Source organism: Schistocerca serialis, chromosome 6, assembly GCF_023864345.2.
Source record: "Schistocerca serialis cubense isolate TAMUIC-IGC-003099 chromosome 6, iqSchSeri2.2, whole genome shotgun sequence".
NCBI lineage: Eukaryota > Metazoa > Arthropoda > Insecta > Orthoptera > Acrididae > Schistocerca > Schistocerca serialis.
Window position 1 is genome coordinate 548,312,909 of NC_064643.1, and position 288,358 is coordinate 548,601,266.

Genomic DNA, 288,358 nt, shown 5'->3' on the forward strand with positions numbered 1-288,358 from the left:
GTAGTTCTAAGTTCTAGGAGACTGATGACCTCAGACGTTAAGTGCCATACAGCAGAGACATTTGAACCAAACATCTGGCGACAATTCTAAGACCCTTTGTGGAACACTGTAGCCGTCATGTTAAGAAATCAGTCGATTACGTGAAAATACTTAAGCAACATGCTCCGACGACTACCTACTTCATGTTCAACAGAGAGTTTTATGAGCGGATGGATGGAGCGGCCATGGAATCCCCACTGGTTCCAGGAATCTCAGACCTCTACATGAAACGCTTTGAGAAGGTGGCTCTTCAAACCGCTCACCAGAAACGAAAGTACTTGTTCCGCTACGTCGACGATACTTTTGTGGTATCGGACCATGGCAGAGAAGCAAAGGACGAGTTTCTGGACCACTTTAACAGCATCCATCATAACATTGCTTTCACTACGGCAATAGAGAGAAAGGCTGTCTCCTTTTCCTGGATGCACCAACAAGAAGAAGGCGAAAGGTACCCTAGGCCATTCAGTATACAGGAATAAGATTGAATCATCCAGTGCAATGGGAGACAGTGCTGACACCCCGGTAGATAAGGCGCACGTTGTCTGTGATAGAAAGCTTCCTGGACGAACTGCAACACTTGAAGAACGGTTTCCGCAAAAATGGGTACAGTTATAAGCGATTAGTAGGGCCTTCAAGAAGAGACAAGACGCTGGAAATCGGGAAGAGGAAGAGGAAGACAAGAAACTCGCTTTCCTTTCGTCCCTGGGACAGCTCTTAGCCAAAACTGCGATCCAAATCGAAAAATCCAACATAAAAACCGTCATCCGATAGCTGCCGAAGACGAAAGAGTGACTTAGCCCTGAGTAAGAGCCACTAAAAATGAACATACCAGCAATACACAGCATCGCTTAAGAATGTGGCCAACAGCACAATGGAAAAACGCAGCGTTGTATTTCGTAACGCTACGGGGCATGAGCGACTTGTTGACTACCAGAACACAGGTGCTTCGCCGAGCATCTGGCTACTGGGACACGGTCATAAAGGAATTCACTGAAATACGGGTTCACGGCAATCTTGCCAGCAGAGACGAAGGATACCCACTAAGTGCTGCGTGGAATGAGGTGTTATCGGCAATACGACGAGAGCGCGACCACCACCGCCCAACTGGCAAGATGCGGCCGGAAACCCCATACACAGAGGCGAACGGGGTACCCGCTACCATTACCACACGCAGCCTCAGCCCCCACTCTGTCCACCGGACGGACCGTATACGGCCGCCCGTATCGAGGTGGAGAGGGGCACTCACCAAGTACAGATATCACAGCATCCGTATATCTCGACGCTTCGCCAGAAGATGACAAGTATGACTCTCGTCGAAACGTTGCGATATTTTAATACTGCCTCCCGGATGAAAAACCGATTGCTTGCCATCAACAGTCTCCGCGGGAAGAGCCTACCTTCAGCTATTACTGAAACTGGTGACACGTAGCTAATTATGCTATAGAAAAAATTTATATTAATGAGCGTAGTAGCAAAGGTCACACCAATATTCAAGAAAGGAAAAAGAAGTAACCCGTTGGATTACAGACCCATATCACTGACCTCAATTTGTAGTAGCATTTTGGAGCATATACAGTACTCGAATATTATGAATACCTTGAAGAAAATAACTTATTGATACATAACCAACACGGATTCAGAAGATATCGTTAGTGTGCAACACAGCTAGCTCTTTATTCCCATGAAGTAATGAGTGCTGTCGACAATGGATCTCAGATCGATTCCATATTCCTACACTGCTGGCCATTAAAATTGCTACAACACGAAGATGACGTGCTACAGACGCGAAATTTAACCGACAGGAAGAAGATGCTGTGATATGCAAATGATTAGCTTTTCAGAGCATTCACACAAGGTTGGCGCCGGTGCCGACACCTACAATGTGCTGACATGAGGAAATTTTCCCACCGATTTCTCATACACAAACAGCAGTTGACCGGCGTTGCCTGGTGAAACGTTGTTGTGATGCCTCGTGTAAGGAGGAGAAATGCGTACCATCACGTTTCCGACTTTGATAAAGGTCGGATTGTAGCCTATCGCGACATTGCTTTTCGCGTTGTTTGAGATCCAATGACTGCTAGCAAAATATGGAATCGGTGGGTTCAGGAGGGTAATACGGAACGCCGTGCTGGATCCCAACGGCCTCGTATCACTAGCAGTCGAGATGACAGGCATCTTATCCGCATGACTGTAACGGATCGTGCAGCCACGTCTCGATCCCTGAGTCAACAGATGGGGACGTTTGCAAGACAACAACCATCTACACGAACAGTTCGACGACGTTTGCAGCAGCATCGATTATCAGCTCGGAGACCATGACTGCGGTTACCCTTGACGGTGCATCACAGACAGGAGTGTCTGCGATGGTGTACTCAACGACGAACCTGGGTGCTCGAATGCCAAAACGTCATTTTTCCGGATGAATCCAGGATCTGTTTACAGCATCATGATGATCGCATCCGTGTTTGGTGATATCGCGGTGAACGCACATTGGAAGCGTGTATTCGCCATTACCATACTAGCATATCACCCAGCGTGATGGTATGGGGTGCCATTGGTTACACGTGTCGGTCACCTCTTGTTCACACTGACGTCATTTTGAACAGTGGACGTCACATTTCAGAAGTGTCACGACCCGTGGCTCTACCCTTCATTCGATCCCTGCGAAACCCTACACTTCAGCAGGATAATGCACGACCGCATGTTGCAGGTCCTGTACGGGCCTTTCTGGATACAGAAAATGTTCGACTACTGCCCTGGCCAGCACATTCTCCAGATCTCTCACCAATTGAAAACGTCTGGTGAATGGTGGCCGAGCAACTGGCTCGTCACAGTACGCCAGTCACTACTCTTGATGAACTGTGGTATCTTGTTGAAGCTGCATGGACAGCTGTACCTGTACACGCCATCCAAGCTCTGTTTGACTCAATGCCCAGGCGCATCTAGGCCGTTATTACAGCCAGAGGTGGTTGTTCTGGGTACTGATTTCTCAGGATCTATGCACCCAAATCGCGTGAAAATGTAATCACATGTCAGTTCTAGTATAATACATTTGTCCAATGAATACCCGTTTACCATCTGCATTTCTTCTTGGTGTAGCAATTTTAATGGCCAGTAGTGTAAATCGACGCCCATGGACGTCTCTCTTCAGGGCTCCAAAAATATTGAAATCGCATGGGGTGGGATCCGTACTGTACTGATAACGTGTGAGGGCTTTCCAGTGTAAGCCCTCATCTTACCCAGATTGTTTCGACCACGCTGCAGACGTTTCGCTGGGAAGCCCTTACACTTACTCTATACAGTCCCGGCCTCTGAGAGTGCCAGCCGTTTCTCAGTGCTTTTGCCGGGGTTTGATAATTCACCACCTATGGCTTTATCTTTCTTATTTTTTTCAGGTCTAGATTCAATTATGTGACACAACGAGGCTTAATAAAAACTACTTATCAGACTTCACGAGTAACATGTAAAACATAATGTATAGTATAAAATCAAATATTACTGAAGCAAGCGTTCAATTTCGTGAGGCCATGAATCAAGAAGTACATTTGTCTTACTGCGCCACTACGACGATAAAAGACGTTTGGAGCTAGGAGCTGCGCTACAAAACATCGCACACTACACTCTAAAACTATTCTTTGATGAGTTTATTTATATCATTCTGTTTATACTGAAATGGTTCACTCGAGGGGTGGATCATTGCCATGTGTGTGTCATGCTGGCGCTCAGTAGTGATGAGTGGTATCTGCCTACCACACTTACGTGCTGAACACACGAACCATATGCAAACTGATGTAAGCCATACATTGCCTTAACCCAGCAAATTTCTAATCACAATAATCGAAAACGGTCTGTGATCACAAGACTGCATAGAATACAAATTAGATCAATTCTCAATAATCATGCGTATTAATTAAATTTCTCGATTTCTCATCCATATCGCTTTGCAACGTTGCGCCTAGATATTTAATCGACATACTTGTATCAAGCAATACACTACTAATGTTATATTTGAATATTACGGAATTGTTTTGCCTACTCATCTGCATTAACTTACGTTTTTCTATATTTAGAGCAAGCTGCCACCCATCACACCAACTGGAAATTTTGTCTAAGTCATCTTGTATCCTCGTACAGTCAGAGAACGATGAGACCTCCCCACACCCCGCAACGTTTTCAGAAAACTCCCGCAGACTGGTACTCATCCTGTCCGCCAGATAATTTACGTACATAGACAATAACAGCGGTACTGTCACACTTCCCTGGGGTACTTTTAACGATACCATTTTCTCTGATGAACACTCGTCGCCAAGGACAGACAACGTACTGGTGTTATTACTTACGAAGACTTCTACCCACTCCCATATCTGAGAACCTACTCCCTACACAAGGAAATTCGTGGACAGTCTGCGATGGGGCATCTCGTCAAACGCTTTCCGGAAATTCAGGAATATGGACTCTGCTTGTTGCCCTTCATCTATAATGCACAGGATGTCATGCAAGAAAAGGGGAAGCTCAGTTTCGCGCACGACATGTTTTCTAAAGCCGTCCTGATTTGTGGAGAGAAGCTTTTTCATCTCACAAGGGAACCTCCCCATCGCACCCCCCTCAGTTTTAGTTATAAGTTGGCACAGTGGATAGGCCTTGAAAAACTGAACACAGATCAATCGAGAAAAGAGGAAGAAGTTGTGTGGTACTATGAAAAAAATAAGCAAAATATACAAAATGAGTAGTCCATGCGCAAGACAGGCAACATCAAAGACAGTCTGAGCTCAGAAGAGCCGTGGTCCCGTGGTTAGCGTGAGCAGCTGCGGAACGAGAGGTCCTTGGTCCAAGTCTTCCCTCGAGTCAAAAGTTTACCTTCTTTATTTTCGCAAAGTTATGATCTGTCCGTTCGTTCATTGACGTCTCTGTTCACTGTAATAAGTTTAGTGTCTGTGTTTTGCGACCGCACCTCAAAAACGTGCGATTAGTAGACGAAAGGACGTGCCTCTCCAACGGGAACCGAAAACATTTGATCGCAAGGTCATAGGTCAACCGATTCCTCACAGGAAAACACGTCTGATATATTCTATACGACACTGGTGACGGCATGTGCGTCACATGACAGGAATATATTGTCGACCCACCTAACTTGTACACTTGGCGAATAGGTAAAAGGATTCTTCTATCTTGCCCGATTTAGGTTTTCTTGTGGATGTGATAATCACTCCCAAAAAAGTGATGAAAACACAAGAGTTTGTCACATAAACTGAAAATAAAAACTTACAGTTTTCACTCGAGGGAAGGCTTGAGCCAAGAGCCTCTCGTTCCGCAGCTGCTCACGCTAACCACGGAAGCACGGCGCTCCTGAGCTTATACTATCCTAGATGTTGCCTATCATACGCATGAACTACTCAGTTTGTATATTTTGCTTATTTTTTTCATAGTACCACACAACTTCTTCCTCTTTTCTCGATTGATCTGTGTTCAGTTTTTCAAGGCCTATCCACTGTGCCAACTTATAACTAAATCCGAGGGGGGTGCGATGGGGAGGTTCCCTTGTCAGTGAAATTTATTATATTCGAACGGGCAGTGTGTTAAAGAATTCTGCAGAAAACTGATGTTTAGTATATTGGTCTGTAATTCTGCGGATCCATTCTTTTACACTTCTTAGACTTTATAAAGATAATCATTTTTTCCAGTCGCTTGTTACTTCGCGCTGGATGAGAAATGCGTGATAAATGCAAGCTTATACAGTACAGCTATAGCTAAAACCGAATTGGAATTCCATCCGAACATGGCGATTTTTTTGTTTTCAACTATTTCGGATGCTTCTCTGTGCTAGAGATGCCTACTCCTGTATCCTCCGTACGGGAGTCTGTGAGACGACGGTACAGCTGTACGATACTCCTGGGTGAATGATTTCTTAAACCACAAATTAAAACTTCGGCTTTTCTTTTATTGTCTTCCATTACCACACCAGACTGGTCAGCGAGTAACTGGATAGAAGTATTCGATCCACTTTGTGATTTTACGTAAGACTAGAATTTTCTCGGGTTCTCGGTATATCTCTTGCTAAGATATGAGGGGGTACTTGTAAGCTTCGAGCATCGATCTTCTTACAGACGCGAAATTCTATTAACTTGTGCCTGTCGTCATTTACGTGTTCTTTTTTGACCATACAGTGCAACACTCTCTGCTTCTTCAGTATTTTCCAAAATTTTGCCATCAAACCACAGTTGGTCTTTTCCGTCCTTAATCCACTTACTCAGGACATGCTTCGCCCGAGCACGATTTACAACCCATTTAAATTGTGTCCATAATTCCTCTATGTCTATTGTATTGGAACTAAATTACGTCCACTGATTGCTAAGTGGGATGCTAATAACTATGTATATACTCCGTCTAGCAAAAATACTCTCCTAGCCTTTTTGATGGATTTATTAAAGTTATTCACTGTAACCATTCTCCCCTATTTTGTGCTATATTCTTCGTTTCTTGTTAATTTTGGGTCTTTGTTACTGCCAAAAAAACTTCAATATATATATATATATATATATATATATATATATATATATATATATATATATATATGCATTCTTGTTGTTTTCTTTCTCAGGATTATTCCTTCCAATACGTCTGTTACAAATTTATTGTGTCTCAATAAACGACCAGGATGTTTTCTTTTTCTTTTCTGTGCAACTGTTATTGGATTTTTCTGGTTTTCTGCTTCAGAACATCTTCACTGATTATTTTCGGTCCAGCTGGTCCTGATCAACCTTCTGAAAAGCTAATTTCCATCGCTTCTTATCACTCTCTGCCTATCTCGTGAGACGGCATTCCCCATCACGAGGCAGGAAGAGCGAAATGCAGAGCAGAGCATTTCGGTGAAAGAGTGAGTCTGTACTCTTAATCGGGAACATTCATTCACCGAATTAGATTACGTGCGATATGGAATCACAATAAGATGTTACCTAACACTGAGTGAATAAAGGGTCACGCAGTGTCCGTGTGAACGCTGTTCTGCTATCTACTGTTATCGGCAACAACTTACTCCTTGACGGCGAAATGAAGGTCAACGAAGTTCGATTTCGACTGATATTTTCTGCTGGTTGTCACTACGAAACTTCTACACTGACGTGGTTTTCAGTCGGCATAGTCGAGGTAAAGGATGAGTGGTTTAGAAACAAGTGTCTTTTAGTCGGCGTAGTCCAAGTAAAGGATGAGTGATTTAGAGGGCGTGCATTCTTCTCGATATCGAACGACTTCCGGTGCCCGGTTCTTACTTTTTGTCCGCAGCTCGTGGTCGTGCGGTAGCGTTCTTGCTTCTCCCCGCCCGGGTTCCCGGGTTCGATTCCCAGTGGGGTCAGGGATTTTCTCTGCCTCGTGATGACTGGGTGTTGGGTGATGTCCTTAGGTTGGTTAGGTTTAAGTAGTTCTAAGTTCTAGGGGACTGATGACCATAGATGTTAAGTCCCATAGTGCTCAGTCATTTTTTGAATCTTACTTGTTAAAGCAGGCCACTGCTACTAACACCGATTTCATCTGGTGCACTATGTTCACTAAGGTTAACTTTTCTTATTGTCGGTGCATTAGTCTTCATTACATCTACGAAATAGCAGTGCCTGTGTTATTAACAAGTACAATGGACATGCATGCATGTTCGAAGGGACAGGCGCTGCAGTGACCGCAGTCATCAAGAAACACAGCAAATATTTTCACAATTGTGAATACGAACTGCAGTCGGCCGTATATTAGAATGACGACAGTGAAAATCTGTGACGAACCGCGACTCTAATCCAGATTTCACGCTTTAAGCGAGCGCTGGCCTTAACCGCATCGGCGTTCCGTGCCCGAATAACGGTCAGACCCAAACTTCCATATGCCGTGGTCCTTGTGTCATAACCTGCACTCGTACGTTAAGTATATTCCCGTCTAGGAAGAACATATTTATTGAGATTCGAGAGCCTGGAACATTGCTTCGTACTTCTTAGTAACACTGGCATTGCTATTTCGTCCGCAGCTCGTGGTCGTGCGGTAGCGTTCTCGCTTCCTACGCCCGGGTCCCCGGGTTCGATTCCCGGCGGGGTCAGGGATTTTCTCTGCCTCGTGATGACTGGGTGTTGTGTGCTGTCCTTAGGTTAGATAGGTTTAAGTAGTTCTAAGTTCTAGGGGACTGATGACCATAGATGTTAAGTCCCTTAGTGCTCAGTGCCATTGCTATTTCGTATTTATTTGCCAATAAAAGGCCCTTGACTCTCAATAAATATGTCCTTCCTGGACGGGAGTATATGTAATCTAGAGTGCAGTTTGTGACACAGGGACGACGACATTTGCAAGTTTGCCTCTAGCCGTGATTCGTGGACGCAGAGCCGAAGCTTTTAAGGCGACCGGTCGCGTAAAGCGGGAAATTCGGTTTCGAGTCCCGGTCCGACACAAATTTTTGTTCTCATCATTCTAATATACAAGCGAATGTAATTCATATTCGAAACTGTATTCATTTCTGTTGGCACCGTGGCCTTTTTTCCTTACGCATCAGTATAAAGTGTAGTAAGGGCTAACGTCACGCCGACGAGGAGGTTATTAGAGACTGAGTACAATCTCACATCGCACGAGGCCAGGGAAATAACCAGCGTTTTCCCTTCCAAAGCAATCGTTCCAGCAATCGTCTCACTCAAAACAGAGAACCACGGGAAACGTAATCTTGAAACCTTCTCATTTCAAATACGAATCCAGTGGAAAGAAAAGCTTTGCGTAAGGGAGGTCATCATGGTGGATGGAATGGCGTTCGAACGGCAGGTAGTCACGACAAATTCTTCAGGCTTTTCCGGCGATATGTTGACACGTTGAATAATCGGGTTTCTGCAGGTTGTTCCCGTCGTTCTCGCGCGATACTTCGACGGTGTGACTCGCTATCTTATTCAGGTGCTCCCTGAGACTGGTCTCTAGGCGGATCGGGCACAGTTTTCATGTCTGGATGGTGCTAGACATTCCATTTTCGGCCCTCGCCGCATCAGGCCCTCCTTCAGCGGACCGCGAAACTGAGCGTGTCTAGTAAATTGTTGCTAATTCATACTGCCATCACTTTGTCTTAGCTATTGCCTAAACCTTTGTGCCCCTGTGACAAGTCTGTATAGTTATGCGGACAAGCAAGCCACCTTAATATTAGCCACTACTTTCGGTAACTTTCTGCCGCTTATTAGTGTTTGACAGCAAGAGCATTTGGTGAACACAACAGTAACAAAATGGACTACCACAGTCGTGTACACAATGAGTCAGTCATCGACTACACGTTAAGCTTAGCAGCTCCGTTGGTACACAGAAGAGCCAAAATAACTGCTACACCTGCCTAGTATCGTGTACGGCCCCAGCGAGCACGCAGAAGTGCCGCAACACGACGTGCCATGGACTCGACTAATGTCTGAAGTAATGCTGGAGGGAACTGACACCATGAATCCTGCAGGGCAGTCCATAGATCCCTAAGAGTAGGACGGCATGGAGATCTCTTCTGAACAGCACGTTGCAAGGTATACTAGATATGTTCAATAATGATCGTGTCTGGGGAGTTTCTCGGCCAGTAGAAGTGCTTAAACTCAGAAGCCACTCTCTAGCAATTCTGGAGGTATGGGGTGTCGAATTGTCCTGCTGGAATTGCCCAATTCTGTCCGAATGCAGAATACCCATGACTGGTTTCAGGTGATCAGAAAGGACACTTATGTACGTGTCATCTCTCAGAGTCATATCTAGACGCATCAGAGGTCCCATATCACTCCAACTCCACACGCCCCACTCCATTACAGAGCCTCCACCAGCTTGAATAGTTCCCTGCTGCCATGCAGCGTCCATCGGTTCATGAGGTTGTCTCCACACCAGTACACGTCCATCCGCTAGATATAATTTAAGACGAGACTCGTCGAACCAGGCAACACGTTTCCAGTCATCAACAGTCCATTGTCGCTGTTGACAGGCCCAGACAAAGCGTAAAGCTTTGTATTGTGCAGTCATCAAGAGTACACGGGGGGCCTTCGGCTCCGAAAGCCCGTATTGATGATGTTTCGTTGAATGGTTCGCACACTGACAGTTGTTGATGGCCCAACATTGAAATCTGCATCAATGTGTCTGCAGCAATCTGCTACGTTGAGCGATTCTCTTCAGTCGTCGTTGGTCCCGTCCTTGCAGGATCTTTTTCCGGCCGCAGTGATGTCGGAGATTTGATGTGTTACCGGATTCCTGATATTCACGGTACACTCGTGAAATGGTCGTAAGGGAAAATCCTCACTTCGTCGCCACCTCGGAGATCCTGTATTCCATCGCTCGTGCTCTTACTATAACACTACATTCTAACTCACTTAAAGCTTGATAACCTTATTCTGCCTGTTTACATATCACTGTACTTGAAAACACATGCCTATACCAGATTCTTTGGCGCTTCAGTGTGTTATTCGAAAGGGTAGATTAATGCGCCTGGGTTTTGCTCCCTTCCTGCCCTTCATCTATTTTTTTCTCTCAGACAAAACTTAATAGATCTTCGTTAACAGTAAGAAACGGTGGTTTAAAGGATTAGGAACGCTTGTTACTTGGCGGAAAGGCAATGTTCAACGGTGAAAATGCCTTGAGGACCAGAGGTATAGTTGTAACAACGAAGGTCTGTATAATAAGGGCAATGGTATTACCTGTTGTGATGCACGAACCGAGACTAGGACAATAAGAAAGATTGCAGTAAGAAAAGCTGAACGATGTACCGTAAAATAGACACTCTCGAATTGTGCTATATTACAGTACCTGTGTTGTTAAGAAGAACGCTGCAATGCACTGCGGCGACTACAGCCGTTACGAAATACACGAAGTGTATTCTCGGTGGCAGTTTGAACTAACCACTGTAAACAATAGACGTGCATTCGACCAGTCAGTTGTGAGCAGGCAGTGTCAAGTAGCAGACGTGCGGTCGTAGCATGTCAGTGTTGTTGTGTCACAAATCACAATAGAGCAACGCCTCTAAATCAAGAGTTCAAGGCATTCTCCAGAATGTCTCCAGAACGAAAACAACGAGTGGACGCCTGCCGCTGCGTGATTGTGATGAAAAACGCGGACAGTTCTTGTCTGCAGAAGATCTTATCAAGTGTCGATACCTTGATGTTATCAATAAGTATCTACAACAAAACGAGAAAGGGTCACAAGAAGGGTCAACGGTTTGACGACATAACCGCCGTTCAAGCTGTAGCGACGCGCAAGCTAACATCACAAAGAAGCACTTTTCTAACCGTTTGACATGGTTGTACAAACCGTTAGTGCGTTGTCCTGGGAGTGTGGGACGGCGACTATATAGAATACCTGAAGCATTAAAACATCTACCTTATCCTTTCTCTGTTTTTTTCTTTTTTTATTAATCCAGTTTAGAATCTTTTTGGACTGACGTTGTATTACATAAAATGCATTAACAGAAAGAAACTAACGGATCTAAAATATACACAAAATGGCTCTGAGCACTATGGGGCTGTCTGGAACCGCGCGACCGCTACGGTCGCAGGTTCGAATCCTGCCTCGGGCATGGATGTATGTGATGTCCTTAATTAGTTAGGTTTAAGTAGTTCTAAGTTCTAGGGGACTGATGACCTCAGAAGTTAAGTCCAATAGTGCTCAGAGCCAGCCACTATGGGACTTAACAGCTGAGGTCATCATCCCCTATAACTTAGAACAACTTAAACCTAGCTAACCTAAGGACATCACACACATCCATGCCCGAGGCAGGATTCGAACCTGCGACCATATTGGTCGCGCGGTTCCAGACTGAAACGCCTAAAGCCGCTCGGCCACATCGGCCGGCTAAAATATCTACATTTGCCACTGTATACTTCACGTTTACTTAAGCGCAGGCTTTTTTCTAAGGTAGGAGCACGTTGGTTGTGAGTCAATTACAGGCAAGGGCACTTATGATACTATGAATTACTCTCTGATAATATTAGTTATGCCTACACTTCAGGTGAAGATGATGTATGGCAAAACTCTCACTCCAAACAGGCCCTGGAAAGCCCAACGGTACCGACCGACCGCCGTGTCATCCTCAGCCCACAGGCGTCACTGGATGCGGATATGGAGGGACATGTGGTCAGCACACCGCTCTCCCGGCCGTATGTCAGTTTACGAGACCGGAGCCGCTACTTCTCAGTCAAGTAGCTCCTCAGTTTGCCTCACAAGGGCTGAGAGCACCCCGTTTGCCAACAGCGCTCGACAGACCGGATGGTCACCCATCCAAGTATTAGCCCAACCCGATGGCGCTTAACGTCGGTGATCTGACGGGAACCGTGTTACCACTGCGGCAAGGCTGGTGGCATGTCAAAACTAACTGCCTGTAAAAAGAGTGTATTTATCAGTGCAATTTTCTTTTTGTTGTCAAATCCTTATTTAATTAATACAACCTACGAATCTTAATACGACTTTTGCAGCAGTTAAAAATCCGACTCCAGAACCAAAATAGTTCTTGGAATTAAGGATGTCAATATCCTTAATGACAAACAAGCTAAGTAATGCTCTTTTTTTGAGACAATTGCGTTAAATGCAAAAAAATACACTCAAAGACAGAGAAAACTGCGCACTACGCAAGAATTATCCGAATTGATCGGTAATCGACAGATTTGATGAACATGTACGAACAAACAAATTATTTCAATTTCAGTAACACTGAATGATTTATTCAAGAGAAACAGCTTCACAAACTGAGCAAGTTGACAAAGCATTGGTCCACCTCTGACCCTTTGGATGTGCTCCTGAGGGATATCGTGCTAAATTCTTCCCAGTTGCCGTGTCAGATCGTCAAAACTGCGAGCTGGTTCCAGGGCCCTGCCCGTAATGCTCCAAACTTTCTCAACTGCGGAGAAATCTGGCGACCTTGCTGGCCAAGGTGTCAAGGCAGGGTTTGGCAAGCGCGAAGACAAACAGTAAAATCTCTTGCACTGTGCGGGTGGGCATTATCTTGCTGAAATGTAAGCCCAGGATGGTTTGCCACGAAGGAAAATGAACCGGTGCGTACAATACCGTCGACGTACCGCTGCGCTTCTAAGGGTGCCCCGGAAGACAACCATATGAGTCCTGCTATGCGAAGAAATAGCACACCGAGATTAACACTCCTGGTTGTGAGGACATGTGACAGGCGTCAGTCTAATTGGCATCCCACCGCTGTCAAGGATGTCTACAGACAGGTCTTCGCAAGTCATCGGAGCTCAGTTGGAAGTGGTATCATTGAAAACAATTCTGCTTCAGTCATTGAGATTCCACACCGAAGTCTGAGGTGTCATTTCTTTTCATAGAAGGATCCATTTGGTTCTCATCAGCTGCACCTTTGCAGTACAGCGCTACGTCGCCGATATTATACGCCTCTTTTTGCTGCCCCTCATAACAACTCATCGTGGAGTTACATTTCAGCAAGATAATGCTCGCCCGCATACGCAAGAGCTTCTACTGCTTGTCTTCGTGCTTGCCAAACCCTACCTTAGGTCTCCGGATCTGTCCCCATTTGAGAAAAATGGAGCCCTTTGGGCAGGGCCCTTCAACACCCGCGGAATTTTGGCGATGCAAGGCACCAATTGGAGAGAATTTGGCACGATATGCCTGAGAAGGACATCCAACAACTCTATTAATCAATGCCAAGCCAAATGAAAGCTTGCATAAGGGTCAGAGATGAACTAACGGGTTGTGAACTTCTTTCTCTTGAATAAAATATCCATTTTTATGAAATTGTAAAGTTTATTTGTCTGTATATGTACATCACATTAATTGCCCCGTGGTGCGTCTTGTTTCAAATGGCTCTGAGCACTATGGGACTTAACATCTGAGGTCATCAGTCTCCTATAACTAAGAACTACTTAAACCTAACTAACCTAAGGACATCACACACATCCATGCCCGAGCCAGGATTCGAACTTGCGACCGTAGCGGTCGCGCGGTTCCAGACTGTAGCGCCTAGAACCGCTCGGCCACACCGGCTGGCGTCTTGTTTTCTTTTTTGTCTTAGTGTGTACTCTATTTTTTCAGATCGTTTATAGTAACTTCCGTCGACCTTGTTTTGAGTGCAATGACTCTGTTGGGAACAATTATGTGCGCTCTGGTGCCTGCTACTATAGAATTACTTTATATTAGTGTTTTGTGACCTAATCAGGGGATGTGAAGCTACATCCACCAGCTGATTACCAGCTCTCCACTCTAAACAAGACTGTCATCGGATAAGAACACCCTCTTTAGCTAAATTACGTCATACTTGGCTCAGAAACTCGCAACTGTCAACCAGCAATCAGTGCAGCACATGTGAAGCCACAAAACCACATATGGGCGCAGTAAGAGCCCAACATTCGTCCTCAAGATTCAGAACTTCGAGAATACTTGGCGCTCTTGTTACGCCAAACCTGTCTTCCTCCGTCCAGTAGGGTCCACGACGACTAATCGATTTTCCGAGTTCAGAGCAACTTTTGAAATTTGTTGGACATTTGAGGTCTTCCGATCTATCAGCACCGCGGCTACGACGATACTGACTTGTTTCTCACCCATGGGCGTTTTCACTGTGCAGCTCAATCTTCAGCGAAAACCTACCCTCTAACCAAGGCTAATCCCTAACAGTACCACTCAAAACCTAGTTTTCTGAAGTAATACAAAAGTTTCCCTGACGTCACGGGAAACCCCCTGAACGCGCGATGAACTAACAAGAGGTCGAATACCATGCAGAGGCAACACTAACCAACAGTGAATCAAATTGAACATCCCTCCGCCTTGTTTAATTACCGTAAAAAAAGGATAGTGGTAAATGTAATGTAACTAGTAAAATGTCCCTGTTATGTTCACCATTTACATTTAGAAATGAAATTATCCTAGTCTGTGACCGCCCAATACTTCATATTTACGTCGTCTTCTAAATCACTACTATGCAGGTCACTCTTAGTGTTTGCGAGAGGCTTCATAAAACTACTGTCAGACTATTCCTCTAACGTTCCACTCTCGAATAGCACCTTCAAAAGTGAAAACCTAAATGTTTCCGTGCACGCTCTGATTTCTCTTGCTTTTTTACTATGGTCACTACTCCCTATGTAGGTGGAAGTCAACAAAATATTTTGGCATCCGGGAGAGAAAGTTGGTGATCGAAAGTTCGTGAAAATACGTCGCCGCAAACGAAAAGAGCCTTTCATTTAATGACAGCCTCCCCAAATCGCTTATCGTGTCCGTGACACTCTCTCGCCTGTTTCGTGATAACACGAAACGAGCTGCCCTTCTTTGAAGTTTATCGACCTCCTATGTCAATTCTATCTGGAAAGGATCCCATAACGCGCAGCAGTACTCCAGAAAAGGATGAATAAGTGTAGCGTAGTTAGTCTCTTTAGTAGATTTGTTGCACCTTGCAAATGTTCTGTCAATAAAACGCAGTATTTGATTTGTCTTCCCCACAACATTTTCTGTGTAATACATAGTCTTAAAGTGGTGCCCGTAAGATATACAAACAACAGGTGAATTCGCAGATGATTTGGTTCGTGACACTCACGGTGAAAAGACGTGCTCTGGAAAATTCTGTTTAGGAACAGTTTTCCTTTGTTATAGTACACTGTTTTTTAAAACATAAGAGCGCGGTAGTCTGTAACAAATACGTATGAAAAGACCGCGCGGAGAACTACGATTTGGTGGGGGGGGGGGGGGGGGGGGGGCATGGCGTTCGTTTCCTATTTGAACTGGCCGGCCGCGGTGGTCTAGCGGTTCTAAGCGCTCAATCCGGAACCGCGCGACTGCTACGGTCGCAGGTTCGAATCCTGCCTCGGGCTTGGATGTGTGTGATGTCCTTAGGTTAGTTAGGTTTAAGTAGTTCTAAGTTCTAGGGGACTGATGACCACAGATGTTAAGTCCCATAGTGCTCAGAGCCAGCCTATTTGAACTAGTAACATTGAATAAAACGTTTTTGTATCATTTGTGTAACCATTCGAACATCCGTCATACTGTAGCTGTGGTATTGTATAATATGCAAGATTTGAAAGACGAATCGTAGCTGACACCCATGTAAATAGGGCGAATCGATTAATTGCTTTTGCAAAACATTTTAACTGGGTTGTAATTAATGGTCACCTATTGGCACAATCCGTTCGCCCACCGCTAGCATTTTAAGTGCAAAAACAGTCACCATCGTTCCGATTTTACGTACAAAAGCAGTCACCCTTAAATAACTCCGGACAGGAGCAAGACTGAGGGTTCAAATTTTGTCCATCGATATACTGGACCTTGGTCTAAGATAAGTTTTAACCATTTGGAAAAGACTGTGCGGAAACAGCTTAAACTGAATCACACAAATAAAAAATGGATTCTTGCGACAAAATTGAAAACTCGCTTTCACAAATCTAGCTTCATTCGGATTTTACATAAAAAAATACACATTTTTGTGAGTTTTATTAAGCGCACCACTTCGGTGTTCCAAACTTCGGCGAATCGGTTAAAATTTTGTAAGAAGGCAGACATATACATGTAGTTAATGGTCCTCCAGTTGTTTGTGAGAGCTTTATCCGTTGCCGCAATATAAGTAACATGGTTCGAAAGACAATAAAAACCTCTATACCGCATCAGTCGTCGCATGAGTCAAGAAAAATCAACACTGGTTGCCAAGCTATGGCGGTCTAATGTCAAAATTATGGAAGAGTACAGGCTGGGAACGAGAATGAAAAATGCTCCTACAACAGCACACGAAAAGGTGAATATGCACTGGGTAGAGCTAGGGGTGTAAAAGAAGGGAACAAGCTGTTCGAGTTACCACACAGTTTCAAAGACATTTAAATCAAAACACCTTGGCGTACACTGACCATCCAGAACATTATGACCACAGTCCTATCATCGTAAATCCTTTCAGGCGATAGCAGCGTTACCTGGCGAGGAATGACTGCTAGTAAGACATACGCACGGTGCATGTAGTCAGCGCGCTGTCCTTGTGTAGAATGGGGAAGGCGCTCGATCTGTCTGACCGGGTGCAGATTGCTATGGCCCGGAGGCTCGGCACGAGCATTTCGGAAACTGCACGGTTAGTCTTTGTAAGAGGAGTGCTGTGGTGAGTGTCTGCAACACGTGGCGAAACCAAGGTAAAACCACGTCTACACGTCGTGTGATTGGGCGGCCACTCCTCATTACAGGTGTCAGACTTTGTAGGATGGGCAGAATGGTAAAGCACGACAGTCGACAAATTATGGCGGAACTGACATCAGACTTTAATGCTGGGCAGAGTAGAAGTGTGTCTGAACACACAGTACACCGAACACTCCTAACGATTGGTTTCACCAGTGGTCGCCAGGTGCATGTGGCAATGTTGACATTACGACATCGGCAACTACCACTGAAATGAGCACGTGACCATATGCAGTGGACGTTGGCGCAGTGACAAAGAGTCTGATGAATCCAGATACCTTATTCATCATGCCGAAGGGAGGGCACGAATCCGTCGTCTTCACAGGCCCAGCACCTTGACCCCTATACTGTGGGACGGAGACAGGCTGGTGATTCCCCATTATGCTCTGGAGAACATTCACATGGACATCCATGGGTTCTATGGAGCTCGTGCAAAGCACCATAATGGCCAAGAAGCATCGTAAACTGGCTGCAAACCACATACGCCCCATCATGATGGTCATGTTTCCCGACCGCAGTGGCATTTTCCAACAAGACAATGCGCCATGTCACAAGGCGACGTGTGTGATGGCGTTGTTTGAGGAACACAGCAGCGAGTTACAATTGACGTTCTGCCCCTCCCCCCACCCCCCAACTCCTCCCCGCCCAACAAAAAGCACTCCGTCGTCAGACCACGAGTGGCCTACCGTGACCATCCAACCGTCATGTCATCCTTAGTGGAGGATACGGATGGGAGAGGCGTGGGTTCAGCACACCGCTCTCCCGGTCGTTATGATGGTATTCTTGACCGAAGATGCTACTAATAGGTCGAGTAGCTCCTCAATTGGCATCACGAGGCTGAGCGCACCCTGAAAAATGGAACAGCGCATGGCGGCCTGGGAGGTCACCCATCCAAGTGCCGACCACGCCCGACAGCGCTTAACTTCGGTGATCTCACGGGAACCAGTGTATCCACTGCGGAAAGGCCGTTTCCCACTCCCAACAAGCCAGATCTGAACCCAATTGAACACATCTGGAATGTGATTGAACTTGGCGTCAGAGTTCACCGAACCCCTCCTCAGAATTTACAGAAATTACGTGACTTACAGGTGCAGATGTTGTGCCAACTCCTTCCAGCGGCCTACCAAGGCCTCATTGCTTCTATGCCACGACATGTCGCCACTGTTATCCGTTCCAAAGGTGGAGTTGTGACTGTTAGGTACGTGGCCATAATGTTCTGGCTGATCAGTGAGTTCGCGCTTTTTTACTTGTTAGTGTTAGTATCCGTATCGTGTAATGTAATTTATCGTATCGAATGAAGTAACATCATACATGATGTCATATCATATAATTTGACACATGCCATTGTGCCATCCAACAGGATATTTGTCATGTCGTGCAATATGACAAAACGCGTCAAAAAGTTTAGGATGTATGCATCCCCACTCTGGGATACATCCTCTTATAGAAGCACCGTCATTCTCGGTTATTTCCCATTTTAGATGAATCCCACTCTCCAGAAGCACATTAATTTCTGTCTGTTTGTTCTTACACCCCTCACAACACTTTTAACGGGGGGTGGGTCTAACAGAGCTCACTGCGCTGGGGAAGTAGGGTAAACTAGAAAAAAAACGCGAATACGTCAAGATTTTTTGATTTAAATGTCTTTGAAGCCCCACACAAGTCGAAGAGCTAGTTCACTTCTTTTACCTCACTTACCGTGCCCAAGACATATTCGCCTTTTTGTGCTACGATGGAACGTTTTCCGTTCTGGTAAACGACATATCCAATACATGAAACTGTATCAAATGTGTCTAATCCGAATTTTGTACATCATCATTTACATGTACACATCAATCTATTTTTAAAACACAGTGGCCGGCCGCTGTGGCTGAGCGGTTCTTGGCGCTTCAGTCCGGAGCCGCGCTGCTGCTGTGGTCGCAGGTTCGAATCCTGCCTCGGGCAAGGATGTGTGTGATGTCCTTAGGTTAGTCAGGTTTAAGTAGTTCTAAGTCTAGGGGACTGATGACCTCAGATGTTAAGTCCCATAGTGCTCAGAGCCATTTGAACCATTTTTTAAAACAATTGCAGTGTATGGGAGAGTGTACTTCCCATTCCCATACGGTTTCCGTTCTACTTGCGTTTGGAGCGGTAGATGAATAACTATGGCTCTGTGCGTGCTGTGATTAGTCTAATCTCGTCTTCGTGGTCCTTACATGAGAGACGCGTTTGGGACTCTATCACGTTCCTAGGCTCCTCGTTAAATACTTTTTCTTAAAACTCTGTAAGTAGGATTTAGTGGCATACTTGGTGCCTACTTTCAAGCTTCTGCCTGTTCAGGTTGTCATCATTTCTATGACGCTCTTCCATTTGTTAAACAAATATGTCACCATTCGTGCTGCCCTAATTTGTTTACATTTAATATTTCCAGTGGAGGCTCTACGTTCTACGTACTGGCAACCCTTCTCACGGCAGTGGTGTACCAGCGGCCTAACACCGAAGGGGTTACGTCAGCAGACGACAAAAGCTTCAATCACGCACGCTACCTATGCCAAGTTGCTGACTCTGTGGAACATTTTGCCTCCACAGGCCATGTGATCGCTAATAGTTGCTCTAGTATCTGGGTGTTTAAGGCTACTCCGAGGCATCTTTCATCGATGTCTGGGCCAGACGCCGACCTCACCCGCAGTCCTTTAGAGTCTCGATCAAAACCTTGTCCACTTACAACACGGTGCCAGACCACCCAATGTCGTCCGAAATAGCCGCCAGCATCTGCCTTTCCCATCACCAGGACTTGGCTTCTGCATCGGAGACAACCAGCAACGTTGTGTCAGCCGTCGACCGTCCCTATGTTATTTTGTTCTACTTCCGAATGAATATTAAACTTTGACCGTTTTATCATTACGGCCTTAGCATAAGTTCAGGCTTGTGTGGTGTCACAAGGCTTAGGCCTGTCCCACCCCTCATTAAATCGACCAAGACTTATACGAATAATTGTAAGAACAGTTATTATTATTATGTTCTTTAAGTTTGTTTTTGGGTTTTCAGAAATACTGTGGGAAGAAAGTTTATTTATGTTGCATATAACGTGGAAGACGTTGCCCAACGATCACCACGAAAGTTCGACGTAGCGGCAAGTGGGCAAGGAATAAAACGAATGCTGCAAACTACCGCGAGCCATGGAAGAGCCTGGGCCGCGAGGGCGTCGATCTTCCTAGGTCGTTGTTGGACAACGTCAAAGGAAGAGATATTCTGCTTTCTCTTTGTAAACAGATCGATCGAGTCTTGAAAGGTTCATGTAAAACGTATAGGCAGGTGACACATTAGGTGGGACCCGATGCCTGTAATACTTCCACAGTTATTAAAAAGTGTTAAACGGCAAGACCAATAGTTCATCATTTATGTAGATAAAAAGTAGTAAAGATATAGGAAGAGTTGCGGCGTTAGAACGAAAAGTGATACATCGCTCAGCAACGAAGAAGGACGTAAACAGCGGGCGTTACGTGGTGAAAACAAATCAACTGATAAAATAATAAGTCTGTAATTAAGCATAAAGCCACGTAACACTGCACTTGTGTAAATTCAGTGCTAATCACGAACTTTCACAGACTACTGTACTAATTCCCTTTTCTCCAAAGGAGGGATATTCTTCATTATGTACTTTTCAGTAAAATTATTCTACATTGTTTACCTGGGCTCTGCTCTGATTGCGGCTCAATCGGTGCAAGACTTAGCACCCACTTATTCCTGTCTGGCGTAAGGCTCACCCGTTTGAGGAGTATTGCATTATGGGTTGCGTGTGGGTTTCGTATGCAGTCTCTTTTTGTATATTCCCTGTAAAAGAAGCGTTTAGAATAAGGCTACTTCTCCATAAACGGTATGCAACATGTGGTTAATATTCATTTGAATTTGAAACAAATTTCGAGTTACATGAGTCAAATACAAAAACTTCGACACACGGATCACGTGCAGAAGTAACTAATCCACTGTCTAGTCTAACGAAGTTGTTGGCAGCATTTAAGTTTGTGAAATTAATATCTAAGATACTGCCAGGGTCAAATACAGAATAATGTACACTTCTCATTTTACGTACAAAGAGCTTCTGGTACGGTGGTATCTGGAGTTATAATTTAAAACTATTAGTTACATGTTCACTGGAAATTACTTGCGTTTCTGATTGGAAATCGCTTATCCTAATTTGGTTGCAAATTGCATTTGAGCCGCGCAGTGCGACCACGCGGTTAGAGGCGCCTTGTCACGGATTGCACGGCCGCTCCCGCCGGACGTTCGAGTGTTGTTCTTAGCAAAAGTTAGTTTAAGTAGTGTGTAAGTCTAGGGACCGATGACCTCAGCAGTATGGTTCCTGAAAAATTCACACACATTTGAACTTCATTTGAAAATTTTACAGAAAGCTGCACGAACAATTATTAGCGAAATGGTAGAACAAGGCACTGGTAGATCATACACAATATGGGAGAGGAACTCAGTGGCGAAATCAGTGGCAAAATATTTATGTGCCAGATCTCACAATGTCCGCTAAGGCCTTGGTGCCTGTAACAGTTTGTCTGCACTTACAATAAGACATTATGATCCACACATTAACTGTTGTTCTCGCTGCTGGATCGTAAAAATTGCAGTTACGAGTATTTTTACGACGCTCAGCAGAATGGTTTGTGAGCGTGACGCTACTGAAAACAGAAGAGGGTAACGTATACTGCATTCCTGCTGCAATATGGCCGCCGAAGCAGCCACACATCGATGACTTCATCTATATCTACAGTCTCGAAATCACTACGAAGTGCGTAGTAGGCAGGACCTTTCATTGAAACACGCATTAATGTCTCATCTCGTTACATTCGCATGTGGAACATGTGCTGACGTAATTGAAGCTCATGCTCAGCCATGTCTGCATCTATTAGGCGCTGGTAGTAAATGGAAACAAGTATTTGTAGATATTTTCAGTCATCAACAGTTCAATGCCGATGTTGTAGGGCCAAGGCTAGGCGTAAAGTTTTTTGTCGTGCAGTCATCAAGGTTACACGAGAGGGCCTTCGGCTGCAAAAGCCCATATCGATGATGTTTCGTTGAATGATTCGCACGCTGACACTTGTTGATGGCCCAGCATTGAAATCTGCAGCAATTTGCGGAAGAGTTGTACTTCTGACATGTTGAACGATTCTCTTCAGTCGTCGATGATCCCCTTCTTTGAGGATCTTTTTCCGGCCGAGCGATGTCGGAGATACGATGTTTTACCGGATTCGTGATTTTCACAGTACACTCGTGAAATAGTCGTACGGGAAAATCCCCACTTCATCGCTACGTCGGAGGTGCTGTCTCCCATCGCTCGTGCGATTACTATAACACCATATTCAAACTCGTTTAAACCTCGATAACCTGCCATTGTAGCAGCAGTAACCGATCTAATAACTGCGCTAGACACGTGTTGTCTTATATAGGCGGTGAGGACTGCAGCGCCGTATTCTGCCTGTTTACATATATCTGTATTTGAATACGCATGCCAATACCTGTTTCTTTGGCGCTTCAGTGAATGTCTACTGTATGCTCATTATTTTTGACTGTAACAATGGCATGATAATTTTCAGGTACGTAATAATACAAGTGCAATACGGACAGATTTCCGTTACGTCTCTGTAAGTAAGTATTGTAATGCGAAGTATTGATTTCTGTTTTCCTTGTCTTATCGAATTTAATAATAGAATTACGTCTTATAGAAACACGTCGTATTTTTAAATTAAAAAATCACAAGTTTTGACAGTTGGTGCATCATAATCTCAGTACTGATGTCGTGATACAGTTGTACTATGACTTCACAGCATATAATTCTGGCGCCGAATTGAAAGGGCATAGAATATCGGACCTGCATCTGTCACCCAAGCGCAGCCAAGATACAGCGGCTGTTACTGCTAGAGTGGCAGCTTCGCAATTCGTATACTCCCATATCACTTTCAAATTTAATCACGTATTCTGCCTACTATTCTGCACAATTTCGTTTTCTGCTGTCCTTCCTGGTGTTGCAGTTTTGATCGAGAGTGGTGAATTCAGTTAAATCTGATAAATTAGCAAGCCGGTGTAGATATTGCCAGTTAACGCTTAACGTAGCGTATTGTAAATTTGAGCACCCTGTAGAAAGTAAATATGGAGCAGCATTTGACCACACGTGCGCCACCATAGCTGAGTGATCACCGCAGCTGACTGTCATGTAGAGGATGCAGGTTCCATCCCCTATACTATCAGAGATTTTTCCTTTGTAAAAGGGCTGGAACGGGGTGCACTCAACCTCGAAAGGCCAATTGAGTAGCTACTTGATCGTTCGGTAGCGGCTTCGGATAATAAAAACTGACAATTCCTGGAAGAGCGGTGTGCTGATCCCTTGCCCCTCCGTACTGCAACCAATAACGCCATTGGCAGTGGATGACACGGCGATCGGTCGGCAACCTCCGGTGCTTGTGCACTGAGTTTTGACCATACGAACTGTGAGCCAACTTGCCAAGAAGTAACAACACGCGTGGCTGTGAAGTGAAAAGGTCACGTAGTCACAGTTACAAAGTAAAGCGAACTGGAGGTTTAGAATCATTGGCAGGAAACAGGCAAAATGCAGCTTGTTTATAGGAGAGATAGCTTACGAAATATATTTACGGTCTATATTAGAATATTATTTCGTGTCCGATCCATATAGGGCCGGACTAAAATATGACATTGGGTTTATTCAAAGAATGGCCAGAAAATGGAACCACAGGGCCCGAAATGCACCTTGTAATTTACTAAAATTACGTAAAAAATTATGAATGAAGGCGTTTTTGTTGAAACTTCCTGTGTATTTTACACATTTATTAATTTAAACGACACAAAATGCAAATCTAGTTGAATTAATATATAATCGGAGATGTAAACCTGATGCTTTATTAGCGAATTTTCAATATTTGGCTTCAGTTTAACTAGGTTTAACCTTAAATCTCCTCGGTCAATGCTTTACAGTTTCTCTCTCTCTTCTTTCCTTAAAAAAAAAAGAGAGAAAAAAAAGTGATTGTCAGCGGCACTGAAGCCACTTTCCACGAGATATGGAGATGAAAAACGGTATCAAAAACTTTCTCCTGTTAGTCCATATTGAAGTATAAGCCATAATTGCCGACTCCCTCTCTAAACTACACCCTAAGTTCGTTAGCGGTTAATCTGCTCGTTTCTTCTTGTAATAAGACATCCGTTTCCTCAATATCTCTGTGTGGACTGGTAATCCACTGTCGCACTTTCACAGTCAAAACATCCTCAAACATAGTTTCACAGTCTGTGTGAAGGAGATTTAGATGTTGAACATAGGTTGAAACGTCATCATTGGGAAACTGGGAAGATGCGCGCCGTCCAAAGATTTGCTTCACAGGTTTAATTCTGACAGGAAAACCTGAAATTCTGGAGTTCGTTTTGTCATATTTAAACTCTCACTTTGTAACTGCAAGTTATCCTCAAATTTAGTAAAGAAATCTGTTAAGTAAACAATGCAGGTTTCCACTTGAAAAATTTTCTTTTAAAATTTGATCTTTAGCGCCCAAAAACAGTCTAAAAAGTGAGAAAAATCTTGTCAAATATAAGCTTTAGCCGATGAGGTGAACAGTGACTTACACAGTGGTCAGCTTCAGCTCTGTTAGAAGAATCAGAATTTTGATTGTAACTTGCATAAATGGAATCCACTCTTGTGAGCAACACATTACATATCATACCTTTACTTTTCTTTTCTCCTTTTAAAAAAGGTAGGCTTCCTCGCTGCAACCGTATTAGTCTCTACTTTGTTGAGCGTTTCAGTGCATATACTGTTTGACTTTAAATCCGTACGTCATAGAATCCAGATAATTTTTCCTCGGCGCTCCTTTCTCTTTCTCCCAATGTGGTGGTCAACAATTCACTGTGACGTAACATGTGACCAAAGAATTTTGTTATCCGCTTTTCTATGATACTGATCACTTTCGTTGTTTCACCTATTTCCTTGAAGCCATACTCGTTTGAGTTTTTATTTCCAGCTTACTTTCAGCATGCTCCCACTTTTCCATTGCTTTCAAGCTTTGTACTCGAAAATCATGTTTCATTACGCTCCTCGTTTCACATCCTTGTAACGAAGTACTCCAGATGTTCTGTTCAGGAATTATTTCTTAATTTTAATATATTGTGTTCGAACATTATGAATTACCTCGGAGGAAACGGTCTATTGACACACAGTCAACATGGGTTTAGAAAACATCGTTCTTGTGAAACACAACTAGCTCTTTATTCACATGAAGTGCTGAGTGCTATTGACAAGGGATTGCAGATCGATTCCGTATTCGTGGATTTCCGGAAGGCTTTTGACACTGTACCACACAAGCGGCTCGTAGTAAAATTGCGTGCTTATGGAATGTTGTCTCAGTTATGTGACTAGATTTGTGATTTCCTGTCAGAGAGGTCACAGTTCGTAGTAATTGACGGAAAGTCATCGAGTAAAACAGAAGTGATTTCAGGCGTTCCCCAAGGTAGTGTTATAGGCCCTTTGCTGTTCCTTATCTATATAAACGATTTGGGAGACAATCTGAGCAGCCGTCATAGGTTGTTTGCAGATGACACTGTTGTTTATCGACTAATAAACTCATCAGAAGATCAAAACAAATTGCAAAACGATTTAGAAAAAATATCTGAATGGTGCGAAAAGTTGCTGTTGACCCTAAATAACGAAAAGTGTGAGGTCATCCACATGAGTACTAAAAGGAACTCGTTAAACTTCGGTTACACGATAAATCAGTCTAATCTAAAAGCCGTAAATTCAACTAAATATCTAGGTATTACAATTACGAACAACTTAAATTGGAAGGAACGCATAGAAAATGTTATGGGGAAGGCTTACCAAAGGCTGCGTTTTATTGGCAGGACACTTAGAAAATGTAACAGACCTACTAAGGAGAATGCCTACACTACGCTTGTCCGTCCTCTTTTAGAATACTGCTGCGCGGTGTGGGATCCTTACCAGGTAAGTCTGACGGAGTACATCGAAACAGTTCAAAGAAAGGCAGCACGTTTTGTATTATCGCGAAATACGGGAGAGAGTGTCACAGAAATGATACGGGATTTGGGCTGGAAATCATTAAAAGAAAGGCGTTTTTCGTTGCGACGGAATCTTCTCACAAAATTCCAATCACCAACTTTCTCCTCCGAATGCGAAAATATTTTGTTGAGACCGACATACATAGGGCGGAAAGATCACCACGATAAAATAAGGGAAATCAGAGCTCATACGGAAAGATACAGGTGTTCATTCTTTCGGCGCCCTATACGAGATTGGAATAATAGAGAATTGTGAAGGTGGTTCGGAGAACCCTCTGCCAGGCACTTAAAAGTGATTTGCGGAGTATCCATGTAGATGTAGATGTAGACGTAGCTGTTATACTTATTCCTGCTTGTCGGAATTGTTTCTTGTTGCTGAATGCCTGTTTAGTGAGGGCAGTTTTCCTGAATTCCGTGGTGCAAAAAAAAACGTTCAAATGTGTGTGAAATCTTATGGGACTTAACTGCTAAGGTCATCAGTCCCTAAGCTTACACACTACTTAACCTAAATTATCCTAAGGACAAACACACACACCCCCATGCCCGAGGGAGGACTCGAACCTCCGCCGGGACCAGCCGCACAGTCCATGACTGCAGCGCCCCTGACCGCTCGACTAATCCCGCGCGGCTTTCCGTGGTGCACTTATCGTCTTGCGTGGCAATGCTTCCTAAGTAGCAGGATTGTCTGCACTGTTGTATGGTTTCATCATCCGTCTCGATATACGTTTGCGTCTCTTCATTGGTTTTGTTGACAATCATTGCTCTGGTTTTTGAAATGTTCGGTTTCAGGCTTGCTTCCTTTAGTGTTGATAATAAAACTCGATTCGTTTTACTTAGATCCTTCTACTAATCTGCAACCCTTATGGAATGGATTTGTCGTCCGTTCATTGTGATGCCTTTGGTCCTTTTTCTTAAATCTGGATACCGCCTACTCCATGAGCATGTTGAACAAGTACGGGAATAGTGCGCAACCTTACCTTACTCCGCTTCTAATGGATGCAGTCTTTACATTTTCATTCACATCTACCCCTGTACTTTGGTTTTCGTACAGGTGTGGAGTGGGTCTTCTGCTTCTCCTATTCAATCGCATGTTCTTCGTGGTTTCTGTTAACATTAATGAAAGCTTTTTTTATCTCCGCGATTGCAATGTATGTCTTCCTGTTACCACTCAGTCTTCTTTCTAGAATACTTCTTGCTGCTAGGAGAGTTTCTCTAATTATCTTAGCTGATGTGAGCTCAAACTGGTCTGCAGATGTATGTTGTTCAGTTTTCTTTTTAATCTAGTTCTTAATGACAATGAGCAATATTTTCGATGCAGGTCACAGGAGTCATAGTGTTCTATAGTTAACGCTTAGTGACGTATCGTTTCCGCGGTAAGGCGACTGGCCTACTTTTGGTAAATCTTCCCCAAATTTGCCATTGTAATGGCTTCTGACAATGATATACGGTTCGTGTTTCGATTGTTTTCTTATATTCCCTTCAGACGTTCTGCTGGTCTGTCGCCTATTGTTGCTTTCTTGTCCTTCAGCTGCAGAAGTGATAGATAAAATCCTTCTACTGTGTGATCCTCGGTCCTTGATTACCTTCTTCTGCTAACTGCTTAGGTTCAAAACAGTCTGTAATCTCGAACCGTTCATAGTAAGACAAGTTGTCAAGATATTTCTTCCAGCGTTCTGTGATATCTTAACTATCAGTAAGTAGTTATCCAGTCTTATCTTTTATCACAGTACTACTTATACTAGGTTCGTGCTGCAGTGATTTTATCGTACTACGTGCTTTATCAGTTCTTTTTCCTTTCACATCATACTCTATACTAAGCGTAACTTCCTTCATCTATTCTTCTGTCCTCTCATCCAGCAGTAACGCAAAAGGTCATCAGACTAGTAATCGAGCTAGTTGCGTGAAGGCATCTTGTGCCCAGCGCAACATTTCGCGAGGGGAATTATGAACTGAGATACCAGCGTGATATACTGTTTAGGCAGGCGAATTCGTAGCGCTATATGTTTTACAACTCTGGACCTACCAGTTACAATGGCAAAATTCTGGAAAAGCCAACGCCTTGGCGTCACGATTGCAATACTCATAAATAAAAGAATCCGATCACGCAGTCATTTTCTAGGACAGATATTATTCTCAGTGCACACAAGTTATCCGAACACATTGTGAAACATATACAGTCACTTGCGTAAGTGTCGAATAACCTGTGATCTACGAGCCACGTTCGCACTTCGATCGGAACCATCGCTCATGCGTTTCTCGGCCGGCGCTGGCGTCTGGCCAGGTTGGTTGCTCAGTACCGTGGAATCCGTCACAGGGGAAAGGTTAACGGCTAGAATTAGGACCGCGCGTTACGGCACAGGTGTCCGCGATCGTCAGTCTAAAATCCAAGCATGAACAGAAACAAGTACTACGTATATGTGCAACACAACTGCCGATGGACGAAAATGGAATGTCAGAAACGAATTTCCGCTGACGAGTTTACGTGTTAAGCTCTGAATAGGTATTACTAGCCCGTTCAAATATCGGTTTTCCCATCCTAGTTTTTTTTTTTTTTTGTCACATGTTTAAGGCGAGGGAAAAAAGACTCCCTACAAAACACACAACAGATTATTGTCAGAAATTTCATAGCCAAATGGATAATCAAACTGGATATTTTTTGTTTTTTTGGAAAAGAGTTTGATTGCTTGAATTTAATCGGGGTAACTAAGAAATATTTAATAATTTATTTACGGGAAAATTATACAACGGGTTTTGTACGAATTTCCATAGCCAAACGAAGGGTGAGAAATGGACAAATGGGATGCAAGTGGGCCAATGCGAGGTCTAGTGTTGCAAAAAGATATTTAATTTCTTGAAAGCAATCAGGAGACATAAACAACTAAATTAGTGTACCGTGAGAAATTGGAGTGTTCTACTAACAGCTGCTGTGAGCTATGTAAATAGAGTACCAAAAAGTTCATCTCTTCGAGGCCTTCATCTTTCACGTACAAATAATTACGTTCGAGTTTAAATTGTGCATTTTTTCTTTCATGTTGAAGAAATAAAAGAAATATCAAATTACAGCATAAATTGAAACTTCTCTGTCCTCTCTTAATCCATTTGCTCTTAATAATAATAGAACACCGACTGATATTTAAATATATTATATTTCATGCTTTCTGAACAAAACCTGAAAATTTAAAAAGATTGAAAAAAAATGGTCAAATGTTTTGATAAATAATTTGTCTAAAAGTAAGAAAAATATATTAGAGAAACATTTGACGCACCTTATTTCGAGCGTCATTCACATGTTAATCTAATCTGTTATTTCTTACTTTTAGACAGATCATTTCTGAAAACATTTGACCATTTTTTCATTTTTTTCTTATTTTTACACAAACAGACTTTGGAAACTAGCTATTTCGTTCTCCGGTTTAGTCAGTACAATGGCCGTTTCTTTTCATTCAATGTAGGAAGTGGATAACTTCTTGTTTAGTCTAATATTCCTAGTTCTCCTTCACTGGAGGAAAGTTCACTCCGTCCAGAGTAGCCGACATTTTTAAAAGCAATTCAGAACCTGACGATTCAAGCTCGTTTCTAAAATTTTTGAATATTTACATGGGATTTAAAATCGATGGTAGACGAGGAAATCGGGTAGCTACAACAGAATTTCGCAAACGTTATCGAAGTGGATCTTTTCACTGATTAATCAGGAACTGGATTTTGGAGCTCAATGATGAAGTAGTTAATGTTATGGTTCTGTTAAATGATTCATCGAATTAGTAAGCAACGAAGATCAGCATTTCCGATTAGTTATGGCTGTACCGCAGACGGTTCTGAAGGTATTCTCCTTGAAGCAGGAACCCGGAAATGTTGGTTTCTGGTGACGTAAGCACTGTTCCGTAGAAACTAACCGCTGAAGGACACTTCCTGGGACGGCTTCAGCCGAGAAACACTTTACATGACGTGCAAGGTAAAACAACGGACAAGACATATTATTCAGTAAATGGGTTTCGTTTGGCGTAAATCCAGCTCCTGGCTGTAAAACATAGGTGGCAATCCCACCCATCTGTTGGTTTGGAGTTTTCAATTTGTTGAAGAAGTGCTTTCATCTTTAATGAGTTTTCTTCTTCTGTTACTAGTAGTACTTTACTCAGTCTTTGTAATTTCATCTTAGAGGCGTTGTTAACAACATCAGTTTAGGATGTGTGTTCGCCAGTTCATTTCAGCTTCGTTTTCTGTATGCGTAGGTGAATTGCTGCTTGATACGCATAGTAACAGTAAGGGAGCAATGCTGGGCCGTTTAGTGCTTTCCAGATTCGAAAGTGATAATATATGCAGAGAATCACATTATACCGAGAGAACTGCAACACTCAAAAAGATTTACCCAGATGAATCCAGCCTTGGGGGACGTCTATAACAGTGTAGGGGCTGTCACAGATGCAGAACGCAGATTAACCAGCAAGATTGAGCGCAAAGTCTCAGGCGACAGATGGCTCGTATGTTTTAGAAAAGTAATAGAACGGACCCGCACAATTAGATTAGATTAATACTAGTTCCATGGATCATGAATACGATATTTCGTAATGATGTGGAACGAGTCAAATTTTCCAATACATGACATAATTAAGTTAATTTAACAACATACTTAAGTTAATATAACAACTTTTTTATTAAATGTGAATGTATGCTTTCCCTGCGTATACAGCTGGCGAAGAGTTCTCGGGCTTCCAGCCGGGTGGCGGTGTCTTCATACTGCGACGTTTCGACGAGTGACATACTCATCATCTTCTGGCGAAGTGCCGAGACTTTGCGGATGCCGGTCCCTTTATACCTGCGGTGTGCCCCCCACCACCTGGCCGCGGGAGGCTGGGTCCAGAGGGGCCGGCGGGCGGGGTGGAGGGGGAAGCGGGTGCGCCGTTCGTGTCTCCGTCAGAGCATTCTGATCGCGTCTCGTGAGCTGGACCAGAGGCAGTGCAGAAACGGCTGTATCCCAGAGCGCCAACGACACCGCGCCTGTATGGGTTGCCCAAGATTCACAAAGATGGGGTGCCTCTACGGCCGATTCTGGACACTATCAACTCGCACAGTTATGGACTGGCCAAATACCTGGCGACACTATTGAAACCACTGGTGGGACACTACAGTCACCACGTGAAAAACTCCGCGGATTTCGTTAGAATACTGAAGGACATCCGAATACAGAGTGATGACCTACTCGTGAGCTTCGACGTCACCTCCTTGTTCACGAAAGTACCGCTACAAGACGCCTTGGCGCTCCTTAATCAGCACTTCGAGCCTGAAACAGTGAAGCTCTTTGAATATGCACTTACGACCACCTACTTCAAGTGCAATGGAGAGCATTATGAACAAGTGGATGGAGTGGCCACGGGATCTCCCCTTGCTCCAGGGATCGCGAATCTTTATATGGAACACTTTGAGGAGGTGGCACTACAAACTGCTCACCGTAAAACCAGGCACTTCTTCCGCTATGTGGACGACACTATCGTGATTTGGCAGCATGGCAGGCAGGCACTGGAGGAGTTTATGGACCACCTAAACGGCATACATAAGAATATCACCTTCACGATGGAAGTAGAAGAGAATGGCTGTATTCCATTCCTGGACATACTGATCAGGAAGAAAGCGGATGGCACGCTGGGCCATTCAGTATATAGAAAAAAGACGCACACAGACCTATACCTCCATGCAACCAGCTGCCACCATCCGGCGCAACGCCAGTCAGTACTGACCACCTTGGTACATAGGGCGCACGTCATTTGTGACAAAGAAAGCCTCTCAGACGAATTACACCACCTAAGAGAGGTATTTCGGAAAAACGGGTACAGTGAAACACAGATTGGCAGGGTTTTCAAGAGGAGACAGGCTGACAAATTTCAGGAAGAGGAAGAGGAAGTTAACAAGAGACTCGCTTTTCTTCCATATTTGGGGCCCACATCAGCCAAAATCGGGAGGCTATTAAGAAAAGCAAGCATAAATACCGTCTTCCGACCACCGCCGAAGACGAAAGAGCTGCTGGGCTCAGCTAAAGACCCACTCAAACTAAACACACCTGGTATATACAACATTGCCTGCGAATGTGGTGTGCAGTACATCGGTCAAACGTAGCGCTGCATCTCTAAAAGGTGCGAGGAACACATCAGGCATGTTCGACTTGGACAGATAGAGAAATCTGCTATAGCTGAACATAGCATCAAAGAAAACCACACCTTTGATTTCGAAAACACCAGGGTGCTTTGCCGAGCCGGGAGCTATTGGGATAGCGTCATTAAAGAATCAATAGAAATACGGGTCCACGAGAATCTTGTGAACAGGGACGAGGGCTATCAACTGAGCGCGGCCTGGAATCCAGCATTAGCCGCAATACGCCAGGAACGCAACAAGAACCGTCCAGCTCACGAGACGCGATCAGAATGCTCTGACGGAGACACGAACGGCGCACCCGCTTCCCCCTCAACCCCGCCCGCCGGCCCCTCTGGACCCAGCCTCCCGCGGCCAGGTGGTGGGGGGCACACCGCAGGTATAAAGGGACCGGCATCCGCAAAGTCTCGGCACTTCGCCAGAAGATGATGAGTATGTCACTCGTCGAAACGTCGCAGTTTGAAGACACCGCCACCCGGCTGGAAGCCCGAGAACTCTTCGCCAACTTTTTTATTTTTTTGTGTTTTTTTTTCTTAATTTATATCTAAAAATTCCTCTATGGAGTAGGATTTGTCATTCAGAAATTCTTTTAATTCCTTCTTAAATACTTGTTGGTTATCTGTCAGACTTTTGATACTATTTGGTAAGTGACCAAAGACTTTAGTGGCAGTATAATTCACCCCTTTCTGTGCCAAAGTTAGATTTAATCTTGAATAGTGAAGATCATCCTTTCTCCTAGTATTGTAGTTCTGCACACTGCTATTACTTTTGAATTGGGTTTGGTTGTTAATAACAAATTTCATAAGAGAGTATATATACTGAGCCGGCCAGAGTGGTCGAACGGTTCTAGGCGCTACAGTCTGGAGCCGCCCGACCGCTACGGTCGCAGGTTCGAATCCTGCCTCGGGCATGGATGTGTGTGATGTCCTTAGGTTAGTTAGGTTTAAGTAGTTCTAAGTTCTAGGGGACTGATGACCTCAGAAGTTAAGTCCATAGTGCTCAGAGCCATTTGAGCCATTATTTATACTGAGAAGCTACTGTGAATATCCCTAGATCTTTAAATAAATGTCTGCAGGATAATCTTGGGTGGACTCCAGCTATTATTCTGATTACACGCTTTTGTGTAATAAATACTTTATTCCTCAGTGATGCCATATGAAAGCAATGAGTGAAAATAGGCGTAGTAAGCTAATTTACTAAGATGTTTATCACCAAAATTTGCAATGACCCTTATTACATAAGTAGCTGAACTCAAACCTTTCAGGAGATCATCAATGTGTTTCTTCCAATTTAATCTCTCATCAATGGACACACCTAAAAATTTGGAATATTCTCCCTTAGCTATATGCTTCTGATTAAGGTCTATATTTATTAATGGCGTCATACCATTCACTGTACGGAACTGTATGTACTGTGTCTTATCAAAATTCAGTGAGAGTCCGTTTACAAGGAACCACTTAGTAATTTTCTGAAAGACAGTATTGACAATTTCATCAGTTAATTCTTGTTTGTCAGGTATGATTACTATACTTGTATCATCAGCAAAGAGAACTAACTTTGCCTCTTCATGAATATAGAATGGCAAGTCATTAATATATATTAAGAACAACAAAGGACCCAAGACTGACCCTTGTGGAACCCCATTCTTGATAGTTCCCCAGTTTGAGGAATGTGCTGATCTTTGCGTATTATGAGAACTGCTTATTTCAACTTTCTGCACTCTTCCAGTTAGGTACGAATTAAACCATTTGTGCACTCTCCCACTCATGCCACAATACTTGAGCTTGTCTAGCAGAAATTCATGATTTACAGACCAGTTTCCTTAATGTTGGTTTCTTCCAGATTTCTTGTACGTATTCTGAGTTCGAATGTATTGAGTAGATACATAACGTCGTATACGATTAATAAACATAAAAGATACATCTAACAGAGACTTTAGTCATCATTAATATATTCTCCCTCATTATTTTCAACAAAGTGCAACGCTGGGGAAACTTTTCAATTCAGCGAATGTAAAAATTGCGTGGTTTTGGGGCGAAGAACTCGTCGTACCTTATTCGGGGCATATTTTCATCCAGAATGGAGTTTCTTTGAACGTTGTTCCATAGAGAGCAGGAAAGATGAAAATCTCAGAGAGTAAAATCAGGTGAATAAGTGACGCCCCAACCCAACTGCATCACTTCACACAGTATTCCTGGTCGTTGTTCTTGGACTGCGTCTGCAAGACGTCTCGTTATTGACAATATGTCAGCTGTGATGGTTGCAACCTTGGGAAGCAGTTGGTAGTACACCACACCGTCGCTGTTCTACGAGACAATTAACATTATCATTTGAGGATGCGCGCAGGTTTTTGTACGGGGAGTTATCCTTTGTCTGGGTTCAATTATTCCTTTCTCTTCCTTATGTTAGCATAAAAGACGCCATCTCTCGTCAGGATGGGAATGGTCTGTGATGTTCATGAGCCAGTTGATGACGAACCAGCAGAGATGCACACATGGCCAACCGCTGATTTTTGAGGTTTTTGCTTAGAGCATGAGGTACCTATACAGCCGATTTTTGAAACTTCCCCATTGCATGCAAATGTCGCACGATGGTGGAATGATCTTAGTTCATCACACTTGTCAGTTGTCGAGTACACTGATCTAGATCATTGTGGATTAATGCGTTTAAGCGATTTTCATCGAACGCCGAAGATCATCCTGAACGTAGAAAGTGTCACTAACGTCAAAACGATCCTCCTTATAACGAGAAAACTATTTTCTTACCGTTCTCTATCCAGTGGTATTATCCCCATACATAGCGCAAATGTTCTTGGCTGCCTCTGCTGCCGTCGTCCCTCCACTGAAACCAAACAGAGGAATATGTCGGAAATTTTTCCAATTTCTCCACTTAGCACTGCACTTTTTAGCGCCCGCAGCTCCACTCACTACCTCCAAGTGACAAAATGAGACAATATTTAAACTCCAATAGCAACAGCAAACAACAAATTAAAAACAACAATCGATAAATAAACTCTTAGCAATATGCAAAACAAAAACGTTACCAAAATATGCACCAGCCTAGTGATACATTTGCTTGAGACGAGAAGGCTTCCTTCTATAAATCAGCACGGATTTAGAAAGCTTCGCTCGTGCCAAAACTCAGCTTGCTCTTTTCTCGCACGATGTCCAGTGAACCACGGATGAACGGCAACAGATCCGTCCTCGTGTTGCCAATGTCGTTTGGACTAAGCTGCAGAAGTTTCGATGGGAAGCCCTTGCACATCATGCATACACTTCAGATCTTCCCCCATGCGATATCAACATTTTGGGAGCACTGAAGAAAGATATTTATGATCTTCGATTTGCTTCGTAAGAAAAGGTGCACGCCTGGATACACTCGTTGTTCCGTAGCCAACCGCAAACATTTTTCCATGAAGGTCTTGACCGTAAATTAACATTTACTGCGATTACTTCTGACATAATGAATGTTAATTCACATTTTCGCCATATGTTTTCATTTGACTTTTCTTGTAAAAGGGGGGGGGGGGGGGGGGGGTCAAAAAGTTCCCGTACGAAGGCCGTACCGTTCAGAATCATGGAAAATCGCCGTGAGCAATGAGGTAATCATTCCACCGACGCACCAAGTTGAAGATACTTGTTTTGTAAAACACCGTTTCCAACTACACTCTTGCTCCTAAATTAAGGATAATGCCGATTCATGGTGAAATAACGCTCTGGTGGGCGGTTTGCGGGTTTATCACATCGGGGTATGACAATGCGGTGCATTTGACCTGCGCTCGTCGCACGGTGGCGCTGCTGCAGAGGTGTGTTGGTGCATGTCAAAGTACGGTGCAGCGTGAAAGTGTGCAGACGTTTTCAGACGTGCTAATGGTGACTGTGTGTAAAAATGGCTCATAGAAAACATATTAAGTACGTTATGAGGGGTATGATACTAGGGTGAATGGAGGCTGGTCAAATACAGCAGATCGTAGCATGGGCCCTCCGTGTGCCACAAAGTGTGATCTCAAGACTATGGCAACGATTCCAGCAGACAGGAAACGTATCCAGGCGCTGTAGTACGGGACGTCCACAGTGTACAACGTCACAAGAAGACCGATATCTCACCATGAGTGCCCACAGACAGGCACGGAGTACTGCAGGTAGCCTTGCTCGGGACCTTGCCGCAGCCACTGGAACAATTGTCTCCAGATAGACAGTCTACAGACGACTGAAGAGACATGGTTTATTCGCCCGGAGACCTGCGAGGTGCGTTCCATTGACCCCTGGTCACAGGAGAGCCCGTAAAGCCTGGTGTCAGGAACACAGCACATGGTCATTGGAACAGTGGTCTTAGGTTATGCTAACGGACGAGTCCAGGTATAGTCTGAACAGTGATTGTCGCTGGGTTTTCATCTGGCGTGAACCAGGAACCAGATACGTTCTTGAAAGGGACCTGTATGGAGGTCGTGGTTTGATGATGTGGGGTGAGGTTATGATTGGTGCACGTACACCCCTGCATGTCTTTGGCAGAGGGACTGTAACAGGTCAGGTGTATCGGGACGTCATTTTGCACCAGTATGTCCGTCTTTTCAGGGTTGCAGTAGTTCCCACCTTCCTCCTGATGGATGATAACGCACAACCCCACCAAGCTGCCATTGTGGAGGAGTACCTTGAAAGAGAAGATAACAGGCGAATGGAGTGGTCTGCCTGTTCTCCAGACATAAACCCCATCGAGCATGTTTTGGATGATCTCAGTGGACATATCGCTGCATGTCGTCAAACCCCTAGAACACTTCAGGAGCTCCTACAAGCACTGGTGCAAGAATGGGAGGCTGTACCCCAGCAGCTGCTCGACCACCTGATCCGGAGTATGTCAACCCGTTGTGCGGCCTGTGTGATCATATCCCATATTGATGTCAGGGTACATGCGCAGGAAACAGTGGCGTTTACTAGCACATGTGTTTCGGGATGGTTTTCTCAACTTATCACCAAGTCCATGGACTTACAGATCTGTGTCGTGTGTGTTCCCTATGTGCCTATGCTATTAGCGCCAGTTTTGTGTAGTGCCATGTTGTGTTGCACCACATTCTGCAATTATCCTTAATTTATGAGCATGGGTGTATATGCAGAAGTCCGTAACTGCCTGCTGCACATTCTCGTCGGACGGGAATCGTCGACAGTGCAAAAAAAAAAAAAGCTTTTTAAAGGACTCAAGGCGTTATAATCGCTTGAGGAGAGGTCGGGCCTACTGGGCGGATGCTCAAGTCTCCTACTTGAGTTGACGTAACTTCGGCGTCAGATTTGAGATATATGGACGTGCGTTATCATGAAGCAGCAGCACCATTCCACAACGGGAGTTGTTGACAGATTTGCTATCCTTGCACATTCTTCATTCTCCATGGATTTCTACCAGTGTTTGCCTTTCGGCAGCCAAGAAAAGAATAAAAGCACGTTGATCCTGTTTGGTCACGTTTGGTAATAACATCGCCATAGTTCACGTTTCCGCAAGTACTGCACGTACGTCATAAAACCACGAATGTCACACTAATGCCTTGTCTACATGTCGGTGTTTATACACCCACACCGTAGATGCGGTGCGTTGCATGTATGCTGCAGTGACGCCCTCAAACGTAAAGTTTTTATCGCCTTATAGTATCTCCATTAGCTGCTCAATATACATATCTAATCCTAAACATCGAGCTGTAATGCTACATTGCGAATGTTTCTATTCTCATCTTGTCTACACTATTTATTGTGCATATTTTGAGTTCCATGTAAGATTATACTCCAAACGAACATATTCAATAACTACCATCCAGCACGTCTATATTCTAACGAAACACCGGCCGCGGTGGTCTAGCGGTTCTAGGCGCTCAGTCAGAAACCGCGCGACTGCTACGGTCGCAGGTTCGAATCCTGCCTCGGGCATGGATGTGTGTGATGTCCTTAGGTTAGTTAGGTTTAAGTAGTTCTAAGTTCTAGGGGACTTATGACCACAGATGTTGAGTCCCATAGTGCTCAGATCCATTTGAACCATTTTTCTAACGAAACACATTTATTTTTATCATAATCTACTATTGTCAGTCTGTATTACTTTACAGCCCCTTCACTTCTACCGTAGTCAGTTGTTCAGCTGCCAAATACCTCCATTCATTTACCATTAAAAGAAACTACCTTGTGAATGTGGCGCTCCTGGGTGCTTATACCGAGGTTTCTCGAACATGCCATGTACAGCATGTTACGAAACGATACCGACAAACTTCGAGGAGTTGTAGAGGGTGTGTTGAGGAACAAATTAAGGACAAGAAATCGTTTCCGGAAACGTCATCCAATGACGCTACAGAGCGTCAAAGTTATAGGCACCGGCGCCTGCTGCTACGCAATCCATTCGGCAGCAAACATACCTTTGCACGCTGACAGACCGTAGGCGGAAGGTCTCGAAATGTTGTTTGCTATTCAATGAATGCGACTGATTGCCACGCTCGCCATTGGACAAGATGGAGCTAGCTGGTTCATAGATAGGCCTTCCCTCCTAGGGATGCAATGTGCTGTTGCTTTCGTGTCATGTCGTTGCCACCCGGGGAAGCTAGGGGGAGGATGTTGTTGGGTGGTCAGTATCCTCTTCCCACAACACAACTGCACACATGTATTAACAGGATTCTTTATTAACAAGAACAAGAAGCTACTTATGTTTAAGCTTCCATGTTATGTAGTACAAGTTCTTCCTTAATAGTCCACGTTAACCTCACTGCTGGTGAAGTACAAGTTCTGTTATAAACACTACACTCTCGTAGCCAGTGATGTAAACTGACAGATACCAACTGGAATAGTGACTGACTCGGCTAACTGAATGACTGGAACTGTGCCTGATTGGGCTGACTGTATGTGACTGACCGGGGCCTCCGGTCTGTGGCGGCAGCCTCAATACTTGTGGTCGTGAGGGCGTTGGCGGCGCGTTGCTTGCGAGTCTGTCTTTGGCCTCTCTCTTGAGAGATGCACTTGATTCAGCGCCTTCTTGTAGCCTCTTTGCCAACAGGTGTGATGGCGACAGCTTACACCAGTACAGTTGCCTTGGTGGATGATGGTTTTTGACACACGTTTCCGCTGCAGTTTATTTTTTTCCTGCAACCATCTAAAATCTGCCATGCTTTTTGGTATACGGTAGAAAAATAAACTGTGGATGGAAGCCCATGTCCGAAACTGTCATCCACAGAGGCAACAGAGCATCGCATTCCTGGGAGAGAAGGCCTGCCTATGAACCAGATAGCTTCATCTTCTCCTCTGCCGATCGCTGCAATCAGTCACAGTTATTAAATAACAAGCAACGTTGCGAAACGTTCCACCTGAGGTCTGTCAGAATACAAAGTCACATTTGCTGCCAAAAGTGTGGCCCCAGTGGCAGGCGCTGGCGCCTATAGCTTCGATGCTCGGTAGCAGCGTTGGATGACGTTTCCAGACATGTGTCTACACTCAATTTGTTCCTCAAGGCACACTCTAGAACTCAAAGAAGTTCGTTGGTATAGTTTTGTGACACCCTGCATATTTAGGCAAGCATGTGATTTTTGTTGTATCCTTATGAAGATGAAGTGCCTGCATCCATTTGTGCACTCAGTAACGAGCGCATTCTCTAAATTGCTCCATCGGGTTTAATAAAGCACTTAACGGTATTTATAAATGGCTTGAGTTGTAGAACTACTAAAGGCTACCATAGACAGGTGAGTAAGTGTAGACTACAGTAGTTTTCCTAGTCGATTTGATTGTACCCATGTTATATGTACATTAGGTGTGTTGCATACATATCAGGTGTTACCTCATAGAGATCGCTTTCTTCACGTATGCAATCAGTGTCTTACTAGATCCCCCCAAAAAAAGCAGAAGCGGTGAACTGCCTAGTAAGTGAGTGAAGATATATAAAGGGCCCGGTAACCTATGGGATTTTTATGTTCTACATAGTTATGCTCCTGTCTGTCACTTAAAAGTAAACAGTATTTGTCACAAATTTGAAATTGTCAATGTTTAATTCAGGTTTTGTTCTAAAATAATTGATATATAATGAGAAACAGACGGTTGTTATAATAAAACTAAAGAAAACAATACAGATTTATCATATAGCTCTAGAAAACGCTATTTCCTTAGGAGAAAGATAAAATAAATAGAACTGCAAAACAAAAATACATCAGACATCGCTTCAGTGCTCCGTCGAAGTTATATAAAAGATATTTCTGTTGCTCATAACCACTTTACACATTTATCAACGACGACAGGAAACTCTTGCCTTTGACCATGATGAAAAACGTTCTATTAAGTGCAACATAATTATATACAGGGTGTATATAAAGTCTGAGAACACTTTAAATTATTTATTGCACAAGAACTAAACCCTACAGATGTCATACATATTGCATTTTGAAGAGAAACTCTGATTTTTTTTTTTCAAACATTTGATATGCGAACCATGAGTGACCCGGCAGACGTCAGTACAGTAATCGAATTCTTGCCATACCTGTCCCAGCATAGAATCGTCGACTGTGGTAGTCGCTTCCCGTATTCTCTCCCAGAATTCTGCTACATCACATGGTAGAGGTGGTACATACGCCAGATCTTTAATGTGTCCCCATAGAAAAAAGTCACACGGAGTGAGTCTGGTGATCAGAGAGGCCATTTCATGAAACAGCTGTCCCCTTCTGCAGCACGGCCGATCTATCGATGCAGCAGCTCAGTGTTCAGGTATCCACAGACTTCACGATGAAAATGGGGTGGGGCCCCATCCTGCTGAAAGATGAATGGAGAGTCCGTTTGCATTTGACGCATCAGCCATTGCTGCAACATGTCCAAGTTGGAATATCCAGTGACACTGCTCTCGGCGAAGAAGAATGGCCTGTACAGTTTTCGACGTGACAAGGCACAAGAAACATTTACCTTTGGCGAATCACACTCAAATTCAATGCATTCGTGTGGATGCTTTGTGCCCCAGATTCGACAATTATGCCTGTTCACTTTCCCATTAGTGTGAAAAGTGGCTTCGTGGCTAATAATTAAGCGATCAACAATGCCATTCCCATCTTCATTAAATTGTTGCAACTGCGAACGAAACTCAAAACGCTTGTCTTTGACGTCGTCATTGAGCTTCTGCACTAGCTCCAATTGGAATAGTTTCATAGACAGCTTCTGTCGCAGGACTTTTCACACTGTCGTTGAAGGCATTTCGAGTTCACGGGATGCACGACGCACCGATTTTTTTTTTCTTTATTGTGAATTGAAACCTGTATTACAGGCAGGCCTGCAGCAGCATACTACGCCGCTCTTTGGCCGCAGAGAAACACAAATATACAAATGAAGACATTTAGAGAAAAAAACATGGTGGACATATAAACGGAGACAAACACTTTTTAAAATACAAGGTGCTGTTCACGGGCGTAGTGTCCAAGATAAAATTGTTCAGACACTTGGACACAGACAGAGACGAAAATTGTCACACGTGAACGTAGGTGCACAAAACGAATAACACTGAAGCACTTAAGCACAAAACGACGGCACACACAGAACATGAGGCGTTGATCTCCGGCGCGCGAACGTTCACTAACCGTGTACGAGTCCGGGGACCTGTCAAGAGAGGAGGAGGGGAGGGGGAGAGGGAGAGGGGAGAGCAGATGCCATGGGCAGGGGAGATAGGGGGAAGGGAGTAAGATGGAGGGGAAGCCCAGGGGAAGAGGGAAGGAGGGAGGGGATTGGGGAAAAGGAAAAAGAAGGGAGGGAGGGTGCCTAAAGGAAAGGACAAAGGAAGTGGGGGGGGAGGATGAAAGTTGATAGGAGGGGTAGATGGAGGGGAGGAGCACATCATCAGGGAGGGGGAGCTAGCGGAAGCCACCTTGGGAGAGGGTGAGGAGGGTGGAGAGATGGAGACCGTGTGGGACGTGGGAATACAGGCACGGCAGCGGGCGAGGGTGGGAGAGGATGGATGAGACAAGTGGATGAGGAGGATCGAGTTTGCGGGAGGTGTACAGGATCCGCATCCTTTCAAGGAAGAGGAGTAGGTGGGGGAAGGGGATGAGATCATACAGGATCCACGTGGGGGAGGGGAGACGCATGCGATAGGCGAGGCGGAGAGCATGGCATTCAAGGATCTGGAGGGATTTATAAAAGGTAGGGGGGGGGGCGGAGATCCAGGCCAGATGGGCATAACAAAGGATAGGGCAGATGAGGGATTTATAGGTGTGGAGGATGGTGGAGGGGTCCAGGCCCCATGTTTGGCCAGAAAGGAGCTTGAGGAGACGGAGTCGGGAGCGTGCCTTGGCTTGGATTGTCTGGAGATGGGGAGTCCAGGAGAGGCGACGGTCGAGGGTGACGCCAAGGTACTTAAGGGTGGGAGTGAGGGCGATAGGACGGCCATAGATGGTGAGATAGAAATCAAGGAGGCGGAAGGAAGGGGTGGTTTTGCCTACAATGATCGCCTGGGTTTTGGAGGGATTGACCTTGAGCAACCACTGGTTGCACCAAGCGGTGAACCAGTCAAGACGGGATTTGAGAAGGTGTTGGGAGCACTGTAGGGTGGGGGCAAGGGCAAGGAAGGCGGTGTCATCGGCAAACTGGATGAGGTGGACGGAGGGTGACAGCGGCGGCATGTCCGCCGTATACAAAAGGTACAGAAGGGGGGAGAGGACGGAGCCTTGGGGCACACCGGCGGAGGGGAAAAAGGTATAGAAGTCGGTGTTATGGATGGTGACGTAGGAAGGACGGTGAGAGAGAAAGGAGCCGATCAGATGGACGTAGTTAATGGGAAGGGCGAAAGTTTGGAGCTTGAAGAGGAGACTGGAATGCCATACGTGGTCATAAGCTCGTTCGAGGTCCAGGGAGAGGAAGATTGCGGAGCGACGGGAATTAAGCTGGTCGGAAAGGAGATGAGTGAGGTGAAGGAGAAGATCGTTGGAAGAGAAGGACGGCCGAAAGCCACACTGGGTAACGGGAAGGAGGCGGTGCTGGCGGAGATGCTGGTGGATGCGGTGGGTGAGGATAGATTCCAGGACCTTGCTGAAGACCGAGGTAAGGCTGATGGGACGGTAGGAGGAGATGGCGAACGGTGGTTTGCCAGGTTTAAGGAACATCAGGATATGGGAGGTTTTCCACAGGTCGGGGTAGGAACCTGTGGACAGGACTACATTGTAGAGCCTGGCCAGGATGGAGAGGAAAGAGACAGGAGCTTCACGAAGGTGACGGTAGGTGACACGATCGTGACCAGGAGCAGTGTTGCATTTCGTGCGGAGTGTAGCAATGAGATCCTGTGTAGTGATAGGGGCATTGAGTTCCGTGTGTGCAATGTTGTCAAAGTACTGGAAACCAGGAGCGAGGGGAGGGACAGAGGTGTCAGTTCGATCGCGGACATCCGGGAAGAGGGAGTAATCGAACTGGGGATCATCGGGGATGGAAAAGACATCAGCGAGGTAAGAGGCAAAGTGATTGGCCTTACTAAGGGAGTCAGGGATGGGGTGATCATCGTGGAGAAGAGGATAGTAGGGGGAGGGTTTAGTTCAGGTAAGGCGACGGAAGGCGGACCAGAACTTGGACGAGTTGATAGGTAGGGTAGCATTTAAACGGGTGCATGTCTGTCGCCAGTCCCGGCGTTCCTTAGCCGTGAGCAAATTACGAATGTGCCACTGGAGTTGCTGGTGGCATCGTAGTGTGTCCGGATCACGCGTGCGGAGGAAGGCACGGTAGAGATGGCGGGATTCACGGAGGAGGAGGACGGCCTGTGGGGGTAAGGTAGGACGGTGGAGGTGGACGGCGACAGTAGGGACTTGGCCTCCACGGCCTCAGACAAGGTCTGCTGGACAAAGGAGGTGGCATGGGTTACATCGTCAGGGTGGTGGTAGGTGAAGGGGTGGCGATCGACCTGGGTGGAAAGGGTATCCCGGTAGGCATTCCAGTTGGCACGGGAATAGTCATGGATGTACTTAGGGGGAGGGTCATTACGAGGGTCAGGGCGGGGGCGACGACCGTCTGAAACGGTAAGGAGGACAGGGAGATGGTCGCTACCAATAGGCTCCAGGACATCCACTGTTATGCGCCCAAGGAGGTTGGGGGAGGAAAGGATAACATCGGGAGTGGAGTTGGAATCGGGACGGGTGTGCTGGGGGATGGGGATGAGGTCGCCTTGAAGGGAGGAGAGGAACCGATGCCACCGCCGTAACTGGGCGGCGGAACGACTATGGATGTTGAGGTCGGCGGCGATCACGTAGGAGGAGAAGGTACGGTCAATGTGGGAGAGGAAGTCGAAGGGAATAGGGGCGTTAGGGCTGACATAGATGGTGGCGCAGGTAACGGTAAGGCCGGGGAAGAAGAGACTAAGGATCAGGTGTTCAGTGGGGTCGGGAAGGAGAGTTTGGAGCCGAACAGGGATCTGGCGGTGGTGACCAATGGCAACTCCGCCACGCGCAATCGGGAGGGGATTATCGGAGCGGTGGAGGAGGTAGGGCGAAGTGTGGATGGTGTGGTGGGGTTGGAGGAAGGTTTCAATGAGGAGGAAGGCATCCGTGCGGTGGGTGGCAAGGGTGTGCAGGAAGAGGTTCTTGTTGGCGGGAAGGGAGCGGATGTTGTTGAAAAGGATACAGTGCTGTCGCGCCATGACAGGGATTTAAACGAGGGTGTCACGACGGGAGAAGGTGAAATGGGCCTGGTTGTTGGAGTAGGTGGCGTACATTTTGAGTTGGAAAACGGAACGGGCGGCGAGGGAGATCTGTTGGAGGGTGTGCGGGCGCTGAAAAGGATAAACATTCTGATGGACGATGGTGAGTAATCTGATGATGTCCTCAGCGGTAGGGGGTGGGCGAGACGCACCGATTTCTTAGGGCTCCTTATAAATGTCTCTCGTACGTGCTCCACATTCACTTCACTCACACTGGGACGTCCGCTTCTCTTTGCCAGGCACAAGCAACCCGTCGTAACGAATTTGTTGTGCCTTCCTTGTTGATGGCTTCTTACCGTACTTGGTTCTAAACATTCGTTGAACAGCTGTGCTGTAGTACACTTGTTTTTGTCGAATGCCAACACACAGAAAGCTCGCTCCGCACCTGAACTTGCCATGTTTGCGACTAGCGCTGACTATCGGCAAATTACCAAACTACGCTGTGGCGGTATACATGATAAAATCTTTCAGGGTTTCTCTTCAAAATGAAACATGTGTGATCTGTACAACGTTTGGTTCTTGTGCACCCTAATACTATACTTACTCTAACAGAAGTTACAAGACGAACTAATTTTTATTACTTAAAATTTGCAATTTATATTCTGTAAGCATCTAAAATACACAAATGACCAACACTGAATGATGTCCGGTTATAATTAATTATGTGCAGAGCAAACAAAAAGAAAAAGAGAAACCATCGGTCCCCAATTTCTTTCTTCCTAATTAGTGCTACCATACTACTAGCAATACTGCCATTTACTACGACATGTATGGAGTATACCAAAACTGCCGAACCGTAATTTTGGTAGATTGTAATTCTATAAAGACTAACCCGAATCATGGTGCATGTTCACATTTGCCTGTTACCTATCTAATAACCTCTGGTGTCAACAAAAATTTGATTTTCAGTATTTCATATAGTTACATTTTATATAGTTACTGACTGAATTTAAAATGTTGTCGTAAGTTGTCATTACACCAAATGTTTAACACAGCAAGACTGTTACTGCAACTAGAAACTGTGTATATATTTTGAGGTAGCGCAAGTTAACCAGACTATGTTCATCACCCACTTGAGACTGAGAGCACTTACCGGCTTCCAACGAACTTTACACAGCATTTTAAACTTTTACCCCCTTTCCACCCCCCACCCACACACACACACAAAGCGAAGAAAGGGAAAAAGTTTGTCGCTTACTACATTTTCGCTGACCATGCAGCCAACGTTCAGCATCAGTTATGACGTTTCAGTTTATTACTTCACTACTAAATCTATTCGCCACAAATTTTGCAGACAGTATCCACATACATCTGCGTATACCGGAAAAATTATATTTTTGTACGACGCATAGTTCAGAAAACATGACGTCATATACTTTGAAATCCTGAAAAACTAGATTTGCCTGTAACAGACCGCAAATTATCCAGATTACACTGAATCAGTGTTTCATAATGAGAGCACTTAGTGACATCCAGCAAATCTTAAAAATAAAATCATACCCGTTCTAACTTACTGTCGCTTCCACGCTTAACATCAAATATCTAACACATTAAATTATCTGTAAAGTAATCAGAGGTCTGAAACTATTACATTTGTGAGTGTTCTATTCTTTAAGAAACGAGGTTGGAGGGTTTCCTGGTTTAAACTACGAGCCTGGTGGATAAGATATTGTACTTAGAATTTATTGATGTGTGATGTCTACACACAAGAAAACAATCGTCTAATATTTTTAGCGTTTCATTTGTTAATCTAAATCCTTCAGCGTCACCTGACATAATTCGACTACATGCCATTACTCTTGTTCATCTTGTAATCGCCTGTGGCCGAGCGGTTCTAGGTGCTTCAGTCCGGAATAGCGCTGCTGCTGCGCTCGCAGGTTCGAATCCTGCCTCGGGCATGGATGTGTGTGATGTCCTTAGGTTAGTTAGGTTTAAGTAGTTCTAAGTCTATGGGACTAATGACCTCAGATGTTAAGTCCCATAGTGTTTAGAGTCTTTTGAACCATTTGAGCCATCTTATAAAATCTTTTCAGGGCACTATACAGGATATTTCATTATTCCAACTACAGGCTTCTAGGGGTTGAAGAGAGTACTCAATAAATAATGTTTTGATAAGGAATCCATGTATGGAAATGTCCGGTTTGTTTGGGTATAAATTAAGTTTGAAGACCGGATCACTTTCAATTCTCCCGCTTCACGGTACTCCGACAGTCTGAGAAGAGGGCGCAGTCGACATTCGCTGTTTTCATTAGGACATCACATACAATTTTCCCCACTACACCAACAGCTGCGAGAAAGTGGTTACGTTCGCATCTAGGAGGATTGACTGTGGTGCCCCACGGACGCCTAGCACTCTCCACTCTGATGAGAATGTCCTCCTTCGTCACGTACAAGAGAACCCGACCACAACTGCTCGGAACATTGTCCGTGCCATGCACTCCTGTCGAGTACACAGCTCAGACAGAGTTTGTTTCCGTCGTGTGCATTCCGTGAAACTGGAGATTTAAAAGTGATCCGCTCTTCAGACTTACTTTACACCCAAACGGTACATTTTCAGACATGGCTTCCTTTCGAAACTTTAGCTACCAGGTCCCCTCTATAAACCGCAAAAGCGTGTTATAGGAACTATGAAACGCCCTGTACATTCTGTTCAATTAATTTCACAAGTTCTACATCTACATCAAAATGGATACTCTGCGAATCACACTTAAGTGAATGGCAGAGGGTTCATCGAAACCCCTTTCTCAGTTCTCTATTATTCCAATCTCGTATAGCGCACGGAAAGAATGAACACCTATATCTTTCCGTATGAGCTCTGATTTCCCTTATTTTATCCTGGTGACCGTTCCTCCCTATGTAGGTCGGTGTCAACAAAACATTTTCGCATTCGGAGGAGAAGTTGGTGATTGGAAATCCTTCGTGAGAAGATTCCGTCGCAACGAAAAACGCCTTTCTTTTAATGATGTCCAGCCCAAATCCTGCATCATTTCTGTGACTCTCCCATATTTCGAAACAATATAAAACGTGCTGACTTTCTTTGAACTTTTTCGATGTAGGCCGTCAGTACTATCTGGTAAGGATCCCACACCACGCAGCAGTATTCTAAGAGGACGGACAAGCGTAGTGTAGGCAGTATCCTTAGTAGGTCTGTTACATATTCTTAGTGTCATGCCAGTAAAACACAATCTTTGGTTAGCCTTCTCCACAACAGTTTCTATGCGTTCCTTCCAATTTAAGTTGTTCGTAATTGTAATACCTAGGTATTTAGTTGAATTTACGGCTTTTAGATTAGACTGATTTATCGTGTAACCGAAGTTTAACGAGTTCCCTTTAGTACTCATGTGGATTGCCTCACACTTTTCGTTATTTAGGGTCAACTGCCACTTTTCGCACCGTTCAGATATCTTTTCTAAATCGTTTTGCGGTTTGTTTTGATCTTCTGACGACTTTATTAGTCGATACACGACAGCGTCATCTGCAAACAACCGAAGACTGCTGCTTAGATTGTCTCCCAAACCGTTTATATAGATAAGGAACAGCAAAGGGCCTATAACACTACCTTGGGGAACGCCTGAAATCACTTCTGTTTTACTCGATGACTTCCCGTCAATTACTACAAACTGTGACATCTCTGACAGGAAATCACAGATCCAGTCACATAACTGAGACAATATTCCACAAGCACACAATTTCACTAGGAGCCCCATGTGTGGTACAGTGTCAAAAGTCTTCCGGAAATCCAGAAATACGGAATCTGAAATCCCTTGTCAATAGCACTCAATACCTCATGTGAATAAAGAGCTAGTTGTGTTTCACAAGAACGATGTTTTCTAAACCCATGTTGACTCCGTGTCAATAGACAGTTTTCTTCTAGGTATTTCATAATGTTCGAACACAATATGGGTTTCAAAATCTTGCTGCATATCGACGTTAACGATATGGGCCTGTAATTAAGTGTATTACTCCTACTACCTTTCTTGAATATTGGTGTGACCTGTGCAACTTTCCATTCTTTCGGTACGGATCTTTTGTCGAGCGAACGGTTGCGTATGATTGTTAAGTATGGAGCTAATGCATCAGCATACTCTGAAAGGAACCTAATTGGTATACAGAGTCTGGACCAGAAGACTTGCTTTTATTTAGTGATTTAAGTGCTTCACTACTCCGAGGATATTTACTTCTACGTTACTCATGTTGGCAGCTGTTTCTCGATTCTAATTCTGGAATATTTACTTCGTCTTCTTTTGTGAAGGCGTTTCGGAAGGCTGTGTTTAGTAACTCTGTTTTGGCAGCACTGTCTTCGATAGTACCTCCACTGCTATCGCGCAGAGAAGGCATTGATTCTTTCTTGTCGCTAACATACTTCACATGTGACCAGAATCTCTTGGGATTTTGTGCCAGGTTTCGAGACAAAGTTTCGTTGTGGAAACTGTTATAAGCATCTCGCGTGCGTGCTAAATTTCGAGCTTCTGTAAAATCTCGCCAATCTTGGGGATTTTGCGTCTGTTTAAATTTGGCATGTCTGTTTCGTTGTTTCTGAAACAGTGTTCTAACCCGTTTTGTGTACCAGGGAGTATCAGCTCCGTCGTTTGTTAATTTATTTGGTATAAATCTCTCAATTGCTGCCGATACTATTTCTTTGAATTTAAGCCACATCTGGTCTACACTTACATTATTAATTTGGAATGAAAGGAGATTTTCTCTCAGGAAGGCTCAAGTGAATTTTTATCTGCTTTTTTGAATAGGTATATTTTTGCTTATTTTTAGAGATTTGGGGATTACAATATTCAGTCTCGCTACGACAACCCTGTATTCACTAATCCCTGTATCCGTTTTGATACTCGTTATTAACTCAGGATTATTTGTTGCTAAGAGTTTAAGTGTGTTTTCACAACTATTTACTGTTCGCGTGGGCTCATGAACTAACTGCTCGAAATAATTATCAGAGAATGCGTTTAGCACAATTTCGGATGATATTTTATGCGTACCTCCGGAATTAAACGTGTATTTTCGCCAACGTATCGAGGGTAAATTAAAATCACCTCTAACAAAACTCCAGTGTCACTGACAAACTTCAAAGAATTTACGTCTTCTTACTGATCTTGAATTCCTTTTCCAAATTTCTCCTTGCTTTCCTTAGTAATCGCTCTATGTACAGACTGTACAACACCGGCGATAGGCTACAACCCCGTCTCTCACTCTTCTCAGTTACTGTATACCTTTGTCCTTCGAATGTTAGAACTGCTGTCTGGACACTTTACAACTTGTAGATAACCTACCGCTCCGTGGAAATGGGACTAGAAGGAAACAAGAAGACACAAAAGCTACGAGTATTTAACATTTCACCCGAAAGTCCCCTATTCCATGAAATCTAATACAAATTCAGTGCCTAGGCAGCTAGCCTCTCTCACACCAAGACTTAAATTTTACCACGGGAGATTCCATAAATACCCTCATAGGCCGTACATCATATAGACATGTTTCTGACCTTGTGAGTAGAAAAAGGACAAAGATCACATTTTCTTTGGGTGCTCCAGGCTACATGGAAGTACTACAATCCTTTTACAAGATCTTGCAAAGCTTGGTCATCCATTGCCAACCTGTATGAGGGCTTTGTTAGCAGCACAGGACCCTAGACTTTCCACGCGATGTACAGATTCAATGTTGCTGCAGGCATCCTCGTCTAACATACCATTGACACCAGAGTGCTCAAAAGTGTTCTACAGCATTTTATTATACAAAGATTGCACGGTACAGCTCCATCTGTAACTATAGTCTGAAAAGCTTATAAGGGTGTTGCAGAGTAGGCTGTGCTGAGAAATGACTACTAAGAAAAATATTCGATACGTCACATCGTTTCCGAATTAATTAGGAATGAAGTTAACCAATCAGGCTGTTGCGCGCCCAAATTCACTCGTTCTCATAGCGTAGATGACAACGCACGAGACTGCTCAAACTCTGGCTCGGGTTCGATCCTTGCTACTCTCCCATACCCAGCTTGTGTATCGCTCTCTTGTTCGCTTTTAGGAAATTAAACGAAGGACACATTTACCGACAGTATCTCTGGAGGGCCACTTGAATTTGCGCGCACAACAGCTGGTTAATCCCAGTGTTTATTAACTCGGGAACGGCGCAAGGTATTGAACTTTTTTCTTAACAGTCATTTCTCAGCACAGCCTTCCCTGCCCAGCATCCTCAGAAGTTTTTCAGACTGTTTCTAATCATCATGTACATGTTCTCTCTGCATCGTGTGTGGGTGCGTGCAAACAAACAAACAAACATTCTAACAGTAACTAAGTATCAGTACGTGTATGTAAGTATGAGCCGGCTATATAGTGTAACCTAAAAGCAACTAAATACAATCAATTCTGGTTTCCAAACAGGTCATTGCAGTCAAAAAAGTCAAAAGCTCTTTCTCTAACTCTGCAACTGCTGTAAACGTTGGTCCGCCTTTCTTCAGGATATCACTTAGGACAGGGGTTCTCAAACTTTTCCTGTGGCGGAGCACTTTGAGAGTCCTGGTACTTTGATGGAACACTTTAATTTGAAGATTTAAAAAATTTAATAAATTGCAAACACGTGTTTTATTCAGTGATTACTTCAATTTGAAATCATAACCAATAACATAAAAATTAATAACAATTTATTAAAAAATAGTTAGTCTCATAAAAATGCCGTGAAGAAACCGCCATGTTATTAACAGTGTTTCACGGAGCACTTGTTCACTTCCTGCGGAACACTCGTGTTTCGCTGAACACAGTTTGGGAAACCTTGATCTAAAGCAGGGATGCACAGACCGTGGCCCGTCACCGATCGTTCTTGTACTTTTTTTTTTCTTTACTCATCTTTCACTCCTTCCTGCAAATGAAAGAGAGGGCCATTGTAGAATTTAGCTGTTATGAGTCCAGTTAAACTGGAATTAGGGTAAGGGGATCCCAGCTCGGAATAACAACTTATCTCGCTGCATGTTATTTTTAAGCTTACCGCAGCCCTTGTATAGCCACAGTCAGGGGTCAGAGGCCCGCAGTCCTAGGAAGTCTGCACACCCCTGACCTATGCTAAGTCAAAGGGCCAGTACTGCCTCGCATGATCCTACATTTCTCCTGAACCTCAAAAGATCTTTTGCTAAATTGATTTCTACCAGTCATTCCGTACTTGCGTATATTGCGCGTGATCGTCGCTGTTATACCATTTGTCGGAAAGTTTTTACACCATGCCTCGAGTTTTAGAAGCTCTGACTGTTACACAGTGAACTGGAAAAGTCAGAGATCATGCGTCATTGTGAACCCTTACAATCTGAGACCACTTATCATTCTGGCATTGTAATAGTTTCTGTATCGTCAAGTACATAGTCTGCGAGATAAATATGGATCAGAGATTTTGCCGTAACCCTACATTCCAATCCAACTCCTCCCTGAGCACATGCCTAGCGTCTCAATCAGTGCGCCACCTTGCTCGGTGAATATTCCCCTGTCAGCACTGGCCACACTTCTTGCGAAAGCCGGCAGAATGACCGTGCGGGCACGTGCTGGTGGCAGACTGCCGACTGGAGCGAACGGGGGAAGCGAAGTCGCGTGACCGAAGGAGGGGAGAGAAACTCACGCCAGTCTTTTTGCTCGCAGCGTCGGCGTGACTGTGTGGCAGCGGGGACCTTCTGGGACGAGCGGGCAGCCGCAGTCGCGTTGCGGCGGCCGTGAAGACCACACGCATCAGAGGTGAGTACGCGCACGGCGCATGCGCGGGCCTTGGCACGCTACGTCACCACCTCCCAACAACTTAAGTTGCGTCAGCGGCACCACGTGCTTCAGCCATTCAGTGCAATTTTCCCCTCGCGGCTGGCCACTACTGCACGCGAATAGCTCAGCAGGGTTGCGTCACGTTTGGCAGCAAGTTCCTTTCCTTAACGCTGATTTACGAGTCCCACTACAGCTAGAATTTGGATGCTCTGTGAACAACAAGGTTAGTTTCAGACCGCGGAGCCTTTACTACGCACGATTTGTATGTGGTGATATCTATGCCAACCCAAAATTACACACGAAAAATTGTTTATCACAAAATAATACTTCATTCCTGACAAAATACTAATATAATTAACAACTTTTTTATCTTTTAAGACGAAATGAAAATCATTTAACACGAAATAAAAATCTTTTGTCACGAAAAATTTCGCTTCTCCGACGAACATGTGTACCTGCTTTCAGCACTCCCGAAGTCACAAAGATTTAGTGGCTTATCTGTCTTTCCGTTAAACCGAAGAGACTGAACAACGGCTGGCACTGTTGGTATATCATCGCTTGCGTATGGGTAAAGGCATTGTCAAAAAACAGTTCACTCACTTTTCGAAATTGGTTATAGGTGTGCTGGAGTCGGTTAATCGTTCGTCAAAATCAGCGAATTTACTATCAAAATCGTTTAGTGTTTCCATTTTTAAATACAGCTACTGTGAAACTGTTTTTATGTGCAACGGTTGAGAGACCAAAGAAGTTCCTACTTTATTAAACTGTCCTACAGTATCACTGTACGACTTCGTCGTAAACGGTGGTGTTGAGTTGTAGCGTCGGTTATGACAGAAGACATTTCGAGATCGTTCAGAGGTCAGAAGATCGCGTCGATATTCTTGTTGATAACGAATTTGACAATAAAATCAACACTGCACTCCCACTTCCACTACCTTATAAATGCAGAACATCGGGAAAAATATGGACACCTATTTATATGATCATTCGAATAACGAACTGAATGCAACGATGGACGATGTCGAACAGTTTATTGAAATTTTAATGCTAAAGAAGACACGGAAAAAAAGCAGGTTTGCCCTAGAAACAACTGTATACTGCATCGAACTTTCAACGCACAGTATGTGTCTTTCAGAAGGAAATCCAACTACTGAACTATAATCTAACGGTATCGAAAATACAGTGCTCAGTTATTTGTATTTTTCTTGCTTGCATTGTTTAAAATGAAATAAATGGTTCAAATGGCTCTGAGCACTGTGGGACTTAACATCTGAGGTCATCAGTCCTCTAGAACTTAGAACTACTTAAACCTAACTAACCTAAGGACATCACACACATCCATGCCCGAGGCAGGATTAGAACCTGCGACCGTAGCGGTCGCGCGGTTCCAGACTGAAGTGCCTAGAACCGCTTGGCCACACCAGCCGGCTGAAATAAATATTTGGTCTCTTCAGTACAATGTTAAATATTCCAATGTAGTTTAAAGTGTAGCTCGAATGACAGAACACGTTGCCACTCTGTAAAGAAAACGTTATCAGATGTGCAAGTCATGTCAAGTACGAGGCGTGTCTGGAAAACTAGAACGGACTTTTTAAGCCCTTAAGTGAACCGTGATTGTAGCTGACTGCTGTGTCATGCTCTGCCATTGGCTTTATTGGGCGTCACTATGGAGAAAACTGATTCTTTTTATGACATCCGTTCAAGTTCTTTGTTGATCCTTTCACTCAGTTTTTTTATTACAGAGGCCAACCAGCTCTCTGAACGAACACGCTGAGCTATCGTACCGGCAGATTAGCACACTGCTATACGGGCCCTGAACTTCCGAAAGCAACACCTTAGTTATTCGTCACAAGGTTGAGCGCACCGCGTTCTAGATATCTCACTAACTAAAACTGTGACGGAAAAAGGCGCACTGACTTCTCTCGCTCTTAAGTTCAGAACAAGATTTAGTTAGTACCACTTCGACACTTATTAACAAAAATACGATCATCGCTATTACCAATCGAAATTTGTTACTTGACTGAAGACTTCTTGCTAGAAAGGACGCAACATGTTGTCTTGGATGACGAGTCATCAACAGGTGTCCAAGTAATTTCAGGAACGTCCCAGTTAAGTTTGTGTGGACCCTTGCTTTTGCACGTTAATGACGTAATAGTAACCTTAGACTGCAGATGATGCAGTTATGTACAATGAAATGCTGTGTCAAAAAAGCTGCACAGATATTCAATCAAATATTGATAAAGATTTCAGAGTGGTTCAAAAATTACAACCTGATTTAAATGTTCGGAAATGTAAAATTGTACACTTCAGAAAACGAAAAAAACGTAATACCTTATGACTACAATGTTATCGAATCACAGTAGAAATCAGTCAAATGATACAAATACCTGGGTGTTACAGTGTGAAAGGATACAAAATGGAATGATCACATAGGCTCAGTCATAAGTAATGCAGATGGCAGACATCGATTCATTGGTAAGATAATGGGGAATATGAAATGGGCATCCAAATTTACTTGGTCACAAAACTGTCGTGCGGTCCAAAATTGTTTAGTTGCATTGAAAAGTTGCACAATGCCTTTACTTAACAAGTGGTGTTGTATGAACTGTCAAGAATTTATGAATAAATACTGATGATGTGAAAAAGCAACAATATTCCAGCGACTTCTACTGAGAGAATAAAACCTTGGCCCCGTTAATTGTAAAACATAAACAGGAACCGACATCCTAGACAACGAGACAGCCGTAGCAAGATACGAAACATTTATCTGCTAGTATAATGTTTCTGCCCTAACGAAATTAAATAAACGTTGACATCACTAAATAGTTAGTTCAAACTAGGATATTTACTTTCTGTACATCTACTAACATTTTGATACTAAGGGATACGTAACATTATAGAACGGACGAAAGAAATCTTAATTCCTGGTGGTGCGCGAAGTACCCCTACCATGCACTTCACTGTAATTTGCTTAGTGTGAGTGAAGCTGTAGGTGGAAGGAAATGCAATCCGAAAACAAAGGAAATAGGTTACAGTACGCTTGTTCGCCCACTGCTTGAATACTGCTCAACAGTGTGGGATCCGTACCAGATAGGGTTGATAGAAGAGATAGAGAAGATCCAACGGAGAGCAGCGCGCTTCGTTACAGGATCATTTAGTAATCGCGAAAGCGTTACGGAGATGATAGATAAACTCCAGTGGAAGACTCTGCAGGAGAGATGCTCAGTAGCTCGGTACGGGCTTTTGTTAAAGTTTCGAGAACATACCTTCACCGAAGAGTCAAGCATATTGCTCCATCCTACGTATATCTCCCGAAGAGACCATGAGGATAAAATCAGAGAGATTAGAGCCCACACAGAAGCATACCGACAATCCTTCTTTCCACGAACAATACGAGACTGGAATAGAAGGGAGAGCCGATAGAGGTATTCAAGGTACCCTCCGCCACACACCGTCAGGTGGTTTGCGGAATATGGATGTACATGTAGATGTAGATGTAGACGAGGAGGTCATTAAAGACAACATACGTTTTCACAGGACGAGGCATGGTGAAGGAAATTGGCTGTGTTCGTTTCACAGCATTAACGCTAAGTAATTCAGGGAAACTACACAGTACCTGAATCAGGAAGAACTGCTCCCGTTTCGAAAGCGAGTCTATTGCCTTAAAGATCACGCCACCTAGTCCGTCTCAGTCGCATTAGTTGGGTAGAAAAACACTCCACCACACATCCACTTTCTTCTCATTTTTCTACTTGCTCACTATTAGTCTCCGATCATTTTTGATAGCGAGGAACAAGCTTTTTAAACTGTCAGTATTGAGTTGCACAGCCTGATCTTTCCATCACTCCAGCGCTGCAATTTTCTCTTCATCAGTGTGCAAACACTGAGAAGCAATTCATTTTTATACCACAGGTAAAGGAGACAACCACTGGGAACGAGCTCTTCAGTTCCCTTCTTCGTTCATTTACTGCCTGTTACCGCCCACGGACCCCATCTTTTATATTTGGCCGCAAATTTTATTTCCTTTCGGCTAGAAATGCTTCAACTTTGTTGTGGGCTATGTTTACATGGAACGCACTGCGTCCTCTGATCCAACTGAACCGATCACGTAAATGGTTACGTTCAGCTACTTGGAGACCATTTTCAGCCATTCGTGGACTTCATCTTCCTAAAATAAGATGGAATTTTTATTTATGACAGTACACAATGGCGCCGGTTTGAAGAACTTTCTGGACAATTAGAGCGCAAGATCAGGCGACTCAGGTCTCCCGACATGAATGGCATCGACCATGGGACATAATCGAGAGGTCAGTTCGTGCACAAAATCCTACCGCGGCTACACTTTCACAATTATGGACGGCTATAGAGGCAGTATGGCTCAGTATTTATGCAGGGGACTTCCAGGGACTTCAGTCCGTGCCGCGTCGAGATGCTGCACTACGCCGAGCAAAAGGGGGTCGATTTTTCGAAAGAATCAGTCTTGCATTTGCTTTTTCTACAACTAATAAATGTAATCTCTCCCGTTATTTCCGTTATGATACACTACTGGCCATTAAAATTGCTACACCACGAAGATGACGTGCTACAGACGCGAAATTTAACTGACAGGAAGAAGATGCTGTGATATGCAAATTATTAGCTTTTCAGAGCATTCACACAAGGTTGGCGCCGGTGGCGACACCTACCACGTGCTGACATGAGGAAAGTTTCCAACCGATTTCTCATACACAAACAGCAGTTGACCGGCGTTGCTTGGTGAAACGTTGTTGTGATGCCTCGTGTAAGGAGGAGAAATGCGTACCATCACGTTTTCTACTTTGATAAAGGTCCGATAGTAGCCTATCGCGATTGCGGTTTATCGTATCGCGACATGGCTGCTCGCGTTGGTCGAGATCCAATGACTGTTAGCAGAATATGGAATCGGTGGGTTCAGGAGTGTAATACGGAACGCCGTGCTGGATCCCAACGGGCTCGCATCACTAGCAGTCGAGATGACAGGCATCTTATCCGCATGGCTGTAACGGATCATGCAGTCACGTCTCGATACCTGAGTCAGCAGACCGGGACGTTTGCAAGACAACAACCATCTGTACGAACAGTTCGACGACGTTTGCAGCAGCATGGACTATCAGCTCGGAGACCATGGCTGCGGTTACCCTTGACGCTGCATCACAGACAGGAGCGCCTGCGATAGTGTACTCAACGACGAACCTGAGTGCACGAATGGCAAAACGTCATTTTTTTGGATGAATCCAGGTTGTGTTTACAGCATCACGATGGTCGCATCCGTCTTTGGCGACATCACGGTGAACGCACATTGGAAGCGTGTATTCGTCATCGCCGTACTGGCGTATCATCCGGCGTGATGGTATGGGGTGCCATCGGTTACACGTCTCGGTCACCTCTTGTTCGTTTGACGGCACTTTGAACAGTGGACGTTACATTTCAGAAGTCTTACGACCCGTGGCACTTATTTATTTAGCTTATGGCATATAACACATCATATAGAAAAGACATAAAAATCATAAGACACAGAAATAAAGAGTAGTCGCAGTGTGTAACATACAGTTGTAGATATAAAAGTATTTAAAAATAGTGTATATAACAAACAAAAGTTCACCAACAAACATCCAGATTTGTGACATAGTCTATTGCACTTTCAGTCGCGGTCAGAAACTCATTGGGGTCTCCTGCAAAACGTCTCAGAGGGCAATCTTCCACGATGTGACGAATCGTCTGCCGGTCCGCACCGCAGTCACATCTCGGGGTGGTGATTTTACCCCACCTGTGGAGGCTGTCTGCACATCTGCCGTTATTTGTCCGAATTCGATTCAGGGTCGTCCAAGTTTTCCTTGGCAAATTGAATCCTGGTGGTTGGACATTGATGCATGGCATATTCTGCAGGTTTTGGGGCACAGATTCTCTCCACCGCATTTTCCAGAGGTTGCCATAATCCGGGTTGAGAGGATGCGTATTTTTTGCCTTTTTTAAAGAGGGGTGTCTTGAGCGCAATCTGTTCATCTCCAGGGCAGGAACATCCTTATGGATTGGCAGTTTCTCGTTGTTCAGCACTTTTCCATACTCGCGTAAGAGAGCGTTCTCTCTGCGCAGGTCCGGTGGGGGAATATTGCTCAGTATAGGTAGCCAGTGTAAAGGCGTTGGCCTTATTGTTCCTGATATCATCCTCATTGTGTAGTTTAATTGAGCATCGATCAAGCCTGTGTGTTTACTGTTTAGCCATACCGGTGCGGCGTATTCTGCTGTTGTGTAAACAAGTCCCAGATCGAAGATCTCAGTACAGCCGCGGAAGAGCCCCACGTGGTCCCACATAGCTTCTGTATGATATTATTTCGAGTTTTAAGTTTTGCGGCTGTATTACGTAGGTGTTCCTTGAATGTTAGGGTTCTGTCAAAGGTGACACCTACCCTTCATTCGATCCTTGCGAAACCCTACATTTCAGCAGGATAATGCATGACTGCATGTTGCAGGTCATGTACGGGCCTTTCCGGATACAGAAAATGTTCGACTGCTGCCCTGGCCAGCACATTCTCCAGATCTCTCACCAATTGAAAACGTCTGGTCAATGCTGACCGAGCAACTGGCTCGTCACAATACGCCAGTTATTACTCTTGATAAACTGTGGTATCGTGTTGAAGCTGCATGGGCACCTGTACATGTACACGCCATCCAAGCTGATTTTGACTCAATGCCCAGCCATATCAAGGCCGTTATTACGGCCAGAGGTGGTTGTTCTGGGTACTGATTTCTCAGGATCTATGCACCCAAATAGCGTGAAAATGGAATCACATGTCAATTCTAGTAAAATATATTTGTCCAGTGAATACCCGTTTATCATCTGCAATTGTTCTTGGTGTAGCAATTTTAATGGCCAGTAGTGTAGGTGTTCAAAATGTTCAAAATGTGTTTGGATTCCTAAGGGACCAAACTGCTGAGGTCATCGGTCCCTAGACTTACACACCACTTAAACTAACTTATGCCAACAACACACACACCCATGCCCGAGTGAGGACTCGAACCTGCGGCGGGAGGGGCCGCGCAGTCCGTGACATGGCGCCCAAGACCGCGCGGCCACTCCGCGCGGCTAAGATGGGTGTAGTTTGTCATTTCACAGACTTCTAGTTTACTGTTACAGACTGTTTTTACACTCCTTCTCTAGCCCAAGAATCGACTTCCTACATGGTTTTAATACCACTGCGATTCGTGATGATGGTTTTATTCGGCCTCGACAGTTTCTGTGTTTTTTCTAATATGTGATGAACAGGATAACCCCTTGTACTGATGAGGCTGTCGCGCTGCAATAGTATCAGGATTTCTCCAGTGAACCTCAGCCAGGCATCTGCTACCACGCACCACTTTTGCGTGGACGTTCCACTTAATTTCGCACCGGCAGGTACTCATAGATATTTTACGCTTGTTACTGTTTCCTGTGATTTACCGCCAGCAGTGTAATCAAACATTATTTGGCCTTTCCGCTTGTTTATGCACAATACACAGGAATGCAGGTCTTCCTGCATTTTGTTAGAGTTTTCAGGCGTCACAGCTTTCCTATATACACCAGCATCATCCGCGAGTATCCTCACCGGGTCAATCACATCATTTGAGGCATTGGGACCCAAAAGGGCCCAAAGCACAAAGTTTTGATAAAAACAAATATTTGAAATTGAAAAAAATGGATATTTATAAACGAAAAAATAGATATTTGTGAAGGTCAAATTCGCAAGCAAACCTCCAGTCTCATAGGTCTGTTTTTCAACCGAGTCCCAACACTCTGTATTTCCTACAAAAATCGTGTACCCACTTCGTGTTATGAAATTCTGATTATTATTAGGATTATTATTATTATTATTATTAATGTTAATCTACGAAATTTTCAAATAAAGGCTTGTGGTTCAAATGGTTCAAATGGCTCTGAGCACTATGGGACTTAACATCTATGGTCATTAGTCCCCTAGAACTTAGAACTACTTAAACCTAACTAACCTAAGGACATCACACAACACACAGTCATCACGAGGCAGAGAAAATCCCTGACCCCGCCGGGAATCGAACCCGGGAACCCGGGCGTGGGAAGCGAGAACGCTACCGCACGACCACGAGCTGCGGACAAGGCTTGTGGCAACAGCGTATTTTTTCTATTGTATAGTTTGTAAAAAATATGAAGGTAGAATTATAACATGCAGAACAGATACTTAATGTACCACACACGCAATTGTGACATATCCCATCACTTCATGGTCCTCGCTATGACCATCTTCATTAAAACATTCTCTGGTTTGCGGTTCAGATAGAACTGTCTCTTCACTTCAGGTATCAAGTCTAATAGTTTTGTTAAGTCTATGTGTTTCAAATTTGATCCAGTAGTATTTCAATGTTGATATTTGCCTTCCGCCTACGTATTTGAGCACTAGATTTTGCAAACTGAAGAGAAATAACAAACTGTAGTTTCCCTCGGTGTGAGCTGATGAAAATGGTCATCTCCCACGACTCGAATGAAGAAAATACAGGGCGGAAAAGCTGAAAGTAGCCCCTAAAGTGTAAAGGAAATGAGTGAAATTACAGAGACAAAGATGTGAAATGGACTTACCACTTATTTACAATGAAAAATTCTGTGAAGTATTTTTCACAGCATTTATAGAAGATGCTGAAAGTGACCCGTTGCAATATCAGTACACAACTGTGCATGTCTAAACATACTCAGATACACCTAGTGTAAAGTTTGAATATCTATGGCGGCAATTTCACGGCTGATGTCTTTTAGTTCGTGTATTGTGTGTGGATTTCTTTCATAGACCTTGTTCTTCAATTGTCCACACAGGAAGAAATCACATGTTGTTAGATGCGACGAACGTGGTGGCCATAAATGTTAGCTGAGAGTTCCACCCTCAGTGAGGACATCATGGACTTGTTCCAGGGTACCTTGACGTGTGGCATGTCGCCCCATCGTGCTGCAAGAAGCAATTGTCTTTCGTATTCAGTGAGTTGAGCACAAAATGTATCAAAACTCTTCATATATGCAACCGTGTTGAGGGAAGTATAAAAAAATATCTGTCCAATGATGTATTTGTGTGTTCCAGCTGCACCACACGAAACGCCGATTTTTTCATTATAGAGTATTGCTGACAACTTAGGATTCTCCGTTGTCCAGTACCTCGTGTTCTGTGCATTCACATGACCGGAAAGATCAAACCATGCTTCATCACTCACGATGTAATGAAAAGGGTCTAACAAACCATGGTTCATGTTATTCAAAAGCCGCGTGCAGTAATCTACACACTTCTGACTGTAATCCTCCCATAATTGCTCCACAATCGTCATACGATATGGCTTCAAGTTAAGACTTTTCAGTACCCTCTGGCAACTCCTACTTAATGCTTCTGTTGGACCAGTTTAAGTGTGTCTTTGGGATCTGAACAATTCTTCGGCGAAAGTCTGCGGCAATTTCTGGTGTGCGAACTAAAGGTATTTTTTTCGTTTCACATTTTTCACAGATGGTTAGGTGCATCATTTTTTATACAGACTCTATTGCTCTCTTTGTTGGTAGATAGTGCTCTATCTGGATATTTGACCCCTAAAACTTCGCGGGTTTCCTTAATTGAACCTCTTTTCACATATGCTTCCACAATTGCAATTCTTTCTTCCATCGAAAAAGTCATTTTACAGACCTCAATGATAAGACAAACTGAAATGCTGATAGAAGAATGCTAGCAATCGATTACTGCGTGAAATTGTCTATTGTTGTTGTTGCTGTTTACTCTATATCAGAACTCGAAAAGTTGCATTCGCATTCAAAGGGAAGGCAGGCTACTTTTAACTGCTCCACGCAGTAGTACCTTTAAACAGCAGTTCACAGCAGTCTATTGAAAACTTCAGCATTGTAAAATTTCTAAAATGTACATTTTTCCCCGAACTTCAACTTTTGGTTTGATAGAGAGATCGGTAACACTCCTAAATGTTCTGAAATCCTGTCCATTTTATAGACTGCAATACTGAAACCATGGAACGTGGGGTTATGATGAGGCGTACCTTCAAGAGCTTCCAGCTTTTATTAATAAATGGGCGTCAGTGTAGCCACGGAGCGTCCCTTCAGCAATGAAAATCTGTGCTTTGAGTCAGTATGGGAGTGAATATCAGAGAAACGAGTGAAACAAGCGTTTCGTAAATATTCGTTTATACAGTGTAGTAGTAGTACAGTACAGTACAGATGTCGAGACCACGCATACATGCTACAGTCTCAAAATCGACGATGGTGTAGTTTAGGTCCTTACGGTTCTCAGCACCTCATTTAAATACATCCTGAATGGTACTGCTCCTATAACTCTGCCTTGGGATAATCCGAAAGTTACCGCACGTTTATAACTGATGACTTCGCCCCTATAGGAGCAACGTGCTTAGGTCTGTGTGATAGGGTATTCTGAATCCAGACAGACGTTCCGATATTGCTTAAGTTTGTCTGTTTTTCCCTAAACGACAGTGTGAAAATGTATCGGAGGCCTTCTGAACGACAACGAGCAATACGTTAACATGTCGGTGTTTTCTACGGATAATCCTATGCGTCTCGTTGACAAAATGTGCGAACCGAGTTACCCGCAAAGCATATTTTTTGTCTCACTGTTTGCAAGCGTGAGAGATTGACGTTAGTGAATTATGTCTGTGGTTGTGGGCATATTTTCGGCATCTTTACGTGCTTTACTCGAGTATACCCTAGTGTGTCTCTGGAAGGACATGGGGAGTGTCCCATTCAGCTTGACCATCCCATATAACTTGTTGTTCAGAAGCAAAATAAGTTCAAGCAAATGCTGTGCAGCTACCAGGACAGCATTAACCATGATCACGAATGTCTTTCCTGTAACTCTGTTACGAAGATGTGAAAAGCAGCACACCTTCGTTAAATAGCACATAAAATTTATTCGGTAATCCACTTTCTCTCCTCAAGATCTTTTCAGAACCATATAACAGATTGCCATTCACGTAAAAATGAATTTATTAAACACTTCACACCAAACTGACTCTCCTGCTCTAGCTCACAGGGTAACTTGCTAGTGTTGACAGCAAGCATGTGGCGACGTATGGAAAACGCACACCAATTACTCAGTCAACCCCTCAGTTGAACGTTTATGTGAGTACACCAAAGGAGAACTTAAACCTTCAACTGAAAACAGTTGACCGAATGACCGGTGCTCATTTTCCACATATTTCCATATGTTTACTTTCAACTTTTGCAAGTGGACGAGCTACGTTACTCTGGTTACATGGGCTGTGTGCTAGTATAGGGGTGTCAGTTTTGTGTTACGAGTTCAATAACGGATGTTGACGTGAATGGCACACTGCGATCATCTTTGAGTATCGTTTCATTTATGCTCACGTTATATGATGTTCAGATACAGTGAAATGAAGCTTACACCCGTATTTTTGACGTCTAATCTACATCATAGCTTCACTGCACTTGCCAGTCGTATAAGTTTTCAGGCTTTTTATGGATCGTAAATATGTTCTCACACTTACTTACGACACAACTGGTTTGTATAATCCAATGTGTATTTTTTGACAATCAGTCGCCCCATCCTCTGGTAAGTTAATATGGCTAAGACTTCGGTTCCTCCCTCACCACGCCCCCTAAGTCCTCGAACGCCATGCGCTCAGCCCAGCCTTTCGGGTCTGCTTACCCTCCCCCACCCGAATCCTGTATCAGCATATAAAATTTCCCGCCCTACTGCTCCATCTGCGAGTATTCTACGTTACCTGTAAGCTCGACACTGCCCACCCATTTTTTTTAACCGGCTCACTGATTCTGGTACGCAACCGAGCCTCTTCCACCACGCTTCCCCAGCACTACACCTCCACACTCTCCACGCCCTCTCCCAACGAATTGCATCCTGATGATCTAAAGGAAACCACCGCATCTCCCCTGATCACTACAGCCTTCCTCTCCACTCTTCCCTACCCACATCCTTAGGCTTGGTCCGCAACTGCACCCCTCTCCACTCTTCTCAAATCCTTCCTCCAAACATCCAACCACACAAAACCCTGAATACTATGTTCCTACAATACCCTTATCCCTGGCAGTCTACATCCACTCATCACTTTATCTATTTTCATCAGTCAACACATCGGCCTTTTACCTTTAACTTACGCAACTTGCCATCTGTTTTTACGTATTTGTGTGCAACACGCCTTTTCCATTCATCTGTGTCTATATTTTAATTAGTCATCGAATCAGACCTTTATACTTTCATTTATGCAGCTGATCATCTGTCTTTTTATTGTGCAAAACCTTTGCTTTTGTCAATCACCATGTCCAACTTTTATCCTGTCTTTTAAAATTTTTATTCTCACGTGGCTGAAGAGCGGCAAATTGTATCCATTGACTGTGGTGTCACCGCCAGACACCACACTTGCTAGGTGGTAGCTTTAAATCGGCCGCAGTCCATTAGTACATGTCGGACCCGCGTGTCGCCACTGTGTGATCGCAGACCGAGCGCCACCACAAGGCAGGTCTCGAGATACGGACTAGCACTCGCCCCAGTGGTACGGACGACGTAGCTAGCGACTATACTGACGAACCCTCGCTCCTTTGCCGAGCCGATAGTTAGAATAGCCTTCAGCTAAGTCAATGGCTATGACCTAGCAAGGCGCCATTAGTAACATTGCATGTATCTAAAGAGTCTCACTTGTATCGCCACAATCTCCAGATGTACCAAAAGGATGGATTAAAGTTAAGTATTCCAGAAGCTACGTACTTTTCTTTATAGCATTTATTACGTATCCTGTTTCAGACCTCACGCCCATCTGCGTGAGCGTAGCGCGTGCCTTTCGGCTTCCTCTCATTGTGTCTAGGCTGTCTTGTCTAGACACAACATTGACGGCACCTTCCCCCCTCCCAGATAAAATAACAATAAAGAAAAAATTTCGACAATGACTTGTGTTTCACACAAGTCGGACGATTTTTGACGTTGTAACACTTGAAAAAGGCCTAAGGCCGAAAACTAGATAGTGAAATACACTCATTATATATAGTCAAATGGTGGAAATATCTTTCTGTTTAACAACATTTGCTTGATACAATTTTTTATTTTCCTTCTCAACAAAAGATTATTTGGGGTGGTCAAGATAACTGAACATTGTGTATAATTCGATTTGATCCATTACATATCGTTGATGGAAGACTACGTCTGTATAAAGAGTAGGTTTGTTTATGAAATAATTTTTCTTTTAATTACATTTTGCACGACGCGTTAGTGAAATGATTCCCATTATCAAATGCGTGTTCTGAGTGCTACGCCACTTACTCGTGATGTTTCTGATGTGTGAGGTATCGCAGTATTCTGCTGTCTTTAAGATCGTGTATAAAATATGCGTATTTTAATTAATGGTCGATCTTTATATAGACGTGGCGAAATTTTAAAAGAACTTCTACTCACGGTTTTCTTGTGCTGCACTTTTGTAGAAACTCAAAAATACTAAACATCACACACAAATTTATGTGCACAATAAGCTATGAAAATAGCAATAGCACATGAACAAACAGCTACATAGATGTTTTTAAATGAAATCAACAGAGATAACGCTATAGGACTTCCAGAGAGTATGTATGCTTTTGTACGGAGAGTATCTGTCTTGATAATCGGAATCATTATTTACTTCTATATATTGTCTTGCAATGGTATTTATTCCTGTGTTTCACTATTTTTATTTAACATGGTACAATTAGTAGAACAGTCATTACATGCTATGTCATAGTCAAGTATGATTATTTAGATACATGTTAATCATCAGCCGATTTACGTAGCTGAAACTTTGTCTACATCTTTGTTTGACCCTTTGCTAAGAAGTTGTATAGGTGCCTGTGCATGATATATCTTTTGTCACTGACAAGGTTTTCGTCTTGATTTGGAGAGAGTTAGTATGCCGAAGATACCATTTCTTGCAATTTTGTCGTATTTTGCTGTCTTCGGTGGTAGCTAAAAAGAACCAGGTGAAGGTCTTCTTCGACGCAGCAGTCACAATACGGAGATGGGACCATTCTGAGTCGATAAAAGTAATGGCGGAACCTCCAGCGATAAATATAACCTGTGATATTGTTCAAATGGTTCAAATGGCTCTGAGCACTAGGGGACTTAACATCTATGGTCATCAGTCCCCTAGAACTTAGAACTACTTAAACCTAACTAACCTAAGGACATCACAGCCGGGCGCTGTGATATTGTCACTTGGAAGTTTCTGTTGCAATCACTTTTGTCATAGCAGGGATACTGCTGCAAAACCTTTTCCTTTACTTACGCAATATGTGTGTAGCTTTTCATTACACTGATTTTTAATTTGGGTGCTGACAGTACAGAGAAAGTTATACTGTCCGTCATATTTCATTGATCCAGACTATACGGCTTTGTGAGCCGAGGCATTGACTTTTTCATTGCCCCTAATTCCACCGTGACCTTTTGCCCAGAATGTGATGATGGTTTTATTTTGGCTTGGAAGCTACTGTGCATCTTCTACGACGCCCTACGCAAGATAATTGTTTGTGTTGTTGTAGTTCTTTAACATCATCAGAGCCGATCATGAGTCTGATGACATCAATATTGTATCCTCCGAGAACCTTTTCGTTTAGCTGAATACCTCTAGGATTCTTCTGAGTTCAGCTGTAAGGGTGGATGCTACTGTCGGTATTGTAAATTTGTTTTCCCTGTGGCATCATACTGTCGAAGAGTACACTGCCTATTCCATCGCAGTTTATGGAAGCGTTACTGTAAGTCGATCTAGCAGGCAGCACTGAGATAAGTTTCTGGTCAGGATCTTTTCACTGATTTGGTCACAGGTGAAAGACAAAGTGCACGAATGTGTGGTACAGCTGTGACATTTGAATACAATGCATAGAAACAGTTGAGATTCTGGAAGGTGGCAGAGGACTTCCTAACATAAATCCGCTAGAGATGGAAATTGTTTCTTCAACAAAACCTGTAAACATGCCACTTAATCGTGAATTTGGGGTCTTAGCGAATAGTCTGTCCTGTATCTCCAGCATGATGGTGTTGGAATGAATCCGCAACTTCTTTCTGATTACAAAAAATGGTTCAAATGGCTCTGAGCACTATGGGACTTAACTTCTAAGGTCATCAGTCCCCTAGAACTACTTAAACCTAACTAACCTAAGGACATCACACACATCCATGCCCGAGGCAGGATTCGAACCTGCGACCGTAGCGGTCGCGCGGTTCCAGACTGTAGCACCTAGAACCGCTCGGCCATCCGGCCGGCTCTTTCTGATTACATTGACCATTATAAAAACCGTCTTAAGTTGCGCAGGAAGAACATTTATTTGGTTCAAATGGCTCTGAGCACTATGGGACTTAACTACTGAGGTCATCAGTCCTCTAGAACTTAGAACTACTTAAACCTAACTAACCTAAGGACATCACACACATCCATGCCCGAGGCAGGATTCCAACCTGCGACCGTAGCGGTCACGCGGTTCCAAACTGACGTGCTTAGAACCGCACGGCCACACCGGCCGGCGAACATTTATTTATTGATGACCAGTTAGGACTGCTTGTCCATTATCATATCAGCCACAAATGTGAGTCTTGCGTTGCAACAGTCACACAAGCGGAAAATTGAGCATGAAATCAATAAGTGAGTGGATAACGTAGCCTCCAGATGTACTCATTCACTCTGATAGCGATGAGCGCATGTTGAGGTCACGTTATCTACAATCACACTTATTAATTTATGACCAGTTTTCTGCTTATATGACTGGTGTGACGCAAGATTTTTATTTTTGACTGATTTGATAATGGCTAATGAGTCCTAAAACGGACATCAATAAATCAACATTCTTCCAGTGCAGCTTAAGACGGTTTTCAAAACTGTTTTCCAGTAGTCTGTTTTGGGTTCATTTGGTAAGTACTTGTCCTGTTCGGCTGTTGTGAAAGATATTTTCTGCAGGCTCTTCTGCTACAGTATTTCCCATCAAATCACAATTTGACTCCGTTGTGATTCTGCTGTCGCCGGCTGCACTCGAATTACCTGCAGTTGACTCGTGAAACGAGGGTTGTCCAGAAAGTAAGTTCCGATCGAATGCGAAATGGAAACCAGAAACGTTTTGTTTGCAACAGTTAGGTAACCTTCCACCTACTTCTCTACGTAGTCGCCGCTCCAACTTCGAATTTTATCGTAGTGTTGTATCAACTTTCCAGTATCCTCGTCACAGAAAGCAGCCGCCTGTGCTTTCGGCCAGTTATCTGCACTGGTCTGCAGTTCGTTGTCTGTGCAAAAATTTTGTCTTCATAGCCTGCGGTTCTTGTGAACAGGAATGAGACTCAGGGGAAGGCAATTACGGACTGTACTGTGGGTGACCGAACACTTCTCATCGGAAACGCTGCAGAAGCGTCCTCATTGTCCCTGCAGTGTGCGGCAGAAATTGGCATGAAGAAGGAACTGCTCGACAGTTGTGTTATGTGGAGGCCGCATGACACAGGCGAAATTTCTAACCGGGACCTCATCCTTGGCGGGAGACGCTATTCCCTATGCATCTTTACGTGCTCACTGTTCACTTAAAACTAAATAGAGTGACGCAACACGATCGACGGGCATACTAGAGACACTGCCCAACACATCTGTGCAGAGCTTTACCGGATTTTCCCAGTGGTTCCCATTTCGCGACCGATCGGAACTTACTTTCTGGACAACCCTCGTATCCAGCGTCGACGAGAGTGGTGACACATGGTATTACTCACTAGGTTTTTTGAGTGTAAGGTACAGTGGTTGTGTGCATTCATCAATTGTGCCTGCCTTCATAGTTACCATTGTGCATAGCGACTCACTCCACTTCCTCTGCTGCTCTGAAGTATTCCAGGTTATACTTCATAGCGCCTGTGAGCTTCCTGTGATGCGACTCTTCACTTAGGCGTCTCCGAGTGGACTGCGACTGCCAGGAATTTACCCGAGGCCTATGTGAGAATGGCCCTACGACTGCTTCGTGGCCAATGGTAAATATGGGCCCGAACACGCATTTGTGACGTCAGCAATGCAGTGTTCGTCGCCAACGAGATATAAGGCCCTGCAACGAAGTTGTGACGTCACACTAGTCGGATTGTCCGCCATATTTCGTGAACGATCGCTCGGCTGCGTGCAGGGCCGACGAGATATCAGTATGTAGTTGCGAAGATACCCACTAAAGGTCTTAATTTTGTCCTGTGCTCTCGGGAACTTACATGCATTTAAACACGCAGGCCGGCCAGTGTGGCCGAGCGGTCCTAGGCGCTACAGTCTGGAACCGCGCGACCGCTACGGTCGCCGGTTTGAATCCTGCCTCGGGCATGCATGTGTGTGCTGTCCTTAGGTTAGTTAGGTTTAAGTAGTTCTAAGTTCTAGGGGACTGATGACCACAGAAGTTAAGTCCCATAGTGCTCAGAGCCTTTGAACCATTTTTAAACATGCAGTCAATAATTATTAAACTCGTCTGAAATATTTACTCGCTCAACGACGAAGACAGCTGCTGGCACTCATAAGACATGCATAGTCACGTGCTGTGACGTACGCGCCGCGGCCAGTCTTTCTCGTAGACCTTGTGTGGTGTTCGTGGCCAATGATAAATACAGGACGCCATTATGAATGTGTCGTGAGAGAAGTGGATCTATGGCCAACGAGCATATCCAAGGCAGATCTTTTGAGCTGCTGAGGGCGTGTTCGAAGTTTGATGAAGGTGTGATGCTTTTTGGAAGAAAAGATTTCAGCAGTCTATTGCTGACATTGGAAGTCATTGTTGCATGAGCTCAAAGATCTTCTATCAAATCCCGTTGGTCAAATCTTTGACAGTGTGGTAGGACAGCTTTTATCAAAGATCTTTGATAAAAGTTACAGTGAGGCCCTAACTTTGATAAAAGTTCGCCATTGTATACATGACGCTTCGTTTGCTTTGGTACATTCAAGCTATAAAATGAAGAAGTACAAGGCGCACATAAAGTCCGGGAACACTTTCAATTCTTTATTGCATAAGAACTAAACATTGTACAGATGTCATACATATTGCATTTTGAAGAAAAACTCTGAATTTTTTTTTTTTTTTTTTTTTTTTTTTTTTTACAAACATTTGATATGCGAACTATGAGTGACCCGGCAGACGTCAATACGGTAATCGAACTCTTGTCATACCAGTCCCAGCATGGCATCGTCGACTGTAGCTGTCGCTTCCCGTATTCTATCCCGGAGCTCTGCTATATCACGTGGTAGAGGCGGTACATGTACCAGATCTTTAATGTGTCCCCACAGGAAAAAGTTACACGGAGTGAGATCTGGTAATGGGGGAGGCCATTTCATGAAACAGCTGTCCCCTTCTGTAGCACGGCCAGTCCATCGCCACGTTTGCGACTAGCGCTGACCATCGCCAAATTACCAAACTACGCTATCGCGGTATACATGAAAAAAAAACAAAAAAAAACAACTTTCAGAGCTTCTTTTCAAAATGACAAATGTATGATATGTGTACAATGTTTGGTTCTTGTGCAATAAATAATTGAAAGTGTTCCCGAACTTTATGTACAGACTGTATATTTGATGCGTGGCTAGCACTACACTGATCATTACATAGTATGAAGAATACGACATTCTTTATAACACAAAGCACGCCGACTACAAAAACGGTATTAAGCTGTTGGAATCTTATAAAGTAATAACTGCAGAAATCAGCTGCATTCGAAGTGGCTGCACTGTGGATGATGTTAAGCTTACGTATGGAAAGAAAATATGTGGAAGGAGATAGAGATGTGGAAAGCGAAGTGTGTTCGAAGAGTACATAAGTGAAACAAATGTATTTACTTGTACTCTGAATAACATAACTTAACATTCATATATTCTTCCTTAGGTGACATATATTGGTCCATATGTTTCTGGAATAATATATAAAATGGTACACTGTGGGAATCGAGTTCTATATTGCAACCTGAAATAATTTTCATCTGTTGCTAAAAATCTTAACCTAACTATGAGACCATCTTTAGAAGAAACAGCATTCAGCATTAAACAATGGAACTTTGAACCGGTTACGTATTTTTTCACGGTTTGTACAATGCTTTGCGAGAATTCGTCATTGTTATCAAGTACAAATATTTACGTATGTATTTTATGTGATGTTTCAGAAAATCGTACAAAAGAAATCTGTCCGATTGCAGCAAACCATAAAAATACAATTGCAAGGCAAGAGAGGCAGAACAACACTCGTACAAACACCACATTAAAAATGGTTCAAATGGCTCTGAGCACTATGGGACTCAACTGCTGAGGTCATTAGTCCCCTAGAACTTAGAACTAGTTAAACCTAACTAACCTAAGGACATCACAAACATCCATGCCCGAGGCAGGATTCGAACCTGCGACCGTAGCGGTCTTGCGGTTCCAGACTGCAGCGCCTTTAACCGCACGGCCACTTCGGCCGGCTAAACACCACATTAAATACCTATGTAAATATTTCCTCTTGATAATGAGAATAACATCTCGAAACGCGTCGTGTGAAGCATGAAAAAATATGTAACGAGGGCATTGTTTCATTATTTAAATCATAAATGACACAGTTGCAACCTTTCAGAAACATCGACTACGATAATTGCCCGCATCTTGTGGTCGTGCGGTAGCGTTCTCGCTTCCCACGCCCGGGTTCCCGGGTTCGATTCCCGGCGGGGTCAGGGATTTTCTCTGCCTCGTGATGGCTGGGTGTTGTGTGCTGTCCTTAGGTTAGTTAGGTTTAAGTAGTTCTAAGTTCTAGGGGACTGATGACCATAGATGTTAAGTCCCATAGTGCTCAGAGCCATTTGAACCATTTGATAATTAAATTAAGAAATGGCATTCCTTAAATGAGTATCGTGTATGCAAATATGATAGGCCACTTTCATGACGGCAAACTGAAATGTTTTTTCACCCATCTGCAAATAATTTTCGTTGTTCTTTGTGTCCTCGCACTGTGCCTCACCAAGTAAATTCTGGTGAACACTTCGAGCTTCTCTTCTCGCTATCCACGGTTTCACCCACAGTGATTTCTATTTCTCTTTCCTAGTAAGCAATGTGCTCGCCGCCAACGTACGCTGTTGTCCAGGCGATTTACTATCCAGCATCCATTCCCAAATAACTCTGACGAAAAATTTAGCTCCCGTGAGCAGTTTAGTCAAAGCAGTTTGACGAAATCTTTGACAAATATCTTTGTCAACGTGTTTAACAGTGTAATACGGGCATCATACTAATGCGTTTGTTTCGGCTGGCAGTAACACTACATTGCTGACTTCGCACACTTGCGCTCAGGCCTGTATTTATAGTTGGCTACAGACTGCCTCAAGTGGTGGCACGGATACGGCGTCGATAGCAATTTCACGTCGCGATTTCGACTATGACGTTTGGGCGCAAATGTATAAACGTATAAACTGTCACGTATATGATTACATTACGCTGTAGATGAACTGAGAAGGGAGGACAAAAAGAAACTATGAACAGTCATCAACAATACTACTTTAATCACAACTTACCTTCAACGTGACTATTTGCTTCACTTTCAGCTTGTATGAAGTATGCAGTCTTGGATCTTAATGCAACGTCAAAAATACAAAATTTATTTTACGTGGTACAGAAAAACAGACACCCCGGAGGGAAAATTAGTAAGAATAAGACACTCCACTACTTAGTTGCCTGTATCTATTTTGTAAAGTTATGTAGCTTCCGTTTAATGATGGTTACAAAATGCACTCCGTCGTCAGGCCACGAGTGGCCTAGCGGGACCATCCCACCGCCGTGTCATCCTCAGGGGAGGATGCGGATAGGAGGGGCCTGCGGTCAGCACATCGCTCTCCCAGTCGTTATGATGGTATTCTTGACCGAAGCCACTACTGTTCGGTCGAGTAGCTCCTCAATTGGCATCACGAGGCTGAGTGCACCCCGAACAATGGCAACAGCGCATGGTGGCTGGATGGTCACCCATCCAAGTGCCGGCCACGTCCAACAGCGCTTAACCTCGGTGATCTCACGGGAACCCATGTATCCACTGCGGCAAGGCCGTTGCCATGGTTACAAAATGGTTGTTCCTTATTTTAATGCAGGCAAAACTAGAGTAATAGTTCCCGTAATTATACTTGTTGACATGTGGGCCTTCTAACTTGTGACTAGACGTTTCACAACTGCCACTCCCTTTAGAAAAAGTTCCCATTATTTCTACTGAATACACCAGACTTCTCGATCGTTTCTGGTGTTGGGACTCCGTCAGTAGTATAACTGTTTCCTAGATCGGTCCTATGCCTTGCCCAGTTTATTGAGGAACTTACAAATATTTAGGCGTTCTCTTCACATTCAGAGTAATGACAAAGAAATTTAGCACGCTGTCAACAAGTTTACGAAATACAGTAACTTTGAAGCTACAGAAGTTATGTTAATGCCACATCTTTTCTACTCGTATCTTAGCGACAGGAAGATCATAACTGTTACAATTGTTTTTCCTCGGTGTGCTGAAAGTATTGCAAATACCGGTCTTAACTACTACTTGCTATCACATGAATATGGCCACAACGCCAAACTAGCGACATTGGTGACTGCTGATAAAATAGTTTCTTCTCACAGTGTTGAAAATATTGAGAATACATGTTTTAACTACTGACTGAGAATACATGTCTTAACTACTGCCCGCTATCACCTGAGGACGGTCAGATACCAATCTTGTGCCATTGGTGTCCGCCGATAAAACTGTTTCGTTTCAGTGATTTAAAAGTATTGAGAATACATGCCCTAAGTACTGTTTTCTTTCGCCAAGAGAAGGTAGTAAGAGCAACCCGTCGATGAAACATAGCAGGTAAAATATTTTACAGCGCCGGGCGGGATGGCCGAGGAGTTCTAGGCGCTACAGTCTGGGACCGCGCGACCGCTACGGTAGCAGGTTCGAATCCTGCCTCGGGCATGGATGTGTGTCATGTCCTTAGGTTAGTTAGGTTTAAGTAGTTCTAAGTTGTAGGGGACTGTTGACCTCAGACGTTAAGTCCCATAGTGCTCAGAGCCATTTTTATTTTACAGCCGACAGTCGATTTGTTCGTTGCAAGTTCGGTAATTCTCTCGTAAGAAATGGTTGTGGAGGAAGACGTCTAATGCGCCTACTTGTAGATGGTGGCATTATCCTGTGCGTGTGGAGATATTGTTCCTTCATAATTCAGAGGCACCCAAAGACAAATTTGAACTTCCAGGGAAAAGATAAACTCTGCATACGTAATAACTTGTCATAACTCGCGGTGGGGGGCAGGAGGGGGAGTGAGTTGTGGCAGGGAGTTGTTTAGAGCGGAGAAATCTGTAGAAGTAGATAGTTAATTACTTGTTTCCGAGCAGTAACAATCTTAATAATGCCATTTTCAAAGGGTACTGAATTTAAGCTGGTTGTGGTTAACAGAAGGAAGTTTTAAGGTACAGCGTCATTAAATGCTTAGCATTAGCTAAGTTGGAGAACGATGGGAATTGAAAAAGACTGTGACCTCTCAAAGGAACAATTCCCTGATTGCTTTTGACGTGATTTAAGAAACAATTAAAACATATATCGGGTAGCTGGCCGGCCAAACGTTTGCAGCACGGTCCTTTCGATTACAGGCCGGTGTGTGAACCACGTCACCAGCCTGCTCGGTGAATGTAGTTGGAGGAGATTTCTTTGTTTAATCGTTTGGTTCAAAGAAATATTTCTTGTTGATGCCACTTGGGCATTATGCACATAATTTGTCTTAATTGTAACGGTCTTCTACACTGATGAGCCAAAACATTATAATCACCTTGAACGCGTAATGGTTCACCTCTGGAAAGCCGTTCAGCAGTGATTCTGCGTGCCATGGATTCGACAAGTACTTGATATGTTTCCAGAAGTTTGTGGCACCAGATGCCTGTGTACAGGTGGTCACAGACTTCCCGTAATTTACGAGCGGTTGGTTTGTAGGCTCTATAGCGTCCCAGTTAGGTTTCATCGTAAGATATGCCGAATTTGATGGCCAAGGCATCAACGTGAGTTCACTACCATGCTCCTCAAACCATTGCAGCACGACTTTGGCCTTGTGACACAGACAGTTATCCTGCAGGAAGATGCCACCGCTGTTGGGGAAGGCATCGAGCGTAAGGATTTACAGGTGGTCCCTAATAATGTTCACGTAGTCCACAGCTGCCGTGATGCCTTCATTTATTACCACAGGTCCCATGGAAGCCCAGGTGAACGTCCACCACATCATAACACTGCTCCCACCGGCCTGCGTCTGTGGCGGGCTGCATATTCCGGGCAGCTGTTCCCCTGCACGACGGCGTATCTGGACATGACCATCGACCTGGCTTAACAATAAACGGTATTCATCCGACCAGGTGACACGATTCCATTGGTCCTGGGTCCAATCTCTATGATCACGTGCCTCATAATCGACTACGTTTTTGAGTCAACGTGGGGACACGTAGGGGTCCTCTGCTGCGGAACACTATGTTCAACACTGTACGCTGACAGGTGTGCTCCAAAACACTCGTGCCTGCGCCAGCACTGTACCCTGCCGTGAGATATGCTACAGATCGCCGTCTGTCCTGCTTTAGGGATCGGGCAAGGCTCTGAGCACTATGGTACTTAACAGCTATGGTCATCAGTCCCCTAGAAATTAGAACTACTTAAACCTAACTAACCTAAGCACAGCACTAAACACCCAGCCATCACGAGGCAGAGAAAATCCCTGACCCCGCCGGGAATCGAACCCGGGAACCCGGGCGTGGGAGAGCGGGCAAGCCTCCGATCCCTATGGTCTGTTCAAAAATGGTTCAAATGGCTCTGAGCACTATGGGACTTAACTGCTGTGGTCATCAGTCCCCTAGAACTTAGAACTACTTAAACCTAACTAACCTAAGGACATCACACACATCCATGCCCGAGGCAGGATTCGAACCTGCGACCGTAGCGGTCGTGCGGTTCCAGACTGTAGCGCCTTTAACCGCTCGGCTACTCCGGCCGGCCCTATGGTCTGTGATGAGGTACGAACGTCCAACTTCTTGTCGCCTACTCGTGATTTCAGCATCCTTCAGCCACTTTCCACAGATGCTCACGACAGTAGCACGCGAACAGCCCACCAACTTCGCTGTTCTCGAGATGCTCGCTGCCTGGCATGGGGCCACAATAGTCTGGCTTTTGTCAGATTAGCTTAAGTCGCAGGATTTCGGCATGCTCACCACTTATCGTCGCTAGAATGACTTCCTATTCGTCTCTGCTCCGCTCATATACTTCTCTTAGCGCGTCACGTGCCCTCAATGCATACAACCTCGCGGTGAGTAGAGGTCATAATGTTTTGGCTCATCAGAGTATATGTGACTGTGATGAATGAGAGCAGTATCGATAAACTGTAAAACACTACGTGTGTGTTCTTTGATGCATACGTCTGCTGTAATTTGATTCTTTTTAGGAAATGTTTATTATCAAACTAGTATAACTGCATTGAATCACCAATTGCAATTGTCACCGAAATCTTTACATAATATTACTACTGTAGCATGTTATATGCCTGCACGAGAGTCCTAAAGGACGAGCCTAGGCACGGAAAGGGAAGTGGGACACCGGACAGCGAGCTCTAGGAGTACCTCAGGGAGCGCTCTTGTATGCACCCACCATTGTTTTCGCCATTAAGGGGGGGGGGGGGGGGCGTTAAACGGGCTGACTTGGAGCAGGAGAGGCACCACAGGACATTTTAATTTCCACTGTCTATACTTTTACAAATAAATGTATAAAACTTGCCGACATGATCAGGAAGGATTCAGAATTCACACTCATAGCAGTGGAAGTTCAAAAACATAACAATATATATTTTTTTACATGTAAAATTTCATCTTTTTTTCACTTACTATTGGCTACATTTTTAGCTATAGATACAATTTTCTTGATAAGTGAGAGAGATTCTTCGATGAATTTTGCACAGCATACAAAGCATACCTACAGGTGTGTGAAACTCTAGAATTTATTTAACTTATGAAAAAATGAATGAGCTCCTGCATTTAAACTTCAGGTTTAGATAAGACTCGAATTTTATAGTTAATTATCTCAAATTTTTACCACAGTCTTTAATAGAATCGGAAAATCCTGGAGTTTCATACACCTGTAAGTATGGTTTGTATACTGTGCAAAATTCTTGCAGCCAATAGAAAGTGAAAAAATGATGAAATTTTACATGTAAAAATTATATATATTGTTATGTTTTTGAACTTCCACTGCTATTAGTGTGAATCCTGGATCTTTCCTGGTCATGCTGACAAAGTTTTATGATTTTATTTGTAAAAGTATAGACAGCGGAAATTAAAATGTCCTGTGGTGCCTCTCCCACTCCAAATCGGCCCGTTTGACGTCCTACCCTCCTTAAGTCAGACTGATAATGGACGGTAGGGGTACCAGAGCTCAAAAAGATCTACGAGATAAGGGAACACACGGTTTGCAGATTTTGACTAATAGTCTGGAATGCTTTAGAACAGAAAATTCCAGGCAAGTAAAGGTTTTTAGAGTGAGAATTGAGGGCTTTATGAAGCAACAATCGGAAGATACTAACAAATAATTCGATTGGCGAATTGAAGAATCTCATGCTTCCAGTCAGATATAAGGACATGCCTAGAAAATTTTGCATTACTCTTATTGAAAAATACTTCTGACTGCTACATCAGATATGAAGCGATTGTAACATCTGCTGTGAGGTCCGTCAATACTTTGGTTCCGAGTGTAAGCGACGTCTGTGGACCACGTAATGTCAGGTAGTTGCAGAGCCCAGACCGCTCGCTGAATTCCCATTCACCACCTGGAAATGCTGCCGTCGCACGTGCATAGCACCACAAGCGTCATAACATTAACTCATCATCCTCGCATTATTTGGTAATAAAGTTCACTGACAATTCTCTGTTTTTGTGAAGTAATGACCAGCATCCATCCTGAAGAGAATACTAATGCAACGGAAAAATTTTTGTTTCCTTTTTAATATGAAGCTATGAATTATTTCATAAGTTTCGTAAATCAGTGTAGCTGTGATTAGGATTAGATGCCGCGCGGAGTGGCCGCGCGATTTGAAGCGCCATTTCACGGTTTGAGCGGCCCCTCCCGCCGGAGGTTCGAGTCCTCCCTCTGGCATGGGTGTGTGTGTTATCCTTAGCTTAAGTTAGTTTAAGTAGTGTGTAAGTCTAGGGACCGATGACCTCAGCACTTTGGTCTATTAGGAATTCACATACACACACACACATTAGAATTAGATAATTTTTTGTGGAAACAAAAGTAGTTTTAATTATATTTCTGCAATTGGCACACCTAATTCCCTTTTTACGTATATTTTAAATGATGCTCTGAAGTGGAATTGTGTATAATTAATAAAAGTTAATAATTAAGATTAATGTACATCTGCTTCCCAAACTGTATAGCATAATCAATTCGTCACCATTTAATTAACTTCCCAAAGCCCAGTTAACAACAGCGTTATTACAGGAAATAAATAAAAAACACGTACTTTTTGTTAAAATACATGCAACATCAAGACCACTATTCTGAACGCATAGCTTGATGGGCTGCTTCAATTCAAGTCAACGTATGGCTAGTACTTGCCGTCAGGCAGAATTTCTGGAGCAGTTGCAGAAAAGAAATCGTTGGTCATTAATTTTATTCGTTCTTCCTGGTATACAGATAAACCAAGAAATATCATGTCCTCCCTTACCATAATAAAAGCATGGAGAGTTTAACAATGACATAGCTGTGAGCTGTCCTGTACGAATGAAAAATTGGGAAGACCAGTAATCTAGCAAACGATATTAGTGAGAATATCCAAGGCACACTGGCAGTCGCCTATCTGCAGTTCGTAGCAGTGGTGCGAGTCAGAAGTAATCCCGTGAAAACTGCAGGAAACTAGTTAATTCTTGTCAGTTCCATTGTACTGATAACGAATATCGCAAAGAAAACTGAAACTTAGCTCGACTTTTGTTTTACAAAGGTTTTTATCAACAAAGGAAAAATAGAACAACTTTATTGCCAACGCGTAAGTAATTATTACATATGACAAGAATAAAACAACATAATAATGATAGTATTCAGCGTTCAGGTCCTACCAGTTCAGAGTCTTGCTTGAGTTAGTTTTGTAGATCGTAGTGATCATAATTTGCCCTTATGTTTCGTAATAAAGAGAGTTTTGTTATAACTCACGAACAGTTGTGTAAAGAAAATGAATCACGCAGGTGTGAACTATAAGTATTTGAGGAAAAATTCCCATGTCTGAGCTAGTTAAAAGTCAAAGACGGTATCACGATGTCCTATTAATTTCAGAGCTTTTAAATACAAGAAGTTTAATAAAATATTACATGCCAACGACCAAACAGCCTCGGAAAGTTTGTAAAACGTTTGTTTCAATTTCTTAGGAAGAAAGAGAGCACAAAATCATAAGGAGACTCTGGGTGAACTGTTGTCATGTTACGAAAACTTCAGCCGTAATATGTCTCAAAACATACTTCCTTCACATCCTAACCTTTTTACCTATAAACTGCGGTTTCCGACGAACATACCGGGTCGTTTAATCAGGATATTGCAGTAGTTGAGAAGAAATTTGTAGGGCAGTGGCCAATTGTTATTTTGGTAAACTACTGCTGCACAATTCCTAGGGATGCCCCAAATATAACTTACAAGCTGTAAGCCAACTGCAAAGATTCTCACTTTTTATAGTTTCTTCTAAAATTCTTCGAATCGTCCGTACGGAACACTGATGGTAGTTGGTTGGTTTCGGGTATAAAGGGACCAAACTACAAGGTCATCGGTACCTTACTGATGGGAGAAAAAGTGCTTATAGTACCAAATGTTATTTACTCTACCAGTATCCACTATTGTTTTCTTCATTTATTATAAATTAATGGATTGTTTGTGTATATCCGCCACTTTATACAAGAAAATGTAAAGAAACGAAAAGTTCCTTAGTTTCTTTTAGTTTAAAAAAGTAAATTTTGGACCTGTTTATTGAATTTTGTCCCTGCAAGTGTTTTATATTACTTGAGTAATTATTCATCTCCGGTATTCGGAATTACTAACAAATTTCATATAATACATATTCCTAAATGAACTGCTATTGCAGTAAATACACGGTGTATGTATTGGCGTTACAAAGAGAGGATTCGTGTTTCTGAAGTTGGTAGTACGTATTCCTTCTAATGGTTATTTTTCATGATATTGTATCTAAGTAAAAGTGCAAATTCTAAACGTAAGTAGTTTACAAACATTCAGTGAAACACTGTTGCCCAGTGTAATCGACAGTACCCGTGCTATCAACGCCGTTGTTAGTCCAAAGCGACGGTACTAAATGTACGTAATGGAATGGCCCTGACCGTCGGCTGTTCAAACACAATGGGCCCGTGAATACTCAATGACTAGCCGCGTTGGTGGACAAGACACGCTTTTTGTGCTTATAGCGGTAGCGACAAAGGTAGTGATAGTAATGTTCCTGCGCAAACCTTGGAGCGCTATTCCAAATGAATCGCGAACTTTATGGTGCGGTGTATGGTGCAGAGTTTCTTCGTTATCATCATGGATTTCAGCAGCTACTTCCTTTGGGAAGTTACAGAGTGCAAAATCATTACCTTGGTTTTATTCTCTCCTGTTCTTCATTTATCACGAGAATGTACCAGCACTTTTTGTCCAGAATGTGAGCGTCTCTTTAGCTGCACAGGCTTCTTTGTTATTGTTGGGCTACAGGTTTGACGGTAACAGTACCTCTGAACTGTGGATTCGGACTGAAAGAAAGTGACCGCTATAATAATTCAGTAACAACTCAAAAGCCCGCCTGATATAATGGCTCAAAGTAAAGAACTTCTGAATGCGGCTCTGGAGAAGTTAGATGATTTATAATTTGATGCGTTCGTTTGTGTTGCCATTATTGACTGGTGGCATAATTTCTGGCAGCTTTTTCGTGGTGTTGCAATTATTTTGCATAGCAACGTACTGTGCACCGCTAGCAGAGTTTTTATGATGTTTGCGTTCACTGTGATTACCTGCAGATAACCTTCTTTGTGAGGAGACCACGAAATTTAGCGATACTGTGGGCTACATGCTGGTGAAATTGCCACGCAGAAGCCTTAACTGGCCATACCTACTAGTTTCTGTTAGGAAGGCACTGTGGTCATAAAATTTGAGCGCTATGGCAATCATTGCGCTGACCACAATCGATTAGTTATGAACTGTAGATTAAAACTGAAGAAACTGCAAAAAGATGGGAATTTAAGGAGATGGGACCTGGATAAACTGAAAGAACCAGAGGTTGTACAGAGTTTCAAGGAGAGCATAAGGGAACAATTGACAGGAATGGGGGTAAAAAATACAGTAGAAGAAGAATGGGTAGCTTTGAGGGATGAAGTAGTGAAGGCAGCAGAGGATCAAGTAGGTAAAAAGACGAGGATTAGTAGAAATCCTTGGGTAACAGAAGAAATATTGAACTTAACTGATCAAAGGAGAAAATATAAAAATGCAGTAAATGAAGCAGGCAAAAAGGAATACAAACGTCTCAAAAATGATATCGACAGGAAGTGCAAAATGGCTAAGCAGGGATGGCTAGAGGACAAATGTAAGGATGTAGAGGCTTGTCTCACTAGGGGTAAGATAGACACTGCCTGCAGGAAAATTAAAGAGACCTTTGGAGAAAAGAGAACCACTTCTATGAATATCAAGAGCTCAGATGGAAACCCAGTTCTAAGCAAAGAAGGGAAAGCAGAAAGGTGGAAGGAGTATGTAGTGGGTCTATACAAGGGCGATGTACTTGAGGACAATATTATAGAAATGGAAGAGGATGTAGATGAAGATGAATTGGGAGATATGATACTGCGTGAAGAGTTTGACAGAGCACTGAGAGACCTGAGTCGAAACAAGGCCCCGGGAGTAGACAACATTCCATTAGAACTACTGACAGCCTTTGGAGAGCCAGTCCTGACAAAACTCTACCATCTGGTGAGCAAGATATATGAGACAGGCGAAATACCCTCAGACTTCAAGAAGAATATAATCATTCCAATCCCAAAGAAAGCAGGTGTTGACAGACGTGAAAATTACCGAACTATCAGTTTAATAAGTCACGGCTGCAAAATACTAACACGAATTCTTTACAGACGAATGGAAAAACTAGTAGAAGCCGACCTCGGGGAAGATCAGTTTGGATTCCGTAGAAATATAGGAACACGTGAGGCAATATTGATCCTACGACTTATCTTAGAAGCTAGATTAAGGAAAGGCAAACCTACGTTTCTAGCATTTGTAGACTCAGAGAAAGCTTTTGACAATGTTGACTGGAATACTCTCTTTCAAATTCTGAAGGTGGCAGGGGTAAAATACAGGGAGCGAAAGGCTATTTACAATTTGTACAGAAACCAGATGGCAGTTATAAGAGTCGAGGGACATGAAAGGAAAGCAGTGATTGGGAAGGGAGTGAGACAGGGTTGCAGCCTCTCCCCGATGTTATTCAATCTGTATATTGAGCAAGCAGTGAAGGAAACAAAAGAAAAATTCGGAGTAGATATTAAAATCCATGGAGAAGAAATAAAAACTTTGAGGTTTGCCGATGACATTGTAATTCTGTCAGAGACAGCAAAGGACTTGGAAGAGCAGCTGAACGGAATGGATAGTGTCTTGAAAGGAGGATATAAGATGAACATCAACAAAAGTAAAACGAGGATAATGGAATGTAGTCGAATTAAGTCGGGTGATGCTGAGGGAATTAGATTAGGAAATGAGACACTTAAAGTAGTAAAGGAGTTTTGCTATTTGGGGAGCAAAATAACTGATGATGGTCGAAGTAGAGAGGATATAAAATGTAGACTGGCAATGGGAAGGAAAGCGCTTCTGAAGAGGAGAAATTTGTTAACATCGAGTATAGATTTAAATGTGAGGAAGTCGTTTCTGAAAGTATTTGTATGGAGTGTAGCCATGTATGGAAGTGAAACATGGACGATAAATAGTTTGGACAAGAAGAGAATAGAGGCTTTTGAAATGTGGTGCTACAGAAGAATGCTGAAGATTAGATGGGTGGATCACATAACTAATGAGGAGGTATTGAATAGGATTGGGGAGAAGGGAAATTTGTGGCACAACTTGACTAGAAGAGGGAACGGTTGGTAGGACATGTTCTGAGGCATCAAGGGATCACCAATTTAGTATTGGAGGGCAGCGTGGAGGGTAAAAATCGTAGAGGGAGACCAAGAGATGAATACACTAAGCAGATTCAGAAGGATTTAGGTTGCAGTTGTTACTGGGAGATGAAGCAGCTTGCACAGGATTGAGTAGCATGGAGAGCTGCATCAAACCAGTCTCAGGACTGAAGACCACAACAACAACAACAACATTGCAATCATTCGCTATTGCTATTGCAATCATTCTCTTTACCTTCTCCCACAATTATTCCGTCTGATGACAGAAGTTTTGGCCGGCCAGAGTGACCGAGCGGTTCTAGGCGCTACAGTCTGGAACCGCGAAACCACTACGGTCGCAGGTTCGAATCCTGCCTCGGGCATAGATGTGTGTGATGTCCTTAGGTTAGTTAGGTTTAAGTAGTTCTAAGTTCTAGGGGACTGATGACCTGAGAAGTTGAGTCCCATAGTGCTCAGAGCCATTTGAACCATTTGACAGAAGTTTACTAACCCAGCTACCTCAACTCCGTCCACGCGCCGTGGCGGGACCATCGGTACCGACCAAGAACCGTGTCATCCTCTGTAAATGGTGCCATTGGATACGATATGGAGGGGGATGGGGACAGCACACCGGTCTCCCAGTCGTTGTTAGTTTTCGTGATATACAGGCAGCCGCTACTGTTCGGTAGAGCAGCTTACCTCGAGGCTGAGTGCACCCCTTTCCAGTCGTCTCACTAAGGAAAAATCCCTGGCAGTACCGGAATCGAAGCCGGGTCTCTCCGCATGGCAGTCAGCCGCGCCGACCATTCAGCCACGGAGGCGGGAACTAACAGCTACGAATTGCATCCAGGCATCGCATTATGTCACAGCACCCACTTAAGGGGATACGGAATCGGATTTTGGGTTAAAAAATCGAATTTTTTTTTATTGGCGTATTATATTCTGCCATGTTTCCTCTTTAAAATGACGTATCATACATAGCTCTACTACAATTATAACTATTTTATTTTTATATATTTGTGAGATCGGGTATTGCGCTTTAGTTATACACGTCTCTCGTGGCTGACCATGAACTTTTTGGCAGTACCTTTAAAGTGACATGAATTCAAATATCCCGGTTTCCAGCGACTATTTATACACTAGTTGCCCGAAAATGTTTCTCTCTGGTTTCCTCAAGTTACTCTTTGACTTTGTGGCGGGACTGTTTTGTAAACAGTGTGATATAAGAAAGTAGTTGTTGTTGAGTTATTTCGTATTTAGTGCTTCATTTTTCGCAGTGAAAATGCCTAGAGCTAAAGCAAAAGTATTTAAAAAGCGTGTGAACTGGCAAAAGAAAAGAAATAATGATTCATTAGCAAAGCAAAGCAGTTCATCATCATCACTGTTGGAAAATGTGAATCCACTTATTACTGATTTGCCGAACGAACTTACACCAAATGAAAACAGTGCTTCTCATAAAAAACTAAGAGATTTGGAAGAGAAATATAATTTACTTGATAGAGGGAATGAAGTTTTTGAACTCATTGATACGAATATATTGTGTGAAGCTCTTGAAAACAGTTTGTGCTGCAAAAAATGTCATGGAAACGTTTCTCTGAAAGTAGAATCCCATGTTGGCCTGGCTGCCCAGTTTAATTTAATATGCAGTGTTTGTAAATACAGCTGTAAGCTTCCAAGTTCGGTTTCAGTAACTGTAAATAATGGATACAAGAAAACTGAACTTTATAGTGTAAATATTAGGTTAGTTTATGGATTGCGAGCAATTGGTAAGGGCAAAGCAGCTGGTGATATGCTATGTCGTGTTCTAAATCTTCCAAGTGCACCTTCAAAGTTTGAAGCTTACAATTATGTACTAGGATCTGCAGTTGAAGATGTAGCACAGAAGTCAATGCAGGTTGCTGTGGAAGAAGCAGTGGAAGAAAATGACGGCAGTCGTGACCTCACAGTGGCGTTTGATGGCACGTGGCAGAAAAGGGGCCACACCTCCAACAATGGTGTTGTAACAGCAACTAGTGTTGATACTGGCAAGGTTATTGATGTTGCAATAATGTCTAAATACTGTAGGTGCACAGGCAGGCTGAAAAATGAACACAGTGATGACTGTATTGCTAATTATTATGGTAGTAGTGGTGGCATGGAGGTTGCTGGGGTGAAGAAAATTTTTCATCGCTCTTCACAGTGGTATAATGTTCGCTATGTCAAATATCTGGGAGATGGTGACTCTAAAGCATTCAAAGAAGTTTTGGAAAGCAAACCATATGGGAACAGTGTAAATATAAGCAAACTTGAATGTATAGGACATGTGCAGAAGAGAATGGGTGCCAGGCTGAGAAGGTTAAAATCAGTTATGAAAGGGAAAAAACTAGATGATGGGAAAACCTTGGATGGCAGAGGAAGATTGACTGATTCCATAATAGACCACATTCAGAACTGCTATGGCCTTGCAATCAGGCAAAATACAGGCAATCTTGAAGAAATGAGGAGAGCTATATGGGCTTTATATTTCCACACCGCATCCACGGATGAGCATCCACAACATGGTTTGTGCCCCAAAGGTGAAAACAGCTGGTGTAAATACAATAGGGGACTAACAACAGGAGAGAAATACATTCACCACCACAGTCTACCATCAGCCATCATGGCAGAAATAAAGCCCATTTTCAGAGATCTGGCTGACAGAAGTCTTCTGATGAAATGTCTTCACGGAAAAACGCAGAACCCCAGCGAGTGCTTGAATAGTGTGATATGGCATCGTCTCCCAAAAACAGTGTTTGTCGGAATTAATACACTACATTTTGGTGTGTATGATGCTGTGGCAACCTTCAATCTTGGAAATATAACTAAATGCCAGGTCCTTCAAAAGTTGGGTATGTGTGTTGGTTCCCGTACGGTACGTGCTATGTTCTTTTTAGATCAGCACAGACTAAGGCATGCTGATAATATAATCAAGACATTAGTGAAAAAAGCAAGACAGGTGCAGAGGGGTGCCAAAAGAAGACTTGAAGATGATTATGAAGACTGTGAAGGGGGTATTAGCTACGGATCAGGAATGTTTTAATCTTCTTTCTCCGTTTCCCGTAAGTTTACTTTTTACTTCATCTAGGAACATTATCTCAGGTACTGGTCAACCTAGAAGTCTGAAATTTTTATGACGTAGTGACATAGGTCCCTATTACATACTGAAACAACGATTTTTTAATTACTTGATTTACAAAAGACTTAGGGGTGATAGTCTAGTAAAAAGCGATGGAAAAAATTTACTTAAAAATAAATGTACAATATCTCTGTAAGAAAATACTTTGACAATAAACTGTTGTTTCAGTATTGTTGTAACATATGAATGCACATACAGTAATATTTTTACCTCTCTGTCTCCAGTAGTTTGTGAGAAAATGTTCCCTATAGTAGGCATATATTAACATTGCGGGGATAGGTGATTCCGTATCCCCTTAACAAAGAAACGCGCCCGCGCACACACCCACTCACATACACACACACACACGACGAGATTTTTTTTATTCAGTACGTGTTATCGTAATCATTTTTCTTTTTTGCTGCATGTAAACTTCTTTTGCAACACAAATTTTACCAGAGCTGATTCTTTGAGGTGTTTACGAAACAGGTAGCATTGATCTTTAACCGTACACTTTTCCAGCCGTTCGAAATGCGAAATCTTCTTTGTCCTTTTGCGTACACTTTTCCAGCCACTCGAAAAGTGTTATCTTCCTGTCCTTGTGAGTGTTCTTTTTTCTGTAACTGTATAGAAAAACCATTCACGTTTTTACAGCAATTCATCACACAAAATATTTGTCACCCATTGTGACTTCTTATCAGCTTTTTGCATTTAGATGCAAAACAAAATTTTTATCGTCATCATGTCGTCGTAATATTCTCAAGTCGTGTGCCTCATTTACTATTTTGCTATCTTTATTTTCACAATCTTATACAGCCGGTGAGGTCTTTTTCTACCAGTTAACAGTTTCTCTCTCGGGGCAGTACACTTGAATTATACTGTTCTTTTGTTCTGAAGAGCCCAGGATCACAATGTTTTGAGAAATACAATGATATTTCGTCGGTGATGGTATAGTTCGCCAATAAGTGTAACACAAAACTTGTTTTGTACACCTGACACCATTTCCAAATGTATCTGAAGCACACCATAAGAGTCCTATCTGCGAAAGAAACACCCAGGTTTTGTAACTATTGAAGAAAATTATCCGGACTCACTTTTTAGAATAACTTCAACGTTTGTCTAATTGTTCCCTGTTGTGCTCTCATAAACTGAATATAGTTCTCAAAATCAGTCGGTTACATTACTCCACCGTTCAGTAGTGTGGCCCTGTCCATCACCTCGGGCGTCGTTCAGCATCGTCTACACAACCGTTCAGCTTATAAGGCGCTATTCGACAACTGTACCCCTTCTTTTTAATTCACTACGTACCTTGTACTGTCGAGACTCCTGGTAGCAATTTGGCACTTGCGAATGATTCTTTCCGCAGATTTCACGCGATTTTTTAGAATCACCCTTCGGAATTCTCGATGGTCCCTATCCATCAGTACATAAGGTCTGTCTATTGGCTTAGCTGTGATTGCTCCTTCGCGTTTCCACTTCACAGTCACACCACCAACAGTCGACTTGGGCAGTTTTAGGATTGGTTCAAATGGCTCTAAGCACTATGGGACTTAATATCTGAGGTCATCAGTCCCCTAGACTTAGAACTACTTAAACCTAACTAACCTAAGGACATCACACACATCAATGCCCGAGGCAGGATTCAAACCTGCGACCGTAGCAGTAGCGCGGTTCCAGACTACAGCGCCTAGAACCGCTCGGCCACAGCGGCAGGCGCAGTTTTAGGAGGGTCAAAATATCCCTGGTGGATCTCTTACTCAGGTGACATCCAATGTCTAGTCCGCTTTCGAAGCTATTCTGCTGTTACCGCTTCTCTACTAACTGCACCATCCTCAGTAGTCAATTTCGCATTGCACAGATGCGTCCGGGGACTTTTGGTCAAATAGTGTAAATTAATACAGGATACTAGTTGGGTACGGTATGGAAGGCGAGGTAGAGTACAAAGCGTGCGAAGATTTAGAGAGGGAGTGGTGAAATATCGGTGGAGGAGAAATCAAGGTATCGGTGAGCCGCGGTCGAGTAGTTATTGGCTGTTTTTCGGACGGCGTGGCCATCTGATTCACTTGTCTCTGGCTATTCGTCAGAGTTGCAAATTTTAAACAAAGACCATCCTACAATGTCTAGAGAAGTGCAACAGGAATTGTGGAAAAACGATGCTATCCTGTTCATATATTTTCATGCGTTATTAGCAGTATCGAGACAACATGATGTAATGAATTCCAATTCTATGGCACTCGAGACAGTTTGAAGCACTGGTCTCCCATTCAGGTTGACGGCGATTAAAATCCCCGTCCAATTACCTGGAATTATGTTCTTCTGATATCCTTAAGTCTCTTAAGAGGCAAATGGTGTGCTTTCGGGTATTCAATCAACTTGTGGATTCCAATTAATACACAGTATATTTCGATGATAAAACCAAGTCGTTTTCTTGAAGTGCTGCAAGTTGTGTTGCTATGCGTACTCTACATTGGACTATAACCAGGCCTCTTCCTTTCACACAGTTACAAAATCCCTTTACAGAAATGTACACCATCCAATATTTTTTTTTAAAAAAAATGTGGTTTTTAATAAGTTAACGTGCAGTCGACAGGAAGTGCGAAATGGCAAAGCAGGGATGGCTAGAGGACAAATGTAAGGCTGTAGAGACTTATCTCACTAGGGGTAAGATAGATACTGCCTACAGGAGAATTAAAGAGACCTTTGGAGAAAAGAGAACCACTTCTATCAATATCAAGAGCTCAGATGGAAACCCAGTTCTAAGCAAAGAAGGGAAAGCAGAACTGTGGAAGGAGTATATAGAGGGTCTATACAAGGGCGATGTACTTGAGGACAATATTATGGAAATGGAAGAGGATGTAGATGAAGATGAATTGGGAGATACGATACTGCGGGAAGAGTTTGACAGAGCACTGAAAGACCTGAGCCGAAACAAGGCCCCGGGAGTAGACAACATTCCATTAGAACTACTGACGGCCTTGGGAGGGCCAGTCCTGACAAAACTCTACCATCTGGTGAGCAAAATGTATGAGACAGGCGAAATACCGTCAGACTTCAAGAAGAATATAATCATTCCAATCCCAAAGAAAGCAGGTGTTGACAGATGTGAAAATTACCGAACTATCAGTTTAATAAGTCACAGCTGCAAAATACTAACGCAAATTCTTTACAGACGAATGGAAAAACTGGTAGAAGCCGACCTCGAGGAAGATCAGTTTGGATTCCGTAGAAATATTGGAACACGTTAGGCAATACTGACCCTACGACTTATCTTAGAAGAAAGATTAAGGAAAGACAAACCTACGTATCTAGCATTTGTGGACTGCGAGAAAGCTTTTGACAATGTTGACTGGAATATTCTCTTTCAAATTCTAAAGGTAGCAGGGTTAAAATACAGGGAGCGAAAGGCTATTTACAATTTGTACAGAAACCAGATGGCACTTATAAGAGTCGAGGGACATGAAAGGGAAGCAGTGGTTTGGAAGGGAGTGAGACGGGATTGCAGCCTCTCCCCGATGTTATTCAATCTGTATATTGAGCAAGCAGTAAAGGAAACAAAAGAAAAATTCGGAGTAGGTATTAAAATCCATGGAGAAGAAATAAAAACTTTGCGGTTCGCCGATGACATCGTAATTCTGTAAGAGACAGCACAGGACTTGGAAGAGCAGTTGAACGGAATGAACAGTGTCTTGAAAGGAGGATATAAGATGAATATCAACAAAAGCAAAACGAGGATAATGGAATGTAGTCGAATTAAGTCGGGTGATGCAGAGGGAATTAGATTAGGAAATGAGACACTTAAAGTAGTAAAGGAGTTATGCTATTTGAGGAGCAAAATAACTGCTAATGGTCGAAGTAGAGAGGATACAAAATGTAGACTGGCAATGGCAAGGAAAGCGTTTGTGAAGAAGAGAAATTTGTTAACATCGAGTATAGATTTAAGTATTAGGAAGTCGTTTCTGAAAGTATTTGTATGGAGTGTAGCCACGTACCGAAGTGAAACATGGACGATAAACAGTTTGGACAAGAAGAGAATAGAAGCTTTCGAAATGTGGTACTACAGAAGAATGCTGAAGATTAGATGGGTAGATCACATAAGTAATGGGGAGGTATTGTATAGTATTGGAGAGAAGAGGAGTTTGTGGCATAACTTGACAAGAAGAAGGGACTGGTTGGTAGGACATGTTCTGAGGCATCAAGGGATCACCAATTTAGTATTGGAGGGCAGCGTGGAGGGTAAAAATCGTAGAGGGAGACCAATAGATGAATACACTAAGGAGATTCAGAAGGATGTAGGTTGCAGTAAGTACTGGGAGATGAAGAAGCTTGCACAGGATAGAGTAGCATGGAGAGCTGCATCAAACCAGTCTCAGGACTGAAGACCACAACAACAACAACAACAACAACAACGTCCAGTCCTGCAAAATACTCGTCCGTTTTCAGTAATTTTGGTTGCAGTCGCTGCCACACAGAAAAATACTCGTATGTTTTGAACTACATTTTGTTGAGATCTATTTTCCGTATCTCTGTCATAATATAAATTAAAGGATGTACAGGTTACTTAGCCAAATCCTGTTCGCTCCGGTAGAGCGCGTATACTTTCGTAATTACGAGCATCACTGCTGGCTGAGTCGCAACATTCGTTGCTGTAATCATGACTTGGCAGAAGTAATTATCTCCGGTCGCTTCAACCAACATTTACTTACAATACAGTATCTTCTTCGTGACGTAATCTAAGGTTATCGTCTCAGAAATAGTAAGTAAACGTAGCAATCTTAGCTCCTGTCGAAGAAGTCCCTGCGATAAGCTTGTCGCCTTACGAGAAGATAGCGCAGTGCGTATGGTGACGTCACAACGTTCAGATAAACAGTAGCGCCCTTGAAGTCAATGTAAGCGTTGTCAGGACGCAGATTCATTACGATACCCGTGGGTACCATATTGCTGTTTTACGAGGGTCTCCACACCATTCCTGTGAGCTAGCACACTGTACGAGATGGCGGGACACAAGCTAATGCCATGTTTCTTGCTATCCAGCAAGATTATGAAACGAGGTCCGCATTTAAGTAAATAAAAAAAGATTTACGGGATATCACGCCAGGAATGTGACTGGTGCGATTCATTGGTGTCACTGATACAATCCGCGGGCTAGGACACAAGCGAGGTGGCGCGTTTATAAAACAGTGTACTCGCATTCCGGACGATGGTGGTTCTAAGCCACGTCCGGCCATTCAGATTTAAATTTTTCGCGATAAATACAGACACAAGGTTCCTTTGAGAAGAACTCGATCAGTTTCCTTCCCCATCGCTCCCCAACCCGAACTTTAATGACCTCATCATCGAAGGTACGAGTGTTATTCGGAAAGTAAGGTCCGATCTGGGGCTAAATGGAAGTCACAGTGAAAATCTGATGAAGCCTGACACAGAGGTGTTGGGCAGTATCTCTAGTATACCCGTTGATAGCGTCACTTCTCTCTTTTCAGTTCTGAGCGCACAGTGAGCACGTAAAGATACTTTGAACAATAGTGTCTCCCGCCAGGTATTAGGGCCTGGTGAGAGATATCGCCTGATGTTATGCAGCCTCATAACGTAACTGTCCCCCCCCGTAGCTGAGTGGTCAGCGCAACAGAATGTCAATCTTAAGGTCCCGGGTTCGATTCCCGGCTGGGTCGGAGATTTTCTCTGCTCACGGACTGGGTATTGTGTTGTCCTAATCATCATCATTTCATCCCTATCGACCCGCAAGCTACCGAAGTGGCGTCAAATCGAAAGACTTGCACGCGGGGAACTGTCTACCCGACGGGAGGCCCTAATCACACGACATTTTATTTTTATAACATAACTGTCAAGCGTTTCCTTCTTCAAGCCATTTCTCCGCCTCTCTCTGCAGGGGCAATGAGAATGCTCCTACAGCGTTTTCCGGGAGAAGTCTTTGATCACCCACAGTACAGTCAGTAATTGACTCCTCCTGAATTTCATCTCTGATCACATGAACCGCTAGATACGAAGTCAACTTTTGCCACAGACAACGAGCTATAGACCATCGTAGAGAACTGACGGAAAGCATACTCGTCCGCCTTCTGTGACGAGGGTATTGGAAAGCTGGTACAACGCTACGACAAATGTCTAAGACGGAGCGGCGATTATGTGTATTTTGCGATGAATGGCAGCTTACTTTAAACGTAAACGTAAGTTCATGCGATTGGATACACGAAACATTCCTGTATTGTTCGAATACAGTGTCAATGGTATGGTGCTTGACTGAGTCACGTCGGTTAAATATATAGGTGTGACGTTGCGAAGCACATATTGAGAAGGCAAATGGTCGACTTTCTGGAAGAGTTGTAGAAAAGTGTGGCGCTCTTATACAGGAGGCCACGTACCCAACACTTACACGACCCATTCATTAGTACTGCTCGAATATTTGGGAACCATATCAGGATATTAAAGGAATTGAGATTCATGCTGATAGACTTGTTAGATATCTTTTCGATCAGTATGAGAATATTTCGGAAGTTCTTCGTTAGATAAGGTAGAAATCTTACGCTAAATGCCACCGAGGAAGTGTAAATAACCAGTATTTGTGACAGACGATGCAACGGTTGTATTACCTCCAAGGACCATCAGGTGTTCGAACGTTAAGGACAGCTGAAGGGCTATTAGATTCATACAGAGGCGCAGATCCATGACCTGAGTAGAAACGATATACACAGTGCAATCTTATAAGGAAGTGAAATATGGGTGATAAACTGTTCAGACAAGAAGGTTTTGAAATGTAATACTACAGAAGAATATTGGAGATTAAATAGGTGGATCTAATAACTAATTACGAGATACTGAATCGAAAAAAGACGAAAATAAATTTATGGCGCAACTTGACTAATAAGGGGTAATTGGTTTATACCACACATCCTGAGACATCAAGGTATCATCAGCTTGGTTATCAGCGTGGGGAAGGAAAAGTGTGCAGAGAGAGACGAAGGCTTGAATACAGCAAGAAGTATCAAATGGATGTAGGTTGCAGTAGCTATGTGCAGATGAATAGGCTATCACAGAATAGACTATCGTGAAGAGCTGCATCGAACCAGTCTTCGTAGTGAACTTCACAACAACAGCAACGACAACAGCAACGACAAAAGCATACAGGCATTGACTTTTCCTTTGCTCCATTTGCGATTGATACCAGTGGTGCAATGTGCCCTACGCGGTGCATTGTCTAATGGCTTACTGATAGTGTTCGTAGATGTAGATTAGGCAGAATACGATATATTCCTTCTCCATCTACGTTGATGACGAATGGAACGCATTCGTTATTCGACGGACAGCTACAGACGACAGTGGAATGTACGCATTATTCTAACAATTTTCTCTAGAAGCGTGCACTATGAACCAGTGAACATTCTCGCACACTAAGCTGAACCTTCGAAGAATAATTTGTGACAACCATTATCACTGTGCAGCCGCCGGCGGTTAAAGCGTGACTCAGCTATCACGGCAGAATGTTCGCTGCTGCTGCCCACGCAGAGCGTGACCGTCACAGTCAGTACCGTGTCTGTTGTTACGTTTGAACGGAGCAACACTGACCACAACTTGTAAAAATTCAATGTTATTTAGCTTTCAGTTGCTTGATTGGTTGACTGTGTGATACTAAGATTTCAAGAAACGTTTTTACAAGCGACTTCGGCTCCCAGTGGCTTTACACCCTTTGATATTCCATACAGTCAGTGTCGGAAATCAGAACTTCATCAGCTTGAAATTTTCTTACCTCATTACAGGTCCAGTATCCTCTAACATAATTATAATCATGAAATATGACAAGGGCTGTATCATGGTCAGCTTCCAGGTCTCTGCGATAGTTTAACGATTCTGCCGAAATAAAGCTACTAAACAGAGGCTCGATATCGCTAATACCGCAACAGGAACATCTCCACCCCTGTTCTTCAAAGAACCAAACTCCCATGTACAAAACAGTTTCCAACGCCTGGTTACTTTTTCACCCGTCTTGATGTTTGTGACGTCATTTCTCCTGGACTATGTGTCGTACCATTATTTTGTAAGAATTTTTAACATGTTGCAGCGCTGTCAGCAACTGTGATAAATTCATACATCAAAAATCCGCCTCAGTTGCGAAATGTTACTGGTCTTACCCAGGTTTCAGCTTGAGTAATCTAGCCTTCTTCAGAAGCATAAAATAAACTAATACCTGTCAGATTAAGGCATGGTCAAACATAAAAAGCTGAAGTACCAAGGTACCATGTCAAGCTACGTTACTTAGCTGAGGAAGAGCCCTGGCCCCACTTCGTGGAAAGTTCCAACGTTGCGTCCGCTGCTAACCGACCACTTTCCACGAAGTGGGGCCAGGGCTCTTCCTCAGCTAAGTAACGTCGCTTGACATGGTACCTTGGTACTTTAGCTTTTCATGTTTGACCATGCCTTATTCTGGCATGTATTAGCTTATTTTATGCTTCTGAAGAAGGCTAGATTACTCTAGCTGAAACCTGAGTAAAGACCAGTAACATTTCGCACTGAGGCGGATTTTTTATATATTAATTATTTTGTAGGTACGTTAACTGGTTTACGTGAATACTGTCTGCAACATGGATTGCGAATAGAACTGCCAGTAAAGAAGCAATGAATTAAAATGTCGTGTCTGGTGGCTGAAGTTTTACTGGATGAACAACAAAAAAGTAGTAAGCAATAAACTTTTTCCCTTTCATTATTTTGTGGGTGTGTCAGGAAGAAATCGTTTCGAAAAGATTTGAAAATATTTGTAAAGTCTGTTGGAAGTCGCATAGTGCTCCCATTCTCAAATACGTACCGGCTAATAATTATTTGCGCACCTTGAGTTACGCTTCCTGATGACATATAAACAGTTTCTAAGTTTAATATTTGACTTTCTGTATTAAACCTTTAGCGTAAGATTATTCCTCTTAATGAGCAGATTATAACAAAAAAAAATGGTTCAAATGGCTCTAAGCATTAAGGGACTTAACATCTGAGGTCATCAGTCCCCTAGACTTAGAACTGTTTAAAGCTAACTAACCTAAGGACATCACGCACACATCCATGCCCGAGGCAGGATTCGAACCTGCGACAGTAGCAGCAGCACGGTTCTGGACTCAAGCGTCTAGAACCGCTCGGCCACAGCGGCCGGCTTATAACGACATTTTAAATTTTTAAATTCGGTCAAAAATTATATGAAAAATACTGAAAGTCAAGCTTTTGTTTCCCTTTGAAGCCTTGAGATAGGCAGTCTGCAACTGAGATGCGGTGATTGCAGCCGTTTAGTAATATAGCAGACTTAGCAGAGGACGTAACATAACTATTTGCTTATATGCTCGGTCAAGTGACGCCCCCCCCCCCCCCCCCCGAATTATCCGTGTTTTATGATTCTCAGCTGTACGCATCCGTGTTACTCCTGAATGAGTTCTAGTGTCGTTTACACATTTTCCGTCAGGACTTCGTCTGTGTCTTTTCTTACTTCTTGCAGTCCAGCAAAGAGCTTCTTTGGTCAATCTTGGCTAAATCTCCCGTTTGTCCCCATTTCGTTTTATTACGATTATAATCACACTTTCCACTATATTCTGTTTCTGATCCACTTACTTCTTATGGTATTTGTCTAGTAGTGCCAATATATACAATACCTTTTAGTTGCTCGCTGAACAACCATCAGTTTTTGAATAGTTTTCGGATTGAAGTCCATGTCCTACTGTCCAAGGCAGACTGACAACACACGCCAATATTTCTTTTTAGATACATCGGCAGCTTAGTTTTGATAACCCTATCTTTTCTTTACCAAATATGGATCATGTCTGTAGCCTTGTGCTTCCGATAAAAACTTGATTTGTATGCAAAACGTATCAGGCAATATTGTACATCACAGAAGCTGATAACCATGCTGTCAACAAATGCAGTTAAGAACTTAAAAATGGCCTAACGCTGAAACTGTACGACAATACAGAAAATAAACCAAAAGCAGACAGTTGCGGGCGGGATGGGATCACTTGAAAAAGGTGTATAAAATGTATTGTTTAGATCGTTGCCGTCTGTGTGTCGCAGACATAAACAATAGGAGAGCTAGAACAAACAATAAAAAGACTACAGGTCTTGAGGTACAGTATTGGAAAGGTGCGTTAGGGGTCCCACGGATAGACGACCAACGAAGAAATCTTCAGTAATATACTGGAGAAAAGACCGTTACGGAGTACTGTCAAGAATCGGGGAGACAGATGCACTGAACACATGTACACACTTTGTCTTTTCATGGTGTAAATAGAAGAATGAAAAATGTCACGATAGGATGTGCAAAGAAGACTAAGAATCAAAGACATCAGCGTATCAAGCGGATAACACAGCACCTAAAATCTACAACGTGATGTGAACTGAAGATAGTTGCAGAAAGTAAGGGGAGGGGAGGGAAGGGCTGGAAGATTGGAGAACAAGATACAATGTCGATTATTCCACGAATTGAGGAAGAGAGAAGAAACATCAGTTCGCCCGGATGATTTCGTTAGTCTGATCTCATTAGCAGCTAGTGACGTTGTTTAGATAACTTTACCTGTAAGCTGGACTAACGTATCTTTTTTGAAGGACCTTAACTTAAAGGACAGTATTTTAAAAATACCGAAGCGTTTTATAAGACTTAACGGTAGCGTGTATAAGAACTGAATCTGATATTAATCATAATACATCACGCGGAGACCTCTTCAGACAACTTGATATTCTCACAACCACTCACTATACATTGTCTTGCACAATTCCTATGAGAAATATCTAGGGGTTGTAGACGAGATTTAGTAACTAAGGTTTTCATTAGGAAGCCACATCCGGAAATGTACGGTTTAGATGTAAAATATGTTGGGAGATCGGGTCACTTCCAGATCTCCAGCTTCATGGCACGCACTCAGCGGAGACGAATGAGTTCTGATCTAATGTGCTCAACAAAAGCCCATGGCTCAGGCAATGTTTCGAGTTCTCGTAGATCAGTTTTTTTCTACGTGACGAAAGACGTCCTCTTCAGAGTCTAAAGTGCTGCGCATCCATGGATCACCACAGTCAACCATCTTAGTTACGAATGTACCAGTCTATCCTAGCCGATTTTGCAGTCGGATGAAAATGGTATGTATTGTCATAATTACTACGGGAACTGACGACGTCGCCACCTTGTCTGTTTGTGTGCCTACCGTGAACCGGGAGATTTAAAAGTGATCCCATCTTCAAACTTGTTTTACATCCAAACGGTACATTTCCGGACATGGGAATCTTGTCAGGTTATACACTACATAATGACCTTCGCCAGTATCAAAGTATCTTTTTTCTCAAAACAGCACGAAGATAACATTAGGACCAAAACCACCAGCGTCTAGCCGGCCGGCGTGTCCGAGCGGTTCTAGGCGCTACAGTCTGGAATCGTGCGACCGCTACGGTCGCAGGTTCGAATCCTGCCTCGGGCATGGGTGTGTGTGATGTCCTTAGGTTGGTTAGGTTTAAGTAGTTCAAAGTTCTAGGGGACTGATGACCTCAGCAGTTAAGTCCCATAGTGCTCAGAGCCATTTGAACCATTTTTGAACCAGCGTCAAAGACGTCAAGGTGTTATCACTAGCACAGAAAAGAGTGAGATACATGGGTACACACGTATATAATAATATATCAGCGCACATTATATTAAATGTCACGTAGATAATGTGGTATAGTTTAAGACAAGGAAAGAACTTTCTGTTCTGCAACTCCTGCTACTCCACTGAAGAGTATCTTCACAGGAAAACTTAAATTTATGGTTCATTATTTTACGAGTATAATTTGCAGCTTAATAAAATAGTCTCTTGTATTTTTTTATTAATTTCATTTATTGCAATTAAATTAATTTAAATTAACTTCGTTGACTTCTTCCCACGTCCAAGGCACCACTGACCGCGGGCCCCATGGATTATGACCCATGGATCCGTCTCTAATGACCTCGTTATTGACGTTAAACACTGATGTCCTCCTCCTCCACGACCAGTACAGAACTCGGCTGCTCGAAAGTCGACAAACTGACTCATAAGCGGTCAATGCTGACTGCCCAGATATAAGCACGCGTAGCTTATCAAAGCTGGCGCAGGGAAGGCCAAAAGCGCTGCACCGTCGTTCTCTTCACACGCTTCCGCTGCGGAGAACTTCCTACCTTTCCCAGAAGTCAAGCAGATAAAGTTAGGGGCCAGGAGAGCAGTACATGGAAGATAGCGCTTGTCTCTCTACAGACGCTTGCAACAGAATATACGCAACCTAGCATTACGTAACGCAATTCTGCTGGCAAATTTCACTTCATGCTTGGTTCCCGGAGAAGATGCTACCGGAAACCAGTGTCTGTAGGTAGCTCCTTTTTTTGTTAAAAAAAAAAGAAAAAAAAGGAAGTTAACTGAGTGGGAACGAATGCTAACGGCGTTCCACAATTGTAGGACCACTAGTATGGTTGCTATATAGTATGTAAATAAATTACCATCTTACGCTGATGTAACAGAAGTAGCCCAACAGAGTGACAACAACAGAACGAACAATAAATGAAATACTCAAATGTATTATTAATTCGTTCTCAGTACATGGTCTGTCACTGAACTTAGAAAAAGCACAGTTCAGTAATTCTGTTAAAGGCAAGATGTACCATAGTCAATAATAATATAGCACAGGAGAAAGGAAATAACGTGAGTCTGATTGTTCAACATTCTTGGTTGTGTATACTGATCAGAGCATTAATTGGAAATCACATATTATAGATCTCTCAAGGGCGCTTACTTTGCAAAATTTCATTCATTCATGTTATGAAAAAATTTTCAGCGGTAATCCGAGACATACACTCAAAGAATTTATTCAGTGTATGGTAATATGCTATCAGAATATCATCTGGAGCCTACATTCGAATATCATATAGGTAGTTAACGGTTTAAAAAAAGTGGGCATGCTAATAAGAGCGTGACAACAGTTCACTCTCTTGTTAAGATTGTTATGAAAAATCAAGAATCATTTGAAATTAATAAAACCATTCATAAATGAGACACTAGAAACAAAGATAGCCTGGACCATCACAACATAATAGGATATTTGATTGTTTTTTGGAAATTATCTTAAACGATTAAATATATCATTTTATGCTCCTAACATGCTCCTTTTCCTCTTGAATTGCGGTATTCTAAAAAAAAAAAAAAACAGGAATGATAGTCAAATAATTTGAAAGCCCGCTAAAACACTCAATTCGAGTCATATGATGCCTGTGACGTCACTGACTAGCTCGCTGGTTCTTCTGTCATAATGCTAATTCACAGCGATGTCTTGTTTTGGAATTTACGTTTCGGAAAGTGGGTTAAAATTGTGTGTAGAAACATACTGTACAAATACATCTATAAAAGCTCCTGAAAAGTAGTTTTTGAGTGTTCCAGAAATTGAGAAGATGCGTGAAATGTGGTTGCACTGTACTGGGAAGTTGCCACCACGTCGACGCACAAGTTCACTACCTTAAATAAAAATGTGTTGCACTGTGAAGTTAACATTAACTTAAAGCGTAATTCAGCGAAATTAAACTCCTAGTGAAAATTGTCGTTTTATTCAACTATGCCTCAAGTTATTAGATAGTTCGGTTGTTAGAGCGGTCGACTGTCGAAATTTATAACATGATGTCCACAGATCGCTCTTTCGAGTGTAACACGAAACAACATTTTAACTTATTTGTAAAACGACTCGACGGTCCTCTCATATGGAATCCAAATCACAACTACAAAACTTAACCTCACCCATCAGAAACAGAATATTATTGTGTTTTCCTTGCTGTTTACATGCGCTTACATTCGCACTCGCTGCTCACACACGTCACGTTCACAAAGATATTTTCTAGTTAATGTGACCACCCACTTTTTACTTTATTAGAAACAATGTTTATCTTCATAGTGGCCAACTAGGATCTTATTGTTTAAACTTCTGCCGTTTCATCATCTTATTTTTGTTATTACAGTAAACAGCGTGTATGAAATTTAGTTGATTTACTCACTCTTTCCCGAAGCCATTCTCGAAATCACATTCATCTCTCTTTGTCCGTCCTAAGCGTCCAGTAGTCGTGTAAACAGATCAAATCACACTTACGCTGCTTCGTTTGAAAAGTTTATTCCACAGGTCTTACGGTTTTTGGCAAAGATTATGGCTAATTGTAGCTGTGCAACTTTTAGATACTTCATTTGTCATACCTTCCGTTGAAATATTTGAAAAGCATCTAAAATATCATCGATTAATTGTAACAATGTTATTTACTAGTTTGTAATCTTTTCTCTGGAAACAGTATAAAAGTTAATTATTCATATACATCCATTTTTCAACCTTTGACGGTTCTTGTTGTACTTCCATTTATATTTTCATTGCAGTTACGTTTATCCGCACATTGTTGTACTAGACTGGAATATGTTCATCGCTTTTCTAGTGGAATTCACACATTATTTGTCCTATATACCGTACAGGCCAGTGAATAAATGCTATTTTACAGATTGTGAGAGACTGGTTTTCCACGTATTTTTGTCTAAGTTTTTGTTATAGGTGTTTTGTCATCGAGAACGCCTGTTTTACCTCGTATTGCCGCAAAATGATACTTATTTTTGTTTATCTACATCTACCTGATTACTCTGCAGTTCACCCTTAAGTGCCTGGCAGATGGTTCATTGAGACACTTTCACTCTATTTCTCTACTGTTCCTTAAATCGTACCGTGTTATGATTATGCTCTACGATAAAAGAAAAGCAGGGCACGAAGAAGGAATTATCCGAATAGGACGGAAATTTATCGATGTTATCTACGTGTACAAACAAACAAATAATTACAATTTCAGAACAGCTGGATGATTTATTCAAGAAAAGAGCTTCACAAATTGAGCGTGTCAGCAACGCGTTGGTCCATCTCTGGCCCTTACGCAAGCAGTTATTCGGCTTGGCATTGATTAACAGAGTTCTTGGATGTCATCCTGAGGGACATCCTGCCAAATTCTGTCCAATTGCAGGCCCTGCCCACAATACTCGGAACGTTCTCAATTGGGGAGCGATTCGGTGACGTTGCTGGCCAAGGTAGGGTTTGGCAAACACGAAGATAAGCAGTAGCAACTCTCGCCGTGTGCGGGCGGGCATTATCTTGCTGAAATGTAAGCCCAGGACGGCTTACCAAGACGGGCAACAAAACGGGGCGTAGAATATCGTCGATGTACCACTGAGCTGTAAGGGTGCCACAGATGACGACCAAAGGGGTCCTGCTATGAAAAGAATGGCATCCCAGATCACGTCTCCTGGTTGTTGGGTCGTATGGAGGGTGACGGTTTGATAACCCACCACTGTCTAGAGAGACTGCAGACACGTCTTCGGTGGCCTGAAATCTCTCTGACTGGAGTAAAATTGTCTTCAGTGATGAGTGCCACCTCGAAATGAGTCCCGATGACAGGGGAATATGTAACTAGAGACGCTCCAGACAGCAGTGGGATAACAACCTGACTTTTTCTGGAGTGTCATTTCTTTTCATTGCAGGACCTCTTTAGTTTTCATCTGCGGCATCCTTCAGCGTCAGTGATATTTTGCGCCCGCCTTGTTGTCCTTCGTGGCAATCCATCCTGATGTTACATTTCAGCAAGATAATGCCAGCCCGCACACGGCGAGAGTTTCTAGTACTTGTCTTCGTGGTTGCCAAACCCTATTTCTCCCAGCAAGGTCGCCGGATCTCTACCCGAAAGAGAACGTTTGGAGCTTTATGGCCCGTGCCTTACAACTACTCGGAATTTTGACGCTCTAACGCGCCAGTTGGACAGAATTTGGCACGATATCCCTCTAGAAGACATCCAACTGCTCTACCAAACAATGTCAAACCGAATAACTGCATAACTGCTGCATAAGGGACGGAGGTGGACCAGCACGTTATTGACTTGCCCAAAATGTGAAGCTCTTTTGCTTGAATAAATCGTCCAGTTGGTCTGAAATTGTAATTATTTGTTTGTCTGTACGCGTACATAACGTCTACCAATTTCCATCCCATTCGGATAATTCCTTCGTGGTACATATTATAGCCCTAATTATAACCATCCCTTCGTTTTCCTCTGCTTTTATCAATGGCACTTTGAACATCTTGCAACCTAATGTTCATTGCACTAGGACAATGTTCTCTAACAGATTGTCACATTACATTAACGCGAATGTAGTCTGTGGTAAGGGGTATAAGACCTGTGGTACAAACCCTGTCATATACAGGGCGAGTTTTCTAAATGGGGACAAACTGCAGGAAAGATTCCTGAGAGGATGAGGAGCAAAAGAGCTCATATGAACATGTGGCAGGATATGAGTTCCACGGGAGGTACACCCACTTGAAGGTGAAGATAAAATACCTTTGACTGTTTAGGTTTCAATGAATGAAAGCACACGTGAGAACACCCCAGGCAAGTGGAAATTTTCTGTTTGTACAGGTGTTTTAGTGGTATGGTGGCGGTGAACTGTCAGCACCGGTTCAGGCTCAGTGCGTGGGCGGGGATTATTTGCGACTGCCTCGCTGGTCCAGTCATCTTCCCACAATACCTCACAGGCGAGGCAAATCGCGCAAGCTGACACTTGGCGCTGTGGCTGTTGGCAGCGACTATAGATAGGCTACAAATTGGATATGCCTTTACTGTCGCTTCCATCAGCCACAACACCGTGTGTCAACTTCATTTTCTCGAGAATACTTCTTGCTGGCGACCATGCTTACCCTGCTGGAAGACGTGGCTTTGCAATACGAAGAATAATGTGCTGCTACATCATGGTGCTGCAGCTTACTTCCGCATTTCCGCGTGGAGGCATCTCGACAACATCTACCCTAAAACACTAGAACGGGCAGAACGCCCCTACTTGCCTGGTGTGTTCTCACGTGTGTCTTCAGTAATTAAAACCTAGACTGTAAAAGGTCTTTTATCTCCACCTTCAGATGGTGGTAGAACACATTTCCGGCCATATGTCCATATGAGATTTTTTGCTTCTTATGCTTTCAGGGATCGCCTCCTGTAGTGTGTCATCTTTAGCAAAATCATCCTGTATGTGTAATGTCTGAAACGTGTATCAATATGGTGAGATTAATAAAATAGAAGCAGTGACCGCAAAACAAATAATGAAAATAATGTTGTGTGGTTGCAAGTATAGTTGCAACGTTTGTAGTAAATTCTTTGCTTAACGAAACACACCCGTGGTTCTAACAGCTCCCATCCATGTAGTTTTGATTATAGAAAGAGAAAGGATAGAAAATAAATGAAATCACAGACAAAATCGTCATTATACAGGGTGATTCTTATTGAAGTTTTAAAAAATCCGAAGCGACGTAAATGACGCTGAGACAAGTAATTTATTGTAAGTGGGGTCGCAAATGTCGGGAAATATCCCAGAAACGGATGAGAAATGCTGAACACGTCACATCACCAGATGACGTGCCTCAACGCACGTGTAGCAGTTGGGCTTCGTCGTGAAGGGATGATTGAGCGATCTAATACCCACATTCGAGCAAACGGTGCAAATTTCGAGTACATTTTGTAAATATGATCTATTGTGAACGTGAAAGTTACAAAATTATTGACCAAACTGTAACCAAGTAACAGCTAGTCTTATTTTCTGTTTCTTTCCTTTTGTCCCTTCGTTTTTTGTTTACAGGCATTATTTAGTAGAGAAAAGGTAGGTCATTTACTGTTAATGATGCAATTCTGAAGCTTATATTCATTTATTTGGTTTATTTTGTGATGCAAAACGGTAAGTTTTCGTTGAACTGTGCTTTGCAATAAACCGGAGGAGACCAAGATACCTGTAAATAAAATAACAAATTTTATATCCTCTCTGTTTCGACGGTCACCATTCATTTTGTATCCCAAATAACAAATAACTACTTTTAGTGCCTCATTTTCTAATCTAATTCCCTCAGCGTCACCTGATTTAATCCTACTACGTTGTTTTGATTTTGTTGAACAATGTTACACGACGCGACCCATAGTGAGAGGACATCAACGACTACATTTCCTGAAAGGGCCCAGTACGACGACCACGATAACTGCCCATTGTTTTAAAAGATTGATTTGGTAACTGATCGCAACGAATTTCAAATATTAATTCAGTGTTTAAGTAACCAGCCTGTCATTTTCATATTCTTAGATTTTAGTGTCCTTTCGCAATCGAAATAATTAGAGATGTGGTACTGGTGTGGGAGAAAGAATTGCCTTTCATCGTTTTGAAGAACCGTCTAATTCAGCATGACTAGACGGAGATTTTAACAGCGCGCATCCACAAAAGAAGTCTGATATCATAATCGTTGCCACAGATAGTATGATGCAAGCAGCAAGTTCCCGAAATACGTGTGCCATCTGGTTGCAGTAGCATCCATAACTACAGTATTGATACTGACAACGCTGTCAGCTGTTTGTGGTGTCAGCCTTCCACTGCAGCTACAAACGGAGTCCGTCGTCACTACCGGTCCAGGAAATAAAATCCGCTTCCAGGAACCTGCAAACTCGTTACTTCTGCTGCAAGTGATGTTGGATCTGTCTACAGGGAAGGGAAAGGGAAGTTGTTATTCCAAGAACTCACATGTAATGTACGTGAATGGACGAAGTTAGGTCACTTATCAGCGATGAGTACACAGTAAATAAAACAGAAAAAAGTGTTAGGAGTACAGGGTGTTCCAGACCTTCTGGTTAGAATACAGGAGGGCAGCTTTTACTTGAGAGTTTACAGCTAAATATGGTTGAGCTGATTTCACTGGTTTTGTTTCCGGCCATTTTCTTTGCTGAAGAGCGGAATGAATGCAGGTGTTTATGACAGACTCTAGACAATAATAGGCTTTCCACAGTGTTCACAACTGGGTACGGACCTCTGCGGTATCAGAAGTGACAATGCATTTGTCTATAAAGTAAGGATCTTTTTATAACAGTTCGAGGGAGTTCACATGTAGAAATCATGACTATAAAAGCAACAGCGATCCAGAAAAGTTGAAAGGATTCGTTGTTCAAGTCTTTGTTCGCAGCAATACAATCCAATTGCCAGTTTCAGTCAATAATGATCCTCTTCAGCTTGTGTAAAACAGAGAAATATATACAAAAGTATTATTAATGACAGCCATATAAACTAATCAAAAGCAATGAAACTTCCTGGCAGACTAAAACTGTGTGCCCGACCGAGACTCGAACTCAGGAACTTTCCCTTTCGCGGGCAAGTGCTCTACCATCTGAGCTACCGAAGCACGACTCACGCCCGGTCCTCACAGCTTGACTTCTGCCAGTATCTCGTCTCCTGCCTTCCAAACTTTACAGAAGCTCTCCTGCGAACCATGCAGAACTAGCACTCCTGAAAGAAAGGATATTGAGGAGACATGGCTTAGCCACAGCCTGGGGGATGTTTCCAGAATGAGATTTTCATTCTGCAGCGGAGTGTGCGCTGATATGAAACTTCCTGGCAGATTAAAACTGTGTGCCCGACCGAGACTCGAACTCAGGACCTTTGCCTTTCACGGGCAAGTGCTCTACCACATCCTCCAGGCTGTGGCTAAGCCATGTCTCCGCAATATCCTTTCTTTCAAGAGTGCTAGTTCTGCATGGTTCGGAGGAGAGCTTCTGTAAAGTTTGGAAGTAGGAGACGAGATATTGGAAAAAGTAAAGCTGTGAGGACCGGGCGTGAGTCGTGCTTCGGTAGCTCAGATGGTAGAGCACTTGCCCGCGAAAGGCAAAGGTCCTGAATTCGAGTCTCGGTCGGGCACACAGTTTTAATCTGCCAGGAAGGTTCATATCAGCGCACACTCCGCTGCAGAGTGAAAATCTCATTCTGTAATCAAAAGCAATTTTGCACCATCTCGAATGTCAAGTGAGTGGACTTAGATTCAAGCGATGAAGGAGGCACAATAACCCTTATGAAACTAGTAAAAATAGCCTCATCGTCAAATAAGGACAATAACCAAAATCAACGCAGTCGTCCGTGGCGTTCTGTCCACAAGGAGGTTGAGACGTTGCTGTCAGAGCCTGTCCCTTTCTTCGTAGGCGACCCTCCTGAGGACGCCCAGTGTGTAAGCAGAGTTCCTGTGACGACACACTGTAAGTTGCATTTGGTTCCAAGCACACGCAAACGGTTCGTTTCAACTGATATCGAAGGAAACTGCGTTCAGTTGATTCCTGCCTCCTTGAGGAAGGTGCAGTGGGATCCAGTGCGCTCGAACATCATCTGTTGAAAGACGAAATTTTGAGTGTAGGGCTGTACAGTAGGTTGGAGGACGCTGTCCAGATACTGCACAGGCTCAAATCAACTTCGAAAACGATGAGAGGTGTCCAGATTATGACTGATCAGGTGGTACTGCATGCCTGAGGCGTGCTTTGGTACCTGTCTGCCTCCACAGTCTTCTGCGATGATAACCAGGAGTCGGAGATATCCTGCACTCATCGGTGAAGAGAACCCAACGCCATTGAGCCACGTTCCATTTGCTACCAAACTGATCGTATGTAGACCGTTGCGTACACTCTGGTTCAACGTTCCCCTCCCTGTTGCCTACAGACACACACTGTCTCGGTGTCCTGGGGTACTGACGAGTCATAATTTGTAGGTAGCGATTATCTTCCACCGCGTGCGACCACTACGAGGCAGTTCTTCAATATTTTGCGTCTCATGATAGCAGCTGAATGTTCGAATGGCGTCACCGTAGGGTACGTCAATTCAGCAAGTAATGTCTCGAACTGACAACCCTTCTTAGATTAGATTAGATATACTTTTACTCCATCGATCTATAGTGAGAAGGTCTTCAATGATGTAGAAGATGCTATAAAACATAACTACATAACGCATATTCACAAAAAAGAGATATGCTAACGTCCCTTTCTTAGAGTGGAGAGATTGCAAGGAAAAGTATTAGTAAATGCGATAGGACCCCGTCAGCTCAAATCAAGCTCTTATGTTTCAGTCTTACTAATAGATTGGCAGTTCCAGTGCCAATATGTAGCATCACACTTTGCAATCGCCGCCATATTACGATTCTAAATGAGCGAATCTAGTTGTTGGGAGTTTTTAGATATGCGCATAAAATTTCTGTCTTCTTAGTCTGATGCTTGTCATGATGTAATATGTATCCACCTTCTTTTATTTTTGGGCCGAGTAACACTCTCAGGATATCTTCCAGATCACCTTTTTTGCGGAGAGTAAGCGTTTCGCTCGCGTACAAGACTTCAGCGTGGTAAATGTGTCGTGGAGCCCGAGTTTCATATGCATGAATATATATTTTTTGTTTTAGATATTTAAAGTTTTACCGTAAGCTCACCTTAGTTTTCTGCATGCTGATTTTCTGTACCATTTCCCCTACCCCTGTAGCTTTAAGGATAAATAATTGAAATGAATTTCTTTCGGAGTGTCCACATTTTGTGATCAGTTTTCGAGCAGGATGATTTGAGGAAATGTACTTGGTTTTTTGGAAGGACATTTGGGGGCCAACTCTTTCAGCCTATTCCCTGATAGTTTCTGTCTGTTCGATTGCCGTCGCCTCGTCGCCTGCTAGTAGTGCCAAATCGTCTGCAAAAAACTAGGCAAGAAATTTGGGCGTCATTCTTAGGTGTTCTAACTCGAATAGGTTTCCAAAAGTTTTGATTTGTAAGTTATTTTTCCCACTCTTAGATGACTTTGTCCAAAATCGGATTAAAGAGAATAGGAGACAGAATCGCTCTGCCGAACACCGGTTTTCATCAAAAATGATTCTGACTCCTCACCCATGAATTTTACTTTGGAGGTCGTGCTGGTGAGAGTTTCTTTGATCATGTGTAGGGTATTTGGGTCGAATCCTTGTTCTTCGAGAATGAGAAAGAGGGACTGGCGATTGATTGAATCACATCTACTCGAAGGCAACAAGGAGCATATGAAGGGCTGTCCCTGACTGCATTGTATTTTAACGTTGTTTTTAAATCGAATATTTGTTCCCTACAATTTCGATCACTAGGCAAGCACGCTTGGTGATCGACACTTTTTTGGTCGAGTGGCTCCTGAAGGACGAGGCGGTGTGCAGGTATCCTGACAGAATTTTGTTTATAACTTAAAGAATCGAGATTCTTCTACAGTTATTTAACTCCGTTTGATTGCCTTTCTTTGTGAGTTCAGTGAATGAGAGAACATTTCCAGTCCTTCGGTAGTTTTTCCGTTTTTCCGTCTGCCATATCACTGTCATGATTTGCGTGAGTTCTTCGAGGGAATTTCGTCCAAGATTTTTCAGCAATTCTGCAGTGATACCATCTTTTAAAAAGACTGAAGACATGCCTGATAATCTCTCCTTGTGAGGGTGACAGGGATTCGGTGTGGGTGTAAGTGGAGATTTCCTTTGGGAATCTTGAGCAGTAGGGGGCGGAAGTGAAAAGGGCTGCGGAGCAGTTAAGGTGTTCAGGAAAATATCGTGCTATTCCCATACAGTTTTCTTGACTGGTGAAAGGTAGCCTTCTGCCTGATTCTCTGAAACGTAATTTTTTAGAGCTATATCTTCGGATTAGTCCTGCCGAATCCTACAGAAACCTCTGGTGTTTTAGATGCGAAAGCTGCTGGAAAAAGTATAAAATCTGAAATGTATTTTCATTTAAGAGGTAATAGCAAAACTTGTCACAAACGTGTAAATATATATACACTGAGACGAATAAGATAACTCTTAGGCTACTGCAGCCACGCATCGTCAAACAGAAAGCAGTTTACGACACTTGTTTGCATTGATCACATTACTGTATAGGACCTGCCATAGAGTGACAATGCAAGCACGATCTAAACCTAAAATGGTCCCTGGAGTCGTGGTTAAAAGTTTAGTGTACGAGTATACACACAGAGTTGTCGCTTACTCCAGTGTGAACATTGCGTGTTGCTAAACTGAACGGAGAATGCAGGTTTACTTACGCCTCCAACACCAAATTGTCTGTACGTAGCGATTTTCTATGGTTAAAAGAGTATCTCGGAAGAGGTTTCCGACATAAAAAACGCAAATTATGCTGGGAATACGGATAGTAAAAAATGCTTTGTGAGCAGTTTGTAACCACCCAACATGGAATTTTTCCAAGGTTGTCACAGTAATCAGTAAGTATAGACACGCTGAGCGAAACTGAAGGATAGTGATTCACAGTTCGATTAAGTAAACTCTCGCCCGATAAGGGCCACGTGAATAAGAATTACCTGCCAAATAGTAGAGCCTCTCGCCTCAAGGAATGGAATAGTTGGTATGTCATGAATGTCCTTAGAGTTGGGCCATTAAAGCACTTTTTAAGGTGGATCACCTTATGCTCCCCGAAGTCTGAACTTTCTGGAACCAAAAGAAATCTTACCAAAGGTCCTCACATTTTCAAAAAACAAGAAGGAGAAAGTTGTTCGCCAATGTCAGAAACTGGCGGAGAATCTGAATATTGTTGTGGTACCACACATAGTGCAGGGAGAGAATCCCACAGGTTTCTGTTCTTAGTCTACTGCTTTCTTTTACGTATAAATGATTTGCACTCAACGCACGAGGTGATTTAAAAATATTTTATAATATCCAGGATATGAATATAAATGGTGGGAATGATGTTTCTTTCCGCCTGTGTTCCGGGTAATCTGTTCGTAACTGTTTTCTTAGTGGAGGGTATTTCTCTTTTTCCACCTCTGGACTCACGAACCGAGTCTGGTTTGTTGTTGACAGCAGGTGCGGTCAACCTGTGAATGGTCGCCTTCAGCTGACTGTAACCTCCCCTTGGATTCGTGGCTGTGCAGTTTCCCGCTCCCTACTAGTCCATTTCGATTGTTTATTGCCTTTGATCACCTGGATGTTATCCTTCTTTCCTTCCTTCCTTCCTCTGCAGTCACACCAAGTCGGTCTACGGCTGGTGAATAAAACTAAGAACTCCGAATGCCTTTGGTGCTTCAAGGCGGCAAGCAAATGGATAGGCCGCGTCCCTGTTAAGGGCATACGAAACCAGCCATTTCAGAACAGGAAACCACAGTACTGTCCGCGTAAAATTCGCTTATCGCTGGCGTCTGCTGACCCTGAAAAAGCAAAGAACAATGGAGACTGAAGTTGCGCTGCGTAGTCACACAGAAAAGCATCAGCCTAGCATCAGCAGTAATGTGCCCTGAACACCGTTCCTGGACGCTCGTTACGCCCGCTATAGATGTGGCTGATAGCGGAAGACCAGTATGCCACTCTACGTCAGTCTCCATTTACTGTAGTCAGACTCTCCCTACAGAGCGTTCTGTGTAGCTTTTACGATGGCCCAAGCACATTCTTAGAAACATGTGAAGTTGGTGTCACTTGACAGGAAGTTAAGACCGCCTCTAGACTTCGCTATTAATTACTGCCTTCAGCAACATCTACATCTATGCTCCCTAAGCTTGATTATGTTGAGTGGTGGTGGGTACTTTTTGCGACAGCGGTATTTCCCCTCTTTCCTGTGCCAGTCGCAAATGGTCCCCAGATAGAAAGCCTCCATATGAGCTTGAATATCTTCAATTTTTATCGACTTTTCGCGAGTTATAATTAAGAAGAATCAATGTATTTGATGAATGTTCTAAGAAAGCACGCTCAATAAACCACACCGTGATGGACCGGTTTTGCAGCCGAATGGTTAACATGGCTGCCTTCAGTAGGGAACATTCCAGTTTCGATTCCCGGTACCTTCTAGAATTTTTATGAGGTAGGGAGCTCTCGAACAACATCCAAAATTAGCCTCGTAAGTGCAGATGAGGAGCTGATTGAATAAAGAAGCAGTGGCATCATCAGGGTTCACTTACTGGAAATATCAGCTGGAAGGATAGTTGGAAAGCCTATCAAATGTCCCAGGATCACAGGTCGTTTCTCGCATTGCATTGTACGCAGCAGTCGGAATAGGCCTAAGACCTAAGGCGGGTGTGGTATTTACATTACATTAGCACATTGTGAGACTGAGTGACCAACCGGTGCGTGCAAAGTACAATGTTGATCTGTTTTTTTGACATCAAAGGGATGTAAACCAACGATTCTATTTGGAGGCTATGAAACGGCTTCGCAGAGGTTTGTTGCGAAAACGTCCGGCTTTGTGGAATTCTGGAGTGTGGTTCCAGCATCACGACAACGGTCCCTCGCTCACGGCTCTCAGCGTTCGCCAGTTTTTGGCCTCAACAAAGACGACAACCCTGACCCACGCACCCTATTCGCCGGATTTAGCACCCTCGGACATTTTCCTATTCTCGAGCATGAAAAGAGACTTGAAAGGGAAGCGTTTTTCGGATCTAGAAGACGTAATACGTAATGTCATGAAAGTGCTAGCAGGTACCAAAGAGGACGAATTTAAGGGGCTCCGGAACGCCCTATACTTGCAGTGTTAAAATAACGCTTATAAATTACATCTTTCCTCACAAAGTATTTGAGGTAGGAAGTTGAACTTTTTACAGATTATTTATTGGAATATGGGCTACAACTTAAGACAGGGATTTTACAAAATTTTAGTTCAGTTATTAAAGATGATTTTTTTTTCAATTGTAATGAAAATTCACAACATTTTTTTGCAATTTTTTATTTATATATTCAAAAATATACAGTTTTTTGGAAAAAGGCTGTGTTAAATTATGCATAAGGTACTGTGTAACATTTACTGAAAGTTTGAAACAAATATGTTTGGAAGATCCTTAGAAAACATGTAATTAGTATGAGAAAATAAAAGTTTTGGGAATCGAGCGACAAAGATTGGATTAACTTTTTAGTGCATTCCAGGTCCATAGGATGGATTATCTTCATCCTCTGCAAACTCCTCCTCCAGCTTCCTCTTGTTCCTCCTCTTGTTTCCTCTTGCATGTATTTCTAGACTCTTTACAGCCCTGTCTGCAGCCCGAAGGCGTTCCTTGTCTAAAGCAAGCATCGCTCATTGTTGTGTTCGTAGATTTTGCTACCATTTTCTTCAGTTGCAGTTACTGCAACACTGTTCCAAAAGGTGGTCATGTATGAACACTTATCACATTTCAGTTGTATTTCACTAGCAAGTCCTACGTGCTTTATTATGGAGAGTTCCAGACCAACTTCACTACAATGAATACATCTTACACAGTTTGAAAAAATTCCTTTGAGAACCGACATATCAAATATTTCATTCACATCCGATTCGCCCATAAAACATTCATAGTTTTCACTCATTGAACCAAGCTTCTTCTGTGAAGTATTTTCTTTCCCACTTTGACTGCTATGGGCAGGTGTACTTGAGAGGTTAGGTTCACTCACTTGGTTATCGTCTTTATTGTTTACAGTAATAACACATACCTTTGGTTTTCCAACATTTCTCCTTTTCTTAAAAGCCTTCAGAGGATTTCTAATAACTTTACTTTTACTCATTATTATACTTCAACAAAACAGAGTTTCAAGAAACAGAATTAATTACGAATATTTTCGAGATAACGACAGAGTAAATAAACATGAAACAATCGACAGTCACACCAGCGATATATATTGAACCATCACAGGTTAGCCACAACACATACTTTATCTCACACCACTAAAATGTACCTGATGAACACGGATGTTAATAATAACACCATTTGACAGCAGTTTAACAGCGCCACAGTGGGTCACGCCCATGTAGAACACATTTCAAAAAAAATTAAAAAATAGTTGTAGTCTTCGGAATTGAATAAATTATATATCTATTAAAAGGTAATAGTCTGCAGATTCAGAAAACGCAAAAAAGTAAAAATTGAACTTTTCATGATTTTGAGCCTTTCCGGAGCACCTTAAAAGGTGCTTCGGACACTGGAATGACCGTTTGGACAAGTGTATTAATGCTAATGGAGAGTACTTCGAAGGAGATTAAGGTAGTATTTGAAAACAACAAAGTATATGCTTTCTAGAAAGAAATTCCGGTTATTTTTGGGTCCCCCCTCGTACGTGTACGCGTCTCAATAAGCGTTGGATCCTCGCGACACGTGCGGAACGTGAGCGTCGCGCTGTAGTGCCGTGTTGCGTCGCACGTGCCATACGCGTCTCAGTTCGCGCTTAGCCTAGAAATGCCTTATAACAGTAGCCTGTTCTGCCGATAACTCCAGATGAAATTCAGCGTGCAGCGTTGTTTTTCTGAAATCGCTTTACGGCGTGTAGCAAAGCACAAGGTCAACATTCTGAGCACTTGGTACTACAGCTGTGATAACAAACACACGAAACAGCAACTGAGGCACATGCTTGCTTATACATTTGGTGTAATGGGGCACACGTTTGTGGAACTTGTTCACCTGACGGCGGGGCAGTGGTTTGCAGCGCTGTTATCTTCATACGAGATCGCTGTCGTGATCCCGGCGGGGTCAGGGATTTTCTCTGCCTCGTGATGGCTGGGTGTTGTGTGCTGTCCTTAGGTTAGTTAGGTTTAAGTAGTTCTAAGTTCTAGGGGACTGATGACCATAGATGTTAAGTCCCATTGTGCTCAGAGCCATTTAAATCACTTTAAATCACCGACTATGAACGATAAAAATAATAGCGAACGTCAGAACGTCACGAAGTTCACCTTATTTTCCGCTATAACTTGGCGAAAACCGCACTTCGGTATATTTATTGATTCTGAAACTGTCTTAGCTGCATCACCCAGAGTTCCGCAAGCCACTATACAGTGCACGGCGGAGGGTACATGGCACCAACATCATAATTTCCTTTGCTATTCCATTCGCGTTTTGAGCGAGGGAGGAATGACTGTTTAAATGTCTCTGTGAGGACCTTAATCTCTCTTGTCTCTTTCTAATGATCCCTACGCGGCATACAGGAAGGTGGCAGCATAGTGGTCGCACCTACTTCTTTGAATACAGATTCTCTAAATTTATGCAACACGAACGACGTCATTGTTCCACGGATGCCCATTTGGTATGTTATTTAGAAAACTGATAACTTCCTAAAGGACTGCTGAGAATAGTTTTGATAATATATAATCTCCTTGCCTGGGCCGAGCGGGGTAGCCACGCGGTCTTAGGCGTTCTGTCACGGTTCGCGCGGCTGCCCCCCGTCGGAGGTTCGAGTCCTCCCTTGGGCATGGGTGTTTGTGTTGTCCTTAGCGTAAGTTAGTTTAAGTTAGATTAAGTAGTGAGTAAACCTAAGAACCGATGACCTCAGCAGTTTGATCCCACAAAGTTTCAAAAAGTTCCTTGCCTGGCGCCTATTTCAGATCTACATTTCTCGCCAACTTGATGATAGCCTAGTGCAAGCTGTAAGATATTCTTCGGAATACTGACAGAGGCTGTGTCGATCCGTTGTTTCTGAAGGACATTTAACGCAGATTTTGTCGAAAGTAACATAATAGCTAACTCAAAATCCAAGGATCCGAGAGAAAACAGTCAATTATGTTAACTGATCCGTTCTACAATCTCGTTCACGTCATGAAAACTGTCCATTGAACTACATCCACTTCTGAAGCCATCCTGTTGATTCGCCTGATAAAAATGCAATCTGCACTACTGCTTACAAAAAATGAAACACCAAGACCGAGAGATGTGATCACAATGAAATTTATTCCTCCGATGAGGGGCAAGAGACTACACAAATGATTAGATTTAGAGACTAGTTCATGCACTGTGACTGTGGAAATTCAGTATAGACTAGCACAACGTGCTCCAGTCAGAGCTTCTAGATGTAGTGACATGGAGTCAAAGAGCACCTGAATATGCTTCTGGGGAATACTTTGCCACGTGGTTTGTAAGCGCATCCATACGGCATCAGCTGTGGCTGCAGAAAGACGTGAACGAACAAGTAGCCGATCGACCATCACACAGACACGATCGATGGGCGACATGTCAGGTGAACAGGCTGGTCAGGGAGGCAGTGGTACCCATCGTTTTTCGAGGAAGGCTTGCATATTTCTCGTCACATGCGGCCGGGCGTTGTCCTGCTGAAATATGACACATGGAATGGTCTGCAGAAGGGGCTGTGTAGATTGCCCTCAAGACATAGCAGGCGATATCGCGTGTTGTAGGCAGAGATGCCTTAAACCATAATACAGGGTTAGCCAGTGAAATGGGCAGATTGGAGATGGACTTGACAGCTGGAATGTGAGTGGTGGGGGTAATGGTGGCCGGCTCTGTTCTATCTGCATGTCCCGCCATTTTGTTGCGATGGATCGTTGGACGGGTGAACATCGCGGCTACGCGGTTAAAGCGTATTATACGAAAGGTGAGATTTTGGTGAAAACGCAACGTGTTTTTCGGCGCCATTTCAACATACCGCGCAACAGGCCTGTTCCCTCGGATAACGCAATTCGTTCGTGGATAAACAACCTTGAACAAACTGGATCAACGTCTAAAAAACGAAGTGGGAGTGCAAGAACCGTTGGAACCCCTCAAAACATCGCTGCTGTTCAACAGGCAATGCTCAGAAGTCCACGCCCATCTGCCAAATAACATGCTCCTCGTCTTGGAATAAGTAACATTTCGGTGAGAAGGAGTCTTCGTCAAGATTTACATTTCCCCCATACAAAATACAGATTGTGCAATCTCTCAAACCAAGTGACTATCAGAAACGATTACAATTTTGTGAGGAAATGGCCACTTGAAGAAAATGACGACCAAGTAAACCATTTGTGGATGAGCGATGAGGCGCATTTCCACCTCTTTGGCTTTGTTAATAAACAAAACTTCAGATACTGGTCGGAGAAAACCCTGGCGCACTTCATGAAACGCCTCTTCATGCTCAAAAAGTGACGGTTTGGTGCCCAATGTCGGCAAGAGGAATCATAGGCCCATTTTTCTTCGAGGATATCAATGGAAGTGCTGTGACTCTTAACTCTGTACGTTACGTTGCAATGATCCAGAACTTTCTTACGCCAGAACTCGCCAGTTTTCCAGTGAATGAACACACAATGTTCCAACAAGATGGGGCAACGAGCCACACTGCATGAGTTGCCACCAATGCTGTGAATGCTTTGTTTCCAGGCGGCGTCATTTCCAGAAACGGATATATCCTTTGGCCCCCTCGCTCTCCAGATTTGACAACCTGCGACTTTTTTCTATGGGGATACTTAATAACAACAGTTTTTCAGAACGATCCACCCAGAACTATTCTAGCCCTAAAACAACGAATTTGGAACGAAACTGAAGGAATACCAGTCAATATGCTGCAAAATGTCATGGGAAACTTCCAGACCCGACTGCAGAAGAGCACAGATTCCAATGGAGGACATTTGGCAGATGTTATATTCAAAAAATAATTTTTTCACTTATTGTACTTTATATTTATAACCATTAAATTAAAAAAATAAATGTGCTTAAGGAATTAGTTACTTATTTAAATATTCCCGTTTCACTGGCTAACCTTGTACTTGGCGTTTGTCCACTATGCCGCTCAACAATACAGTCTGCCCGATTGCGATCACCACGGCGGCGTCGAACGAGTTTGTGGCCATCACTGCAGGACAAGTTGAAGCGGTACTCGTCCGAAAACACTACATTTTCCCACTCTCAGTGTGGTGTCACCGCCAGACACCACACTTGCTAGGTGGTAGCCTTTAAATCGGCCGCGGTCCGTTAGTATACGTCGGACCCGCGTGTCGCCACTATCAGTGATTGCAGACCGAGCGCCACCACAGTGCAGGTCTAGTCTAGAGAGACTCCCTAGCACTCGCCCCAGTTGTACAGCCGACTTTGCTAGCGATGGTTCACTGTCTACATACGCTCTAATTTGCAGAGACAACAGTTTAGCATAGCCTTCAGCTACGTCATTTGCTACGACCTAGCAAGGTGCCATATTCAGTTACTATAATTACTTCAAGAATGTATTCTGAACAGATAATATTGTGAATCCTGTACCGTCAAGAGCGACGTTCATCATTAATGGATTAAAGTTAAGTATCAAACTAATTACGTCCGCTTTCTGAATTCTCATTCCTTGTCATGTTCCAGACCTTACGTTGTTCCCTCCTCACGCTAGCCTGCTTGAGCTAAGACGCGTGCATTTCGGCCTCCAATCGTAACACGGTATTGCCTCTTCTTCTAACACAAAACTCAGGGCATGCCCAAAACCGTTGCAGTGCTCTAACGTCGCGTCAACGCTGTGAACGAATCTGTTTGCCCCATACGACAAAGCGGACAAGATAGTGGTCATCTCGCGCTGTGGTCACGTTATTTCGTCCAGTACTCTGCTTGGTTGGTTTAGAAGAGGGGGAAATGGACCAAACTACGAGGTCATCGGTCCCTGTCCAGTACTCTGTCGGCGATGTGTACGGCCCTCTCCTCTCCACTGGTTCCACACGCGTCTCCCTGTTGAAGGAGCGCGCCCTGTGCGAGCCATAATGTCACGGAACGACAGGCCTGTACCCTCTAAATCAATCGTTTTGAGCTCTTTAAATGCACTCATGTGCCGATATTCCACCCTGTGATATCGGCGAGGCATAGCAGCATTTGGCTACACGCTTCCTATTGGTATCAAGGCTCCGCACCTACTGGGCGTATCATGTACTGATACCCCAAGAGCTACTGCGTTTCCTTTTTAATCGCGATGCGTATATTCTCAATGATAATTGTTCAGGATTTGTGTAAACCAACCTCCGGCATTTTGTTGATTCCCATAAGAGTTGCAGCGTGTAATGCATCCGCATTCAGAGGATTATTGGCCGTCTTCTCCTAAATTATATGTGTGGTGTCTGTTCTTTTGGCGAAATACCGCGGGTTCAAATGATTCAAATGGCTCTGAGCACTATGGGACTTAACATCTGAGGTCATCAATCCCCTAGAACTTAGAACTCCTCGCCGGCCGAAGTGGCCGTGCGGTTAAAGGCGCTGCAGTGTGGAACCGCAAGACCGCTACGGTCGCAGGTTCGAATCCTGCCTCGGGCATGGATGTTTGTGATGTCCTTAGGTTAGTTAGGTTTAACTAGTTCTAAGTTCTAGGGGACTAATAACCTCAGCAGTTGAGTACCATAGTGCTCAGAGCCATTTGAACCATTTTTTTTAGAACTCCTCAAACCTAACTAACTTAAGGACATCGCACACATCCATGCCCGAGGCAGGACTCGAACCTGCGACCGTAGCGGTCGTGCGGTTCCAGACTGAAGCGCCTAGAACCGCTCAGCCACTCCGGCCGACCGATAATGGGCAACGGGCATTACATCAGTAATGTATGGATAAGTTGCTTCTGCGACTTTCTGTTGTGTCTTTAGTCTACAACAGGTTGCATCAAAAGCTGTCGGGTCAAGTCAGTGGTGGTACGCGAGCAGTTTACTACAGATGGCCGGCCGATGTGACCGGGCGGTTCGAGGTGCTTTAGTCCGGAACTGCGCTGGTGCTAAGGTCACATATTCGAATCCTGCCTCGGGCATGGATGTGTGTGATGTCCTTAGGTTAGTTAGGTTTAAGTAGTTCTACGTCTAGGGGACTGATGACCTCATGTTAAGTCCCATAGTGCTTAGAGCCATTTGAATCATTTTTTTACTACAGATGTGTTCTCGTGCTCCGCCGGAAGCCAAAAACGTCGAACCTCTTGACCAGTGTCACTTACAGGCCATGCCGGAATACTGTGGGCCGTGGAAGCAACGAATGTAGATGTGTCTGGACCCCAGTGGGACCTGCTTGGTAGGGGAGGACCAGTGACTGAGCGTATTTTGTAAATACACAGATCTGCTGTACACGTCTAGTTCTTTTAGTTCGTACATGACAAGAGGACATGCACTGAACAAAATAGACAACCTTAACAGTCTCTCTCAGATTGATGTAGATGGTTTGCTAGAGTAGTTTTCGTGCAGAAATGGTGGATCGAAAGTTTTTTACTTCTGGCAATTCGTACTTGCTGCATAACGTATATGATGGACGTTTTGAACGTTCCCTGAGGTTCTACATGTATTTTCCAGCTGTTACGACACAATTTGACAGGATCCAAGCTGAAATGAATCTGGAGTTTGCGATATGGAACAGGATGATTTTATATCAACAAAGGAACTTAGAAATGCCTTTAATAGAACAGACTGTCTTCATATTCATCGGATCCCCTATGAGCGTTCGACCTACATATCATGTTCCACAGGTTTTTGACTACCAAACTCCCAGTAAACTTGAGCTGAAACAATAAACGAGGAGGGACGCCTGAAGTAATTCAGGTCTGTGACGGTTGCATGGTAAATGGAGCTCTATTATCGCCAGGAAGAAGGGTATCTTGAAACTACTATCTACCATGGATACCTTCGTTCATTACAGAGAAGCAACAGTCAAGATTTGAGTCCAACTGAAGCACCTAATGGTGGTGGTAGCATAATGATAATTATGTCGACGGGAATAATGAATTATCTATGTCAATACATACTCCTTTCTGACTTTAAAACGATTTTTACCATGAGCCGCAGTTACAAGATGTTTACGGCATGACTTGATTAAAAGAAGAGATAGGTCGATAGGTACATCGTGACACTTTAAGGAATAGTTAATTTGATAATGGAATAAAGTATGAGGGGCTAAAAATTGTATGGGGATATGAAGACTTCAATACAGTAAGAAGATTCTAACTGACGTAGAGTGTAGTACTTATGCAGGGATGAAGAGGCTTGGAAAGGATAGACTAGCGTGTACAGCTGCAATAAAGGATGTACTGAACCTACCGACACCATACATGATGATGTGGCGTGTAATGTCGTACTTGCACCAACAGAAATACAAAGGAACACTGAAAATTAATTATTTCGCCTCCATATCATTTTTTTGGAATGTAGGTTGAGGTGACAGACGGATCTATAGCATAACCTAGGTCCAGGCTAGTTTGAAAGGTGACCATCAGGTTATCAGTTGGCCAAGCCAACGGATGCTATGTCATGGGAATAACTTCAATTTTCCTTATGGCACGTACTTTGCGCCTCTTGGATTTCGATAGGTATTTTGTATCTTCCATTTTGATGATGTCATAGGTCAAAGAAGACCAATGGTGTCGTCAGGTTCAGTATTTCCGAATCAGACTAGTCTTCAGAGTAAAGAACCAAAATCAATAATACGATCCAGTTCTTATCATTTACTGTATTGTGTTATACATCTGTCATAAAGTAAAAAATTAATACAGGCTTAAAATATATAATTTTGTCTTTTCACACATGGCAACTCTTTTTCTTTGGGTCTTAAACTGAGAAACATTTAGTTATCACGCACCCAGATTCTATAGCACTGCCAGTGTAATGAGTGGTTTATGCCAACGAAGTTTTGAACACTCCATTTCGTACTGCCGCAATATACGCGTCATATCTTTAAAACGTTCAAGAGCTCATATTTTCCTGTAAGAACGGGAAACAATGCAACGCTGTACTTCTGGATAGCCGAAGCCCGCTATCTAACAAGCTCGCACGACTGCCAGGCTGTTTATGTCCACCACACGGCGCTTACTTGTTAGCAGTGCAGTTCGCTTTTCTTCCTGTTAGAAACAGACGAGGTCATTCGGTAGTGTACACGTGTCTAGCTATGTTCAAAATTCAACGCGAAACATTACAAATGACTGCACATTTAGAATATAAACCATAAACCGAAGTTAGGAAGAAGAGGAATGTACTGTAAGACTGCCATGGACACCAGTCGATACGTTCGTGGAACACTAAAAAAATTACAGGGCAGTCGTGATTCTTGCAACCTCTGGCCAAAGTTCACGGAGATTGGTCCAAGACGCGCATATCTAGCTTGATGATGTACTGGATATGCTCACTGGAGTAGAGATCAAGGTGATCCCGGATGCCGCACAAATTCCACGAGGTCCACAAACTATCCTCACAAAAATCCGGAACGATGGGACGGTGCAATGACCAGCGGAAGGTGCAGATCGTCTCCTGCGTGCTGCTATATAAGAAACAGATGTACATGATCTGACAGTTGGTTGTTCTATTGGCCTCGGGCGAGCGTTGATGACAGACATACCAAAGGCCCCAGTTAACTACTAGCTGCCTGTTAGCAATTTGGACTCGTCGTCTTTCTAGGCTACAATCACCGAGACACTGAGGTCGAGGCATTCCGCCGCCGACCAATATCTGCCGAATACAGTCGATGTTTTTAAATCAGTGCTTACTGATACGAGCTGGCCGCTGTGGCCGAGCGGTTCTAAGCGCTTCAGTCCGGAACCGCGCTGCTGCTACGGTCGCAGGTTCGAATCCTGCCTCGGGCATGGATGTGTGTGATGTCCTTCGTTAGGTTTGAGTAGTTCTAAGTCTAGGGGACTGATAACCTCAGATGTTAAGTCCCATAGTGCTTAGAGCCATTTGAACCCAGATAAAAATAAGCATTTGCTACTTTAAGTGCCTCACTTTTTAAATTAATTCACTCAGCATCGCTGATTAATTCATTACCCTTGTTGTACTTTTGTTGATTTTCATCTTATAGCGTCTTTTCAAGACACTTCATGTTACAAGTCTTTTACCATTCTTTGACAGAATTACAGTGTCATCAGTAAACTACGAAGTCCTTATTTCTTATATCTGAACTTCCCTTTCCAAATATCTCTTTGATTTTCTTTATGGTTTTCTCAGCGCGCAGAATGATTAATGTGTGCAATCAATTATAGTGCACTGCTATAGCGTTTGTAGTCATTATCAGGTTGGCACGGAAACATACATTAAATTTAGAGACGCGCTGATAGGGTCGTAATAGCTAATTATAAGCTATACGGAAGTCTGACATGCTAAGGGAACTTAAAATGGAATGCTTGGAAGAAAGGAGACATTTTGCTTGCTGTAACGCGGAAGAGTCAAGCCACAGAACAGGGTATCACTCCACAGTTCAGAGCTGGAAGATCACAAACGGTGTGCTACCACTCCAATCAGAACAACCTCTAACAATGGGGTACAGAAGTACCTGTCTCAGTGCAACCGATCACGACGCCCAAAAGTACAGACATCGGACGACGGTCGGCGAAATTAAAATCAGTTTGTTTTCTTCGGTCGAAGTGGCCGACGTTCCCATTCGCAAAACACGGATCGTGAGAAACTTTTAAATTTGGTACAAGAATTAAGGGTCTTGAGAGGTCCTGAGACTGAGAAATATAACAGGTATCTTTGGTCTGAAAGTGCTACTGTATTGGAAATCACAAGTTTAGGAAAACTTAAAAATGAGAGTTAACTTGTATTACATTATACACATTATATGCTGTCTAGCTATTTCAGCCGCACATTTGCTCTTAAAAAGCAGCATGTCGTCTGCAGCACAAGCACAATCAGTATCGGAAATTTTAGGTCTACCGTATAACCTCATAAAATTGTGTGTTCAAGTGAGAAAGGCGGTGTATGTCAACTCTGATACTTGAAGTCACTGAAGTGGATCTTTTTCTGGTCACCGAGCGAAGGTGGCGCAGAGGTTAGCTCACTGGTATCACATTCGGGAGGACGATGGTTCAAATCCGCGTCCGGCCATCCACATTTAAGCTTTACGTGATTGCCCTAAATTGCCACAGGCAAGTTTCTAATGACCTTGTCGTCGACGGGACACTAAACACTAATCTTCATTTCATTCTTTTTTTTTGGTGGGCTACACGGGCCTTAAATGTCTACAATTTATTGTTACTGCTTACTGGTGTTTTCCTGACACTTGGGTGGTGATCCTGTTACGTGGGGTGGTTTTCAGCAGTAGTGTATGTGTTTCGATTTGTCAATGCTTCAGGTGTGAAGGGTATCTTGTTCTAAAATTTATATTTGTCTTTCACACATATGCTGAATGACAGTCATTGAAGGTTAATTAACACATTTCTGTTATTCTGAATTTATTTGAATCATTGAAGTGTGTTTTTAATCTTGCTTTTCAAAGTCGCCGCGGATCATCTAGAGTATGTAACAGAATGTTTCTCCCTTCAGGTCACATATTGGTAAAACTTGTCTGGATATTCCAGTGTCTGAGGAAAGAGTGTATGGTACTCACCACATAAGAACAAATTCCAACTTCCTCGAGAGAATCTCCTTGTTCCCTCCTAAAACTGGCGAAAGAGCTCGGACGCACTGTGATTAAGCGGTCAGCCGATGTTATCGGGCGACCTCTGGTGACTGTTGTCGTTGCCGCTGTGACGTACTCTTATTCTGCCATCAGTATCGTTCAGGACTCATCATTCTAGGCAACGTTTTTCCATGGTTCTAACAGTCATGTTCCTGTGCACATGCCAACCTCGGTGTCCTTCGCAAGCAGAGGCACATCAGTGCGACCAAGAAAACGATTTAAAAGACTGTATTACGCAGCATTTTAACAGGGTGGGAATTCCCTGCTAACTATTGTATGCCGGCCGCTGTGGTCGAGCGGTTCTAGGCGCTTCAGTCCGGAACCACGCGGCTGCTACGGTCGCAGGTGCGATCCTGCCTCGAGCATGGATGTGTGTGATGTCCTCAGGTTAGCTAGATTTAAGTAGTTCTAAGTTTAGGGGACTGATGACCCCAGATGTTAAGTCCCATAGTGCTTAGAGCCATTTTAACCATTTGAACTATTGTATGGGCTCTAACAGCGCGTCTCTAAATTCGATGTCAGTTGCAATGCCCACATGATAAGGACTCCAAGCGCCAGAGGAGTATTCTATAATTGGTTGCACATGTTACTCAGTCTGCACGTTGAGCAAACCATAAAGAAAATCAAAGAGAAGTTTGGAAGGCAAGTTTAGATAGAAGAAATAACGACACAGAAGTTTTCTGACGATGTTGTAATTCTGTCAAACAGCGGTAAAGGACTTGTAACATCAGCTGAAAAGTTTCTTGAAAAGAGGCTAGAAGACGAAAATCGACAACAGTAAACAAGGGCAATGAGTTAAATCAACGATACTGAGTGAATTAAATTAAAAAATGAGACATTAAAAGTAGTAAATACGTGTTGGCGATTGAGCAACAGAATAACTGAATATGTCCTGGCAACAGCAAGAAATGCCTGCTGAGGGAGAAACGTAATTTAAGATATAAAATAAATTTACGTGTTAGGAAGTATTTTCTGGAAGTATTTTCAGTAGTGTAGCCTTGTACAGAACTGAAGCACGGACGATAAAGAGTACAGTCAAAGGCAGAATGAAACTTTCGAAACGTGGTGCCACAAAACAATACTGACGATTAGATGAGTAGATCCGATAATTAGTGAAGGGATACTTATCGAATTGGGTGAAAAAATTATGGCGCAACATCACTAAAAGTAGAGATCGGATACATCCAGTTCATCAAGCAATAGCCAGTTTGATAATGGAGTGTGGATCCACAAATTGTACTGTGAGAACAAGTCTTGACTACAGCACAGGTTCAAGTTTTCTGTAGGTTACTGAAATAAAGGGGCTTGCACAGGATAGATTTGCAAGGACGGTTGCAACAAACCAGTCTCCGGTCTGAAGACCACAACAACAACAAAACAACAACGACACCGTTTTGAACACCGTTTCGTATTCAGGTGAACAGCACCTTCAACGAGAGTGGCCATTCATTACGCCACATCCTACTGCATTCGTTACGATGATCCAACGTGATACTTTCCCTGTAGACAACAGCATTGTCAGCATGGATATTATGGTGAAAACATTATCTTTCCTATTACTCTTGACTGGGACACATCCGATGTTACTTTCGTTTCTGTTGAATGTTCGCCGTCCAATGTAACGTACTATGTTCTGTTAGCATAAACTTTTTCGAGCTAGTCGCATTTCATATGTTGTCGGTCGAAAATGTGGTACAGATCTGAAACCTTTCGAAAACCTAGCAAGACCGATTCTGCCTGTTCGTCTACATCTACTATCTGCAAGATATCTTTCGTCAATAAAGTCAAGTTACGCTGTCTCATTGAGAGAAGCTTGTCTTCCTCCAAAAACATCATAACTTTTGAGGTTATAATATGCTGTGTGGCCCTGCAACAGACAAACGCCGACAGTATTAGTCTGTGACTCCCTGTATCGGTTCTTTAACCTTTTTTTGCAAACAGCCTCCTTTCGTAACACGAGACTATTCGCTGCGCGAAACATTATTGTTAATTATGGATTAGAAAAGGGGTTCAGTGTAATGGGAATCCTGTCAGCACTTGTTGCCTTTTTCGCATTGAGTAGCCTTAACTGTCCTTCGACGATAGGGCTGCTTATTTCAGTAAGTCTCATTTGCGAGTGCACACTTTGCTCAAACTAATTTGGTAGCAGCCTCATGTATGAACAAATTATTTAATATGAAATTTACTAGTTCAGCTTCCTGTCTTTTGGCTTTAGTTTTAAGAACTTTCTGACCCACGAGAGATTGGATGGAAGAATTGATCCCATTCACTGACTGCGCAGACCAGATCTTTGTCCGATTTTCTCATAGATCTTATGCATAAATCATAGTAGGCTTCATGCATAGCCCGTCTTAAGAAACAGTTTTATGTTTGTTGTGGATCGAGCTGCCACAGCTGTTAATAATATAACGTACATGCGAAACACAACTCAGCTGCTGTTAAAAAATGCTTTAAATTCCATAAGAGTTTCAGCATTTTAACATGAGATTTGGGATAAAACCACATGCTAGGGAAACTGTTTTCATGTGTACCCAAGTACCCTGGGGATCTGTTACCCAACGATGTTCAATAAAGTTAATCTCTCTTCAAAATTAAATTACGCATGGTACATTCCATTTCGGAAATCGTTAGGGAATTCAGTATTCTGAAATTCACAGTGTCAGGAGTATGCCGAGAATACCAAATTCCAGGCATTACCTCTCACTAAGGACAACATAGAGGCCGACGACCTTTATTTAACGACCAAGAGTAGCGGCGTTTGCGTAGATGATGATGATGATGATGATGATTGGATTGTGGGCATTCAACTCCGCTGTTATCAGCGCCCGTACAAATTCCCAACCTTTTCTCAGTCCAATCTTGTCACGTGCATGAATGCTGATGAAATGATGAGGACAACACAAACACCCAGTCATCTCGAGGTAGGTGAAAAATCCCTGACCCCGCCGGGAATCGAACCCGGGACCCCGTGCTCGGGAAGCGAGAACGCGATCGCGAGACCACGAGCTGCGGACCGTTTGCGTAGAATTGGCGGTGACAACAGACAAGCAATATTGCATGAAATAACAGCGGAAGTCAATGTGAGACGTACGAGTAACATATTCGTTAGGACAGTGCGGCGAGCCGGCCGGAGTGGCCGAGCGGTTCTAGGCGCTAAAGTCTGGAACCGCGCGACCGCTACGGTCGCAGGTTCGAATCCTGCCTCGGGCATGGATGTGTGTGATGTCCTTAGCTTAGTTAGGTTTAAGTAGCTCTACGTTCTACTGCAGGCTGTTCCAGCTCGTGGGCTCCGCTGTGAGCCGCAGAGCGCTCCCTGCTCCAGGGAGCCGCGTCGCTCGCTGTGACCAGTCAAGTGGGCCGGCACGCCGGCACGTGGCACGGCTGGCTGAGGCAGGCGGCAAGGCAAGGGTTTTGATGTGCCAGCTGCGTCTTACAAGATCGAAAACCTCACACTCTTAGCTGCTAAGACGTGGTGACGTGCTACACCAGGAAATACGATCTTCAGGAAATAAATAAGAAACAAATGTTTTACAAGAAATTGCATACTAAATTTATTGGGCCTCTGTAGTTTGAAATGTTCTTTTCGTTGCAAGATCGGAAATATCAGGCGTCAAAGTGTTCGCAGCGTTAATGCGGAGGATGGCCTTCATTGTTGCATCCTGAAGAAGCGATCGTTCCTTACTTTATAACTGTTTTCATTGCTCAGAAAAGCTGCTCACATCAAAACGTAAATCCAAACATGCACATGATCTGAGCGGCATTGTTGTGAAGTTTGGGAAATGTTTTTTCTGTAATGAACACTACCATCGTGACAAATACAACGTGATGTAGTACCTCTCTTTCAACAAAGTTGAATTTTGCAAATCAATAATCTCCAATTGAAGCGACGATGACAAGTCATCGGTGGAAACTGAAAAAGGAGTGCTGAATACCTTAAGTTCCATTTCCAAAGTAGTGAGGTCTCGGAATCGTGCTTCAAACGACGTGATGAGCTGCTTTAACTTTGTTTGGTAATCGCCGAAAGTAGTACCATAAGGTAGTTTTAAAGAAGCAAGATGATTGAAGAACGTTAGATGTCCATTACTCATCTGTCTCTCAAATAAACGTAACTTTTCCATGAACACTTTGATCTGGTCGTGCATGTCAACGATTAGCTGCCCTTTGCCCTGCAATGACAGATTTAAATTATTCAGATGCATAGTTATGTCAGCTAGGAACGCCAGGTCTGATATCCATTTTATATCTTTCAGACAACGCATTTCTTCCCCTTTCATTTCGAGAAAATGGGTATTTCCTCACTAATGGCAAAGAAAACATCAAGAACTTTTCCCCGACTCAGCCAACGAACTGTACTGTGGTAAGATATATCCCCATACTCCGCTTCCACATCTTTCAGGAATCCTTTAACGACGCACAAAATTCACACAGTTCACGACATCTTTCATTACGCCACCTAGCTCTACTGTTTCAGCACACAGTTCCTCTTGGTGCATTACAGAACACGAACTATGTTGCATGTTTTGATACCCTCCGTATTACGAATCCGTTTTTAAACATACGTCTACTGATATGTCGTTCTTAAGCCTGGCTACCAGTTCTCTGCGTGCAACGCCTTCTACCTGACTGTATTTAATTCTGTATATTGTACCTCTTCGCAGAATTAAATACTTTATGACATACAAAACACTGCGGTCGACCATCCCTCTCAATGAATAGAAAGGTATCCTCCAATAGAGGTACAGAGCTCCCGCGGCTAGTCATAGCTGTCATTGAGCACGGATTATTACGGCTGCATGCGGCCAGGGGGCAGTGAGTTCGCTTTCCCCCTCCACGCGGGCTCCGAGCTGCCGCAGTGAGCGCTCCGCCTACCTGGAGCTCGGTTGGAACAGCCTGTTCTAGGGGACTGATGACCTCGGAAGTTAAGTCCCACAGTGTTCAGAGCCATTTGAACCATTTTTTGAACAGTGCGGCGAAATTTGGCGTTAATGGGCTGTGGCGGCAGATGACCGACGGGAGCGCCTTCGCTAACAGCACGACGTCATCTCCAAGCGCCTCTCCTGGGCTCATGATCGTATCTGTTGGACTCTATACGACTGGAAAACTGTGGCCTGGTCAGATAAGTCCCGATTTCAGTTGGTAATCACCAATGACAGGGTTCGAGTGCGGCGCAGACCCCAAGAAGCCACAGACCCATTTTGTCAACCGTGCAATCTGGTGGTGGCTCCATAATTGTGTGGGCTGAGTTTACATGGAATGTCTGGCCCCTCTGGTCCAACTAAACCGTTCACTGACTGAAAATGATTATGTTCGACTACTTGGAGACCATTTCGAGAAATTCACGGACTTCATGTTCTCAAACGACGATGGAATTTTTGTGGAAAACAGTGCACCACGCCACCGGGCGACATTTGTTCCCGATCGGTTTGAAGAACATACTGGACAATTCGAACGAATGATTTGGTCACCAGGATTGCCCTACATGGGACATAACTGAGACGCCAGTTCGTGCACAAAATCCTGCACCGGCAACACTTTCATAAATATGGACCACTATAAAGGCAGCATGGCTCAATATTTCTATAGGAGCTTCCAACAACTTGTTGAGTCCACGCCACGTTGAGCTGCCGCACTGCGCCGGTAAAAAGGAGGTCGGGCACCATATTACGATTGAGTCACCTCTGTGTCTTCTTACAGGTTCACATGACATTAACCCTTTCGTGGTCAAAATTATTGAGCAGTTTTTTTTTAATGAATGGAGAGCAGATAGTAGTTAACTGATAGGTATATTTATCATACAGTATATCAAATTTGCTCCAACTGTGAAAGTGAGGTCACGCAACAAGGTGGGAAGTATTCTTCCCACTGTCCTTCCTTTGAGTTAAATGACAAAAACAACTTTTTCAATATATGTCATATTTATTTGATAAATTTACTTCCCTTGTTACAATGATTATTCACAATTACTTGCCATGAAATTTTCTGAAACATGGGTCTATGCAAAGTGGTATTTGACAATATGTACAAACATAGCGAGTGCTCTTTCCCGCAGCTCTGGTACTACAAAGACGGCACGTCCAGTAGGTTTCTCCTAAAATGGGTTGATGCTCCCCTACAGCCACATGACGAAAATCTTCAGGTACGTTACCCCTTTTTGCCAGAAAGACAAGTTTTTGTCCACGCCTTTTTTGGGATGAGAAGCCAGCGATCAATTGTCTGGCTAGATGGATCCTGTATGTGAGCTGATCATGCTGTCCACTTTCTCTCTTACTTATTTTGCACAGGATAAAACTGTTCACTGCAGCAACGTCCACCAGGAAATAAAATATTCTGTGCCACCATTTTACAGAACGTCTGCCAATAGCGTACCTTTCTCGTAATTCATCAAACGTATCGACACCACCCATTATTTTATTGTATTCTGCCACAACTTCAGGACAAGAAATCTCTGTACTAGTACCATCCTTGTTTTTCCTTTTCACTGTGGCTGTTTCTTATGGGTCATGAATTGAGGACAGGAAAGTGACTGGACGGTTATCCATCCATTTTACTGCAGAAATGGCTCCTTTTGTTTCAAACTGGAATTCTCCTCGTTCCAATTTTACGTTTTCCTTCATAAATTTGGGCAAATCAAAAGTATTTACCTTATACTATAGCTTTGGGGAAAAAGTCACAAAATGTCACGCAAACAGCACTGAAAGGCTCCTCTACAGAGCAACACTCAGCTATACAATGCCTCTGCGCGAAGGTACAGCAAAAACGGCGGGAACTTCAGATTGGAAGCAGTACCCTATACTGTTCACTAGGTGGTAGCACCGTACAGAGGTGGGAACTGTGAATCCCACGGGACTAGGAACGAGTTCATTGTAGTGGGAAGCATGTTTCCCACGGCTCACGAAAGGGTTAAGTTTTATTTATTGTTTTCGCTACATTCACTTTTATAGTCAGAATCTAGCATGCTCTGCATTTGCAACATTCTCCAAATGGTACCACTAAATCATGGTAAGTCTTTGCCATCTTTTATGCCGCACTTCACTTAATACGAATTTATCTAGAGCGAGATTTGTGGTATATCATGCTTTGTCCACAGATCGCCTACATTTGTTGGATTGTAACTGAAAGTTATAATTTCGTCTCGTGAGTATGGGAAAACATAGCCAGTAGAAGCAGGGACTTCTTGAAGGAGACACTACCACGTCTGAGCAGCACCTACTGCTACGGTATGCGGGCGCACCTGACTTGTTCAAACATGGCTCTGCTTTGCGTCATCTCAGGCAAACAAAATGAAAGCCGAGCCGTCAATACAAACTTCACGTGTTGCGTTCGCTGTAAGCTGCTAATCAGCGTTTCTTCTACTTTCCGAACATCTGGCCACAGCTGTTAGCTAGTGCGTCAGTCTAGCACAAAAGGCGATTTCGAGGAACTGACGACTGTTGTTCGCTGCACAGCTTTCGCAATTACTGTCATCATTATTTACAGTGTACTACCAGATCTAGGACTACAACAAAACAAAACAAAAATGAGGGTCTTTATCCACTTCTGCGCTGAACATTTTCCGCTGTGGTTAGGTTTTGAATAATGCACGGCTTGCAAAGTAACGATCCAGTATCTAATACACTCCCAAACAGCTGAATCAGCTGCTAAACAATACCTATTTTGCAGTTTCTTTACGCCCATGCAAGACCACGTCAGGAACAGCATGTGTGTAAGAATATTTTCTGTAACCGTTTCGCACTATTTCCAGCGTTACGGTACAAATAACATAAACCACACAAGCTGAAATTTCAGACAGGAGGGGCGATACTGAATTCTGAAGACTTCAGGAGAAGTCTTGTATGCAGCTCTGAGAAACAATTACGCTCTCACTTCACTTCGCGCACCACTCGCGATATTGGCGTATTGGGCTAGATGCACATCAAACGTAGCCCAAAGTGGAAACATTTCCGCTATTTATTTCAAATGGCGCCTGTAACACCAACAATAAACTGTACAGAACGGCACCGAATGTCAGTGTCAAGAATTCTCTGGAAGAAAGGTTTGATGGTGGCGTTGTCTCCTTACTTCTCGCCGCGCTTACTTGTCTTGTGGTAGTGGATTTTGTGGTTTACCTCTTCTTAAATTTTATGCTGTTGTTTCTTTACTTTTGTAACACATTGCTAAGGTCCTCTGAGATTTGATATTTTTCGAAAGAACATTATCCCAATATCTGAAAGGGAAAAAAATTAAAATAAATTTTACTGTACATGGACAAAGAAAAAGCCTACATTGTATGTAAATAAGAACAAAAACTAAATTCCATGTGAGTATTTTATTAATAAAACTGGTGCAACGGTGAAACAAGCAGTCCCGCTGAGGAAAAACCTCAGCTGTTTTCCACTGTTTGACAATTTGAGGAAAAACTAGACAACAGTAAAAAAAAGAGGCGACATGTGCTATCTTCTAAGTGTTAGTTTCCCGTTTGTATGTATATACTATTATCTTCTAAAGCAAATGAATATTTGCGTTTTCAGTGGTTTAAACTTCAGACTATCAATTCTGTATCAGTTTGGAAAGAAAAGGACAGTACATACAAACGGACCAATAGCAAATGTGCCCTGAGCCATTTGTGGCGAAATATCAAACCTGTCTCTGTTCTCCTAGCAACTGTAAATTCCAGATGACTCTGGTTTACCAGAAGCTTCCGGTAGCGTTACGCCTTCAGTCTGCAACGTTTGTCATATTAGTAACCAATGTTAAAAATTGTGAATGCAGAAAATATTCGTATCTGAAGGTTACCTCCCTGACAAAAAAAAAGCGGTATGTATAAATCTCATACAAATTACACTCTAAGTTAATTACATTGTACACAGTAGGTACTTGTCATAAAATAGTGGCATTAGTACGAGTGCGTGCTGAATACCGAATTTTTTATTCTGTTCTCAATATCGGTTAAAGTATAACATGTCACCCGTATTACTCGGTCGACTTCTGGAATGGAATGTCCCATGCGTCTAGCTCGTACTACAATTCCGCTTTCAAAGTCTGTTTATTCCGTTGTGGTGCCATAATCACGTCGGAAACCTTTTCACATAATCACCTGAATGTAAATGATAGCTCCTCAATGCACTGCTCTTTTATACCTTGTGTACGCGATACTGCTGCCATCTGTATATGTGCAGCTCGCTATCCTATGACTTTTATCACCTCAGTGTATACTTCAGAGACTGTTACCCAAGTAGCTGACTGTTTGGGATTCACACAAAGGTTTCTCTATTAAGCTACTCTCCATCCCGTGTAGATAATGATAGCTGTAGGGGGTCAGGAAGCATCGGTGTAAAGTCCAAAGATCTTTGGCGAGAGAAATAAAATCCGAGTGATTAAGTGCCGAGGCATTCGAAACAAAGTGCCAGTTTTTGAAGCGCTCCTAAAAATCTGTGGGTCTCACGTAATAGTGTAGTAAGTACCGAAAACATGTTAAAACACGAAACTGATAGCAATGATATATTTGGGGAAAATTTAAGCATATATCAAAAGGATAGGCTAATTGTAAATAGAGGTCACTTATTTATCGCAGTATAAAATAAACTCACATCCATTGAGATAGGAATTTGCATAATAGATTGTCTAGGCAACACTTAGCATCAAGGATGGCTATAAACTTATAACTGGAACCTGGTATCGACCATTGCACTCACCTCCAAATGTAAGGAAAAACTTTGGAGAAAACTTAAATTCACTAGTATATAATTTCCCCAAATATATTGTCATCATTGGAGGAGACTTTAAACATCCAACCATGAGTCGGGAAAGTTACAGTTTTGTAAGTCGTGATCGTGACAAGACGTCATGCGAAAACTCTACAAAATGCGTTTTCTGAAAGCTGTCTAGAGCAGATTGGAATATACTGAATCTAATAACAAAAAAATCGACGTGACCTCCTTGAAGATGTCCATTTATAAACTGGTGTCAGTAACCATCAGGCAGTTGTAGCAACAATGATTGTCAAACTACAAACGACAATTACAACTATTATAAAGGTTTATATGTTCAGAAAACTATATAAACAGCCAGTAGTTTCGTATCCCAGTAAGGAACGAGAAACATTTTGCGCTGGAGAAGACCATGTAGAACAATTGTGACTCAGGTTTAGAAGAATAGTTGACCATCCACTTGATATATACAACAGTTCACGATGGGGGGGACTCTCTATGGTATACAGTCACTGTAAATACTGTGCTTTACACGTCTAAAACAACACATAGCGCTATAGATCAGGAGATGCTGTCAAGAGCGCAATTCGTGAAGCCTTCAACAACTACCGTAGCAGAATATTTTGGAAACATCACTCACAAACTCAAAGAAATTCTGCTCATATGCAATGGCTGTCAGTGGTACCAAAGTGAATGTCCAGACACTCCTGGAAGAGATAGGGACCAAAATTGAGGGTAGCGAAGCAAAAGCAGAAACACTAAACTTCGTTTTCGAACATTCATTTACAAATGAAAATCCAGGGGTATTGCCCCAATTTAATTCCTGCACATCAGCAAACATGAGAGCTGTAGATATTACTATCAGTGGTGTCGAGAAACAGTCGAAATTGCTAAAAATGAACAAAACTCCAGCTGCTGATGGAATCCCTATTAGATACTATACCAGTACCAAATTTGTGGCTTAATTAACCCCTCTTTCGATCACAATCTACCGTAGATCATACGAACACGGAACCGTGTCCAACGCTTGGGTAAAGCACTGGTCACGCCCGTCTACAGGAAGGGTAGGAGAAGCAATCCACAAAGCTGGTGTCCAATAGCCAGCCGGTGTGGCCGAGCGGTTCTAGGCGCTTCAGTCTGGAACCGCACGACCGCTCCAGTCGCAGGTTTGAATCCTGCCTCGGACATGGATGTGTGTGATGTCCTTAGGTTAGTTAGGTTTGAGTAGTTCTAAGTTCTAGGGGACTCATGACCTCAGAAGTTAAGTCCCATAGTGCTCAGAGCCATTTGAACCATTTTGCTGCCCAATATCCCTTACATCCTTCTGTTGTAGAAACGTGGAAGATTCTCCGAGCTCAAACGTAATGAAGTATCTTCAACAGAATGATCTCCACCATGCCAACCAGCACGGATTCCGAAAAAGTCAACCACGTGAAAACCAACTCGCTCTTTTCTCACATCTCAGCCTAAAAGCCATGGATCAGGGTAGCCAGGTAGACGCAGTGTTTCTCGATTCCGAAGATCATCTATCTGACTCAGTACCACACATACGGCTTATTATCAAAAGTACAATCGTATGAAGTATCAAGCGAAATTTGTGTCTGGATTTAAAATTTCTCGGTAAGGACGCATCTTGTTGTCTTGGATGGAGCGTCATTAACAGAGGTGGAAGTCAACTTAGGTTATGCCGCAGGAGAGTGTGTTGAGGCCCTTGATGTTCATATTGCATATTAATGACCCTGCAGAAAATATTAATAGTGATATTAGTGTAGAGACCTAGAGTGGATGACCTCTACAGTGGCAGGGTTGAGGTGAAGCAGCGGGTTGTTTTGAGGACTATCACCGATGATTGCTCTAGGGAATATCATTATTAGTCATATGTTTTATTAGAGAACAAAAGCCGGCCGCGGTGGCCGAGCGGTTCTAGGCGCTTGAGTCCGGAACCGTGCGACTGCTACGGTCGCAGGTTCGAATCCTGCCTCAGGCATGGATGTGTGTGATGTACTTAGGTTAGTTAGGTTTAATTAGTTCTAAGTTCTAGGGGACTGATGACCTCAGATGTTAAGTCCCATAGCGCTCAGAGCCATTTGAACCATTAGAGAACAAAATACAACACTCGTAATTATGCTCTGCTGTGGCAACGCCCACCTGGGTGCGTGCTGAAGACAGGGAGTGTGGAGGCGCTGATGCAAGCATGCGGTCAGTGGCCTGCTGTGATGCCAATGGCTGAGAAGGAATGCTGACATGTGGAGTTTGAAGCAGCACATGTACCATATGGGCACAGCTCTGTAGCTCAAGGCAGGACGTGCCAGAAGGTGCAAAAACCTTCTGTGATTATTGTGGACAAAGACAGCCCACAGCAGTTGTGTCCATCCTTGTAAGCCGTGGCATACAACGTCAGTATATCCACTCAGGCATAGCTGGCTCAGTAGCTGTACTGCCCTGGTCTCGAAACGCTGCGCTACTGGGAAAAAGGCTGGTTGCAGTTGAAGTGAGCTCAGAAGTGCGCCACCGGCTGGAAGGCACTAAGTCGTCAGCTGTGGACCTGCAGCCAGTGGTAGGCCCACAGGTGGTGTAGGCCAAATCTCGTGGTGGCTCGTTGCAGAACCATGTCGCACCTTCGACGGGCATAGATCCATTTTCGTAGATGGTGGCTGACAGACTGACATCCCTTTAAAAAAAATGACGGGTATTTATACTGTTTCAGTGCCTACTTGTTTTGGGTTTGGGGTTGTTTTGGGGGAGGAGACCAGACAGCGAGATCATTGGTCTCATCGGATTAGGGAAGGATGTGGAAGGAAGTCGGTCGTGCCCTTTGAAAGGAACCATCCGGAATTTGCCTGAAACGATTTAGGGAAATCACGGAAAACTTAAATCAGGATGGCCAGACGCGGGATTGAACCGTCGTCCTCCCGAATGCGAGTCCAGTGTGCTAACCACTGCGCCGTCCGCCCCCGGTAGCTGAGTGGTCAGCGCGACAGAATGTTAATGTTAAGGGCCCGGGTTCGATGCCCGGCTGGGCCGGAGATTTTCTCCGCTCAGGGACTGGGTGTTGTGTTGTCCTAATCATCATCATTTCATCCTCTTCGACGCGCAAGTCGCTGAAGTGGCGTCAAAATCGAAAGACTTGCACCAGCCGAACGGTCTACCCGACGGGAGGCCCTAGTCACACGACCACTGCGCCACCTCGCTCAGTATTGTTTTGATGAAGCACCGCTTCCAACCACGTACACCAAAATAAGTCCATAGTTTGGAAGTGTAGTAACCGCCCTAACGGTGCTACAGTCGCCCTGCCTTTCTGTTGTGCCATCTTTATTGTGGTCTTGGCCCCTGGGTCTGACGTTAACAGTATTGATCAGTTCCGAGCTCATCCACGCTCATGGCCTTTTGCAACAATCGTGGCAGCGTCGCTATTTTAATCAGCAGCGTTGTAAAATAGTGGCAGTGCTACAAACCTCCCCTCACTTGTAGATCTTGTCTCACATCCTCAAACCGAGAACTGTGTATAGTACGTTTTCCTTAAGGCTAGTCAGTTTAAACCACAAGGTTCATTAACTGCGTATTTAACCAGGGGTATTAGCCCACCAAAGGTCAGTTTTTCCATTGCAATCCCCCCCCCTTCCCCTCCTGCTTATCTCCACAATGTATTACACTGCAAGTATCACTTTCCATTTTCGTGAACATCTCAACCTCAGAGACACAATCTTGAGAGGATTGAGTCTTGTCTATCCCCCCCAGGAGTCCCACAAACATTTTTCGTCTTCCTTCTCCTATACCCTCCCTGTTCTCAGCAGGCGATGCCGCCACAGGTGACGACAGATCTGCGTCCTTCGGAAATAAATGCGTCTGTACCACTTCAAAACCCACCACATCTGCGAGACACTCAATATTATCGATAACTTCCTGTACATTCTCCACAGTATTTCCAGTAAAATTGCTGCCTGCAGTTCCACTCTGCACAACACAATAATCATCTGCACATGCACTTCCCTGTACATCGAGCCCTTTGTCTCTAAACAGCACACATTATCACCCAGTGGGACTGCACTTAAACCAGCCACATTGCTATCCACACACTCATTTACTCCAGTACAGCACACACGTACTTCATCTGGCACTGCACCTACTTTAGACTCCAGTCTCAGAAGATAGTTCTACATTATCCTCTTAACTTTTAGAATATTACTACTCCATACATCAACCAAACTGACACTCTTCTTTCACCTTATTTTCTGCACCCTTCTTCCAAGCTTCTACAGAATCCTCACATTCCTCACTGCCAAAGAATAGTGCTCATTCTTAGCCACTCATTCTTAAAATGCTTTCTGTCTCTTCTCCACACACATTGAAGTAACTCTTCTGCGTAAAGATATGTTACATTCCTCACTCTTTTCTTGCTTCAATATAAGTGCATTGTTCAACAGATCAAGCTAATTCAACTGCCGGAGTCTGCAGTGCTTCCTCAACGGCAGACCCCTGTGGTATTGAAACGGCTCTAAGCACTATGGGACTTAACATCTGAGGTCATCAGTCCCCTAGACTTAGAACTACTTAAACCTAACTAACCAAAGGACATCACACACGTCCATGCCCGAGGCAGGATTCGAACCTGCGACCGTAGCAGCCGCGTGATTCCGTACTGAAGCGCCTAGAACCGCTCGGCTACAGCGGCTGGCTGTGGTATTGACAATGACATGATTAAACTTATACCAATTATACAAACAAAAACAAACGACGAGCACAAAACAGAATGACGACAAGTATACTTAAACATAATACGATGTTAATACTTCTCGACAATATTCAGCTTCACCTCCTGAACCGCTACACACGGTTAACACCCGATACACTTCTTGATAACGAGCCACAACCCTTTCTCATTAGACATATTGCCCATATTAACTAGGCAAAAACAAACATCTATATTTACACTTTACCAGACACTGTCTGAAGTCACTTGTCACATTCTTAATATACAAATACGATTAAACATCTGGCAAAAGATCCACTGACTTGCCATGCTATTTGCAGTCAAACAAAACCACAAAAAACTGCACTCACCGCAATGCATGTTGGCGCTACGCGTTGCGGCTGGAGACATGTTTCCTAGTCCAGCTACAGATGTCGATCCTGTACCTGACAATAAAATATATAGGCTCAAGGCGGATGACCTATACAGTGACAGGGTTGAGTTGGGGCGGTGGCTTGTTGTCAGGATGATGATCACCGGTTTCTCAAGAAAATATCATTATCAGTCATAAATTTTATTGGAGAACACTCTGCCCGGCCGGTGTGGCCGAACGGTTCTAGGCGCTTCAGCCTGGAACCGTGCGCGACCGCTACTGTCGCAGGTTCGAATCCTGCCTTGGGGTTGGATGTGTGTGATGTCCTTAGGTTAGTTAGGTTTATGTAGTTCTAAGTTATAGGGGACTGATGACCTCAGATGTTAGGTCCCATTTGAACCACTTTTGGAGAACACACTACAACACTTCTAACGTCGCTCTGTGGTGGCATTGTCCCCCTGTGTGCGTTCTGAAGACAGCGAGTGTGGAGACGCTGATACAAGCAGGCGGCCAGTGGCCTCCTGTGATGCCAGGAGCTGGGTAGGAATGTTGAAGTGCGGAGTCCACGGCAGCACTTGTACCATACTGGTGAGGCTCTGCAGCACACGGCAGGGTGCGTCGGAAGGTGCGGAAAACCACTGTGATTCTCGTGGTGGGAGACAGCCATCAGCAGTGATGTCCACCTTGAGAGCGAAGGTGTACAGCATCATCAGTATGCCCGCACAAACGTAAATGGCTGAACGGCTGCCCTTCTGCACCCCCCCCCCCCCCTTTCCCAGGACAGAAAGCTGACTGCTGCTGGAGTGAGCCTGGAGATGATCCACCGACTGGAAAGCTCTCAGTCTTCAGTGGATGGAGGCCCAGACTCATTATGGTTGCTTATAGAAACATGTTGCCCCATCGACCAGCGTAGAACCCTCCTCACAGATGGTGGCTGCCAGGCTGAGATTCCTTTGACTAAAAATGTCGAGAATCTATATTGGTTTGTTGCTGACTTGTTTTGCCATAGCGCCGCTTCCAACTCGAGTCAGAGTTAGGGGATCTATAAACAACAACAATTAGAAGTTTAGGTTCACGTAATTCAACTGCCCCTGCTCAACATTCAAATATCTGTTCAGTGCAGTGCAGTGATACGTCTATTGACTCAAATGGAATACTGCTTCTTACGTACATAGCCACTCCTCCACCCTGCAAGGAAATTCTTGAAAAACAGCCAGCTAATCTGTATCCTGGTAAAGGAAGCCACTGAATTGTAAAATTATTTAAGTGCTGCTCCGATATACCAGTAATTTCAGAGTCAACATCTATAAGCAGTTCACTAAGTTTATCTTTAATACCTCTTATATTTTGTTGACATATGCAAATTCCTTCTCTACTTGGAAACATTACTTCCTCTGAATGTAAACCTTTAGTTACAGGAACTTCCTTTACGCAGGTGTACCTATCAGCTGACTTCAATCTAAAAATGTTGCAGCGCTAACACCAGCTATTACACGAATTGCAGTTGTTAATGCTTTGTGGACATGGCCTGTTCGAGAACGTTTTTCCACACAAGTGACGTATCATTTTGTGTGTCCTCTCCCCCCCCCCCCCCCCCCCCCCCCCGCCCCTTCCCTCAGACGTTAGTTGCCTTTCCCTGAGATTTCACTCATTTTCCTCGTGTCATAAAGGTTATAAAGGTTCAATTACTGGTGACAACACTAATTTAAACTGACACGCCAAGGTGTCAGATGAAAATATGTACTGCAAGTTGTGAGCCATACGAGATTTATTATTTTTTTATGAAAATTAATAAAATACTTGCCATACGCAATACAATTAATAGCGGAAACTTAAATGTGTGATTACCTCGACTGGAGGACATCGAGAAGAAGATTTTGGACTCGTCGATGGCTTCAACAGCGAATAATGCTGCACAATGATCTAGCATACGTACTAGCAGAAGTTATTCGTTAACTCAATTGAATCTTCGTCCCATTTTCGGTCTTAAACTGAATATAGTTACAGTGTCTAACGTCAGTTTGTGCATGCACAGTATCCACATTCTTGATGTTGCATTGACTACCGTCACTCTGAAATAACGAACGTCATCACACACATTTTAAGATCTAGAATCGTTTCGTAATTTTCATTTGAATGGTAGAGGAGATCTTTTTCTAAGCTGCTCACCATCACTGAAAAAGACATTTACCAACAAGATAAACACATGAGGTAGTCCACAAACCCAAAAGATAAGTACGTATGTATGATTTCTAGCCACTGGGGAATCTTCTAGTCGTTGGCCTTTACATCAAGAATTGCAGCGTATACATTATTTATAATAAATAACACCGACTACCACTTCTAATACTTCTCTTAAATGAATAAGAAACACCCAACAGTCTTTTAGAAAACAAAAAGCGAAATAATTATTTTTGGAAGCAGGTCGGCACGAACCTGCTACCTTTTGCTACACAACTCTCGAAGCTATCAACTTATCTACGACTTCAACATGGCCACCATGCCTGCGAATGTGGTGTGCACTGTCTAAAGACTACAAATGTCATTATTTGATATTTAACTATGACAAATTGTAATACAACGATGCGCTTCTGACAGATCATCATTGTTCCGTAATATAGCACCCAAGTCATAACAGTAAAAACATCAATTATACGAAGCCTCCATCTACCGTTATGTAGTTTCCTGTCATTTTATTATAACAGATCATAGCTACAATGAACCGTTTTCCAGAGATCATCAATTTGCTGATGCTCTGAAGCAGCTTATATTCATACCAGCCTAATGCGTGGATTAACTCAATACAATATGGCGACTCGTTAAGTTGTGCTTGTGACGTAAAACCATATCACTTCTCATTGGCCAAGTTCCTCTCCGAGAGGCAAAGTCTAACTTCGTTTCATGTTCAGCAGTGTAGTGAAACGTAGAATTCCATGTTGTGACGTCACCAGCTTCTCATCCACGTGCGTTTTCGAGTCCAGTGAGAGCATGGCTTGAGATTAGTGGTACTGGGTCACAAAACTGTCGTTCAATTATCACTGATGTCATGTGTTGTAGAATGATGGAACATGTTATGAGCTCAAATATACACACATCAAAAAAAGTTTTGCATCACCTCGCTTCCGAGAGTTCCGAAAACTGTATAGAAAATTGGAATAGAGATCAACATAAACGTCATTTCCGCCCTTTTTATTGGTCATGAAAATCACACATTGCATGTTGTACCACCATAAAGCGAGATCTTCAGAGATGGTGGCCCAGATTTCTATACACACCGGAACCTCTAATACCCAGTAGCACGTCCTCTTGGATTGATGCATGCCTGTATTCGTCGTGAAATACTATCCACAAGTCCATCAAGGCACTTTTGGTCCACATTGCCCCACTCCTCAACGGCGAGATCCCTAAAAGTGGTTGCTGGGTCACGTCGTCCATAAAAAGCCCTTTTCAATCTATCCAGGGCATGTTCGATAGGATTCATATCTGGAGAACATGCTGGCCACTCTAGTCGAGCGATGTCGTTATCCTGAAGGAAGTCATTCACAAGATGTGCACGATGGGGGCGCGAATTGTCCATGAAGACGAATGCCTCGCCAATATGCTGCCGATATGGTTGGACTATCGGTCGGAGAATGGCATTCACGTATCGTACAGCAGTTACGGCGCCTTCCATGACCACCAGCGGCATACGTCGGCCCCACATAATGCCACCCCGAAACATCAGGGAACCTTCACCTTGCTACACTTGCTGGACAGCGTTTCTAAGGCGTTCAGCCTGGCCGCATTGCCCCCAAACACGTCTCTGGCGATTGTCTGGTTGAAGGTATATGCGACACTTATCAGTGAAGAAAACATGACGCCAATCCTGACCAGTCCATCCGGCATGTTGTTGGGCCCATCTGTACCGCACTGCATGGTGTGGTTGCAAAGACGGACCTCGCCATGGACGTCGGAAGTGAAGTTGCTTATCATGTAGCCTATTGCGCACAATTTGAGTCGTATCACGACATCCTGTGGCTGCACGAAAAGCATTATTCAACATGGTGACGTTGCTGTCAGGGTTCCTCCGAGTCATAATCCGTAGGTAATGGTCATCCACTGCAGTAGTAGCCCTTCAGCGGCCTGAGCGACAGTTCCTTTCTCTCTGTATCTCCTCCACGACACATGCACATACACTGACATACAGAAAACACAGCAGACGCTCTGCAAATGTGGCATATGTTGTGTGGAAGCGACTGGATACAATCGAGTATAGTGCTATACTGTGCCTCCCGAACAGTGCATTTGCGCTAGGTGTTGTCAGCTGAAATACATTTACAATTAATTTTAGAACACGGAACGAGAGGTTATGTAGCGATCGCATGGGTAGAAATGACTTAAAAAATCGATAGAATTGCGAAAAATACGTGTAAATTGAGGGAATATACACCGAAATGCGGGGAAATTGACGAATTACTTGCGTGTCCTGTGTTGGCGCAGAACAATTTGTACATGAGGACAAGTATGCTACAGCAAGAGCAATACTGGAAAACGTCGACATGGAAACGAAGGAACCAGGGAAGCCGGCCGGGGTGGCCGAGCGGTTCTAGGCGCTACAGTCTGGAACTGCGCGACCGCTACGGTCGCAGGTTCGAATCTTGCCTCGGGCATGGATGTGTGTGATGTCCTTAGGTTAGTTAGTTTTAAGTAGTCTAAGTTCTAGGAGACTGATGACCTCAGATGTTAAGTCCCATAGTGCTCTGAGCCATTTGAGCCTTTTTTTTTTTTTTTTTTTTTAAACCAGGGAAACAGTCACTTTTTTCCTTCGAGGCAGCATTCTACTGTATGTCTATTGAGGTAACAGTGATACACGCGAGTTGACTACTGTATTTGACGCCTTTCAGGAAGACAGAGAACCATCTGCGTTAAAAGATGACAGAGTGGATGGAGTGGTTGGTTGAGATGGAGTTGTAACGAGGTACGATTTAATAGTAGACTGGTGATGCATTCTAGAGAGAGAGAGGGAGAGGGAGACGTTGTTGCAGTCATTTGACCATTTCTTCCTGATGTTTCGTCAGGATGCATCATTTGTGTGACGTAGCCTGCGTTCAACTCGTGTAAAACCGCGTGTTCTGTATTTGATTTAGAGCAGTGTCTACTTGCGATCGTTAACAGTAAACCTCTCGGCCATTAGAGGACTTCCATCTTATGTGTGATGAAACGTGACACATTCCTCTAAACGAACGAAGGTTTATGCGATGTACTCCATTCCCCTGACGCATCTTGGATGTGAAATCGATACTTCAGTTTCATAACTAAGTTAGCGATAGGTGTTTGTGAGACACTGCAATCCCCATGTGTACATCTGCTTGACAGATGTCCTGTATACAGAGTTAGTGGTGGTATGACATGTAATTTCACATGTCGAACGCTGCTGCTATGCGTTTGTTTGTTTCCTTGTGAGAGGTATTCTCCGTTACTAACAATAATTTTATATGGGACTGATGTGAGCATAGTTTCGGAACTGTGACTGGATGTGAACAACGGTCGCTACAGATCTTTGGAGAGATACACTGTGCATGTATCACACAGAGCAAATGTTTTAAGGAAGTAGTTTTTTTCGTTTTACGGTTTGTTACCATAGTTTATCGTAGAGAAACCTGCAAGAAGGATGATGTCATGTACTGTAGATATATTTCTTACATTAGAATATTAACAGCGCTGCATTCCAGATGACTGATAGGTCGGGAACTCAAGTGACCTAACATTATAACCTGTTTTAGGTGTAGAACTGTATAGCCTTAGGACTGCGTGTGTTTATGATCTCTCTTGCCAATACCCTCCTGGTACTGATCCCAGACATTAGAACAATACTTTAAAATTGATAGCGTAGTTGATTTACATAAAATGCTTTGAACTCCATCTGCCTGGAGCTCCATCATGCATAAAAACCATTCATTTCTTGTTCTTCTTAACCGTCTGCTATTACTCGTATATCACAACACTTTCAAATCTGTTACTATACACCAATAAGGGGTGCTAACCTCCTCGACATGGGCACGTCTGGAGAAATTTTGTACACTTGGATGGGCGAGGACTCGGCAAGCTCCATTCGTTCACGAGACATGGATAGTGGTCTAATTCTGATCAGCTGCAGATTAAATCGGTAATGGTGCTGCAAGGCGCGCTGGTTAAAGACAGTGTGAGGGGGTCTTTCAGTCGCTAATTTTATCCTAAGACTGCAGGGATGCTCTGTGACTCCCATCCGCACAGAGATAGATCGTAAATTAAGCATTATGCTCGAGGTGTTAGAAATATGTAGAGCGCTGCCTGGTATATTTTGATGATGTATGTGTTCGAGAATTAACAATGAATGGACATACTGCACAGTCATCTACCTACATTCGCAATGATTCTCGCAAAGTAGAGAAGAGGCGGTTTAGTTATGATACTGAAATTGGGAAACATGCTGTCGCATAATTGGTCGGTGTTGAAATTACTGTAAAACTGCTAAAATTGTTCGCACTATCAACTGTGATGCTTATTATTACAGTACATCGACGGTGCCTTTTTCCATCCCACCCGTCCACTGGCACACTGTTGGTTACCACATAATCTTTGACTGACATTGCTTGTTTGAGTTGGAGAAAGAGTTTTGGTGGAGGGGCAACACCTTCTGGATATGACTAGCACCAAAACAGTGATCGCGTACGTGACTGCAATATGAGGAATCAGTCGAAATGGAATGCAGAGCCATCAGCTATTCCATCACTGTGACAGATGAGTTTAAATGTAGAGGTCGCCAATCACCTTCGGACTGCAGTTTGGAAACTCTCCACAACGCCGCCAAACTCTTCCAGTTTCCTTATGTTTTAACTGTCTTTTATTTAAAATCATCCACTGTGTGTGGTGTGTTACGGTAGCAGCAGTAACAACACGATTTACACTGTGCGACGTCTAGTTTTCTGTGAGAGGCAATGGATGAGAACGTGTTAATGTCAGTTTAGAACCTGATACACACCTCGAAGTCGTGGCGGAGAAACTAAATGTATGGTAGTGTATGAAGCGTGTTGCAGCAAAAAAACAATGTTTCAAACAATGAGACACGGTCACATTGAGCGTCTCTTGCGACTTACAGTATAGTCTCTGGGATACGATCATCCTCCCACAGTACAGGTGATGAAACTTTAAACTGGTCTCTGCAGTTGTTCAATACCTGTATATTTAACAGGATCGTGACATGTGCTCGATGCCGACATGCATGCGGTATTTGTTTGCTATATATGGGAGGAGAGAGATGTGGTAAAAATCTTATTGAGTTCTCTACCTGTTTGTAGTTTGGAGAAGCATAACAACGCAGTAGAAAAATCCACGTCCTTCCCCCAGTTCCCATAGTGTCTTTTATACTACCTCGAGTTGCAGGAGCAGGCTTCATTTAGCGCTTACCTTACACATCATGCACAGTTGGCAGAGGCAGTCCTGTCACAGTAACTCAGATTAGCCTGTTTGTACATGGGTTGCGGAAGGTAGTAGATATAGCTTTCTCTGGCTTCTACTCAGTTCCGACTTAAACTGGAATGATCACGTGCGTAAATCTGCAGAAATGGCAGCAGTTGCAAGATGCATAGGGACTACTTTAAAGCACATTGGAATTTTACTGTGGTAGATAGGTTCGAGAAAGGTGACTCGTTTCGAGATATGACAGGCTAGAAATATGATTAACTTGTGGCTGTAATCATTAAAGGACTTCTCCATACTGTCGGCGACGTGTAACTGCACTGTTTGTCTGATACTGTACACTCTGGCGATCACCGTGTATATTCAGTGTCGTGGTATTTGTCTGGAAAAAACCATTTCATTCAGAGGTAATGCCATATGTAGATTTATACAGTCAGTACAGTTTTTAACATGGATACTTGTATGCACCTGTAGAACCAAGACTGCTTGTGATGATAATATGGTTGTGTTTTTTAACATCAGGCGGTTTGTAAGACGATTTCGCCTCTCTTTCTAAGACACAGTGGTACCACTCACAAGGAAACTTATGAGACACGTCCATCCATCGTTGATTTTCGGTCGGTATTAATTCGTATCATCAGCAATCAGTTATTGACGAAGTATTATACATAGTAGTATGGGATGTGTGATAGGTTTACCTTGAGCGTCAGACTTCTAAAGTAAGCAAGGTATGGATTTGACGTGGAATACTGTGATAGCAAAAGGAAGAGTATGTCAAGTCATAAGAATGATACAGATATTTCTATTTCCTGAGCCACAGCCATAAGCAGGTTGCATTTCCGATACTTTGCTCATTGTCGAATGTCGTTCAACTAAGACCACAATCGTAGCATTTAATTGTAAGTATAGCGATCAAATATGTATGTGGCCGATTTCGTAGGACGATTCTGTCTGCGCTTGGTTGGCGCGGTGGCCTGTGGCGGGAATGATTCACGTTTCCCACTAACGGCAGGAGCCGTCCAAATGGAGAGGCCTTTTGGGATGCAGGAATGCAGTTGACTTAACCATGTCGTCCTGTAGAAGGCCGAATAGCGTACTAATACTTAGTATGTGTTGTACAGCTTTCGTGATCACGTGGAAATTTGAGGAGAGTCAATATGGACATGGGTTCACACTGGACCATTATTTCCTCCTATTGAAATTGTCTGAATGCCTCTTTCATCACATTTCCTGTCATTATTTGGTTGAGAGAAGATCAATTGTGGTGTTTGTCGAGTGCATCTATCAGGTGACAGACAGGTGGAGGACATGTTTGCTGCTTCTCTAAACATGAAAAACATCTTAGTTGACTTTGTAAATTATAAGGATGATTTGGAACCTGCTATATCGCCGACATTGGTATTGACGAGTGGAAATATCAGTTTCCTCTATTTTTTTTCGAGTTTTCACGTAAAGGTCTTAGCAGGCAGGATAAGTTTCTAGCTACTCAATGGCTCACAATGATTTTTTAGTCAGGGCAAAATTGTTTGATCTGGGTGGTGGAATCTATGGATGGAATGCACTGACACAAACCCCAACCTGGCAGTCTGAAAATATATATAAAGACGCCACTGTGTGTTGGCTGGACTTACAAGTATCAGAAATATCAAAAGATTTCGTGGAAGTGTAAAATCGATACACCGAAAGGAGTCTAGGGCTTTTCGAATTGTAATTACATCCTTTATTCATCGACAAATACGTAATGGTGGCAGGCCTTTCTGCTGTGTGTAAACGACAACCAGCTGGTGCAAGTGTGGACGTATCATAATTTTTTTGTTATATACACCTATAATTGATAGTCAGAAATGTTATGCTGCTGCTTGAACGTAAAGGTACCGTGGTTTATATTCTGACATATGTTTGCGGGAGGTAATCAAACTGCTATTCACGTAAAAACAAAATATGTCTAGTCGTAATGAAAGAATAGTTTGGACATTGTGAATTGCAGTTTCAACGCACTGTGGAGTATATCCGAACGTAAGTGGTGATAGATTCATTTTGTAAACATCTGCACAATATAGCAATGCAAGTGTTCAACTGGATCTGCTATAGTGTACAAAGAGGACGGGCAATACGTCTGTAACAATACACCCCTCATCGGCACCCCCAAACGTACCCTCGCATATTCCTTGTTGTTCTATCGATAGAGGTGTTGATTACAGTACACCAACACATGTCGGTGATGTCTTTCCAAGCATTACGTTCACTGGTGTGGTATTTATTATCACATAGTGTCAGACGCTTGTCCTTCATAACACTTGTTTGAGAGAATCCTGGCAGTATAAAGCACCTTCCAGAAGCACTTGTCAGATAATTTCCTAGGACTGACGAGAATCGAGACATATAGCCAGTGTGAGTGTAGGTATACCATAACTTTTTCGGATGCTGTACAGATATAAAAGGTAACTGCAGTGTTTGTGTAAAATTTGTATATATTGCAGTGTAATGTTACTGTGGCTTATGTTGTGGTATGACCAGAGAAAATGAGTGTGTGTCCTATCGTGAGGGATGTATAGATTCAGCGCATCAATAACTGGCAAGGGTATGGGAGATTTCTTTTACGTCGAAAATTATGTGCACTATAGATACTGAGATTCATTCCAGAACCACAGCCGTCAAGAGGAGACATTACCTGTGCATCGATCAGTGTCAGACTGCAGCAGCAATCGTAATATTTAATTGTAGTTACACAGGTAAATATGTTCCTGATTCCCAATACTCTTGTGATTCTTGTATGTATTTGATGATCTGTAGACAACTTTTAAGGGGTTTAACCGTCAGTGCAATATGGCGATATGTACAAAATAGTTTTTTGCTGCTGAATGCCTTGTCTGCAGAAAACAATGGCGCACAGTGCTCCCACACCGGCGGCAGCAGCAGTTTGACAGGTAAATTCAGTGACAGATGGGCTGTCCCGCTAGGATTGCTAGGAAGAATGCACCCTGTGCTATTCTGGGAAGCATTGCAACATCTCTCTCGGCACTGGACCTGCACCGCAGATATGCATCATCGCGCCAGCAATGGTGCCTACGTGAACACGTATTTCGACAGGTATTCCTCAGGTGTTATGTATCAAATGGATACTGCCGCATCATCCTTGTGGGACCTGAACTGACACCTGTGTGTGGCTCGGCAGCTGACGGCCATGTTGTCACTTTGCGGCATCTGCCGTTTCACCCCGACTCAGGCATTGGTGTTAGTGATCTTTTGTTTAAACTATATTCAATCGATTTCACAGACCAATAGGATGCCATGAATTAAGAAAAGACTACCCCATATATGTGAATAATATCAATTTAATTAATGTGCATAAATAGTGTGGTGTTAGTGGTACAATATTAAAGGGGAAGGTGTGGGTGGGTGGGTGACATAGAGCAAAACAGCAGGTCAAGTGGAGAACACTATGTTAATTTGAACAATTTTTATGTACAGTGGACTACAGTAGTTTAAGGGTGTTGGTGACAAAGAAGAATACGCCAGAAATGACGTTCAAAAGCATTTGGAATACGAAAAGTGTACCAGAAAATGGTGGGAGGACATTACTAATTTGGTATCAAAGGCAGCACAATAATTAAAGGAAATGGGGGTGACATGGAAAACCACTTAACAGAATAATAGGTTAAGTTCTGACAAAGGGCCAAAGATTACGTTAAGACACCCAGAGTACACTGCTGAACATTGGGTTATGCAACATGTTTGCCCCAGAGTTGTTTGCATCTCTGCACATCAGTGTACTGCATTATTTACGAGTAGTTTTCAGGTCTGTAGACTATTTACTGCGACCTCAAGCACATCAGGTTGAGTGTTTTATGTCAGTGTAATAAATATACTGTGTCAAATCTGTCCCTAAATAAATTGTTCCGAAATAAATAAAGTACACAACTTTCTCTCTCCAGCAACCCAGAAAAGCTGAGTCATTTTCCCATCACTCCCCCCTCCAGGCCGCCATCTTGGATTGAGTCACAGGAGGTACGACAGTGGCCTCTGGTGGCAGTACTGTGTACTATGTCAGTTGAACTCCAGACCTCATAGTGGGCACACTAGGTTGAGGTACTGCCTCAACTTGTTTAAGTAAAGACTGTTTAAATAAAGATATAGGTCCATCCTATCCAGCACAGGGTATCCTTTTCCCTACAGTTCCTAGGAAGAGGTGACAGTTGGATGACTTAGGTTAGTGTAGATAGCCCAAGTGCCCTTTTTCCCACTATTTTCTTAGGATAGTAGAGGTAGCCATGGTGTGCTGCATTGTCCTGACGAAATTTGAACTTCCCACCATTTTTGGAGGAGGGGAGGGGAGGAGAGGGCGGTTAAGTTAATTAATTGATCGATTTAATTAAGTAGTCAATCAAATTGATAAAAGTGAGAGGGGCGATTCCAATAACTCAGACCTGAAAGTGTACCTCTAGCAGTGAGAGGGGAGATTTCCTGAGGGGTGGGGGGGAGGGAGAGGGGGTTGGGAAAGAACAGGTTAAGTGCATGTCAATGAAAAGGAAGGATCTTTTAAGAGAAAAATAGGTTAAGTACCTGTCAATCAAACGAGAACAATAGGTTTGTCGCCGAGTGCATACCTGCCCCTGATGTAGGCAACCTGCACTAACAAATTGACTTGCGCCAGATTGGGTCCACTACTATCTTTGAGTAAGGAATTTGTTTTCAACTACGACCAGTGGGGATTGGAAGAGAAAATTCATATGAAAGGAACCCTGGAAATTAGAGGTACCAAGAGAGTTGTATCAAGATCAACTAACATCAGTGCCGTAAGACATTTTTGTACAATTATGTCGACTGTTAATGTGGATGGTAAATTGGCTGGAAAGTTGCGAGAATTTGGAGGTGCTCTGCCCCCTACAATTCTTTCTCATGTGTGTAATCTTGCAAGGGCAGTACGAAATACCTAGGTGGCAGCAAGCAAGAGTGGGATAATGGGCATAACAGAACTACAACTATGGTATAAGCACTGCTTTTGAGCAATATCTGGTCAACAAAACTTGCTTTTGCTTGATTCCTGGTCTAAGCATAAAAATTATAGGCCTATTGCTTTAGAGCAAAGTAGCCATTCCGAAAAATGTGTGACATTGGAGTTCATACCACCCGGAACCACTGGACAAATTCAGCCTCTAGATTATTTTTTTTTCGTGCCTATAAAACCTATTATTTCGATATCTACAGCTACGCATTAAAAGATAGCCAGTTTCACGATAAACTCCACGACAGATTGTTTCGGACTTGGTTGCATACCATCACATTCTATCGGTTCTCATCACCCCATTACACGAGTATAATTCTATTATTTTTCAAGGTGGATACCTAGCTGAACTTCCTGCACGGTTTGTAGCTCCCAAGGAGTCCGCCTTCGATCTTGATAGTGCGAAACTTCGTGATCTCTGTGGCGCGCCATTTTTCATTCGGTGTTCGTAGTGCAAGTTAATGGTTTCTTTTAAATAGTTCTTGAATGCCGACAACGTCCGTTTCGTGAAGTGTAATACATTACACCCCGTCGAAGGTTGATCTTCTTGTACCCGCCGGACACTCATTTTCTGTTGCCCTCCAGACGCACGTGGTGAGTCAGTAGCTAATATTTGTCCTGTCATAATTGTTAACACAACACTTTCAAATCAGCCTTACTAAAGACTGAACTTGCGATCTCGCAGTCAATGGGTTCCTTGATAGAATGTTGCGCAAGTGTGGGATATCTACACCAAATAGGACTAATAAGGGATACTGAATGCATACAAAGAAAGGCAGCACGAATAGTAGTAAGTTTGTTTGATCCACGGGATAGCGCAACGGAGATGCTGGAAACACTGAATTGGCAGATGCCTGGAGATAGATGCCAACCTTCCCGCGGAAGCCTACTTAACAGTTTTCAAGAAACAGTATTAAGCGACGAATCTAGTAGAAACCCGTATATACCGCTCCCGTAGAGACCGCGAAAACAGTTTAACAGTTTACAGCACGCACAGAAGCATTTAAAGAGTCCTTCCCGCTCTCCATACATGAATGGAACGGAAATACTCTCTAATATGTGGTACAAAGGGAAGTACCTTCCGACATGCACCTTACAGTGTTCGCAGGTATAGATGTAGATTATCTGTATCACCAAACCATTTACCTCATTTTTAAGTACGAAAGATATGACAGCTTAGCATTAGCACCTACGAAGAGAGAATGAGTATGAGCAATTAATGTTTTCGCTTTCCTAAAGATGAACGAAGATCAGACATTTAGTACCATTATGGAATACGAGTAGGTCACAGTTAGTTCCTCTCGTACTTCAAGAAGAGGCAGCAAAATATCATTCTCCACAGTAATGGTAAGGCCATGATGTGGTGTCTGACTGGAGTACGATTAAGTGGGGCGGGGAAGGGAGGTGCCCCTTACGTCAGTGCTGGGATCAGTTGGGGTTGGTTTTGGGGAAGGAGACCAGACAGCGTGGTCATCGGTCTCATCGGATTAGGGAAGGATTGGGAAGGAAGTCGGCCGTGCCCTTTCAGAGGAACCATCCCGGCATTTGCCTGGAGTGATTTAGGGAAATCACGGAAAACCTAAATCAGGATGGCCGGACGCGGGATTGAACCGTCGTCCTCCCGAATGCGAGTCCAGTGTCTAACCACTGCGCCACCCCGCTCGGTGCTGGGATCACTACTGTTTCTTACGTATATATAATTTTAATCATAGCTATAATTTTCTCAGCACTGTGGTATATATTTCAGAGTAAAAGTCAGTCGTCATCTGTACAGTTCCTCATTCATGGCTCACTCCTATTGTCAGGAAGTTCCTGGAAAACATTTAAGCATAAGCCTGTGTTACATTGTTGATTATGATAATATAATCAGCAGCTAGTCGTTAGCAAAGGATTCGAATGCATCTTATTTTGTTTATCATTAACTTTTCTGTTGTAATTTCATGTACTGATTCGTTCCATGACCGTCAAGATTGAGTCCTCAGTATGGTCCTACAAAACTAGACGTGTAATTAAGGATTTTGTCCTTAAAAATATTAGAAAAAATTATAAATCAATAATTTGATACTTTCCACAGCTCCAAATTTGATGTTTTCCGTAATTCTTTTACTTTGGGTAACTAGGAAGCAATTTGGAATACTGCTGCTGCTGCAGCGTAACTGATTAAAGCAGAAACCCGGGAAGACGATCAAGTGCATAACAAAACTTAAAGATTATCGTTGTCTATCTCTGTTTCCCGATAACGAAAGAAAAAATTGCGACTAAGTGGTTCTTTTTCCCGCGCGCTGTTCATCGAGATTGGGACGCCAAAGAAACAGTCTGATGTTGGTTCAAAGAATTCTCTGCAAACCACTTGTAAGAACTACAGAGCAGTCACGTAGATGTACATCTGAGTTGTGACATGCAAAGACGCTGGATGCAAATTATTAAGATTTAAAAGTGGTGCATTGACTGGAAACTTAAGAAAGGAAAGTTTTTCACTTCACAAAACGGGAACATAGCATCCTGTGACAGTAATATCTGTGAGTCAACACCGGACTCTGTTCACTAATTCCTACCGCTAGGGGTTCTGTGTAACAATTTTAGAGATATTAAACAGAATTATCAAACAGGCTCCATCATTGGTAACTAACTCGGCACACATCAGTTCAGATGTAGGATGCTGGAAAAATGCAGTCAATCTACAAAGGAGATGGCTTACAAAACATTCGTGCGAGCCACCCTAAAATATTGCTGAGGTGCGTGGGACCCTTATCAGTCTTACAAGGCATGGACACACATACAGAAGGGCGGCACGAATGTCACAGGTTTGTTGAACCAAGGACAAGTGTCATAAAAGTACTGAAAAAATCTGAAGTGGCAAACGATTGAGGATAAACAATAACTATCTCTCGAAATCCTACGTACAAATCTTCAATAATCAATGCTATGCGAGCCAGCCACGAATACATAGAAGTCTCGTACATATCGCTAAGACAAGTTTTAGACTTATTTCCTCCCACTGGGACCCATTTAAGTACTTATTCTCGCCGCGCTCCGTGCGTGAATGGAATGGTTAGAAACCCTGTGTGTTGATGGTAAGTACCCTCCGCCATGCACTTTGTAGTTGTTTGCAGATAATGTGTGTACATGTATACCTTAATGCGCTTTATGGTTCTCTGTCGGTCCCCCAGGCAAGCCAAAAGACTACAAAATCAAACCGAATTACTACTACTACTACTACTACTACTACTACTACAACAAGTATGTTGACGTATTCGTTCTGCTAGAGTAAATGTTAATGACAAAAGTTACCGAAAACCTAAAAAAAAACTTTTTCTTACTCCAGGATCATTAACTTACTTTAATTTTTTTCCGCACCGAATAATTCTGTTTAAATACAGGCTTACGCTTCTACCCAATACCGGTACTGACCACTCTCACTATCGTGTAATTCATATATTTCATAGACATCCCATCACCTAACTGGCGGCACTAGTAATTCTGTAGCCTAATTTAGTAACACCAAATTGTTTAAGCAACTGTTATGCAATGCTGTCGTATCGTAATCTTAACGGCGAACTTGGCACGATCGATGTAGTTAACCTTCACCAACTAGTGACGTCACTCTCAGCTGGTATCAGCGGGATAGCAGCAAACGATGGAAGACTCGCCCAGATGTTGAACCTAGGCTACGCCTTTCTGTTTGCGTAGCGTATGTAAACTCAGGTCATGCTGTATAAGAAGCCAGTATTAATATTCGCGTCCATGCCGAATTTCAATGGCAGAACGAAAGCAGTTGCAATTCTGCCACGTCGGGTATCGGTCAAACGTAAGCTAGTGATGCGCCTTTTTGAATAGATTAAATTCCTGTTACACATGTCAAGTTACAGATATATTTTCGTTGATTAACAAGCAATTGTACTATTAACCACTGGGCCCTATTTCATAAGTTATGATAATACCGATGTGGGATCGACATGTTATGCCAAAGTGACCTATTTAACGAAGTTGTGCCGAAGTAACACATTTTTTAAATATCGGTACTGAAATTCAGTTCATTGACGTAATTGACAAAATTTTCAGAGCAAACCATTAAGATCGTGAACTGCCAATAACCTTAATAGAATATTTGCATGCATTTCAGTCTCCGTCATGTTTAACTAGGAAGGACTTTTCAAGGTTTTTAGATGTTGCGAGAAATAAAAATTAACGTATTCTTATGACTTAGGGTGGCAGGTTTCGATATAGAATGTGGGCACTGAAAATTCGGGTTATGGATTATGAACATTTTGTTTCTACATGTTAGAAATCTTTGGTATAGAATTAAGTTTTAACTGTAACACATAATTTATCTTGTGCACATCGCTTTTGCCACACTAACATTAGAAGCATTGTAATTAGTTATTATCACAAATATTCGTGTGAAGCACTACTTCTTGATTTTCTGGTTATAAATGTTTGCACAATTTTTGCCTCAGATGTTGCTATCAGTACGTAAATTCATTTGTTGAGATTTAAGGAAATGCACCTACTGTGTAGTGAAGAACCATGTTACTGAGTGTTCATTTTAATGTAAGCAACAGAAGTGTATTTCAGCAAGATTTCTGTACCATTCAGCTTAGCAGCAGTTAATACATTCACACTGAGGTATAGCACACAGACGTCAAATATGTGGAATTTCACAACTCTCTTCATTCCAAATTATAACACTTTACACAGTGCCATTGTGCAAGGTATCTCAGACAGACAACTCATTTATTAAATTACTGGTATGTTATCCCATCGTAATGAATCCACTGCATCATTATTTCCAAACAGAAGACACTCCCTCAGTGTTAATTTACTTCATATGATTCATTGCTTGAACAAGTGTTATGTATTGTATGATTTGAGATATAATAGAACCCCCATATTACTTATTTGCAAACCATGTATTATTGTACAACATTTGAACTAATTTAAATGTATGCTCTTTTTCTTAACCCACAGGTACAACGAATGTGGAAAGAGACTACCACTTCTACCATCCAGCCCTAATAATACAGACTTGCAGAAACCCAACATGAAGTTCTGTGCAAGACAACTTTCTGAGCGGAAGATATTGGTGGATATTTTAGCCATTCTTTTTGGCATTGGAACCTGGATTGCAGTAAATGGACTGTTTGTCCAGCTGCCTCTGCTTGTGCAGACACAACCTGAAGGATGGAATCTCCCATCATACATATGTATTATTATACAAATTGCAAACATTGGACCTTTATTGTATGCAATTCTGCAGAAAACCTTTCCAGGAGTATTAAGGGATAGTATCATAATATATGCAATACTCTTAATTGGAACTGTTGCTCTTTTGTTACTGCCATTCCTCTACAAAGAGACTACTTACATCGATGGTGAAGAGCACAGCACAGCACTGCTTGCACTTTCATTTTTTATTGCTTTAGTGGGCTGTACCAGTTCAGTACTCTTTATGCCTTTTATGAGAAACTATAAAGAAATGTATTTGATTTCTTATTTTGTTGGAGAAGGACTTAGTGGGTTTCTACCAAGCATTGTGGCTCTAGTACAAGGGGTAGGAGGAAATCCTATTTGCGTGAATCAGACTCTCACAAATTCAAGTAATCAAAATGGAAATTCAGAGGTTACTCTTGTTCCATACACACCACCACCAAATTTTTCGACAACAGCTTTTCTTTTCTTCCTTTTTGGAACACTTTTCATCAGTACTATTTCTTTCGCATTACTGAATAATCTACAGACGTGCAAAGATGAGAAAGTTCCTTCTCCAGATGAAAACACTTCACGACAGAGAGAGAAAGCATCAGATACACAAGAAGAGTCAGGTCTTAATGATGGACTATTAAGTCAACAAAGTACATGTGAAGAATTGAAAGATCTCTGTACAACACCTACAACAGAAGTGTTCCAGCAACCAAGAGAGATGATGTCAGTAACAGCAACATTATCACCCTGTAGTTATTATTGTTTGATGTTCTTGATGGCATGGGTTTGTGCTTTTGGAAATGGAATATTCCCAAGCATTCAGTCATATTCTTGCTTACCATATGGCAACATAGCATACCATCTGTCTGTCACATTGTCAAGCATGGCTAATCCAGTGGCATGCTTTCTCGGATTTTTCCTGCCATACTCCTCAATCAGGGCAATATCATCCCTAACAGCATTCAGTACTGTTTTTGCAATATACATAGGTATTACTGCAGTCATGAGCCCTACACCTCCACTAGTTGGATATACGAGTGGAGAATTCCTTGTGGTAAGTAAGCTAATTTTATGTTTTTATCCCTTCTTTGAATACGTGTAATTAAACTTCTTTAATTCTTTAAAGAATGTTTGAGTAAATTTCTTTTCTGGCAAAAACTGATGTTATAAACATTTATGCTTAGTGTACTACTTCACTAGTCACAGTGTGTTGTCAAAACATTGTCCAAGAATGGTAACAACAACTCTGCTTAATATCTGGAAGTAGTCCCTTAAACAGCATCCATCCTGCAGTCAACAATCTGCCCTATCCGAACACATGTCTGCATTTATTCTTGAAGCAGCTTATTTTCATATTAGATTACGTGACGTAAATGTGCAGATAAGATTTGGAGGTGCCACAGTTTGAAAAGTTAGCAAATATTTACATTGATATCTTAAAAACACTGATCCCACTGAGTTGCATGTAATGATATATTCTCTAATATAGGACTATCAATGAGTGCGGAGAAGAAGCAATGTTAACAACGTACACATTTGTAGCAATGAAAATAAAGGAGAAAACCGATCGGTAAAATAACCACACTAAACACTTCCTGAGAAATTAAATGTAAAGACAAGATAACATTAGCTGTATCAAGTGCAGTTTGAAAAAAATTTAAGAAAGCATTCAGTGGACAAGATCATCTACACAAAACCTATAAAATTTGATTCTCATGTCCTAATGAATGTGCCCTCAGACTGTGAGAAAGTATCTTCCACATGAACAAAAACATACTTCTCCAAATAGGTCACATGTAATATTTAACACCACCATGCGAACAGCCCCTGAAGGCCCACAATGGTACTGAATGGCCACCATGTCATTCTTAACCCTTAGGCATCACCAGATGCAGATACAGAGGGGCTGGTCATCAGCACACCACTCTCCCAGTCATTGTCAGTTTTCGTGGCTGTTGCTGCAACTTCTCAATCAAGTAGCAAGGACAGAGTGCACCTCGCTTGCCAACACCACTCGGGAGACCCAGACAGTGACCTGTAAAATTGCTAGCCAAGCCCAACTTTAGTGGCCTGGAGGGAACTGGTGTTACCACTGCAGTGAGGCTGTTGGCCAACGTGATATGTAAAGATTTTCTAAAATATATAAGCTTTGTATACATGTGAAAAGTGTCATCACATACCAAAGTAATAATGGAGCATACATTCCATCACCAATACATTTGTCATGTGCTTCTCAGGAGATACGATTCATTATTTAGATAAAAATAATAATAAAAAAAGAACCCTAAGGTCATTTTGTGGCACTTGCCACTTATGATGCATGTACCTGTGATCTGTACATGCTGCACCAACTTTTGCAGGTGTTGTGGAACTGTTCATACTTCGGTTAGCTTGACACCACGTTTCTGCTTGGTTTTAATTTTCATACGTAGTCGTGTACAAAGTACAAAAACTAGAGTGAAGAAATGTCAATCATTATGAGTTCATCTCTATTGTGGAAGACTTGTCGAGTGCAACCACACCCTTTGCTATCATTAGACAAGTATTGGTTGCATCAGATTCAGTTTTGTACATGATCACGCTGGAAGGAAACTGCTAATTTTTAATGTTATATGTTGTGGGACACATTGTTTATTATTAGCCACTTATCTATCTCACTTTTCATATGAGATAGCTACCATATTTTTCTGACTTCTGAAAGTTTTACTGTACGAATTTGTAGAGAAACTACCCATTAAGACCAATTAAAAAAATAAATAAATAAAAATAAAATAAAAACATTAAAAAAATTTCACTGATATATATCATCAAATAATTTTGATCCGACCGACCCCATAGTTCAATGATCATCTCCAGAAAATAAATGTTGTAACAATTATTTAATGTATTCATTGCCTGCATCTACAGGATTATTCTGCAACTCTCAATTAATTGCCCGGTAGAGGGCTCCTCGAACCATCTTCAAGCTATTTCTCTACTTTTCCACTCTTGAATGGCCTGTGGGAAAATTGAACACTTAAATCTTTCCACACGAACTCTGATTTCTCGTATTTTATTATGACGATTCCTTTCTATGTAGGCAGCTACCAACAAAATATTTTCACACTCTGAGGAAAAAGTCCTGCTGCAGTAACAAACTCCTTTGTTTTAACTATTGCCAACACAATCCACGTACCATATCCATTGCAAACACTCCCCTCTTTTGTACTAGTACAAAACGAGCTGCCCATCTTTGAACTTTTCTGATGCCCTCAAACAATCCTACCAGATGCAGATCCCACACCACACAGCAATCCTCCAGAAGTGTGGGGGACAAGTGTAGTGTAAGCAGTCTCTATAGTAGTCCTGTTGGATTTTTTTAAGTGTTCTGCCAATGAATCCCAGTCTTTAGTTTGCTTTATCCACAACATGATCTATTTGAGTGCTCCAATTGAAGTTATTCATAATTGTAATCCCTAAGCACTTAGCTGAATTTACAGCCTTCAGATCTGGGAGACTTACTGTGTAACCAAAATTTAGCAGATTCCTTTTAGTATTCATGTGGATGACTTCACACTTTTAATTATTTAGAGTCAATTGTAACTTTCGCACCATACAAATATCTTGTCTAAATTGTTTTGTAATTTGTTTTGAGCATATGATGACTTTATAAGATGGTAAATAACATCACCTACAAACAATCTAAGAGGGGTACACAGATTGTCTCCTAAATCATTTATGTAGATTAGGAACAGCAGTCGCCAATGGCCTTGCCACAGTGGATACACCGGTTCTCGTCAGATCACTGAACTTAAGTGCTGTCGGGCATGGCCTGCACTTGGATGGGTGACCATCCGGTCTGCCATGAGCTGTTGCCATTTTCTGGGTTGCCGTCAGCCTCGTGATGCCAATTGAGGAGATACTCGACCGAATAGTAGTGGCCCCGGTCAAAGAAAACCATCATAATGATCGGGAGAGCGGTGTGCTGACCATAAGCACCTCCTATCCACAACCTCAGCAAAGGATAACACAGCAGTTGGGTGGTCCCGATGGGCCACTTGTGGCCTGAAAATGGAGTGCAGGAACAGCAGCAGGCGTATACACTTCATTGGGGACAGATATTACTATACTTTCATTTTACTTCATCACTTTCTGCTAGTTACTTCTTCACATGAAATCATGAATCCAATCTCACCACTGAGAAGATACTCCACAGACAAGCAATTTAACTAGAAATTGCTTCTGAGGAACAGTGTCAAAGACCTTCTGGAAATCAAAAACATATGGAATCAATTTAATATTCCCTGTCAACAGCACTCTTTACTTCATAAGAATGGAGAGCTAGTTGTGTTCAACAAGAATGATAATTTCTGAATATGTGTTTGTCAATAAATCGTTTTCTTTGAGAATTCATAATGTTTGAATGCAGTATATGTTCCAAAATCATACTGCAAATCAGCTTCAGTAATATAGGTCTGTAATTCGGCGGATTACTCTTACATTCTTTCTGTCACTAATTAATTGATGATTGTATCAGTGAATAAACATATTTGAAAATTTATCAACCATTTTTGCCTCCATCATGATACTATGTTCTATTTTTTATTTCCACTTGATGTCGCACCATTTGGATTTGTCTTGAACTTTACTATGTGTAGAGCTACATGTGATTCTCAACAAACTAGTCTAGACAAGAACGAATAACTGATTGAAAGAATAAGTATCTCATCTGTTTATAGTCTGCAATGGTATGACAGACTATAAAAGTGTATCCAGCAAATACTGGTACACCACATAGTAACACTTGTTTATAGCAATAAGGCAAATTTATATTCTGCTGGGTACCTTGAGCTGTAGGAATCCAAAGCAATGAAGAAACCAACGCACTGGTGATATACAGGGCAAATCAGAACTGCACAGACAGAATTTTGGAGCGTGTTCAGTGATACAAGCATTATATTTTGGGTGACCTGTGGTCTCTGGTATGTTCATTAGAGAATAATCAAATAATAATGATTTATTTGTATTTGCTACCAGAATTATCACTGTTTCTGCGAAAATACTTCCACAGCAGTGAAAACACGGGTAATATGGAATCGCCAAAACACAGTAACACAAAAGTATCTGGTTATTCGTGGGAAACAATGTACACATGAAAAACCACTGTGATGCGGCTGCCATCACTGCAGGTGCAGCTGAGAGTAGTGTCATTGTGCTTCTTTCCCAATCCATTGAATGACTCCATATGTGAGATGCACATTGGCATCAGTATACTTACCATAATACACTGTATCACTGTACACAAGTTGAGACAGTACTGAATGCAAGATTGAGCACTGAGAGTAAAGTAGGTCTTACTATTCTCGACAGCAAGCATCATGAGTGAACAGAACAAATTGGTTTGCAAACAAGACACAGCACACACTGTTGGAATTTGCACTTTGTGCAGATATTTTAAATGAAATATCAATATAAAGGATAATAAATCAAACAACATTGATTTACTCTGTAATGAGCAACCAGAAACCAAAGTCCCTTAAACCAAAGTATTTCATAAATAGGGGACTGATGACCATAGATGTTAAGTCCCATAGTACTCAGAGCCATTTCATAAATGTCCCTAAACAACCTCTGAAATTTTATAGGCTTAGATCTGGCTCACAATGTATATGTATTTCAGCCTGGTAAGCTAGTCCCAGTTAAATACAATCCCATCGTTGAGGATGAAAGAAATTTATCAATAGTGTCTGAAAGTACATTATAACAAGTTAAGATTGAAAATCAATTTTCAGGCATTAGAGGATGAAATGTCAGCCTATTAAAAGACAAGATGTACATTTAACAAGGTTAAAGACAGGGCACTGCCCTGTAATCCAAATTTAACTCCTCTGGAGAGATGATAAATCAGTTAACAGAAACTACAGTATACCAGTTTTAGTGCAACTCATTTTAACTTCTTGTGCTTGATACGTAAACAAAAGGATACCTTTGCATTTGGAAACTTACCCTCACATTTGGGTGACATATGAATGAGTGGAGTGAAAATTTTGTAATTCTCACTCTCTCTCCCTCTACATCTATGTACATACTCTGCAAACCACTGTAAAGTGCATGGCAGATGGTACTCAGCATGGTACGACATGTTTGGGTTCTTCCCATTCACTTCACATATGGAGTGGGGAAAGAGTGACTGGTTAAATACCCCTGTGCGTGCTGTAATTAGTCTAATTTTGACTTCAGTGGTTATGAGAGCAATATGTAGGGAGCTGAAGAATACCTGTAGCTTCTGCACTTGATATTGGATTTGAAATTTTGTAAGTAGGATTTTGCAGGATAATTTTCACTGATCACGAGTCTGCCAATTCAGGTTTTTCATTTCTGTGATTCCGTCCCATGAGGCAAAAAAAGCTATGGTCATTCATGACACCCATCCTTTTCTGTGTTCAATATGCCCTGTTAGTCCTGTTTGGTATGGGTCACACATACCTTAACAATATTTTAGCATGGGATATACAAGTGATTTGACATTCTCCTTTGCAGACAATGGATTTTTCCAGTATCCTGCCAATGAACTTACATCTGCCACCTGCCTTAGCTATGACTCTGCCTATGTCGTGATCCTCTTTTAAATCCCTGCAAATTGTTACACCCTAGTATTTGTATGAGCAGACTGATAGGACTCAAATTGTGAATCATTGATTCTGTGGTCATTGGATACTACGATTTTCTTTGTAAGGTGCATAATCTTATATTTATGAATATTTAAGGCAAGTTACTAATCTTTGCACTATTTTGAAATCTGATAATATTTCAACAGTTTGTTTTATTTTATTTATTTATTTATTTATTTTGAGGCAGTACTTCAATATAAATAACAACATAATCTGTGAAAGTCTGATGTTACTTTTAATATTGTCTGGTACATCATTAATACACAACATGAACTGTAAGGGTCTCAACACACACTCTTTATTCATATCTGGACTTACTTCTATCGATTACCCTCCATCCACGATAAAGTTTCACATTCTCCCTTCAAGAAACGCTTAATGCAGTCACAAATTTCACTTCACACCCATTGTGATCATGCTTTCTATAATAAGCAGAGGAGTGGTACTGAGTCAAATGCTTTACAGAGGTCGAGAAATACTATTTACTTGGTTGCCATGACCTACGACGTTTACGTCGTCATGCTCAAGCACAAGTTGAGATTCAAATGATAGATGTTTCCCGAATTCATGCTGGTTGGTATGGATGTCATTCTGTTTGAAGTACCTCATTACGTTTACGTTTGAATCAGAATATGTTGCAAGATTCTAAGATGAATCGAAATTGAGGGTATTGGATGGTGGTTTTATCGGTCTGATTTGTGCTTCCTTCTAGCCACCATCTTTGTGTCTGTAGTATATTATGATAGACATCTACCTTTGTAAATTGTAGTTTTAACACATTTCTAAGCAAATTTCTCTTTGTCTTTAACAGATGTCTCCCAGCAGAAACTGAAATAATAGTGCCACTGGCGTATGAAAGGAACCCTAAGTAAAAAAAATGCATTGAAACACCAACCAGTTCAGAGAGAGAAAGATACAAAATGGCCAAGATAAACAAATATATGCAACTAATTTTACATTGTAGAAAGTAATGACCAGATAGTCCATGGACACCAAACACATAGCAAGCTATTTTCACAATCACTTTCTAAATATAACTGATAAACTTTGTATGGTCAGGTTAAAAGAAAAAAAAAAAAAAAATCACAGTATATGTGACAAGAAGTGTCATAAGGATTCAATCAATTTTAGGCCACTCAAACTTGTTCCAGGAAAACTGGGAAGGTAATTAAACCTAAAAAATTTTTAAAAAATCATGGAGCCGGTAACATTTGAAGCAAAATATTACAAGCACGATTTTCTGATCTAGCTCCTGTACTCAGTCTTATATTTAATGCGTAACTTTCACTAGACGTCTCTGACAATAGGCTGAAGTACATCATTGTTAAACCTTCTTTGAGAAAGTAGGACGACAAATATTAGTAACTACTGCTCCGTTTCACTATTAATTTCTTTCTCAAAACTTTTGGAAAAGTTAATGTATTCAAGAATAATGGTGCATATCTGCTAATATAAGATTCTGAGCCAGCCATAATTTGGATTCCAGAAGGTCTTCTCCATGGAACATGTAATACAGCAGTGGTTGTCAGCCTAACCCCTACCACCCACTACCTACTGTAAAAAAAAAGACATAACACATCACCCTCACAGTACATTTACTCTCTTATGAGAACGATCAGGCACAGTTTCAAAATAATAGCATTATTCATAGATAGAACATAAGAATAAAAATGACCTTCGCTACCCACAACCCATAACTGTACTCTTGCACAGACAGAAACAAAGTTTGCAGTTATAAAAATATTTTGCCACCTGTGTGCTGGCAGATAATTTTTAAAAACATAGACAAATTTCTGTGTACACAGTATGTATGTGGTTAGCTTACATTTATCAAATTTTTGATGTAGATTAAGACTTTAAAAAATCCAATTATGTAAATGGCCAGCATATAGCAATGTTTTCATAGAGAACATTTATCTCCTTTGTAAATCTACTGACACATTACAGACCTCAGAGAATCATGCCATGCCAAATATGAGCTGTGGAACATAAAAAAACACAACTAAACCCTTACTAGGGTATTAAAACTTTCTACCTTACTTAGATAAGATGGTGCACTCAAAAATTTCCTATTTCTATTTTTTTCTGTATAACCAACAAAATCCTTTTGTTTTAACTGTTCATAGCTCAGGCTGAGCCATGTACTTGGTGCACATTTCTGGTATAAATGCTGAATGAAACTGGCAGACTATATGCAGCTATTGTCACAGCAAATACACATGTTATCATGCAATATAATTATACCTATTCAGCCTTGTAATTATAAAGACTAATTATATTTATATTGTCATAGTAAATGAATTGATTACTAATTCCAGGCTCTGTTATTGTTTACATTATTTTAAAATTTTATTATAACTATTTTACATATCTTTGACAACAGTTATAAAGGAAAAAGTACTTTCACATTCAGCATTTACAAAGATTCATTCAGATTTGGAACTATGAACTATCAGTATATGATGGAACCATTCTTCCCCATGCAAAACTACTGTTTTTCTAGTTCTTTCTTTTCTCAGACGAAAGTAATTCTTTCCAGAAAATACTGATATGTATTGCAAAAAACCACAGTGGGAAATTAAGCTATTAAGCACAACAATAATCGGTCAACAATACAAACAGAATGAAACAATGGGACTGCTGACGTGTCATTTTCAGTACTACACAAATGCTCTGCACTTACTGTGCATGGAAAAAAAAAAAAAAAAACTTAGTGTTAGGCAGGTTTGCAGTGCATAAATTTTTAATGATTCACACAGCACTCAATAGCAACACTTTAATATGGAAGTTACATATCTGTATCGAGTTAGTAATATGAGTAAAACAAAGCCTGATCTTTTTCCTCTCGTTTCTTTCAGGTTACTTCATGGATCCTTTTCACGGGAGGCATTTCCTATATCAAGATGTCAATAGCATCTCTGTTTCGCCGAGAGGAAGGTCGAGCTTTGGTCTGGTGTGGTGCAGCACAACAAATGGGTTCTGCTGTTGGATCTGTTGTTATTTTCATCTTAGTTAATTATTCAGACATTTTTCACTCTTACAGCCCATGCTGACACCAAGTTGAAATTATGTCTCATGTTTTAAACTCCTGTACAAAGATCAGTATTATGCATTTGCCTGTATGAGTATTATGACTGGTTATGCGATGACTTTTGTAGTGTGTTGTATATGAAATTTTTTTTTATATGTAAAATAAATTATTCTTTTTTAGGAACTTTGTTGTTAATGATTTACAAGGAGATAGAACTCTGAAACAATAACATGTACAATTTCAAAAAGACCTCTTATGGGTAATTCTTCAAAACTACAAAATTTGTTTCCGATGATATTTCTTTGTAATAACCCACACTAGTGAGACAAACCAGCAAATACTGAAAAATTGGAAAAAAAACATGTTTTGAAATCTGTCCACTCTTCCATATCAACTTTTTTTCGATATCCACAAAATGAATTATTTCATTCCATGACTTAATAACATTCAAATCAGAATATTAGCCACACACAATGAAGTATTTCATTGTATCAAATCTACTAAACTATATGTGAGACTAATATTTATTATATAATGGCATTATTTAACAAACTATTTTTGCATTCCTTTCTTGTTCCTCCATTTTTAGATCATTTCTACTCTCTCAACCTATTTGCTTATTTAAATCAATGGGAAACTACTAAACTATGTATAACTAACTTTTAGAAAAACACTTCTTGTATAGCATAAATATTTATCAAACTGAAAGCCATAACCCAATAAAAAGTTCTCTGTAAACATGCCACATATAATTCGGTTTAAATCCCAAGCTTTTAAGACTACCCCCATCATTGTCAGAGGTTAAGTAAAGGACTTAGACCCATGTTTTACTCAAGCAGGAAAATTAAAGAAATCCTGCAAGCTGTTAACTACAATCTCAGCATGGCAGAGCCAAGAATTTATAATATTCCTTGCAAGTGTGGCAGTAGTTACATGGGCCAGTCTATATAGGCTTTCACCAATTGATGTGTTCAAAATTACTGTCTCCGGAAGTACAGAAATACTGAAAAATTAGTGGTGGCTGAGCGCAGCTTTTTAAATGGACACAAGATTATGTTTGAACATATGAGGATTCTGGTCCATGCTTCAAACTATTTAGACTATGATTAGACACAATGGAAATTAGACTCTGTGATAAAAAATTCAGTAGAGACAGCAGTTATGCACTTAGCAATGCATGGAAGCATGCATCTTTGGACATAGTGGGCACCACCTCAGTACCCCTTATTTCTGTTAAGTCATCATGATGTACTCCAGCTAATCAGATGCCGTTGTTTGAGCACAGAAGTGCGAGCCTTGCCATTTCATGACAGTCAGATTTAGCCCCCATCGATGATGAAGGAGGTAGTCATTGAAAGCTTGGCATTTTATCTGAATTTGATGCAGCAAGGTTACTGAAAACTTTTTATCGAAGTACTCCATTTGCAAAGGACTTCATAGCCATAAGCTAATAAAGATTGGAAAATGAAGATACTCATCTGTCATCATCAGTACTAACAAGTGACATAAATCACAAATTAAGATCATAAATTTTTGACAAAAGATGTACAAATGGCATTAGACAGTGAAACTACTGAAGACCCACGCATAAGGGAGAAGCAATAGAATGAAAATTTAAAAAAAGCTACAGATAATGTATGAGGTGTAGGTAACTCACATGTATCAGAATTTATGAGTAAACAAACCACTGACCAAATAGTAGAACTATGGAATTGTTGACATGCACACAAAAAAGAAAAAGCTTTGCTAGCTTTCAGAAGAATCTTTTTTTGAGCTACAGTTCACATATATAAGCACACATATACATGCACACACAGCCCTGTCATTGTGTGTCCAGCTGGCACACTGTGACTGTACAGATGTACGTAGGTGAGCCTGTGTACATGCATACTAGCATACGTATGTGTGTGCTCACCTAAAAAATAATTTGTCCAAAAGTTGACGAAGTTTTATACTTTTTTTTACATGCCTGTCATCAACTCATCACCTCTGCCAGAACTTTCCATACCCTATGTAGATGCAGCAGAGATATACTGCAGTAAAGTCAAAGACACAGGAAACATTGGGAAAATAGGACTTATACGAGGGCAGTTCAATAAGTAATGCAACACATTTTTTTTCTCGGCCAATTTTGGTTGAAAAAACCGGAAATTTCTTGTGGAATATTTTCAAACATTCCCGCTTCGTCTCGTATAGTTTCATTGACTTCCGCCAGGTGGCAGCGCTGTACGGAGCTGTTAAAATGGCGTCTGTAACGGATGTGCGTTGCAAACAATGGGTAGTGATCGAGTTTCTTTTGGCGGAAAACCAGGGCATCTCAGATATTCATAGGCGCTTGCAGAATGTCTACAGTGATCTGGCAGTGGACAAAAGCACGGTGAGTCGTTGGCCAAAGCGTGTGTCATCATCGCCGCAAGGTCAAGCAAGACTGTCTGATCTCCCGCGTGCGGGCCGGCCGTGCACAGCTGTGACTCCTGCAATGGCGGAGCGTGCGAACACACTCGTTCGAGATGATCGACGGATCACCATCAAACAACTCAGTGCTCAACTTGACATCTCTGTTGGTAGTGCTGTCACAATTGTTCACCAGTTGGGATATTCAAAGGTTTGTTCCCGCTGGGTCCCTCGTTGTCTAACCGAACACCATAAAGAGCAAAGGAGAACCATCTGTGTGGAATTGCTTGCTCTTCATGTGGCTGAGGGTGACAATTTCTTGTCAAAGAATGTTACAGGCGATGAAACATGGGTTCATCACTTCGAACCTGAAACAAAACGGCAATCAATGGAGTGGCGCCACACCCACTCCCCTACCAAGAAAAAGTTTAAAGCCATACCCTCAGCCGGTAAAGTCATGGTTACAGTCTTCTGGGACGCTGAAGGGGTTATTCTGTTCGATGTCCTTCCCCATGGTCAAACGATCAACTCTGAAGTGTATTGTGCTACTCTTCAGAAATTGAAGAAACGACTTCAGCGTGTTCGTAGGCACAAAAATCTGAAAGAACTTCTCCTTCTTCATGACAACGCAAGACCTCACACAAGTCTTCGCACCCGAGAGGAGCTCACTAAACTTCAGTGGACTGTTCTTCCTAATGCACCCTACAGCCCCGATCTCGCACCGTCGGATTTCCACATGTTTGGCCCAATGAAGGACGCAATCCGTGGGAGGCACTACGCGGATGATGAAGAAGTTATTGATGCAGTACGACGTTGGCTCCGACATCGACCAGTGGAATGGTACTGTGCAGGCATACAGGCCCTCATTTCAAGGTGGCGTAAGGCCATAGCATTGAATGGAGATTACGTTGAAAAATAGTGTTGTGTAGCTAAAAGATTGGGGAATAACCTGGTGTATTTCAATGCTGAATAAAACAACCGCTGTTTCAAAAAAAAAATGTGTTGCATTACTTATTGAACTGCCCTCGTAGAAATATAGTTTAACAAGATACAAAGTTGTAAGGGTAAAAATGCGGAAATAATGGTGTGGTGAGGAGGAGGAAAAGAATGTCAAAGACAACAAAAGGAAAAGACAGATGAAAGAAATAGATGAGAGAAAAGTCGAAGAGGAAGAGCGGAGATCAAAAAATGGCAAAACAGTGCCAAAAAAAGTGGTAAGAGAGAGGAAAAGATGGTGAAGAGGGAAGAAAAGACATAAAGGCTGCAAGAAGAAAATACAGCTACATTCCTTTCAGTGAAACTCTGAGAGCTTATTATTGCAAAGTAGTGTGTGAACTTTCACTGAAGTGAAAAAGATGTCAAGATTATGAGTAACTTGCTGCAACAAAGTGTTTATTTTGTACACAAACTTCACATCTGTACCCATACATTTTTAGTCGGCATCTTTGTGATCCTCCAGCAACCGTCCTAAAAAGTGAATGGTAGCTTGTGTAAGACATAGTGTGTTGTACTCTAATTAATGTTGTGAGAACTGTGTGTCAGAGAAATAGCTTGAGGAGCATAGGATTTCATCAGGATGTTCTGATAGCTGAAGAAGCTGTATGGAGATATCAGTGTGGTGTGGACAAAATCTTGTGTACAGTGGATATCATGTGGGAGCATAAGTGACTGACAGACTAGGCTCATGTAATGAGACCTGTGTTTACTGGATGTTCTTCCTGGCAGTACCTGACAAGTTCACTGCAGTGCAGGCCAAAAACCCCAAAAACTTTATCCAAGACATCATGTAATTTACATTGACAATATATGGGTACCAAATACTATTCTAGTCACTCCTCCTCCTCGGAATTGTTATTGGAATGTTGGATCATGGTATTTGATACTATGGATGTTTATATATGCATGAACTTAATTTCCACAAGTTTTTACTTCATGAAATGTCTTGTCATAGCAATACTTTTATTATCAGTGCCTGTGGAACAATATTAACAAATATGTTAGCAACAGTTGGTACACACAACCTGCTGTACAACACACTTTAGCACCAGTCAAGAGGGATGCGTTTATACACCATGTCTAGAATGTACTGCTGTGCTTCAAACATGCCAGAGCAACTTTTGCCAGCTAACGGCAGCTGTTTCTAACAGTGTATACAAGTCATTGAATGGACCATCAACTAACTGATACATAGTAAAATAAGAAATTATTAGAACACATTTACAGAAATGTACTTCCACTTCCTCGTTCAATCAAAAGGAATTTGGATCTGGCTGGGAAAGGCAGCAACTTGTTTGGCATTCAAATTCACTACACCATGCTTCCAAAAAATCTCCACAGTTGGCAATTATGATGAAGATTTGTGTGCTGACAAACAGCAAAATGAAAAGCAGTCAACAATGCAAAAGAAAAGATCCTTGCTAGCTGTTGAAAGACTTAGCATTGCCACTAAATGGCAAATGGCACCTTTCAATTTTCAAATGTGCTAGCTGTAATGAAAGTCTCAAATGCATGCATAATCTAGCCAAGCTCACAGAAAAGAGAAAGAAAGCTTTGCTTCTATGGGCCCAGGCAGGTCAATCAGATCTGACCAATTGCAATGTCATCCTCAGCCAATGGCATCATTTGCATGCGGCATGAAGGAGTGTGGGGTTAGCACACTAATCTGCCAACCCTTGTCGGCTTTACAGACCTCACTACGGCTACCTCTTATTCAAGCAGCTCCTCATTGACATCATGAGGCTGAGTGGGTCTCATTCCAGTTTTCCCACCAAGGAAAAATCGCTGGCAGTACCAAGACATGAACCTGGGTCCTCCACTTCGCAGTCATTTACATTGACTGCTTGGCTACAGGGACAGACAAACTCACACAATAAAGCCAAACTATCTGAATAGACTAGCTGTCTGTCCCAGATCTTTCTACAGAGAAATTGTTCTGTTTGTTGGACTTCACTGAATGTAAAATTGATCATAAATTACATCTGCTTAGGTGTAACTTCTGCAACAATGAAAAGACCACCATATGACATAACACAAAAAAGGTAAAGCGCTGCAACTTTACCTAATAAGTGCTAGTTATACAACATAATCAACTGCAAAGGTATCACAAAATGAACTTTTGGAGTACTCAAGAACAAAAGTTTTGCTATAATAAAGTAATTCACATATGATACTTCTGAAAGATCTAAAATAAAATTCTGCCAATGCAACTTATTCGTAATAAAGATCTAGTACTGAACAGCTCAAAACACAAATTCCGACTAAAAATCAGTTATATTTCCACCTATTCTTTTGTTTATTCCTTTAGTCTATTATGAGCAGGGTTAATCAGACAAAATTTGAGAAATCAGTACTTATCATATGGCTTCAATTGACACACAATTTAAGACTGTGCTGTCACTAACAGCTTACTTACTTTGAACTACACAAATTAATTCTGTTAGTAACAGTTAAGTTTTAATAATTTTGGTAATGTAACATTAGTGTGTTAAGTAGGCATACAATGTACTTCCTTAATACACTGAAGTCTGACTTCAAACAGTCGTCAGGAGACATGATGCGGAATACCAATTTTAGCACATTTCTGAAAAACCATACACTGATGGCTCAAACCATTATGACCATCTGCTTATAGTGATTTGATTCATCTTCAGAATACAATACACCACCAGTTCTGCATGGTATCGACTGGTAAGTTTCCAGGCATATGCAGCAGCTGATGTCTTTGCACAGGTCATGTAATTCCCATAAATTGGGGGGGCCAATGGCTTGCGACATGCAGCTGGAATCTGATAGCACCCTAAATGTGTTCTATCGGGTTCAGATCAGGTGAATTTCTTGGTCAAGCTGCCAATGTGAATTCACTACTATGCTCCTCACACCACTGTAGTACAAATCTGACCTCATGACACACAGTTATCCTGCTAGAAGACGCCATCACGTTAGGGAAGACGTCAAAGATGAAGGACACAGGAGATCCACAATAATGTTAACGTAGTCCGAAGCTGTCAAAGTGCCTTTGATTACTGCCGCAGGTCTCACAGAAACATGTTTCAAACAGTTATTCATCTGATGTCAGTGTATCTGGACACAAACATTGACCTGGTGTATAAGAAACCTGATTCACCTGACCAGGCGATACATTTCCATTGATCCAACTCAAATCCTAATAATCCCATTCCAACAACAATCATAACTGACGTCACTGAGTAACCATGGGAACACATAGGGGTAATTACTGTGGACCCCCATATTCAGCACTGTAGGTTGAACAGTGTGGTTTGAAACACTTGTGGCCTCACTAGGATTGTAATCTGTCATTAGATCTGCCACTGATCAGGGCAACACAGGCTTTGTAGAGTGAACAGCCCTCCAACATCCACTTTCTGTGATGTGGCGTAGATGCCCAGTACTTTGTTGTCTACTCATGGTTTCACCATCCTTCAACCACATCCCACAGATACAACTATAGCAAGCAAACAGCAGAACATCATCTCCATTGCAGATATGCTCATTCTCAGGTGCAGGGCGAGAACAATCAGTGCTTAGTCGAAGTTTGTACGTCAGTGGATTTCCCCATGTGCAATCCCTTTCACCATTAAAACAATTACCCACACATCTCTGCTTCACTCTTATACTTTCCGTACCACACCATACTGTCGTATCCACAAAGAAAAAAAAGGACAAATCTTGCAAAGAAAAAGTAAGTCAGGTTCAATGCAGTAGCAGCATGGTGCCACATGTCACTTGACAATGAGTAAACAGCCTGTACCAGGATGGTGGCAACCACAGGATGGGATGGGAACACAGCAGCAGTACATTGTATCCTTGCCACGTGCACTCAGTTCACATCTAGATAAAAATAAGGGAACTGAAAGTTTCTGAAGTAATAGCAAGCATAGGGCTAGGTGAGGACAGGGAATGGTGTTCAGGGAAGGGAATCTCTACATCGTGCGAAGCCAATAACAGGCTAGAAACACAGTATATGGACAGACTCCCCACCTCTACTCAGCCTATGGAAAGTTACTAAGGACAAGTACAAATTACAACCAATAAGAAGGCCACACACCTTCAGCATACATCCTGTCAGAGACAGATTGGGATGAAGGTGAAAGGCTGAACAAAACTAGGGAGCATGGTGATCTTTGAGAGAGTACAAGAGAATTAGAGTCAGAGTTGCCAGAAACTCCAATACGGTCTAGAATTGAGGAACTCTGTTAGTCATAGAGTGGGTACACTATGAGTTAAAAGTGATATTCAGTATAGATGGAATGGTGCCATCAAATCACTGTCTCTGTATACAGTTTTGGTCTCTCTGTGGGTATGAAGCTCAACCAGTAAGATTAGCAGAAGAGAAGCCAATTTAGGAAATACACTAGGAACTGTAACACACTTCTTGTTGAGATCATTTCAAGCTATATTCCAGTCCTCGTGCTATTTTGCAAGGAGGAATAGTGTAGTCAAGACTTCCTCTCACATAGGCCAATTGGCTAATTCACTATTCGTAAGCCCCTGTTGCTCAATCTCTGAAAACACACACATATGGGACATGAGAGAAATAAGATTTTTCCCAATGCCTAAATGTGGGGTTATGCAGAAAGGGTTTGAGGAGGCATCCAGAGTGATTTTTTTTTTTTTTTACGGTGATTGTTGAATGTAGTGTGAAGTTGCGAGTCGCAACTTGCAGCCGGATAGAAATCATGTCCCATAACAACAGTTTGAATGGGTCCCGTTTCAAGGTCCCAGAGGGCAGACGCCATCAGGAGCAGGAGTGGCACCCAGGGCAGTGACAGGCAGTGCAGTCTAGCAGAGCCACGGCTGACATGAAGCAGACAGCAGGCGCAAGGACGTGCCTGACAAGCTGGAAATCCAGATACAAGGCCTAAGGTACAGTCTTGATAGCAGCAGCAGCAGCAGCAGCAGCAGCCGCCACCGCCGCCACCACCACCGGTGTGGGCAACAATGTCAGCGTACTGCAGCCAACCAGTCCAGCAGCATCACAAGAAGTGATTGTAATAGTCATAATTGTAAGCTGTTAGCAGTAAGGCGTTAAAAGAGAAAGGAGAGATATCATGAGAAGGTGAAAGGAAATGGTTATCACTAAACAGAAAATTATACAAAGGGTTCGAAGAAGTTTGCACAAAGTATGGAGATATGTTCTGTCTGCCAGGTGACTAATTGTCCCATACGTCCAAAATAACGCATTGAATACCAATAGTATTTTTGTATGCAGGAAAGGGGGTGAATGCTGGACCATTCAGAATACCCGAAGCACAGAAGGAGGTTTCAAAGGAACTGATAGACCAGGTGCTGCAAGATGACACAATTGTCAAAAGTAAAAGTGGGTGGAATGCATCTTTATTATTTGTTCCAAAGGAATGGGGACACTGTGGCGACTTGCAGTGGACCACAGACAGTTAAATAACATTATGGTGGGAGATGCATTTCCACTACCAAATATCGCTAATACATTACACCAACTAGGGCAAGCAAAGTACTTCTCGATGGTTGACCTTGCAAGCAGAAACCGTAAAATATTGACAGATGAGAACAAGAGATATACGATGATGTTCAGCTGTAACTATCAACATTACAAGTACAGATGTATGCCATAGGGACTTAAGGGAGAACCCAGTTGTTTTCAGTAACTAATGAACACAACTTTCGCATGTTTGCTGAAGATAAAATGTTTTATTTATTTACATGGTATAGTATGTTATGGAAAATACTTACAGGAGCATAATGAGAAGCTCCATCTAGTTTTTGATAGGTTGCAGGAGCAACAGCTAAAGCTGCAACTGGCCAAGTCTGAGTTCTTACAAAAAAAAGTAATTATCTTGGGTCATAGTACTACAGACAAGGAGATTGCTCCGAATATGGTGAAAATGGAGGAGGTGAAGTTCTTTCCAAAGCCAAGAACCACAAAAGAATTAAAAGGATTTTTAAGGGTTATATGGATACTATGGATTGCAAAGCTTAGTAAAATCCCAAAGCCACTCTACAAATTACCAAAGATGGGAATGGCATATGAGTGGGGTGAAAGATAAACCAACATTTTTGAGGAACTGAAGGAGAAACTAGTGAATCCATTATTACTTCGGTACCTAGATTTTGCAAAGCTGTTCTTAGTAACAATGGACACTAGGAATGTAACTCTAGGAGCAGTTCTGTACCAAGGAAAGAAAGTAGGCAAAGATCTACCAGTTGCTTATGCTTCCAGATCGTTAAACCCAGTGGAAATGAGCTACAGTACTACAGAGAAAGAATTGTGTGCTATAGTATATGCAGTAAAACTGAACTCACCATATCTGTATGACTTACAGTGGTGACAGACCACAAACCATGATATGGATATTCGGTGTAAAGGATCCTAGTTTGACACTCCTGAAGTGGAGATTGAAGACTGAGGAATACGATTATCAAGTCATCTATAAGCCAAGTAGGCTAAACAGCTATGCTGAAGTCAGCAATAAAGTCAATAGTACACAACAAAAAGACTAACAAAGAACAATTGGATAAACAGCAAAATCCCAAAGAATTCAAGGTGGGTCATCGGGTATTGTTATACGGTGAGACAGTACGGTGTGGTAGATCTAGGAAGCTGAAATCACAATGGCGAGGGCCATATGAAGTAGCCAAAGTCGATACTCCGAATGTACGGTAATAATAACAAAGAAACAAAGAAATGAAGGTACATGGGGAGAGATTAAAACAGAATTTTTAAATATCAGCTCGGACAGGCAAGTACTGGACATGTTAAATTATCGCACGATTCTCATAAAAGAACAGTGAAAAATAATGTTACTATATTGCATCGAAATATCACAGGGATTAAGAAACTAAGTAGATGAGCCGCTTGTTTGTTCAGAAGGTTAAGGAACCAAGGGCGGAACAGATGTACTACACCTATCTGAACATCATACAGTCACAGATGTAGAAAAGGTAAATGTAGGTGGAGGTAAGCTTTTAACATATGTAAGTACAGACACTACGGAGAGAGGAGGAGTTGCCAAATATGTTAAAATTCATAAAAAAAAGAAAGAAATAAAGAAGCTCTCCATCTTGGGAGGGGTGTGGGGTCAGCAGAGTGAAAAATTTAGAAACTAAAAAATTTTGCATAGAGCAACATAAAGAAACATGTGCCTGTAAGCTTAAGCTAAAAATGACACTTTTATAATTGTAGCTGTTTATAGGTCCGGAATGAGAAATTTTCAGTTATTTCCGAAAAACTTGGATTCTTTGTTCTGCTATTTGTCGCACAGAAGGAAGCAAATTATTATTTGCCGGGATTTTAATGTAGATTTTCTGAAATAGCCAGATAGAATTATCTTGAAGTATTACTTGGTTCTTTCAATTTGACATCACTTACTGATTTTCCTCCTCAGATAGTACAGAAAAGCAGCACACTGATAATGTTTTTACAGACCAGAATAAATTTAATCAAATAAAAACGTTTTCTGTTAAAAATGGTCTTTCTGATCATGATGCACAGCTAGTTACAGTGTATGACATAGCTCCACAAAGTGTGTTCAATTAATAATTCAACAACTGCAAATTTTAGGGAAAGCTAGCAACAGTCAAACTTGGATGAGGTGTACAGGGAATCTGATGCCAATTTAAAATTTAATCTATTTTATAATACCTTTGTGAGTATATTTGAAAACTTTTTCCCTAAGAAAAAAAGTGAAACCATAATTGTACAAAACCACCCAAACTGCAATATCTTACTAAAAGGATAAAAATATTTTGTGAACAAAAAGGGAGACGTGTCATAGCTAGAAGGAGTAATGATCCAGGAACAGTCAAATTAAAAAAAAAAAATAAAAACTACAGGAAGTGCTAAGAAATGTTATTAAATGGTTTAGAAGTATGAGCATTATGTCTGAGATTAGTACCTCTGATGATAAGATTGGAACAATTTGGAATATTGTTAAAAGGGAAGCAGGACAACCAAGAGCACAGGAAGACTGTATTTCTATCAAACTCAATGAAAAGTCTGTTAACAAAAAGTCAGAAGCTAAACCTTCTTTGAGAAAGTAGGACGACAAATATTAGTAACTACTGCTCCGTTTCACTATTAATTTCTTTCTCAAAACTTTTGGAAAAGTTAATGTATTCAAGAATAATGGTGCATATCTGCTAATATAAGATTCTGAGCCAGACATAATTTGGATTCCAGAAGGTCTTCTCCATGGAACATGTAATACAGCAGTGGTTGTCAGCCTAACCCCTACCACCCACTACCTACTGTAAAAAAAAAGACATAACACATCACCCTCACAGTACATTTACTCTCTTATGAGAACGATCAGGCACAGTTTCAAAATAATAGCATTATTCATAGATAGAACATAAGAATAAAAATGACCTTCGCTACCCACAACCCATAACTGTACTCTTGCACAGACAGAAACAAAGTTTGCAGTTATAAAAATATTTTGCCACCTGTGTGCTGGCAGATAATTTTTAAAAACATAGACAAATTTCTGTGTACACAGTATGTATGTGGTTAGCTTACATTTATCAAATTTTTGATGTAGATTAAGACTTTAAAAAATCCAATTATGTAAATGGCCAGCATATAGCAATGTTTTCATAGAGAACATTTATCTCCTTTGTAAATCTACTGACACATTACAGACCTCAGAGAATCATGCCATGCCAAATATGAGCTGTGGAACATAAAAAAACACAACTAAACCCTTACTAGGGTATTAAAACTTTCTACCTTACTTAGATAAGATGGTGCACTCAAAAATTTCCTATTTCTATTTTTTTCTGTATAACCAACAAAATCCTTTTGTTTTAACTGTTCATAGCTCAGGCTGAGCCATGTACTTGGTGCACATTTCTGGTATAAATGCTGAATGAAACTGGCAGACTATATGCAGCTATTGTCACAGCAAATACACATGTTATCATGCAATATAATTATACCTATTCAGCCTTGTAATTATAAAGACTAATTATATTTATATTGTCATAGTAAATGAATTGATTACTAATTCCAGGCTCTGTTATTGTTTACATTATTTTAAAATTTTATTATAACTATTTTACATATCTTTGACAACAGTTATAAAGGAAAAAGTACTTTCACATTCAGCATTTACAAAGATTCATTCAGATTTGGAACTATGAACTATCAGTATATGATGGAACCATTCTTCCCCATGCAAAACTACTGTTTTTCTAGTTCTTTCTTTTCTCAGACGAAAGTAATTCTTTCCAGAAAATACTGATATGTATTGCAAAAAACCACAGTGGGAAATTAAGCTATTAAGCACAACAATAATCGGTCAACAATACAAACAGAATGAAACAATGGGACTGCTGACGTGTCATTTTCAGTACTACACAAATGCTCTGCACTTACTGTGCATGGAAAAAAAAAAAAAAAACTTAGTGTTAGGCAGGTTTGCAGTGCATAAATTTTTAATGATTCACACAGCACTCAATAGCAACACTTTAATATGGAAGTTACATATCTGTATCGAGTTAGTAATATGAGTAAAACAAAGCCTGATCTTTTTCCTCTCGTTTCTTTCAGGTTACTTCATGGATCCTTTTCACGGGAGGCATTTCCTATATCAAGATGTCAATAGCATCTCTGTTTCGCCGAGAGGAAGGTCGAGCTTTGGTCTGGTGTGGTGCAGCACAACAAATGGGTTCTGCTGTTGGATCTGTTGTTATTTTCATCTTAGTTAATTATTCAGACATTTTTCACTCTTACAGCCCATGCTGACACCAAGTTGAAATTATGTCTCATGTTTTAAACTCCTGTACAAAGATCAGTATTATGCATTTGCCTGTATGAGTATTATGACTGGTTATGCGATGACTTTTGTAGTGTGTTGTATATGAAATTTTTTTTTATATGTAAAATAAATTATTCTTTTTTAGGAACTTTGTTGTTAATGATTTACAAGGAGATAGAACTCTGAAACAATAACATGTACCATTTCAAAAAGACCTCTTATGGGTAATTCTTCAAAACTACAAAATTTGTTTCCGATGATATTTCTTTGTAATAACCCACACTAGTGAGACAAACCAGCAAATACTGAAAAATTGGAAAAAAAACATGTTTTGAAATCTGTCCACTCTTCCATATCAACTTTTTTTCGATATCCACAAAATGAATTATTTCATTCCATGACTTAATAACATTCAAATCAGAATATTAGCCACACACAATGAAGTATTTCATTGTATCAAATCTACTAAACTATATGTGAGACTAATATTTATTATATAATGGCATTATTTAACAAACTATTTTTGCATTCCTTTCTTGTTCCTCCATTTTTAGATCATTTCTACTCTCTCAACCTATTTGCTTATTTAAATCAATGGGAAACTACTAAACTATGTATAACTAACTTTTAGAAAAACACTTCTTGTATAGCATAAATATTTATCAAACTGAAAGCCATAACCCAATAAAAAGTTCTCTGTAAACATGCCACATATAATTCGGTTTAAATCCCAAGCTTTTAAGACTACCCCCATCATTGTCAGAGGTTAAGTAAAGGACTTAGACCCATGTTTTACTCAAGCAGGAAAATTAAAGAAATCCTGCAAGCTGTTAACTACAATCTCAGCATGGCAGAGCCAAGAATTTATAATATTCCTTGCAAGTGTGGCAGTAGTTACATGGGCCAGTCTATATAGGCTTTCACCAATTGATGTGTTCAAAATTACTGTCTCCGGAAGTACAGAAATACTGAAAAATTAGTGGTGGCTGAGCGCAGCTTTTTAAATGGACACAAGATTATGTTTGAACATATGAGGATTCTGGTCCATGCTTCAAACTATTTAGACTATGATTAGACACAATGGAAATTAGACTCTGTGATAAAAAATTCAGTAGAGACAGCAGTTATGCACTTAGCAATGCATGGAAGCATGCATCTTTGGACATAGTGGGCACCACCTCAGTACCCCTTATTTCTGTTAAGTCATCATGATGTACTCCAGCTAATCAGATGCCGTTGTTTGAGCACAGAAGTGCGAGCCTTGCCATTTCATGACAGTCAGATTTAGCCCCCATCGATGATGAAGGAGGTAGTCATTGAAAGCTTGGCATTTTATCTGAATTTGATGCAGCAAGGTTACTGAAAACTTTTTATCGAAGTACTCCATTTGCAAAGGACTTCATAGCCATAAGCTAATAAAGATTGGAAAATGAAGATACTCATCTGTCATCATCAGTACTAACAAGTGACATAAATCACAAATTAAGATCATAAATTTTTGACAAAAGATGTACAAATGGCATTAGACAGTGAAACTACTGAAGACCCACGCATAAGGGAGAAGCAATAGAATGAAAATTTAAAAAAAGCTACAGATAATGTATGAGGTGTAGGTAACTCACATGTATCAGAATTTATGAGTAAACAAACCACTGACCAAATAGTAGAACTATGGAATTGTTGACATGCACACAAAAAAGAAAAAGCTTTGCTAGCTTTCAGAAGAATCTTTTTTTGAGCTACAGTTCACATATATAAGCACACATATACATGCACACACAGCCCTGTCATTGTGTGTCCAGCTGGCACACTGTGACTGTACAGATGTACGTAGGTGAGCCTGTGTACATGCATACTAGCATACGTATGTGTGTGCTCACCTAAAAAATAATTTGTCCAAAAGTTGACGAAGTTTTATACTTTTTTTTACATGCCTGTCATCAACTCATCACCTCTGCCAGAACTTTCCATACCCTATGTAGATGCAGCAGAGATATACTGCAGTAAAGTCAAAGACACAGGAAACATTGGGAAAATAGGACTTATACGAGGGCAGTTCAATAAGTAATGCAACACATTTTTTTTCTCGGCCAATTTTGGTTGAAAAAACCGGAAATTTCTTGTGGAATATTTTCAAACATTCCCGCTTCGTCTCGTATAGTTTCATTGACTTCCGCCAGGTGGCAGCGCTGTACGGAGCTGTTAAAATGGCGTCTGTAACGGATGTGCGTTGCAAACAACGGGTAGTGATCGAGTTTCTTTTGGCGGAAAACCAGGGCATCTCAGATATTCATAGGCGCTTGCAGAATGTCTACAGTGATCTGGCAGTGGACAAAAGCACGGTGAGTCGTTGGCCAAAGCGTGTGTCATCATCGCCGCAAGGTCAAGCAAGACTGTCTGATCTCCCGCGTGCGGGCCGGCCGTGCACAGCTGTGACTCCTGCAATGGCGGAGCGTGCGAACACACTCGTTCGAGATGATCGACGGATCACCATCAAACAACTCAGTGCTCAACTTGACATCTCTGTTGGTAGTGCTGTCACAATTGTTCACCAGTTGGGATATTCAAAGGTTTGTTCCCGCTGGGTCCCTCGTTGTCTAACCGAACACCATAAAGAGCAAAGGAGAACCATCTGTGTGGAATTGCTTGCTCGTCATGTGGCTGAGGGTGACAATTTCTTGTCAAAGATTGTTACAGGCGATGAAACATGGGTTCATCACTTCGAACCTGAAACAAAACGGCAATCAATGGAGTGGCGCCACACCCACTCCCCTACCAAGAAAAAGTTTAAAGCCATACCCTCAGCCGGTAAAGTCATGGTTACAGTCTTCTGGGACGCTGAAGGGGTTATTCTGTTCGATGTCCTTCCCCATGGTCAAACGATCAACTCTGAAGTGTATTGTGCTACTCTTCAGAAATTGAAGAAACGACTTCAGCGTGTTCGTAGGCACAAAAATCTGAAAGAACTTCTCCTTCTTCATGACAACGCAAGACCTCACACAAGTCTTCGCACCCGAGAGGAGCTCACTAAACTTCAGTGGACTGTTCTTCCTAATGCACCCTACAGCCCCGATCTCGCACCGTCGGATTTCCACATGTTTGGCCCAATGAAGGACGCAATCCGTGGGAGGCACTACGCGGATGATGAAGAAGTTATTGATGCAGTACGACGTTGGCTCCGACATCGACCAGTGGAATGGTACTGTGCAGGCATACAGGCCCTCATTTCAAGGTGGCGTAAGGCCATAGCATTGAATGGAGATTACGTTGAAAAATAGTGTTGTGTAGCTAAAAGATTGGGGAATAACCTGGTGTATTTCAATGCTGAATAAAACAACCGCTGTTTCAAAAAAAAAATGTGTTGCATTACTTATTGAACTGCCCTCGTAGAAATATAGTTTAACAAGATACAAAGTTGTAAGGGTAAAAATGCGGAAATAATGGTGTGGTGAGGAGGAGGAAAAGAATGTCAAAGACAACAAAAGGAAAAGACAGATGAAAGAAATAGATGAGAGAAAAGTCGAAGAGGAAGAGCGGAGATCAAAAAATGGCAAAACAGTGCCAAAAAAAGTGGTAAGAGAGAGGAAAAGATGGTGAAGAGGGAAGAAAAGACATAAAGGCTGCAAGAAGAAAATACAGCTACATTCCTTTCAGTGAAACTCTGAGAGCTTATTATTGCAAAGTAGTGTGTGAACTTTCACTGAAGTGAAAAAGATGTCAAGATTATGAGTAACTTGCTGCAACAAAGTGTTTATTTTGTACACAAACTTCACATCTGTACCCATACATTTTTAGTCGGCATCTTTGTGATCCTCCAGCAACCGTCCTAAAAAGTGAATGGTAGCTTGTGTAAGACATAGTGTGTTGTACTCTAATTAATGTTGTGAGAACTGTGTGTCAGAGAAATAGCTTGAGGAGCATAGGATTTCATCAGGATGTTCTGATAGCTGAAGAAGCTGTATGGAGATATCAGTGTGGTGTGGACAAAATCTTGTGTACAGTGGATATCATGTGGGAGCATAAGTGACTGACAGACTAGGCTCATGTAATGAGACCTGTGTTTACTGGATGTTCTTCCTGGCAGTACCTGACAAGTTCACTGCAGTGCAGGCCAAAAACCCCAAAAACTTTATCCAAGACATCATGTAATTTACATTGACAATATATGGGTACCAAATACTATTCTAGTCACTCCTCCTCCTCGGAATTGTTATTGGAATGTTGGATCATGGTATTTGATACTATGGATGTTTATATATGCATGAACTTAATTTCCACAAGTTTTTACTTCATGAAATGTCTTGTCATAGCAATACTTTTATTATCAGTGCCTGTGGAACAATATTAACAAATATGTTAGCAACAGTTGGTACACACAACCTGCTGTACAACACACTTTAGCACCAGTCAAGAGGGATGCGTTTATACACCATGTCTAGAATGTACTGCTGTGCTTCAAACATGCCAGAGCAACTTTTGCCAGCTAACGGCAGCTGTTTCTAACAGTGTATACAAGTCATTGAATGGACCATCAACTAACTGATACATAGTAAAATAAGAAATTATTAGAACACATTTACAGAAATGTACTTCCACTTCCTCGTTCAATCAAAAGGAATTTGGATCTGGCTGGGAAAGGCAGCAACTTGTTTGGCATTCAAATTCACTACACCATGCTTCCAAAAAATCTCCACAGTTGGCAATTATGATGAAGATTTGTGTGCTGACAAACAGCAAAATGAAAAGCAGTCAACAATGCAAAAGAAAAGATCCTTGCTAGCTGTTGAAAGACTTAGCATTGCCACTAAATGGCAAATGGCACCTTTCAATTTTCAAATGTGCTAGCTGTAATGAAAGTCTCAAATGCATGCATAATCTAGCCAAGCTCACAGAAAAGAGAAAGAAAGCTTTGCTTCTATGGGCCCAGGCAGGTCAATCAGATCTGACCAATTGCAATGTCATCCTCAGCCAATGGCATCATTTGCATGCGGCATGAAGGAGTGTGGGGTTAGCACACTAATCTGCCAACCCTTGTCGGCTTTACAGACCTCACTACGGCTACCTCTTATTCAAGCAGCTCCTCATTGACATCATGAGGCTGAGTGGGTCTCATTCCAGTTTTCCCACCAAGGAAAAATCGCTGGCAGTACCAAGACATGAACCTGGGTCCTCCACTTCGCAGTCATTTACATTGACTGCTTGGCTACAGGGACAGACAAACTCACACAATAAAGCCAAACTATCTGAATAGACTAGCTGTCTGTCCCAGATCTTTCTACAGAGAAATTGTTCTGTTTGTTGGACTTCACTGAATGTAAAATTGATCATAAATTACATCTGCTTAGGTGTAACTTCTGCAACAATGAAAAGACCACCATATGACATAACACAAAAAAGGTAAAGCGCTGCAACTTTACCTAATAAGTGCTAGTTATACAACATAATCAACTGCAAAGGTATCACAAAATGAACTTTTGGAGTACTCAAGAACAAAAGTTTTGCTATAATAAAGTAATTCACATATGATACTTCTGAAAGATCTAAAATAAAATTCTGCCAATGCAACTTATTCGTAATAAAGATCTAGTACTGAACAGCTCAAAACACAAATTCCGACTAAAAATCAGTTATATTTCCACCTATTCTTTTGTTTATTCCTTTAGTCTATTATGAGCAGGGTTAATCAGACAAAATTTGAGAAATCAGTACTTATCATATGGCTTCAATTGACACACAATTTAAGACTGTGCTGTCACTAACAGCTTACTTACTTTGAACTACACAAATTAATTCTGTTAGTAACAGTTAAGTTTTAATAATTTTGGTAATGTAACATTAGTGTGTTAAGTAGGCATACAATGTACTTCCTTAATACACTGAAGTCTGACTTCAAACAGTCGTCAGGAGACATGATGCGGAATACCAATTTTAGCACATTTCTGAAAAACCATACACTGATGGCTCAAACCATTATGACCATCTGCTTATAGTGATTTGATTCATCTTCAGAATACAATACACCACCAGTTCTGCATGGTATCGACTGGTAAGTTTCCAGGCATATGCAGCAGCTGATGTCTTTGCACAGGTCATGTAATTCCCATAAATTGGGGGGGCCAATGGCTTGCGACATGCAGCTGGAATCTGATAGCACCCTAAATGTGTTCTATCGGGTTCAGATCAGGTGAATTTCTTGGTCAAGCTGCCAATGTGAATTCACTACTATGCTCCTCACACCACTGTAGTACAAATCTGACCTCATGACACACAGTTATCCTGCTAGAAGACGCCATCACGTTAGGGAAGACGTCAAAGATGAAGGACACAGGAGATCCACAATAATGTTAACGTAGTCCGAAGCTGTCAAAGTGCCTTTGATTACTGCCGCAGGTCTCACAGAAACATGTTTCAAACAGTTATTCATCTGATGTCAGTGTATCTGGACACAAACATTGACCTGGTGTATAAGAAACCTGATTCACCTGACCAGGCGATACATTTCCATTGATCCAACTCAAATCCTAATAATCCCATTCCAACAACAATCATAACTGACGTCACTGAGTAACCATGGGAACACATAGGGGTAATTACTGTGGACCCCCATATTCAGCACTGTAGGTTGAACAGTGTGGTTTGAAACACTTGTGGCCTCACTAGGATTGTAATCTGTCATTAGATCTGCCACTGATCAGGGCAACACAGGCTTTGTAGAGTGAACAGCCCTCCAACATCCACTTTCTGTGATGTGGCGTAGATGCCCAGTACTTTGTTGTCTACTCATGGTTTCACCATCCTTCAACCACATCCCACAGATACAACTATAGCAAGCAAACAGCAGAACATCATCTCCATTGCAGATATGCTCATTCTCAGGTGCAGGGCGAGAACAATCAGTGCTTAGTCGAAGTTTGTACGTCAGTGGATTTCCCCATGTGCAATCCCTTTCACCATTAAAACAATTACCCACACATCTCTGCTTCACTCTTATACTTTCCGTACCACACCATACTGTCGTATCCACAAAGAAAAAAAAGGACAAATCTTGCAAAGAAAAAGTAAGTCAGGTTCAATGCAGTAGCAGCATGGTGCCACATGTCACTTGACAATGAGTAAACAGCCTGTACCAGGATGGTGGCAACCACAGGATGGGATGGGAACACAGCAGCAGTACATTGTATCCTTGCCACGTGCACTCAGTTCACATCTAGATAAAAATAAGGGAACTGAAAGTTTCTGAAGTAATAGCAAGCATAGGGCTAGGTGAGGACAGGGAATGGTGTTCAGGGAAGGGAATCTCTACATCGTGCGAAGCCAATAACAGGCTAGAAACACAGTATATGGACAGACTCCCCACCTCTACTCAGCCTATGGAAAGTTACTAAGGACAAGTACAAATTACAACCAATAAGAAGGCCACACACCTTCAGCATACATCCTGTCAGAGACAGATTGGGATGAAGGTGAAAGGCTGAACAAAACTAGGGAGCATGGTGATCTTTGAGAATTAGAGTCAGAGTTGCCAGAAACTCCAATACGGTCTAGAATTGAGGAACTCTGTTAGTCATAGAGTGGGTACACTATGAGTTAAAAGTGATATTCAGTATAGATGGAATGGTGCCATCAAATCACTGTCTCTGTATACAGTTTTGGTCTCTCTGTGGGTATGAAGCTCAACCAGTAAGATTAGCAGAAGAGAAGCCAATTTAGGAAATACACTAGGAACTGTAACACACTTCTTGTTGAGATCATTTCAAGCTATATTCCAGTCCTCGTGCTATTTTGCAAGGAGGAATAGTGTAGTCAAGACTTCCTCTCACATAGGCCAATTGGCTAATTCACTATTCGTAAGCCCCTGTTGCTCAATCTCTGAAAACACACACATATGGGACATGAGAGAAATAAGATTTTTCCCAATGCCTAAATGTGGGGTTATGCAGAAAGGGTTTGAGGAGGCATCCAGAGTGATTTTTTTTTTTTTTTACGGTGATTGTTGAATGTAGTGTGAAGTTGCGAGTCGCAACTTGCAGCCGGATAGAAATCATGTCCCATAACAACAGTTTGAATGGGTCCCGTTTCAAGGTCCCAGAGGGCAGACGCCATCAGGAGCAGGAGTGGCACCCAGGGCAGTGACAGGCAGTGCAGTCTAGCAGAGCCACGGCTGACATGAAGCAGACAGCAGGCGCAAGGACGTGCCTGACAAGCTGGAAATCCAGATACAAGGCCTAAGGTACAGTCTTGATAGCAGCAGCAGCAGCAGCAGCAGCAGCAGCCGCCACCGCCGCCACCACCACCGGTGTGGGCAACAATGTCAGCGTACTGCAGCCAACCAGTCCAGCAGCATCACAAGAAGTGATTGTAATAGTCATAATTGTAAGCTGTTAGCAGTAAGGCGTTAAAAGAGAAAGGAGAGATATCATGAGAAGGTGAAAGGAAATGGTTATCACTAAACAGAAAATTATACAAAGGGTTCGAAGAAGTTTGCACAAAGTATGGAGATATGTTCTGTCTGCCAGGTGACTAATTGTCCCATACGTCCAAAATAACGCATTGAATACCAATAGTATTTTTGTATGCAGGAAAGGGGGTGAATGCTGGACCATTCAGAATACCCGAAGCACAGAAGGAGGTTTCAAAGGAACTGATAGACCAGGTGCTGCAAGATGACACAATTGTCAAAAGTAAAAGTGGGTGGAATGCATCTTTATTATTTGTTCCAAAGGAATGGGGACACTGTGGCGACTTGCAGTGGACCACAGACAGTTAAATAACATTATGGTGGGAGATGCATTTCCACTACCAAATATCGCTAATACATTACACCAACTAGGGCAAGCAAAGTACTTCTCGATGGTTGACCTTGCAAGCAGAAACCGTAAAATATTGACAGATGAGAACAAGAGATATACGATGATGTTCAGCTGTAACTATCAACATTACAAGTACAGATGTATGCCATAGGGACTTAAGGGAGAACCCAGTTGTTTTCAGTAACTAATGAACACAACTTTCGCATGTTTGCTGAAGATAAAATGTTTTATTTATTTACATGGTATAGTATGTTATGGAAAATACTTACAGGAGCATAATGAGAAGCTCCATCTAGTTTTTGATAGGTTGCAGGAGCAACAGCTAAAGCTGCAACTGGCCAAGTCTGAGTTCTTACAAAAAAAAGTAATTATCTTGGGTCATAGTACTACAGACAAGGAGATTGCTCCGAATATGGTGAAAATGGAGGAGGTGAAGTTCTTTCCAAAGCCAAGAACCACAAAAGAATTAAAAGGATTTTTAAGGGTTATATGGATACTATGGATTGCAAAGCTTAGTAAAATCCCAAAGCCACTCTACAAATTACCAAAGATGGGAATGGCATATGAGTGGGGTGAAAGATAAACCAACATTTTTGAGGAACTGAAGGAGAAACTAGTGAATCCATTATTACTTCGGTACCTAGATTTTGCAAAGCTGTTCTTAGTAACAATGGACACTAGGAATGTAACTCTAGGAGCAGTTCTGTACCAAGGAAAGAAAGTAGGCAAAGATCTACCAGTTGCTTATGCTTCCAGATCGTTAAACCCAGTGGAAATGAGCTACAGTACTACAGAGAAAGAATTGTGTGCTATAGTATATGCAGTAAAACTGAACTCACCATATCTGTATGACTTACAGTGGTGACAGACCACAAACCATGATATGGATATTCGGTGTAAAGGATCCTAGTTTGACACTCCTGAAGTGGAGATTGAAGACTGAGGAATACGATTATCAAGTCATCTATAAGCCAAGTAGGCTAAACAGCTATGCTGAAGTCAGCAATAAAGTCAATAGTACACAACAAAAAGACTAACAAAGAACAATTGGATAAACAGCAAAATCCCAAAGAATTCAAGGTGGGTCATCGGGTATTGTTATACGGTGAGACAGTACGGTGTGGTAGATCTAGGAAGCTGAAATCACAATGGCGAGGGCCATATGAAGTAGCCAAAGTCGATACTCCGAATGTACGGTAATAATAACAAAGAAACAAAGAAATGAAGGTACATGGGGAGAGATTAAAACAGAATTTTTAAATATCAGCTCGGACAGGCAAGTACTGGACATGTTAAATTATCGCACGATTCTCATAAAAGAACAGTGAAAAATAATGTTACTATATTGCATCGAAATATCACAGGGATTAAGAAACTAAGTAGATGAGCCGCTTGTTTGTTCAGAAGGTTAAGGAACCAAGGGCGGAACAGATGTACTACACCTATCTGAACATCATACAGTCACAGATGTAGAAAAGGTAAATGTAGGTGGAGGTAAGCTTTTAACATATGTAAGTACAGACACTACGGAGAGAGGAGGAGTTGCCAAATATGTTAAAATTCATAAAAAAAAGAAAGAAATAAAGAAGCTCTCCATCTTGGGAGGGGTGTGGGGTCAGCAGAGTGAAAAATTTAGAAACTAAAAAATTTTGCATAGAGCAACATAAAGAAACATGTGCCTGTAAGCTTAAGCTAAAAATGACACTTTTATAATTGTAGCTGTTTATAGGTCCGGAATGAGAAATTTTCAGTTATTTCCGAAAAACTTGGATTCTTTGTTCTGCTATTTGTCGCACAGAAGGAAGCAAATTATTATTTGCCGGGATTTTAATGTAGATTTTCTGAAATAGCCAGATAGAATTATCTTGAAGTATTACTTGGTTCTTTCAATTTGACATCACTTACTGATTTTCCTCCTCAGATAGTACAGAAAAGCAGCACACTGATAATGTTTTTACAGACCAGAATAAATTTAATCAAATAAAAACGTTTTCTGTTAAAAATGGTCTTTCTGATCATGATGCACAGCTAGTTACAGTGTATGACATAGCTCCACAAAGTGTGTTCAATTAATAATTCAACAACTGCAAATTTTAGGGAAAGCTAGCAACAGTCAAACTTGGATGAGGTGTACAGGGAATCTGATGCCAATTTAAAATTTAATCTATTTTATAATACCTTTGTGAGTATATTTGAAAACTTTTTCCCTAAGAAAAAAAGTGAAACCATAATTGTACAAAACCACCCAAACTGCAATATCTTACTAAAAGGATAAAAATATTTTGTGAACAAAAAGGGAGACGTGTCATAGCTAGAAGGAGTAATGATCCAGGAACAGTCAAATTAAAAAAAAATAAATAAAAACTACAGGAAGTGCTAAGAAATGTTATTAAATGGTTTAGAAGTATGAGCATTATGTCTGAGATTAGTACCTCTGATGATAAGATTGGAACAATTTGGAATATTGTTAAAAGGGAAGCAGGACAACCAAGAGCACAGGAAGACTGTATTTCTATCAAACTCAATGAAAAGTCTGTTAACAAAAAGTCAGAAGCAGAAAATATTTTTAATAATCATTTTTTAGGTGTTCTAGAGAAAAATAGCTGCCCATTAGAAAATGCAAGGCTGTATGTGGAAGGGGCAATACCTTTTCAATTTGATAAAACTGAAATTCAGCCTGCCTCTTCTACTGAAATTAGGAAAATAATAAATTCAGCTCCCATGGAATTGATGGCATTTCCAACAGAGTACTAAAAGCTTGTTCCCAAGAGATAAACAGATTCTCAGCTGCATATGTTGTAGCTCACAGAAACAGGGCATTTTTCTGGATATGCATTCGTTAAACCATTGCATAGAAGGAGGGGGGGGGGGGGGGGGGCAACTGAAAAGCTGTTTGAATATAAAAGCAGTGAAACTGACTCACTAGTCACCAAAGTCGAGTTACATTGAAAGGCCTGCACTGGGCTACGTGTCACACAAGGTTCATTTATTAGCAGCAAAAGTTTTAGTAATTATATTTTTCAGGTTAGAGAGCATGATTGATTGATTGATCTACTTTACTATCACTATGGGTTGTATTCTTTGCAAGATCCTGTCCGATTCTATGGGATTTAGGTTTTGAAGGTATGGTGGCAGCAGGAAAGGAACTACTTTCTTGCATTTTGTCAATGCAAAGAACAAGAGAAGGTCAGTGCTCCTTAACAAATGCCAGATTTCAGCTTTCCTAGTCCATACGTAAGTGAAGTGAGCGAAAACTAAACTCTGCATTCACAACAATGAAACAATGCCTGGTACTGTTGTTTGACAATACTCTTTGCACACTGTCACTTTACAACATTTATACACATTGCAGTGTATATGAATCCACAGTTTACCTAGATAAATCACTGGCTGATGTGTCATTTTTAGTAATAAATTTAATTCAGTATGCTCATTTTGAAAGTATGTTCTCTTGTCTGATATAAGGACTCACAATACCTTTTAAAATCAAATACTTTAGATGGAACAGCTTTTCAGATTTTTTTTAGTCTGGAAGTCCAGTGTTGTGCAACAAAAGCTGCAAAGTAGTTTTTTTTTTTTTTTTTAAAAAAAAAGGAATGGTGGCATTTTCTTCTATTGTTCATAGTACAGGGTGATCAGTCATTAATGCAACCACTTTCATAGCATGCCCATGGTGCGGTGACAGGAGGCCCACAGACAATATAGCACCGTTTGTCGTGTAACGTATTTCTCACATATAAAACAAACACTTAAAAATAAAAGTAAATTACTCACTTATATCAAGGAAGGAGACACCAGAACTGCCTTCTCTCATTGTTCAAGCATTTCTGACACCTGCTTAGGAAATTGCTCATTACACTCTGCAGTTCCCTCAGAGAAATGACAGCAATTCCTTGACATATGTTAGTTGTAAGTTCATCTGAAGTGTGAAGATTCAATTTTTATGCTTTCTCTTTTAATGTGTCCCGCACCCCCAAGAAATAAAAACTGCACAGAGTTAAATCAGGAAAAGTGTGTGTGTGTGGGGGGGGGGGGGGGGGGGCGCTTAGTTGTTAGCAGTAACTATCTTGAAACACTTCTTGAATGTTCTGTAATGAGGAGTTCACTGTATCTGCCATCCCAGAATCTTGCTGAAAGGTCATGGAAGCACATTATCTCCCACCTAAGACAAAAATGGGAAAGCTGCAAAATATTTATCACATATCATTCACTGTTAATTGTTTCCTCAGAAAAAAGGACCTATTATTCTTTCACTGCTAATAGTACACCACACTCCCAGTTTTTGATCATTCAGGAATGCCTTGTGTATTATGTTAGGCTTTTCAGAACTCCAGTAACAGTTATTTTGTGAATTAATGTATCTACTTAGGTGGAACTACGATTTGTCCAAAAGGAAGTTAGATGAGGGTCGATTTTTCCGCCCGGCTGCCAGTGGGGAAAAAGAAATCCCCACCAGGCGGTTGCATTCAGGCTCAATCACAGAAATTGCAGTTTAATATGAATGACATCTTTCTCACCCTCACTGTAAGCTGAATTAGTTACTTTAACAGCAAGCTGTCAGGGCTCCATGTGAAGGTATTTTAACTTTTTGTGCTCTCACTGTAATGCGGTGTGCTATTTTTTAACTGGAGCATGACTATTTAGTAATGTGACTACATTGGTTCCCAGAACAACCAGGTTTCTCCTGGGTTTGTATTCTTCATTTTCCTCACTACCAAACAGGTGGATTTTTCATGCCATTTAAGTTATATCACCAAAAATGAACACCACGAGTTTTATTAACATAAAATAGATATATTAAAAATAATTTACATCACAGGAAGACTTGCTCCTCACTTTAGGCAAAACACCGCTATTTAGTAATACACATAACAGTACATTATTCAGAATTTAGTTCATGAGTAAATTAGAATAGTGGGCAATAATTTAAGCCACTGTGAATTTAGCCAACACGTTTCCTCAGCAAAGAGGCAACAGCCTACATTGTTCTGTTTACACAAATTTGCACATCTCTGCTGCTTCACTTTTTATTTGCATCCAAGTAAGTATGGATTTTTTCACTAATTTGTTAAGTATGGCAAACATGCTAGGAAAGTGACTTGGCTAACAATTCCCTTCAAGTCTAAACACAATGGACAACGTAAATTTTGAAATGGTATAGTGCTAATTTACAAATCTGCACAAGAATTACAGCTTACAGTGCATTGCAGTATTACAGCTGCAGCTTTCCTACAACTTGCATCTAGTATTCAGCCATGAAGAGAAGACTTACCAAGCATCTTCTGCATATACCACAAACGTCACTAGTGAAAAAACATGTAAAGTCACACATGGAAGTCACTCTGAACACCTGAAAGAACTGAAGTCCATCAGATAAACACGCTGCAAGGAATAAAAGTGCTACAATTAAGTACAGTTCATTCGCAGGTATGCTTAGTTATCTTGTGATTTGTACTGAACCCTCATACTACAAAGGCATCGCAAGAGTTTTTCAATAATGCATTTCCAATTTCTTAAGAGCAAATCTCCAGTGAATTTTGGAAAGTAGAAGAGTGGTACTGACAGAATTAAAGCTGTGAGTGTAAGATTGCAGGGCATGGGATAGTTTTATTTCTGACCTCATGAACCTCCCATGAAAGCTAAAAAATATTACCATTCACATATGGTGTACGTTCTTGTGCAAATCTACCAGAGTTTTGTTGTTTAAGCAAGTTAAGCATACATGTTTTGACGTATCAGGTGTTCTGCCTACTGCAGGGACTCAGTTAATACAACAGTTGCCATTTTAGGGGAAAGATCATCAACAGATTGGCAGAGTAGCTGCACATTTCTCACTGCAGGGTATTTATCGTTTTCCACAAGTATTCACAAATGAGAAATATATGTGCACCACTAATGTCAAGTTGGTGAATGTAGTGATGAAAATTCAGCTAAATTTAGTTGAGAAAAATAAGACCTGGTAATGATAGCATCAACATTTTAACATACCAGTGTTGAACGTATATCTGTTCTGAGATGTCATGACCAACCTGCTTGGACTCTTCTGTCAGTAAAGATTGAGTTGGAACAGCTGCTTACATTGAGTGCATGGTCACACATTGATGTCATATCTGTAATGGAATTAGACTAATCATGGCCTTCAACCCAACAGAAAGAATAAGGGTAAAGTGGTTGGGCCAATAGCTGAAATTACCCGTATTTACAAGTGTCAGGGCAATACCTTTTTTCTGGGGAGGGCAGGGGCAGGGGGGAGGGAGGGGGGGGGGAGGTGGGCAGAAAGATAGCAAATTTTGAGAAAGATTAGGGCAAACTAATCTTCAGTTTGAAAAATAAACTAATCAGTATAATTATAGCATCAAGTACTGTCTTATGGCCCTACTTTATCTTGTTAATATTAATGACCTCTCATCAGTACTGCCACCAGATGCCTAGTTTGTTTTGTTTGCAAACAATACTGACATTGCAACGAACAACTAATAAAGTATGGTTTTAGAAAGATTGGTTGATGAAGTTTCTGTGGACATTGATAAATGATTTCTAACCAATTAATTGTCACTAAATTTTGTAGCAGCACACGATATAAACTTCAGAACTTGTAAAAGGTTGAATCCCTCTAAAATACGATGAGAAGTAGATAAAAGAGGCTGACAATGATAAATTCTTGGGATTATAACTTGATAAGAAATTCAACTGTGAGGAGCATACTACAGAAATGCTGCAGCACCTAAACAAATCTTTATTTGCAATGGAGATGTTGTCAACACAGGTGATATAAAAATAAAACTGCTACCATAGTTCAATTACCAGTACCTTCATTCCACAATGTCATACAGGATAATTTTTTGGGCGACTCATCTAGCCATGCTACAGTTTTTATTGTCCAACAGAGTGGAATATGAATTATTTGTGGTGTGATCTCAAAAATCTCCTAAACAGGTCTGTTCATGGAACTTGGGACACTAACTACTGCTTCCCAATATATTTATTCCTTAATGGAATTTGTCATGACTTATACCTATTTTTTCAAACCAAAAGCTCAATTCAAGGAATCATTACTAGAAATCTTCACTATGGTTTAAAGTAATTTTCTTTGGACCAGAAAGGTATCCATTATCCGGGGACACACATTTTCAATAACTTGCCAGCAGTCAAAACATTTTTCCCCACTAGTTAAAGTTCACTTTAAGAGGAGCTTAAAATATTTATTGGTAACCATCTCCTTATACTCCACTGATGAATTTACAGGTAGAATTGAATGATATATATATATATTATTACAAATATCAAATAACTTGTTGCATCTAGTCTGAACTCTACAAATATTCAGTGCAGTAATGTGATAAATATAAATAAGTGCATGACAAGTTTGTTATTACCTATTAAATCAAAATAAGTTTCACATTAATAAAGATAAAGCCCATTTTTTTATTGATAAGGGTGGGAGAGTTGGCTTTATGGTGTTACAAGAGCAGGGCCAAACACACATTAAGTGACATAGGTAAACCGTTGTATGACGAATGGGGGATCGAAACACACGCTTTCCAGATCTGAATCCAGTGTCTCAAAACTGCCCAACTGAAACTTTTGAAGTTCATTTGACTCAATTCCACAACATATAGATACTGCTCTGGCCTCATTTTGTGGCAGCTTCAACAAACATTTCATGCAGTTTAAATGCTCTTTTTTGGATCAAAATGTGATGTATGGCATACATTTTAGCCAATTTATGCAAGAAGAGAGCAGAATGTAATGTTAACATTTAGACCAGTAGAAACAGAGTGCTTGCTAAGATGAACAAGTACCGTACTGTGGAAGAAATCCGAAATACTTTTATTGAGGAACCATCCTAGTAATGACCCAAAGTACTTTAGAGAAAAATGGAACTTCAATTATAAGTGCAGTTTCTTAACTTCTGCCCAATACTTTCATTGGGACAACAAGCATGTGCAAGTTGACAACTATCTAATGTTTGACTATAAATACATGAAGGTATCATTCAGACTCCATACAGCCCTCAACTTATACCACATACTTTCTGTTCTTTTGCTTGTGAACAGTTGTGGCTAGTGTTCTGAATAATCAGAAACATCTCTAATGTTTAGACAGTTTCGAACAGAGTAAAACTTGATCAATCAGAGCGTGTATAATTCGGAAATAAGCCTAAACTGTAAAAGTAATTCAGTTTCAATGAATTCAGTACAATTTCATATGCAATATTTTTGTATAAAGCAGAATGTGGCTAACACAGAAGCAGAATGTAAATCTCAAGACTTTATTACTAATTCGTTGCATAATGCAGAAAAGAGCTTATACAGTCATACTGTATTACAGTATACATTAGTTATTCTCAATTTTACAAGGTTGGTACAACCCTGACAGCGCTGTTAATTAGCACAAAATCAAGATAAAAGGTTCGGTGCAGCATGGTGCTGTGGGTGTGGACATCAAACCATGCCACTCTTGCAACAATGAAAAAGTTTAAACAGTTTCAGCACATCAATGGAAATGGCTCATTGGCGAGCACTCTGTTTGTTGGTGTTCCTAGTTTTCTGTTATTACTGAGGCAGGTGGGTCCCCAATAGAACATTTTTCTACAACTACGAACACGCTGCTGCAATCTGCACAGTGAATGAGTTGGATGTTGTCCCATTTACAATGGTTTCACATGGCAAAGTCAAGCATTCCTAGAAAATGCACTATCTGCATTATTTTCAGCTAGTTTCAGTTGACTAGTAGCGCTTTAAGAGATAAAATTATGTTGAACAAAAAGTATGAGTCGCTAACACTTAATGAAACGATAAGATATGGGATGAATAGATGAAAGGTAACAGGCGAATGAAAAAAAGGACTATGAAGATGAGAAATCAAGAAATTAACGAAATAGTGTGGGAATGGTTCAAAAGTGCACGGGCAAAAAACTTACTTTGTCTGGACCTATGTTGCAGAGCGAGCTCTGAAAGTCACTAACTTGCTTGGAAATGTATTTTAAGGTATCCTCAGGATGGCTGGACAGTTTCAAAGCTAGGCACATCATCATGTGGAATGAAGGATGTGCAGGAAATATAGCAACAGAATGGAAGACAATACTGTACAACCTAATTGTGAATTATGATGCAGAAGGCATGTTCAATGCCGATGAAATGAGACTGTTTTATTGTGCACTGTCTTCAAAATCTCTAGCAGTTTGAGATAAAAAGTCCACTGGTGGAAAGATGCCCAAGAACTCTACGGCTGTGTGGAAACACATCATTTAGGTAAAATGTAGAAGATACTGGTGGAGATGTGGCAAAACAGCATTGTTTCAAAAACAAAGACATCAGTAAGCTTTCAGTAACATGGTGAAGCATTAAAATGGCATGGATGATGAGTAGTCTCGTGGAACAATGGCTTGGCTCTTTCAGTGCCAAAAGGAAAAAAAGAAATCACCAAGTTCTCCTATTCCTGCCACCTGAAAGTCTAGTCATCGAAAGAGAAACTGGCTTGGTTCCCATCAGGTTCTACTAGCCTTATACAACCCGTGTGCCAGAGGTTAGTTACACATTCAAGTCCGTTACTGGCGATTATTCATGCAGTCTCTTATTCTTAGTGTTGATGAACCCGAAAGTGTGTTTGCTCTTGCATGGTCAGTTTTCGTCCTGGATGGAGTAAATTGGATTGGCTTTGCTGTTACTAAATGCTTCAACAAAGTAGGCTTGGAGGTCAAAAATGAGACATTTCTGCAGTCATTGAAGCACAAGAAATATTGGCAGCCACAGCCAAATTTATTAAAATGCAAAACATTTCATTTAGTGCAGACAGCTACATTCAAGGTGATGACTTTCTGTCAACTCACTCCACTTTTACTTCAGCAACAGATATAATAGAAATCCACAACACAGAATAAGATCAGGAAGAAACAAAGGAAGAGGTGGAGCAAAATGATGTCATTACAAAAATTAATGTCTCTGAAGAAGCTGTTGATCACACAAACCATGTTATGCAATTTCCAGCACACAAAAAATCTCCCAAGCTGTTGGAACTATTGTATTGTGCAAAAAACTGAGTAGAAAAACAGGTTATAAGATTAACAGATTATAAGACACATTTTTTTCTTCAAAAAATTGCCTCCAAAATTCAGGTGCGTCTTATACTTGAAATTAATATAAAAATGTCTAGTGCTTGATTTAAAATTCCTGACCGTCTTAAAAATGGCCATATTTTCAATGCTGCAGGAAACCTATCTCTATCAGGCAACACTGGATTCAACTGAATTGAAATATGCTGAGATCAAACCTTTATTCAAGAAAGGATCGACAGAAGCTATGGGGAATTACTCTAAAGTGTTTGAAAAGATTGCAGCAAAACAAATTAATAAATTTCTTACTGTAAATGATATAAATTTTTAAAAACCAGTACGGATTCCAACAGGGTAAAAGCACCGTGAATGCTATAAATGAGTTTATCCAAAAAATATGCTCCACGTTAGATAAAGGTAGAAAGGTCACAGGAATATTTTGTGATCTAACTAAAGCTTTCGATTCCGTGAACCATGCATTATTCCTCCACAAAGTACAGATGTACGTAATCAGGGACACTGCTTTAAAATGGTTTAGCTCTTACCCGTCAGGTAGGAAACAAAGAGTAATTTTAACTTCAAATGGAACCAATTATTCATCAGACTGGAAAACAGTTCCCCAAGGAGTCCCACAAGGTTTGATATTGGGTCCCTATCTGTTTCTTTTTTACATAAATAACCTACCACTTGCTATTGATGTTCATTCAGTCTTATTTGCTGATGACACATCAGCTCTAATTGAAAATGAGGTATCTGAAAATATTCCAGAAAAAGCCAAAAATACTTTAGAAAAACTTGAATCATGGTTCTATCAAAATGGACTAAAACTAAATGTAACTAAAACCAAAATGATGCAATTTGAAGCTAAATCAGTAGAAAGGACTGAAATAAAGATAACTTGCAATGACCAGTATATCACAGATCAAACCACATGAAGTTCTTAGGCCTAAATCTTGACAAAAATTTAAATTGGAAGGTACACATAGATTACTTAGCAAATAAACTGAACAACTTAGCATTTGCAATGTGTATTTTGTCAGGTGCCACAAACATGGATACCAGAAAGATAGTTTATCACTGCTACTTTGAGTCAGTTACTCCTCGTTATGGCATAATTTTCTGGGGAAATTCAGCAAATGTCACTAGGCTACTAATATTACAAAAGAAAGTGATTAGAAATATGTGTTGGGGAAAAAAAAGGGGGAATCCTGTCGACCACTGTTAAAAAGTTTAAAAATACTATATGTCCCCTCACTTTACATATATGAGAAGGTGGTGTTCCTATATAAAAATCAACATACACTAGCACTATCCGTTTTGACCACAACTACAGCACTCACCACAGAGAGAACTTCAAACTTCCAACACATAATTTAAAACTTTATGCCTAAATGCCAGAGTATATGGGTTTAAAAAAAATTTCAATAAAATAAAAGACAGTAATATATTTAAAATGGAGCTTGGTTCACTGAAAAGATTGCTCTTTGCTCTTTTGATGGAAAAGTGTTACTATTCTGTCGATGAATTAATTGAGGACAGCTTCACAGTCTGGACACAGGTATTGTATTACATGTATTATTTGATGTACATGTGTAGCTGTAATTTAGAAATGTAAAATATAATGTAAACTTTTGTATTTCACATAAAAAGTGAAAAAAGTTTCTTTTGTAAACCTTGACAAGTCTCCTATACATCAAATCAATGAATTTGAAAATTGTACATAATGAGATGAATAAATGACATATCACGTATCACTGGCAGCAGCATTACACCGATGTGATGAACATGACTTGCAGGGATTCACAAGTTTGCTAACATTGTCTCCTTCCCGCTCTGCCACCACAAACCCAGAATGCTGTCCAGCCTACGATGCATCACTGCAGTCTATGGCGCCAATGAACTTGAATTGAAAGTGATTTGTGTTATTGGTAACAGTACAGAATTTTTGTTAGTAGCTAGATTCATTATGGAAAAAAATAAAAGGCATTCATACGATGCAGGCTATAAATTAAAACATGTGCAGAAGAACATGGAAACAGAGATGCTGAGTAGCATTTTGGTCCTCCACTGACAGAAAAAACCATTTGCGATTGGTGGGCTAGTAAAGAAGAACTGAAAAAACTGAGGAAGACTAAATGGACAGACAGACAACTGATTGCTAAATGGCCGAAACTACATGATGACGTACTGAAATAGATTCAAGGACACTGTCAAAATGGCACTGGAATTAATACAAAAATGATTCAAATAATGCTCGTAAGCTAACGTTACAGTGGAGCTTAACAGACTTCATGGGTGGAGTTGGATGGTGCTACAGGTTTATAAGTGTCATGCGAAATAAAACCAAAATCTCAGAAAATGCCACGAGTATGAAGAGAAAAATATTCTCTCTCCACCACTTTGTTATTCAATATCAAAGGCAAACCAGCGAAGAACTAAGCCGAATAGCAAATATGGACGAAATTTATTTCAAGCAGTTATTTCATGAGCCCACGCGAATAGTAAACAGTTGTGAAAACACACTTGACCTCTTAGCAACAAACAATCCTGAGTTAATAACGAGTATCAAAACGGATACAGGGATTAGTGAACACAGGGTTGTCATAGCAAGCTTAAATAATGTAACCCCCAAATCCTCCAAAATAAAGGAAAAATATACCTATTAAAAAAAAGCAGACAAAAATCCACTTGACACTTTGCTGAGATACAATCTCCACTCCTTCCGAAGTAATGATATACGGTAAGTGTAGGTCAGATGTGGCTCGAATTCAGAGAAGTAGTATCAGCAGCAATTGAGGGGTTTATACCAAATAAATTAACGGCAGAACTGGTCCTCCTTGATACACAAAACGGGTCAGAACACTTGCGGAAACAATGAAACAAACATGCCAAATTTAAACAGACGCAAAATCCCCAAGATTGGTGATCTACAGAAGCTCGAAATTTAGCGCGCACTTCAATGCAAGATGCTTATAATAGTTTCTACAACAAAACTTCATCTCGAAGCCTGGCAGAAAACCCAGAGAGATTCTGGCCGTATGTGAAGTATGTTATCAACAAGAAACAATCAATGCCTTCTCTGTGCGATAGTAATGGAGATACTATCGAAGACAGTGCTGCCAAAGCAGAGTTACTAAACACAGCCTTCCGAAATGCCTTCACAAAAGAAGACTAAGTAAATATTCCAGAATCTGAACCAAGAACGGCTGCCAACATGAGTAACATAGAAGTAAATATCCTTGGAGTAGTGAAACAACCAAATCACTTAATAAAAGCAAGTCTTCTGATCCAGACTGTATACCAATTAGGTTCCTTTCAGAGTATGCTGATGCATTAGCTCCATACTTAACAATCATACACAACCATTCGCTCAATGAAAGATCCGTACCCAAAGAATGGAAAGTTGCACAGGTCACACCAATATTCAAGAAAGGGAGTAGGAGTAATCTACTAAATTACAGGCTCAATGGAGTAGGAGTAATCTACTAAATTACAGGCTCGTATCATTAATGTCGATATGCAGCAGGATTCTGGAACATATACTGTGTTCAAACATTAAGAATTACCTAGAAGAAAACGGTCTATTGACACACAGTCAACATGGGTTTAGAAAACATCATTCTTGTGATTTATCCAAACGAAGTGTTGAGCGCTATTGACAAGGGATTTCAGATCGATTCTGTATTTCTGGATCTCCAGAAGGCTTTTGACACTGTACCACACAAGGGGCTTACAGTGAAACTGTGTGCTTATGGAATATTGTCTCAGTTATGTGACTGGAGTAATGACTTCCTGTCAGAGAGATCACAGTTCAAAGTAATTGATGGAAAGTCATCGAGTAAAATAGAAGTTATTTCTAGTGTTCCTCAAGGTAGTGTTATATGCCCTTTGCTGTTCCTTATCTACATAAACGATTTGGGAGACAATCTGAGCAGCTGCCTAAGGTTGTTTGCAGATGACGTTGTCGTTTATCGACTAATAAAGTTATCAGAAGATCAGAACAACTGCAAAATGATTTAGAAGAGATATCTGTAGGGCGTGAATATTGGCAATTACCCTAAATAACTAAAAGTGTGACATTATCCACATCAGTGCTGAAAGGAATCCGTTAAACTTCAGCTATACGATAAAGCAGTCAAATATAAAGGCCGTAAATTTAACAAAATACCTAAGAATTACAATAATGAACAACTTAAATTTGAAGGAACACAAAGAAAATGTTGTGGACACTTAGAAAAATGGTTCAAATGGCTCTGAGCACTACGGGACTTATCATCTGAAAGTCATCAGTCCCCTAGAACTTAGAACTACTTAAACCTAACTAACATAAGGACATCATACACACCCACGCCCGAGGCAGGATTCGAACCTGTGATAGCAGCAGTCGTGCGGTTCTGGACTGAAGCGCCTAGAACTGCTCGGCCACCCCAGCCAGCGACACTTAGAAAATGTAACAGATCTACTAAGGAGTCTGCCAACACTACGCTTGGTCGTTGTCTTTTAGAATACTGCTCTGTGGTGTGGGTCCTAACCAGATAGGACTGACTGAGTACATCAAAAAAGTTCAAAGAAGGGCAGCACGTTTTGTATTATCGGGAAATATAGGAGAACGTGTCACTGAAATGATACAGGATTTGGGCTGGACATCATTAAAAGAAAGGCGTTTTTCATTGCGATGGAATCTTTTCACAAAATTCCAATCACCAACTTTCTCCTCCAAATGCAAAAATATTTTGTCGAGACCGACTTACATACGGAGAAACGATCACCACAATAAAATAAGAGAATTCAGAGCTCGTACGGAAAGATACAAGTGTTCGTTCTTTCCACGCACTATAGATTGGAATAATATAGAATTGTGAAGGTGGTTCGATGAACCCTCTGCCAGGCACTTGAATGTGATTTGCAGAGTATACATGTAGATGAAGATGTAGATGTAAAACTCCTCTGACAATTGATGTGGCGAGTAACAGAATTGTTAACATGAAAGGCGCAAATGCTGTAACTATAAACACAAGTGCACAGAAAAAAAAAAAGAACTACACTATTGTCCTTTCATGTTGTGCTGATAGTACTAAACTTAGTCCAATGATCATCTTCAAGTACAACACAATGCCAAAACCATCTGAAATACCACGGTGTTCGCGTACACGACAAGAGTCGGATGGATGACGCTGGTATGAAATTATGGATTAACAGTGTGTGGAAGAGAAGAAAAAATGCTTTATTGAAAACAGAGCTTGCCGTTATTGTGGGAGGACTTACTTCAAAATTGCAACCTCTTGATGTCTCAATCTAGAGTGAGAGAAAACATTATTGTTAAATCTTTCAAGAAGTGCGGCATAAGTAATGCTCTTGATAGTAGTGAAGACCATCTTATGTACGAAGAGGACAATGATGATTTTTCACGAAGAGGAAGAGGAGGAGGAGGAAGAAGAAGAAGAAGAAATTTCTGATTATGATTATCAGTGATTTTAAAGGTTAGTTCAGTTTTATAAACAGGGGAATTTTGTTAGTCTGGCTTTGTTATATAGTAATAAAAATGGTGAAATTACTTTTAAAAAAATTAGAAATTAAAGTGCATCTTATAAACCGTAGAATACAGTATGTAGCAAAAAATGTGAAATATAACACAAACAAACATGGAAATAATATGTATGTATTTATGTATGTACAACAATGAATAAAAACACAGAAATCCCATATTATTTATCAACCAATGTACGAGTCTAGTGTTTTATTCTACAATACACAGTGAATAAACATCTAACGTGCAGGAGTGAAGTTAAGTAAATGTGCGCACAATTACAAATTTTTGCTTTTGTCCATGATCTGTGCCAAATTTTATATAGCCTAGTGAGTTTTGTGTATTCTGGCAACTTACCCAATTTTTTTTTTTTCTTTCGAATAACCCATTTGGAGGGTACGATGAATCAACTTTGGCTACTCTCCAATGTATTAGATTTCTTCAGTTTCCAAATTTCCTTCATCCTTTTAGAGTGTTGTTCCCTTTCTTCTTGAGTCCACTTTCGTCTAGTTATTTTCTTTCTCTCCTGAAATTCTGCATTTCTGAAATGTGTTCTGTTTTCTACTGTGTCTATTGTAACTCCAGCATTTTCAATGTCCTTTTCAGTCTCTATGAACCTTGCTGGCTTGGATTTGTAGCTATTGAGTAATGTGAATATCCGCTTGGTTAGTCTGTTGTTATTCATTCTGAATATATGTCCAAAAAACTGTAGTCTCCTCTTCCTCATTACATCAGTTAGTTTCTCTGTTTTCAGATATAGCTCTCTGTTTGGTCTTAACCTGTATTCAGCATTATCGTTTCTTTTAGCTCCCAGTATTTTCCTTAAAAATCTTCTTTCGACCTTCTCTAGTTTCTCAAGATCTCCATTTCTTGTTAGTTTAAGTGTTTCTGCCGCATAAAGAGCTTCAAGTCAGGCCACTGTTTGGTAGTGTCTTAATTTCCTGTTCCAGGACAAGGATATTTTATTATAAACGTTTTTGGTCATATGAAACACTCTTTCCATTTTGTACACTCTAGTTTCTATAGCTATCTTTTCTTTGGCATTGTATGTAATCCACTCTCCTAGGTATTTAAAGGAATCTGTTTTGTGTATTGTGTTGTTGTCAACTGCAATATTTTGAGGAGCATCACAGATGTTTGTCATAAATTTTGTTTTTTCATAGGATATTTGTAGTCCTACTTTGGCTGCTTGTTTTTGTAGTTCTCTTATTTGTTCTTGGGCATTGTCTAGTGAATTTGTAATCAATGCCATGTCATCTACGAAGGCTAAACAGTCAACAGTGATCTTGTTTGGATTTCTCCCTAGTTGAACCCAATTTGGAAAGTTATTTTAATCCCACACAATTCCATTCTAGCAAGTTTTATTGTACATAACCAGGGGAGAGTTCACTGTGTCTCCTGCACAGGTAGACAAGTTGGACGAAGTGCATATAACTTAAATAAGCACAGTTGGAGATAGGCAGCTAGCTAGCTAGATAGATACACAGTCAGAGACCAGAGAAGGGAAGAGAGATATGTATTAGTGTGAAGTTTGACAAAAATTTTGTGAAGAAGAAGCTCATCCCCATAGTTAAATGACATTTGTGTGTAACATGTAACTGAGAAATATTTAGAGCCCACTGCGTGAAGAAGCAAAGTTAAAAATTATAGTAGCCTCAATTAAACAGTTAGCACAGGTCTCTAGCAATGTCAAAGACATTACATATTCACATTTCACAACTCAGTATTTTTCAGTAGCTCTCATTCAAGCAATTTACCAATTTCAAATGGAAGACATTAAAATTCTAAGTCTTATCCAATGGTCTCCAGTAAAATTTCTTCCCTTTTTTAGAAAAAAAACGTTTGTCTCTTTAATTTACTTATACAACAGACTTCACTAGATGTACAATATTTAGATCTTACATGTAAAAATATTACACTTTGTCACAATTTAACACACACTTCACTTCACCATTTGTAGCTCATATGCGTATGCTGCGAACAGTAAAAATCTCATTTTACTGCAAGCTTATATTTCACAATGTTATCTACCAAGAAATGGTGCATAAGTACCTGCAAGGAAAGCAAGATAATTTATTAGTTATCCGTGGATAAATTATGAACAAGCAAATCACTATTTGTACAAATTCTTAAAACAATTTTTTTAAATTTATTTTCTCCTGCTTTTAATATATTTACAGTCTACCTCATAATCAAAATATTAGCAGCAGTTATTAGCACATTTGACAAATGTGCTTTATTGCAATAAAGAAAAGTAAAAAAGGTCTTGTTAGTGCTCACCTAAAAAAGGGAAACAGTGTGGTTTCATCATCCAACACATTTGCAACCACTATTTTTATGTGGTACTCCTCCAAAGGAAAATTTTTGGTCCTGTAACTGTTTCAATACAGTTTTTTCCATTGCTTCAAGGAATTCTTCCAATGACGTTGTTTGTTTCTGAATATAGTACGAATGTGCTAAAAATGGAATTTTTCTGAGTGACCTTCCACTTAGACCTTCACTTTTCCTGGAGAAATGAATAAGCCAAAATGTCAATTATCCACAATTTACTGGAGTGCACATAAGATAGTTGAATTACAAAGAGACATGCCAGTTTCTAATATGAAATAATTTGTTTGTAATAGAATTTTACAGAGGTGTTTTTCATAGGATGTACTATTAACAAAATTCAGTTACACTTTAATTTTCAAACCTGGCTATGTTAAGCAGGAACAAACTGTTTTTAGTGAGATTATTTTTTGTGCCTTCTGTAGATTCTGATGAGGACAACTGAAGCAACTTCAGGTTCATAAGGCTGTCATTGGATGTAATGATGCCAGTCTAAAACAAGAAGGCAATTAAAAAAAAAGAACATGAATTTATGTAAAAAGCAGACAGATATACTTCAAATAAATTACCCTTTGAAGTTCTTCAATACACGATAAAAATATTTTATATATTGCAAATGGTGAAGGCGGCCCAATGTACTGTTTTATGTCAGCACGGTCCACAAATGCTGTGTCTATTGCCCCAGTCACATTGGATGTTGCTAAAACTAATACATTGCGATACCTGTTGTGATTAAAAAAAAAAGAGTACATGAAAAGGAATGTTAAGGAAGACCCATAAACATACACCTGATATCAATGAGTCAATTTACCTTTGTATCTGATCAATCTGTGTCAGAACGGCATTGACTACTCGAATAGAGTCAGAAGGCTCAGTACCTGCAAGAGCAGATTTCCTAGCATGTGTTAAGCTTTCCACCTCATCAATCAACACACAAACAAGGGCATTAGGATTTTCAATATATTCTTGAATCTTGGAGAACATCTTGGTCACCAGTTTACCACTCTGTAAATGATCTCTAAATGTACAATATTGAACAGTTTCTTCTTTTTCTTAGTAAGCTAATAAAAACCAACAATGCCCATGAATACACATAAAATCAATACCTCTGAAAACCACTTAGAAAATAAGCTGTGGCTGTTGATTTCAATAAATTCTCCATGCGTATATCGATGCCCCAGTCGAATGGCCAACTTTTGTGCAAGAGCTTTACACAATGAAGTTTTTCCTGTACCAGGAGGGCCATGTAGTAAAACTACACGATTCCATTTAATTATGTTCATATCTACTCCACTGTCAGAGAACAGTAAAGTTGTTTCCACAAAATTCAGTAACTGTAACACAAAAATGGAAAACAACAACACATAAATAATTTAACACTTTTCATAACAAGTTGATTTCCAATAAATGGATAACATGGTTTACAGCTTCCTGGACATTATGGAATGTTTCCAGTTCCATAGTACACTTCAAGTACAGAAAATCATAAAAGTATTTTCTCCCTTCTTGCATGAAAACGAAGAGTGGAAAAGAAAAGAAAGGTCAGCTGCTCTAGGTGGATAAAAATACTGACTTTCCATTAAGCTGCATTTAGTGACGCAAAATAAGTACATGCAATTATATAATTCATCACAAAGCATCTTTGCTAGGATAAAAGAAGACCTGCACCCAAGCAAAGGCATGTGGACATGGACATGCAAAGCATATTAAGGTACAAAAAGGATTTTCATTTGGTTTACCTAAAACTGAGATTATGTGATTATTCCACTTCACAGTTCTGCAGGTTGCTACTCACAGGTGTTTGCATGACTTGATCATCCTAGCTGCTGTTTTATAGAATGTGAAGTTAAACTGGAATTTTACTCATTAAAAGCATGACAGTAATCCACACTGTGATTTGGCACAATGATCATTTGACACCAACAACATAGCTATAACTGCACCGAAGACTTTCGGTATCACTAGTTCAAATGTTCAAAGGTTATTAAGACACAGTAACATTGCCACATGTTCAAAAACTATTAATGAACAAACAAATACTTTCACTCTCTCCAGCAATGTTTTCTCTCATGAAGCTGACACAATGTCAACAAGTTTCATCATCAAACGAGACTTCAAAAATTTTAACCCTTTTGTAAGAACATCAGATGTCTGTATCCTGGTTGGTGTTTAACACATTCTAATCTCGTTATCCTCAACTAGTCAATGAATACAATGATGATGAGGGATGACATAATCAACTGTAAGATTTCAGGAAACCAATGTTTAATAACTCATAGAAACTAAAACTGTCTTTGATCACAGATTTCTGTATTTAACTAAACTGACTGCATTAAATAAAGAAACAGGCAATCAAAAACTGCTTTAGTTTCTATGAATATAATGATACTGTATGTCTGTGTGTTTAGATTTCTCACAAAATCTTGATTCGTTAATAAACTTGGGCACTTCACGTAATTTCAGTTAGGAACTAACGTTTAAACAATTGTAACTTCTTTCAAATCTAAGTGATCTGGAAGTAAAGTCTGTAGTCACATACTCAACTTCCATTGAAGAGAGAGCAACACAAACACATTAATCTGCCTTAATTTTCCACCTAAGCTGACCACCTAGACTTGAGAATAACGCCACGTGTTGACTATCTCATGTACTTGTCTTCAGTATGATTAGTGTCACTTGAAATTTCGATATTTGTATCTACTCTACCATCAGACTTATGTTCATCTACAATTGTTAATATAACACATCTAAGTATTCATTTCAGCAATACATTCTGCATCAGTATCACTGAATACTGGATTCTCTAAGCAACATTAACAACATGTAAGAAAACTCTCAATACAGTTCAGCAATAAATGGAATGAGGTGATTCGCCAACTATCCACCCTGGTTCAAGCTAACAATTTTGTGTCCTTCATGTTATATTCCTGTAAAATTCACTTCGTCTATGCAAAATGATGTATCTGAATAAATTTGTCAAACTTCTTCATTATAATCTCATGTAGTAAAAATCAAAATCAACAGCAGCAGCATCTACAGTAACCTGAAAACAATTAGCCAACTGTCAAATAAATTTACTATGTGAATCAGCACAGCCCACAAGAAGTCATCAATATGAAAAAGCAGTACTATGTTTACACTGTAAAACAAACAGAAACAGATCAGCACAGCTCTCCAACTAATTAAATTCACTGAGAAATTCAACGAAACATTTGTAACATCAGTTTGAAGCTTGCTTCAAACCATATTTTTTTCAGCAAGTTACATACATGTCCTGCACCATTAGAAAGCCCAATGGCCGACGGATGTACATTTCCTCCAAAATACTGGTGACAAATGCAGTATTTACATCAAACTGTTTCACACACCAATCATGCCAAATTGCAACATCCAAAAGAGCTCTCACCATCTCTCAGATCTTGCTACAGGACTATATATGTTTCAAAATGAACTATTCAAGATTATTGTTTACACCCTCCTGACACCAATCAAGCCTTGACAACCTACATCTATACTCTGCAAACCACTGAAGTGTATAGCATAAGGTGGTTCCCATTGCGCCAATTATTAGGACAGGAAGAATGATTGCTTAAATGTCTCTGTGCACTTTGTAAGTAGTTTAATCCTCTCTCAATCCTCTACACAAGTTATACAGAGGTGGTTGTATACATTTCCAGATTCCTCAAATTTGGTTTTTGATACTTTAAAAGTATGTTTTCACCAGTTAATCTGTGTCAATCTTCAAGTTCCTGCCAGTTCAGTTCAGTTTTCCCGAAATCTCTGTGGTGCTCTCCTACTGATCAAACACATTTGTGACTATTCAAGCTGCCATACTTTCTATACTCTTTGTTAGTCCTAATTGGTGTCAGTCACGCCTTGCAGTACTCCAGAATGATTCACATAAGTGTTTTTATAAGCTATCTCCTTTGTAGACAGATTTTTTTTCCTACTATCTACCAATGAATCTAACTGACACCTGCTTTACCTATAAAAAGAGACTATATGAATATTCCATTTCATATCCTTACACATTGTCACACAAAGGTATTTGTATGAGTTAACTGACTGTGACTCATTGATGCTGTTATTGCAGGACACTACTGTTTCTCGTTTTGTGAAGAGACAATTTTACATTTCTGAAAATTTACAGCATGTTGCCAATCATTGCTGCATTCTGAAATCTTATCAACTTGTGGCAATGTGTGAGCAGCTTTTTTTCAGGCAATACCTAATTATAATTAACTGCATCATCTGGGAAACTTCTGATGTTACTATTAATACTGTCTGTGAGATTATTAATATTCAACAAGAACAGCAAGGGTCCCAACACATTTCTCTGGAGCACACCAGAAGTTAAGATGGTTGGTTGGTATAAAAGGGGGAGAAAGGAACCAAGCTGTGAGGTTGTCGGTCCCTTGTTCGCAGTAGAACAATTACCCAAGAAAAAGAAGAAAACAAAGAAGAAGTATGCCACGGTAACAGGAGAAAGGAAGAACCAGAAGAACGCCAGAAGGACAACAAACATTACAATGGACAAAACAGGACAAGAAAGACGCAAGAAACAAGGAGAAGAGATTAATAACAAAAAAGCAGATTACCATGGCTGGCTGACCATGAGAATAAAAAAGGAGAAGCCAGCCACTCTGCACCACATTAAAATCTCCACCCTAAAAGTCCTAGGGTGACTTTTAGGGTGGAGTACACAGAGGGACAAATGACATGCACTAAAACTCAGATCAAATGATAAAACCCACCCTCACGAATAAAATGCAAAACTAAAGCTGCTGTTACGGCATTGTCGCCCAACACTGATGGTAGGGTCCTGAGAAAGTTAAAAGTCCACTGCAAAGCAGCTAAAAGTGGGCAGCCCAGCAAGAGATGGATGACTGTCATTTGGGAACCACGGCGACACTGAGCTGGGTCCCTGCAACAGAGGAGCTAACAATGTGTGAGCCATGCACGGTCAATGCGGAGCCAACAAAATACAACTGAATTCCTGCGAGAAGATCACAGGGAAGACTTCCACACATTCGCAGTCTCCTTAATGACATGCAGTTTGTTGTACATACTGTTATGCCACTCCGTCTCCCAAAGCCGAAAAACCTTGCGGTTTAAGACAGAATGCAGGTCAGTTTCAGAGATACCCACCTCCAGAAGCGGTTTCAATGTAGCCTGTTTGGTCAGCGTGTCGGCAAGTTTGTTGCATGGGATTCTGACATGTCTTGGGGTCCACATAAACACCACTGAACAACGGGACCATTCCAGGGCATAGCCGGACTCCTGAATGGATGCTACCAAAGGATGGAGAGGGTAGCACTGGTCGATAGCTTGTAGGCTGCTCAAGGAGTCAGTACACTGGAAAAATGACTCGCCAGGGCATGTGCGGTTGTGCTCAAGAGCACGAGATATGGCTGCCAGCTCTGCAGCGAAAACACTGCAGCCATCTGGCATGGAGTGCTGTTCAATATGTCCTCCATGAACACACGCAAAGCATATGCGACCATCAGCCATTGACCTGTTGGTGTAAACAACTTCAGAACACGGGAACATGTCAAGAATCAAGAGGAAGTGACAGCGGAGTTAACGGAGTCCTTAGGGCCATGCAAAAGGTCCAGACGAAGCTTCTGCCAAAGTGTACACCATGGAGGTGTATGGGAATGGACCTCAAGTAGAGATGGTAAAGGGATGGACTCCAGTTTGGGCAGAAGGGATTGCACGCGAACCGCAATCATGAGCCCTGACCTGGGCCACTGATGCAGAGATGAACTGCCACAGGTGAGAAAAGGAGACGGTAAATCAGATGCTCAGGAGAACTACAAACGTGAGCAACATAACTGGCACGCAGTTGTGCACGTTGGACCCTCAGTGGAAGGAATCCGGCCTCCACCAGGACACTGGTCACCGGACTCTTTCCAAAAGCTCCCGTCGCTTGGCGAACGCCACAGTGGTGCACCGGTTGAGTAAATGCACCGCTGAGGGTTCTGCCAAACTGTAAACCAGACTCCAATAGTCAAGGCGAGATTGAACAAGGGCTCTGTAGAGCTGCAGCAGTGTAGAGCGATCTGTACCTCAGTTAGTGGTGCTCAGGCAGTGGAGGGCATTGAGGTGCTGCCAGCACTTCCGCTTAAGCTGATGAAGGTAGGTAGCCAAGTCAATCGGGCATCAAAAACCAGTCCTAAGAATCGATATGTCTCCACTACAGTGGGTGGATCGTCATTAAGATAATGTCTGGCTCTGGATGAACGGTGCGACACTGACAGAAATGCATGAAACACAACTTCGTGGCTGGAAATTGAAAGCCTGGGCTAGAGCCCATGACTGCGCCTTGTGAATGGTTCCCTGTAGGCACCGCTCAGCAACACCACTACTGGAGGAGCAATATGAAATGCACATGTCATCTGCATACAGAGAAGGGGAGACCAACAGTCCTACAGCTGCTGCTAGGCCGTTAATGGCCACTAAAAATAGAGATACACTCAATACAGAACTCAGGCCCCAGAGACCCCACTCATACAATGTGGCATGGATATGATGGTGCCAGGTCATGTCATATGCTTTAGGAAAGTCAAGAAAGATGGCAACTTGGTGTTGGCATCTGGAAAAGGCTGTTCGGATGGCAGAATCGAGGGGACAAGATTATCAGTGGCAGAGCGACCCTGGCAGAAGCCGCCCTCACATGGAGCCAGTAGAACACGTGACTCCAGGACCCATTCCAACTGCCGACACACCATACATTCCAGCATCTTACAGAGAATGTTGGTGAGGCTGATGAGCCGATCGCTACCCACATCAAGCGGTTATTTACCAGGTTTTAGCACCGGAATGATGGTGCTCTCCTGCCATTGTGGTGGAAAGATGCCATCGCACCAGATCGGATGAAGATGATGAGAAGATATCGATTGTAGGCAGATGAGAGATGTTTAATCATCTGTGTGTGGATCTGATCCATCCCAGGAGCTGTGTCGGTGCAATGTGCAAGGGCGCTGAGGAGCTTCCACACTGTAAATGGGGTGTTATAGGATTCACTGTGGCGTGTAGTGAACGAAAGGACTTTCCTTTCCATCTGAAGTTTGAGGATACGAAACTCTGATGCAGAGGCTCGAGCATAGTGCTCAGCAAAGTGCTTGCCAATCATGTCTGCATCGGTAGAGAGCGTGCTATTGATGTTAATGCCAGGGTCACCTGTCGATGTCTGGTACCCAAAAAGATGCCTGATCTTCATCCAGACTTGGGAAGGTGACGCATGGCACCCAATGGTCAACATGTACCTCTCCCAACACTCCTGTTTCCGTCATTTTATAAGCAGGTGAATGACGGCATGGAGCGCTTAAAGGCTATTAGGTGCCCTAGGGAAGGGTGCCGGTTATGTCGCCGTAGAGCTCTCCGACACTCCTTCAGTGCCTCAGTGGCTTCCGGCGACCACCAAGGGACTATCTTTCGCTGGTGGCACCCTAGAGAACGAGGAATCCCGTTTTCCACATCACAAGCGATCACTGTAGTGACCTGCTCAATCACAACATCGATGGCACCGTGTGAGGGAGATTCAACAGTGACAGCAGGGGTGAAGGCTTTCCAACCTGCCTTGTTTAAAACCCATCTGGGTAGGTGAACGAGGGCATGACACCGGGGGAGTGACAGGAAGATGGGGAAGTGGTCACTACCACACAGGTCGTCATGTGCTCTCCAGTGGATAGATGGGAGAAGTCCTAGGCCGCAAATTGATAAATCAAAGGCCAAGTAACATGAGTCACACTGAAATGTATTTAAAAGGAAGAGGTCGAGTTGCGACAGTAAATTTTCGACATCTCTGCCACAGTCAGTAAGCATGGCGCTACCCCACAGGGGGTTACAGGTGTTAAAATCTCCCAATAGTAGAAAAAGGTTTAGGGAGTTGATCAGTCAGTGCAGCCAATATGTTCAGGGGTACCGCACCATCTGGAGGGAGATATACATTGCAGACAGTTATTTCCTGTATCATCCGTATCCAGACATCCACAGCTTCAAGAGGAGTCTGAAGGGCCACAGGTTCACTACATACTGAGTTCAGGATATAAACGCAAACTCCACCTGACACTTCATTATATTCGCTATGGTTCTTGTAATATCCCCTGTAGCCGCGAAGGACAGGGGTTGGCATTGCCGGGAACCAGGTTTCCTGGAGGGCAATGCAGAAAGCAGGTGTAAAGTTTAACAGTTGCCATAGCTCAGCCAGGTGGTGGAAAAAACCTCCGCAATTCCACTGGAGGATGAACTGATTGTGACACTGGGAAGGCATGAAACACTCAATGAGGCCTCAGGGTCACCTGCTGCCACAAACTAATTTCCTGAATAGGCTATGTCCAATGTGTCTGAGAGTCGGGCGAGATCTAGGTCCTCAATGGATCCCAGAATATTCACCTCATCCTCAGACAGAACTCACAGAACTGAAGGGGTTACACGTGTTCTCATAGCAGCAGCATAGGAGGTCATAGCCACTGGATGTAGGTGCCCAAATTTCCTCTTAGCCTCAGTCTAGGTCTTGCATTCCTTGAATATTCCTTTCTTGCTATAAAATCCTGCAGTCTGGTGAGCAAGGGGGATGATGCTCTCCACAGCTGACATGGATGGGAGGTGGGGCACATGGAATATTGGGATGGGATGGACGTCCACAATCTGGAGGTACAGCAGGAAGACATGTGGCCGAACTTCCAGCACTCAAAGCACCGCATTGGGGGAGGGATATATGGCTTGACATCACAGTGGCAGACCATCACCTTGACCTTCTCGGGTAATGTGTCACCCTCTAAGACCAAGATGAGGGCACTGGTGGCAACCTTATTATCGCTCGGACCCCAATGGACGCGTCGGACGAAATGAACTCCTCGTCACAATAAGTTGGCGCGCAGCTTGTTGACAGACTGCAAAAGAAGGTCCCTGTGGAATATAATACCCTGGACCATATTTAAGCTCTTATGAGAGATGATGGTAATGGAAACATCCCCAATTGTCACAAGCGAGTAATGCCCATGACTGGACAGAGGATGCCGTTTTTATCAAGACTGACCTTGACCACATTTTGGACAAGCCCTCCACCTCCCCAAACTTGTCCTTTACAAAAAACTGAGACTTCGAGACAAAGGAGACCTCATCAGCTCTCAAAACATATGAGGTACTGGGGTGAATAAGGTTCGCTGCCTTACTTAGCTTGGCATTACTCCCATGGTGTGGCCAGGGAGGGGAACGATTTAGGATCATACTTCCTTGCATTATACTGAGACTTGGAATGCTTAGAGATTGCTGGCATTTGCTCACCAGCAAGTGATGACACGGTATGCGTCATCTACCCTGATGGCACTCATTCTGACCAGTGGCACTCCCCACGGGCGAAACCCAGCCGCAGCAAAGGCCACCTGGCAGTATGGCCATTGCAGGGAGTCCCGATGCCCCAGGATGGCTGGTATCTATTCCTTGGCATACATGGGGAGTTAACGGCACAGGCATCAGCAGAGCGATCCCTGCATAGTCAGGGGTACAATCAACAAGGTACATGATGGCCCCACCACAACGGACTGGCTACTGTGCTGAATATGAGGTGCAAAGAATTCCACGGTCATGGTCGGCGCAGAAAACGAAACTGCATAGTGGGTGCAGGGAAACACACCCAGGAAGGTGTCCTCGCCCAAGGAAGATGAGTGGGACTGCAATGCCAAGACAAAAAAGTGGGCTAAGGATCTCAATTGATGATGTACACGATGCCCCATGTAAGGCACACTTCCCCAATTGGCTACATCTTCGGGAAAATTTTGAAAAATGGAGGTCAAACCCTCACATAACATAAAGGTCAAAAGGTGTGAGACTCCTTTTAGTCACCTCTTACAACAGGCAGGAATACCTCGGGCCTATTCTAAGCCCCGGGCCCGCAGGGAGGAGAACTTAAGAAGTTACTTCTGCAGCTGTAAATTCCACTCCATACAACATGCTACTTTCTCTGGACCAAGAAATCCTCTAGTCACAAATTTCACATGATACCCCATACTATAATGCTTTCAATACAAAGCACAGGTACTGTGGTGTTTCATACCACTACAGAGTGGGTGATGTGAAACATTTGCACATGTTTATTATCAAATGACACACACACACACACACACACACACACACACACACACACACACACACACACACACACAGGCTGTCAATGACAGGGAGTAATCTCCGGCCACTGTATCATGCTGATTGGCACACAATAGCCAATTTGGAGAAATGTAAGTGTCACAAATTGCAGAAGTGTGATCCACATTCTGAACAGCTCCTTACTTGCTACTTTGCCACACAACTTGTGTTGCTGAATTTGGTTATAATTTCTGGCATCTTGTTGCATCATTAATTTTGATTTCATGAGCTGCCCAGATGAGCAGAGTTTGTCATTTTTTTCTCCAAACAGGTATCTCCCCAGAGTGTTATATTCATTTAGTAGTTCGAGTTTTAGAGAACCTTTCTGTTCACTTCACTGTGATTTATATTAATTATTAGAAAAAAATAAGTAACTGTTGTCTTAGATCTCAATGTCCCTCACTGTTATATTTTTTGATGGCTAGACAACCCACTACTAATTAATATAACCTCTTGTACACTTAATTTGTTGTTCTCAGTGCGACTGTGTTTTTGTTGAGTGCAGTGGCAAAACTCAGTGATCAATTATATTAAGAATTCAGAGAAAATGATGAGCATTGCACTCACTCATCTTGCATTATCAAAGATTTGGTTCATAATGAGCATCGCACTTGTGCTCCTCGAGTCAGATCTTGGATGCATCCAGATGCAGCTATCAAAGTTTGCATAAAATTGCACTGTTGTTGAAATTGTTTACAACCAGAAACCGAAACATCAACTGTAATGCCAGGCATGATGGAAAGAAGGCAGTTGCACCAGCCAAATAAGCCCATAAAAGGGAGATCTATGAAAGCCCCAATATCATGCTAAACATCTAACCTGAAATTCTAAAAGCCCAAGGGCAGATGAAATTTTTGCAGGCAACTGGGCTGCCAGAAGAACTGTGGAGAACAATACACTGGAAGGCAGCTGAATGGCTGTCACATTTCCTCAATAACATCACTGAAGAGAAGAAGACAGCAGCCAAATGGACATACAGCATTAATGGCCCAATTTGGAAACAAAAGGAGAAAACAGCTGAATGCTCAAACTATATTCTTGTACACCCACTATACAGTGATTTTCTTAGAGGTCATCATAGACAGTGGAGTACACATGGTTCTCACTGTTACCACCCATCAGTGTGGTTTTGTGAAAATCTGTGGAATCATCAATATTACCCATTCAGATCACTTGCTTATTGAGAATCAATGTTAGAAGTCTCCACCTAAAAAAGGCTTTTTACCTAATTCCATATGCTCTCATGTAGTTTTTCCTCTGAGATGGTCTCTTCATTATAATACTGAACACAGTCACCAGAGATATTCAGAAACTAGCATCTTTGACACTGCTGTGTGCTAACAATATTGTTCTGACTGCTGAAGTCAGTCACAAACTTCAGTGGTAAGTCCAAGTATGGAAAAACTGCCTTGAACAGTATGGAGCACACCTCAGTATAATGAACTGTGAACACCTGTTGACGAATGCAAATAATACTGACAACATCAAGATCAACAGCAAACATATCTGCTGAAGATTGCTCTCTGCTTGATCTTCAACTAACATAGCTCAAAAAATCACAGCCAGCAGCTCACTCATTCCTGAAACCACAAATCACATTAGCAATATGTGAGTTAAATTGTGGGCAATGATTGTTGCGCTTTGTCCTAAGATTATCTCATACTGACTCAAGTTGAAAATATACTGATCTTCAATCCACCCAACTGACCTTTACGGAGCAGAATGTTGGACCTCGACAAAAGCAGCACGGCAATGACTTGCTGTAACAGAAATCAAAATGCTTCAGAATATACCTTGTCTGACGCATCATGATTATGTAACCAATAATAAAATTCAGAAGTGGTAAGGAGTGAAATTTATCACCGAGAACACGGGGAAAAGCTATGTATGGTGGTAAGGACACATAATTTGAGAAGACCAACAAACAATCGCAAAATATACGTTTTCACTGAAAGTCAATGGTAAGCAATTTATTGGTATACTGAGGCAATGTTGACTATTCACCCACCATGTAAACTTGAAGACAGTGGGTCTTCACTCTCATCAAACACAAGTTTGTGCGCACTAAAGACACAGAGCCAAAAGGTAGAAGGCTGTGCGGAGAAAGTGCAACAGTATCTTTTCACCTGGGCAGCTCATGCAATCAACGTTAATGACACAACAAGACATCACAAATAATAACCAAATTATGCTACACAAGTTGCATTGCAAAACAGGCAAGTAAGCAGCTATATTGTGGGACAATCTGAGCATGTATATACGAAAAACTTGCTTCAAATTGCAGATACATGTTCACTGCCCTGGTATGCTGTGAAATCCCCAAATAACAGGACTGTATCGTGCCTCTAGATAAACCAAAACATAATAGCACAGCCTTTTAATAAATTGGAGTATTGACCAATATTTTTTTCTGGCAGCTATGGAAATGTTGCACCTGTATAAAGTGAATGCAGATGGTTAAAGAAGTCATCTGGGCTGACTTGAAACAACTGCATCATTTCAGCTGCTGCCAAACACACGTAACCACATAGCACTCCACTTCATCTTTAGCCTGTGCTGTTTTATTTTACGCCCCTCAAATGATGTACTACAGTGGTGTGGAACAAGGTTTTCATTTTACTAAAAGTAGTCAAGTCGCTCAAATTTCTTCTCTCCTCTGAACAATTCGGGACCCCTTCATTATTTATTCAACTTACCCATTTACTCTTCAGCTTTCTTCTGCAGCATCACAGTTTGAAAGCTTCATTTCTCTTCTTGTTTGCAGTGTCAATGTGTAAGTTCCACTTCCGTTCAGCACCACGCTCCGAACCAATATTTCGTAACACTTATATCTGTAAGTTATTTGCCATTAAAATATTTCTCTTTTCCACGAACATTTTTCTTACTATTGCCAGTCAACACTTAATAGTCTCTTTACTTCTGGCATTATCAGGTACTTTGTTGCTCAAATTGGAAAACTTATCTACTACTTCCAGCTCATTTCCTAAACCACTTCAGTCAATATGGCCTGAGTTAATTTGACTACATTCCACTAACTCACTCTTTTTTACCTTTACATTTACCTTATACTCTCTTTTCCACTCTGTTCAACTGATCTTTCCTGTCCTTTGCCTTCTCTGACAGAATTAAAAAGCCAATGGCAAAAATTAAACTTCTGTCTCCTCCCCCTGAATTTTAATACCCTTCCAAAATTTCTCCTTAGTTTTCTCTACACTTGCTCAACATATAGAATGAATAACACCAGTGATAGGGTGATTGTTTAAATGCCTCCATGCGCACTGGAATTAATGTAATGTGGTTCTCATGATATGTACAGGTGCGATAAGCAGGGGGCTATAGTATATTTCTAGAGACTATATTTAAAACCATTTTTTGATCTTTTATAAGTATGCTTTCACAGAGTAGTGTAAGTTTATCTTCACAAGTCAATCATTTCAGTTTCTTCAACACCTCTGTGTCACTCTCCCATGGATCAAACAAACCTGTGACCAATTTTGACACCTCTATATTCAAGACTGATATGCAATACCAGACTGGTGATCAACTGTTTACTTGTTTAAGCAACTGGCTAAATGACACCAGAACTTTAGTGATGTACATCAGATAAGGATTCTGAATAAAGCACATGTGCACGGAATTATAAGTTTTGCATGACAATTCATTACAGTATCTACTTCCCTTGCAAATTTGTTTCCTTTATTCTGGACACACATTCAAGATGGCCTTTGTTAACATGCAAACGCAAAACTCAGTGGACAGAGTATGCTGGATAGCTTTATACAATTTACTGTAGCACTAGGTTCACTACCACAGCTTATGAAAGACGTACCAATGGAATATTGTTCGTTATGGCAGTTCTACAGCAATGACTGTAGCTCTTCAAATTCTAGGTTTCAGTGGAGGTTGTGCAAGTCACTTACTCCTCCCTAAGTGTGCCTGGACAAGTTCTTCCAATTCCGGGTTGACAATGGAGATTGTGCAAGAGATTTCAGCCTCCTTGAGTCTGCGTGGATAACATAATTACTTCGAACATTGTGTTTGTAGTGGAGAAACTGAAGATGAAGTACTGTGGTCCCTGAGACTGTACCAGCCATGTGCTCTTGTTACCATGCTGGTGCAACTGTGATAAGCGTGTGTGCAAAAAACAGTGATGCGTGTGACATTTTGCAGTGATAATTTTCTGCCACTGCAGGATGTTGTCCTCACAGGTTTTCTCAATAATATTGACCAGACAATTCTAAGCATTTTATGTTCCATATGGTGTGTATGTCCCACACACCTGAGCAATATTCTACGACAGATTACACAAGTGATTTGTAAGCATAGAAGTGAAATGCTTTTTGGAAATCAAGAATTACTGTATCTACATGCAGAATGTCATATGAGAAAAGTGCAAGTTGGATAAAGATATATCTAGTTCTGGATCTACTGGTAAGTAGAGCACACACTTTTGAAGTATTCAGGGTATCTATAGGTGAAAATCTGGGGGGAAATAAACATAATATGCAGTCTCTAAAACAAATAGAGCAAATCTTTTCATTTTACATCATTAAAAATAAGTTATTTGAAGAAATACAGCAGCCAGTCACATTTATATGCTGTATTTATGCTAAGACATGTTTCAGGTTTTCAACTTGAATGAGCATTATAAAGTTCTATCTTCATCATAATTTTATTTGTGTAGACAGTATTTTTGTATGTGACAACTTGTCTTTTATTTTTTATCTTTTAACTATTTGTTTTGGATCTGTGCATTTATCATAGACGTTTATGTACACTCAGGTCCTGATGCGACATAGCATTCGCCATGTAACAGACTTACACTTCTGTGTGGTGCACCAGTACACCAGTGTATATAGAAGTATATACAAATTCAACACTTGTGATTTAATTCAGCCAGATTCCATTACTGTTTCTTTGCTTCTGTTGATATTCACTTTATACTGCTGATCAATACACTATACATTCAATTCAACTTATTTTCAAAGTACTTTGCCATGTCTGCCATTACACTGCCATTGGTAACTCAAATTTTTATTTTTTCTCACTCAACTCAAATTCCTTTTCTTGATTTCTTCTCAGTTACCTTTACACTATACAGAGATTGAGTAATACAGGAGACAGGTTACGATGCTGTCTCACTTCTTTCTTAGTCACTGCTTCCCTTTTGTGCACTTTGACTTTTGTAACTGCAATCTGGTTTCTCATCTTGTGCTCTGGTATTTTATCCCTGCCATGTTTACAATTTCAGAGAGTATATCTGAGTTAACAATGTCAAAAGTTTCTCGAAATCTATAAATGCTGTTTCACCGTTCTTCACTCTATCTCCTAAGGTAAGTCGTACAGCCAGTATTGACACGCGTATTCCTACACTCCTCATAAACCTAAACTATTATTCCTCACTGTTTGATTCTGTAGTTTTTCAATGCTTCTGCACATAATTCATGTCAGAATCTGGAAACCATGACATATTAAACCAACAGTTCAGAAATAATCACACCAATTAGCACCCAATTTCTTTGGAACTGACAGTAATACATTCTTCCAAGAATCAGGATATTTCTCATGCCCCATACATCTTATGTACCAATAATCTGGACATGGTTTGTTCCCCCAAAGTTCTTAATAAATCAAAGGGTATGTTGTCTGCCCCACATGCCTCGTTTCGACTTAGGTCTTTCAGCACTCTTTGCGAAGTCTTCTCACAGTATCTAATCATCCCTCTCATCTACTTCTTCTCCCTTCTATAATATTGTCTCGAATCTTCTGGCTTAACCCCTCTATACATTCCTTCCCTCTCCCAATCTTTCCTTAGTACTGACGTACCACTTCAATTCTTGATGCTCACGTAGGTCCTCCTCCTCCTACTTCCAAGGTTTCTGTAACATTTCTACAGATGGCATGTGTGTTTCCCTAATCATGCATACTTCAACAGTTTTCCATTTCTCTAACCATTCCTGCTATGCTATATTGCACTTCATGTCCCCTTAATTTTTTTAGACATCTGTTTATATTTTTGCCTCCTTTCGCTGTATTTTTATGTTTTCTTCTTTTGTCAGTTAACTTTAGTAGCTCATATGTTTCTCATAATTTCTGTTGTGCCTTGTCTCTTTGCCTAATTGAATCGCTCCATGCAGAAAGGGCTTCAGTCATGAAATTGTGAAAAAGAGATTATGGTGGAAATTGTATCATTATGGCTGTTCCCATCGTTCTAAGCAAAAATGTATTCCGTCCAGTGCTTGGAAATACACAAACTGAAGCGTCTTGTTTTGAGTTATATGCAGAAAGGAATTCAGTCCAGGGCTGAAGCCCTTCTTGCTAAGCAACTGCATTTCAGCCAAAAAGTTTGACACTTCACAAGGAAATGTTAACTTCAATGTGCAGAGCATGTTGGCTAACCTGCACAACTTATTCAGTGGAGGGAAACAGCTGAAAGCGTACGTTGTTAACCAACACATTCGTTTGTTGACAATATTTCCAGTTTTATTTCAGAAAGCGATGGAAGGTGCCACTGTATCACGACGAGAAGTAAGAAGACAAGAGGAATATTTCAAAAACACAAAGCTAAAAGGCCAAGAATATATTAACTAAAAAAGACAATGCATACCAGTTACAATTACAGGATGTGACTGCAGGTAATTTTTAATTATACTGGATGTTAGTGACAGTTTTTTGAACACTGTAACTAGTGTTTGGGTAAACTTTATTATGGATCGCCCATGGCACTGCTCTTGTTCACCGCGCACAGTTTGGTATCGCCTTTGCTAGTTTGGCAGTCAATTGAGAATATGTTTCTATACAGGATTCTTTTATGTTTTCAGGTGCAAGAGATTCAAGTGCTTTCAAGACATCAGTACAGATGAAAAGGAATCTATTTTAGTACGGCTTCATAACTTGCCTTCTAAGGATGAACAAGATGTTTATATTCAGTCAATTATAGACATACACAACGTCCAGCGATGTCGACCTAGAAAAGACAATTCAATTCGACAAGTCAATAAAGTATTTACTTACCATGAAATTGTGGGTAACATCAAAAGGAAGGTACATTACAAAGCATTTCTGGATCTTCTAGCTTTAAGTGATAAGAGAATGAAATCACTGAGATAGCTGCCTATATCAGATCAGAGTTCACATGACAAAAGAGGGAAAACTCCAAGTGTAAACGCTTTGTCAGCCGAAGTCGGACAACCCATGAGAGAACACATTAATAGCTACCCAGTAAGAGAAAGCCACTACAGTGGGAGAACAACTAAGTTTTTAGATGCAAGACTCAATATTAAGTTGATATATAAAATGTTCAAGGAGAAACATACTGATGTTAAATGTAGCTACCAGACATTTGCTTTATTTTTCAATGAAAACTACTCCCTGTCATTTGGGCACCCTCAGGTCGATGCATGCTGCTTGTGTGGAGAATTAAAAGTTAAGATTCTAAATCCCCATATTAATGATGCGGCAAAACGGTGTGCAGTTGTTGAGTTGATGGTGCACAAGAGCCGGGCTAAAAAATTCTATAATAAACTTGAATCGGAAACTGAAATGAAAGATAAACACCATGTATTATCTCTGGCAATAGATTTTATGCAGAACATTCAGTTACCAGTGATCCCTGTCCAGGAAACTTTTTACATGCGCCAGCTGACTACTAATGTGTTTCGCATTCATGATATCGAGAAAAATAAGCTAAAATATACATTTATCATGAGGGAATTGCGAGGAAAGGATGTAATGAGGTAGATTCTTTCTTGTATAATTACCTGCAGGACATTCCTGCTGAAATTACAGAGCTACATTTGTATTCCTATAACTGTGCAGGACAGAACAAGAACCATACTTTAGTAAGGCTGCTTCTATTTTCAACAGACACTGGCCAATTTAAACAAATCGAGCAATTCTTTCCAGTCAGGGGTCATTCTTTTCTGCCCTGTGACAGGGATTTTGCTGCAATCAAATGCACCCCTAGAAGGCATGATCGACTATATTGTGTACATGAAATAATCAAAATGATCATAGAAAGTAGCAAATCTGTGAAATTTGAAGTATATGAAGTGAAAACAGAGAATATCTTGGATTTCAAGAACTGGTGGCCAACCCTTTATAAAAGAAACTGCATATCAGAAGAAACTATACCGAAGTCAGTACCATGACACCAGAAAGCACATTTCAGAATCAGTACACTGATGCACTTTTCATACAGTAGCCAACTCTGTGGATCTATAACAACATCCCAGTGTATTGATGGTATCATGAAACACACATTCCATCTGTCTCAACCTGGCCAGATGACACATTCTACTTCTCCACCCAACTGTGCATATCCCATGCGGAAAGTTCCAATAAAAGTAGCAAAAATAAAGGACATTACTAGATTACTACCTTATATACCGAATGAGTATGAAGAATTCTACCACGAACTGACGCATTGGCCCACAAGTGACGTTGATAACAGTGAAGTGCAAGATGACTACAGAAACTCAAAATGATGTACTCAATTGTTTTTCTTCTCAGTTATTTTCTTAATAAATATTGATTGAAAACCAGTTGTTTTGCTTTATCTAATGCTCATGATCCTTTCACATTCCTAAACTATAAGCATACCCTAAAAGTAATAAAGGAATCATCATATTTTCCTCAAGAAACTACGAAAAGCGCGAAAATCTATTTTGGTTTTCCTAAATTAAAACACTTTAAATGCCTGTAAACTTTGTAAGGACCTTGATACATGGTCGATAAACAGCACATATTTTTTCTCTTAGCTTTGATCACATAGTCTAGTATCTAGATTGTTGTTTTTAGTTTTCTCGAAACTAGGTATAATGGACTGAGACCTCTTCTGCATGGAGCGATTCAACTGTACTTCTGCTGCCATCAACTAGACCAGTTTTCAAAGCTACCTGACTTATCCTATTGTATTCATTCACCATTTCAGTCAGTAATTCCCTTAGTATCTCATCGAAAGTCTCGGCAACCTCTTGTTCTTTCTATTTATCCACATTTCATTTCCTTAGTTTGCTACCTTTCTACCTTTTTTTCCAGTTGTAATCTGCCTTTCATAATAAAATAAAAGCAGAGTCCAAATCTGCTCCTGGAAATGTTTTGCAGTTTAAAAACTGATTTCAATATGACCTTCTTACCATTATACAAACTTCCTATTCCAGTCCTTGATTACAATTAATTTTTCATCTTCCTTAATATAATGAATAGTTTATTTTATCTCATCACACATTTCACTCCTGTACCTGAAGAGGTTGTAGGCATCAATACATGTACTATTGTGGTGGGTTGTGGCTTTGTACCTATCTTCGCTACATCTACATCCATACTCCGCAAGCCGCCTGACGGCATGTGGCGGAGGGTACCTTGAGTACCTCTATCGGTTCTCCCTTCTATTCCAGCCTCGTATTGTTCGTGGAAAGAAAGATTGTCGGTATGCCTCTGTGTGGGCTCTAATCTCTCTGATTTTATCCTCATGGTCTCTTCGTGAGATATACGTAGGAGGGAGCAATATACTGCTTCACTCCTCGATGAAGGTATGTTCTCGAAACTTCAACAAAAGCCCGTACCGAGCTACTGAGCGTCTCTCCTGCAGGGTCCTCCACTGGAGTTTATCTATCATCTCCGTAATGCTTTCGCGATTACTAAATGAGGGTCGATAGAAGTGTCCGATCCCACACGTCGGCTTTGACCCGTGATGTAAGGGTGTTGTCGCGTGTGACACCATGACGGCGCGGAGTTTGGTTGGTGAGTGTGGCGTGTTTGTATATGTCGTCGTGTTGTGGTGTGGTGTGCGCTCTGGTGGTATGTTCAGGGTTTTTGTTTGTGTGGTGTAATGGGCTCAGTTTGCTTTTGCTCATTATCCAGAACTGTTTGAGTGTCGGCTGTGTTTGTAGTGTAATTCATTTCAGTGAGTTAACGATTTTGTGTGAAGGTTAATTTAGTGTTGTTCGCTGTACATCGTGTGGTAATTTTAGTAAAATTAATCAGTTGTTGTTTTTGTTCAGGAATGGATATGACGAATAAAATTAACAGTGCGCAGGTCAAGGGAAGTGTTCGATCCCAATGTGTAGCTGTGTATGTTGATATTGGTATCGGGAGATGTTTTTGAGCTATGTAGGCCAAGGGAAGTGTCCGATTCCAGATGATATTGTGTTTAGTGGTATTTCGGGAGTTTTGTGATGTCTGTTTTCTTTCGTTGTTTTGTGTGGTTTTGTATGGGAGTGGGTGTCTAAATTTGTTTATATTTAGTTTGCCCCCACCTAAAAACACCCCATTTCCCGCGCTTGCCCCATTCGTGTCATTAGGCTTTTTGTGGAAAGTGTGTGTGTGTTTGTTTTTCGATGTACTTTCGTCCTCGAGTCATTCCACGTCAAATCAACGCACTTTAAATAAAAATTTTACCTCACCCTCTTAGATTTTGCTGAAAGTTGGTATACTTATAGTGAGTGCTGAAACTAATAAAAATACCAAACTTCAATTTTTTACCTCAAACCATTCCTGAAATATGGTCATATAAACTTTTCAAAAACTGGCCAAAAATGTGTGAACGGACTTTTTTTTAAATTGCCCTAGGAGCTGCCCTAATTGAGCTAGAGAACTGGGAAGGGTGTCATTTTGCAGCATTTTTCATGCTCTTTCCAGTGATAGACAAAAAACATAGCTTCTAATTAAAAACCTTTTTCAAAATGGTAATTAATATTTTGATTTAATTTTTTTACAAAAAGTACATAATTGAAAATTTTCAAAATATTTCCATAACTACTTCACACTGTTGTAAATCACATGGCAAAATATAAATGTGGGATGATGATGGGTTCATTGTTAAAAAAAAACTATTCCAGACTCTTGTTTTTCACTAACGGCCCTAGTCTGACCAAACTGACCTTTAAGGTAGTATGTCAGTAGAGGACTGTATATATAGGGCTTGATGTCTGTACAATAATTCAGAGACTGGAGCCATTGTTGAGATGATGTAGTCTGCATTGTTACCTTCTAAGGCTTTGTGTGCCTATAGCATTATTGTGCACTGTGGTTTTAGTGCAAATCAATTGTTACCTCTGTGTTGACCAGTCTGTATCTATTAAGGTACGTTTACACTGGGATACATGTATCGCGACATGTATGAGCGACATGTCAATTTGACATGTCGCGATACATCACCTCATACAAAAATTCACGGAACTTGTATGCGGACCCTCGAGCTCATACATGTCGCGTATACATTTTGTATATCGCTTTTTGGCCATATACGCGACATGTATGAGCGACATTTGAAGAACTCGCGCATGCGCAGTACTATCATTTCCTGTCGTCTTGTCGACTGCCACTTATTTCGACGATTAGCGTATGCGTAGTACCAGGCTCTTTGGCGGCTGTTTGAGTTTTGAAGGTGCCGACTGTCGTTTCGACGTTAATGTATCTGCATAAAATATCAAAAAGTGCCATATGCAACATTATTCTTCGTGTTTGCGAGGCCATTGTGCAAGTTTTATCCCAAGAAGTGAAGGTAAAAGTTTTATATATATCAGAGTATGTCATACATTAAATAATTTTTTCATGCATCTGGCACGTATATCAATGTTTTGCTGTTATTCCGGCGGCCTCGCGTGATAATGTTGACAACGGATGCCGACAATCGTGTGTGAGGCGTCGGCATTAGCAATCGCGCGACAATGCAAATGTTTTGTCATGAAATCTTCGTTTTACGAGGAATCCCCAGTGGCTAAAAAACGGAGTGTTACTGCCAACTGATCCTCTGGTGGAATCGCTTCCCGAAAGTTTGTGTTGGTTTTGGACACAAGAAGAGCCACAAGTGATAACAAACCGCGGAAATCCTCCATACTCATCCTAACATAATTTCTAAAATATGGCGTTAATTCGCGAGAAACTCTCTGTGCCACCATCTACGCTTCCTCCGCCTTTTCTTCCTATCATTTTCCAAAAGAGCAAGTGTATCAGCACATAAAAATGTGAAAACTTCCAAATCGTCGTCGGAAGCTATCGCACAGTGATACATATCAACCAGTGTAAACGCACGCTCATACATGTATGAGGTTGATACTTGTCAACTCATACAAGTCGCGATACATGTCGCAAAGTCGTATATACATGTATCTCATACATGTGCCGATACAAATCGCAGTGTAAACGCACCTTTATACTTAATAGTTCATTTTCAAGTAAATCTATACATTGATGGACAGTTTATACGTGGTTTTTGTATAAATATGGAACCAAGTAAAAAGTGCAGTGCTGTAAGAGTGCAGCAGTGTTGTAATCCATTGAAGAAGTCAAATCATTTTATAAGTCAAATCGTTTTATTAGAGACGGAAAAAAAACTGAGAAATGTCACAACATGGATGCCCAAATTATTTCCTCAAATACCAAGTGGTGCCAAGATTTGTGATAAATGTAGGAAAGATGTAACCAAATTGAAAAATACACCAGAGCCCATCAGTGATGAAAGTGTTGAAAAAGAATCTTCTGGATCAGAGATAATCATCCGAGACCAAGACCCTGACTTCACTCCAACTTCAGTAGCTGTTAAAACATTTAACACAACACTTCAAGACAAGAGAAAACTAACAACTAGGCATTACGCCAAATCAAAAGTGAAGAAAATCTCATAAATGACACACAAACTTTTTGTTGCTCCTGAAACTTCTTCGTCAGACACTGATACTGATGAATCTGTTCTTGAAAATCTTAAAAGAAACTTTAAAAATTCTACAAGTAGATCAAAAACAACTAATGATTCTTACAAGTTCACCTGAAAAGTGGAGTGTCAGAAAAATAATGAGGGAATTTAATGCTCCTAATTTCATTGTTTGGCAGTCCAAAAAAATTTTGAAAGAGAAAGGATTCATGGAAGGTCCAAACCCAAAACCAGGGAAGTGTTTACCAACAGAAACTGTCAAAACTGTACATTCATTTTATGAAAATGATGAAGTTAGCAGGGCAATGCCAGGTATTAAAGATTGTGTGACAATTACAGAAACAAAGAGAAATAAAACAAAAATATCAAAAAGACTAATTTGGTGTAACCTTAAAGAAGCTTACAAGCATTTTAAAGACAAGTTTCCTAACATAAAAATAGGTTTCTCTAAATTTGCTGAGTTGAGACCAAAACATTGTGTATTAGCTGGCCGGAGTGGCACACACACTGTCTGCGTATGCACAACTCACCAAAACATAAAATTAATGATAGAAAATGCCAAACTAAATACAGTAACAAACAGCAGCTTAAACAGTTATAAGCAGTGCATTGCAAAAATGCTTTTCAACCCATCATCAGTTGATTGTAACATGGGAAACTGTGAATACTGCCCAGGAGAAACTGTCATGCGTAAAATTTTAAAAGACTCTTTTCATGAAAACTTAATTGAACAAGTTCAGTTCCGACAGTGGATGTCAGTTGACCGATGTAATCTGGAAATTGTTCAGAAAACTTCTGAAGAATTCATAGATTTATTTTGTAGTAAGATGTCGACTTTGATTCGGCATGACTTCATTGCCAAGCAACAACGAACATTCCTTAACTCCACAAGAGAAAACCTTATGGAATCTGAATTTGTTGTCATACGTGATTTTTCAGAAAATTATAGTATAGTTCTACAGGATGAAGCTCAGAGTTTCCACTGGACAAGACAACAGATTACCATTCATCCTTTTGTTATATATTACAAACAGGAAGACAAAATTGAGCATATGAGCTTTGTAATTGTTTCTGATTGCCTGGAGCACAGTACAACTGCAGTTTACACCTTTCAAAAGAAGCTAATTTCATATCTAACAAATAAATTTCAAAAGATTCCAAAAAAGATATATTATTCTGACAGTTCTGCCGCTAAGTATAAAAATAAGAAAAACTTGCTGAACCTTTGCCTTCATGAGGAAGACTTCAACGTAAAAGCTGAGTGGCACTTTTCAGCCACAGCACATGGGAAAGGGCCTTGTGATGGAGTAGGGGGTTCATCAGTAAAGAGACTGGCAGCTCGTGCAAGTTTGCAAAGGCCATACCAAAATCAGATCCAAAGCGCACGTGATCAGTTTGAGTGGGCAGTAGATAATATCACAAATGTTGATTTTGCATATTCCACTCAAGAAGACTACGCTGCTTCAGAAATATTCTTAAAAAGCCGACTTGAAGAGGCATTGACAATCAAAGGAACACAGCAATTTCACACTTTCATTCCCAACGCTACATCAAAATTAATAGTCAAATACTTCTCAGGTGATATGCTGAGTTGGGAGAGGAAAGTAACTACATCACCAGACAAACTGAAGTTACAAGATGTATCAGGCTATGTCACCACTGTATACGGCAGAAACTGGTGGCTTGGGTACATTTTAGAAAAAAACGAAGAACTTGATGAAGGAAAATAACTTTTCTTCATCCATGTGGACCAGCTAAGTCATTCTCTTATCCTGCACATGCAGATGTCCTGTGGGTGCCAGTTGTGGATGTTCTCACAAAAGTGAATCCATTTACTCCGACAGGGAGAACATACATTCTTAATGAAAGTGATGTAAACCAAACCCAGTCAGCTTTATTAAAATGTAATATGTGAAGTTCCAAGACAATTTATTGGGAAACTGCTTTCAACTCAAAACTTAATTTTTGTCTTAGGTTAGTGTTAATGTATATTTTATAGAAAGTTGTTTCAAAATTATTGTTAGTACCTATTGTGTTAAATTTAGCCATGTACAGATGCCTGTTACTCAAAAACAAGCGTTACGTGTTTAATTTGTTTAGTACTTCTATTTCAAACATCATGGACCAGAACTATTATGTAAATACTTGTACTTATTCATACTTTATTTCAGTTTGTAGATAAATGCTCAATTCCTTGTTTTTGTTATATCGGTTAATATACTGTTAGTGAAGTTGTATGAAATTAAAATAAGCAATCAACTTAATTATAAAATATGCTGATTAGTTTTGGTTTAATAAGGTGATGTTTTGATAGGTAAGTAAAAAAAATATTAGAACTTTCAGTATATTTTAAAGAAATTCTTGTTTGTTAAAGGTCAGTTTGGTCAAACTAGGGCTAGGGTGAGAAACAAGAGTCCGGAATAATTTTTTTTTTAACAATGAACCCATCATCATCCCACATTAATATTTTGCCATGTGATTTACAACAGTATGAAGTAGTTGTGTAAATATCTTGAAAATTTTCAATTAAGTACTTTTTGTTAAAAAATTAAATCAAAATATTAATTACCATTTTAAAAAAGGTTATTAATTAGAAGCTATGTTTTTTTGTCGTATGACAATTTTAAAAAAGTCCATTCACACATTTTTGGCTGGTTTTGAAAAGTTTACATAGCCATATTTCAAGAATGGTTTGAGATAAAAAATTGAAATTTGGTATTTTCTTAGTCTCAGTGCCCACTATAAGTATACAAACTTTCAGCAAAATCTAAGAGGGTGAGGTAAAATAGGTGTGTTGATTTGACATGGAATGACTCCCTCATAATGTGTACGTACCGACTTCATATGCGCCATATTGGAATTGTGGTTTATGGTTGTTTCCGCCATAGTTGTGACGTCATGGGTCAAACCATACGGGCGGGATCGGACGCTTCCGTATTTCCCTAAATGATCCTGTAACGAAGCGTGCTGCTCTCCGTTGGATCTTCTCTATCTCTTCTATCAACCCTATCTGGTACGGATCCCACACGGGTGAGCAGTATTCAAGCAGTGGGCGAATGAGTGTACTGTAACCTACTTCCTTTGTTTTCAGATTGCATTTCCTTAGGATTCTTCCAATGAATCTCAGTCTGGCAACTGCTTTACCGACGATCAACTTTATATGATCATTAAATTTTAAATCACTCCTAATGCGTACTCCCAGATAATTTATGGAATTAACTGCTTCCAGTTGCTGACCTGCTATATTGTAGCTAAATGATAAGGGATCTCTCTTTCTATGTATCCGCAAGCACATTACACTTGTCTACATTGAGATGCAATTGCCATTCCCTGCACCATGCGTCAATTCGCTGCAGATCCTCCTGCATTTCAGTACAATTTACCATTGTTACAACCTCTCGATATACCACAGCATCATCCTCAAAAAGCCTCGGTGAACTTCCGATGTTATCCACAAGGTCATTTATGTATATTGTGAATAGCAACGGTCCTACGACACTCCCCTGTAGCAGACCTGAAATCACTCTTAATTCGGAAGACTTCTCTCCAATGAGAATGGCATGCTGCGTTCTGTTATCTACGAACTCTTCAATCCAATCACACAATTGGTCTGATAGTCCACATGCTCTTACTTTGTTCAGTAAAGATATTTACCAAGCTGTTCTTAATATTTCGCATTCATTCGGCTCTTGTCATTCATTAACATGCTTATTTCCACATTACACTTATTCAATTTTGTGCTGATAAATTTACGTTGTTCTGACCAGACGTACTGTTCTTGCCACTTCTTCATACTGTTATTTTTGTTTACATTTTCTCTAATCTGTCTCACAAATTAAGGAATCCAATATTACAAATTCAGACCTTAGAATTTCAGATTTGGTTCTTTTGGTGACAGTATCCTCCTGAGTTCTCTCTGGCCAGAGACCCAAATGGAGGGCTATTTTACCTCTGGAATCATTTATCCAAGAAGATGTCATTAACATTAACACAGAGAAGTCAATCAAAATTTATGGGACAACCCGTCTGCTTCAACCCATGACATACCTGTGTTGTGTCATTTTATGGTGGTGCATTGTACCTCAAATGGATCATCTTTGCAGAAGGTGTGTAGGAGTATGCAGTGGCACTCTCGAGTGTGGGATGCTTATGTTTCTAAATTGTCTGCGAGTGGTGTGAATGATGTATTGGACTTCTGGAATAGTGTTTGTTAGAATATTCGAAGAGTCTGTGGCAGTTTGTTAGTAAGTTATTTTCATGACGGCAGTTATGGGCAACAGACTTATTTTTGGGTTTGGAAGTATTAGCACAGTATGTTGTTTATCATAGGAAATTTAATTTTATATCTTAGTTTTTGTTAGTTATGGATGTGACAACGTTATCCATGAGTAGGTCCCTACAAAAAATGCCGACCATGATTAAATTCCTAGTTATTCATTTTAATTGCAGAGCATGTGTCGTGTTCCGGACAAGGTATGAGACTAATCAAGATTGCTGTATCTCAGACCAGGGACTGTGGCACTGTCAGTTGGAAAAAATATGATGTTCTATCCAGAGATGTATCCTGTTTGAGACCTTTAAAGAGACTGTGCTGATGACATTATTTTTGCTATCACTAGATTGCTGAATTTGTGTGTCAGCTGAATTTGGTTTATAAGTATGTTTCTTATGATTTTTTTATTGTAGTGTATATGAGAGTTCATGTGTGTTTCTTGTGTACAGAAATTGGTATTAATGATATTTACAACATTTTGGGTAGTGTTGCTAAATGTTGGTACTCATTTTGGATTGTGATTAGCAGATATCATGGAGTCTGTTTTACCTACATTGGTGAGGTTAGATTCTCAGTGTTAGTTATGTGGGAAAGTTTTAGTTATGTAGTACTCCAGACTTTGTTTTAGATATATAGGTCAAGTGAAATATTACATACTGGATTTGTCAAATTGTGTGTAGTTTAGTGTGTGCCGTAGATTTTGCTTCAGCAACATAGGTCAAGTGAAATATCCAGTAGTGGAGTTACAATTATGTGTGTGTTCAACATATAGTCAAGTGAACCTTCCGAACCGCCTTTTCTTTTTTCTTTTTTTGTGCTAGTTCACAATATTGTGGACTTCAAATGAGCTATATACATCAAGTGAAATTTCTGATACCATTTTTTTTTTTTAATTGTGGTCTTACTGACTGCTGAGGATTATGTTTGCTCGATGTTTGCATTAGTAATTGTGCTGGTATGTCCATTTAGTGTGTCCTACCCAAAAACCCCTAATTCCCATGGCTGTCCCATTACTTTCATATTATTTCTACAGTTAAATATTTTTAATATTATCTGCTTTTGTACAGGTGTGTAATGAGCAATGTCATGGGTGCCATATTGTAGGCCTATAAGGTTGAAATAGGCCCACCACCTTGATGACATCATGGGTGAAAGCCAATGTAGGTACTGCAAACTTCGGTTTTGCGAAACTTAGAACACACTTAGCTGTCCCCAGCAAATACAACGGATGCAGTGACCCCTTGCTGTCAGTCATGCCACTATACCCACAAAGCATGGTCATGTCGACTTATGTTGTATGGTCAGATCAGCTGTCATATGGACTGTAGCACCTGTTAGGAGAGCTGGTTGTCTTCAGAAACTATGTTTTAATCGAGCCTCTCCACTGTTACCCCTGTCGTGTGATTGCATCTATGGTGCAGCAACCTGTATCTTGGAGGCAGGCAGGCAAGTCACCTCAACCTGGTAGGACCCATGGATAATAGGGAAAATACTCAACACATAATTGTTTACTTACTTACATTTTCCACTGTAAAAACTCTGAACCATCAAAAACGCAACTGTGCACTACAGTGCTTAATTACAAAAAATCGTTCTGTATCTTTTTCCCTGAAACTCATCCATGTATATCCCATCCAAGGATTTTTTTAAAAAAAGGTCAGTGTAAATTCTAACATGTGAAAAGAGAGCAGTGAAATAGGCTACTAAATCGAAATATGAAAGAGGTTGCAAATTATTAAAATAGCAACTTCCCATCACTTACATTTTCTTTGATTGCAGAATCATAAACAAGGCTTTCCCATAATCCTGCAAATTCAGTTGTAGGAAGAATACAATGAAGGGCAAATGGCACTTCTTTATCTCCCTCACCGTCCATGGTTTCCAGCTGAGAGCCATATGGATCAAGAGTATAGACATGGTAACACAGGTCAACATCATTTGCTTCTAGACACTGAAAGTAAACTAAACATTACCATGAATCAATTTACTCCACATATTCCAAATAAAATATCCATCTTTCATGCAGATATTAGCAACAGTTCCTTTACATACAATGTAAAAAACACCTTATATTTCATATGCAACTGGAAAAGTTGGAAATCAGTTACCTGTGGGGCTTCATCATTTATTTCACATATCTTTACTGTCTGTACATGTTCACAAAGGAAAGGATCATCAAAACTGTTTATAATGGATCCCTGTATCAGTTTGCAAGTTTTTGCAAACTTAGAAACAAATTCTATTACCACATCTCTTGGTGCATTACTGTAATAAAACAAGTTATTAGTTTTAAAAGAAATACTGTGAAATTTGGATCTAGAAACTCAATTACAGCATAGGTGCCGGTTAGAAGAGGCAGTTACAAAACATCTAGTTCAATCAAAAATGTCCCTAACATGAAGCAAATTCATCTGTAGTGAGAAAGCTATTCATAGTTTTGGTGAAGAAATGTAATACTAAGTTCTACTATAATGTGAACAGCTAAAGCGCATTCAGGATCATTGTAGCCTGATTACATTTGCCAACATCATTCAGCTTAAAGGCAATCTTGACGTAACTTATAAAAAACATTGCTGCTTTTCAAATACAACACAGTGCGGGTATTCATTACAGCCATAATCGTAAGTCACAAGAGAAATCACAGAGAATCATATATTGTATTTATATGTCAAAGTCTTCGGATAAGAATCTATCCAATTAGAATGGCCAGGTTGATAATAACCACACTCTAAGGAATTAATTTCTATTTCTGCACTTTCATTTTGAAACCCCCATACCACTAAACGCCTGTTGTTTTTCTTTGGGACAAATGTGACAGCTGACAATGTTAATGTCTCTACATTAAGTAACTCACTAGATAAACTAATGTTTTTGACTCTCCTTAAGTCTAAGACATCCAACTGCCTTTTGCGATATAAACTTTATTACAGTACACTCTCTAAATCCTTTTCATTACATTGCTACGAAATAAACGATTAAGTGAAATCTGCACTACACGAACTGTTTGCACTGCAGAAACCTACTGTAAATAGCTTTCTAAGCGTGCTGCACATCATGCAACTGCACTTCTGTGATAGTTTCATATATTCCCTTGCAGAATATTTTCGGAAATTACCGCAATAATGCATATGTATTAATGCACTTTTCAAAAACACGGCTGATCCCAGTAAGACGTGTGTAGTAATTCGAGCCAACATCATTCTTCACAGTTTGTCTATTAGGCATATAACATAAAAAATAACATAAATTTACCTCTCCAAGCGTTGGTTTATTTCAATATGTACGATCCGTTTCATATCTCAAACAAATATCACTCACTTTCGTGAACCACTACAAAGTTCAAACACAAACACACAAATCACAATTCAAAACTTGCCACCACAACATCGATTGATTCCCTACAGGTTGTCCAACGTAACAATGTCAGAGTTTGTCCAAAGAGGCCTCCACTAAAATACACGTCCGTCACGTTCGATTCATATTGGACGTCAACGAAACGGAAGGGAAGAAACGTCAACGTCAAGTAACACAAAAACGCCAACCTCAACATAGCAACACTTCGCTCAGTTCGATGATTAATGGAGATAGTGAGTCATGCTATACCATCCATTATACAAAAAAGACAGGATATGGTATTAAAATATGTGTGTAAGATGGTTGTGAGTATAGACTTACTGATAAACGGCTGAATAAATAATGCCGATTTCCTGTGTCTAAATTTCCTATGTAAAGTGGAGTGGAAAAGTGGTAAAGTGTATAAATACGTGCTCTTTTAAGCGTAAGTGGGCGTACTTATAATGGATAAAAGCTCTGACACAGTGAACTCAGTTTATGACAGTGGCAATAATTATTGTAATCCATGTGATCCTGTAACAGGTAAATATAGTACCAGTCTTAAACAGCGCATTTCAAAAGTGTGTTCAGCGATATAATACGAGCAAACGATCAAAACAGCGATAGATAGCCTCATAAAATCTGGAGCAATGAACTTTTAAGAGAAAAATAACAGGTTTATTAGGTCAAAAGAGTTCGTCGTGTGAAACACTCTCCTTATGCCCTTAACCCAAAACTTTGAATAGATTCATAAGAGCATCAGGAAGGGGCAAGGGATAATTAGTGTTCACAGATATTAGTGACTAATAAAGAAAGAAATCTTAACTGCAGACATTAAACGTGATCGAAGAGACAGAAATAATCGCATATTCAGAAACTATGGATATGAAAATGTTAAAGTGAAAGTACAATAACGAAACCAGATTCACGCATATGGGGGCGTAACTGTTAGATCCGAATGACGCTTAGCACAATGAAAGTGGACAAGCTGTGACAAGATTTCTAAAATGTACCCTACTGAGAAACTCAGAAATGAACTTGTTTTTAGTAAGCAACCCACGAAAATATGAAGCACTGAGCTCCATAAGGGCCTAAAGCACACAGTCATCGATTTTGATTTTGTAGTGCACATGTATGCTCCTGACATATGTTGATCTTATGGCGAACCAGTTTTATCTGTATCTGTAGCTCCACATTGTATATGAGAGCATTCATGAAAAGCTGTCTCATCAATTTCTCCATTATATATTTCCACGTGGGCCTAAGGCATAGTTTTGTTGCTTTGCACTGCTCCATTGTTATCTAAGAATGACAATATAATTTAATGTTTATATCATGTACGCAGTAGTGGTACTTCATATTTCGAGGTGAACTTCAAGCCACAGAATGCTCTTAATGAAAATAATGATAACTATTACCACGAATTTTTGGAACAGGTCACAACTGTATGTGTGGTTCAATTATCTGTTCTTTCAATCCTAATTTTAGTTTCATATTACATAATTACAAATTTTACAACTATTGTCACTGTCTTACAAATATAAATTTTGTAAATTAACATCAATAATAAGTATAATCTTAAATATTAATTATGATTTCATAACATAAAATTGGTAAATTAATTTTTTCTTAGGAATTATGGGCTGTTGAGACTTGGTTAGAAAAGGTCGACCTATGAGGCTGGATTTCTGTCTATAAATTTGATACTCACAAACATCAGTTTTTCTCAAAACTTTGTTTCTGTGCTTAGGGCTCTTATGGTTCTCATTGCCTCAAATGGTCTAGTGAAAAAGTCATGTATCAACACAGAGGTAATTACAATTAATAGGAGATTCAAGAAAGTATGCAGTAGCATGGCAAATGAAAGAATTATACAAGTAACATTATCACTGTGGTATCATTTTACAAAGCACGGGCTTCATAGGAATGGGAAAGGAAAAAGGTATATGTGTATTGGAATCGTTGACTTCAGAATAAGATTCAACGTGTATTTTATTGTTCTTTGAACTGCAGACACATCGTTTGTATGAGTATGTGATGTCTGTTATTTCAGACATATCTAAAAAAGGGACATCACACAGTCGTATAATTGAGTCACCTCAGTAGGCTGTAAAAACACCATCTTCAGTTCGAATGCACAATCATGTTCATTCTCCTGTGGGAATATAAAAGTAGCAAGCACGGGGAACATGGATGGGGACTGCAGATAGGTGGCACTATATGGGAATGTAGGTTGGGCAAGGCACATACTGAGATAGTATCACAATAAACAATGTGTCTGGGTGACAGTGGTTAACCCAACTGCCTGGTAAGCAGAAGATAGCGTGTTCAAATCCCAGTGCGGCACACATTTCATTTTACTATAGCCAATCCTGCACTAAGTCCCAGTGCACCTGACATCATGAGTTGCTTCCCTTTCCTTTCCTTTCTCCCCTCCTCCACCTTCAATTTACATTACATCTTATCATTGTTACATTTACTCTTTGTATTTATTCTTTGAGAGTTAATTGTTTATTCACATTTTTGTCAATGTGCGTTTTCCTAACTGAGTGAAATAAAGCAATCAAACCGAATATTACTGACTCATTAGATCAATACTGTTAAATAATGGAGCATTACTACAATTAGGTGAGCCCTGGAATACTAAAGAGCACAGAGACTACAGGAAACATGAAAAGCCAAACAGTGAGTTCATGTCAAAACGAATGTCAGAAGGGTTCTGACAACAATGCAGCTGTTACAGCTGCAAGGAGATCTGCAAAAGCAAGTAGACGATCTTCAGTCTCAAGCTGGGACACGAGAGGACATGAAATTATCTCCTCAAACGACAAAATGGGCGACCTATTTGCTCGACGAGCCTAACACAGTTCCTAACCCACAAATAAAAGTGCACATTTCTAAGTTACTGCAGGACAAACTAAAGTTGTGGTTCGCAATAATTGACTTAGCATTTCTGCAAAACAGTGTTACCAGTGACCACTTGTGATTTGCTGGGACAGTCAAGAGTTTATATGCCTGTGCAGTAGCTATGATCTTATATTGAAGTCACCCTCAGAGCAAGAATATTTACATTTGAGAAATTCGCTGGTCAGCAGAATGTGCAAATTATTAGATCGACACATGTAGCAGATAATAAATAGTGAGCATATTGGTGACAGAACACAATTGGAGTTCTGGCGGCAACTGAGGAGCACAATTGGAGAAATGGCCTTATATAACGTTACGCTGTGTCACATATAGTTGACGTAGCTACCACTACCGGTAAAAATATCCATGGTGGCGCTTGTGAGAAGTGACATCAATTCCATACTTGCATTAGCAGACAAAGAGTACACAATACTAGATCAAGCAAGCACTTCGGTAGTAACGCAAATAGCCAATGACATCAACTCTGGGAAGGCAGGTGCTATTGGGGAGCAGCAGCAAATAAACATTAGTGAACCGCTTAGAAGCTTACAATGTCAAGTAGATGAGCTACAGAAACAATTATCAGTGCTGACAACTGAGAAGTGGACCCACGCCAGATGAAACGAAGAAGAAAGGCGTTCATCAGTCCAGAAGAAGCAAGAAGATAGGCAAATGGCACAGTGTGCTGATATCACTGGCAGATTGGCGATCAGGTCACAAGATGCACATCTCCCTGTGCGAACCTAAATGGCCTCGCATGCTGGTAATAGGTACAACAATACGCAGAATTCTGCAAGAGTGCCAAGTTAAAAATAAAAGAAATGACACAAGTCAAGTGATATCAAACTCTCAAGGAAAGTTAATCAAGCCACACTGTTCAAGACTTCCTAGTAATTAAAGATGGCTCTATCAACCAACCAAAGAACCAAGCATGCTTGCTTACATTATTGCACTGGTTGTATATAAGGGACAAAAAAAGAAATCGTTGGTATGATCAACTTGGGTTTGAAGTAAGCACACTGCCACTTGGCCAGGATGGAAACACAATGGTAGCCATGCCTACCCAAATTAAGGTAGCCACCAATTCACAGATTTTTTTAACCCCTGGATATCTCATTTTGGCTGTCCACTTCACCTCACTATGTGTCAATGACAGCAGCTCAAGTCGACACTGTTCCTTGATATGTCTAAGTTGTGTGGTTTCCAACACCTTCATACAACCAGCTACCACCTCGTAGGCAACGTGATGGTAGAGTGCTGGCATACAACATTAAAAGCTTCACATTAGGACGCCCACGTTCCCACTGGTTTTACTGGGCCTCTGAACAGTGTGTCATTGAGACATTGGTGCATCAACAGCAGAGATGATTTATGGAGAAACATTATGCCTATGATTGGAGTTTTTTTCCAACACATCAGCTACCTGTGGAGATAGAATTGCCCTGTTTTCTGCAGCAAATCAAAGTCCAGATAGCCGAAATACGATCTTCATCAGATGCTTTTGTACACAAAGATATTAAGTGGTGCTCTCACATAATATTAAGAACTGATATAGTGTGCCCACCGTTGCAATCATCATAATCTGGACCGTTCAGAGTTTTAAAGTGTGAAGAGCATACAGTGCAGATAATTTGTAATGACTGGCTACTGATGGTGTCATTTGAACAAATGAAATTGCATCACTGAACACCCCTGTAAAACATCAAGAAAGGATGAACTCTGTGTTAGTGAATTCGAGGCAAACTGGTGAAGGGGCTGGCCATACGACCACAGTGTCATCCTCACCACAACACACAAGCCTGCAAGAAACACTGGCCAATGCCTGCAGTCTGCACGAGAGCAGTCCAACAAGTAGGTTACCAGGAGTATGTATATGTTCTTGGAGTTCCAGTCTACCATCAGGGGGGGTATGTGGGACTCATTGACTTAGATTTAAGATTCAAAGAGTATTTTATTGTTCTTTGGACTGCAGACACATCTTATTGTTGTTATGTCTAATCTTTTCCATTATGTTCTGACAATTTCTTGTTTACCCACGTTCTTGTCAAATTGTGTTTTCCTGACTGTGTGAAATAAAGCAGCTAAACAAAATGTCGCTGATTCATTGGGTCAGTATTACTATATAATTGAGTATTGTTACATGTGTGAAGATATCCTAAAAATATTCGGTGGAAACACCATTAAAAAGTCCCAAGTCATAGAGCTGCCAGCATACCATGCTCAGCACTAATTTCATTACCAGCAAGTGACACGAATTTAAGGAAAAATCAGCAATCAGCCTCAGTGGCACCAGTAGTTGTAGCGAAAAATCAGCAATCAGCCTCAGTAGCACCAGTAGTTGTAGCGAATTTACAATGTAGAAAATGACCAGAAGGTTAAAACAAACAAGAATAGAAAAAACAAGATCATCCAGATCAGCAGACAAGGAAACTGAAACTACTGCTCTGTAGATAACTGCATCTTCAGTGGAAAGAAATGTAATGTCATTGATGGAAGAGGACATAACAGTAGGTAAACCAGCAGCACAGTTAACAGCATAGAGGGACCTACTCCTAAAGTGCAGTTGGGCTTAAGGAAGGAAATGGACACATCAGAAACTAAGGACAAATCCACGAAAGCAAATGAACACCAGTAGCAGGACAACCAGACACAAAAGAAACTTCAGTTGCAGATGAAAATGGAGGAATAAGTGCAGGAGAGAGAATTTATTTAATTTATGAAAAAATGAATGAGATGTTACATTTTAAACTTCATGTTTAGAAAAAACTCAAATTTTATAGTTAATTATATAAATTTTTACCATGGTTTTTAATATATTTGGAAAATTCTAGAATGTCATACACCTGTAAGAATGGTCTGTATGCTGTGCAAAATTCATCAAATAATCTCTCTTACTCATGAAGAAAGTTGTACCTATGGCAACAAATGCAGCCAATACTACATGAAATAACGATGAAATTTCACATGTAAAAAAAATATTTGTTATGTTTTTGAACTTCCACTGCTATGAGTGTGAACTTTAAATTCTTTCTGGTCATACTGACAAAGTTTTATGAATTTATTTCTAAAAGTATAGACAGTGGAAATTAAAATGTCCTGTGGTGCCTCTCCTGCTCCAAGTTGGCCTGTTTGACATCCAGCCCCCTTTAACGTGTTATGTCTATGTAACTGAGAAAACCCATATCATGGTCAATAGTTGATAAATGAATACGAATATGAATTAAAGAAGTAGCAACATTATAGCTGATCAACGGCCATAGTAAATTAATAAAGTGAATTCTTGATAAAGGTTGTATGATAAATTTTCCACACTGCAAAGAAGTCAAAGAATAAAAAAAGTGTCAACCACACAACTCAGAACACAACATTAAAGGCTGATTCACACTAGATGTCAACATAACAACTCATCAGGCGATTTCACACTAGATTTAACATCAGCAAGACATTAGTTCATTTAGCCTAGTAGTGAATTTATGAGACACCACTGGTAATACAAAAGTCAGAATCTAGTATCAGGATCAAGAATCAAGCTGTGAAAAAGATTACTAAGGCAAGTGAATGTGACTTCTGGGACTTCTGCATAGCAATTGTCTGTACACAGTGATATTCATTGTCTAGAAGGCCTCCTCCAAGTGCATGAGGTGTAGATGGCTTATAATTATCTGGTATCTTCTGGAAGACATCACGCCACTATTTGGTTTCTAACAGTGGAAATGGTACATGTGATGCATACATGCTATCTCAGTAATCCCTACAACTCAACCTTCATAATTCCACATTACACTCACTTTCTTTCCAGTAATTATCCCATTGTAGGGGGTCAGTTCTTTTTTTTTTTTTTTTTTGCAGAGTTATTATTTTTTAACTTTGTGGTTGGATGCCCTTCCTCTAACCACAGTGGTCAAATAATTACGGTAAGAGAGTTATGTTTGTCACCTGTCTGTGATCATATAAATTCTATCCTGTTTCTAATTGTATGAACTGTTTGTAAGTCATATTTTCTGAGAGAAGGGTTTTGGTTTATACTGGAAAACTGCCTAAAAACTGTACTCAGCCTGGATATTGTAAAAGAATAAGTTCATTAGTCCACCCTGCAGATTCAGCTCAGGTATAGTTCACCCTCTGTATTACAAACTACTGCACTGGGCGCTTAGGCAGTAACGAGCCTGCACCCTTCAGTACGTTAACAATCGACTGTGACACAAATGTACCTAACTTTTGGATAAGGTACCAAGTGCAAATAATATGGACTGACAGAATGCCAACATGTGTAGTACTGATCATTGTAACGATGAAAACAACATTGCACAAATAATGACCAGAAGGTGAACTGTGTATTGATTTCCATTAATATTGATTAGTTTACCGAATTTGCTACTAATTATGAAACTGGCATTTAGTGAAACTGTAATTGTTAAATGAAATATCATGGGCATCATTCCTTTCAAGGATAATAGTTATGAACTGACTGAAACTGAACTTAAGTGACAATTAATGAAACATATGTGGGCGACAATGGTCATTAGACAGATAGAAACGCAATTGGATTTACTGATTATCATTACATCAAACACTAGAATCTTCTGAAAGCAAAACTGACTTGCTAACTACAGTACATGATGCAGTAATGATTGAGAAATGTGAACTTACGGTAATGTTGCTATCACTATATTTTCCTAACCAATTCTTTCTAATGATCAAAATTCATTACCAAGAAATACAATTGCTAACCACAAAATACATTGCAATTAGCTGCAAAGAGACAAGCCAACACAGATAAACAAAATTCATGACTAGCGAGTAAAATCAATAAGTGGGTAAGATTAAATACTAGTAACACTTTCGACTCAGAGTATAGACTTTTATTACAGTTTGCCAGAATTAATGCTATTGTTATTTAATAAAATTCATTCTCAACAAATAACGAATCTAGTCAAAATATAAAACTGATGTAATACTTTCAGTCAACTAGTAAAATTGACCTTTTCACTAGAAGAGCAAAATTTTGTTTTTTGTTTCAGGCAAATTCAAGAATTTTACATAAAAGCCTCTTTCTCTTTTAATATTGTGCCAATCAGTTATTATAGTGACAGGGAAAGGATCAATGATTCTACAACACTCATTAGCACCTGAAATGTTGTAGTTCTATTTTGAAATGGAGCTACTGTTGGCGAAACTTAATACTTTTGTGGCAACAAGTATTTAAGCAAAGACTGTTTTTCCAGTTATGGGCCAATTTTAATATAGTTTGCCCTGCAGTACTCTTCTTTTCTTAGCCCTCCAGAAATATCTCCTTGAATAATCATTGTACTGCAGCCTCCACAACTTCCTGCCTATTGCATCCACAATCCGCTGCTCTAAATTTTTCCACCACATCATCTACATTCACTTATTTGTGTGTGTTCTCATAGTCACTTTGCATCTGACCACTTTCATTGTTAGCTTCTCACATTTAACTTGCTATCTCATGTACCACTGGAGCTAATACTATTCACACTATAAGTCTGGAAACAGTACAATTTAACGACCCTGACATTTCCACTCTGCCTACTTACCTCATTCACAAAAAAGATGATCAACAGTTTGGAGGAGAGTTGTTTCACATTATAGTTCAACTGAAAGTATATGCATTAACGATAACAGAATGCTATAGAAAAATGCGAAAAGAAGTACTGTGTTGAGTGTGGATTATTATTTCATTGATCTGTACTGATAAGAGCAAACTCACGGAAATGTTTAGATCATGAAAAACAGTTACCTGACTGTGTAATGTGTCATTTTTACCTGTAATAAATCTAATAACACACACATATCATTGCTTAACATTGCAAAGACAGAAAACAAACATAACACATGTTAAATTCATAACTGAAATAAGGTTATTTCAGAAAGTGTGTAACATTCTATCACATAATTGCACACCTATAATGATGTGCTATTAATGAAATCTTATTTTGAGTTATAGTAGTTGTATGTTTATTAACATGAACTGGCATATACATAAATCATAACTTCAAAATATCTAAATATTACTGTCACAAAAAATTACATGTGTAGTGTTTTCTTAATTACATTGTGGGGATATATTCATCTTAGCAAATATGTAATATTATTTACCATTTTTAATCAGCATCTTAAATTTTCATTAATTGATTAGTTCATAAATCAGAAGTTATTAGTGTATGTCATAGCAACATTAAGTACATATTTATCCAGTCATAAAGTTTAGTGTCCACAAGTGTACAAAGAAAAGTATTTTTGTCCTCTGCAAAGAATTAGTCGGTCTTCTATCATGTATCTTCTAGTAATATAATTTACACATTTATACATAATATTTCTAACAGTTAAACTTTTCTGTGAGAGAAAGTAAGTAGTTCAGTACTCTCTTATGCCCTTCCTCCATTGTTTCAACATTTCTGGATGAATGATCGCCGAGTCCCTTTTAACATTTTTCTCAGCCACTTCATTCACTTAGTGGGACCATTCACCACTTAGGCGTTTTGTTTTTGTCCTTTGAACTTCCATTATTTTGTATAACCTGCAGCTTGTATAAAAAGTCTTACCATATCTGAATTTATACTTCACATACATCACCAATTCCTTAAATTTATCAATTCTCATCCCTAACTTCCATAAAATTGAACTTATTTTGACAAAATACGACGACAATTAGAAAACATCTTGGCTTTGCATCTTCCATTGGTTGCATTACAACAAGGAAGTGTTTGTCTTTCGACTAAAATCTTTTCATGGACCATCTTGTTAGAAAACATCATACAGCGAATTTATTCCCACATACTCATGAACATATTTTAAATATTTCAGTCACAGATACATAACACTATCTCTTACAAAAGTAACTTATTTCTATTTCAATACTGTTTCTGGTCTGTAATATTATGTGCACTCAATATCTGCCTGAAAATTGGCACAGTAGACAGAAAGCATTAGTGTGAGGAACACCGTCAATCCTGAAAGGCCCATTATAAATTATCACACTCGATTTTGACGTGTTTTAACAAGTACCACATCTCCTACTTTGAACTTTGCTGGTTTTGGATCCTTTATGATTTCTTTTAAATCTTATTTCTGGATGTTTGTGTACTTTTCCCCTCAAGAATTGGTTCTCCTGGAAAATGGCTAGCTCTAGTCACCTTGGAAAGTCAGCTAATTTTTCCACTACACTTTTCAGTTTGGCATAGAATATAGTTTCACTCAGTGTGATCCTTGTGTTTCCATGTCATAAGGAATTAGATGTGACTGTTGTGGAAATATGTTCGAAAGTATGTACCTAGTTTATACAAGTAACGTTTAGCAGGATTGCTCGAAGAGTGGTAAGCTAAGGTGTGTCTGATTTCTACCTCGTTCCTTTCCTCCTGTCGATCCAGACTTTGGAAGTAAATTGAGATTGTTATCAGGTAATATTGAATCTGGTATCCTAATTTTAACTAAGCAAGACATTGTGTCCCTGTTAAAATCTTTTGTTTTTTCAAAAAAACGGACAATAGCTATGGCTTTCTTATTGGAAATAGTATAACTCCTCTTCTACTTACAAAGAGCTGTACTTTCTTTATCCCTTCTCCATCATCTTGGAAAATGTGAACAGTTATACCATACCTGCATGAAGCACTTCCCAACATGTATAGTAAAGACAAATCATAGTGATGCAGAGATTGATCTTTCATGAGCTCTTCCTTTTGACTGTCTACTCAAAAACACTATTCTACTCTAGTAAATGATAATTTCACATTATTAAAAGCGTACATTTGCATGAATTTGTGACAGAAATTGCGTAGTCCTAGATATACTTCCAACTGTTTTCTTTTTTTGTGGAGGACCGGTTCTGAGTTCTTCTATATTTTGTGGTACCTTAATTATTCGTGATATTGTTACAATGTGGCCTAAAATTGCAATTATCCTTTTATAAATTTGCATTTCTTCATCAGTAATGTCATTCCACCAATTCTCAATGCATGAAAAACTTTTTCATTAATTCACAATGTAGTTCACACTAAGAACTGCTATCAATAAATCATTGACATAGATCATACTTCTAATACTCAGTCCTTTCCCAGCATGATATCAAGAGTTCAGATGGATACTGATGCTAATGTGTTCGCCCCAAATGGGACAACTTTATCCTGATAACAAGCCCCTGTGAAGAGGAAAGCTGTAAAACTTCTCGATTCTGGTTCCAAAGGTATTTATTTGCCAGTAAGTGCTAGCTAAATCTAAATTTGTCATTGACTGCACATTCTAAAATTTTTGCTACATCTCATATAAACATTCTGGATAATCTGTCTCTCATTTAACAACTTTGTTCAGAGTATGTTCATCTACCAAAATTCTAATTCCACCATGGCTTTTATCTACAACTATCAGTGGATTATTGTCCTGACTATTACATCTTTGATAATTTCCTACTTTCACATATGAAAGGAAGGATGGAAGATTAAGGTTTAATTTCCTGTCAACATTAAATTTGTTAGAGACAGAAGGCATGTTCAGAATGTTTCAAGTATGGGAAAGAAAATTGGTCATGCTCTTTCAAAGAAACCATCCCAGCATTTTCCTGGAGTGATTCAGGAAAACCATGGAAAAGCTACATCTGGATAGGCAAATGTGGGTTTGAGGTCACATCTTACCTAGTGTGAGTCCAGCATCTTAACCAGTGCATCATCATACAGCCAATGTCTTTTTGCTCCACTTTTTTATTTAGAGATATTTGATATAGATGCACATAAAAGATTCATGTGATGCAGTCTTTATTTTATACATACGACTAATCCTAGTTTATCTGAAAATACTTCTTTATTTTGAATTAAAATGCTGTATAAATCCTCTCATTGTTCTAATGATACATCTGAAACTTGGTGTACTATGCTTCAAATTCGTTCTAAGGACAGAAATCGCACTCAGATTTTGAACATGGTAGCACTCTGCTATACCATCACATGTAGGCACATTAAACAGTCTCAGTTTTGTGTGGTTGCTGTCATCTACTTCATTAACTTCATCAAAATTTACTTCATCTTTTTCATTTCTTACTCAAATTACCATTCTTCTATTACAATCAATGACAGTTTTGTGTTTCAACATCCAGTCCATTCCTACATTGATTTCTATACTCAAATGAACTACTGCTAAAAATTCATGCTCAAATGCAAATGTCTGATTGAGGAATATATGAAAATTTGTTTCTTAATAGGTTTACTACAAATCACCTTTGAGCTTCATGCCAACAACAGGTGTTTCAAATTCATTCAGTTCTGTTTCAACGATTTCATAAAACAACAAAGATGGAAAACTAATTTGATTCTGACTTGCAGTGGTGTGGCCTGTCACCTGCATACAAATGTTTCGACTACCTTTATGCAATTTATTCTGCAGCTCACGCCTTCCCTGAAGAGATGAGTTATGTATATTGGCTACAAAAGCTACAATTAAAAGATTTAGCTACAATAAATATGCCAACAGTGTGCAAAGTGTGTCAGGTTCTAAGTCTAACTAAGATACCACAAAAGCAAAAATCTTTGCATGAAAACTGATATATACAGGGTGATTGTAATTAAAGTTAAGCTTTCAAAACCATTGGCCAGAAAGACGTCAAATTGCAACAGAATCTTATCAGAGAAGGGGAAAACGTATGGCAGAAGCAAAAAACGTGTGAAAATTGATCAATAGATGCCACTGTATGTGTCAGAATACATAAATGAAGACACCTGTCATGCGCCCAACCCATTAAAGTTGGTATAAACACGCCAGGTTCATGACTTTTCCTACTTTCGCGTCTGCGACATTCGCCACGACTGTCTCAATGCAAGATCACGCTCTGCTCGTTAAGATGAATTACAAGAATGACGACTGTGCGCGCATCACTCTGCAGACGTTCCGGACACTGAAAGGTTTGAAGAAGGGTGTTGGTCTGCCGTGAGTCTGGAGAAAATGATTCGGAAATTCGAAAAAATGGGTTCTTTTAGTGTGCAACCTGGTAGAGGGAGGAAAGGAAGTGATTCGACATCAGTGGAAGCAGTGGCCACAACAATGCAGGTGCAGACAAGTGACTGTGCGCAATCGTGTAAAGCATGGAGAATTGACCGAACATTGGACATACCCATGAGCATGGTGTGTAAAATCCTATGAAACATCCTTTTCTGCTATCCATTCAAAATTACCCATAAGCACGAGTTGCTTCCTGTTGACCTACCAGTAAGAGAGACCTTTGCTTTAGAATTTCTTGTCTTCATAGAAGTAGACAATGATTGGCCATGGAAGATTTTGTGGACAAACGAAGCCCACTTCCATGTGACAGGATATGTAAATACACAGAGTTGTCGAATAAGGGCAACAGAAATTCCACACACAAATTAACCAATGCCACTTCATCCTGAAAAGGTCACTGTGTGGTGCAGATTCATGGCATCACTTATCATCAATTTTTTCAAAGAGACAGGTTCTTCTGGTCCTGTTACCTGTACCTGCTAGTGGAAAGTGCTATGAGTTTCTTTTGTGCAACCACGTCATTCCAGCACTCCAACAGTGTGGATGTATGAATGGGATCATTTTTATGCAAGATTGCGCACCTCCACACACTGCAAATCCAGCCTGGCCATCCTTATCACCTGATCTTAATCCATATGCCTTCTGGCTGTGGGGCTATCTGAAAGATTTTGTGTTCAGTGTTCTGATTGCAAATTTAGCTGCATTGAAGGCATGCGTTGCGCCACACATTCTGAATGTGATCCTGGAAATATTTCGATCAGTTGTGGCACATGCTGTTTTTCGATTTCAGCTTGTTGCAGAAAACGGTGGACAGCACTGTAATCTAGTTTTTGTGCTATTAACCTGATATCATTATCAAAGCTGAATCCTCTCGCCCTATATCACAATTTCCGCCTGTCTGCACAATTTCTTTAACTTCATTATGTATGAGACTGATGCAAGATGCCTCATTGTACTAAACCCCCATAAATGTTTCTCAGTCTAGCCAGAAGCACATAGGAAGTGGTATAGGTGACACAGAGTATAACTGATCGTTGCTTCCCAATCGAGACTTAGTTTAGTTTAGTTAAGTCTTTGCCAGATCAACTTAGAGAATCGACGCTTAGAACTCTTCTCTACGTATTCTGCGAAGCTTTCTCATCATGCAGTCCCATGAAGCATTTCTTCTCGTGCTACTGGATATGTTGGGAGACCCCAACAGCCAACCTGTGCAGCTATAAGTGAAAAGGTGGAGGGGAACTAATCTACTTTAAATAAATTGTGGGATGCCATTATGTTGCATTTATTGACAAACACCATTAAACAGTAAACAATCGCACTGTTAAGCACAAAGAACTTCAAAATTGCGTAAAACTGAGAGAATGTCCTGCATATACATCACACCTGTATTGCATCCTAGCACTGACAGATAACCTGAGGTGTAACAGAAACCTTTACTACACTTCATATAACTTTGGAGCTATTTGAACTTTGTCAGCAGAATATTAATTTTCATTTGTTTCCTTACATAAATACAGTACTTCACTGCACAGTAATACCGTAGTAGCAAATCTCTAATGACATTAGGCTTCTCCAAGCATTTAACATGCTCAAGGTGGCTTTGATAAAGAAAGTGTTAGTTTCATTCCGAATTGTTGGTGAGTCCCTGACGTTTATGATCTTCAAGTTAGATTCAGTCTCACTGCTTACTCATAGCTCATCTCGTCACTGGTGTCTGCAGTGCCATCAGCGCCATATGGAGAAGCCAGCATACTGCCTATGTCCGCAGCATGGGAACGCCTTCTCATGCATTGCTACAGCATTCAACATGCTGCTTAAGAAAGCTAATTACTCCTGTTAACTACAGCATTCCAATACAATATTAGAGTTAGCAAATAAAATGTTGTGCAAGATAAGAGGAACATCAGATATCCCCTTCTCTAATTTATTTTCATAATTGGTTTTTAAGCAAAATTCCAAATTCAGAAATAAGTAGGGTCATGGTATAGTGTCTAGCAGCTGTCTTTACTTTTGCCATTTTTCCCTATGCAGTAAGCTTACAAATTTCCCACACAATAACAGAAGCCTGTTGACTGCTGATTTAACTTTAGTAATTAAGAAATGGATTGCCATTACAGACTTTCCTGAACACAGATTCTTAATTAACTGATTTCCTTAGATTGTTACTACAAAACAAACAAATTTTACAAAATTACAGAAATACATAACATGTGTACTATCTTTACCCTAGGATTATGAGAAGATTCAGACCATACCTGCCATGCTCTTGTAATATTAATATTCATTGCCATTTTTATTTTAAAAAACAAGAAATACAATGGGGTTAATACAGAACATGCAATGTTTTAACTCAGTCCTTTGAGACTTAAAAAACTCTTTCAGCTTAAATATTCTGCAGCCTAGATACCTTCTGAGTCCAGTCCAAATGAGCACACTTTAGTACCCTATCATTACACAAACATAAAATATGAATTATGGTACCTTTAAATGTGACTCATTACTGTTCATGGCACATAAATACACTTTACATAGGATATGTACTTTTATTTTAATTTTATTGTGGTTCACTGTCATCCATGACAACTCTTTCATGAAGCACTTATGACTCTATGGCCTTTAACTTAGAACACATTCCATGGAGAATTTTTCTTTTAAACCACTCTTCACTCATTCGTTGAATGCAGTGATCCTTGGTACTGTGGGTCCATCGTGACTGTGTTGGCCATCATTATCACATAGCCTCCAACCATGTCTTTTTTCTTACTGACTGGGGCTCTAATTTTTGACATGAGCTCCGATCATTTAGTCACGACAGTTTCAACTTTTTCTGTGATGCCAGGCATTAGAATTACATGCAACAACATAAATATAGCTTACACAAAATTTTAAAAAAATTATTTATATTTTCTGTAATACTTTTGGATTATTATTAACATTTCTTGCACAAGAGGCTTATCAATATTATTAAAATTCCTGAATAATTAGTTACAGAATTTATTTTTCTTATATTAACAGTAATAGTAGGTGACAAACCTGGCGTTGTCTGGGTATTTACGAGCTTTGGAACCTAAATAGTGGCAATTATTTATTCACAACCGATACAAAAGAGTTACATGTTTGCATCTGTAACTGTCCTTCAAAGCAGTCACAAGCTGTGTGTTAGAACCCGTTATCAGCGATGTGAAAGGCGTAGTATACCGTTAGCAGAGCCTGCTCTGTTGATGGTGCGAATGGAGCGGTCTACTACTGCCTGTCGAATCTCTGTAACGGTTCTGAAGCGAATGCCACGAAATGGTTTCTTCATCTTCGGAGTCAAATCAAAGCCACAAGGACTTAAGTCCAGGGAGTATGGTGAATGGTACAGTATTTCCCAGTCGCAGCTATCGAACGGAGCAGCCACAGCTTGCGCTCTATGTGCCCGCGCATTGTTGTGCAAAATTATGGGTGAGTTTCACAGAAAGTTTCGCCGCTTCTTTCGCAAAACTGGTCGCAGGTGATGCTCCAAAAACGAACAGTAATACGACTTAAATATTTATTTAAATATTTAAATATTTAAATATTTGGTACATTATACACGCCGTTAACTGATTCGTACATACTCTGTGACACTTCTAAGGCATTTGGATGAGGTACTCTGCTCACGACACACTGTTCTTTGAAAATGTTGTAAAAACTCTCTATCTCGTCATTAGTATTGAATGCTTTCGCGACATCTTGCATTAAACGTCCTTTGTTTGAAAACACTTTCCTGTACTTCAAAACCAAAGTCTTAAACTTTTCTCTTACACCTTTGTTTATTATTTTATTTTCCTTTACTTTAACTCTTATTTCGTTGTTTGATACTTCCATTTCAGTGAAGTTCTGACTATTCTTTTCTCTCTGTGAGGTAATTACATTTTTACTGGGTTTACTCTGAAAAAAAAAATTCACTCATTATTTCATGTAGCATCGGTTTTGTGCTCTATAACAAGAAGTAAGAATAATATTTGCAATCTTTGCCTTATTCTTTTTACCATTTATCTCCTCAATTATACTATCTTTCTCAAAACCTGTTAACTAAGCATGGTCTGCCAACAGATCCTTTTTTTGTAACAAAACTGATAGATAGATCAGGTACCATCATGACAATAGCTCTCAACATTATCTCTTGATTTCTCATGTCTGATAATACTAGTTTCTTTATTGCTTCATTGTTACCTACAACGGCATCTTCGACCTAAAACTTCTGCACTGGTGAAACCGGTACTCTCTCTCCATTTATTAACTGTTCATGAAGTCATTCTGCAATAGAGTACGACATGCTACTAGTGTTAATGATCGCTACTGTTTCAGCATCAATAACTTTAACACTTAGAATAATCTCATAATTCTTCTCACTATTCTCTGCCCTTATTTCTTCCCTCCTATCCAGGTTGTCTGTCATGATCATTATATCATCTTTTATCGTGACATTTTGATCTCCCATCAAGCTCTTCAACTGCTACAACCATAATACAGTCTATTATCCTGAGAACAGTATTTTTCACTCATGTGTTCTCTGGCACAGTAATTGTTTTGCCGACTTTCCTGAAAATGTGAACTACTTCGTTTTCCAATAGTTCCTTTTCTTGGAAAACAGCTATTGTAGCTCTCATTTTCGATTTTGGGAACGTTGTTTGCATTGTGTGTGTATGTGTGTATTGTGTATTGAAGCGGGGACCTAGAAACAACGGAGAGGCTTCGTCCCACCATGGCCACGAAGTCAAATTTTCCGCTATACGAGCTTATTACGTCCCGTGACTCACACTTATCATACTCGGAAAGTCACAGTATTGGAACTTGGCGTTGCTTTGCGCAAGCCACACATTACAACCACTTTTAATTCACACTTCTCTTCTGCACAATTTTAACTTTCCAAGAAGTTGCGACACTGTTCATATTCCTTATCTGCAGCACGGTTATTACAAAAAAAAAGTATTTCTTATCCTCGACATAGTTTATAAATTTTTCTTTTGGTGCCATGAATGACCACTCGTCTCTTTCAATAAATTATCCCCAGAAGGGAAGCCATACTCCAAGATTAATTCAGGGTACAAAACCTCCACAAATGCTGCCACGAGTCTGTAGGAAGTGACATAGACGACATAAAGTACAACTGATCATCCCTTCCCATTCGACACTGCAAAAGTTGGTTTTTCCCGAAGCAACTTAGTGAATTGACGCTAATAACTCCTCTCTGCTTGTTCTGTGATGTTTTCTTGTCAAGTAGTGCCTTGAAACAGTTCTTGTAGTGCTATTTGTTCGTTGGGAGATGCAGTCAGTCTGTGACTGCAATTGGAAATACAGGTAGCTGAACTACTTTAAGTAAATTCTGGGATAACATTGCGGCACATTTATTGACAAGTACCATAAAACAATTAACAATCACACTGTTAAACTGAAGTAACTTCAAAAACACCCTTCGGGCCCAGGGGTTAGAATAGGCCCAAGGTATTCCTACCTGTCGTAAGAGGAGACTAAAAGGAGTCTCACACTTTTCGGCCCTTATGTGATGGTTCACTGTAGTGCTCGACCTCAATTTTCACAATTTTCCCGAAGAGCGAGCCAATTGGTGAAGAGCGCCTTACATGATGCACCGTGTCCATCGTGCATTGAGATCTTTAGACCACTCTCTCGTCGTGGCACTGTAGTCCCACTCAGCCTCCATCTCTTGAGCGAGGACACCTTCCAAGGTGCGTTTTCCTCCACCCACTATGGAGTGTCGTTTCCTGCGCCGATGATCACCTTGGAACACAGGGATTGATCTGCTGATGCCTGCCCTGTTAACTCCCCACGTATGCCAAGGAGTATATGCCCATCACCTTGGGGCATCAGAACTCCCAGCAATGGCAATCCTGCCAGGTGGCCGTTGCTGTGGCTGGGTGGCGTCCATGCGGAAGGGCCCTGGTCGGAGTGGGCGGCACCAGGGCGGATGACGCAATGAAATGTAGTCCATCATCTCTTGCTCGTGATGAAACACTGGCAGTGTCTAAGCGTTCTCGAGCTCAATTCAGTGCACAGAAGTACGACATCAAATCATTCCCCTCCCTGGCCACACTATGGGAAGAAAGTCAGGCTAAGGATGGCAGCAGATCTTATTCGCCCCAGTACCTTGTATGTTAGAGAGCTGTTGGGGAATCTTTCATGACGATGAAGCCTCAGTTGTTTGTTGAGCATTTAGAGGACAAGTTTTGGGAGGTGGAGGAACTGTCCAAAATGAGATCTGGGTCAGTCTTGATCAAAACAGCATCCTCTGCTCAGTCACAGATGTTACTCGCTTGTGACAAGCTTGGGGATGTTTCTGTAACCATCACGCCCCATAAGAGCTTAAATATGATCCAGGGTATCATATTTCACAGGGACCTTCTTTGGCAGTCTGACGATGAGCTGCGCGCCAATTTAGAGCGGCGAGGTGTACATTTCGTCCGGCGTGTCCACCAGGGTCCGAGAGATAGTCAAGTTGACACTGGTGCCTTCATATTGGCCTTCGAGGGTGATACATTGCCCGAGTAGGTCAAGGTGATGGTCTACCACTGTGATGGAAAGCCCTATATCCATCCCCTGATGTGGTGCTTTAAGTGACGGAAATTCGGTCATATGTCTTCCCATTGTACTTCCAGCATCACATGTCGAGGTTGTGGATGCCCATCACATCCCTATACTCCATGCGCCCCACCTCCTATCTGTGTCAACTGCAGAGAGCGCCATTCGCCTTGCTCACCAGACTGCAGGATTCTCCAGAAAGAAAGGAAAATCATGGAGTACAAGACCCTGGACTGACCTACAATGAGGCTAAGAGAAAATTTGAACAACTGCACCCTTTATATATGACATCGTCTTATCCCACTGCTACAACAGTTCTGGCACCATCAGCTCCGCCAACCCCAGTCACCTCTCAGAGCCAGAAGACTAAACCTACCCACTTGATGGTGGGGGGCACTTCCATCTCTGTTGCTCCAACACTGCCTACTTTGGGAGCAACACCCCTCCCCCCCAACCATCAAAGACGTCCCTCCCCACTTCTAAGCCGCAGAAGCACTTCTTCGGCTTCTCTCTCTAGGAAGGGTTCCCTTGAGTCACTCCCTTCCCAGGTTTCTGCTAGTGGGAAAGATGACACCCACCAGTGGCTGAAGAGCTCAAAAGCAGCTAGTCTTAGGGCTTCACACTCATCCTCAGTCCTGGAGACTGAGCCAGTGAAGTCCTCCCAGCCAGGGAAACTCACGGAACACGTAGAGAAATCCAAAAAGAAGACCCCTAAGACCAAGGAAATTGCAGTGGCATCTACACCACCGCTACCTACAAGCTCTGCATCTGAGGACGGGGTGGAGACTCTGGCGTCCGCTGAGGACCTAGATCTCGCCAGACCATCAGACACAATGGATATAGACTGTTCAGGCAAAAAGTCGGTGGCAGCAGGTGTTCCTGACGACACAGGAAATAACTGTCTGCAACATATAACTTCCTCCAGATCGTGCAGTACCCCTGAATGTATCAGCTGCACTGATTGATCAACTCCCTAAACGTTTTCTACTTTTGGGAGATTTTAACAACCATAACCCCTTGTGGGGTGGCACTGTGCTTACTGGCTAAGGCAGAGATGTCGAAACTTTACTGTCCCAGTTCGAACTCTGCCTCTTAAATACTGGGGGCACCACACGTTTCAGTGTGGCTCATGGTAGTTACTCGGCCATTGATTTACCAATCTGCAGCCCAGGACTTCTCCCATCTATCCACTGGAGAACACATGACGACATGTGTGGTAGTGGCCACTTGCTTATCTTCCTGTCACTGCTCCAGCGCCAGGCACATGGACGCCTGCCCAGATGGGCTTTAAACAAGGCGGACTAGGAAACTTTCATCTCTGCTGTCACTGCTGAATCTCCTCCACTAGGTAACATCCATGTGATGGTTGAGCAGGTGATTACAAAAATTGTTTCTGCGGCAGAAAACGCGATCCCTCGTTCTTTAGGGTACCCTGGCTTAGGGCAGTCCCTTGGTGGTCGCCAGAAGTTGCTGAATCAGTTTAGAAGCGTTGGCGAGCTCTACAGTGGCATAATCGGCACCCTTCCCTGGAGCGCCTTATAACCTTGCAACGGCTCTGTGCCCGTGTTCGCGAACTTATCAAACGACGGAAGCAGGAGTGTTGGGAGAGATGCGTCTCGACCATTGGGCACTATACGTCACTTTCTCAAGTCTGGACAAAGATGAAACGTATTTTCGGGTACCGGACCCCAACAGGTGATCCCAGTGTTACCATAAATGGCGTATTATCTACCGACGCAAACGCGATTGCCAAGCACTTTGCTGAGCACTTTGCTCGAGCCTCTGCATCGGAGAATTGCCCCCCCCCCCCCCCAGGCCTTTCACCCTCTCCAACGGCGGTTGAAAGGGAAAGTCCTCTCAATCACTACACGCCACATTGAATCCTATAACACCCCATTTACAGTGTGGAAGCTCCTCAGTGTCCTTGCACATTGCCCTGACACAGCTCCTGGGCCTGATCGGTTCCACAGCCAGATGATTAAACGTCTCTCATCTGACTACAAGCGACATATCCTCGTCATCTCCAACCGGATCTCGTGCGGTGGCGTCTTTTCATCGCAATGGTGGCAGAGTACCATCATTCCGATGCTCAAATCCATTAAAAACCTGCTTGATGTGGATAGCTATCGGCCCATCAGCCTCACCAGCGTTCTTTGTAAGTTTTTAGAATGTATCGTATGTCGGTGGTTGTGCTGGGTCCTGGAGTCACGTGGCCTACTGGCTCCATGTCAGGGCGGCTTCCGCCAGGGTCGCTGTACCACTGATAATCTTGTGTTCGTCGAGTATGCCATCTGAACAGCCTTTTCCAGATGCCAACACCTGGTTGCTGTCTCTTTTGACTTATGTAAAGCAAACGACATGATCTGGTGACATCATATCCTTGCCACATTGTATGAGTGGGGTCTCCGGGGCCCGCTCCTGATTTTTATCCAAAACGTCCTGTCGCCCCATGCTTTCCGTGTCCAATTTGGTGCCGCCCATAGTTACATCCATATCAAGGAGAATGGAGTCCCACAGGGCTTGGTATTGAGTGTCTCTATTTTTGGTGGCCATTAACAGTCTAGCAGCAGCTGTCGGTCCGTAGCAGTCGCGCGGTTCCGGACTGAAGCGCATAGAACCGCTCGGCCACACCGGCCGGCCTAGAGTGGATGTTTTAATGTGTCGCAGAGTGGCTAGCTTTACCTTTTTTTTTTCGTCGTCGGCCAGCCACGGTCATTTGCTCTCTTGCTTTTACCACTTCTATCTGTTTCTTGCTTCTGTCTGTGGTAGCGTTTGTTGTCCTTCTATAGTTCTTCTGGATCTTCCTTTCACTTGTTATAATGCTGTACATCTCCTTTCTTTTCATCTTTCCCTTGTGTAACTATTTTATTGGGAACATGGGACCGATGACCTTGTAGTTTGGTCCATCCCCCCGCCCCCCAGCCCCCAGTTGTAAACCAACCAACTCCCCACTCTTCCCTGCTCACCCCTCCTATTTTATTCTTTTTGTGGTTTCGGGCAGCCATCTGCCCGCTTTCGGCCCTTGATTGGTTTAGCGGATGGGCTTAGCCTCGCTTCTTTCTGCCATGATCTCCATCTCCCCTCCTTGTCCTCTTCCCCACGTTCTCTACACCACCCACGCCATTCCCTTGGTTACTTCCGCAGTCACGAACACTGATGGACCTCTTCAGAGTCAAAAAGCCTCCATCACTCCAATAGTGCTCTGTTGTCTGTTCTGAACACTCTTACAATAGTTTCAGGATGTCATTGCTTTTTAGTCACTGGCTCTAAATCCGCTGCTCGTGTCGGATATGCCTTTATGTCTTCTGTTGGCACCGAAGACCATCTCTTGTCTGCTGTGCTTGTGGTGTTTATTGCAGAACTGATGGTGATCTTTCGGGCCCTCTGTTTTATTGAATGGTCCTCCCCCATCCAAATTTTGTTATGTATCGACTCAATAAGTGGCCTTCATCCTATTGCTTGGTGTTATTCCTGCCATCCCTTTTTCTCTGCCATCCACAACCCTTCTCGCTAATCGTAGTGACGCTGATTGTTTGGTCTACTTCCTTTGGGTTCATGGCCATGTAGGTATCCCAGGTAATGAACTCGCTGGTCATCTGACTGAGGTGACAGCCGCCCAACCCCAGTTCTCCAGTGAGAATCTACATTCCTCTGCCATCTTCACGTTGGGCATACTGGGCTGACCCAAGGATTTTTACTCTGCAATGAGCGGCCCTCCCCCCTTTGTAATTGTGGGACTCCCCTCATCGTAAACTATATTTTGCTGGACAGTCCCCGCCTTTTGGCCATTTTCACTAAATATTCCCTCCCACCTTTGTCTTGGTTGTTAGTGGATGACCCTCGCATAGTTCCGTCTGTCCTCGGTTTTCTTTGCGAAAGTGGTCTGTACTCTCAGATATAAGTTGTTGAATTTTCCTCCGGAATTTGAATCCCTCAGTTAGCGTAGGCGTTGGTTGTGGAGGCCTTGACGTCTCCTCTACGCTGGTAAGGCTCTCCTGCCTCTTTCCCCACATTTCTCGGATCTGTTGGGCTGCTTTGTTTCCCTGTTTCCTGTGTCTTCTTCCTCTGGTGTTGTTCCCGTTGAATCGAGATAATGATGTTGTGAGGGTGTCAGGATGGTTTGGTGGCAGTGCTAGAGCTCCACCGTGCAAAGTGTTTCTATGGCACCATCTTTACACATATTTCTCTCTACAACAAACTACTATCAATTAAGTACATTATGTCTCAGGTTGTTAATTATCCCCCCCCCCCCCCATTTCCACCCACTCCCACCCTTTTCTTTCCTCTTCCTGGTGTCAGGACGTCCCTTTCCTCTTTTTGTTTGCACATTATCCCTTTCCCCTGACTGGACTGTTCGTGTCGTTCCCCCCCTGGTTTCTGCCATCCCATATCACGGGAACAATGACCTCGCTTTTTGGTCCTTTCTGCCAAATCAACCAATCTATCAATCTTTTCCTATTGTGCTAAACTGTCGTATACTGTACCTGACCGAGTTCCATTTGAACTTCCTAACTTATACCAATTAGTTATTTTCATCAGCTTGCTCTACTACTATCAGATACTGTAATATCACTGACAAATCTGCACCAAATTGGCAGGCCAGACTCTTTTTGTTTCAACAACACTAGAATTTTTCTTCAATATCACAGCCAATTTTTTTCTGGTGCAAAGGGTTCATTACCTCTGCACTGATCTTTACACATATTTCTTTCTACGACAAACTACTAGCAATTAAGTAGATTATATCTCTGGCTGTTAATTATCCTGCTGTTGCTGATGGGGCCGCTCACTGCTGTCCTTTCCAGTCCGCCTCGCTACTGTTGCTGCTCCGTTTTCCAAGCAGTTAGCCGGCCGCGGTGGCCGAGCAGTTCTGGGCGCTTCAGTCTGGAACCGCGTGACTGCTACGGTCGCAGGTTCGAATCCTGCCTCTGGCATGGATGTGTGTGATGTCCTTAGGTTAGTTAGGTTTAAGTAGTTCTAATTTATATGGGACTGATGACCTCAGATGTTAAGTCCCATGGTGCTCAGAGCCATTTGAACCAAACAGTTATCGTCATGAAACTACCTATTACAATTGCCCCTTCTAGAGGAAGACCCACTTCCTCCACGACTAATTCTGTCTACTCTTGTATAGTGCCACAAATTGGTGTACTTAGTGTGGTTGAGAAAATTAAGATATCGGTTGCCTAATACAATGACGTGCAGAAGTGGCTCAAGACGACTGAACAAATTAGACAGTGCCACATACCAATGTAGCGAGAGTCGTTGTCCTGTTACCAAGGCCGTCACTTCGTGTCATAAAGCAGGATGCGGCAAAGTACGGACACAGCAGAAAGACCGAGCAGCCACTGTGCTGGTGGCACGAGTAACTCATGTTGGTGCCACAATTCGGTTATGACCTGAGTGGAAGAAACCAGTGCTGTAATAAAACAACCACAGGCCAGGTCTGTAAAAATATTTCTCATTTTCAATTAGAGATATGCCTGCTGGCATCCAGCTATGAAGAGGGACCTATGACAGTACACAGTTTTCACATCTACTGATTGAGAGCCATGAGTCTTTCACTCGTGGACTTACATGCTGCTAATCACAGCACTGAGCTTATGTAGAATCTGATGCCATGGACTTAGCGCTCTGCAAAGTGGTCCTCCTGGTGGCCACTAGTTCATGACTGTGAGTAAATCTGAAGTGATATCAGGTGTTCCCCAGGGAAGCGTCCTGAGATCTCTGCTGTTCCTGATCTATATAAATGACCTGGGTGACAATCTGAGCAGTTCTCTTAGGTTGTTCGCAGATGATGCTGTAATTTACCGTCTAGTAAGGTCATCCGAAGACCAGTATCAGTTGCAAAGCGATTTAGAAAAAATTGTAGTATGGTGTGGCAGGTGGCAGTTGACGCTAAATAACGAAAAGTGTGAGGTGATCCACATGAGTTCCAAAAGAAATCCTTTGGAATTCGATTACTCCATAAATAGTACAATTCTCAAGGCTGTCAATTCAACTAAGTACCTGGGTGTTAAAATTACGAACAACTTCAGTTGGAAAGGCCACATAGATAATATTATGGGGAAGGCGAGCCAAAGGTTGCGTTTCATTGGCAGGACACTTAGAAGATGCAACAAGTCCACTAAAGAGACAGCTTACACTACACTCGTTCGTCCTCTGTTAGAATATTGCTGTGCGGTGTGGGATCCTTACCAGGTGGGATTGACGGAGGACATCGAAAGGGTGCAAAAAAGGGCAGCTCGTTTTGTATTATCACGTAATAGGGGAGAGAGTGTGGCAGATATGATACGCGAGTTGGGATGGAAGTCATTAAAGCAAAGACGTTTTTCGTCGCGGCGAGATCTATTTACGAAATTTCAATCACCAACTTTCTCTTCCGAATGCGAAAATATTTTGTTGAGCCCTACCTACATAGGTAGGAATGATCATCAAAATAAAATAAGAGAAATCAGAGCTCGAACAGAAAGGTTTAGGTATTCGTTTTTCCCGCGCGCTGTTCGGGAGTGGAATGGCAGGGAGATAGTATGATTGTGGTTCGATGAACCATCTGCCAAGCACTTAAATTTGAATTGCAGAGTAATCATGTAGATGTAGATGTAGATGGATCTGCAGCCATTCGTCCTCTACCACTTAGGTGGCAAACTACCTGCATGGGCATTGGGCAGCCTCCACTGCTGACTGATGCTTCTTCTGTGTGCAGACTACATCGAGATAGTGCACGCTCCGGCCGCCTACTTCTGAGACTGCTAGTGACCACTGCCACCTCTGAGACGTCAGTGGCCTTGTGGTGTCACTGGTGCTAACGTCACTGCTTCCCTACATGCCGCCTGCCTGTGACGTCTGGTCAGCATTTACCTCAGTGGGGATGTGTTACCGACGCCCTGCGAGTGTCGGCAGTCTGGAGTGAAATCACACTTACTCTGTGTAATGAATAATAAATATGAATTCTCAATACTGTATCAATGACGCCTCGCCTGATCTCTAGAAGGTACCTTCTCACCATACCACCGCTCCTTCATGCTTTGTGGTGGTGGTTCGCTGGCATCCTGACCTCGACCGGAGTGGCCGTGCGGTTCTAGGCTCTACAGTCTGGAACCGAGCGACCGCTACGGTCGCAGGTTCGATGATGATGATGATGATGTTTTGGTTGTAGGGCGCTCAACGGCGCGGTTATCAGCGCCCGTACAATTTCCCAACCTTTGCTCAGCCCAATTGCGCCACTTTCCTGGATGATGATGAAATGATGAGGACAACACAAACACCCAGTCATCTCGAGGCAGGTGAAAATTCCTGACCCCGCCGGGAATCGAACCCGGGACCCCGTGCTCGGGAAGCGAGAACGCAACCGCGTCGCAGGTTCGAATCCTGCCTCGGGCATGGATGTGTGTGATGTCCTTAGGTTAGTTAGGTTTACTTAGTTCTAAGTTCTAGGCGACTGATGACCTCAGAAGTTAAGTCGCATAGTGCTCAGAACCATTTGAACCATTTTTTGTAGCGCCTAGAACCGCTCGAGCCACTCCGGCCGGCTGCCCGTCACCCCTACCAACCATAATGGCCGGGCAACTTGGTCTTCACTCTGGCAAATCTCATGGCATACTCGATATTTCTATGGTTATTGTTGTTATGGGTGGAACTGTTTTCACTGATATAATTATATCAACTACTGTTGCTTCGATACCACATGTTGAGTTCGCGTACTTGTCTCAAAAATGTGGTTCTATCGCATTCTGCTAAGCTGATGTAACCCCGAACATTCCAAAGTAATTTTTAGAGCATCACGTCTAACACATTTTCTTTCATTACCAGCCCATTTAGTTAAACTTCTCTGCCAATACATGGCTGGTACGGAGGCGCATTCAGAAATTCCTGATATATTTCGCTCTGTTTCTTGTGTGACCAGGGTTCGGCTTCATATCCACTAGAAAAGCCTTCTAAGGTTCCGCAACTGCACAATTCCGAGCGTCTCCGCCACTTGTTTTCTGCAATTAACTTGGCTTTCTTTTCAGGGAGTTCTTGAGAAATCAATTGCCTACACGCGTCCATCAGTGTAACCGGATGGATCTTTCCTTTCAGGTGAAAGTTTTGACCTCTATTCTCGCTTGATTATGGCATGCCCCTCCTTATGTGAAAGTACCTACCACTCTTTTAATACTTTCTATGCTTTCAATACATCCGTTAATTTTTGATGTTATGTACATCAAACTTTCTACCTCCTCTTCTTTCAGTTCTATGATCTTTTGGTTTACGTTGTATTCCAAGCTTTTGGTATTACTGTGAACATCTGTATTAATCGTGTTACTGTAGTGGGCCTCCCCCCATGAACCAAGGACCTTGCCGTTGGTGGAGAGGCTTGCGTGCCTCAACGATACAGATAGCCGTACCGTAGGTGCAACCACAACGGAGGGGTATCTGTTGAGAGGCCAGACAAACGTGTGGTTCCTGAAGAGGGGCAGCAGCCTTTTCAGTAGTTGCAGGGGCAACAGTCTGGATTATTGACTGATCTGGTCTTGTAACACTAACCAAAACGGCCTTGCTGTTGTGATACTGCGAACGGCTGAAAGCAAGGGGAAACTACAGCTGTCATTTTTCCCGAGGGCATGCAGCTTTACTGTATGATTAAATGATGATGGCGTCCTCTTGGGTAAAATATTCCGGAGGTAAAATAGTCCCCCATTCGGATCTCCGGGCGGGGACTACTTAAGAGGACGTCGTTATCAGGAGAAAGAAAACTGGCGTTCTACGGATCGGAGCGTGGAATGTCAGATCCCTTAATCAGGCAGGTAGGTTAGAAAATTTAAAAAGGGAAATGGATAGGTTAAAGTTAGATATAGTGGGAATTAGTGAAATCCGGTGGCAGGAGGAGCGAGACTTTTGTTTAGGTGAATACAGGGTTATAAATACAATCAAATAGGGGTAATGCAGGAGTACCTTTAATAATGAATAGGAAAATAGGAGTGCGGGTAAGCTACTACAAACAGCATAGTGAACGCATTATTGTGGCCAAGATAGACACGAATCCCACGCCTACTACAGTAGGACAAGTTTATATGCCAACTAGCTCTGCAGATGATGAAGAAATTGATGGAATTTATGATGAGATAAAAGAAATTATTCAGGTAGTGAAGGGAGACGAAAATGTAATAGTCATTGGTGACTGGAATTCGACAGTAGGAAAAGGAAGAGAAGGAAACGTAGTAGGTGAATATGGATTGGGGCTAAGAAATGAAAGCCACCTTGTAGAATTTTGCACAGAGCATAACTTAATCATAGCTAACAATTGGTTCAAGAATCATGAAAGAAGGTTGTATACATGGAAGATGCCTGGAGATACTGGAACGTTTAAGATAGATTATATAATGGTAAGACAGAGATTTAGGAACTAGGTTTTAAATTGTAAAAGATTTCCACGGGCAGATGTGGACTCTGATCACAATCTATTGGTTATGAACTGTAGATTAAAACTGAAGAAACTGCAAAAAGGTGGGAATTTAAGGAGATGGGACCTGAATAAACTGAAAGGACCAGAGGTTGTACAGAGTTTCAGGAACAGCATAAGGGAACAATTGACAGGAATGGGGGAAAGAAATACAGTAGAAGAAGAATGGGTAGCTTTGAGGGATGAAATAGTGAAGGCAGCAGAGGATCAAGTAGGTAAAAAGACGAGGGCTAGTAGAAATCCATGGGTAACAGAAGAGATACTGAATTTAATTCATGAAAGGAAAAAAATGCAGTAAATGAAGCAGGCAAAAAGGAATACAAACGTCTCAAAAATGAGATCGACAGGAAGTGCAAAATGGCTAAGCAGGGCTGGCTAGAGGACAAATGTAAGGATGTAGAGGCTTATCTCACGAGGGGTAAGATAGATACTGCCTACAGGAAAATTAAAGAGATCTTTGGAGAAAAGAGAACCACTTGTATGAATATCAAGAGCTCATACGGAAACCCAGTTCTAAGCAAAGAAGGGAAAGCAGAAAGCTGAAAGGAGTATATAGAGGGTCTATACAGGGGCGATGTTCTTGAGGACAATATTGTGGAAATGGAAGAGGATGTAGATGAAGATGAAATGGGAGATACGATATTGCGTGAAGAGTTTGACAGAGCGCTGAAAGACCTGAGTCGAAACAAGGCCCCAGGAGTAGACAACATTCCATTAGAACTACTGACAGCCTCGGGAGAGCCAATCCTGACAAAACTCTACCATCTAGTGAGCAAGATGTATGAGACAAGCGAAATTCCCTCAGACTTGAAGAAGAATATAATAATTCCAGTTCCAAAGAAAGCAGGTGTTGACAGATGTGAAAATTACCTAACTATCAGTTTAATAAGTCACAGCTGCAAAATACTAACGCGAATTCTTTACAGACGAATGGATAAACTAGTAGAAGCCGACCTCGGGGAAGATCAGTTTGGATTCCGTAGAAATATTGGAACACGTGAGGCAATACTGACCCTACGACTTATCTTAGAAGCTAGATTAAGGAAAGGCAAACCTACGTTTCTAGCATTTGTAGACTTAGAGAAAGCTTTTGAAAATGTTGACTGGAATACTCTCTTTCAAATTCTGAAGGTGGCAGAGGTAAATTCCAGGGAGCGAAAGGCTATTTACAATTTGTACAGCAACCAGATGGCAGTTATAAGAGTCGAGGGACATGAAAGGGAAGCAGTGGTTGCGAAGGGAGTGAGACAGGGTTGTAGCCTCTCCCCGATGTTATTAAATCTGTATATTGAGCAAGCAGTAAAGGAAACACAAGAAAAGTTTGAAGTAGGTATTAAAATCCAAGGAGAAGAAATAAAAACTTTGAGGTTCGCCGATGACATTGTAATTCTGTCAGAGACAGCGAAGGACTTGGAAGACCAGTTGAACGGAATGGACAGTGTCTTGAAAGGAGGGTATAAGGTGAACATCAACAAAAGCAAAAGGAGGGTAATGGAATGTAGTCGAATTAAGTCGGGTGATGCCGAGGGAATTAGATTAGGAAATGTGACACTTAAAGTAGTAAAGGAGTTTTGCTATTTGGGGAGCAAAATAACTGATAATGGCCGAAGCAGAGAGGATATACAATGTAGACTGGCAATGCCAAGGAAAGCGTTTCTGAAGAAGAGAAATTTGTTAACATCGAGTATAGGTTTAAGTGTCAGGAAGTCGTTTCTGAAAGTATTTGTATGGAGTGTAGCCATGTATGGAAGTGAAACATGGACGATAAATAGTTTAGACAAGAAGAGAATAGAAGCTTTCGAAATGTGGTGCTACAGAAGAATGCTTAAGATTAGATGGGTAGATCACATAACTAATGAGGAGGTATTAAATAGAATTGGGGAGAAGAGGAGTTTGTGGCACAACTTGACTAGAAGAAGGGATCGGTTGGTAGGACATGTTCTGAGGCATCAAGGGATCACCAATTTGGTACTGGAGGGCATCGTGGAGGGTAAAAATCGTAGAGGGAGACCAAGAGATGAATACACTAAGCAGATTCAGAAGGATGTAGGCTGCAGTAGGTACTGGGAGATGAAGAAGCTTGCACAGGAAAGAGTAGCATGGAGAGCTGCATCAATCCAGTCTCAGGACTGAAGACCACAACAACAACAACAACTACAACAACTTACTGGATCGTTCAAAGAATCTATTGTATTTTTTAATTCACTAATATTGATTGGTTCAGAGAATATGTTTTACTATTTCGCTTAGTGGTCATTGATTTGTTTAAAAATCTATTTATGAAGTGTTGTCTCGAAATATTGTAAAAACGTTTCTACGTTCTGAATTTGCACTGTCTGTCGGTTCAGAACGTGTACAAATTGATTCAGTTCAGAACGAATCTCATTGTATTATTTTCTTGCCTTTCGTTAACTGTTGATTTCGGAAACTAATTTTTCCTCAGGGTAACGACAAACAGTATATAAAACATTCCCGTACAACTCCAGTTTGTCGTTCGTCTCTTTAATCTTGCTGTTCATTGACTTACTTTGCTATGTAGCTCACTGTTTACTGGATCGTTCAAAGAATCTATTGTATTTTTTAATTCACTAATATTGATTGGTTCAGAGAATATGTTTTACTATTTCGCTTAGTGGTCATTGATTTGTTTAAAAATCTATTTAACTGGTCGCTGATTTCAACAAATCTGTTTCATTATTCAGTGTACTGGCGATTGGTTTGTCCAAAACATCTACTTAATCAAGAAATTGATTGTTCGTTCTACTTCCCACGTTTCGCATCTGTTTGGTTAGAATATTTGGCAGTTCACTGTTCACTGTTTGTAACATCTTCATTATTGTGACCAGTGGCATTCTAGATCCGATCCTAATGCCGTTTTTGTTTCCCCCTCGTCTGTGTAATCTGTGACTCGCTCTCCCGAATCTTCCAGGTCGGATTCTGGGGGCTCTTGTTTTGTCGTCACGTAACTTATGTCTTCCATAACCGCAGATTATTTGTCCCACAGTTACTATCTTGCTATTTGCTGAAAATATTTGAGCTTATTGTGTACCTTTAGGTTGAATGGCCCGTCACTATTTTCAAGTTTGACGTTCTTTATTATTGTTTGAAAAATAACAAATTCGCTAACTAAAACTGAATTTTAAACTGCGATGCTCCAATACTCTACACGATGTCTTGTCGACCGACTGGCGCCACGTACAATCCACCAGCACTCTTTGCTATGTTAGCAATCGACGGTGATTTAAATGTGCCTAATTTTTGTGTAAGATATCAATTCCGATGAATGTGAATCGACAGAATGCTGACAAGTGATCGTTATAATGATAAAGAAATACGAGCGGTGTTCAGTAAGTAATGCAACACATTTTTTTCTGAAAGCTGGTTGGTCTTTTTCAGGATTCCAATACACCACGTTATTCCCGATTATTTGGCTAAAAAACACTATTTTTCAACATAATCTCCGTTCAGTGCGACGACGTTATGCCAGGTTACTGGGAGGACCCGTATGACCGCATGGTACCTCTCTACAGGTCAACGTCGGAGCCAAAGTCTTGCTGTATCAGTAACCTCCGCATCATCCACGTACTGCTTTCCGCAGAGTGCGTCCTTCATTGGGCCAGACAGATGGAAGTCGGAAGGTGCGAGAACCTGAATATACGGTGGATGATGAAGAATTGTCAATTAAGTTTTATGAGGTCCTCTCGGGCTCGCAGATTTGTTGAGGCCTTGCGACGTCATGGAGAAGGAGGAGTTCATTTGCATTTGTGTGGCCACGAACACGTTGAAGTCGTTTCTTCAGTTTCCTGAGGGTAGAACAATACACTTCAGAGTTGGTCGTCGCTTCACGAGGGAGGACATCAAACTGAATAAACCCTTCAGAAACCTAGAAGATCGTCCCCATGATTCTATCGGATGACGCTGAGGTTTTGAACTCTTTCTTCGGAGGATAGGTGGTGTGGCGTCACTTCATTGGAGTGCCGCATTGTTTCCGATTCGAAGTGACGACCCATGTTTCATCGCCTGAGACGATGTTCGACAAAGAATTGTCACGACCAGCCTCGTAATGTGCAATGAATTCCGCACAGAAAACCCTTCGTTGCTCTAAAAATGGTTCAAATGGCTCTGAGCACTATGGGACTCAACTGCTGAGGTCATTAGTCCCCTAGAACTTAGAACTAGTTAAACCTAACTAACCTAAGGACATCACAAACATCCATGCCCTAGGCAGGATTCGAGCCTGCGACCGTAGTGGTCTTGCGGTTCCAGACTGCAGCGCCTTTAACCGCACGGCCACTTCGGCCGGACACCTTTCGGTATCCCAACTGGTGGACTGTTAGCACCACCAACAGAGACTTTGTTATGCAGCGAGGTGTTTATTTGTGAACCGTCGATCACCTCGAATGAGTGTCTGCGCATTCCAACATTGCAAGAGTCTCAGCTGTATGCTACCGACCGGCAAGCGGGAGATCGGACAGGTCTATGTGACCTTATTGCAATGGTGACAGACATCTGGCCCAACGAATCCTGCAGCTTCTATTCACTGCCAGGTCTCCATGGACATTCTGCAAGCTTCTATGAATAACTGCGATGCTCTGGTTTTCCACCAACAGAAACTCAGTGGCAACCCTCTGCTTGGAACGCACCTCCGTTACAGACGCCATTTCGAAGGCTTACGTATAGCAACGCCACTATATGAAACTATACGGGCTGAAGCGGGAATATTCCACAATCACTCGCAACAAATTCTGCGTTTTTCAACCTGAATTGCCCGAGAGAAAAAAGAGTTGCATTACTTATTGAATGCCCTCTTGTATATTGCAGTAATAAATATCGGAAAACAAATTGTAATTTTATGAAGACGGTATCTGTTCTTACGGACATGTCCAAAAGAACAGACACCATCGGTGACCATGCAGCTCTCTAGAATGAAATGATAATTAAATCAATACCTAAAGATGTCTACATATCATCGGGGACAATGAAAATGTGTGCTCCGACCAGGACTCGAACCTGGGCTCTCCTGCTTACACGGCAGATGCTCTATCCATCTTTTTTTTCTTTAATTTGGTTCGTTCTTGATCATTGTGTGAGGTGGTTGCGGACGTCACATGACATCCGTTCAAGTTCGTTTATTGATTCTTCCACTCAGTTTTTTATTACAGAGGCCCACCAGCTCTCTGACCGAACACGCTGAGCTAGCCATATGAGCCACCAAGGGCACACAAGACAGTGCGACTGCAGGGATTTATCCCCTGCACGCTCCCCGTGAGACCCACATTCCCAACTTAATGAAGATGGTATCTGTTCTTACGGACATGTCACACAGTTAAGACTAACCGCCTATTGACCTCCTTCTTCCTTGCGGATGCACCCGCATTGCCCGAACTGTTGCGGGACTCGGTAAGATTGTCTGCCGAGAGTAAAGAGTGTAGTGGGCAGGGGCACTACGAATGTAGTGTGTGGACATTAAATTGGGAATGTAGGTCTCACCGGGAGCGTGCAAGGGATACAGCCCTGCAGTCGCACTGTTGTCTTTGCCTACGGTGGCTCAGATGGATAGAGTGTCTGCCATGTAATCAGGAGATCCTGGGATCGAGTCCCGGTGGGGGCACACATTTTTAACTGTCCCCGTTGATGTATATCAACGCCTGTCGACAGCTTAAGGTATTGATTTAATTATCATTTTAAATTGCAATTATGTTGACTAATTTTGATTAGTTTGCCGAATTCATTATCTGTATGACTCTGAAATTAAGTGAAACTGTAGCTGTTACACGAAATATTACGGTTGCCAGTCCATCTAACGGCGACAGTCACGAATCTGATTGTGATGGATTAACGTGAATTATTGAATTGTACGTGGGCGACAAGTCACTGCACATGTCGGAGCTCAATTGAATCTGAAAGTGATAAGATTTTAGACATTTGATTACCACTGCACCAAACACTTCAGAATCATATAAAACCAAAACCGATTTACCAGTTGCAGCACGTGATGCAGTAGTGACTGAGAAACGTGACCCTATAACAATGTTGATTGTCACTATATTTAGCTGACCAGTTCTTTCTGATGATAGAAATTCATTACCGGGAAATATAACAGTTAATCACAAAAGGCGTGACAATTATGCACAACTGGATGAGTCAACACGGAAAATACAAAAGCCTTGAGAGACATAGGAAACCATAAAAACATATAAATGAATAACACTTCTGAATCAGGGTATAAATTTTTCCTACAGTTTGTCGTAATTAATGCTTTAGTTACAAACGAATTTTCTTCTCAAAAAGTCAGTGTATATAGTTAAACCATAAAGCTGAAGTAATAATCAACTAGTAAGACTAATCTGTTCATTGGGAGGGAAAAATTTAAGTTTATATTATCTGGCATATTTAGCAGTTTTCAATGGGAGTCTCTTTCTATTTTAATAATAATGTGACACCGGTTATTATAGTGCTAGGGAAAGCATCGTACTACTGATAATGACATGATAAAATCGTTAACACAGGATAAGGATCCAAATTTTACACACATTCTGTATTGTACGATAAAACGATTATGCGACAGTTGTAAATCTTATACATTTCAAAGTTTCAGAAATGCTACAGTCTTACTCTGAGATGGAGCTACTGTTGGCGCTATGTAATGTTTTTTGCAGCAACGATTGTCCAAGCAAAGGCTTTTCTTCCAGTTACAAGCAAATTTTAATGAATTTTGCTGCACAGTGTTCTTGTTTTCTTAACTCTCTTGAAAACCCTCCTTGAGTAAACATAAACAGTCTCATGCCCACCACGCCGTCTACACGCGCTTAATTCAACGCACTCTCGTTTTCCTTTCTCGTCTGACCTCTTTCACTGTTGACTTCCCACATCTAATTCGCTCTCACACGTTCTACAGGTGCTAATACCATGGAGAGGATATCTTTGGATACTACACAGTGCGAAGACCATGACATTGCCAGCTTGTCTACTTACATCATTTGCAAAACTGTTTTCAATATCCAGAATGAAGTTTCATTCTGCAGAGGAGTGTGTTCTGATATGAAACTTCCTGATAGAGCGGGGATGAATCCCGGACTAATGCCTTTCGCAGGCAAGTGTTCTACTGAGCTATCCAGTCGCGACTCACGACCCGTCTTCACAACTTTTTTCTTTTGCTTTCAATAGTCTGTAAAAAAAGATATTTAACAGTATTACAATAAATTAACGTTGACAAGAAAACATTGAAAATATGTATGTTTGTAATACAAGGATAACACTGAAAAATGCAAACAGAAGTGCTATGCAAAGTGTTGATTACTGAATTGTAGAGTTACAAGATGTACGAGAAATCATCGGCAGCTTTTTATCAATCTTACAAAAACGTAGGAAATACAGGAAATGCACTCGAGCTTTTCGACTCAGAGACGTTTACCTTACAGTGCACAGACGTCCAGTTCTCCTAACTAAAGCAACAAAACACATTGAGCAAGATGACTCAGTGGCAACACACTCGTTTAGCATTCGGGAGAACGGCAGTTCAAATCAAATACTCTTCAGACTATTCAATTTTACGTTATCCAAGCTTTCCTTAAGTCACTTAAGGGAAATACTGATGACTTATCCTTTGGAAAGGACAAGGCCGATTTCTTTACAGATCCTTATTCAATCCGAGACTGTGCTCTGGCTGTAATGAGCTTGTCGTTCAGGGATCGTTAGATACTAACCATACTTTTTTTTAAACTTCTCAGTCTAACCTTTGATTAAAAGTTGACTTGGGCCTCTATCTACCAACTATCGAATCAGATATCTTAAAAGTGGTACGCACTTCTGATAAAGTGGTTCACTTCACCTTGTAACAAGATTGGTGGGTAGCTGAGTGCTAACTGTGCACAAACAATGTGCTTAACATTGTTTATTCGGCCTTGAGTGCCAGATCATCTGAAATTCAATGAATTTTAATGGATTATTCTTAAAGGAATTTTAAATAGTGAACAACAGGTCAGTGATACACTTTGTTAAATATATTAATTGTCTCTCACAGGATACAGGACATTAAAGATTACAGGACGTGAGAGGACGCGCTGGCGTGCACTTCATAGAAAAATTTAAAGAACTTAGTAGCAGCGTTATTAGTATCTATTTCACAGATGGAGCTTAGTCATGAGGTTGCATTTACGTGTAAGGCGCATCAAAACGCTAACCCTATGTTTTCATGCCAGTAAAGATTAGTAACGTACCAATTATTTGTCATTAATGGGGCGAGTGGACCAAGGGAGCGCAACATGGGCACGTAAGAACTCACACACGAAGTTTCGAAAGCAAAATTCACCATTTTCCGTCACTAACTGAACTGTGAAAGTCAGCTTATGATCCCCCTGCGGGTCCAGGGGTTAGAATAGGCCCGGGGTATTCCTGCCTGTCGTAAGAGGAAACTAAAAGGAGGCTAACACTTTTCGGCCCTGTGAGTTCAGGTACCATTTTATGGTTTGATCTGCCACTTACTAAATTCTACAGAAGTGCGGGCTATATGAGAAAGTACGCCTTACGGGGTGCATGAGTCATCATAGTGCCGTTAGATTCGATCTCCTGACTTTATTGTCATGACTTTGCATCTCCACCTGCAATTCAACTATTTAGGAGAGGACACTTTCCAGCGTATGTCATCTTCTTCCGTTGTCTCCTGTCCTCTTTCGCCCCCATGACAATATAGGATTTCTCTGAGCCCAATATCCAGCATGGTAGCCAGTCGGTTGTGCTGGAGCCGTCATGTACCCATTTCGTGGGTAGCCCCCTGACAACACATGGATCGCACTGCTGATGCCTGAGCTGCAAACTCCCCATGTATGCTAAGGAGTAGATTCCTGTATTCCTGGGGCATCAGGACTTCCCGCAACGGCCATCATGCCAGGTGGTCTTTGCTGTGGCTGGGTGGCGGCCGTAGTGAGTGCCCCTGATCAAAGTGGGTGGCATCAGGGCGGATGGCCCGCAATGAAGCGGACTAAGTCATCTCTTGCTGGTGACCGTACGGCGCCAGCAGTCTCTAAGAACGGCAAGATCGAGTACAATGCTGACAGATATGACCCTAAATCGTTTCCCTCCCTCGCTACACCATGAGAGGAACGCAGGGCTACAGAAAGATGAGACCCATATTCGCCTCGGTATTAATTCTATAGCAGAATGGATGGAGACTCCTTTCTACCTATGAGGCCTCAATTTTTTGTTGGACATCTTCAGGATGAGTTTGGGGAAGTGATAGCGTTGTTCAAGATGAGAAGCAGTGCAGTCTTGATTCAGACAGCATACCCAGCTCAATCCTGGGCGTTTCTTGCTTGTGACCGGCTGGGTGATATTCTTGTCTCAGTAACTCCCCATAAACGCCTCAACATGGTCCAGGGGATTATTTTCCATCGCGACCTCCTCTTGCAGTCTGACGACGAGCTCCACGCCCATCTAGAATGGCGGGGTGTTCATTTCATCCAGCGCGTTTACAGGGGACCAAAAGACAATAGTGGTGCTACCGGTACCTTGATCTTGGCCTTTGAGGGTGACTCATTGCCTGAAAAGGTCAAGGTGATGGTTTACCGTTGTGACGTTAAACCATACGTCCATCCCCCCAATGCAGTGCTGTAAGTGCTGGAAATTCGGGCACATGTCTTCCTGCTGCACTTCCAACGCCACATGTCGAGACTGCAGACGGCCACTGCAAACAGATACTCCATGTGTCCCTCCTGCCACTTGCATCAACTGCGGAGAGCAGCACTCCCCCTGCGCGCCAGACTGCACAGCACTCAAAAAGCAACGGAAAATCATGTAGCACAAGGCCCTGGACCAGTTGACTTACCAAGAGGCTAAACGTAAATTTGAACGATTACACCCTGTTCAGTTGACGTCCACATATGCTGCAGCCACATTACCATCGCCATCACACGTACCATTCGTACCACATTTTTTGCCATGAACAATGGGCCCTCCAGGCCTCCAGAATAAATCGGCCCCCTTGGTGTAAGAGGAAGATCTCCTCCCACTGCTCCCAAAGCACCTACTTTTGGAGCAAAGCGCCCCCAAACGCAGGGGACATCGGTCCCCTCCCCCTCCCACCCCCAGCTGGGCTGGGGAAGCAACAGCCTCCTCCAGCTCCTCTCATGAGGAAGGGTTCCCTTGGGACCCTTTCTCCCAAGGTCTCCACTAATGCCACAGCAGACACCCGCCAGCGGCTAAAGGAGCCAAAAGCTGCTGGATGATGAGCTTCACAGTCTTCCTCCATGTCTGAAGGTTCTTCAGAGAAGTCCTCCCAGCAAGCCCCTAAAGAGAAGGGAGAGGGCAAGCAAACAAAGAAGTCTGCTAAGAAAAAGGACCCTCTGGTGGCCCCACACCACCACTCTCTACCAATTGTGCACCTGTGGATGTCAGGTGGTTTGTGTCTGTCCTGAACTCAGTATGCAGTGAACCTGTGCCCCCTTCAAACCCCTCCTGAAGCAGTGGCTGTCAGGATAAGGGCGAGGCAGGAAATAACTGTCTGCAATGTATATCTTCCTCCATATGGTACAGTACTCCTGAACGCATTGGCTACACTGATTCATCAACTTCTTAAACATTTCCTTCTTTTGGGAGATTTTAGCGCCCATAGCCCCTTGTGGGGTGGAACTGTGCTTACTGGCTGAGGTAGAGATGTCGAAACTTTCCTGTCTCAACTCGACCTCTGCCTCTTAAATACTGGAGCCTCCACACATTTCATTGTGGCTCATGGCATTTACTCGGCCATTGATTTATCCCTCAGCAGCCCAGGACTTCCCCCATCTGTCCACTGGAAAGCCCATGATGACTTTTGTGTCATGAATATGGTTTTAAAATCAACACACCTCCCTTTCCCATGTCTTTCAAAGCAGACGGCTTGTACCGTAAACTAAGTTGACATTTACCTTTCTCCAATATTTCTATATCAGCACAAAGTCATTCAAATTTTGAGCTCCACAATACTTTGTTCTTTAAATGCAATAACTGCATTTGCCAGTGTCAGGGAGAAAAAATTAGTTCTGTTATAGAAGTATTAAGAAGTCTTTTTCTTTTTAACAAATGTTAACATCACTTTCCTGTTCGTGAATTTTTGAAACCCATTGAGAGAAACTTTCCTCATTTTTAAAAGTGTTGTTTTTAAATAGGAAATGTCAATGTCAGATTACTTTGTTGGCAACGTTTCAAAGGGCTTTGGAAAACGAATCAAAGTTGCTCTTTCAAAATCGTGAACAAGATTCGTCTTCTATAACTTCTAACATGGAAAACGTTGTTTCATTTTTCCTGTAGTTTACGATTAAACTCATTTAGATGAGATTTAACGTCTACCATGAAACAAATTTTTTTGATTCACTGATCATTCGTTAATTCTGGATAGTGAACACTCCTCTCAAAGAGAAAAGTTTTAATTTCTGTTAATAAGGAAGTGAAGAGCTTCAAAATGTTCTCTCTATAACCGACGATCTGAGAACTCATTCTCATATTAAACTAAAAATTCCTTAAATTGGCGATAATAAAGATCTTTAGGTATAATGTAGTTGATAATTTTAACAAAGAATTGCATAACGTAGCACATTTCCCCTGGAAATATCTGCTACAAAGCGTGTCTTGATGAATGATGCGATAGTTACTGTCTCCTGGTTAATTTTTTCTTTCAAAATAGCAATAAATCCATTCCTTACTCCAGCCTTTCTGTCCTCCACATCTGTTGAAAGTGAAACAACTTTATCAAGTGAAAAATGTTTCACAGTGCACTCTATTACAGATTTCATCACATCCTCCTCACTTTTTTTACCTTTGAGTGGCAAGTTCTTTTTTAGGACATGTGGATGAAATAAACTGTACAATAGGTGAAATTTGCATTGGATCATTTATGTCACAGGTGTCATCAACTGCTATCGATAGAGCTGAATTCTACTTAAAAAATTCGACTTTTTGGTTGGTTTTATTCTAAGACTTTTTTACTGTTTCATCTTTCATTGCTTTAGCAGACAATGGTAACTAAATTTCTTTAGAATATCTGCTTTGTTCTTGGAATACCAAAATAGCTTTTGGGATGCACTTATAAAAAAATTTTTACTTTATCCTTCCCCCTCTTATATCAATGTAAGACGGCTGACTTGGTGCCGCTGCGGAATGTTCACACTCTTTGCCAACGTTAGCTATGTAATATTATCATGCGCCGTAACAATAAGTAGCTGTTGTGAATATAGTGTTGATCCGTCTGTGGTGTCGTGCCTAGTGACTGTTAATATTATTTTAAAAAATGAACTACTGACTGGCCATCAACTTTTATGTTGAGGCTTATCTCAGCAACCAATGTGCTATCAGCCAATTGTAAGCTTCGGCTCCCATCATCATCATCTGCTCAGGGACCAAGTTACAGCGTGCCGTCAGAATAAAGGGTGATTCAAAAAGAAAGAACATACTTCAGTTGTTTGTTACCAGCTATGTAAGTTAGAAACAAATTGCGTCTGTCACTGGATAGAGGAAGGTTCTAAGCTTTATGTTCGCACAGACATTAAACCATACAGTCAACATGAACACAATATGTGGTTCTTGAAAGATCGAATCGGTAGTACATCCATTTCGTTACACAGACAGATGAACACGTCCCTGTTTACTGAATCGATACCTTCAACCACGGATACTAGAAAACACAGTAGGGGTCACGTGCAGGTGGGTAGTGAGCTGTGATTTCACAGTGAACCGTCCCGCCACGCTGCTTGCACTGAAGCTTAAAGGAACACGGCCCACACATGTTTAACTCATACGTAGGTATGAATGTAGCAGATTTTCCATGTTTTAGTGTATTATTATTTATATTGTTTTTATTATTAAGCTGTCTATTAGACTATCTTTTTCTGTGGTCGGTGAAATATTAGTGTGAAGCCTCAAAACTACGTCTTTCTCAAATTTTGTGAATTACTTTGTGTTTTCAAAACACTAAGTCTTAACTCAGTAAAACCTGGTGGAAAGCTAACTGCTTGAGTCTTCTTTTCTATAGTAACTTCACTACAAAGACGATATTTCAGTATGTCTCTGACAAAACATAACGCTCTATAAGACAGGCGATGTAAAGTCGCAGCCTTCGCAGTATCTTCAGATGACCACTTAGTACAGCGTCCTTTCACAACCACTTGTTGCTGACAGTTAGTAAAAGAGCCCTGAATCATTTTTTGGACACATTTTAATTTCATGTAACTCAGCGCTACATCGAGAGAGACGATCTGTAAATAAGCTTTATTCTGGTCTTTTATTTCTGTCTCCACAGTTTCTAATTATTGGCATAAGCACACATTGTAGCATTTACAGCAGTGTTTGTTTCCACGGTTAATGTTCTGTCTGGTAGTAATTTCTTCATTAGTTGGTAATAATATTTACATGTAAAATTTGTTTACGATAGCTTCGATTCTGTGCCCGAATATTTCTCTCATTATCAGGCACATTACAACGCCCTAATTCGGCACAGGAAGATGGTAGTTTCAGAGTTTGAACAGAATCAGTTTTCAACTTGCGTTTCGAAGGAATATTCAACAATTCATTTTCAAATCCTTTCATGATCCAAATCAGTAAAATGTATTGAGAAAATACGGGAATTTTCAACTGAAAACGAATATGCACGTTTACAAGCACTTATCAGTTTTCGTTTCGTCTGATTACTTTTAGGAAATACATGAAACTTCATTTCCAACCTACTTATTTGCCTGCTTGGTTAGTACAACTGGCGATCGCGCAGCAAGCCATTATTTTTCACTTCAAAACTTACTATAAAAATCCATCTATACGCTGATAATTAAGGGGTGACTCTGAACTCAATCGCTAGACACTAAAAAAATTGACGCTACCGTAAAAAAACTTTGATTATCTTCGTAAATGCAATTACAACACAATACGTTATGGCAATTGCAGGCTACTGAGCGCTTATTGGGTTGACTTTGACATCAGTGGCGCGGCTTGCTTCTCCGCATTAGGATATTTAAAAAAAATCGGGAATCTGTTACATTAATATGTAAAGAACTACCTTTATCGGACCTCGAAACATCGAAACATAGTAGCAATATATCGAAGAAAAAACATACTGCCGGTTTTGGAGATGAATATTTATGTTTTAATTTATTATTAGATATTCTGTACAACAACGAACTAACAGTCTGCCTATCCCCCTTAGAGCAAGAACTGAAAGAAAAACACCTAATATAAAAGTATGTGAGTAAATAATTGGACTTTGCGCAGATGAAAAGCTTTTAGCTTGTATTAAAATATTTTCTTGGTCGAGATTGCCTTGCAATATTTCATTCCAGTTAACCTCTAACACCTTATTTTTTTTTTAATTTCTCATTGGCTACATGTCAAAATAAACCTTTTTCACGCTAATATAGGAACATTCAAAATATTTTACATAGTGCAGTCGTTGCAAGAAGAAACTTTCGAGAGCTCCATCAAGTATCCTCATGTCCGGAATCTGGCAGCTAAGTTCACTTTTCGTCGTAGGGACACCAGGTTTCAGAAACACATTTACCACTGGTAACTGTGTTATTCCAGACACTTCTTTTTTGTATTCTTAGTGTGGCAAAATGTAATTGTTTTGCATTGCTAACATAACCCTCATCGTTTGTAGATAACAGGATATTGTGTAAGCAAAGCACAGAAGCAATACTGCAATTACACTGATGTAATTTGAATTTATGTAATACATTTCTGTTGTGGAACATTCGAAATGTTGTTAACTGACCAGATTGCAGATGCAAGTGAATCATTTTTTTAATTTTCTTGTTAAAATAAAAATATAGCTCCACACTTTATTTGTTAAGCTCTCACTGATCCTGTCATAAATACCACTGTAAGACAAACTGTAAGCCTACTCTGATATCTGTCTATGACAGTTATTAGATTAACAAGGAAGTAGGAAAATAAATGCAAATGTAAGATTATTGGAATAATTTTTTATTAAAAAACTGTTCCTCCGCTTTCCAGTTATTCTCAGGAATTCTTAAAACATTCTTTGTGTAGTGTATTCAGCTGTTTAGTTGCTCCTGTTATTTGAAACTTTGAGATTGTGTCAAAGCACATGCTCAGAAACAACTAATGTTTCTGAAGGAACCAAATGTGTTAAAGCTACTGGTGACAGCACAGAGATAAAATTCTAGCTAGGCACTTCATTTGACTTACTTTTAAGAGCATTTGCTCATATCTATATCAAACGGATGATCTGGCTTCTTCCATCCCAAAGGAAGCAGCTCCTATGGCAGGTAATTCATTTCTTTTCCTTTTATGTTCCAATGTAATTTCATTGGTTGGATCCGAAATTGCCTCAGAAAAAGCTGATGTGGAACTGAAGTGAAGCCTTTTAAAATGTGGATTCATTACAGTGGCTCTGGCTAAAAATATGTTGTGTTCCAAAGCAACCAATTGGTTATTTATGCCTCTTAATAAGTCATATTGCGCAGATATTCCGGTTGCTATTGATGGTGTACTTTGTTCAGCTTCATGCCTCATTAAATTGGTAAGAGGTATAAGCAGACTGGCTGTTACGTATTTTACTGCACTTAGTTCTTCTATCGCCGTTTTAAATGGAGAAAGAAGCGCATCTAAGTCATTAGGCCAGTTAATTGTGGAGCTACCACCATGTCCGCCACATTATGATTGCTTCATCTTGCTAATGCTTTTTTGGCAGTTGAAGATGGTTATAAAAACCTTTTGTATCGTGCCCAGGCATGAATTCCACTGACTGATTACTGCTTGAATAAGCGTTAGTACTTGGCCTCCTTCTTTAGCTTCTCATTCTTGCTCTGATCTAAGGTCATTGGAAGTGCTGACACAGTGCTTAAAATGTCTGACTATTGTTTTAATTTGGTCAAATTCAGTGTTTTCAGAACACCATCAGTTATCAAATTAATGATGCGAGTAATACAGGAAATTCTTTTACTTTTCCCCAAAAATAGCTTTACAGCAGCTGCCATGTTGCTATCATTGTGAGTGGAAACATTTACGACTTTTTCTTTATCAATAGAGAACTGTTCTGTGATTTTTTCAAAACTGTCTTTGATATAATCTCCTGTGTGTTCCTGAGAAACAATAATTCATAACGTAGTTGACTTATGATTACAAAGACAGATTGCTGCATTTGTCTTTCTTTTATTTCCAGTTCAAGCTATGCCAGATATTGTACCACGCCAGTGACTGGAAACATTACTTAATAAGTATTTATATGCAGAAAACAGTACTATTTGAAACTACCTGAAAAATTTAATTTTATTACAATTTGTGACAAAATAACATTTACTACGCAATTTCGCATTTTCAGGCTTAATTCACATTTATATTTGCGTTCATCTCGAATTTTTCATTTCCCTGAGTAGAAGGCAAGATAACTCTTGAAAACAGACATATCCAATCAGTACAGTAGAAGAAGCAGTGTAAATGTTGAAACCTTGTTTGTTTTTGCAGTGTAAAAGAAATTTTTACTGCTCTTTCAACTTCAGAAATTAGACAGAGATAATTAATAATATTTTAGAAGTGGATCTAATCCCATTGAACATAGAAACTATGTTTGCAAAGAAATTAAAAAAATATTTTCTTCTTGTGCTACAGCTCTTTAATTTTTCTAAAAGTGTTGGTAATGTAGAAATGCCCTAAAACTGCGGAAAACTGAGTACCTCAAATGAAAATAAATAAAACTGTTGGAAACTATTTTATTTTAAATTAAATGTAAACTGCACAAAAGTTTTTAAACACAATTTTAATAGAAAAGTGTTTCATAAACAACGTTCACTTGCAAAAGTCTCATATGTAAACGTCACCTTCACTTCCTATAGACAACGAATGACTTCACTCCTGACACACTACATACTTAATCGACAATTCTCCCTGAACACCTTTGGAAATAAATTTATTTAATGTGGCTACTGTGCCATGTTATGTATGCTTCCACTTTATCTGCACACTGACCATTTCAAATTTCGGTAAATTACATTATGAAACTATTCATTCAAATTTCATAGACGACTGTCAAAATATTCCATGTTCCTCACTTTATAAGCTACCTAATGTAAACAAAGATAACTGCTAGATAGGTAGGCAAATTCAATAGCAAAAACATTTCTCGAAAAAGGTTTAAAATATGTGCGAACGTAAACTGAATCACAGCCACGGGTTTGTTGCTCAACTGACTGCTAACCATCTACCATGATAAACAGGAACTACTTCATCAATTTCTCGCTAACTCTACAGGCAGGTACTAGACGGTTCCACATTACCCACACCCTTCCACATTTACACCCCCCTCTTCTACATTGAATTTCCCAAGTTGTATGTGAGTTATTATAATGCACAAATTATTTAGAAGTAACAGTTGAACACAGTCATAAAACACAACCGAAAACGTAAGTATGATTTGTGATGCTTCAATAGAAACGCTGTTTAATGTATCTTCTTCCTCGTTAATCCGGAAATGAACCATATTAACAGTGTTAGTGCATTAATATACAAACGCCAACTAAAGCGAAAACTTGCAATTATTACCTTATCAGTTAAAGCTCCATGTTCATCGCAAGATTTGGTGTTGTTGGTATTTGGACTGAATAAGTTGAGATCTTCACCAGGACAATACTATCAGTGCCACTACTGCTAGCTTTGGTATCATTTTTTTTTTTATCTTTGTAGTTGCAAGTACGCATAGTGGTGTTTGCTCTTGAAATGTGCTTCTGGATTTGTTGTGTTTCCGCTAGTTTTACCTTTCTTTCCACATAAATTACAAGAAACGCTTATCATATCCAGCTTCCTAACAAACTTCCACACAACAGACCAGTGCACTGCAGACGACATGATAGATAGATGGATATCCAGCGATCACAGGCCCTGCACACCACGCACTGCTTCCACAAACTGCTTCCATTCCTTCCTGTTTTGTGCCCGGTTCCTCCAGGTGTCTTCAATTCCCAGGGCTGCTAGGTCTGCAGGTCGTCCATCCAGCGCTGCCTTAGTCGTCCAGTGGGGCGTTTGGTGTTTGGTTTCCCCGCTAGTGCCATCTTCGCTTGTCTTCCATCTGGCATTCGAGCTACATGGCCCACCCATTGTACTCTTTTGCTCTTTATCTTCTGTAAGGTGGTTGGTTGTCGAATCAGAAGGTAGATTTCCTCGTTTTTCCTCCTCCTTCGTTCTCCATTATCCAAAACTGGTCCCCATATCTACCTCATTACTCTTCTTTCAAATATTAATAATTTTTCCCTTTCTCGCTTAGTCATGCTCCATGTTGCTGAACCGTACATCACAGCTGTGCATATCAGCGTGTTGCAGATTTTCATCTTAGTGTTCACTGAGAGATTTAGAGCCGAGCGTCTCTCTGAGGGAATGCATGTATTTCATTCCCACTGCTATTCTTTCCTTGATGTCCATTTTTGTGTTGTTGTCCGTGGTAAACCAAGGTCCCAAGTACTTGAACTGGTGTACTCTCTTGAACCTCTTGCCTGCTCTTGTCATCTTCTTAATAGCATGACCTCTGTTTTGTCTCGATTCACTTTGAGCCCTACCTTCTCTGCATAATTGTGCATTTTCTGGTACACAAGATTACACTTCACAAACAAAATTACACGGAAGGAAAAGGGCGCACCTTCACTTTTGGTGATATCCAATTTGTTAACAGTGGCAACTAACTGAATATAAGTGGCGCAATAAAAGGTGCCCGATAGGTCCATCGTTCGGTTTCGTCATATATTGGATTTGTCCACAACACTTGACGTTGACTTTCCTGTTTCTTCATTGTCACCTAGCAGTTGTAGTGCCATAATTGTGTGGTGAAGCTAAATGTGGCAGTTTCTGTTTATAGTGCCAAGCTCTGATTACGTCAGCATTTCCCTTCACACGTATTTGCCCACCGCATAGACCAGTCTCGGCATTTAGATTTTTTTTCATCATTTCCAGCAAATCTTTTTTGAAGAATGCCGATGATAAGAAACAGCACACTAGTTGCATCTAAAATCCACACCACCAACCCTCCATGCCCCCCCCCCCCCCTCCATCAATTGGACATCTTTTGTGCCACCTATACTTGCTTCACACAGTCGAAGAGAAAGACTGGACACGATGAAAGCTAAAAAGTAGTTAGACTCCTTCGCACAGTGAAAGTAGAATAACTTTCTACTACAATTTCAAAAGAACTTTTTTAAACATTTGCCGAAAATTGCGAAAAAATAATATAAAATATCGACACTCGAAATTGGCATTTTGATATCAATATAAAGGCTAAAAATATCGGCGATATGTGTCGGTATTTTGAGAGATTGCAGGGCACTCTCACTTTTGATGCAGCGCTTAATGTTCTTAGGGAAGATGATCTTTATGACTTGGTTGCTATATCTGATACGATCTGACTTAATTCATACGATGGAATGGTTGGCAGTAGGTAACGCTCTTGCTTGTGTGCTCTACGAGGTGGGGCTAGAAAAAAACCGGACTGATGCTGGAAAAAAGATTTATTTACAGTTATTTACAATTTCATGTTATCTCCTTAAATGTACTCTCCTCCTCGGTCTCTACACCGCTCCATACGAATTTTCCACTGTTCATAGCAATGCTGCAGATCATTTTCGGTAAGTCCATACATTACTTCCGTCGCTTTTTCTTTTACTGCTTCAACAGTCTCAAATCCAGCTCCTTTCAAAGCTGACTTGACTTTAGGGAAAAGAAAAAAGTCACAGGGGGCCAAATCAGGTGAGTAGGGTGGATGATCTAACATGGGAATGTTGTGTTTTGCCAATTGACTTTAGGGAAAAGAAAAAAGTCACAGGGGGCCAAATCAGGTGAGTAGGGTGGATGATCTAAGATGGGAATGTTGTGTTTTGCCAAAAACGTCTTCACTGACAACGCACTGTGAGCTGGGCATTGTCTTGGTGAAGGATCCATGACTTTTTTCTCCACAAATCGTTCCGTTTTCTCCGTACTCGCTCACGTAGGGTAGCCAGGACGCTAATGTAGTAATGCTGATTCACTGTTTGTCCCTCTGGTTCCCAATCAATGTGCACAATCGCTTTGATGTCAAAAAAAACAATCATCATTGCCTTGAATTTCGATTTTGACATTCGTGCTTTTTTTTGTCGTGGAGAACCAGGAGTTTTCCAATGCATCGATTGGCGTTTAGTTTCGGGATCGTAAGTAAAAAACCACGATTCATCGCAAGTAATAAGATTTTGTAAGAAGGTGGGATCACTTTCAATGTTTTCCAGGATGTCAGAACAAATCATTCTTCGGCGTTCCTTCTGTTCAATTGTGAGACACTTTGGAACCATTTTTGAACACACTTTGTTCATGTTGAAACTTTCATGAAGAATCTGCCTAACACTTTCCTTGTCAACTCCTGTTAACTCAGACACTGCTCTGATTGTTAAACGGCGATCTTGTCGAACAAGTTTACCGATTTTTTCAATGTTTGCATCAGTTTTTGCTGACAATGGTCTGCCAGTGCGAGTGTCATCACTGGTGTCTTCGCGGCCATCTTTAAATCGTTTAAACCACTCAAACACTTGTGTTCGCGATAAACAATCGTCGCCGTACACTTGTTGTAACATTACAAACGTTTCACTTGCAGATTTTCCTAGTTTGAAACAAAATTTGATGTTAACAAGCTGTTCTTTCTGTATACTCAACATTTTCCGACGCACAGACAAAACGTCAACTACTTAAAACAGACGCCACGGGCAGACTGAGTGCAGGAGGCAGATGAAACTCGAGCAGTGGGCGGAGGGAGAGTCACGTGACAGGCCACGCGACTTTCAGCCTTATTGCATTCGTTTTATTGTTTCACCAGTACTAGTCCGGTTTTTTTCTAGCCACACCTCGTAGTGAAGGAATAGCGATAAAGTTTACCTGAATTCAAAGGAAGAGGGTGTCGAGTTAATTGACTGAAGTAAAAGCATACGGAGACTGAGGGCCGAGGAGAGCACTTTGTCAGCGGAGCCTGGGCGAAAACGTTTGCAGACTGCCAAGTCCCTTGGTCTCATTGTGCAGACACATCAGGTGGCGCCAGTCAGTCGGCGGCCGCGTCCAGGTAGGGTTGGGTTGTTTGGGGAAAGAGACCAAACAGCTAGGTCATCAGTCTCATCGGATTAGGGAAGGTAGTCGGCCGTGCCCTTTCAGAGGAACCATCCCAGCATTTTCCTGAAGCGATTTAGGGAAATCACGGAAAACCTAAATCAGGATGGCCGGACGCGGGATTGAACCGTCGTCCTCCCGAATGCGGGTCCAGGTAGGTTGACGAGTGCCGAGGATTCGCAGCATCAGTGAGCTGAGCTTTGTATGAACTGATGACCGGCAATAAAGCAGAGGATGGACCCTTGTTAGGTAGGAAGCCGATGAGACTGCTGTGAGCTTCTGCGGTTTTCCGTGGGACAGGGCAGTGGCACCCAGGCGTTCAGACTCTGCTACAAAACATATTTGTGAAGGCACGAATCTTTTAGCGAGTTTATGGCCGTTCTTTGGAAAGTTCGAAATGGATGCAACAGGAGAGAGAGCGATCTTTTTATGGAGGGATGCAATTGCATCCAAGTCATACTTTTAGCAAAGACACGGCATAAGAGCATGGGAAAGGGGCCACAAAGCTGAATCTTTTTCCTTTTCTCCCAATTAATTTTTAAAGTCGCTAGTTGCTCAAATCTGTGTATGGAGAGCAGGGGGCAGTCTCCCAGCTTCGAATTCCAAGCTCCAGTTCGTGATTGGCTCGTGCTAAAATGGGTGTAGTCTAATCATGTAAATGTACTATGCTAAGGAGCTGACGAGGAAAGCTGAGAGAAAGAGAACTCTCTCTTGTACTGGCGGTTTGCTAGTAGTGAGCGGCAGGTCAATACCCAGACGGTGGGACTTGTGTCCTTTGCTAGTATGCCACTTAGAGCCTGTGCCAGTCACCATCTGAACCATCACACACACAGCGAGTTGTGCGTGGATGTACTTACTTGTTTTGAGTCTGCCATCTAAACATTTGACATATTCTGTTACACATAGTCGTGGGATGGAGATTGATTGGTTGTTTTGGGGGAGGAGACCAGACAGCGAGGTCATCGGTCTCATCGGATTAGAGAAGTATGGAGAAGGAAGTCGGCCGTGCCCTTTCAAAGGAACCATCCCGGCATTTGCCTCGAGCGATTTAGGGAAATCACGGAAAACCGAACTGAGGATGGCCGGACGCGGGATTGAACCGTCGCCCTCCCGAATGCGAGTCCAGTGTGCTAACCAATGCGCCACCTCGCTCGGTCGTGGGATGGAGACAAATTGGTTTGCAGACCAGCAAACGGGTCCACCTGTACACTGGAATCCACTGGGGTTTCACAGGCTCATAGGGGATATCTGCATTCCGAATCAGTCGAACGCAAGACCGCGTATTTGCATATTTTCCGCGCACGCGCCGTTAATAACAGATTGTCGCTGTCCGTGAGTCCAGTCGGCGATCGCGTCGTGGTGTGCCGCCTGACATGCAGAAGGGTTAAGTATTTGCTGCTACGGCGTAGGGCTCCAACATATGCATCTCAGCGCCCTGTTCTTTGGAACCGTATTTTTCTTTATGGAACAGTAGAATATAGATCTTTTACAGTAGCGTAGTTTTTGGGGCATACGACACATTCACAATTACGAAGTTAGATAAAGCCATTAGTTCTGGTTAGTGAGCTGATCACTTTGTTCACCATAGACCCTATAATACTGAAAGCATTTATCAAATAAAAATGTTTGTGAGGCGTTTCTTTAGGCATTTTCTTTTTGTTTGCCATGTGATGTTAAGAACGAATAAATCTATTATTATTTAGACCACAACTCCTCCTAGCGTTCTGATTAACATTACCTTTGCCATTTTATTAAAGTCTTGATTGTAAATGAAAGACTAGAAGCTTGCAGTTTCTTGGATGAAGTATCGATATATCGGTACGTTGATATTTTATCAACAGCCCACTTTGTATGCAGCTAATGTCCCTACAGTGTATGCCAGTATCTATGGTATCAACAATTTGAGTTCTCAACGGTCGGACAAAGTGGGACAAAGACTTTCTTTGTTGTTTCCCCGCAGAAAAAAAAAGGAACAAGACGTGATCTCTGGTGACCTGGGAGGGCAAGAACAATGAAAAATCTTGTTCTCAACGTCCTCCGATCCAGCATTGTCGGATGGTGGTGTTACGATACCGCCGCTTCCGAAAGTAAAAGTCAAGTGGTGCACTG

At 41.4% G+C, this 288,358-nt stretch overlaps 2 protein-coding genes and 1 pseudogene across 6 annotated transcripts; 1 reads left to right on the plus strand and 2 right to left on the minus strand.

Annotated features, from left to right (window-relative positions):
• Positions 1 to 18,006: 18,006 nt before the first annotated feature.
• Positions 18,007 to 18,124, minus strand: LOC126485819 (5S ribosomal RNA; annotated as a pseudogene).
• A 34,517-nt stretch (positions 18,125 to 52,641) lies between these two features.
• LOC126484035 (solute carrier family 52, riboflavin transporter, member 3-B-like) lies at positions 52,642 to 179,267 on the plus strand. Of its 5 annotated transcripts, XM_050107369.1 has the most exons (4): positions 154,698 to 154,901; positions 156,062 to 157,349; positions 165,804 to 166,017; positions 179,144 to 179,267. In XM_050107369.1, exons 2-3 carry the CDS (start codon positions 156,135 to 156,137, stop codon positions 165,996 to 165,998), a joined length of 1,410 nt encoding a protein of 469 aa, XP_049963326.1. In that variant the 5' UTR covers positions 154,698 to 154,901; positions 156,062 to 156,134; the 3' UTR covers positions 165,999 to 166,017; positions 179,144 to 179,267. The 5 variants fall into 5 exon arrangements, with proteins under 5 accessions (XP_049963327.1, XP_049963326.1, XP_049963325.1 ...); XM_050107370.1 differs by lacking the exons at positions 154,698 to 154,901; positions 179,144 to 179,267 and adding an exon at positions 52,642 to 52,727 and having other exon boundaries at positions 165,804 to 166,154; XM_050107368.1 differs by lacking the exon at positions 165,804 to 166,017 and having other exon boundaries at positions 178,917 to 179,267.
• A 26,102-nt stretch (positions 179,268 to 205,369) lies between these two features.
• Positions 205,370 to 236,325, minus strand: LOC126483913 (pachytene checkpoint protein 2 homolog). Its single transcript, XM_050107186.1, has 9 exons — positions 236,176 to 236,325; positions 235,032 to 235,188; positions 234,686 to 234,874; positions 206,950 to 207,177; positions 206,655 to 206,848; positions 206,413 to 206,566; positions 206,208 to 206,335; positions 205,796 to 206,021; positions 205,370 to 205,567 (listed from the first exon to the last, which is right to left on the minus strand). Exons 1-8 carry the CDS (start codon positions 236,217 to 236,219, stop codon positions 205,823 to 205,825), a joined length of 1,293 nt encoding a protein of 430 aa, XP_049963143.1. The 5' UTR covers positions 236,220 to 236,325; the 3' UTR covers positions 205,370 to 205,567; positions 205,796 to 205,822.
• Positions 236,326 to 288,358: the final 52,033 nt, after the last annotated feature.

Excerpts from the sequence above, each read along its gene's own strand:
- LOC126484035 (XM_050107370.1), top strand. The coding sequence starts at position 156,135 with ATGAAGTTCTGTGCAAGACAACTTTCTGAGCGGAAGATATTGGTGGAT. Across the intron at positions 157,350-165,803 it reads CGAGTGGAGAATTCCTTGTG|GTTACTTCATGGATCCTTTT; the intron begins GTAAGTAAGCTA and ends CGTTTCTTTCAG.
- LOC126483913 (XM_050107186.1), bottom strand. The coding sequence starts at position 236,219 with ATGAAACGGATCGTACATATTGAAATAAACCAACGCTTGGAGAG. Across the intron at positions 206,849-206,949 it reads TTTCTAAGTGGTTTTCAGAG|AGTGGTAAACTGGTGACCAA; the intron begins GTATTGATTTTA and ends GATCATTTACAG. Across the intron at positions 206,336-206,412 it reads GTATTGAAGAACTTCAAAGG|ACTGGCATCATTACATCCAA; the intron begins GTAATTTATTTG and ends TTCTTGTTTTAG.